The 231,217-nt window shown below is 45.0% G+C and overlaps 4 protein-coding genes across 7 annotated transcripts; 3 read left to right on the top strand and 1 right to left on the bottom strand.

Annotated features, from left to right (window-relative positions):
* Positions 1-3,150: 3,150 nt before the first annotated feature.
* On the top strand, positions 3,151-22,186 carry SIGLEC1 (sialic acid binding Ig like lectin 1). Of its 2 annotated transcripts, none has more exons than XM_008141275.3 (21): positions 3,151-3,199; positions 3,465-3,824; positions 4,110-4,406; positions 5,588-5,854; positions 6,146-6,400; positions 8,626-8,925; positions 9,598-9,855; positions 10,922-11,257; positions 11,518-11,775; positions 11,984-12,286; positions 14,243-14,503; positions 14,666-14,977; positions 15,461-15,712; positions 16,023-16,292; positions 16,384-16,635; positions 16,941-17,243; positions 17,881-18,141; positions 18,982-19,284; positions 19,543-19,645; positions 20,028-20,097; positions 20,714-22,186. In XM_008141275.3, the coding sequence occupies exons 1-21, from the start codon at positions 3,151-3,153 to the stop codon at positions 20,825-20,827; spliced, it is 5,184 nt and encodes a 1,727-aa protein (XP_008139497.2). In that variant the 3' UTR covers positions 20,828-22,186. The 2 variants fall into 2 exon arrangements, with proteins under 2 accessions (XP_008139497.2, XP_054580370.1); XM_054724395.1 differs by having other exon boundaries at positions 20,717-22,186.
* Positions 22,187-24,393: 2,207 nt separating this feature from the next.
* On the top strand, positions 24,394-36,692 carry ADAM33 (ADAM metallopeptidase domain 33). Its single transcript, XM_054724445.1, has 21 exons — positions 24,394-24,509; positions 26,508-26,587; positions 28,918-28,994; positions 30,785-30,863; positions 31,065-31,141; positions 31,227-31,416; positions 31,654-31,719; positions 31,799-31,870; positions 32,048-32,214; positions 32,301-32,385; positions 32,474-32,616; positions 33,088-33,265; positions 33,359-33,448; positions 33,681-33,876; positions 34,030-34,138; positions 34,237-34,435; positions 34,530-34,607; positions 34,698-34,806; positions 34,884-35,022; positions 36,377-36,468; positions 36,634-36,692. The coding sequence occupies exons 1-21, from the start codon at positions 24,401-24,403 to the stop codon at positions 36,669-36,671; spliced, it is 2,373 nt and encodes a 790-aa protein (XP_054580420.1). The 5' UTR covers positions 24,394-24,400; the 3' UTR covers positions 36,672-36,692.
* A 2,683-nt stretch (positions 36,693-39,375) lies between these two features.
* On the top strand, positions 39,376-43,480 carry GFRA4 (GDNF family receptor alpha 4). Its single transcript, XM_054724265.1, has 6 exons — positions 39,376-39,485; positions 41,634-41,979; positions 42,066-42,175; positions 42,268-42,402; positions 43,051-43,142; positions 43,308-43,480. Exons 1-6 carry the CDS (start codon positions 39,431-39,433, stop codon positions 43,389-43,391), a joined length of 822 nt encoding a protein of 273 aa, XP_054580240.1. The 5' UTR covers positions 39,376-39,430; the 3' UTR covers positions 43,392-43,480.
* Positions 43,481-51,126: 7,646 nt separating this feature from the next.
* On the bottom strand, positions 51,127-218,328 carry ATRN (attractin). Of its 3 annotated transcripts, XM_054724370.1 has the most exons (30): positions 217,923-218,328; positions 181,120-181,203; positions 177,090-177,203; positions 171,402-171,530; positions 167,861-168,066; positions 166,664-166,832; positions 159,190-159,280; positions 157,830-158,073; positions 156,910-157,093; positions 155,089-155,243; positions 151,685-151,769; positions 140,767-140,987; positions 138,448-138,569; positions 137,260-137,398; positions 135,484-135,674; positions 131,647-131,866; positions 130,225-130,410; positions 129,220-129,453; positions 117,568-117,705; positions 113,523-113,616; positions 111,762-111,814; positions 106,466-106,560; positions 104,013-104,091; positions 101,889-102,046; positions 83,728-83,789; positions 64,097-64,175; positions 62,170-62,277; positions 58,517-58,631; positions 55,275-55,420; positions 51,127-53,166 (listed from the first exon to the last, which is right to left on the bottom strand). In XM_054724370.1, the coding sequence occupies exons 1-29, from the start codon at positions 218,288-218,290 to the stop codon at positions 55,296-55,298; spliced, it is 4,248 nt and encodes a 1,415-aa protein (XP_054580345.1). In that variant the 5' UTR covers positions 218,291-218,328; the 3' UTR covers positions 51,127-53,166; positions 55,275-55,295. The 3 variants fall into 3 exon arrangements, with proteins under 3 accessions (XP_054580345.1, XP_008139256.2, XP_028000529.2); XM_008141034.3 differs by having other exon boundaries at positions 51,127-55,420; XM_028144728.2 differs by lacking the exon at positions 117,568-117,705 and having other exon boundaries at positions 51,127-55,420.
* Positions 218,329-231,217: the final 12,889 nt, after the last annotated feature.

Below are 231,217 nucleotides of genomic sequence, written 5' to 3' on the forward strand. Positions count from 1 at the left end.
ACCCTGATATCCAGCGTGGCTGCGGGCTCCAGGGCCATACCTGCACCCACCTATGCACAGTGGGCTGCCTTTCAGCCCAGCATCCAGGTCTCGGGGCCCAGTCTGACACTGGGAAACAGAAACTGAATCCTGCAGAGCTGCCTACAGCTGGGCCAGCATGAGCCTTTCTTATGGCCAAAGACCAGGTGTGGGTATAGCCTCCTGGGACAGGAGCAGGCCTAGGATGGCCCAAAGAACTGGGGATAGGCCAGTGGGTCTCAGAAAATGACCAGACCTGTCTGCTGGAGCATCCGAAGCCCGGGGCTGGGTCTCCTGAGGAGCAGGGTTCTTCCGCGCCTTCCCTTGCCTTTGCTCTGATGTGCTCCCTGCAAGGACACCCTCGTCCTTTCACACTTGGCTAAGTTCTGTTTTGTCATCCTGACAGGCCATTCCGGCTTCAGCCAGGCCCCGAGTGTCTGCTCAGCACTCCCCAGGTGTGCCCCCTGGTAGCCACCAGAATCAGCTGGGCTGATGCACGGGGGCTGGGAGTTGTCATGAGTTTCCTGTCCCCACTTCCAGCCTCCCAGGCCCTTCCCCTCACTGCAGAGTCAGCACTTAGGACCAGGAAGGACTGCAAAGTTGGCAACATGGGTTTTGTATGTGTGTGTGTGGTAAAATGGGCAAAGCATAAAGTGTACCGTTTGAACCATTTTCAAGTGTACAATGCAATGGCATTAAGTACACTCACAGTATTGTGGAACATCATCACTGTCTATTTCTAGAACTTTTTCATCATCCAAAACATACACTCTGTACCCATTACACATTAACTCCCCTCCCTGTAGCCCTTGAAAGTCTCTATTCTACTTTCTGTCTCTATGAATTTGCCTATTTTAGGTATCTCTTTAAGTGGAATCTTACAATATTTGCCCCTTTGATTTGGCTGACTTCACTTAGCATAATATTTTCATGGTTTGCTCATGCTGTAAATTGTGTCAGAATTTCATTCCTTCTTATGGCTATACCGTTGTTTTTTATCCATTCATCTGTTGATGGACACTCGGGTTGTTTTCACTTTTTGGCTGTTGTGAATAACACTGCTGTGCACCCGGGAGACCCAGGAGCAGAGTTGCTGCATCATACGGTAATTTATGTCTGACTTTTTGAGGGACCACCAAGAGTTTTCCACAGGGGCTGCACTATTTTACATTCCCACCAGCAGTGCACTGAGCTTCTAATTTCTCCATATCCTCTCCAACATTTATTTTCTGATTTTGTTTGTTTGTTAATAGCCATTCTGATGGGTGTGAAATGGTAGCTCATTGTGTTGTTGTTTTTTTATTCTCATTTGAGGATATATATATATATATATATATATATATATATATTTTTATTTTTTTTAGAGGGAGAGAGAGGAAGGGAATGAAAGAGAGAGAGGAACACCAATCCGTTGCCTCCTGTATGCTCCCCAAAAGGGGCTCGAAACTGAAACCTAGGTATGTGCTCTGACTGGGAATCGAACACGCAACCTTTTAGTGTACAGAACCATGCTCCAACCAACTGAGCCACGCAGACAGGGTCATTGTGGTTTTGATTTGCATTTTCCTTATGACTAATGATGTTGAGCATCTTTTCATTGGCTTACTGGCCATTTTACATCATCTTTGAAGAGATGTCTATTCAAGTCCTTAGTCCATTTTTAAAATTTGGGTTGTTTAGAGTTTGTTGTTGAGTTGTATAGGAGTTCTTTATATATTCCAGATATTAATCCCTTATGTATGATTCTAACCCCATGATTTGCAAATATTTTCTCACATTCTGTGGGTTTGTTTTTTTTACTCTCTTCCTAGTATCCTTTGATTCACAAAAGTTATTTTGATCAAGTTCAACTTATCTATATTTTCTTCTGTTGCTTCTACTTTTGCTGTCTTACTTAAGAAATCATTGCCTGATACTAGGTCATGAATCTTTACATCCATGTTTTCCTCTAATAGTTTTATAGTTTCAGTTATATGTGTTTCTGTCCCCTCTCCCCTTCAGATTCATATCTCTGGCACCCCCAAGGCCCCCCCACCCTCACCAGGGTCACTCCATGGTAGAGGGTCCCTCTGCCTTCTTGTGCATTGTGTACTGTAGGCAATTAACTCATGCTTGTGGGGTATGTGTTGTGCAGGGCCCTTGTGCCCCCCGTTGCACCTAAGCTTGCCCTGTCACCAGCTCTAAACCCCAAAGACCACACCTCTCTCTGCATGTTACTGCAAAGCCTGGGGGCTGCTCTGCAGGGCTGCAGGGCACATGTCTCCACTTTCAGGCTCTCACAAGATGCCAAGGACAAGGCAAGCACAGAGATGGTTCTGGTGACTACAGGAACCCCAAAGGGGAAGTTTCAGCTAGAAGTTGCCTTCAAGCTATACCTTGAAGACTGAATAAAGTTTCAACAAGCAGAGATGATTTGTGGTGGGGACCTAGCTAGTCAGCTAGAGAGCCCATGTGTAGATGGGACTGGCCCCAGGGTGGATGTGTGAGGAGCAGGGAATGAAGGCAGAGCTTGGAGTAAGAAATTAAGACCTTTTAGGGGTATATTGGACAATGGGGAGCCACAGAAGGTTTTTGAGCAAGGGAATGGCTCTTAAAGACAGCACTTTGGTGAAGTGCTCAATCAAGCCCCATATGGCTTATAGCTTGTAAGGTTAGAGGTAGGGAGATAAGTCTCAAGTAAGAAACCATTGTTCTTGCTGAGTGCCTTGGAGTAAGTCACTGGGCCTCTCTGGGTTCCAGTTCCTGTTGGCTTGGGTGGCAGGGAGGCACAGGGAGGGGCAGGGAAGTGGAGGAAAGGGAGAAACAGCTGTTCATCTGCTCCTGAGGGGCTGGGAAAGCAGAACTTGGGGTGGGGTTTAGGGACACCCAGAGGGTTTTCTAGTGCATTCCACCAAGTGAGGGCATTGCTGGGTAAAGTCCACGCCGTGAACGTGGGCTCCTGGCTCCCAGTCGGTGGCTGCCCCAGCAGTCCGTGGAAGCCCTGCCCTCTCAGCATAGCCTGTGGGGACGCAGGGCTGACCCTTCGGCAGGCTTGGGGCTGAGGTGCCCGGAGGCTCCTTAGGAGCCCTGCGTGTCCAATCAATACAGTGCACACCACTCTCCTGTGCACCAGGACCGGCGCGAGAACCTGCTATGGGCTACCTGCTTCAGCTTCTCCACCTGGCCGCATCCATCTCCACAGGTAAGTTTTGCTGGCCTTGCTCATCTCCCTGGGCCTGGCCTCTGTGAGCCCAGCCTTTGCTGGCCCAGCAGACAGGCTGTGCCTGGTCACAGGTTGGCTGCTGAGGTTGAAGGGTAGGCACAGAGAGCCAGTGGCAGGGAGCAGTGACCCTCCCAGAGGACACAGCAGGGTTTGGGGAGGTCAAACCCTTCTATAGGGCAGATCATGGGGCTCTGCAGTGACCCCAGGCCTACAATATTCTCCTGTCTGTCTGTTTCTCCCTTAGTCCTGGCCTCATGGGGTGTCTCCCGTCCTGTGGCCGTGCAGGGCGTGAAGGGGTCCTGCCTCGTCATTCCCTGCATCTTCAGTTTCCCTGACAACGTGGAGGTGCCCCATGGCATCACAACCATCTGGTACTATGACTACTCGGGAAATCGGCAGGTGGTTTACCACTCGGGGGACTCCCAGCAGGTAGAGGCACGCTTCCGTGGCCGTGCCCAGCTGCTGGGGAATGCTGAGCACAGGGTGTGCAACCTGCTGCTGAAGGACCTGAGCCCCCAGGACTCAGGCAGCTACAGCTTCCGCTTCGAGATCAGTGATATCAACCGCTGGGTAGATGCCACAGGCACAGCGGTCACTGTGACAGGTGAGGAATGGGGTGGCCTGGCTGCTGCCTGCAAGGGGCTCCCAAGCTGCTTCTGGCCCCACTGACCCACAGCCCCAACCCTTGTCCTAAACCCACCCCCAGCCACAGGCTAGTCCCAGCCTTGTGTTCTCCAAGCATTCACCCCAAGGGGGGGCGGGTAGAAAGCAACCTCTCCTTCCCTTGGAAGTCCCCTGCCCAGGGCTCATGCCTCAGCTGGGGTTTGCAGAGCAGGTGGCGTCCAGTGTGGTGAGGGGGGAGTCCTGAGCCTCCTGTCTTTGTCCTCAGAGGAGCCCAATGTGCCCGCCATCGCCTCACCGTTAGTACTTCGCGAGGGCTTGGAGGTGGACTTCAACTGCTCCACTCCCTACGCGTGCCTGCAGGAGCCCGTCAGCCTGCAGTGGCAAGGCCAGGACCCAGCTCGCTCAGTCACCTCCCAGTTCCAGAAGCTCGAGACCTCGGGCATCATCCACCGGGAGACCCTCCACATGGCCCTGTCCTGGCAGGACCACGGCCGGACCTTGAGCTGCCAGCTCTCGGTGGCCGGACACAAGACAAAGGGCGAGATTCTCCTCCAAGTGCAGTGTGAGTGTGCTGGGGGCCACGCCCTCGGCACTGAGCACCCGGCTGTGGCTCCCCAGTGAAAATCGGTTCCTTCTCCTGCCCATAGAAACAGAGCCCTCGCCCCTGCAGCATGCTGGGTGCTCTCTGATCTCCTGGGTGGGGCCGGGGTAGAGAGACTGCTAAGCACAAAGAGCCACCTTCAAGCTCCCTTTCACCTCTTGTCCCTGAGGCCAGGTTGGGCACAGAAGGGGAGACAAAGACCCAGAGGCTTGGGGGTCAGGCAGCAAGGACCTTGGGATTTAGCCCAGCTCTGGAGGATGCTCACAGGTGGGGTCAACCCTTTGTGGCCTAGCGCTGCTCACATCCATGGTGATCAGGGCATCACCCGAACATGGCAAAGAGACCGTGGGAGAAAGCCGAGTTTCCCCTTGATTGACCATCTTCCCATCACAGTACAATGGGGAGGCCTCTTCTAGAACAACGGCTGTCCACAGGCTGACATAACCATCCACTAAATGAGCAAACTTTGGGCAAGTTACTTGCATCTCAGAGCCTCCGTTTTCTCATCTATATAAGGGGAGGTAACAACAAATGCTAGTTCCTAACTCACAGAAATGCTATGAAAATTGGAGGAGTGCTTGGCACATAACAACCAGTCACATATATTCGCTTCTACTATCTTCATCTCTACACAGATTAAGGACTTGAAAATGTGAGCTTTTATTAGCACATTTACACCGTGAGAAGCTTTGAAACAAGATTCTAAAGAGTGCAGTCTCTTTGTGTTGCTGGCGCCCTCTTTACAAACGGGTTAACCATTCTCAGAGCTAATTCGACTGTCTTTGGCTCCCTCCATCAGGTGCTTTGTCCCTTACCAACAGCTACCACAGGCCACCAAAGCAAACAGTGTGGTACCCATGACCCCCACATCGGACAGAGGACATTGGCCATTGTCATGAGGCAGAAAGCCCTGGAAGGCAGTGTGGGCTGGACAGTAGGCCAAACATTGCATTGTCAGACTCTCAGTGATGAAGGAAGGGATTAGGAACATAAAATGGGGTTCAGCACAGCCCAGGACAGGAACTAATGGGACTGATGGTTTATCTGGGCGGGCTTCCTTAGGGCAGGGTGCTGACAGAGAGTGGGTTACTCCTTCCCAGCCAAGGCTCCTTACCTCACACCCCACCCATCATGCCTTGCAGATGCCCCCAAAGCTGTAGAGATCCTCTCCAGCCCCTCGGAGGAGAACATTCATCCAGGTGATCTGGTCACACTCACCTGCCGGGTGAACAGCAGCTACCCCCCGGTCAGTTCTGTGCAGTGGCTCAAGGATGGGAAGCCCCTCAAATCCCAGAGTCTTGTGCTGCAGTTGCCCCAGGCAGCCTGGGACGATGCCGGAGTCTACACCTGCCAAGCCGGGAATGAAGTGGGCTCCTTAGTCTCGCCCCCTTTCAGCCTCCATGTCTTCAGTGAGTCCTGGGTGAACCTGGGTCTTGACCAGAGGGTGGGGAAGGGGTCCAGGCCACAGGGGCTGAGGAGAGCCAGGTCAAGGTGCCTTCTCAGACAGATGACAAACCTCCCCGGCAGGGTGGGGTGTCAGGAGGGTCCCCGTGACCAGGACAGACACAGCAGGCTCCACTGCAGAAGGGTATGATGTAGACTGTGCACATTAAGCTGAGTGGCTGCAACCCCGGGACTCTGAGGAGTTGGGCCTGCAAGTCGGGTGGGTACCCCCAGTGTGCCCTCCGCCGCCCCCACAGTGGCTGAGGTCCAGATGAGCCCAGCAGGCCCCATCCAGGAGAACCAGACGGTGACGCTGACCTGCAACGTGCCTAAAGAAGCACCCAGCGGGCTGCGCTACAGCTGGTACAAGAACCATGCCCTGTTGGAGGATGCTCACAGCTCTACCCTCCAGCTGCGCTCGGCTACCAGGGCCGACACTGGCTTCTACGTCTGCGAGGTGCAGTACGCCCATGGCAGGGAGCGCTCTGGGCCCATCAGCGTGGTGGTCATCCGTAAGTGACCAGTGTGTGGCAGACACTGCTGGAGCCGGGCCAAGGGGTGGGGGCCCTGCAGGCAGGTTAGGTCCTGGGCTGGGTGGCCTTGAGCTCTGCACACCTGGGCAAGGCTTGGGCCTCCCTGGGCCTCTGTTTCCTCTGATTTAAAAATTTTTATTTTGAAATAAGTTAAAACTTCCAAAAAGATTACAAAGAATTATCATATACAGTACCTTTAACTTAAAGTCCCAATTTGTTTCCCTAGCTGGTTTGGCTCAGTGGATAGAGCATCAGCCTGCGGACTGAAGGGTCCTGGGTTTGATTCTGGTCAAGGGCTCATGCCCAGGTTGCGGGCTCCATCCCCATTTGGGGGCTTGCAGGAGGCAGCCGATCAATGATTCCCATCATTGAGATTTTTCTCTCTCTCTTACTCTCCCTTCCTCTCTGAAATCAATAAAAATATATTTAAAAAAATAAAAAGAGGACCTGGAAAATAAAAAAATAAAAGAGTCCCAATTTATTAACATTTAGGTTCCTGTGCTTACTTTCTTTTACAATATACGTATACATATGCATCTCTCTATATAAAATCTGTTTGACCATTCCATCAGTCGCTATGACATGCACTGACCACCAGGGGGCAGACACTCCAACTGGTAGGTTAGCTTGCAGCTGGGGTCTGGCCAATCGGGACTGGATGAGAGGGCCAGACATGCCCTGGAGCCCTCCCGCGCGGTCCCTCCCCGGCCTCTAAAATATTTCTTCTAATTAATTTCCTTTCAATGTGCACGAATCTGTGCACCGGGCCTCTAGTATGTACATATGCACTCTGTCAGTATACATACTCACATATGTTATCTATCTATCTATCTATCTATCTAGCTATCATTTACCTATTCATCCATTCATCTATTTATATTCCTAATGTTGTAGACATGATGTCCTTTATCCCTAAGTTCCTCAGTGTATTTTCTAAGGTCATTCTCATACATAACCACAGTACAGTGATCACAGTCAGGAAATTTAACATTGATACACATCTATTATCTAATCTACAGTCCATATTTAAATTATGCCAATTGACCCAATAATGCCCTTTATGACAATTATTATTTATTTTTTAAAATATATTTTATTGATTTTTTACAGAGAGGAAAGGAGAGGAATAGAGAGTTAAAAACATTGATGAGAGAGAAATATCGATCAGCTGCCTCCTGCACATCCTCTACCGGGGATGTGCCCACAACCAAGGTACATGCCCTTGACAGGAATCGAACCTGGGACCTTTCAGTTCACAGGCCAACGCTCTATCCACTGAGCCAAACCGGTTAGGGCAGCAATTTTTTTTTAGTCCCAGATCCAATCCGGGATCCAGCTGCATTCAGCTGTTGTGTCTCCTTATTCTCCTTTAATCAGGGACAGGGCCTTGGTCTTTTCTCATCTTCTTGACATTGACACTTGAAGAGTACAGGCCAGCGGTTGTGTGGGTGTCCCTCACTCAGTTTGTGTTTGTCTGAATCAGTAGACAGAGCCTGGAACTCGGGCAGGAACGCCACAGCCGTGATGCTGTGTCCGTCTCCGCGTCACATCAGGGGGCGCGTGATGTCAGTGTGTCCCATTGCTGGTAGAGTTCACTTTGGTCACTTGGGTGAGGTGCTGTCCACTGCCAGACCTCTTTGCCAGTATTTATTTATTTATTTTCCTCACCCAGAGATATTTTTTCACTGATTTTTTAGAGAGAGTGAAAGGGAGGAAGAGAGAGAGAGAGAGAGAGAAACATAAATGTGAGAGGAACACATCAATTGGTTGCCTCTGACAAGGGCCTAGGATCAAGCCTTCAACCAAGGTATATGCCCTTAATTGGATTGAACCCAGGACACTTCAGTCCATGGTCCAACGCCCTATGCATTGAGCCAAACCGGCTAGGGCTTCCCTTCTTTAAAGTAGGGTTCCTGATTCCCACTCTTGGGGTCACCACAAGGATCGACCAGATCACGGATCTGCAGGAGGGTGGGGCAGTGAACTACAAGCGAGTGGCGAAAAGCTACAGGAGGGGGCAGGGCAGCAAGCTATGATGGGGGGAAGGGGGGGAGCTATTGTAGGGCGGGGCAGCAGGCGGAGAGCTACAGGAGGGTGGCAGAGAGCTACTGGCGCATGGATTCATGTGCAGGGCTACCAGTAGACTATAAAGGGGAATCCAGGGAAGGCCCCTGTCTGAGGGTGACAGGCCTTTCTCCATACAGACCCACCCCTTGCCCCCCACCTAACTGCCTTCCTGGAGATGCAGGCGGGGCTGGTGGGCATCCTCCAATGTTCCGTGGTCAGTGAGCCCATGGCCACCCTGGTGCTGTCACACGGAGGACTTGTCCTGGCCTCTACCTCTGGCAAGGATGACCGCGGCCCACGCTTCAGTGTCTCCTCTGCCCCCAACTTTCTGCGCCTGGAGATCCGAGACCTGGGGCTAGCCGACAGTGGGGAATACACGTGCACAGCCACCAACTCCTATGGGAACGCGTCCTCCACCCTGGACTTCCAAGCCAATGGTAAGATGGCCGGCAGGGCTGGTGGGAGGGAGCTCAAAGAGCAGGCCTGCTCTGGCCTCTTCCTCCTTGGAGTCCAGAGGGCTCAACTGAGGGGCTGAACCAGCTGGATCCTAAAAATCACATCAAGGACCCAGGCCATACAGTCATATCCCAACGTGGGAGGTTCATGGAAGTCAAGGCAAAAAGGGAAACATGGCAGGCTGTCTTATTCCTTTTGTGTACGTTCTGACTCTGAACTTGGAAGGTCCCTCACATGCATTCATTTGTTTCTTATTTATCAAACGTTTGGGGCAGGTTCTGTGCTAGATAGGAGTCAGATGCAGGAGGCACAATAGGGTAGGGTCTTCCAACTCTTGGTACCTGTGCTACCCTTCCCTCCTTCTGAGGCCACGGCAGACATAGCTAATGGATCAAGCCAGGTTTTTGACATAAGCCTGGGTTCCAGCTCAGAATCCTCCTCAGCCATGCTGCAGCCAGTTACTATTAATAGGTCAGAATGGACCTCCAAGGCCAAACCCTCCTGATTCTCAAGAGATTCATAGAGCTGATGGCACGAAGCCCAGACCTACCTACAATTGTCGGGGCGGGGGGAATCCTGGAGGGCTTCCTGCAGTGGGTGGCGTGGGGCCACAGATGTGCGGCAGGCTGAGCCCCCCTGTCTCCTTCTGCTAGCAGCCCACCTCCTCATCAGCCCAGCAGCAGAGGTGGTGGAAGGGCAGATGGTGACGCTGAGCTGCCGGAGTGGCCTGAGCCCAACGCCTGACATCCGCTTCTCCTGGTACCTGAACGGAGCCCTGCTTCTCGAGGGGCCCAGCAGCAGCCTCCTGCTCCCTGCGGCCTCCAGCACCGATGCTGGCTCATACTACTGTCGCGCCCAGGACAGCCACAGCGCCAGCGGGCCCTCCTCGCCTGCCGTCCTCACGGTGCTCTGTGAGCAGCCTCCCCACTGGCCCCTGCCTGTCTTGGGAAGGATGGATCAGTCCACTGGGGTCCGCCAGCCATCCCTCCCTCCTCTCGGCCTCCTGACCCTGTCCTGCCCAGGGTCTAGTTCAGGAGGGCAGCCACAGGCCTGGGCACCATGGACCACTCCACCCAGGGCTACAATTTGGGGAGCAAGGCTAGGGATTTTAAACCTCCCCGCGGCCCATCTCCAATCCCAGACATTTTAGAGCCCTCTGTGCCTCGCCTCAAACCCACCATGGGCACCATGGCCACGCTCCATCCTCCTGAGCTGGGCCGTGGGACACCACGCTCCTATATGCTGTATGTGCCCCCGCCCCATAGGTTGTGCCCTCACAGGCCCCCAGAGACACGAAAGCAGAACCTCTCGGCACAGGAACTGAGTCTGCTCAGCAGTGGATGTTCCATATTAGCCTGAGGGGCCCGCCAATATTCAGGGCACCCTTAGCTTCCAGAAAGCCTCCCCTGACATGAGCAGGAGCAACATCCTGGGACTGTCAGGAAGAGCAGCCACCTCTTAGGGGTTTTCGAGTGTCAGGGTGAGATCCCGTGGAGGCCTTGCTGATGGCTGTCCTTGACCACCCATCTCCAGAAGCCTCTAGAAAGAGGCACTTTAGGCATTGTCTATTATCCTAAGTAGAGCTGGCTTGAAGACCAGAGATAAGGGGAAGGGGAATCCTGGTGGAAGGGATGGGGTGCAGAGAGAGCAGAGGCAAGATTCACAGGGATTGCTATGAGGGCGCCCTGCTCAGGAGCACATGGGAGTTAGGCAAGTGACTGCTAGCCCACACGGTGCCTTTGTTCCCCCGAGAAAACGCCCTTCTTCCCCTGGGAAGATTGGATACAGCCCTGGGGCGTGGCTGAGTCCGAGGGCAGGGGCTGGATGCCTCCCACCCTGGCCTGCGTGTCCTGGTCAGTGCCCAGCTGTTTGTGGCAGCTCTGGGCTCAGGCCTTTGCCCGGTGTCTTCTGGGATCCCAGGCAGCCCTGGCAGAGGCTGTGGTCTTCCATGAGTGCCCCTGCTCTTCCTCCCTGCAGACGCCCCACGCCGGCCCACCCTCACCGCCCGGCTGGACCCCGACGCTGCGGGACTCGGGGCTGGCCGTCGAGGCTTCCTGGAGTGCCGTGTGGACAGCGACCCCCCCGCCCAGCTGCGGCTGCTCCATGGGGACCATGTTGTAGCTACTTCCCTGATATCACGGAGCGGGTGCAGCACGTGTGGGGGCTGTTCCCAGCGCATAAAGGTCAACAGAGCCCCTAACCTGCTGCGTGTGGAGATTCGTGACCCCGTGCTGGAGGACGAGGGTGTATATCTGTGCGAGGCCAGCAACACCCTGGGCAACGCCTCCTCCTCAGTGACCTTCGATGCCCAGGGTGAGTCGGGGCGGGGAATGGTGGCACAGGGTCGGGGGCCACGATTCCGCTGAAACCTTATTCTGCTGAAACCCTGGCTCCCAGAGGCTCCATCCAATGGAACCACCTTGTCCAGCTGCGGAAGTTTGCTTCCCACCCCTGTCCAGTGGGCACTCCCGCCTGCCCCCAGGCTGGGAGGTTGGACCAGTGGCCCCCGGGGTTGCGGGAAAGCAGTCAAAGTGAGGCCTGTCTCAAGGGGGCCTGTGCTGCCTGCTCTCCAGCCACCGTCCTGGTCATCACTCCGTCGCACACGCTGCCAGAGGGCACCGGCGCCAACCTGACTTGCAGTGTTAGACGGGAAGCCGGTGGAGGCCCTGCCAACTTCTCTTGGTTCCGGAATGGGGCACTGTGGACCCAGGGCCCCCTGGAGACTGTGACGCTGCTGCCTGTGGCCAGAACAGATGCCGCTCTCTACGCCTGCCGCGTCCTCTCCGAGGCTGGTGCCCAGCTGTCCGCCCCCGTGGTCCTGAGTGTGCTCTGTGCGTCATGGGCAAGGGCAACATTGGCACTTGGAGGGTTGGTCTGGGAGGAACCAGGCTGGGTTGGGTTTGGGGAGACAAGAACGTGGCTTGGGCTGGGAAAGGGTGGGCCGGGACGGTGTGTGGAGGGGGCAGTGGGACACAATGTGGCAGCTGGAATGTGGTGAGCTGGGCTGGGGGTGGCCTCAGCGTCTCCCTGTCCCTGCAGATCCCCCCGATCCTCCAAAGCTGTCAGCCCTCCTGGACGTGGACCAGGGCCACATGGCTGTGTTTGTCTGCACTGTGGACAGCAGTCCACTGGCCCAAATGACCCTGTTTCATGGGGAACACCTCTTGGCTACCAGCCTGGGGCCCCAGCTCCCATCCCGTGGCCACTTCCAGGCCAAGGCCATGGCCAACTCCCTGCAGCTAGAGATCCGAGACCTGGGCCTTGGGGACTCTGGCAGCTACCGCTGTGAGGCCACAAATGTCCTCGGATCAGCCAACACCTCCCTCTTCTTCCAGGTCCGAGGTGAGTGTCAGTCCTCTGGCGATGTGGTAGAAACAGATGCCCTGGGGCCATTCTGGCCAGGCAAGAATGTGAGGTCTTTTTCAGGCATGGTTTCTGGACAGTTTCCACTAACCCACAGAGGTTTCCCTTTGTCTCCAGATAGACATTTTCACCTGTAATAACCATGGCAGCCACTAGGAGGTAGTGGCAATTGCACAAGGCAGTTTGCTTGATTGGAGCAATTTCTAACAGATAACTTCTTATGTAATTGCATAATTTTGTTAGATAATAAGTGTCTTATATAAAATCTAATATATATGTACATTATGCATATACATGTGTAATATATGCACACCAATGTGTGTATGTACGCACATATGCATATACAGATGTGCCCATATGCATAAGAATATATTCACATATGAATAATATGCAAATTGACCGTACCTTCGCTACACCCACCAGGCACGCCCACCAGGAAACCGTCGCAGGGACGTTGGGGTGTGGCGGAGGCTTTCCCGGCCTTGGGCACCAGCGGGGAGCCTGCACGGATCGCAGGCAACCACTGGGGGTCGGCTCCTATGATCCTTAGCAGGGACGCTGGGATCATAGAGCCCAAGGCCGCCGCCCAGGGCCAAGCCCCGACCCTGAAAGAAGGAAGAAGGCGGTGGCCACAGCCAAGGCCTGGGTCCCCGGTGCCGGCAGAAAACTGGTGCAGGCAGCCAGGTGAATGAAGGTCTATTGCACAAATCTTCGTGCAAACGGGCTGCTAGTCTATATATATAAAAGCCTAAGCAACCGAACGACCGAATGACCAAATGACTTAACAATCAGTCAACCAGTTGCTATGATGTGCACTGACCACCAGGGGACAGACGCTCAACATAGGAGCTCCCCCTGGTGGTCAGTGCATTCCCACAGCCAATCTCCTTGGCTAGCCAACCTCCTGTGTTCCCTCCCCCCAGGCCGGCTGGCACCCCCCATTGGCCCTGATCAGATGGGGAGGAAGCCGGCTGGCCAACCTCCCTCAGCCAGGCTGAGGGACCCCACCCATGCATGAATTTGTGCCCCAGGCCTCTAGTTTTTCTATAAAAATTCTCCCTATGTGAATAAGCTAGGAAAAAGGAAAGTTAATATCCATAACGTTACAAAGGCCAAAGAAAAACACACAATTTTTCTCTCACCATGAAAAACATCAATTTGTGAACATTTGCCTTGGGCCTTGGTTCTATACATCTTTTCTTATTTATTATAGTCATTTCACAGGCAGAGAAATTGCGGGTCAGAGCTTTAGAAGCTTGCTCTTGATCACATGACTAGCAGGTGGCCCTGTTAGCTTGGGACTAATTTGGTTCTGTTCCCAGGCATAGCCTGTGCTCTCAGTCACCACTCCAGCTGTCCCTCCATCTCCCCCTCCCCCACCCCCAGCTTGGTCTCATCCTGCCTTAGACCCAGGGGGCACTAGGAACTGTCCTTTGCTTAGTCTCCAGTTCCTGGGCTCTCATGACCTTGAGCCTGGCTGCAGAGCTGGCTAGAGAGAGCTAGAGGGAAAAGATCACACAGCTGCTAACTTCCCCTTCTAAGCCCTCAGTCAGCCATGCTGAGTTCAACTCATGATCAGGACAATGGCCCTTGGCAGGATTTAGTGCTTTATGGTGTCAAACCAACAATTGTCAAGAGCTAACACGTGCAAGCACTGTGCCTGGCGCTGGGTTGCAGGTCATATAAGTGTGTTGGACCCTTGGCCTCTCAAGGTGGGCGAGATGTGATTGACAGAGCAAAGCCATACCTCAAGGTGGTAGGTGGTAAACGCCAGGAGAGACCCATGCAGGGAAGTTGGGAGCAGGAGAGACCAAGGCATGGGTTGAAATTGGCACAGGTTTGGGGGCATGCAGTCTTGGTGTGGATGACACCCGGTCCCAGACTGTGGGAGGATATGGCGGAGGGTCCTCACTTGCTCTTGATTTCTTCCGGCAGGAGCCTGGGTCCAGGTGTCACCATCACCCGAGCTCCAGGAGGGCCAGGCCGTGGTCCTGAGCTGCAAGGTACCCACGGAGGCTCTGGAAGGGACCTCATACCGCTGGTATCGGGATGGCCAGCCCCTCCAGGAGTCGACCTCGGCCACACTCCGCTTTGCAGCCATAACTTTGAGCCAAGCTGGGGCCTACCACTGCCAAGCCCAGGCCCCGGACTCAGCCACCACAAGCCTGGCCACCCCCGTCAGCCTCCACGTGTCCTGTAAGTGCTTTCGTCCTGCATATATTTCTTGGGGTGTGAAGGAGCCAAGGGTGTGGCTGGGGGAGGGGATACTGATCCCCGGGTCTTGGGCTCTGCCTCCATGAGAGAGCCTTAGATGAGGGACCACCTGGCCAGACCCTGACCACCCCCCACTTTGTGTAGATGCCCCACGCCAGGCCACACTCACCACCCTGATGGACACTGGCCCTGGGCGACTGGGCCTCCTCCTGTGCCATGTGAACAGCGACCCTTTGGCCCAGCTACGCCTGCTCCGTGGGGACCGCCTGGTGGCCTCCACCCTACAAGGTGTGGGGGAACTGGCAGGCAGCTCTCCCAGGCTGACGGTGGCTGTGGCCCCCAACACACTGCGCCTGGAGATCCGCGACGCAGGGCTGGAGGACGAGGGAGTGTACACCTGCGAGGCTACCAACACCCTCGGCCAGACCTCGGCCTCAGCCAGTTTCGATGCCCAGGGTCAGTGTGGGGGTGTATGTGGGTGGGTGGCTCCTCTAAGAGGAGAGAAGCTTGCTTGGAGAGGCTTCTGGAAGGCAAGAGGGCTGCCATAAGGATAGTCTCCATTCCCACCCTTCTTAAGAGCAGCAGTCTCCAAACCTGGGTTTCATGGAAGAGCTTTTTTTAAAAACCCAGTTTTATGTGGGTGCCCAGTGGACAAAACTAATCAGAAAGGGGGTGCTCAAGGAGAAACCCCAGCAGGGCCAGGGAGGCCTGTATTCTCCCATGGGCTCCCCACCAGGGCCAGGGAGGGATCCGCAGGCTCTGCTTGGGATCAGCTGAGAGATGATGAGTTGTTTACCAAGCTCCACCTCTGAGCCCATTCACAGGTGGGCCACCTGTGCCCCCCAGAGGCCGAGGGGCGCCCCTCCCTCATGGAGACAGGTGGCCTGTTTACACAGCCTCACGACCCTCACTGGTGTCTCCGTGCCCTCCTCTCTCCAGCTGTGAGTGTGCAGGTGTGGCCAAAGGCCTCCGTGCAGGAGGGGCAGCCGGTGAACCTGACCTGCCTTGTGTGGACCAGGCACAAGGCTCAGCTCACCTACACCTGGTACCAAGACGGGAAGCAGCGCCCAGGTGCCCACTCCATCTACCTGCCCAATGTCACAGTCACCGATGCTGCCTCCTACCACTGTGGTGTGGTGACCCCTGGCCAGGCACCTCGCTTCTCCGGACCTGTCATCCTGGATGTCCTCTGTGAGTGGTTGATGGCAGGGTGGGGCTGGAAGGAATGACAGAAGCCTACAGGGATCAGGGCATGGCCAGAGGCCCAACCTGGGAACTCAGTACCAGAACTCAGCCAGCTGATGGAGCCCTTCACAGGAGCATGAGAGTCGGGGGCTATGGAGATAGGTTCTCTCTGGGCCGAGCAGCAGTGCCCCAGATGAGCAAGTGGAAGCGCTTGGGGTGGGAGGCCCGGGCCCTCCTGGTTTGAATGGCACCTACAATCTGGCCTCCTCATGGCTGTGGTCTCTGAACTCTGTCCATGCCTTTCATGCTCTTGTAGATGCGCCCCGCAGCCTGCGCCTGACCTACCTCCTGGAGAGTCGTGGTGGGCGGCTGGCCCTGCTACTGTGCACTGTGGACAGCCACCCACCCGCCCAGCTGGCCCTCAGCCATGCTGGTCGCCTCCTGGCCTCCTCGACCGAAGCCTCTGTGCCCAACACGCTGCGCCTGGAGCTGTGGGAGCCCCGGCCCAGGGATGAGGGTCTCTATAGCTGCTCAGCCCGCAGTCCTCTGGGCCAGGTCAACGCGTCCCTGGAATTGCGGCTAGAGGGTGAGGCAGGGCTCAGGTCAAGGCCACCAGGGGTGGGATCCGCTCTGGTGTGTCTGCCTGGGCCCTGCTGACCCTGGCCTCCTTGGGACAGGCGTGCAGGTGACCCTGGCTCCGTCGGCCGCTGTGCCCGAGGGGGCCTCCATCACAGTGACCTGTGAGGACCCTGCTGCCAGCCCACCCACCCTCTATACCTGGTATCACAACAGCCGTTGGCTGCAGGAAGGGCCCTCTGCCTCCCTCTCTATCCCGGTGGCTACGCGGGCTCATGCCGGTGCCTACTCATGCCAAGTCCAGGATGCCCAGGGCACACGCAGTTCCAGGCCTGCAGCCCTGCAAGTCCTCTGTGAGCAGGGGTCCTCGGATAGGGATACCCAGGGTGGTGGAGGGCACGTTTGGGCCCCGATGGGGGCGGGCACAGGATTGCAGTGGGCTAGGAATGGGCACTTGGGGAAAGAAGGACATAGATGGTGAGGACAGAGGCCCTGTGACCCCTGCCTGAAGAATCTTCCCACGGGACTCCTGAGAAGGTAGCACTTCTAGGAAATGACTTTGTCCAGAGACATCAGCCTCACCAATGCCAGGAGGGTGGACAATGGACAGTATAGGATTTCCAAGCAATGACCCCAACTGTGCCCTGCCCGCCCCCAGATGCTCCTCGGGATGCTGTCCTGTCTTCCTTCCGAGACTCAAGGGCCAGCCCCATGACTGTGGTGCAGTGCACTGTGGACAGCGAGCCACCTGCCGAGCTGGCCCTGTCCCGGGATGGCAAGGTACTGGCCACCAGCCACGGGGTCCATGGCTTGGCATCGGGGACGGGCCATGTCCAGGTGGCCCGCAACGCCCTGAGGCTACAGGTGCAAGACGTGCCCTCAGGTGATGAGAACACCTATGTCTGCAAGGCCCACAACTTGCTGGGCTCAGTCAGCACCACAGGGCAGCTACAGGCGGAAGGTGAGTGGGCGATGCGGGAGGAGACGGGCTCAGGTGCTGTGGGGTCGGAGTCCATGTGGAGGGGGGTTGACTGGCCTGAAAGGGTAGATACAGCTTCGCCTGATCTAATGGAAGAGGGATAGCTCCCACTGGAGGGGGTTGCCCAGCCTGAGGGAGAAAGAATCGTACCCTTGGAGAGCTCCCTATGAGAGCGGAGGTGTAACAATGCCCAAGAGCTTGGGAGCAGAGGAGACATAACCCTGCTCTCACAGAGCGCAGTCTGGGAACAGTGCACAGACCCGCCCCAGGGAAACCTGGGTGGGAAGAGGGACAGAGTCCTCCCTCAGCAGGCTGAGGGAGGAGGTGCAGGCTCACCCTTGGGGAGTCCAATCTGAGGGTAGGACACAGCCTCATCCATCAGAACATCTAGTTCGGTGAGAAAGGGCGGCACAGCCCTGCCCTGGAGGTCCCCAGTGTGAGGATGAGAGACAGCCCTGTTCTCAGAGACCTCAGTCTGATGGGGACACAGTCCCACCTTTGGGGCTCAGATTCCAAGTCAGATAAGAACTTCCCATCATGCACAGAGGCCTCTCAGATCCCCCGCAGATCCCACCGAGGCCTGCAGATCCCCAACCACCTCCTGGTCCTTGGCCCGCAGGTGTGCGTGTGGTGGCCGAACCAGGCCTGGATGTGCCGGAGGGTGCAGCACTGAACCTGAGTTGTCACCTTCCTGGTGGCCCCAGGCCCCTGGTCAACTCCACTTTCGCTTGGTTCTGGAATGGCCGGCAACTATATGCAGAGCCTGTGCCCACCCTTTCCTTCTCCTACGTGTCCCGTGCCCAAGCTGGAGTGTACCACTGCCGGGCTGAGCTCCCCACTGGGACCACCACCTCTGCTCCAGTCATGCTCCGTGTGCTCTGTGAGTGTGACACAACCCCCTGCCTCAGTTTCCCTACTACTCACATGCCCACCTCAGGTCTTCTTCCTCTTCTGCCTGCAAAGAGCAAGGACTTCACAGGCATGGAGCCCTGGTCTGAGGGACTCCTATTGACTTTTTGTGCATCTGTGCCTTGGTTTCCTCATCTGCAAATGTCAGTCCCCTCACCTTGTGAGGTGTATAGGAGATAAAGCAGGCAGAATGCCTGGCACACAATAAGCCCTCATCAACCTTGGTTCTCTATTCCATTTCCACCAGGACCTCATGCTGTTTCAGTCAGCTATTGCTGTGTAACAAGTCACCCCAAAACTTAGTGCTTAAAACAATAGCATTTTATTTGATCACAACTCTGTGGGTCAGAAAGTCAGTCCTTCTTACAACTCTGTGGGCCAGAAAGTCAGTCCTTCTTACATTCTGACTTTCTTCATTCTGTTCTTACATTCCTTTCTGAGCAGTTTTGCTGGTTTCACTTAATGTGGCTGCAATTGTCTAATGGCTGATCTGTGGCTACATGGTCTAGGATGGCTTCACCCTCGTGGCTGGTGGTTGGGGCTGGCTGCTGGCTGGGCCACATGTGTCCAACAGGCTGGCCTGGGCTTCCCACATGCTTGTATTCCAAGGAGAGCAGAAGCTGTGAGGACTTTTAGATCTATCCTTGAAGTTACACAATGTCACTTTTGCCTTTCAGTGGTCAAAGCGAGTCAAGGAGTGAGGAAATAGGCTCTTAATGGGAGGAGCAGCAACATCACCTTGCATGGGTAGAGGGAGGAGAGGAATTTGTGGTTGTTTTCTATAATCACCACACTCTCTGTCTTCCCACAGACCCTCCCACGACACCCACCATGACGGCCTTTGTGGAACCTGAGGGTGGCATCCAGGGTATTCTGGACTGCAGAGTGGACAGCGAGCCCCTAGCCAGCCTGACCCTCCACCTTGGCAGTCGAGTGGTGGCCTCCAGCCAGCCCTTGCGCACTCCAGCAGAGCCCCACATCCACGTCTCAGCCACCCCCAACGCCTTGAGGGTGGACATTGAGAAGCTGAGGCCCAGTGACCAGGGGGAATATGTGTGTTCGGCCTCCAATGCCCTGGGCTCCGCCTCTGCCTCCACCTACTTTGGAACCAGAGGTGAGGGAGGGCTCCATTTCCCAGGCCACCCTACACAAGGCCTGGCTCTCAGGTCCCAAGGCTTCCTTCTGAGGTTTTCCCTGAATCACTTCAGCTTGTGTGTCTAGTCTAGATTGGTTGCTTGAAGCTTCTTTGCATGGGGACCCTCCTGACATAAAGTGAAAGTTAGAAAAGGTTTCACCTTGGGAAAGTCACTTGGAAAGGAGCTTTGAAGGCCTGGCGCCATAGCTGTCCCCTGAGCTATCCTCTGTGTTCCAGCCCTGCACCGCCTGCATCTGTTCCAGAACCTACTCTGCTTCCTGGGGCTGCTGGCTGGCCTCCTCTTCCTCCTGTTGGTCCTGGGAGCCTACTACACCTGGAGGTGGGTACAGAGCTGGAGGGTGGATGGGGCCACCTCAGCCTTCTCTGTTTCCCCCTAACATTCCCCCATGTCCTTCCTACCAAATTCATAGGCTCCATACTTTCTAGCCTGTCCTCCTCCCTTGTGAGGGTTCCAAATTTGGGTATCCTCTCTAGAATTATCTCTAAATCCACCTTGCTGTAGTTTTCTTCTTTCCTTATCTCTACCCTGTCTGTGCTGAAGAAAGGGCTGGGAGGGAAGAAAGATAAGGTACCCCACTCCCCACAATGCTCCCCGCTGCTTGGTGCAGTGAGCAGTCTGGGACAAGCATGTAGGGCGGGTGAAGGAAATGGGGACAGGCAGGGAGAGGAGAGGCCCTCTGAGTCCACTCTTGCCCTTGCAGGAGACGATTTCATAAGCTGAGCGTGGGTGAGAATTCGGTGGAGATGGCTTCTCAGAAGGACCCCGTGCAGGTATCTAACCACCACGAGGGCACACACAGACATAATGCCCGGCTACCTCACAGTGCAGGGCTGGCCCCTAGAGACTGCTCTCATTTATGGGCTGGTTTCTGGGGATAGGGGGAGACGGGGGAGAGAATATAGAGATCCAGGGCCCCTTGAGAAGATAGGGAGAGCCGTATTCTGATCAGGGCAGAGAGAAGCCATGTGTTTGCTGTGCGGCTGGCTGGATGACTGGGGCAGACATTCTGAACTTAGCAGCGACACCTCCACTTTCAAGACACATCTTGGAACGCCACCTGTGTTTTGGCGTCTCTCTGCCCATCACCTGGGCAAGAGTGAAAATTTCCTCTTCCCCTTGATGTGTCCCCTTCTGCAGATAATCCATTTGGTGGGACAGGGCTTGTAGCCATGCACATTCTCATCAATTCCCTTGAGACCCCTAGCCAAGGCTTGGGGTCTGGGGGACTGCCCTGCAGAGTTAGGGATCAGGTGATGACATCTCCCAGAGTCTTCCTGTGACCAGGGTTTTCTCTATGGGAAACTCATGGATCCTGATGCAGCCACATTTGGGACTTCATCCTGTGCTCCACCCCTGAGCTGACCATGTGGCATTGCCTGCCCTTAGGAGGAGGAGTCCAATGGAATCTGTGATGACTTGGTCCTGGTAAACAAGGCTGCAATGGATCCTGACCACCTCTGTGAAAACAACGCTGTGACATCTAACATTCTATTCCAATGACCTGATTCCAAACCTCTTGCCTCCAAGAAGAATAGGTGGTGAGAGTAGGGGGTGAACCCTAATATACCCAGGAGGGTGTTGACCTTGGAGGATGCTGAAGAAAAAGGAGTTGATCATGTTGTCCACTTCTCCTTCTCTTTTCTCTGGATCTCATCTCTCCATTTATCTTCCAATATACTTCCTCCTCACATCTTTCTTGTCCAAGCCCATTCTGGACTGTTTGGATGGATTAGAAGAGGTGCTTTCTACATCCTCACACTGTACTAGCACTCTGTACTAGCTAGAATATAAGTTAAGTGCTCTAACAAGAGATCAAATACAGTAACTTCAACTTGAGAAAATGTTATTTTTCTCTCCCATACTAGTCTGGGTATGTTATGGTGGTTTAAATTGCTGGTGCTCTGGATCCTTCTAGCTTCTCTTGATTGTGAGGGTTCACAATGACCACACTGCGTTCACATTCCCTCCAACAAGAAGAGTGGAAGTTGAAGGTACACCATTCCCATTGTGGACCTAACTGAAAGTTGCACACGTCATATCCACTCACTTCTCATTGGCTAGAGTTTAGTCACATGGCCACTCGAGGCTGCAAGGGATTATGGGAAATGTAGTTTTTATTCTATTCCTAACTATAGATTCATCCCTGAGACTTTTGACAATGATGAGAATGCTGCTAGCAGGGCACATTCTATCTCAGTGCCAATCTGCTGAAGGGCAAGCCATGGTCATGGGCTTCCTGAAGGAGGCAGTCCTTCTCAAACATTAAGACTAAGGAAATCAAGAAGATTTAATGGTCCCCAGGGAGAGGTCATGCCAGGCATTGGGGTTGCCTGAGCAGACATCTTGTGCCAGATCTGGTCCCTGGAAGAAGAGGTGCCCCCATCCACTTCCCCACCCCTAGGGAGCAGACACAATGTCATCAGCATCCTTCTTTTTGCTCCAGATACATTCCTCTCCATGATCCAGTGAGTTCACATCCTCTTCCTGGAGGCTCCTGCCAGGGGCTGTTAAGATGAATGAGGGTCACCAAGAAGTAATAATGTGCTCCCAGGAAGTCAGTACCTGAGGGGAGCCAGTTCTTGGGTAGGCTAGTGACTCTCCTGATAGTCGGGTGTCAGATGGTGGGAAGAACAAAGAGTCCACTGATCTGGGCTTTGGATTGAGAAACATGGGGAGTAATGGGACATTAGCACGGACCTAACAGGTTGGGAAGAAATGGGAGGCCTAATGAGCTCCATTAGCAGTGGTTGGGACCCTTCTTGGTCCAAGGTCCCATTCTTTTTAGTGCCTCATGGCTAGACCCTTCCTTGGAAGCCTGTCTGGCGTTTCCTTCCAATAAACCTCCATCCTATAACATAACTGGAGTGAGTGTTTTTCTTACACCTCCGTGTGGGAGGCAACCAATTGATGTGTCTTTCTCACATTGATGTTTCTCTCTCTGTGTCTCTTCCCCTCCCTCTCTCTAAAAAAAGCAATGAAAAAATATCCTCGGGTGAGGATTAACAAAAACACAATAGAATGGGTAAATGAATTGTGCTATGTTCACTCAATGGAACATTATACAGCAGTTAGGAGCTACAACTACACATGTTTAGCATAATATTGAGTGAAAGGAGTCAGACACTAAACAGTGTAGACTGCATGATTCCATTCTCGTGAAGTTCAAAGCTAATCAATGGTGATGAAAGTCAAAATAGTGGTTACTTATGGGGGAAGGTCATGATCGGAAGGGACCAACAAAGGGATTTCGGGGATCAGACAGTGTGCTGTTTCTTGGTCTGGGTGCAGGTTTTAAGGGTGGATTCACTTTGTGAAAAGGCATTGAGCTGGGCACTTAGGACACATTTTTCTGAAAATATAACTAACAGTACTTCAATAAGATGGTTTTAAAAAATCTCCCACCTTTTATGTTGGGTGTCTAGGGAAGCCTAACCAAATTTTGGCCGAGTACAGATTCTTTTAAAGCTCCTTCTTCACTTTGCCAAAGGACATCACGTTCCCCCTTTGAATGCACCAGAGCCTTGGCTGTGTCTTTGGGGCCCTCCATTCATAGGTTGATGCTCAACCACTGAACACACCAGCCAGGTACCAATGCTAAATGTTGGTAAGAATGTAGAGAAACTGGAACTCTCATACATTGCTGTACATAAACTGGTACAGCCACTTTGAAAAAATTTCTTTAAAAATTAAATTATGCCCTTACCATAAGACCCTGCATTTCTACTTTTATCAAAACTCATCTAATTGCACGCCATATAAGGTGCATCGTATTGTATGTAAATTGTACCTTAATAATGATGAGAATAGTGATAATGAGACTACTCTAAATTCACTGAGCGGTCTCATTATCACTATAGAAGAATCTCCAAGGTGTATTAAGTGGGAAAAAAAAATCAAGGTGCAGAAAAATGTTAATCAGAGAAAAATATGTCTGTATTATCTCGGGAATGTATAAAATAATCTAAAAGCCTATACTAATAATTAGTGGCTTCCTGTTGGGGGATGTGGGCTGAGAAGGTGGACACAGAAGAGGGAGGGATGTTACCTAAACATCTTATGCTTTTTGATGTTTGAATTAGGCGAACATAGATTTCCCTTGCTGCTGCAACTCTTACTAACGGAATTGCCACACTCTGATTTCTCAACAACAAATAGACTTGCTCAAAAGTTAATATCCCTCCCTATGGGAATACTTGCAACTTTCGAATTTACTACTCAGTACACAAACAAACCTTTAAAACAAGAAGCAGATGTTACCGTGGCCGAAAGGATCCCTAACGTCCGGGCGTCTATGGTTTTGTACCCCCCACCCCCACCCCAGGCCAACGCCAGGGACTTAGGGCTCCCCCCGCCCCCCGCCCCTACCTGTGCGCCAGTCCCCACCTCTGAGCGGCACAGAGCCGCCAGAAGAGCGGCCTCCGCTCGCCCCCCTCGCCCACCCGGGAGCTCCGCGGGGCGGGGGCTGGCGGCCACTGCGACACAGAGACTAGTTGGGGCCGCGCCGCACCTGTCAGGGTCGCCCCCGCCTCCCTGCTCCTCGGGGTGCTCTCCGGGGCGCCTCTGGGCAGAACTGGTGGCCAGGAGGGGGCAGAGGTCCGCCCCGGGAGACCACGGAGCGGGGACGTTCCACGGGCAGACCCGAGCAGCGACAGGTGGCCTCTGTCCCCTCCTCTGCGGTCCTCAAGGCCTTTCCCGAGGGTCTGCACCCCATCCCCACCCTCCACTCCTACAAGTATGGGGCGCTCTGAGCCCTGTGGGGCGGGATGGCGCGGGCCGGTCCCAGGGGGTTCCCTTCCCGCCCAGGCAAGTTCTACCGCCGAGAGGGCCGCTCCTGCCGGGAGGGCCGCCCCGGCTCCCCGGGGGCTGGCGGACTCGGGTTCTGCCGTCCAGGGTCGGGATAGGGCCGGCTGCGGGCGCGGCGCGGGTGGCCGGGGTTGCGTGCGGGGTCCGCGGGGAGGGGCTGGGCAGATGAGGCGGGCCGGCTGCTCGGGGAGTGGGTCGGCGGCGATCCAGCTGGGGCGGGGCTCGGAGCGGAGCCGGAGCCGGAGCTCAGAAGTCCAGGCGCTCACCGCGATGGGCCGGGGGTCTCTGAGGGCTCCAGGGCCGCCGCCGGCTTGGCTGCTGCTGCTGCTGCTGCTACTGCGACTACCGTGGTCGGTGTGGGGGGCCGAGGCGTTCCGCGGTGAGTGGGAGCGCCCCGAGGGGCAGGCTTGGTCACTGTCAGGGGATGGAGGGGTTGAACCGACCCCCTCCCGGGAATGCGCCTCCAGAACAGGGAACAGAGAGGGTTTGGGAAGGTGTCCCTGGGTCCTGCCCAGGGATTCTCACCTGAACTTGGGCTAAAGGCCCAGACTTGCACACTCTGCCCACCTGCCACTGTGCCCGCCACAAGGCAGAGTGGCAGGAATCCTTATCCTCTGAGCAGTGTGCCGCCCCTCAAACCCCTCTGCCTGGATTCCCAGGCCCCAGCCTCCAGTGGAAACATTCCTGCACCTCCATCCCTTAGGGCTCAAGGGTCTTCCTCCTCTGGAAAGCCCCCAGCCCACTGGCCCCCCGGAAACCCTGCTGTGATCGCTGCCTGTGACCTCCACACTCACCCATCACCCAAGCTCACCCCCATCCTGGGCCTTGGGCCAGTGTGTAACTAGTTGATACTGTTGCCATGTTTGGTTAGAGGAGGAGGGCTTCTCACAGAGGGTAACGGCTCCAACCCTCTGTAGCCGGGCTGGATCAGCAGCTCTGAGTAGGTGGGAGGATTGGCAGAGGCCTGGACATCAAATGCCGGGGCGGGGCGGGTCAGGGAGAAGGCAGGACAGGCTGGGCTGGGAAGGGGGCAGTTTGCAGAGCACTGTGGAGGGGGAACCCAACAGGGATAGGACCCCTGAACCCTCATGGGGAGGGACCACAGCCCTCATTCTCTTGGTGATGGTCCCCAGGCATTCCACTGATTCCTCCTCCTCAGCCTGGAGTCAGGGGAGGGAGATGCAACCCCCTGGGAGGAGTGGAGAGGGGCTCTATGCTCCCCAACACTACACTGGCTCCCCTAGTTTCACTTAGTCACCACAGCTCCATCTCTGCCTCCCTCTCCCTCATCAGGGTGCCAGAGGCCAATATGTGGGAGGCCTGGGCCCAGCAAGACCTGGTTCTCCACACCCAGTGAAGTCCTCTCTGGGCTAAGAGGTCCTCCCCTCTCCCCAGAAGCACTCAGACCCCTGCCCACACTTGCCCTGTCTGATGGCAACTGCTTGATAGCAACTCACTGATCCAATCAGGGAGGGCTTCTTGGGGGAAGGGAACTCCTGGAGTTGCTGCTACTCCAGGTCTTTGTTGACGGGGTCTCGGGGAGGAGACAGAGAAGGAGAAAGGAGTTGGGGTGGTGGCCTGGCCGTTGCTGAGCCACTTCCGCAGGCCAACGCCTCAGCCTGGGCAGGGCTGGGTGGAGGTAGCGGAGCTGTGAGTCTGGGAGCTGGGCTTCCCCAGGACTGAGTGCCAGAGGGGTGGCCGGGCTGCCTGGGGCCTGCCTCCTACAGGGGCGTGTAGTTCGAGTCACTGTAGTCCTTGGGAGGAAGATGATGGGGGCATTCCAGGAGAGCATTCCAGCTTCCTCTGAGTAATGCTTGGCTCTGGTATTCCTCCTGGAGCTCCTGAAGCGCACCCACTCCCGCTGGGAGCACTCAGGCTCTGTCCCCCAGCCCCTGGGCCAGGGCCCCTGAAAGCCCCACTTCCTGCATGAAGCCCCCAAAGGCGGCTCTGAGCAAAGTGAGCCTCCCAAGAAAACCTCTAGCTGTTGTTTTTCCCAGAGGGTGGTGGAGACACAGGCATCCTCTTCACAGATCTCTCACCCTAAAGGCATCTGCTGCCCAGTCTAAAAATATCCCAGGCTGCCTTCCTCTTCCCCCCTTGCACGGGTGGCCTTAATCTCTCCCTCGTGACCTTTGACACCAAGCCCTCCCCCAAGATCAGTGGGGCTCCAAGCATCCCAGCAGAACTATCTATCCTTCCTAGGCTCCTCTGTCTCTCTTCTGCCACCCCCCAGGCTGCTCCTCAGTTCCCAGGACACCCCATGGATTGTTGAAGATGGATGATCCTCCCTGCTGCTGTCAAACCCCATACCTCTGTTGTCCCTGCTTCCCTCTGCTCCTCAGGTTCCCCCTCACCCTGTGCTCTGTCCTCACACCAGGAAACACCCCCGGAGAGCCAGTCACTCCTCACTGGGTCCTGGACGGAGGAGCCTGGCGCACGGTCACCCTGGCGGAGCCGGTCAGTGCCACGTCATCCCTTCCTCGGCAGGGCCCAGGCTCTCCAGCCCCTTGGCCCCTCCCCAGACGGCAGTGTGGCAGTTTCACTGTGTTCCCTCAGTCCCCCCTCCCGGTCCTTTAGGCTCCTCCCTGAAGGGTTAGCAGGCAGGGGTGGGGAGACATCTAGATTATGTGAGCCTGCACACATGGAAGTCATTTTCAGGCTCCCCCCCTCACTCCCACTGCCTCCTCTTTCTCTTCCTTCCCACAACTCTCCAGGCATGAAGCTTCGGGGATCTCTTTAAGAAAACACGAACTCTGCCTTTCGCAAAGTTTTCCAGAACATGTGACCCTGTGGACACATTGCTGACCCTCCAGGACCCTGCCATTGAGGGCCCTGAAACTTCAGCCTCACGGGCTCATGCAGAATCCACTCCTGTCCAGGGGGTGGTAGTCACTCTTCTGGTGGCCCTCAGATGCAAGCTCACCCCATTTTGCTTCTCCAGGATGCTCTGCCCCAGTCTCCTCCCAACACCCACCCGTCACACACTTTCAGAATAACCATAGCCCCACCCACGTGTACCACACAGCTAGCTGCGCTGCAAACCGGGAGGCCAGTGGCCTGGGTATGCCCCTCTCAGAGAGGGGCAAACGGAAGCCCAGAGAGGCTGGAGGAACTGTCCAAGTTCACACAGCTCTTTAGCCCAGAAGTCTGAGACCCACTCGGGTCTGAAAGACTTCAAACCATTGGCCAATGTGCCCCAAACCTAGAGAGCCCTCTTCATCCTGACTTTTCAGACAAGAAAGGACAACCCATTGTCCAAGCCACCTCGGAGGAAGGCAGGAGGGCACTGCCATGAGGCTGGGAGGCTGACACAGGCCCACAGCTCCCTCACTGGTCCCCCAGACCCTCAGGGTCCCCATTCAAGTGGTCAAGCATGGCGCTGGTCCAAACTTTGAGATCATTTTCCTGGACATCACCAGCAGAGGGAAAGGCTGGGCTCATGCTGGAGTCACCCTGACTGTGGACCCTCCTGGTCTGGCTTGGGCTGTGACCAGGAGCGGAATCCCAGAGGGGCCTTGCTTTCCCCACTTATTGGCCCTTGCCCCCAGGAAGCCTGCCGAGATGAGGTCAGTGTTGAGGCAGGGCGTCCTGTCCCAGAGGAAGGAAACACTCACATTTCAGGTCGGGGATGGGGTACATAGTGAGGAGTAAAGTCACTAGGAGGGCAGGAAGTGAGGACAGCAGGGGGACAGAGGTGCAGAGGGACAGAGAGGGGATTCTAGGGTCTGGGGGTGGCAGGAGGAGGCTTTTCATTGAGGCCGCTGCCTGCCCTTGGTACAAACTTTCTCCAATAAAGCAAGTGGCATTCCGGCCCCATGAGCTCATGCTGGGGGCCTTGCTGGGCTCTTGCTGGGGCAGGGAGCTGTCTGCTCCCCACCTGCGGAGGAAGTCTCCACTCCAAGACTGGGAGCCCCCTGGCCTCCGGCCCAGCCCCGCGCACTGTGGACTAAAAAGGAAGGGCCAGTGAGGGTTGGGGCTAGCATTCCGAAGACAGAGCAGCTCTCCCGGAGGCTCCTGGACTGCCTCTGCCTCTGGGCCCCCAGCCAGGCTGAACGGACAAGGGAGGCAGATGAGTCTTCCCACGTGGGAAGCAGCAAAGGGAGCAGGGAAGGAGAGGCTGGCCAGGCCCACCTCTCCCCCCGCGTCCCCGCCCCCCACCCCAATCTGGCCGAGAACGCCAGTGTTTTTCTCTTGGCCTAGGTAAGGGTCTGTGTTTACTTCATAGGATCCATGAAACAGGTATGGGCGAGCCTGCTGGAGACGAAGGAATTTCAGGGCCTGACATTTTGTCAGAATTGGAGGTGGAGGAGTAAAGTCTGAATTCTACAGGGAGTGGGGAGGAAAGATGCCAGAACAAGAGGTTGTGAGGAGGCCCGAGCCATGGCCACCTGACATCCACCCACCCCCTGCACTGTCTTCAGGACCCCACTTCCTTCCTGCCCAGAGGAAGCCTAGGCATGAAAGAGGAGGAAGAGCCAGAGGGAAGGCCCAGGAACCCTGAGCAAGGCAGGGCACCCTTCTGGGACCCCTCGTCTCTCTGGGGAGGAAGTGGAGTGTACCTAACAGGCTACATCAAATGGCTGTTGTCAGAACAAACATCCTGAGTTTGGGAACATCTCACCCCCACACCCATCCATGCTCACGAGGGCAAGCGGGGACCCTTCTGCCCCTCAGCCCCATGTTCTCCCCATGAACTCCCTGGCCAGCTGGCTCCCCACCCACCAGCTCCCTGGGAGGCAGGAGGCCGGGCTGCCTGCCACCTCAGCCCTGCACTCCTTCTTGCCCAGGCCTTGAAGCTCGACACGGGGCTGGTAGCCTTGGAGGCTGGAGGCCAGGAGCTCCTCCTGGAGCTGGAGAAGAACCAGTGAGTACCAGGCCAGGGAGGGGGCTGGGAGCCAAGACAGCCTCTCTCTCTGGGGGTGGGGAACGATGCTGGGGGCAGGGACTGGTGGGAACCCAGGAGGGAGGCTAGAATTGGGCGGGGGCGGGGGGGCTCCCTTGAGGCTGAAATGGCCTGTTGGGCTGGGTCAGCCCTGCTTTGGGGCACATCTTTCACCCAGGCCCCGGGAGCATCTTGTCAGCTCCCCGCCAGAAATGAGTGCGCATCACCTAATGGGCTCGCGGAAAGAACCCTGAGTCCAAAGAGAATCCGAGATAGGTTCCCTGGATGGGCAGGCACGCCAGGCTAATGGAATGACAAGGGCAAAGGTGAAGTGGCACGAAGATCAAGGCACATTCAGGGAGCACAATTTGTCTGGCAGGGAAGGGAGCAAAGGGCAACAGATTTGGGGAGTCCCAGTGGGGCCGGATCATAGAGGCCATTTCAGTGCTGAGTATCCTGGATGGTGCAGAGCCGGAGATTTTAAGTTGGTGAATGAGCAGGCAGAGCTGGGCTGGATGGGGTGGGTGTCCAAGATGGAGCGTGGGATCTTAAAACCATTCTGACTGTATTACCAACAGCTATGTATGTATCAAGTGCTTGCTTCATTGCGGGCACTGCTCTAAGCACTCCACACATGTTATTCTCCCCCATGGAATCAGATGGACTAGGAATAAGCTAGTTCCACCATGCCTACCCATGGTTTCTCTGGGGTTTGGTGTCCCCCACATTAAATGGGTTGATCATATCACCTACCTCCTAAGGTTGTGTATGTGCATGGAGTGAGGAGCAAAGCTTGAGAAGGTGAAGGAAAGACTGGGGAGGGGGGGCAGGTGGGTGGAGAAGCAGGCATCACAGATCTTTGGGTGGTCTGGCAGTACAGAGGTCAAGGTGAGGCGGGGGTCAAGGGTTTTCTTTAAGAGAGATTGACTTATGGTTGATCCATCTTGGTGGGAAGGATCCTGGTGAGATGGGGCCCAAAGATGGAATCATTAAGGGAATGAGCATCACTGAAGGACCATTGGGAAGATATGTGGGGTCTGCAGGCCATAGGAGAAGATTTAAGGATCCTTGAGGTAGGGAGGTGGACTAGAGAGAGGTTTGACCAGATGCCCAACAAGGCTAGGCAGCAGGAAGTGCCACCTAGGGAATTCAACCACACTTCCTTGGCTCCAAGTCCCACCTCCTCAGCAGTGTCTCCTGAGTCCTCTCCTCCTGCCCAGCCCTAGGCCTGGGGAAGCAGCTGCCTGCCGCAGGCTCCACAGGATCACAAACTGCCCCTATGGCTGCTCCTCTTGATGCTTCCCACACTCCCAGTTCCCACATCTAAGCCATCATCACCAAGGCTCCTTCCTGCTCTTTGCTTTTCTCCCTGTAGACCAAGGTTTTTCTGAGCTAAGCAACACAGTCATTCCTGTCCCTTTCCTAAGACACATTGTGGGTGCTTCTTTTTTAAAAAATAATATTTTTATTGATTTCAGAGAGGGAAAGAGAGGTGGAAACATCAATGATGAGGGAGAATCATTGATCGGCTACCTCCTGCACGCCCCTTACTGGGGATCAAGCCTGCAACCCGGGCATGTGCCCTGACCAGGAACCGTTACCCCCTGGTTCATAGGTCAATGCTAAACCACTGGCCGGGCTGGGTGCTTCTTAAGTGCTAGCCCTGTGCCTCACTCACAGAGCTGCTCAATTAGCATTCAGGGAGGAAGGCTGGAGGGCATCCTGGAGGAGGCAGAGCTGAATTAGGTGATCCCTACAACACCCCTTCCCAGCAGGCTGCTGGCCGCAGGATACACAGAAACCCACTACAGCCCAGATGGGCAGCCAGTGGTGCTGGTCCCCAACCAGAGGGTGAGATACTTCCATGGGCACTGAGGACAGGGTGAGGGGTGCTAGGGATGCACGCCCCGAGGGCCTCCCCACCATTCCTTCCCCATTCTCCTGTTCCTAAGGAGAGGCTGGAGCCAACCCTTCCCCACCCCCAAGCCTGCTTTCTTGCCCTTCCCACTTCAGTCCTGGCTGAGATTTGAGGCTGGATCCCTTGCTCTCCAGGATCATTGCTATTACCATGGGCATGTGAGGGGCTTCCCGGACTCCTGGGTAGTCCTCAGCACCTGCTCTGGGATAAGGTGAGGAGTTCTGGGGGAGGGGGCTGGGCCCGGGGCTGGGGTAAGAATTCCCTCACACCCCCTTCTGCACCCCTCTGCATCCTAGGGGTCTGATCACGCTCAGCAGCAATGTCAGCTATTATGTGCATCCCTGGCCAGCTGGGAATGCCGAGGATGTCTCCACCCACAGGATCTTCTGGACAGAGCAGCTACTTAGCTGGAAAGGGGTCTGTGGCCAGAAGGATCCTGAAGTCAAAAGGAACATGACCAGCCTTTCTCCTGCCACCCAGATCAGGGTCAGGGGCACAGACAGGGGTGGGAGTGGGAATGCAGTACCCACAGCCCTCCAAATCTGAAAGACAGGAAAGTGTGGCCCATGTTCAGGGTCTCCTGTCCTGATATTTATTTGGAGGCTGAAGAAACAAGTTCTTGAAAATTTTTAAAGTTAACTTTGTGCTTTCCAGGGATTGGGGTTGGCTGTCAGGGCTCAAGCCAGCAGCCTGCCACTCAGGGTCCCTGTTGCCTCTCTGCAGGCCTGGCGGGAGGCCCAACGAAGCTGGAAGTTCCTGGAGCTGTACATAGTGGCGGATCACACCCTGGTGAGAGGAGACTCCAGGGGGTTGGCGGGCTGAGAGGGGCCAGTCAGCCTGTCACATCACCACATTGCTGCCTTTCCAGTTTGTGACCCAGCACCGGGACTTAAACCACACCAAACAGCGGCTTCTGGAGATCGCCAACTACGTGGACCAGGTTGGGGCGATGGGTGGGAAGACATCCCATGGTAGTGGCGGCCACAGGGGCGGGCAGGTCCCCGCTGGAGGAGGCAGGCTTGGAGATGAGGAGAGAGCATGTAGGGGGACAGAGGGGGGCCGCCAGCAGGATGGTGTGCCTGGTGCCTGCTTCAGGCCCGTCCTGCCCTGCCCATAGATTCTCAGGACCCTGGACATTCAGGTGGCGCTGACCGGCCTAGAAGTATGGACCGAGCAGGACCGGATCCGCATCACGCCGGACGCGAACAACACGCTCTGGGCTTTCCTGCAGTGGCGCCGGGGGCTGTGGCGGCGGCGGCCACACGACTCCACGCAGCTGCTCACGTGGGTGCCTCCCATCCCCACACGGGTCCCCCGCCGGGCGGCTCCTCCTCCCCGCGTCACCCGGTCACGCTGCCCTCCACCCTCAGGGGCCGCGCTTTCCAGGGCGACACCGTGGGCCTGGCCCCCGTGGAGGGCATGTGCCTCGTAGAGAGCTCTGGAGGCGTAACCGCGGTGAGCTGCGCGGGACGGGACACTGGACAAGAGCAGAGGTGCGGGGCGGTCTCCGCAGCCCGCGGTGACCGTCCCCACGCCCTCGCAGGATCACTCGGAGCTCCCCATTGGCGCTGCAGCTACCATGGCCCACGAGATAGGCCACAGCCTCGGCCTCAGCCACGACCCCGACGGCTGCTGCGTGGAGGCGGCAGCGGAGCCAGGCGGCTGCGTCATGGCAGCAGCCACTGGGTACGGGCGGCCGGTGGGGAGGGCGGGGAGGGGCTGGGAGGGCGGCTCCCGTGGCCCTGGGGCCCTTCCTCGGCTGCATTCCGTTGGGTGGATGCTTCTCTCCCAGTTTCCTCTTCTGTAAAGTGCACCGGCCCCAGTGATGAGGCTGGAATGGAGTAAACACAGGAAAGGGAGTTCTCACGGGTGTAAAGATTCTTTTCACAAACACCTAGCCAGGCTGTGCCTACAGGACCGGCCGCGTTGGGTCGGGATTGGACGTACCGTCGTGCGCTGCCGGCTCCGGGAGTCCCACCCTCCCGCCTGGCCCAGCTGTGTGCCTTTGCTCCGGTTACTTGCCCACTCTGGGCTCTGCCCCTAAAGCATTGGAGCAGCTGTGAGGCCGCGCACGGGGGGGTTCTGGAGGGGTCGGAGAGGAGCAGGGCGTTCAGGGCGGCGATCCCTGCGCGCCCCGACGCCCTTCCCCGCCCGCAGGCACCCGTTCCCCCGCGTGTTCAGCGCCTGCAGCCGCCGCCAGCTGCGCGCCTTCTTCCGCAAGGGGGGCGGCTCGTGCCTCTCCAACGCGCCGGGCTCCGGGCTGGCGGTGCGGCGGGCGCGCTGCGGCAACGGCTTCGTGGAGGAGGGCGAGGCGTGCGACTGCGGCGCCGGCCAGGTGAGGTCCGCGCGCCCGCCCGGCCCCCTCCCGCTCCGCCAAGGTCGGGGCGCTGCTCCCTCACCAGGTCCCTTCCCGCCTTTTTGGCTGCAGGAGTGCCCCGACCCCTGCTGCTTCGCCCACAACTGCTCGCTGCGTGCGGGGGCCCAGTGCTCCCGCGGGGACTGCTGCGCCAGCTGCCAGGTGAGGGCCGGGCAGGCTCGGAGTGAGGGTGGAGGGTGCTTGGAGCAGCCCCGTTTGCCCTGGCAGGTTGGCGCCCTCCGTCCCCGCGGGTGCGGACTCCACCCTGCGCTTGGGTCCCCTCGCTCCCCCGCCGGGCGGTCCCGCCCCCGAGCCTCGCTGTCGGCGCGGATCTCTCACTGTCCACCGTCCTCTGTGTCTCGGTCGCTCTCCCGCCACGCGGTCACCTGCACAGCTGAAGCCGGCGGGCGCGCAGTGCCGTCGGGCTGCGGGAGACTGTGACCTCCCCGAGTTCTGCACGGGCGCCTCTCCCCACTGTCCCCCAGACCTTTTCCTACTGGATGGCTCGCCCTGCGCTGGCGGCCGTGGCTACTGCCGGGACGGCGCGTGTCCCACGCTCGAGCAGCAGTGCCAGCAGCTCTGGGGACCTGGTGAGAAGGCACGCGCGCCCTTGCACCCCGTCCCTACCCTGGGGTCTGAGGAATTTTCTACTCTAGGAAAGATGGGGGGGGGGGGGCAGAGGTGTAGGGGGAGAACTGAGGGCGGGGGCAGCCTAGTCCCCAGCCCCGCCCATGCTTCTCCAGGCTCCCGCCCAGCACCTGAGGCCTGTTTCCACGTGGTGAACTCGGCCGGAAACGCCCATGGCAACTGCGGAAGGGATGAAGAGGGCAGCTACGTGCCTTGTACGCAGAGGTGAGGAGAGGAGCAGAGGGACCGGAAGCTGGGGAGTGGGTTGGAGACAAGGGGACCCCCCCCCCCCCATGCTGCTTGACAGGCCAGTTGGTCCCCAGGGATGCGCAGTGTGGGAAGCTGCAGTGCCAGGGCGGGGAGCAGAGCCCACTGGCACCACACACGATGCCGGTGGACTCTGCCCTCCGCCTGGACAGCCGGGAGGTGACTTGCAGGGGAGCCTTCCTGCTCCCGGGTGCCCAGCTGGACCGGCCTGACTTGGGCCTGGTGGAGCCAGGCACCCAGTGTGGACCCGCAATGGTGAGCCCTGCCCACCCCACCCCTCCCTGCCACTTGAGTCCCTTGGCCAAAGCATCACTCCCCCACAGAGCTTAGTGCACACCACTGCCCATAGGTGTGCCAGGACAGGCGCTGCCAGAACACTACCTTTCAGGAGTTGGAGCTCTGTCTGACCGCCTGCCACGGCCATGGGGTGAGTGGTCTTGAGTGTGTGTGTGTGTGTGGGGGGGGTGACCTTGAGGTCCCTGATCCCATGGAACCCTCCTTTTCTCTTCCTCTGCAGGTTTGCAACAGCAACCATAACTGCCACTGTGATCCTGGCTGGGCTCCACCCTCCTGCGACCAGCCAGGGTCGGGGGGCAGCCTGGACAGCGGCCCGGTGCAGCCTGAAAGTGCGCACATGGGGACAAGGGGGGCCGGGCCCCGTGGGGCACCTCCGTAGGACTCAGCCCCACCTGGTCCTTTGCAGACCACGATGCCTTCCTGCTGGCAGTGATCTTCAGCTTCCTACTGCCTCTGCTTCCTGGGGCCGGCTTGGCCTGGTGCTGCTACCGGCAGCGGGGATCCCAGCTTCAGCAATGCTTGTGCGGCTCAAGGAGGGACAGTGGGTAGGCTCCGAGGTCCCTGCTCCCTGGGCCCACTCCTGTGGTTCCTGCTCCTAGAGTTCTGCTGGGCCTGGGACAGCTTGGGTGGTGTCCTTAGGCCTCGTCCCCAGGCAGAGACGCAGCTGAGGTAGCGGAAAGAAGCCTTGAGCAGGAGGCACCAGGGGCCAAGGGTGTGGGTCCCTTCCCTGTTGCTGTGGTTCAGTCCCTTTTTGTCCATCCTCCTGTTTCTCCCACCAGGGGGCTGCCTCGTCTTTGACTTTGCCCAGTTTCCACCAACTCATAATGCAGTTCCTGCTCCACTGTGCCCCTCAAGGCCCTCCCCCCCCCCCCCCCCCCCCCCCCCCGGGCAGCCTCTTTCTCATGAGCTTTCGGCCCTCTGTCACTTCCTCTGCCTAAATCTCTGCTGTTACCTCTTTCAGGTTCCTAAATGCTGGGTCGGCCCATCTTTCCACTCCATACCACTGGTCAGCTATAGCACCAGTTGCTCTTTTTAAAAAATATATTTTTTATTGATTTTTTTACAGAGAGGAAAGGAGAGGGATAGAGAGTTAGAAACATCGATGAGAGAGAAACATCCATCAGCTGCCTCCTACACGCCCCCCACTGGGGATGTGCCCGCAACCAAGGTTCATGCCCTTGACCGGAATCGAACCTGGGACCCTTCAGGCCGAAAGACGACACTCTATCCACTGAGCTAAACCAGTTAGGGCGCGCCAGTTGCCCTTGTGCCAAGGCCCCGCGCAGAACCCAGCTCTCATAACCTGGGAGGAGGGTTCTACAATACCAAGCGTGGTTGACCTAGGGCTGCCCCTTCACTGGGTACTGGGCAAGGCAGGCCCCTCATAGCCACATCGGACACAGCCTGGCCTTGGGTGTGCCTAGCACAAGCTGAGGGAAAGGGCAGGGTTTGGGCTGGAGATAGGGACAGAGGCCATCCCTGGCAGGGGTGGGCACCAGGCAGGTCCCAGGTGTCAGGTGAGGGACCTTGACGCAGTGAGCAGTGATTGCAGGTCTGTGGGCGGTGGTGCAAGGTGCCCAGCGCTTGGTGTATCAGCATGGGGGGCCCTCCAGGAGGGGAGTGACTGCATGTCATCGCCAGGGCGGAGTCTGGAGGGCAGTGGAGACTGTTTTGAAGAGACATGGAAGTGGCAGGCCCTGAGAGATGGAGCATGAGCAGCTCAGAATGGCTTGGAGTCATTGAGGGCAGTAGGGCCACCCAATGGCAAAGAGTGCAGAACAGCTGCCACGAAAGAGAGTGACCTGGGGCAGCAGGGTGGAGACTCAGTCGACACAGAAGGCGGAGGGAGGGGGTGTCCCGCTCAGTAGCACTGTTCCAACCTCTTATCTCGCTGGTCAGGCCCAAAGATGGCCCATGCAGGGATCACCCCCCGGCCAGTGTTCAGAGCCTGGAGTTGGGCCCGATGACCACTGGAGAGCCCCGACCCCTCAGTGAGTGAGGTGCAGGGGGGGATGGGGAAGGAAGTGAAGGGATGGACTCTTGGGCCCCCTCCTGTACACTTAACACCCAGCCACCTTGAGTCCCCTGTGCCCGACCCACGCAGAGACCACTGCCAACTGTGTTCACAGCGCTCATTCTCTACCCATTGCTCCCAGGCACTGAGAGCCCTGCCAGAGTCCAACAGCCGCCTTGAGAAACCTGTGCCCTGTGGCCCTACCTGCAAGAGAGGTGGGTACCCTGATGTGGGGGCCTCCGCCTCCACTGCCCCTCAGTTCACTGCTCCCTGCTCTGGGGTTTCCGAGCTTGGCTTCTGAAGCTGTTGTCATGGAGGCCAGATGCTGGAAGCCTCTGGAATGGGGGAGGGAGAAGTTGTGGCTCTTCCTGGGTCATCGGTCCTCACTGAGGGAGGACAGGGGGTCCCTGCCACAGGACCCACAGCCTGAGGTCCCAGTTCTCAGGGGATGACCCCCCACACACACACACACACTTTATTTCAGCAGGTCAAGTCCAGAAGCCAAGATCCTGCCTCTGGTGAGAGGGGGATCCTGAGATGAGGACACTTAAAAACAGGTGGCTACTGACACTTGGACTGCCAGGGGCAGAGTCAGCAAGGCAGCTGACCTGTACCTTCAGGCAGCTGGCAAGTTTCTTCCCCAAGTTACATCTGCCCTACCCACTCCCGGACCCCAGAGCCTCATCAGAGTTTGCCCAGTGCTCTCTCTGTTCTTTAGGGCTGGATCATGCCAGCCCAAGAATGCATCTGTCATGTAAAACTTCCCAGGTCTGAGAGACCAAAGAAAGAGGCTGACAACTCCATCATTACCAGAGTTTATTAAGGGAACATATACAAGGTACATCTTGGGCAGCGGCAAGACCAAGTGGACATTCACCACACCATGCGGCAGCCGCTGAAGGGCTGTATAAGACGGGCAGGATGGGTAGGGGTACTGGGTGTAACCCACCCAGGTAAGGGGGAAAGGCCTTACACACTAAATATCCATGATGAACAAAATATTAACCTTTTAAGTAAAGACGGGATCAATAACAGTGCCACCTCAAGCCAGGTGGGAGCCAGAGGCAAAAGGAAAAGTCAGCCATGGTGATCCTGAGGCAAGTTCTCTCTCACCTCATCCTGCAATGGATTGGAAGCTTCTAAGATCTCCTAAGATTCCATGACTGGCACATGTTACTTACCATCACACTCCGTGGGCCAGCCTGGGTTCCGGGGATTGGGAAAAAAAAATTCTCCTCTTAATGGGAGGAGTGCAAAATCATACTTCAGAGCATGTGAAGAGCTGGGGAATTGTTGCAAGTGTCCGATCCTCCCATCGGCAGCACAGAAGAGGCAGCTCCCAGCTCAAGAGTCCTGCATTCTTTGTATCTGTGAGATTTTGATTTATAGGGATGGCTGAGTGAGGACCTGGAGAGATTAATGCCATTGAAAGTTTTTATCACTTACAGTCCCCAAGAAAAGGGGGCATGCAGGGCTGCATGGGGAAGCACCAGGCTTGTAAGGAAAGACTGGAGAGCTACCACAGATTGGAGGAGGGTAAGGCAACATGACCACTGAGTGCCGTGGGATCCTGGGTTGGATCTTGAAACAGAAAACGGACATTAGTGGAAACACTGGAGAAATTAAACATGGTCTGTAGTTTATTGTATTGTACCAATGTTAAGTCCCTAGTTTTAACAATCTATATATATAAAAGCCTAAGTGACCGAACGACAGGTCAACCGGTCACTATGACGTGCACTGACCACCAAGGGGCAGATGCTCAACACAGGAGCTGCCCCCTAGTGGTCAGTGCACTTCCACAGTGAGAGTGCCACTCAGCCAGAAGCCGGGCTCACGGCTGGCGAGCACAGCTGTGGTGGCACCAGCCTCTCCTGCCTCTGTGGCAGCGCTACCCCTATGGAGCCGCACTGCGGCAGTGGGGCTGGGATGAGCGGGAGCGCCCGGCTCAAGCTCCTCCCCGGGCACCTGCCGCTTCCCGCACTGCTACATCCCTCGGGGGATGTCGGACAGCCAGTTTTGGCCCTCTAGTTATACTATAATTATGTGAGATGTTAACACAAGGGGCAGCTGGGTAAAAGGTGTAAAGCAAACACTTAACATTATTGCAACCTTTGTTCAAGTATAAAATCAGTTAGTAATAAAAAGTTAAAAATAGCCCTGGCTGGTGTGGCTCAGATGGTTGAGCATCGTCCTGTGCACCAAAAGGTCACTTGTTTGATTCCGGCCAGGGCACATATCCAGGTTTCGGGTTCAATCCCTGGTGCACGTACTGGAGGCAACCGATCAACATTTCTCTCCTTCCCTCTTTCTTTAAAAAATAAAAATAAAATAAAAACATATTTTAAAAAAAGTTAATAAAATTATAAAAGAAGGCAAAGAACGATGTTTCAAACAGTTAACTGTTTAGAATGGGAGAGACAAGGCCTCCTGGGGTGGCTGCAGGTGTTGCTGTGGGGAGGAGGGTGCTGTGGGGTCCATCTAGACCAGGGGTCCTCAAACTTTTTTAACAGGGGTCCAGTTCACTGTCCCTCAGACCGTTGGAGGGCCGGACTATAGTTTTAAAAAAAAACTATGAACAAATTCCTATGCACACTGCTAAGTCGGCTGCTAAGCAGGACAGGCAGCGGCGGCAAAAACACCCGGCGGGCGGGATAAATGTCCTCAGTGGGCCGCATGTGGCCCGTGGGCCGTAGTTTGAGGACCCCTGATCTAGACATTCAGGCTCTAGATTCAGTGGTTCCTGGATCTACCTGAGGCGGAGCTTAGGGTGGGGACTCAGTCAGGGCGGGAGTCACACAAAGGCTCCTCCCAGTGGCAGGAGTGCTCATGACAGCACAGCATCTGGGTTTCTACCCAGTTCAGCTCAGGCAGGGCTGGGAAGAAGGCACCTGTCCACTGGGGTTCTGCCTGGCGCTGTCTCTACTCCGCAGGCCGGCATGGCCCGCTGCTTGGGGCCCGGGATGCTGCTGCTGCTGCTGCTGCTGCTTCTGAGTGAGTGGCCGCCTCTTCCTCAGGACCCCGAACTCTGGCCTCTACCCCAGATTCTCGGGGACAAGAGGGTGATTCCAGGGAAAGCTGGAAGGCAGGAAGTGTCGCCAGCGAGAGACCTGTGCTTGGGGTGCAGGGACACCTGGCCGTTTGCTCACAGGGCTCTGCTCATCCTGCCTCCTGCCTTCGGGTCAGCCCCCCCCCGCCCCCACCCCGCTTCCCAAGCCCCACCGTGGTGCTCATGCCCCAGGAACTTCCTTTTTCCTATTGCCTCCCCTCTCCCACCTTGCTTGCCCTTCCTCCAGCCTCAGCCCTCCACCTTCAGTCTTGGAGTTTCATACTGATTTCTTGCCCGGCATCTTCAGTGTCTCCATGCCACGCATCTGCTGTTCCACCTGCTTAGACTGTCTCTTTCCCACCTGAAGCATCGTGGAGGGGGTCAGCCTGGGTGGGATGGGGAGAATGAAATCAGGCAGAGGTTCAAGGCAGAGGAGATCTTGGAGCCGAGATGTGCTGTTTTGAGGGTGATGAGGAGGTAAGGGTGTTCCTCACGAGGGAGACAGGTAAGCAAATGAGCAGAGGTGGGACCAAGACTTTAGGGGACAGACACGGGTACTGTTGTATCTGGCTGAGGCCTGGGAACAGGAGGGGCTTTGCTGGGAGAGAGGGCAAAGTTCGCCTGCTGCGCTGTGTCCTGGAGGAGAAGGGGAGAAGAGGAAAGAGGGAGGGCTCACCCTCTCCTGCCGAACCTCTCCACTTACATACCTGTTCCAAGTCCTTAGTGTCTGTCTGTCCTTCCAGCAGAGAGGAGGACACTGAAGCCACTGCAAGAATCACCAGGGCACCCAAAAGAGGCGGCCAATGCCAGAGAGGGGCCCTGCTCCAAGCCCTGAAGCAGGGGACCCCCCCCTCCACACATACACAGTGAGATGGGGGTGGGGCCCGGCTGGGAGCTGTCCTGCCGGCTTCTAGGGGCTCTGAGAACAGGAGGGGCAGAGGGAGCCTGGTTTGGTGACCTAGGTTCTAAGAGGCTGCCAAGTCTCAACCTCTGGAGATGCTGGCTGGGCTGGATTTCGATGTGGCCTGCAGCACATCTGCCCAGAGCACACCCTCTGCCCAACCAACGCCTGGTGTGTGCTGGTTGTGCCAGGGGCACTTTCTGGCCCTGTGGCTCAGGATAGAGCCCTGTGGCCTGCCCTGAAGGACTTCTCTCAGATCCATACCTTAGCAGCCAGACTGTCCAGTGCCCAGAGCCCTTCCGAGAATCCCTTTTTCGCCTAGTCAGTGATGGGCAACCTTTTGAGCTTGGTGTGTCAAACTTCGCCAAAAAACTGAGCATAACTCGGGTAGTGTGTCACTTTGAGGAAAAAACATTATTTCGCAAATGTTTCATCCTCAGGAGCAGCAAATGTTTCATCCTCGGCATGCGGCCTGCCTCAGCGGCCGCGTGTCATCAGAAATGGCTACGGGTGTCAGTGCTGACACGCGTGTCATAGGTTCGCCATCACTGGTAGCTGGTAGAGGGTGGAGGAACCAGGAGGAAGCCAGAGTCCAGATGGGGCAGCATGGGTTAGACCGGCCGGAAGGGAGCACCAGAAGGGAGTGGAGGGGGAAGGCTCCAGTGGCAGGGGCCGGTGGAGGTGCAGGAGGTCAGGAAGGAGGGAGACCAGAAATCTATGGACCCATTTGAAGGGTCTCCAAATGGGAGGGGGGAGAGGGAAGGAGGGGAAAGAAGAAAGCTCAGCGCGCCAGAGTGAGGATGAGGAGTATCCACTGTCCTCAAGGCAATCTCTGATAAGTCTTCATTAACCAGGTCCCCAGAAGCTTTGTTTCCCGCGTCAGGGGCGTCTCATGAGAGTGGGAGGAGACTCGGGGATCCCTCTTTGGATGGGTGGGACCGTTTTGGGAGAGGGGTGGTGCCCGAAGAGGCTGGGCCTCAGCCTCTAGGGGAGCCTCGGTGCGCCCCATCCATCCCTGATGTGTTGCAGGAATGCCCCGGGCCCGCCGCTCATCCCCGCGACGGAAGGCCGGTTAGCGCTGGTGGTTCACACCTTCAGGCCACCCTCTGTTCCCCTCGGGGTTTGAGCGCATCTCAGAGGGGCCCGTGGGCCGCACCGAGGACTGACTGCCGTCTGCCCGCCCCTCCACTAGGGTCTACGAGCCCGGCCGCACGGAACCGATGCGTGGACGCGGCCGAGGCGTGCACGGCGGACGCGCGGTGTCAGCAGCTACGCACGGAGTACGTGGCGCAGTGCCTGGGTGCAGGCGCCGGCGGGGCTTGTCCCCGCGCCCGCTGCCGCCGCGCCCTGCGCCGCTTCTTCGCCCGCGGACCGCCCGCGCTCACGCACGCGCTGCTCTTCTGCCCGTGTGCGGACCCCGCGTGCGCCGAGCGCCGGCGCCAGACCTTCGTGCCCGCCTGCGCCTTCTCCCGGCCCGGCCGGGCGCCGCCCTCCTGCCTCGCGCCCTTAGACACCTGCGAGCACAGCGGGGTCTGCAGGTGCGGGCGGGGGCGGGGCAAGGCGGGGGCGGGGCGGGCGGGGCGGGCCGCCCATTCGCTCACCGCTTTCCCTCCGCACCGCGCAGACCCCGCCTCCTGGCCTTCCAGGCCTCCTGCGCGCCCGCCCCCAGCGCCCCCGACGGCTGCCCGCAAGATCAGGCCTCCCGCTGTCTGCGCGCCTACGCGGGCCTCGTAGGTACGAAATGCGGGGGCCCGGGCCCGGGCGGGGCTCTTCCGGGCTTCCTCCACCTGGGTGAACCGATTACTGCGCTCTCGGGGTCCCCGCAGGCACCGCAGTCACCCCCAACTATGTGGACAACGGGAGCGCGCGCGTGGCGCCCTGGTGCGACTGCGGAGCCAGCGGAAATCGACGGGAGGAGTGCGAAGCCTTCCGGGAGCTCTTTACCGGGAACCGCTGCTTGGGTGAGGGGCCGGGGCCGGGGCCGGGGCCGGGGCCGGGGCCGGGCCGGGCGGCGGGGGCCTGTTTAAGAGGTGAGGAAAGGGAGGCTTTCTGTGGCAGCCAGGTAGGCCCCGTTCTCCCTCTGCTGTCGTCCCGCCCCTCAGGGAATCAAAGACCAGAGTAGGTTCCTGGGGTGTGCAGGCTGGTGCCCCTGCAGGCCGGAGAGGACCTGGAAGGGAACTAGTTGAGATTCCTGCTTCTGCCACTTCTGAGGAGGTTCCATCCCAGAGGCACTGCCAACTCCTTTCACTGATGGTCTTGCCTTCTTCTGAGTAGCTTGGTGGTTCCCTGCCCAGTCTGAGAGTTAGGGGGCCTGGGTTTGAAGCCCTCCTCTAAGCCATTTTGTGTCCATCGGTAAAATGGGGATGATAACTGTCACCCTCCCCAGTGAGGATGGAAGACAGTGGTCCTTATAGCACAGCTGTCCTTACTTTGTTATTCCTCACCCCGCACCTTCCATGCCAGAAGCCAGTCCTTGCAGACATTCTATCTTCCATCTGTTCGTAGGGAGAGGCCACGGAGGTCGCCAGGGGTTTCTCAGTTTGTCCCCAAGGAGCTGTCCCCTGAGCTAGGGTTTCCCAGCCAAGCCCACCCCATCCCTCCCTCTATAGATGGCGCTATACAGGCCTTTGACAGCTGGCAGCCCCCAGTCCTGCAGGACCATCCAGACTCCAGCCAGGACCTTGAGCACAGCCTCCTGCAGGTAGGTGCAGGTAGGGGACGGTGAGCTGGCACCCCCTGCACTGTTTCTTCCATCCTCCCATGCCAGTTGGGCCTGGATGGACATGAATGACCTGGGATGGGGGTGGACACAAAGAGCAGGGCTAGGCTTCTGCCTCAAGCCCACCCTCTGCTCCCACCCTCCAAGGTATCCTCCACAGATGGGCCCCTGAAGGGGTGCTCCCTGCTCTCCATCTCTCTGCCCTGGCTTTCCAGACTCTGCTCTGACTAGGACAGCAGACCTTGCACAGCACAGCCAACTGTCCCACCCTGCCCGAGGTACGTGGCCACCTCTGTGGCCTACTGCCCCACTGAAAAGGGACTGGCTTACCCTCCCGCCCCAAGCTGGCCCCGGTGCTCTTGCCCCGCTGCCCTCTGCAGGTCTGGACATCCTGTGTTCTTGTCCCCTGGAGTGAGGCATATAGGCTACAGGCCTAATTGCAAAGCTCATGGTTTTCCTTTCAGTAGGTTTCTTGGTTATAGGTCTCTTTCTCCACAGACCTGGAACAGTTGGGGTTTCCCAAAGGGTGGGCATGAGAGGGGGTCACCTATGTAGCCAAGGCCTCACTAGGCCCCAAGATAACCTAGAGAAGGTGAGAGACCAATCAAACTCCAAGAATTATAGGAGATTTTATCAGCCCCCCAAGCAGATTATACCTTAAAGAGTAATCTGAACAGATTTATAGGCAAACCCCCCTCTAACACTGCAGCCTTTTATGACCCCTTCCCAGTTATGTGCCACCCATGATGATAATCACCTGTGTCCCATGACAAACGTCCCATGACAGAGTGATATGTTGCTTGGTGGGTACCACCTTGAGTAGGTGAGAATCCAGTTCCCTGCATTGCACTGGCCATGTGGCCAACTACCCCATGGTTTATCCCAGCCCTAGGAATGGTGTTCACAGCTCAATAAATTCATGTACACTGAGACCAGCCTTGCTTTCATGTGATCTGTGTCCTGGGACCTATGGTTAGCCACAGGGTGTGTTTCTGATGGCCTAGATGACCTCAGATGGCTTCAGAACTTTTCTGGGCTCTGTCTCCTCACCTGAACTGAATCTACTGCCAGGTTCTAATGGCAGGGATTTTGGTTGCTTTTATCTATTTTTTTATTTCTCTGCTAGTACGCAGATAAACTACATTTCCCAGCCTCCCTTGCAGCTAGGGGTAGTCATGTGACATAGTTCTGGCCAATGAATGGAATTCACAGATGAGGCTTCCAGGAGAGCTCTTTAAACTGGAACTGACTTGCTGACTGGCCCCTTGAGTCTCTAGCCTCTACCCTCCCCTCTTCTTGCCCAGACCTTGGTGGCAATGTCTGGGATAAGGGCACCATCTTGAAAATTGAGCCACTGCACCAATTCCAGCCTGCTTCCCTCTGGACTTTTCAGTGCATGAGAAAAATGACACCTCTAATTTGTTTAAGGCAGTTTCTCCCTAGGCTTCTGTTATTTGCAGCCAAACCTAGGCCCTCCCTGGTTGACACAGTCCCACCTCTGAGGTGTTTGGGAGCCCCGGGATCGCCTACCATACTCACTTAGCGGAGCCCCACCTCAGCGCTTACAGAGCCCAGCCCTGACAGACACTTGAAAGAAGGGGCGATGAGGGTTTTGTTTTTTATTCCTGCATATTCTATCTGCAGAGATCCAAACCCTTTCCTGGAGCTGAGGGAAATTTATCATAAACGTTTTTGTGAACATTCTGTGTGTGTGGCCAGTGTGGACCCAATGAAGCCAAGGGCATCGTGTTAAATTTCAATTCTGCAAAAGAGTTTGGGGAGGAGAGGGCAGAACAACAGGGGACAGATACTAAGCTTTCTGCCCACCTCCTCCTTCCTCAAAATTGTGGAGACTCCTGATGAGTGAAGGGATCCTATGTCACCAGGCTGCTCTTCTCAAACCTGGTTGAGGCTTGCCAGGGGCCATGAATCTGGTAGAAGTGGACATGGCTGTTGGTGCTTTGCTCCAAGGCTTCTCTGGCCAGTGCAACCCATCCCCAAGCTGCTGGGAATGTTGGCTGCAAACACAGCTCACAGCTGCCCCCTCCTCTAAAAGAAATGCCTGTAAAGTTATACTCTGCTCCCCGACACGGACTACAGCCAACGACTGGCTGAGGCGGGGGTATCGAGGCCTCGCCTGCTTGCCTCAGGTGGGACAATTCTGTGTGCCAGTCTTGCTCCAGAGCTCCATGCCAGATCCCAGCTGAGACCAAGCCGAGCTAGCTCCTTCTCCTGCCCACTCCTGCCTCCTTCACTTAGGAGGTTCCCTGAGGGTAATCCCTCCAATAAATCAGGGCCTGAGAGTTCCTACCTTGGGCTCAGCTTCTGGAGATTCTGACTCAAGACACGGGTTAGGTACAGACCACACCAAAGCCCAGGCCTGGGGCTGTCCTAACTGGAAAAAGAGCCACCGGGTCTGATGCTGTGTAATTAGGAACTCGCAGCAAACCCACAGACACCCTGTGAGGCAGCTGTCAACCAGCCTCCCAGCTTCAACCAGGACTCTCCTCCTAATTGAAACCAATCACAAATCCAACTGGCTTGGGCACCGGACTCAACCATCTGAGTTTTAGGCACAGCTGTCTCCAGGGGTTCAGATGATGTTGCCCCTGCTGGCCTGTGTTTGGCTCCCCTCTGCTGCCAGGCAGGCTCTCACCGCAGGGCAGGTGAGAATGCCCCCAGCAGCCTCCCATCTGTGATCTCTCCTTGTAGCATTCTCGGTAGAGAAAGGACCTCTTTCCCAGCATTCACGGACTGTCCCAGGCAGGAACCTAGTGGCCCCAGCATGGGTTATAAGCCTCTTCCAGGGGCCTGGAGAGTGACATTAGCCCACTGAGATCACATGGAAGGGGAAGGCAGTTTTCCAGTGGAAAAAAGGAGAGGTATTGGGCCAAGTGAGAGTCCAACCTGTTTTCACTTTATGAAGAAGGAGGAATGTTCTCAACTACCTACATCTGCATGGGAGGGGACACCTAGGAGTGGGCTGGGGAGATACTGTGTGTTGGGGGTGGGGGGGCGGGGGATGGGAGGAGGATGGGGAAGTGAAAGCATCACCTTGTCCTGCTCACCATGATTGCACGGTAGCCCAAACATAGAATTAAATATCTGCTAAATAACTTGCCTCACGTGAGAATATGTTAAGCTCTCTTACTCCACGTTTTACTCAGATAATTGGAGTAAAACATAGGCATGCACCTTTCAAAAGGTTGGGAAGATCAACCTTGTGAAAGGTTGCAGAACCTAGTTGAAAATTGCACACCTGTTCCATGGCAGCTGGCTGTCTTCCTTCAGTACTAATCTCCAAGCAGACACACTCAGGCTTACCCAAGCGGAGCCTCTAACATCAGACAATGCACAACGAAAAAGCGGCTTCCTTATTGGGCGCAGGGGGAAAATGAAAGGTCCCTGGGCCCCTTGCCTGGCTCTGTTTTCCCCCAGAGTGAACATTTTGTGTGGGTGGCCTGAGGCTCTCTGGGGCATGGACCAAGCCAGCTCTGCAGAGAGGAGCCAAGAGAGGGACAAGGTGTTTTGGTCTGTGAAAGGCACTGTCTTGCCACTCGTGGGCAGTCAACTTTCTGAAGGTTTTGTTGCTGTAGTGGGCCCCAAAGATATGTCCACATCCTAAGCCATGGAACCTGTGAATGTTACCTTGTATATAGGCAAAAGAGTGAATATTGCCTTCTATGGCAAAATATGTGATTAAATTAAGGATCCTGCGAGGAGCGCTTATTCTGGATTATTTGAGGGGGCCCCAAATCCTTATATAAGAGAGGCAGAGGGAAATGAGACACAGGCAGAGATGGGAGTGATGTATCCACAAGCCAGGGAATGGTGGCAGCCACCAGAAGCTAGAAGCGGCCAGGACTGAATTCTTCTCCAGAGCCTCTGGAGGGACAGTAGCCCTGCCGCGCCCTGATTCCAGACATCTGGCTTCTGGAACCGTGAGGATAAATTTCTGTTGTTTAAAACCAGCAAGTTTGGATAACTTGTCATAGCAGCCCCAGGTAAATTAATGGAGTTGTGTAAGGTTGTCCGAGTCTGGTTTCTGTCACTTCTGCCTACGAAGGTCCTGGCTCATACATGGTGTTAAGTGTGGCCAAACATCTCAAGACTGAGTCCAGCTGTGGCCCCCACAACCAGGGAGGGGTCCTGCCAAGCTTGTCCACATCTGGGTGTCTGCCTCTGTGTCTGATGAGGTAGCCTGCTTGCTGTCACTCTCTAACGTGCACTCCAGGAGATTGGCCCTGGCCCTGGCCTCATCCCTGTGACTGGGTCTCTGTTAGCTGTTGTCAACATTGAGCCGCTAGCTGCAGGTGGCTGGGGGGCAGGGGAGTGAGGCAGAAAGGCAGGTGCTAGAAGCTTCTCTTGATTTATTGGTGGAAACTTCACGGTTCATGAATGCCCACTCTGGCTTGGAGCCTGCTGTCTAGGGCACAAGGTTGATGTGGAAACTGCTCACTGCCCTTCCCCCACCTTCCCCACCTCAGAGAAGCAGGGCCAGTCTCACAGAACCAGCTCACTGTTACAGGAAGAGGGGATATTAGCAGTGAAACTTCCAGAGAAGCAGGAGGTCACGGCTCTGCAGGGCTTCAGGAGACACCCCCCACCTGGACAGAAATGTGCTGGTGAGTCTGGCACGCATGTGAAGGGAGGCAGAGACATGGCCCCGCCTCGCTGGGCTGCAGGCCTGGAAAGGCCGGAGTTGAAGGATATCTCGGGAAATTGTCCTGCCAGGGACATGTCACTCCACCCAAAGGCGCCTCCAGTCCAAGCCAGAAGATACAGAGAGGAAAATTATGATAAGTACATGCACAGCAGAACAAAATACACAAACAACCTTATAAACTGAGCCTCAAGGGGCCGCGGTTGAGCAAATGAGGGAAGTCCTGGTGTGCGAATGGGCCTGGCCGTGGGGCCGAGCCCCTGCTCCCTGTGCAGCACGCTTCATACATTCGCTGGGATCGTCTGGTCTAGTCCCTCGAGCTGGGGACACAAGTCAGAAGAGAATTCTTGCCAGGCGTGTTCCACAGCCAGTAATGCAGGGCTGTAGGGTGTCTGTTCAGATGCAACCCACACAAGTGTGTGGGACTGGGGACTCAGTTACCAGAATGACATTGCTGTTGGTGACAGAATTTTCCGAAATGATGACTCAATCTTGCTAATGTTATGAAGAAAGCAAAGTTTGGTCTTCCCTTGATTGATACAATAGTTGCATATCTGGAAAACTGACTGTATATTAAACCAGCTCTCAAATACTTTGTGTTTACAATAGGGTTGGATTCTACAGAAAAAAAATAATTAGAAATTGATTTTCTCACATACAAAAATATCCAGCAAGACATCTGAAAATCCAGTGGGTCAATTCCTTGTTGGGTAGGACAGTCCTGCATGCCACAGGATGACCACCTTCTGGCCCACCCACTAAATCATAGCAATAATCCCAATCGCCTCCGCCTAGTTCCAAAATGTCCTCTGGAGGGCAACCTTGTGCCAGTTGAAAACCATTGCCCCACAGGACCTGCCTGCCCCAACTCCTACCACTGCTGTTATAGCCCACTTTGCTTTTACCCACTAGGCACGCTACCACCTCTGGGCCTCCACACCAGCTCCCTCCTTTGTTCAGCTCTCCGCTCAGCTGTCACATCACAACTGTCCCTCCTCAGCACCACCATGTAAAGTAGCATGCCCCCAGCACTTTCTACCTACCCTATTTTTACCTTTCTTCATAGAACTAACCATCTGACATTTTACTCATTATCTGTCTCCCCCACTACATTGTAAACTCTATGACGGCAGGGATTTTTGTCTGTTTTGTTCACTGTGAGATCCCTGGTCCCTACATAATGCCTGGCCAGGCAGGACATCCTCATGACCTGCCTGTACAGGAAGGATGAGCATGCCAGACACACAGCAGTCACTGGCCTATGGGGATTTTAAAATCCTGCTAGGCCCTGCCTTGGGGTGGGGGAGGTTTCTGCCAGGCCCAAATCTGCTCTCTGGGCCACATCTGAGGTGGCCTTGGGTTGTGCCCGCAGACACAGCTTCCACCACCATCTCCTGCCTGCAGGTGGTTCTAATTGTGCTTCCTCAATAGTCACAGGGTTGGTTGGTAGTTTTCCTTTGTAAAGGCCAGGCTAGTGGTTTCTCTGGCAACTCAATTCCCTCAAAAACCTACGCTTTTTATTTTCTATTTTCCAGCACAGGTCCAGTGTCAGTAACATCATCCCTGGTTGTTTCCTGGACACAGTTCTGAAGTTGGCTTTATTTCTTTGCTTCCTTACCCAGATGCCTCTTCAAGACGATGGCCTTGGAGTTATCAGGCTCCAGAGGGAAGACCACATCCTGCACTTGATTCTCACCTGGAAGCGGAGTCACTAAATGTCACCGGGTCATTGTTGTTCACAGGTGCCTCTTACTGTTTGGAGACTAGAAGCAAGACGAGTTGGCTTTTCCAATACCCAAAGGTATTGGATTCTCCACCCTTTTCCCTTCTTCTTTGTAAACTAATTCTGGAACTCTTGTGATGCCTTGCCTTTCAAAAGCAGCCAATAACAACCAACATATGCTATGTTCTGTTTTTTCCACCAACTTCTTCCCCTCGAGCTAAAAAAAATCAGAGGACACAACATTTGCTTTCCAAGTTATCAAACATAACAGCCTTACCAGATGGTCTGCCACTGCCTGAGAGGGATCCCCAGCTGTGCTGCCCGCTGCATCTGCTTGCCTGCCACCTGGCTTCTAACCAAACCAATGCCACGTGTTTGAGGTTTTGGTCACAGTTACCTTCCACTTCAAGGTACCAATTTGTGTATTGGTGAGAGTAAGAAAAGCTACCTGTTGCAATAAAGCCTTAAATCTCAGTGGGTCAGGGAAGTTCAAGTTTGCTTTTTAGTGATGCAAAGACCAGCACATGGTTCTTGCTGTCCAGGTGACCTGCCTCTAAGTGGTGACTCAGGGACCCAATTCCCCACAACATCTTCGACACCTGACCCCCAGGGAGTCCCACGTAGGAGCAGGGTGTGTGCCAAGTTTGGAACTTGTATGGATCACTTCTTCCGACAGTTCTTAGGCCACGGCTCAGTTTATGGCACCAACCTAATTGATCTGGGTGTCCAAAGGCGAAATTCAACAGGTTTGGTGAACACACAGCCGTCTCGGCCACACTACTACTAAAGCACAGGGTTTTATCCTGTCAGGAACACATGACGGCTCTCAGGAGAGTTTCACTGTCCTCCCATCTGGTGGTAGCAGCCACCAGTCCAAAGGTTTCCCTCCCTGGCCCAGACTCCTCCAGCCCCTTCCCCCAACTCCTAGACCTTGGGCCTCGCCCACCCTACCCTGTTTGAACCACCGTCTTTCCTGGCACCGCTTTCTCAGATGTCCTCAACTCTCCCAAGCCTCATCTCATCCTCTGGGCTTTTTGCACTCTGCACCAGGGCAACAAAATGCACTTCTAACCCCATTTCTGAGGGCAGGAGCTGCATAAAGTGGGGCTGGACATGCAGAAGGCACACAGACGATACTTTCGATAACTGCATCAAAAACTGAAGACCAATGAGGATGCTGGGGCCATGGGGGATGAAACCTATCAGCATACCTGAGATTTAGGTTTGAAAAACCTAGAGAGACATTCAGGAGCCCATGAGGAGATGAAAAGCTGAGACCATGGGCAGCTGGCAGGCCCAGCATCAGTGTGGACCTCTCTGCACACCAGTCTTCATTCTCATTTCAAGGGCACCAGGTACAGTGGGACATTAGGAAGTTCCTCCAGAGGCATCGGAGGTGCCCACCTGCTGGTTTTACACCTTCATCTTCAACTGCCAAGTGCTTCCTCTGAGGCAGCTTGAAATTTGGGAACCATTAAAAAATTTTTTTCCTTAAGGCTCTAATGACCAAATTGTAAAAAAAAAAAAAAAAAGAAAAAAAGAAACAAAACAAAATAAAAAAGACAGAATAAAATCCCACATTTTTACCAGATCTACTTTTATTTCAGAAGGAGTTTGTAGTATAGTATTTACTTTTGTTTATATACAAGTTCTTCACATTTGTGTTTAAAATGCAGACCTCCCTTAATTCTCTTGTTCCCACTTAAATTAGCTGTTATTTTACAATACAAAAAATACCAAAAAATTGCAGTCCTTAAATGTATGTATAGTACCCACAACCCTCAGCAATGAAATAGTTTACAATACTTACTCCATATTTACATGAGTGCAATAGATGCTAAATTATACATATTAACAAACTAAGCTTGAATCCAAACAAACAAAAATGTAAATAACTATAGAACAAAACATTTTCAAAGCCAGAATTAGTTCAATGAAACAGGCTTCACTAGTGTTCAGAATGTTTTGTGCCCAAATTCAGTTACTGGAAGTCACTTCCATTATTGCCTTTAAAAGAGAAGGCGCCAGTTTTCATCTGCTCTCCAGATTGTTTCCCTGCAGGCAAGGGTGTGTATTAGTTTGAACCACTCAGGGACATGTCTCCTGGCGGGCCTGGCTATCTACAAACCATCACCATGACTTCTGAGGCCGAGTTTGGTACACTGGGTAAACATTTCGGACTGAGCTGGTGCACAGCCGAGGACAGCCCTTCTGTCTTCCTGGGTCTGTTCTCAGGATGGCCAATTCTCACAGAATCCCTAAGGAAAGATCTGGATGATGGGTTTGGGAACTGGATTCTGTTGTAATTCTGGAGCTGCTTTTTCATCGCCCTAGCATTAGCTTAGGTTGTTAGTAAGTGCTTAGTGAATATTCGTTGACTGGATGAATGAAACAGAAGGATCGGAGGTGTTCATGACAAGGGCACCCCCCTCAAGGACATGAATCATTCCCACCCCTACCCAAATGCACTCCCGAAGTTGAAGGAGTAAGACTTGCACTGAAGGTAAAATGTCTTTTTCTGATAGTGCTCTGGTCTCTTCATTTGCCCCAGATTTTCTGGTGTCTCTCATCTTGCACCTCAGCCCTCACACAGATATTCCCATGTTTCCCTTTTGCTGCCAGTCTTCGATCCTGAGCTGCTTTCCCTCTGGGATAGCCCGGGAAAGTAGGAGTTGCTTCTCTCCACACCTCCTCCCACCTGTTGGAGGCGATCCTCAGAGAGAAGCACAGACTTCTCCCTAAGCTGTGTGTATAAGGGAGTAGGAGAGGGCAGGAGGTCAGGGTGTGTGCGGTTCTCCATGGGGAAGCAGGAGCTATGTATCAACAAACTACCCTACTCCCACCTACAGTTTCCAGTACAGTAAACTATAGTCCTTGGAAATGATCACTAAAAATTTAGACAAGACCACAACAAAATGCAGCCTGGAAAACCCCTTTTCAGAAAAATCTGATTCTACAGGTATAATCTTTCAACTTAAAGACTTTGAGAAACATTTATCATGATGATTTGATAAATTGTTCTGGCCACCCACAGCACCCAGAGGCTGACAGACTGATTCACGATGCACTTGCAGAGCCAACAATAGCGACAGAGAGATTCGCACTGCCTTTGAGTCTCCTCACATACTGCTGTTTAAATGAACTCACTGCCAGCTTTCATCTGTGTACTGACAGATGACCCGGGTTCTCAGGGTTATCCAATTGGTACCAGATGCATTTGAACATTGAACACATCAGCACGATGGGGGTGCACTCTCTGGCTTTGTTATCAGTGCTTCAGGGCTAACAAGAGGACTTCTCTGAACTTGGATATCCAGTATATGGCACAAAAACACATTGGGTGAAACTCAGATGCCATAAATTTAATAAAAATACATTTAGATATTTTTCTGTTTTATGTACACTCTGAATGTCTGAACATTCTGGACTACTGTATAGTTATGTACAAGTGCAATATCAAGGTTGTCATGACTACTTTAATTTATGTACAGGCTCTCCTGTGACACGCAGACATCTCTGAAGTTCCAGGTGATGTCCTCTTGGTAACTGGCTCTAAGCGAGTGCCTTTCTCCTGCCACCCCCTCCTCTGGCCGAGCCTGGAGGAAGCCGCTGGCTGTGGGCTGCAAAGGAGAAACAGTGGGTTCAGCTGCTTCTCCACTGTGGGAGCAGAATTACACTTCATTTGCTCTTTTCTTCCGTTTTAAAACAAAACATTATCTTTTAGGAAAAAAAAATAAATAAAACCAGGTGGCTGTGGGACCGGTGCATGTTCTTTCAAGGCATGGGACTACGGGGGGGAAGGGACTTCTCTGGCCAAGGGCACATGGGGTCCTTAGAAGAAACAAGGATGTCCCTTGTGGTAGGATCCTCTGCAGTGCCTCCCTCTTGGCCAGTCACAGAGGTGAAGGGCCATTCACGGCAGGCTCCCTGTGGGTGCGGTGACCTGGAGTAGCAATGTGGGGAGTTCAGAGTTTTTTCTAGAACCATCTGCTCTTTAACAGTGATGTGAAAACACAGCTTTTTAGAGGCAAGTCTCAGAGTAGAGGTGTTTTGTGCACCAGACAGTATTTTATGGTTCAGCTTCTTTGAAAACATCTTCCCGGGCCATTCTTCAGGGGAGTAGGTCGGTACTGGGAAAGATAATACTCGCTCTCTAGGCACTGCATTTAAAGGTGAAATGCCGCAGTTTTTGCTCTTTTGACTATTTATTTATCCAAATTCACAAACTTGAGCATTGTTGTGTAGGGGCCCATCCCCAGGCTCTGAAGCAGGAGAGGTCTCGGGAGGCTGCTGCCTAATGCCAGAGAACAGAGCACCACGGGCGGACAGCACGATGCCCAGGCAGTGCCCTGGGAGAAAAGCCGGGTCTGCCCCCACCCCGCTTACATTTGGTCACTTTCCATTTGGCGTAGTTTTCCCTCATCCATTTTTTCCATGTGCTTTTCATCCTGTTAGTGTTCACTGCCTTCCCCATGGCCACCACCTGGGCCTGGGGAGGAGGAGTGAAGAGTCCAGCCCCTGCTGGGGGAAAGAGGTCCTTCCCCTGGAGTGCGATCCCACCGCAGCCTGCAGCTCGGCGCAGGCTCCAGGAACGGAGTTGCTCTTTAACAGGTGCCGTTATGCTCTTTTCTGCTCAGGGAGACATGTACCACGAGTGAGTCCCTTCTCCTGTGGTGCCCTGGCAGCAGGAGGCCAGAAAGGCTGAAGCAAATGCCAGGCCGAGAGTGACCTGGGGGCAGGGACACATGGGGATCACGCCTAGTGTCCTTATGTCAACAGTAACAACTGGAGCTTTCAGTTAGGTCATTTCCGCTCTCCTCTCAGTCCTTGCTGCTGGGATAAAGGTTGCTTGGGGTGAGAATTCTTTCCTGGCTGCAAAGTACATTTTAGAAAAAAAGCAGATTGCCAATGGGACTATTTAAATTCTGTAAGAATGTAGGAATGCAATTATGTAAAAACTTAAGCTTACTAACTTTCCAATTGCTAGATCTATTTAAAGTCTAGGCACTTAGTGTGTGTGTGTGTGTGTGTGTTAAGAGAGAAAGAGAGAGGAATTTCAAATGGATTAAGACCTAAATTAACCAAGTTGCTATAGAAAACTACCTATCACACCAGTTTACATTCTAAGTAACACTGCTGACCTTGACATTTAAAATAGCCCCCTTCTATCTCAGCTTAATATGATTCAAAAGTGACATTAGTTCTCAACTAGAAAAAAAGCTCCCTAGAAGAGTTATCTGCCTAAAATGTGCAAGAATAAATAGCACATCTTTTTAAAAAGATAGCACGTTTCAGATGACAAGTTCATTCATCTCACTAGTTTTGAAAAGACCTTGTTCCAGAACGACTGATGACACACGTTTACTTGTAAACACTACATCTTTGTTTTTTTGCACAGTTGAGACAGTCCCAAGACCAGTTTCCCACAAGTAAACCTGAGTATCATTCCTAGCTCTCTCACTGGCTCCACACTGGCCTCCTCCAGCAACATTTGGATCATCCCTGGACCTGTAAGTAAATCAATTATTCCCTATGCAAAAATAAAAGGTTAGATGCTGGAGCACAGATGGGAGAAACTGTCAAAGAAAGCTTGTGAACATGCAGATGAGTCGATGTTTCCAGTCGGAGGGTTTCCAGTTTTTTGCCCTGCTCCACTCAGCACAGCGTCTCCTGCCTGCTCCCTCCCTGCAGACTCCAGCACGCCACTCGCCTCCATTTGCTCACTCACAAAGACTCCCTGGCCCCAGCATCAAATGCAGGTCCCAGGCTGCGCAGGGGGCTGCTGCTTCCGGTTTCTCAGTGCTCCTAGCTTCTCTTTGTACAGCATTGGCAGGTGCTGAGAAATGTCCACCAGGGCGCTGGCTACTGCGAGACCTTGGGAGAACCCACAGAGGGAACACATGTTAAGGAGCAGCTTGCCTTTATTTTAAAAAATAAATTTAAAAAATCTGTTTACATTCCCACAGTGCAATAAACAAAGCAATAAAATATGTAGGGAAGTCTTACTTGCACTCTGCCCTTTCCTCCACCTGTCCCCTCGCCAGCTGAGAAACTGCTTTCATTAGTTGCATATATTCTTTCAGGGTTTAGGTATACAAGTACAAATACATATTCTTTGCCTCTCCCTAGTTACACAAAAAGGTATAGCCTGCTTTTCAGATCAGTCAAGCCAAGTGCTCTGCTTGGAGGTGGGAGCATTTAGTATGATTGCAGACATACTCTAAGCACTAAACTTCTCCTGCTGGCCTCCAAAGGGAGGCCAAGGAAAAGCAGCACTCTTTTTTAAAAATATGTTTTTATTGATTTCAGAGAGGAAGGGAGAGGGAGAGAGAGATAGAAACATCAATAATGTGAGAGAGTCACTGATCGGCTGTCTCCTGCACGCCTCACACTGGGGATCGAGCCAGTAACCTGGGCATGTGTCCCAACCGGAAATCAAACAGTGACCTCCTGGCTCATAGGTGGACGCCCGACCACTGAGCCACACCGGCCGGGCAAGCAGCATTCTTTACAATGTAATTCAGATTCATTCCACATGGCCCAGCCAGCATTAGTGATTTTTTAAAATATGTTTTTATTGAATTTAGAGAGAGAGAGGAAGGGAGAGATAAGATACATCTATGAGAGAGAAACAGATTGGCTGCTTCCTGCAAACACCCTATTGGGGATTGAGCCCACAACCTGGGCATGTACCTGACTGGGAATCGAACCAGTGACCTCTTGGTACATGGGACAACACTCAACCCACTGAGCCACACGAGCCGGGCCAGCACTAGTGATTTTTATGTCTATACCACGATACGGTTAGGGCAGACTCTGGAATAAATAAGGTTCTTTAATCTCCCTGTGCCTCTATTTCTTCCTTGTAGAATGGGGAGTAATAACACAGGGCTTGAATGAGGAGTCAATGAGTGAGCTGAAGTATCCTTAGAATGCTGCTTGCTCATCACCACCCCACACTGCTTTAGAGCCTGGTGGTTCCAGTCTCCTTTTTGGCTGGTAACCGTTAACTGATTTCATCTGGGAAAAGGCCAGCCCAGGTCAGAGCTGGGCTGAGCCCTCAGGAGCCATGCTGGCAGACTTGTCACTCCACCTCACTGAGCCTACAGAATGGGGGGAACCGAGAGGGGGTGGTTTTTTTAAAAAATATATTTTATTGATTTTCTACAGAGAGGAAAGGAGAGGGACAGAGAGTTAGAAACATCGATGTGAGAGAAACATCGACCAGCTGCCTCTTGCACACCCCCTACCGGAGATGTGCCCGCAACCAATGTACATGCCCTTGACCGGAATCGAACCTGGGACCTTTCAGTCCGCAGACCGACGCTCTATCCACTGAGCCAAACCGGTTTCGGCGAGGGGGTGGTTTTTAAGTGCCAGGTTTAGTGCCTGGAATTCAGTGGAGAATCCAGTAACAACGGCTATGCCAAAGGCAGAGCCAGGTGCTCTGGGAGCCCAGTGGACACCCTCTAAAATGGGGGGTGGAGAAGCAATGGGGTCTCAAGCAGTGGTGGGCCTTCATCAGGAGCTCAGGGGGGTGATGGGGCACATCAGGAAGAGTTTGGGGCAGAAAAGGCCGCAGTCTGTCATCTCCTCCCCACCCTAGCCAGCACCTCGCCATCAGGGAGAACTGTCCAATGTGGTGGCAGAAGACACAGCCCCAGCGTCTTCAGGTTTACGGTCATCCTGCCCTCAACATGGGCAAGTTAGGGGCTCAACTCACTGAAACCCCCAGGTGAGGGCAAATCAAGCTGTTCCCTAGGAAGTGAAGGCAGAAACCCTGGCCTGGCCATGCCTAAAGGCCTCCTTTCGTGAGGACACCCCAGATGCAGACCATCTGAAAGCTGAGCGGGAGGCTCTTCTGGTTATGCTCAGGGTGTGGAGCTCAGGGCCTGGGCAGTAGTCTGCTCACACTTTCCTCATAGGCTTTTTTTTGGCTGAGGCAACCCTGACCCCAAGAATCATCTCAACTGAAAGTTGTCTAAAACATTCATATTGTCTGAGGCATCCCTCCAAAGTACTGCATGGTTAATCAAGATACTTCAAAACTATACTCCTTCTTTCCTTCATGTTCAATAATAAGAAAATGTTTATCTAAATTATGATCCATGTATTTGATGGAATAGTATAAAAGAGATTGGTAAAAGATTATGTAGTAAGTTGTTAAAATGTTTATGAAAGTTATATGAAAAAAGAATAAAATAAGAATGACACAAACATTTCAACTAAATTGCTGGAAGGAAACAACAGAACAGTGAAAATTAATGGGTGTTGGAGAGGAGAACTCTAAGTTTTCAAAAACTTCCTTTAAATTGTTATAATTGCTGTTTGTGCCTTATATTTAAAACAGAGTGAAAAATGCCCTGCCAGGTAGCTTAGTTGGTTAGAGCGTCATCCTGATACACAAAGGTTGTACGTTTGATACCTGGTCAGGGCACATACATGAAGCAACCAATGAAGGCATAGAAATTTTTGGAACAACAAAATTATATTCCTCTCTCTAAAATAAATCAATTAAAATGTATAAAACACAGTGAAAAAGCCAATGAAATGCAATAGTTCTGGAAATACCAATTTGAAAATCACCAGCTTGGAGGAGCCACGAGAGTAGGTAAGATGACTGAGAGAGTAAGAGGGAGGAAGAGGAAGAACACCTACATGTAGGGGCAGAGGAAGGAGAGACAGGAAAGGAGCAGCAAAGCCAGAGGAGGCCAGAGACACTGTAGGCAAAGGAAGGTGTGGTAGGAAGCATCAGTGTCACCGGGAAGCTGGCGCAGTGAGGGGAGTTCTGGACTTTCCCCTGGGAAGGACCTCAGGAAAGACAGTGAAGGAAAGACAGTGAAGGAAACCCAGTGACAATGGAGTTACCTCACCGAATCCTCATAACGACATGAGGCAGGAACTATTCACGTTTATACCCAGTTCGCTATAAAAGGGAAGGATCCCTCACTGACCCTCTGGTCTACTCACCGGACTGCCCAGGAGGAGGGATTCCACCAAGGCCTCGAGGGAGCCTCACAAACGCAGAGAGGACAGCAGCTTTGTAGTAAAAACATGGCTCCAGGGCAATGGGTTTGGGAACAGCCTGGTGAAGAAAAAGAATTAGCTAGAGTGGTGTTTCTCAAGCTTTAGCTCTGCAGCCTTCAAATGTGATTTTGTAAAGATGCCCTCTGTATTAGTTCCTGTTGGTGTGTAACACATTATTAACTTAGCTGCTTAAAACAACACATCTATTATCTCCGTTTTGTAGGTCAGAAGTCCAGACAAGCTCTGTAGGGTTTTCTGTTTAGGGATAGAGGACTATTCGTGTGTTCCATCAGTTCTGGAAAATTCTTAGCTTTTATCTGACAAAGAGTCTCAGCTCTTATCTTCACAAGGAGGAAGTCAAGTATCAGCTGGGCTCTACTCTTATCTCGGGCTCTGGGGCAGAATCTGCTTCAAAACTCATTCAGGTTGCTGGCTGAGTCCAGTTCCTTGCGGCTGTAGGCCTGAGGTCCTCACTTCCTTGCTAGCTGTCAGCCAGGGCCACTCTCTTCTCTTCAGTCTGCTTGCATTCCTGCTCATGTGGCCTCTCTAGCTTCAAACCAGTGATGATCCATCAAGTCCTTACCATGCTCTCTCTGTGCCACCAGCCAGAGAAAACTTTCCCCATAGCTTAAGGTCAATTACCTTGGGACTTTTAATACTTCTGCAAAATCCCTTCATATCAGTCCCTAGAGTTTGACTAATTAACCACGAGACAGGAATCTTGGGGCCATCTGTAGAATCCTGCCCACCATACTCCCAAACATGGAGTTTGGCTGAAGAAAATAATTTGTAGAACCGCCCTGGCTGTGGCGCAGGGAAATGTCTGGATGGTGAAACCAGTTATGAGCAATTACAATAATCCAGGTGCAAGATGACAGTGGCCTAGACCAAGGTGGTAGGTCACAGTGGTGGAGAAGTACACAGTGGTCAGAGAATATTTTTAAAGATAAAGCCAAAAAGACCTGCTGACAAACTGGCTGTCCAATGAGAATGAGAGTGAAGATGAGTCAAGGACGATTCCATGAGTTTTGGCCTGAGCAAACAGAATGATGGAGGCGATGTGTCCTGAGTTCAGGAAGATATACCAGAGGAGCAGGTGTGGGAAACACTATATACAGTTCAGTTTTAGACATGTTAAATTTGAGATACCTGTTAAGACATCCACGTGGGGACACTGAGTAAGCAATCTGATACAGGAGTTGGAGGTTCATGGGAGAGAGTTGAGGGGAGAGCTCCTAGTGTTTAAATCCATGATGGATAAGGTCACGGCTATGGTCTGAATGTTTGCGTACTCCCAAAATTCATGTTCAATTGTAATGCCCAGTGTGATGGTATTTTGAGATGGGAACTATGGGAGATAATTAGGTCATGAGGACAGATTTATCATTAATGGAATTAGTGCCCTTAGAAAAGAGACCCCAGAGAGCTCCCTCACCCCTTCTACCATGTAAAGGTTTCAGCTAGAAGGTGCCATCTATGTACTAGAAAGTGGGCTTTCAGAAGACAGTGAATCTTCCAGCACCTTGATCTGGACTGCCAGTCTCCAGAACTGTGAGAAATAAATTTAGGTTATTTATAAGCCACCCAGTCTCTGGCATTTTGTTATAGCAGTCCAGACTAAGACAATCACCAAAGGAGTAAGTGTAAAAGATATGAGAAGAGACCCATTTGGGTTGCTTTTATCTTTTAGCTACTGTGAATAATGGTTCTATGAACATGGGTATACAAATATATATGTGACCCTGCTTTCAATTCTTTTTGGGTATATACCTAGAAGTGGAATTGCTGGATCATATGATAGTTCTATTTTATTTTATAAAAAACTAGAGGCCCGGTGCATGAAATTTGTGCACGGGGGGGGGGTGGTGGTGTCCCCTCAGCCCAGCCTGCACTCTCCAATCTGGGACCCCTTGGGGGATGTCCGATTCCCCAGGATTGGGCCTAAACCGGCAGTTGGACATCCCCTTTCACAATCCTGGACCGCTGGTTCCTAATCGCTCATCTGCCTGCCTGCATGGCCACCCCTAACTGCGCCCCCCTGCCAGCCTGGTCGCCCCACAGCCTGCTTGTTCAGTCGTTTGGTCATCCCTCACTAACCCCCCTGCCGGCCTGGTTGCCCCACACAGCCTGCTTGTTCAGTCGTTTGGTTGTCCCTCACTAACCACCCTGGTCATAGGCAGCCATCTTGTGAGGGTGTGATGGTCAATTTGCATATTGCCTCTTCATTATATAGGATCAATACTGTTTTCACAGTGGCTGCATCATTTTTACATTCCCAACAGTGTACAAGGGTTCCAATTTTCTCCACATTGTAGTGATCTATTTTTTGCTCTGGCTGATTTTAAGATGTTCTCTTAAAAAAAAAATGTTCTCTTTGTCTTTGGAGTTCTATAGTTCCAATATGATAAATACAATTGTACTATTTTTTCTCTTCTGCTTTCCCTTTGCTTTCTTTCCTTAATCCTGCTTGTGATACGTTTTGCTTCTGAAATCTGTATATTCATGATTTCTATCATTCTGGAAAATTCTGTTATTATCTCTTTGACTTTTGCTTCCCTCCATTCATTTGTTTTGAGACTCTGATAATATATATGTTAGATATTTTTATTCTATCCCTCATATTCTTATTATCTGTCATATTTTCCATTTCCCTGTCTCCTGTTCTACATTCTATGTGATTTCTTCAGATTCATCTTCCAGTTCAAAAGCTCTGTCCTCATTTGTGTCTGATGTGCTGTTTGACATATAAACTGAGTTATTTAAAAAATCTCTACTACTATACTTTCCATTTCTAACAGTTACATTTGGTTGTTTTTCAGATCTGCTTGGCCATTCTTGACTCTCATGGCTTCCTCATCGTTATGATTCCATCTTTTATTTCTTTAAACATTTCATACATAGCTATATCATGTCCTTTAGATATCAATTCAAACATTTGAAGTCCTGTTTAAATCCACCTGCTGACTCTTATTCATGAAATGTGTCTCTCTTGTCTGTGGGAATCGCTTTAGGTTCTGGTTTTGGTTCATGACTTGTTCTTCTTGGAAAAGGAGAATGGTCCCTGAAAATATTACCTACTTCCTGTGAATTCAGTCATGCTTTAATAGTATGTTTTATACAGGTCATATGGCTGTTTTACTAATGTATCTGAAATACTCCATCATTTTGTTAAAAGAGAAATTTCTTTTACTTTCCTCATCAGTTTTTGGGGGAGGAGTCAGAAATATTTACTTTATACAGAATTCATAGTGAATTATGATTCTGTCCCTTTAAAAACAAAGCCCTCCAAATACTTATAAAGAACAATGGTTCAATTTAGCTAATTTTCAAGTTTTAAAATATAAGGCCATAGAATATCAGACAAATCATTTATATTTTAAAATCCCTTAAACATGAGACTGCTTAGCGACATGAATCAAAGACTGGAAAACAAAAGCAAAAGAATACAACTTTGGTGTGCTGGCTTACTGTAAAAAAGAAAGAGAGAGGAAAACATGAGGCAACACATTAAAGTTCTTTCACTCTCCGGTTTCCCTGACTCAGAAGCATGAATTTTGACAAATTAAGTTATAGAAACTTTGTAATCACATTCTCACCTTTATAGTCCCCCCAATAAGATCAGGAGGCTCTTCATCTGTTTCCAAGGCAACATTTACAGAGGCAAAGGGACGACTGGCCATCTGCTGCATCTCCCGCAGAAGTTGCTGATGAGTAAAACAGTAAGCATTACTGCAATGAATACTGAGGGGATTTTATTAGAGAATACTACATATTAAAAATATCCCATCCTCCCTGATTCAAACACATCAAACCCCAAATATTTTTAATACAGTCAGGGAAAGTTGGACAGAGACCATGTACTAGTTAACATTAGGAATTACTAAATCCTGTTGGATGTGGTAACAGTATTGTCATTATATTATAGAAAAAATCCTTATCAGTTAGATATATATACTTTAGTATAGATATAATGTCACTATACCTCTGTTAAATACATAAAATTATATAGCCCTATCCCGTGTGTGTGTGTGTGTGTGTGTATGTGTGTGTGTGTGTGTGTGTGTGTGTGTGTGTGTATATATATATATATATATATATATATATTTTTTTTTTTTTCCTATTAATCCTCACCTGAGGACGTTTTCCATTGATTTTTAGAAAGAGTGGAAGGGAGGGGGAGAGACAAAGAGAGAAACATCAATGTGAGAAAGACACATGGATTGGTTGCCTCCCCCATGCACCAACCAGGGTGGGGATCAAACCTGCAACTCAGGTATCTGACCTTGACCAGGAATTGACCTACAACCTTGGTGTATCAGGACAATACTCTACCTGACTGAGCTACCTGGCCAAGGATGATTTAGGACTCTTAAAACTTCCCATCATATCCTTTGCTCTGAAATAGTTTATATGTTTTGAAAATAATTCTCATTTGAATTATTTTGAAAATAATTCTCATAAGTATCTAAGGAGGAATAGAATATTATTTGCATGAACTCATCTTAAAATAGAAACTCCCTGGGTCTAATGACCTTTGTGGAGAGAGTAATATTTTGACAAGTTTTCAATTCCTTCTTCCCTGGTTATTAGTTTATTGTGGCTCTCACTTTTTTCTTATTCCATTTGGATGACTTGTATTTTTTCAGAACACTGTACAATTCATTGGGATTTTAAAATATCTTAGTAACAGAGCTATTAAAGAATCCTCTGAATATGTTACCCACTGATTTTTAAAATAATAAAGAGGATGCAACATTTACTTCTATGATAACATCACCTTTACATGGGTCAGAAAAGGTTTCATGCCCCCAGGAAGAGGCCCATATTCTGGAACCTATCTCAACCCCATCACAGACACTAATGTTCTATGATCAGTGCTGAGTGCTTGTGAATTTTGGTTTTAGATATTCCCATTCTCTTCCAAATCTTGATTATAGATCAATTTTTATATAGAAAAAGGCACTAGTAGATACAGAAAACAAAGCACATGTAAGGCGAGGTCTCAGTGCATTTTCATTAGCAATAATGCAACAGACCTGATGACCAGAAGGCAGAGTATTAACAGTGACAGTTGCAATAAACCAAGTTCTTACATTATAATTTTTAACCAAGTGTATTTATTTGATTTGTCTACTGTACATATTTGTTTGAGTTCTTACTTTTGTAACGGAGCTCTGGAAATAAATTAAGGTTCATAAAAAAAAATTCAAGCCAAAACTTAATTAGATATGTATTTATCTTCCTTGAAATATGAGAAATTCTTAGATCTCCAGGACCAGGGTGCTGGTAGGACGGGTAAAACTGGCACCTGTTTAAGTCAATATAGAGTTTCCTTACAGAAAGCTGAGACCATGTGGGGCAGAATTAATGACACTTTATGTAGCAGTAATTGAAGTCTACTGGCCATCCGTGAATATGTCCATCAATGATCACTGAATAGCTAATGCTGACTTGCTTAAGAGAAATGTGTAGAAAGGAAAAGTTCTTATAAGGATTCGTTAATCTTTATCCACTGAGGCTTACCTCTCTGCGCCTGGAGGCCCAACAACTCTGTTTGATCTTCCAAACCACAGCAGCCACCAGGAGCAAAGAGAGGAAACAACTGTGAGAAAGGAAAGTATCAAATTATTATCCCAGCCCCCAGAATCAGCACCATTGTCTCCATATTCCAGGCCAGACAGGGAAGCAATCCCTCAGATACCACCCCAAGCTCCTCTCTGATGAGTAATCACAACCATGTTCCGGTTCATAGGAAAGCAAAGTGTGAGGAGCCTCGATAAGCTGAGCTTCAGACCTTACTGTACAGTCACCACCAGGTGCTCGGAGGGACCCCGACCTCCCATTGGACCTTTAATGGGATGGCTCATCAGGGGCTTATCCCAAATAAAGAAAATAATTATAACAAAATTATGACAGATAATAAGCATGCTATTTAATAAAAATTAACAAATATTCACTGTAAGGTATAAAAATTGGAAAAATTAATTTTTAAAATAACTTTTTATAAGGAAGAAGTAAATATAGAAGAAACAAACTTGTGTAATAATATATATTCAATTACATTTTTACAAAATAAATGCATACATTTTTGTAAAGTAAAATGATCATTCTCAAGCTAACAACTTTCTTAAAAGTACTAGGAGAGACTAACTCCCAGTGGTCACATAACTGCAGGTAATTTCAGTGCTCTCCCAACTGTAAACCAGGCACTCAATGGTTTGAAAAGCTACTGTGATAGCAGAGAACTGACTTCTGATAAAAGGATTAATGAGTTGAACAAATATACCTCTAAAGTAATTGCTAAAGTAATTTAAAAACTGGTGTTCTTCCAGCTGGTATGGCTCAGTGGTTGAACATGGACCCAGGATTCAAGAGGTCACCGATTAGATTTCCAGGCAGGGCATATGCCCAGGTTGCAGGCTTGATCCCCAGCAAGCGGCCTGCAGGAGGCAGCTGATCGATGATGTTTCTATCTCTCTATCCCTCCCCCTTCCCCTTTCTCTAAAAATAAAAAGTAAAATCAATAAAAACATATTAAAAAACAACAACAGTGGTGTTTTCACTCACTAACTTGTAAAAGGGCTTGCTACTGAGTATTTTTTTTTTTGCTACTGAGTTTTGTTCCAGAGTGTTATACACAGACATGATGCTCTTGGCCCGTGCCACCAGATACCCGCTTGCTGAGTTTCGTGTTTGCAGGATGGATGGGGTCGGCTTCGTGAAAAGCAGCCTCAGTGCCCCCAAGTACTGACCCCAAGGCAGACCTCCCAGGCTGGCTGGAGAAGGGCACTCTAATATGTTAGGATGATTGAACTTTGGTCTTTTCACAAAAAGAAGCTTCAAAGCTCTGACATCTCACCACTTCCCCAAAATGCATAAGCATGGAGACCCCTCCGAGGTAACCTAACAGAAGGTAAGGGGCCCCAGGGTCATCACTCAGGGAAGAGCCTTCAATTCCTTGTCTGCTGGTCCTTCCTCCTCCCTGACAGTCTCTGTTTTCCTTTTTGTATCAATAGTTTACTGGGCCAGGTCCTGCCCTAGGCTCATGGAATACATTGACAAATAGAACGAAAGCCCACTGTTCCCATGGAGTTTACATTCCAGGATGTGGAGACAAACAGTAAATAACATAGAAAACACGAACATAAAAGAGCATGTCAGAAGGTAGGAAATGCTACAGAAAGAAAAGATGATCGGGTAAGGGGGTTCAGAGTGCCAGTGGCATTCTAAGGCAGAATGGTCACATGAGCCTTACTTCTTGAGAAGGAGATATGTGAGCAAAGACTTGGAGGAGGTGTGGGAGATGGAGTCATCAGCATGCATATGGTATTTGAAGTAACCAATCTGGATGAGGTCACCACGGGATTGAATACAAATATATAAGAATGTCCCAGGGGACATCCGTACATTGAAAATTTGGGGAGAAAAGAAAGAAGCAATAAAAGAATCTGAGAAGAGTAACTTCAGTCTTTTTTTGGTTTCCTTGCATAATATTGTTTTTATTCTAACATAAACACAGGGAGGCAGCAAATCCACATGGAAGGGATGAAGTAAATGAGAACAGCATCTAATTGGTCAAGACACGGTTGATGCAGCTGAGTACAGGGCTGACCTCTGAGACCCTAGTGTCACTGCAGAACCATTGGGAGGGCAGCCCCACTGACGCTCAGAAGGTCCCCTGTCCTCCAGGGCCTGCGGCTTCTGTCTTCAATACAGACCAGTTGAAAACATCAACAACCCAGTGCCTTCAACCTGTTCCAGCTTTTAGAAGTGACACAAACAGCATATCAACATGTAGTGATTGTCCCTCAAAGCTGACACATGTATGATTTCTTCTAGGGTAATAACAACAATGAAGAATTTACTAGCTATTTCAACAAAGGTGGCTCTTGCCAATACTCCTCCTTTCTTTTTTTCCTACCACTAACTTGGTTACAGGTGGGGCTGCAAGTCAGTGTTCATCCTACTACAGTTTCTTTTATCAATGTTTTTCTACATTTTTCAATACAAATGTAATTTAAAGAAACATATGAAAAATTTCAAACACAGAAATAGAACAATCTAGTGAATTCCTATATGCCCATTACTTAGCCTTGACAATATTAACATTTTGCCAATGTCAAAATGTTATTTCTTTGAAGTGTATTTCTTTCAATACTAGTTCACTGACCCAGGCTAAGTGTCCCTTACTTCCTGTCAGCTCTGTACCTAAGGAGAAGCCCAGAATCCTTCAGCCTTTTTGTTCCGTACCTGTCCCTGTCTATAAAAGGCTTATACTGTCTATCAGAGGCTGAGACTTCGCAAAAATCCTGGTCAACTTGCTCTGGGAAAATATTTTCTTTCTCATGTTCATGAAAAGGACTCTATTCTTAGCTAAGAGCTCACCATTCTGAGTTCTTAAACAAAATCCAGAAAAAAACAAAGTTCTGGATTCTTTCCCAGAAGGGAGAAGTGATGAAAACACCACCAGTGGTCCCTGATCAATGCTGATAGTGATCACTAGCAGTGACTAATCCTCACTGGGTTGGTACTTGAAAGCAGGGTCATCTCATGAGCATACCTGCTAACTTAACTGAGTTAGCACAGCCTCTGTATCCCCTTAAATGCGAGCCATCAACCAGCACCACTAGCTTTTCTCCCTCAGAGAAGTTGGTGAGTATGGTTCCTCATAAATGCAGTTTTCCTAAAGGTCTAATTTACTTTCCACATATATTTGAGCCAAAAGATACAGTGTCCTGCTCTGTTGAAGCTTAGAGTCTGAGGACACAGATCTTACACAAGTAAAAAATTACGAGAACTACCATGATGAAAAATAATATGTTAATATGTTTGTGTGGGAAAGATCAAGGGCAGACAATTTAGTTTGGGGGTTCCAGGATAGAATCATGGAGGAAATGACACAGTGCACAATTAGAAAGATGAGTATGGTATAATAAACAGCTTTACTTGTAATAACCAAAACTGGAAACAACTCAATGTTCATCAAGAGGTAAACAGATAAGCAAGTTGTGGTTTATCTTTACATATACTATTACTCAGCATTAAAAATAAGTGAATTATATTTTTATTTTAATTAAAAAAATTTTAAAAATACATCTTATCCGGGTGAGGCCGCGCACCCCTGGGACCGGGTGAGGCCACGCGCCCCCGGTCCGGGTGAGGCTGTGCGCCCCTGGGTCCGGGTGAGGCTGGATCCCGGGTCCGGGTGAGGCCGCGTGCCCCTGGGTCCGGGTGAGGCCACGTGCCCCTGGGTCCGGGTGAGGCCACGCGCCCCAGGGGCCGGGTGATGCTGGGTCCCAGGTCCGGGTGAGGCCGCGTGCCCCTGAGTCCAGGTGAGGCCGTGCCCCTGGGTCCGGGCGAGACCAAACCAGAGGGAGTCGGACCTGCATTACCACCATTTGTCCACCATCCAGAACTGAAAAGTCAGTGCTGACATGTACACATAAGGAACTGGTGGACATTGAAATTGGGTCTCAAAAGAACTGTTGGTCCAGAAAGAAACTCACTACAGACTGATTCATTTGCCTGTCAGCATAACTATTATTGCTCGTCTCACATTTGGTTCTTATAAGTATATTTCTAGTAACACATGATCTCACTCATCTAGGGGAAATGATGAACAACATAGACTGATGAACAAGAACAGACCCAGAAACAAGGAGGCATCGATCGGACTGTCGGGCCTCAGAGGGAGGGTAGGGGAGGGTGGGGGAGGGGGGAGAGATCAACCAAAGGACTTGTGTGCATGCATACAAGCCTAACCAGCGGTTAAGAACAGGGGGGTGGGGGCATCCGTGGGGAGGGGTGTGGGATGGGAATGGGGGGATGAGGACAAATATGTGACACCTTAATCAATAAAGAAATTAAAAAAAAATACATCTTTACTAGTTTTTTTGGTATGAAGCAATTATACAAATCAGAAGGGTATAATAAAAGAAATGACAGTCTTTCTGAGTCTGAACAACCTATTTTCTATAACAGGTCTGTTGAGATGTAATTCAGTAGCATCTTTTATAGGCTAACAAGAGGCCTGGTGTATGAAATTCATGCATGGGTAGGGTCCCTATGCCTGGCCGGCAATCCAGGGCCCTTAGGGGCTTTCTGGCTGCCGGCCGGGGCCTCCCTTCCCCAGCTGCTGGCAGGGGCCTTCCTTCATTCCACGCTTTCCCCTGGTGGTCAGCGCACATCATAGTGAGCAATCGAACTCCTGGTCTCCTGGTCGAACCCCCGAGGGGTCAATTTGCATATTAGGCCTTTATATATAGAGAAGATGGTGACTCATGAGAGGAAAGGACCTAAATTGCTTCAGGATGGAGGCTGGTTCCCATAAAAAACAATCATGTGATTTGGGGGTTGGAACCTCAGAGGAGGAGAGAGGGGCAGAAGACTGAGTTCAATCACTAAAGACCAGTGATTTCATCAATCATGCCTGTGTAATGCAACCTTGAAAAAAAAACAAAAGTGGAATGAGGTTTGGGAGCTGGTGGGTTGGTGAAGAGATTGATGTGCTGGGAGGCTGTCATGCCCAGAGAGGGCACAGAAACTCTGTCTTCTCCTCCCATCCCCGTCCCTCGTCTATACATCTCTTCCATTTGGCTGTTCCTGAGTTGTATTCTTTATAACAAAACTGTAATTTTAAGCATAGTGCTTTCCTGAGTCGTTTTAGAAAACTGTCGAATCTAAGGGGGGTGTCCATTGGAAGCCTCAAATTTGTAGTTGGCCAGGCAGAAGCGTGGGTAGACTGGGGACCCATTTGTAGTTGATATCTGAAGTGGGGCAGTCTTGTCATACTGAGCCTTTCACCCAGGGGGTCTGTGCTAGCTCCAGGTAGTGCCAAAACCAAAATGAATTGTAGGACACCTAGTTGGTGTCAGACAATTGGTTGTTGTTGGGAAAAACCAAGCAATGAATAAAAGTATACAGGTGAAAGGTAGGGAGAAGTGTATTCTAGAAAGAAGGGAAAACATTTTCATATGCTGTGAGGCAGGAAAGAACCTGGTGCTTTTGAAGAAACAGAAGGTGACCATGTTGTGGGAACACAGAGGGCAGCATAAAATAAATACAAAGGGATGAGCAGAGGCCATTTCTCACAGGACCCTGGTGTTTATTTTAAAATATAACATCAATGATGAGAATCACTGATCAGCTGCCTCCTGCATGCCCCCTACTGGGGATCGAGCCCACAACCCTGAGCATGTGCCCTGACTGGTAATCGAACCATAACCTCCTGGTTCATAGGTTGACACTCAACCACTGAGCCACACCAGCCGGAACTGGTGTTTATTTTAGATACAATGGGAAGTCACTGGATATGAGATAAGTAGACAGACCCAACCTAACTCACGATTTTAAAGGTCTCCTCTGGGATTTTTGTGGATTGTAGAGGGGCCAAAATCAACTGAAATGGTCAGGTGAGCTTGTGATGGTTAGGGCTAGGGTAGGAGTGGAGGTGGAGCAGACTGAAGTTGTAAATGCTGCAATGTGGTGGGAGACTGCCTTTTGTTTTTCATTTTGTTTTTTTTAATCCTCACCTGAGGATATTTTTCCATTGATTTTTAGAGAGAGTGGAAGAGAGAGAGAAAGACAGAAATATCGATGTGAAAGAAACACATGGATTGGTTGCCTCCTGCACAAGCCCAGACCAGGGCCCGAGCTGGGGAGGAGCCTGCAACCAAGGTATTTGCCCTTAGTCAGAATCGAACCTGGGATCCTTCAGGCAGATGCCCTATCTATCCACTGAGCAAAACCGGTGAGGGTGGGCGTGCCTTTAGGATGTAAAGGGAGAGCAGGGGCTTAGAACTGGCAGTATGATGTTGCAACTAGAGATGGGGAAAAGACTGGAGAAGAAGGATCAGAAAGTTCACTTCTGGGCATGTTATGCTGACTAAGGGGATGCAGAGTTCAATCAGAGAACGCAGAGTGGGAAGACGGCCAGGATCCGGCTCAGGAAGAATAGCAACAGTGAGAGGTTGAACAGAACAGGTTGTTCAGGAAGGGAGGCCAAAAAGGGCATGAAGAATCTCACAAAAGGGTGATCAGTTGGATACCTTTAAATTCGGCAAAAGAGATGTACTAATTGCCCTCAATAACAATTTATTTGGGATATGGGGATAGAAGACATTGGAAAGGGTTAAAAAGTAAAAAAATGGGCTCCAAGCCCAGAGTCAATAGATACGAGAAGGAAGGGGGCTCTGAGGAAGAGTCAGAGTATTGGGGGAGTAGCATTCTGAGTGCATCACGAGAGGAGATGGCTTCCCCCCATTTCTGCCTGTGCTGAGCAACAGAAGACAGCAGCTAAGGCAGTGAGCTCTGGTCCTGAGGCTGGAGAAGCCATTCAGAAGACAAACTAACAGTACATCCCACCCAGGAGCACATTCTGCCCCTACTCCACACTTAGTGGAGGCTGTGACAGACAGAAACAGCATTCACACACAGGCAATGTGGAATCTTCCACACAACCAAAAGCAGACATTTGGAGGAAAACCAACGGTGTGAAAGAGTGGTACCAAACAACACATAAAAGAAAAAAAATCCAAAATCTGAGGCGACAATTATTAATAGCACAAAGTAAGACTTCAAAATAAAATATTATTAATCTCACAAATGAATATGAAAGGAAACTGCATTCACAAAATCAAAATAGGCTATAAGAAAAATGTATTAGAAAAACACTAAAAACATTAAAAATGTATTAGAAATAACAAAAGAACTGAATCCAACTCTGGATTAAATTAACAAACTGGTAAATATTGCAGAGGGGGTCACCTAGAATGCAGGGCAAAAGGAAAATCAGAATTTAGTTAAGAAATATAGAGCAGACACAGAATCTCCCTCATTCATCTAACAGAGAATTCCACAATTCAAGCAAATAGAATTAGAGACAGGAAACAATCAAAGAAATAGAAGACAATGTTGCAAAACTCAACATTCTAGTCTTCAGACTGAAAAGGTCCCCAACAAGTACCAAATTTTTGTTCAGATCTTTTTTTTTTTTAATTGAAATTAATGGGGTAACATTGGTTAATCAAATTATATAGGTTTCAAGTATACAATTATATAATATATCATCTGTATATTGTATTGTGTTCACCATCCAAAGTCAAGTTGTTTCCTTCATCATTTATCCCCCTTTACCATCTTCTACCTGCCCCAACCCCCTTTCCCTCTTTAATCAGCATACTGTTGTCTATGAGTCTTTTTCTTTTTCAGATCTTTTCTGAGAGAATAGGATATAGTTCGGCACCACAACAACATTCAACAAAGGGGATGAGGGGTACATAAAACAGTGCAAACTCCCCCCCACCCCCCGCCAAAAAAACCCCACCACAAATGGTAAGACTTATAAAACTGTTCCTATATAATGTAAAAGAACTACAATCTAGAATTTAAATCCCAAATAACCACTACCTAGGATGGCTGTGGGAATAATTATGGGTCTCTCTCAGAGACCTAAGGCAGCTAGCTCTTATAGGAACTGGAATCATGAAGCTGCCAGGAGCTGAGGCCATAGTCACAGCTCCTCAGTGATTACACAGCCTTTCCCATCTGACCTCCTATGCCTTTGTTTGGATGTGGATGAGTACTACTGCCAGTCCCTGAATTTACATGACTTTCAGCTAATTCAGGGTTTCTCAATGCCACCTGAACATATAAGAATGGTTCTAAGGTATAGCCAGGGCTTGGATTCATGAGAGAAGTGTTTCAGATTCTCAGAATCCAATTTAAAACTTGTAGGAGAGGCCTCTAATTGGCCCTGTTCATCTCTGCATGTCAAATTATAGGCTTGCCTGTTTATGGTCTGCCCTTAAGCTCTAGACTGTTAAATACCTTCATTAAAGGGTGATAAAGAGCTATAATGTAAACAGGAGCAGGTAACAGTCCAAGAAGAGGTGGCCTATGTGGTGAATGTGCCAGGTGAAGACATCACAGAGTAGACAAATAGGTTGTGTTTTGAAGGAGTAAGACTATGACAGGCAAATGCAGAAAACTAGATTAAGTATACCACCCTTCCAGGTCCTGCTGCTCACATGGCCAAAAAGGGAAGGAAACAACAACAACCTTAGAGGGACTCATAATTTGGTGGAAGTAACAAGACAAAGATTCATGAAATACTGAATTTGCAAGAATATAGAATGATTCTTTGGCCTGCTGTGGAGGAACTGTGGAAGATGGCTGATGTCAGTGAGTCCTGGCTATCTGGCACTAAGCAGAATACAAAAAATGTTGGCAGGTTTGGGAAGAAATGCTGGAATCTTCTGTGGTAACACGAGAGAGGGCAGTTTCCTTCTGTGGGAGGGAGAGACTTCCCTGTAAATGGGAAGAAGTTTCATCAATTTCCAGCATTCCATATTGCTGGCTTTGCATTATTTGGGACAGAGGTCCTGGGTCCCCACTCAGCTCCAAAGAGCTAAGCTGGGCATACACTGAAAACGGAAATAAAATAGAGAGTGAATTCCCAGCCTAGTGGGCGGTGTGGCCTTGGAGTTGAAGTAATTAACATCCTCCCTTGATTCATTGACAAGTTTCTGAAGTCTATCCACTTGGAAAAAAAGTAAAGCTATAGCCAAATAGATTCCAGATGGAAAAAGAATGACCTAAACATGAAAAAAAAAAACAAGAAGAGATAAAAATACTCATGAAGAAAATATAGGAAAAGACTGACAGACCTGCTTGCCAAAAAATACCAGAAAAGACAAACAACTGAAGACACACACATGTTAATAATCACAAAATATAATGAAATCCTAAATTTCAGTAAGAAAAAGGCAAACAGACCAATAGAAATGTGAGCAAAGGATATGAACAGATAATTCAAAATAAGAGCTATAAGAGATCAGTAAGTATCACTCATAATTAAAGAAATCCAAATTAAAACAAGATACCAATGATACCTCCCAGATTAGCAAAATTAAAAATTTGACAATTTCCAGGGTTGCTAAGAAATAGTAGTGGTAATAAGAGAGATAGGCAGAAATATTAGTAGTAAGAGATATCACATTCCTGCTGTAGGAATGTAAATTCATGCAACTGTTCTGAGGGGCAATCTGACAATGTTTTTGTGTTTGGGTATAGCAAGTATAGAACAAAAAACTATCCCAGAGATAATATTCACAGAAAAATGCAGACATATGCAACAAAAATTGAGGACAATCTAAGTCAGTCAAAAGAGGAATGTTTATGTATGGTACTCAAAATATGGAAAAGCTGTTTTGGGAAAAATGAGGCGAATTTCCACCTGGGAAAATTTAACCAGAGAACTGGAAGTAAAATAGTAACTTATAGAACAACTAGAGGCCCCAGTACATGAAATTTTAGGCCTGGCTGGCGATCAGGGCCAATGGGGCCTTCCTTCTGGCTGCCAGCCAGGGCCTCCCTTTCCCAGCTGCCGGCTCCTGGCCAAGGCCTTCCTTTGTTCCACGCCACCCCTATTGGTCAGCGCACATCATAGTGAGTGATAGAACTCCTGGTCTCCCAGTCGAACTCCCGTGGGGACACTTTGCATATTAGCCTTTTATATATATAGATATGTAAGGAGGCAGCCATTTTAATAACCAAAGAATCAGAAAAAAAACACACTACTTATGTGCAGTGTATATACACAGAGAAAAGTTTTGGAAACATGTAACACCAAAATACCAACAGTGGTAATTTCTACATTTTTTAAAAAATTGATTTTAGTGAGAGGAAGGGAGAGGGGGTGAGAGAGAAACATCAATCAGCTGCCTCCCGAATGTGCCCTAACCAGGGATTGAACCCTGGGTATGTGCCCTGAATGGGAATTGAGCCTGCTGCCTTTTAATGTATGGGACAATGCTTCAATCAACTGAGCCATCCGGCCAGGGCAACAGTGGTAATTTCTAAAGACTAGAATTAGGGTAAGTTTGAATTGTTACTTTATTTTTATGTTGTTTGAAGTTTTACAATGAACATAAATTACTTTTGATATTTTATAAGAATTCTTGTCCTAAAAAATCAAACAAAAATTTTGGTCGTCATGCTGATTTTCCACATTAAAAAGTCTGAGTCAAGATTTAGTATTTTTACTTTAAAATACTTGGATTAGCCCTGGCTGGTGTGGCTCAATTGGCTGGGTGTCGTCCCATGCACTGAAAGGTTACTGGTTTGATTCCTAGTCAGGGGACATGCCCAGGTTGGGGGCTCCATCCCTGGTGGGAGGTATGCAGGAGGCAGCCAATCGATGTTTCATCACACATCAATGTCTCTCTCTCTCTCTCTCTCTCTCTCTCTCTCTCTCTCTCTCTCTCTCTCTCTAAATATCAATTTAAAAATCTTAAAAAAAAACTTGCATTAGTTTAGCAGTATTTCATGGTATCTTTCTATGTTGTCCTATAAACATTTCCCCTTTATATTATCTCTATCACTGTTTAATAGAAATCTAATATGAACCATATATAATTTTATATGTTCTAGCAGCCACATTAAAAAAGTGAGAACAAAAAATTAATTTTAATAATAGTTTTATTTAACCCAAAATATCTAAAACATCATTAGAACATGAGGCCAATATAAAAATTGAGATATTTTACATTCTTATTTTCTACTAAGTCATTAGAATCCAGTGTGTATTTTATATTTATAAAAAACCTCAATCTGAAAAAACAACAACAAAAAACCCCACACACAACTCAATTTGAACACTAAATTTTTATCAGGAAATATCTTATCTGTACTTTAAGATTTCATAAAATTTACATTTGATATATAGATTCACATAAGCAGGTTTTTTTAAACATATTTAAAAGTTTTCTGATAACTGAGTCAAGTATCAGTGTTTAAATTATATTTAAGTTAGTTAAAATTAAATAAAATGAAAAATTCAGTTTCTCAGTTGCACTAGCTACATTTCAAGCACCCAGGAGCTACATGTGACTAGTGGCCATTAAGTCTATACTGATCTTTCAGTTTCTTGTTTGTTACCATTTACTTTTTATTCCTATTTAACTTTTCATCACTTAAAACAAACCCGAACCTTTTAAACTTTATCTGTTTCTCTGGTTATGTATTATGCTCCACTGGTCAATCTGATTTTGTGCCAGTGCCACACTGATCACTGTAGCTCAACAGCATGTTCATTACCTGGAGGGCTAGTGGGCTGTCTCCACCCTCCCACATTTTTGTCTTGGCCATTCTTTCTTGATCCAGATATGTTGTAATTTTGTGGGGTTTTTTTAAATCCTCACCCAAGGATATTTTTTCCATTGACTTTTTCAGAGAGAGGGAAAGGAAAAGAGAGGAGAGGGAGAGAGAAAGAGAAACATGGACTTGAGAGAGACACATTGATTGGTTGCCTCCCGCATGGGCCCCAACAGGAGCTCGGGAGGAACCTGCAACTGTGGTAAGTGCTCTTGACCAGAAATCAAACCCGCAATCCTTCTGTCTGTGGGCCGGCACTCTAACCACTAAGCCAAACCAGCCAGGGCAGATATGTTGTAATTTTGAACAAGTTTATTTATCAAAGTAGCACAAACATATGTTAATTTCATTTTTTTTTTTTGTTGGTGAAGTATAGAAATATACTGTAATTGATTTTCCCCCTAGATATACTAAATGTATTATTTTATTAGAATTCTTATCTCTCTTTGAGATTGAGAGTATGCAATGAGTTGCTTCTTGGTGGAGATGTCATCATCCAGAAACTAATTAAAGGCTAGGCAATCCCTGGCTGGGTAGGTCAGTTGGTTAGAGCATCGACCCTACACACCAAGGTTGTAGGTTTGATCCCCAGTCCAGACACATATAAGAATTACCAATGAATGCATAAATAAGTGGAACAACAGTCAATGTTTCTCTCTCTCTTTCCCTCAAATCAATCAATAAATAAAATTTTAAAATAAATCCTATATAATAAAAGGCTAATATGCAAATTGACCAAACAGTGGAACAATTGGTCGCTATGAGGCGCACTGACCACCAGGGGGCAGATGCTCAATGTAGGAGCTGCCCCCTGGTGATCAGTGGGCTCACTCCCACAAGGCGGAGTGCCGCTCAGCCAGAAGTCAGGGAGTAGGCCTAAACCGTCAGTCCAACATCCCCCAAGGGCCCCCGGACTGTGAGAGGGCGCAGGCCGGGCTGAGGAACCCCCCCACCCCGAGTGCACGAATTTCGTGCACTGGGCCTCTAATTTAAAATAAAGGATATGCTGGATGCTGGGTCTTTTACACTCTGGTGAACAAAATGCATTAGCAACCAAATTAAAATACACACATTATAAGTGAGCTTTTATACTGAAAAGGACAACGTGGTAATTTGTTAACTCTTTCTCAACCTCATCAGTTTACAGCAGGTGGAAGTGAGTCCAACAGTATGTAGATGAGTCTTGACATGAGGCCATCTGCTCCCCAGCATCACTCAGAAATTGATTTTCCACTTCATAACTTGAGAGTGAAGGAGGGTACCTGATAGCTTTCTACTGGAAAAACAACATTATGGTTTTCATGCTAGCATCTGCCCTTACTGATAAGAACTGTAAAAGATGATGTCTTAGAATAATACTGAACTGATTTTTAAAAATATATATTTTATTGATTTTTTACAGAGAGGAAGAGAGAGGGATAGAGAGTTAGAAACATCGAAGAGAGAGAAACATCGATCAGCTGCCTCCTGCACACCTCCCACTGGGGATGTGCCCGCAACCAAGGTATGTGCCCTTGACCGGAATCGAACCTGGGACCTTTCAGTCCTCAGGCCGATGCTCTATCCACTGAACCAATCCGGTTAGGGCTGAACTGATTTTTAACTATTGCCCTGTGTCTAGCAACTTTGTTGAATTCACCTATTCTAATACTTCTCATCTACATTTTTTTAAATTTCTATGAATACAATCATGTTGTGAGTAATGATGATTTTTCCTTTTCCAATTCTTATTTTATTTATTTTTTTTATCTTACTGTATTAGCTAGAACACCTATCATGATGTCAAATGAAGTGATAGTGGCATTTTTTTTCTTGTTTCCAAACTTAAAACAGAAAGCTTCAAACATTTTACTATTAATAATGTGGTTTGCTGTTGGCTTTATATATTATTATGTTATCAGATAGATTTAAAGAAGTTTCTTTCTATTCTTAGTTTCCTAAGATTTTTAAATGAATATTAAATCTTGTCAATCTTGCAATTCCTAGAATAAATCCAACTGGGTCATGATACTGTAATTTTTTTATTGATTGATTGATTGATTGATTCCAGAGAGGAAGGCAGAGGGAGAGAGAGATAGAAACATTGATGATGAGACAGAATCATTTGTCGGCTGCCTCCTGCATGCCCCCCACTGGGGATCGAGCCTGCAACCCAGGCACGTGCCTTTGATTGGAATCGAACCCAGGACCCTTTAGTCCACAGGCTAAATCAGTGACGCTCCATCAATTGAGCCAAATCAGCTAGGGCCAGTAGTCTTTTCATATTATTGGTACATTTTTGCTTCCTCCTTCATGAGACTGGCTTGTAAATTCATTTCTCATGATATTCTTGTCAGGTTGTGCTAAGTTCATAAAATGAATTGAGGTGTATTCCCTCTTTTTCTGTTCTCTAGAAGATTTGATTAATATTGATATTATTTCTTCCTTAAAGGGTATAAGTTACCAATGAAACTACCTGGAACTAGAATTACCTTTGTGGGAAATTTTTAAATTATGTATTTTTTAAAAATACATACAGGGGAGAAACCAAGATGGTGGCATAGATAATCACCTATACTTGCTGCCTCTCACAACCACATCAAAACCACAACTAAACGGCAGAACAACTACCACCCAGAACTGCGGGAAAGCTGGCTGAGTGGAAGTTCCACAACTAGAGAGGTGAAGAAAGCGCACTGAGACCGGTAAGAGGTGCGGAGGCGAGGAAAGTGCTGGCACCTGGATGTGCTGCTCCTTAAACCCGGAGGGAGATACAAGCTCCCGCTTGCTCTGAACTCCAGTTCCGGGAGAGACTCTGGGGGACCCAGGCACATATGGGGTGAAACTGGACTGTATGGCATGGGGACAGGAATGCGAGGGCGGCTTACTCTTAGAGGTGCTGAGAACCGGGGATTTCTCCGGTTCAGGGCAGCCATTGCTGTTTGCTCCACCCTGGTGATTCCCAGAGAACCTGCTGCACCCAATTTACAACCCCACCCAAGCTGTATGCATCGGCTTTTGCATATGAATGGCCTGTCCTTTTGCCTAAAACCGTAGTCGCAAACTGCGGCTCGCAAGCCACACGCGGCTCTTTGGCCCCTTGAGTGTGGCTCTTCCACAAAATACCATGGCCTGGGCGAGTCTATTTTGAAGAAGTGGCATTAGAAGAAGTTTAAGTTTAAAAAATTTGACTCTCAAAAGAAATTTCAATCGTTGTACTGTTGATGTTTGGCTCTGTTGACTAATGAGTTTGCCTACCACTGGCCTAAAACAAACTGCAGCTGGGTCAGAGAGCCCCAGAGATTCCAAAAGAAGGCCCACTGCCTGGCAGCAGCAGCGGCTTTGCTTCACAGCTGGCCTCATCTGGGCACTTCCAAACCCCATACAAAGAGGAGGAATCTGTAGATGTCTCTGTAGCTCCTGCTGGGCGGCCCCAGATAGTGGCTGACCTTGCACCTCCTTGGAGATCCAAGAGCCAGTGTACCCAGTGGTCAGAGTGAGACCATACCGGATTACAACTCTTCACATTCATAAGAGACACACTCAAGGGGCAGACTCAGTGAGCACCAAAGCCCTACTGAAGCAAGTCCTGCCCCATAAGGGTGTCTCCTGTGCAACAGATCTTCCAGTGTAGACACAGCTGGTCATCACAGCATATTGGCCTGGAGGTCAATTCCTCCCAGTGACACCAATAGCAATCAAGGGTTAACTACAACAAGACTGTGCAAACAGCCCACAAAGGGGTGCATCAAGAGCGTCCACCTCAGGTGACTGGGGAGGCTAAGCCACTGGGCCCTATAGGACACCAACCACACACAGCCACTCTATCAACTCAAGGAGACTTAGCAGCTACCCAGAACATAGAAACAAACACAGGGAAGGAGCCAAAATGCGGAGACAAAGAAACAAGTCACAAATGAAAGAAATGGATGAAAGCAAAATGCTGGATATAGAGTTCAAAACCACGGTTATAAGGTTATTCAAGAATTTTCTAGAAACCTCCAAGAAATTTAGTGAGACCCTCAAGGATATGAAAAAGGACCAATCAGAAATTAAGCATACACTGACTGAAATAAAGAATAATATACAGCCAAAACTGGTTTGGCTCAATGGATAGAGCGTCGGCCTACGGACTCAAGGGTCGCAGGTTCGATTCCGGTCAAGGGCATGTACCTTGGTTGCGGGCACATCCCCAGTAGGGGGTGTGCAAGAGGCAGCTGGTTGATGTTTCTCTCTCATCAATGTTTCTAACTCTCTATCCCTCTCTCTTCCTCTCTGTAAAAAATCAATAAAATATATTTAAAAAAAAAAAGAATAATATACAGAGATCCAACAGCAGACTAGAGGATCGCAAGAATCAAGTCAAAGATTTGAAATATGAAGAAGCAAAAAACACCCAGCCAGAAAAGAAAAAAGAATCCAAAAATATGAAGATAGTGTAAGAAGTCGCTCGGACAACATCAAGCATACCAACATCCGAATTATGTGGGTGCCAGAAAAAGAGAGAGAGCAAGACATTGAAAACCTATTTGAAGAAATAATGACAGAAAACTTCCCCTACCTGGTGAAAGAAATAGACTTACAAGTCTAGGAAGTGCAGAGAACCCCAAACAAGAGGAATCTAAAGAGGACCACACCAAGACACATCATAATTAAAATGCCAAGAGCAAAAGACAAAGAGAGAATATTAAAAGCAGCAAGAGAAAAACAGTTCATTACCTACAAGGGAGTACCCATACAACTGTCAGCTGATTTCTCAACAGAAACTATGCAGGCCAGATGGGAGTGGCAAGAAATATACAAAGTGATGAATAGCAAGAACCTTCAACCAAGATTACTCTACCCAGCAAAGCTATCATTCAGAATTGAAGGTCAGATAAAGAGCTTCACAGATAAGAAAAAGCTAAAGGAGTTCATCACTGCCAAACCAGTATTCTATGAAATGCTGAAAGGTATTCTTTAAGAAGAATATTCCTTAAAGGTATTCCTTTAAGAAGAGGAGGAAGAAGAAAAAGGTAAAGATAAAAATTGTGAACAACAAATACATATCTATCAACAAGTGAATCTAAAAATCAAGTGAATAAAAATCTGATGAACAGAATAAACTGGTGAATATAATAGAATCAGGGGCATAGAAAGGGAGTGGACTGACAATTCTCGGGGGGAAAGGGGTGTGGGGGATGCAGGAAGAGACTGGACAAAAATTGTACGCCTATGGATGAGGACAGTGTGTGTGGGGGTAAGGGCAGAGGGTGGGGTGGGAACCGGGTGGAGGGGAGCTGTGGGGGGAACAAAGAAGAACAACTGTAATAATCTGAACAATAAATATTTATTAAAAAAATAAATGTTTAAAAAGGGTAAATGCAATATATACTAGTAAGTTTTAGAAGTCAGGTAAACAGTTACCTTTGGGGAAGATGGGGGTTATAATTGATGGATATACAGGGAGTTCCTAGGGTACTAGTAATATTATATCTTTTGCCCTGGGCAGTATTACAGAAGTATGTTCAATTTGTGATTATTCATTGAGCTAGATACTTATGACTTGTGTTTCTGTAATTTTGTATTATACCACAATATATTTTTTCTTCACAATATAATTTTTAAAAAGAGAAAACAGGTTCCATATAAGGAGTGGACATTTTAATGGCATTAGCCTTTTTAATAGTAATACTGGAAGATAGAAGAGATAGCATAATGCCTTCCAAATTCTAATGGGAAATAATTTCCAACCTAGAATTCTGTAGTTCATCTTTCAATCAATTGTGAGGTTAAAATTAAGACTTTTTCAGACAAAATGGTCACAGAAAAGTTACCTTCTCTGCACCTTTTCTCAGAAACCTCCTGAAGAACGTACCCCAGTAAAAGGAGGGAATATGTAGAGAAATGAAGGCACAAGATCTGGGAAACAGAGATTTCGATATAAGAGGAAGGCAAAAGAAACTCCCAAGATGACATTGTGCGGCGTCTTCAAGAAGTAGTGCACCAGGTGCAGCAGGCAGAAGGGTCCTAGGGCACTCATCTCCAAGGGAAACAAATTAAGAGAGTGCCTTGCCTGGTGGTTGTTTGACCAAACTGAGAGTCTTTTCAGTTCTGTCAGAGTACAGGATGAATCAGAAGTAGCTACATAGAAAACCAAACAATTAAAAAACAAATTGAGTGATCGCCCATCCAAGAAAGGGGATGTATACTTAGAGTTCAATTCATCTGTGAAGGAACTTTATGGTTATAACAACATAAACAGAGATGACTGATGTAGCCAAGCATTGTGATGTACTATACTGAATGAATGGGAGGGATTATATATGTTTTTGTGGTGTGGGGAATTGTTGGGTGAGGTAACATAAGATAATAAAGACTCGTCTTCAGTAGGACATCAAAAGATAACAACTGAAAAATCAAGAAACAGAGTAAGCCTGGATAAGTGAAAAACAGCTAAAGCCATTTAAATTGGGGAAAAGGGAGGGTTGAAAGGTGGGGGGCAGGATGCTGTTGCTTTCTCTTATAAGCCCTGTATCTATCACTTGTCTTTTCCAGTTATGTGTATACTAGGGGCCTGGAGCACGAAGATTCGTGCACGGGGGGGGGGGGGGGTGGTCCCTCAGCCTAAACTGCACCTTCTCCAATCTGGGAGCCCTCAGGGGAGCCTTCTCCAATCTGGGAGTTTCTGTCTGTCTGCAATCATATGAGCGAATTGTCTGAGACCCAACCCAGTTTGGTTTGTTGCTCACAGAATAATATAGGCTTTTTTTTTTTTTTTTGCTTCATTGGTGGAGATTTCCTGGGAGTTTTAGGATATCTTCCCTTTAATTTTTCCTAGACACTCTGATTTTACTTATGTCTCTCACCTTTGCTTTCCCTCCATCCCCCACCGCAACAGTAACTTGCTCCAGGCTCACTTTGCTCTAATGCCTAGGACAGTGGTCGGCAAATTCATTAGTACAACAGAGCCAAATATCAACAGTACAACAATTGAAATTTCTTTTGAGAGCTGAAAACCGACTTCTGCGCATGGGCCACGAAGTTTCAATTGCACTGTACGTGCACGCTCGCATGTGGTATTTTGTGGAAGAGCCACACTCAAGGGGCCAAAGAGCCGCATGTGGCTCAAAAGCCGCAGTTGGCTGACCACTGGCCTAGGAGATCCGTTTGCCACCAGAACTACAATTCCCAGCATTCCTGGTGCTTCCTGTGCTCTGGGCTTCAGCTTCTGGTCCTGGGGCTGCCACCAGTACTACTACTCACAGAATTCCTGGTGCTCCCCACGCTGTGGGTTTTCCCTTCCTGCTCTGTCTCTGTCCCATGGCCTCCCGCTCTGCCAAGTCCTCCAAGCCACCAGCTCTCCCTTTCTGCTCTCTGTCTGGCGGCTTGGGGAGCCAAGTTCCCCAACCTGCTCCACTCTCCGCTGGCTCTCCTGCTCTGCTCTCTGCCCGGCACCTGTGTATGCAAATTAACCCACCAGCTTTGTTGGGTTAATCTGCATACTCACTCCTGACTGGCTGGTGAGTGTAGCGGAGGTACTGTCAATTTACATGTTTCTCTTTTATTATATAGGAGGAGGATAGTATTTTCATAAAAATAAAATTTAAAAAACTAAAATTAAAAAAAATCCCAAGGGCTTAGCAAGTCATTTTAGCTTTAAAACTCTGGATAATCACCTGAATCATTTCTTGGACAAGAGGAAGCATATATATAGCACACACCAGTAATCATTAATTTAAGTGTTGTTTCAACCCCAAATTCTTTCCATATAAACAGCCAAATGATCTCCATTTTAGTATAGGGTACATGAAAAGCTGCCTCAAAAATGCCAGAACTTACCAAGCAAATGTTTTCATTTTATCAGATGAGACTGAATTTACACTACTGTTACTGACATGTAACTTTTCAGGAAATAAATACGATTAGTTTGGTCTGTTGTGCAAACTCAGGATTATTCATTTATTTTTTATGAGCTGATAATTAATGGAATTAAGTACCTCAATCAAAAGAACAGATATGGTTTGTATGAGTGAAATTACCTGAAAAAGGTCACGAAGAACTGTACTAGGTCCATAAAACTGCTGTGCTGGGAGAAGGCAATCTGTGACAGAGAAACAGTAGTTTGATTAGGTGGGTTATAAAACTGCACCATTAACTCAGTCTTTTTGGTTCAATAGTTAAGCTGAAAACATACTTTCAATTCTAAAGATTAATGTAATATTTTTCACTTGAGGAAAAGTGCCTCATCCCTTTAGTTTCTTCTCTTGTTTAACTGCCAACCCAAAAGTAATACAGCAGGTCTTTCAATAACATTTTGTCCTTATAACGTTGATGAGATGCCACAGGAACTTAACTCTTGTTTCTATCAATTAGACTGTGGTCATGTTGGTTTTGTTACATGTTGTTTTGCTTACAGAATCTATCAATGACGTTGAGAACTTACTGTATTCCGAGGCTTCCACAACTTCCTACAATGCCCCTCTGCTCACGACAACAAACCTAAGTTCTTAGAGGCTGAAACTGAAGATGTCTCATTACTAATGACAGGCAAGTCAGCTTGCTTGCTACCTCCTTGTGCCTTCATCCAAACAAAATACTCTGCTGGTTTGCTTCAAATTCCAATTCTTGATCTACAGTGTGGAGGGCAGCCTCATCTCATGCCCCTCATTCCTTCGACATTTATGTACTCACTTCAGGATAATGTCTTTTTTTAACCATATCTCAAATCTTACTATACTGAGTATCACTTCAGGATGTCTTTTTTTAACCATATCTCAAATCTTACTATACTGAGTATCACCTGACAATCAACATAACATCAGTTGGAATTTAAATAATTTCATTATACAGTGAATAGTCTTTATACCAAGAATATAAAATATTCCTAGTGTAGTTAATCAAAACCATTGTCTAAAAGAGGCATTCTTTTGTGTACTATTAAGAAAAAACACTGCCAATTAAACTATGATAAAATGCTTTTAAAATCATTAACTGTAAGATTCACCTTGATTTCAGATATTAGAATATGAAAATATGTACACCTCAGGATTTATTACTAAGTATGACAATCATGTCCTTATTATTACCTGCAGTACCTGCCAGCTATTATGGTGTATTCCCTACTTTCTTTTTTTTTAGGGGAACAGAGCCTGTTCCCCTCCTTGGAGAGAGAATGATACTACCGACAAAGCAATTATTGAATAATTGAATAAGTGCTATAGTACAGACAATATGTATGACAATCAAAGAAGTAAATGATTTTTACTAATCTCACTCAATCCCTTATCTTTGTCAGGAAGCATCCTGCAGTAATGCAAGAAAAGTGCTATGCCCAGGCCCCAGCACAATAGCAATACAATGCTTTGCACTCTTTTTTAACCATTTTCTAGAGAGGGAGAGAAGGAGAAAGGGAGAGAAAAAAACATTCATCGGTTGCCTACCATAGCGGCCCCAACTGGGAATCGAACCTGCCACCTTTCAGTATAAGGGATGATGCTCCAACCAATTGAGCCACACTAGCCAGGGGTATGCTTTGCACTCTTTTAATAGCCAGACTCAGAAAGGCAGAAGAGGTTTCCTCTGTTTGCCTTTTGGATGGTATTATTTTCTTTTCTTTTTAAAAAAATATATTTTATTGATTTTTTTACAGAGAGGAAGGGAGAGGGAGAGTTAGAAACATCAATGAGAGAGAAACATCGATCAGCTGCCTCCTGCACACTCCCTACTGGGAATGTGCCCGCAACCAAGGTACATGCCCTTGACCAGAATCGAACCTGGGACCCTTGAGTCCACAGGCCGACGCTCTATCCACTGAGCCAAACCGGTTAGGGCTGGTATTATTTTATTTTTGATATTCCATAAATAAAGTTCCAATACTACCTCTTCAGGCCATAGAATATTATGGGCATAGAATTTGAAGATTTTGTAGCCTTCCTCTGGCTACCATCTATAATCAGAAATACAAAGATAACACAGGTTTCATATCTTAGATGAAAACAAACCCACATCCTTTGTTTTTCCTTCATTTATTACAGTAACACATATCAAATAAGAAGGCTCTCTAAGAATATGGCTATAGCCCGGCCAGCGTGGCTCAGTGGATGAGTATTGACCTATGAACCAGGAGGTCACAGTTGGATTCCCGGTTCTGGCACAGGCCCGGGTTGCAGGCTTGATCCAGAGCAGGGATGTGCAGGAGGCAGCCAATCAATGATTCTCTTTCATCACTGATGTTTCTCTCTCTCTCTCCTTCTCCCTTCCTCTCTGAAATTAATACAAAGATATTTTTAAAAAAGAATATGGCTATAGTCCTCACATAAAAGCATTTAAATGAGATTGGAGAAGGACAATCATATTAACAAAGTTATTATATAAACAAAGTTATTCAATCTTGAGGAATGAAGATTCCAGGTTATACTATGTAAAGAAGGAGAAGGAAACAGATTCTAGTCCATTCAATTCTGTTTATAGAGTTTAATTTCTTAAAACATTAGTATGTCCTCAGTGTTTACATTTAAAAGAAACTCATGTGATGCTTTTAATTACTGTGGGATGCCAAAAAGTTTGGATGCCAATGGCACCCTCTGAGGATCTATCAGTGTCCATGGGCCTACGCCTCAGGGAAGCTCCCCCAGGGCTTCGTAAAGCAGGGTCACGCCACATTCATGTCCCATTTAAAGTCATAACAAGCCTCTATAAGCTGGCTGCCAGTGTGGCTGGTACCCAAGACCCACATTATTCTAAAAGGGGTCCTATTTTGTTGAATGTTTATCATCTAAGTCTCCACAGTTACAGGGTTTCCTAGGAAAGCAAAAGGCATAATATAAAAATGTTTATGAATGGACCAACCACTTAGAAACATCTCACCCTGCTTAACACTCCACCCACTGTGTTAGTCTTAATTGATTAATGTTTAATTGATAGAGTGATGAACTTATTGTCCAAACTAAGAATTGCTGAGAGTGAAGGGGAGTGCAACAAGCATGAATTGGGCAGTGCCTATTCACAGATTGTCAGACATGCAAACCAACTGCAAAACCAATTTTGCAAAAGATGAGATTTTAGTCAAAGTGCTGTTGGAGAACTGATCACATAAAACCACTGACAAAGATGGCAGAATTGTCAACTAAAGATGGATAGTTGTAAACCCTTCAAAATACTCTTAATAGGATTAAGAGAGGATCTTCGGAAAACTGATGAGGCCCTTGTGACGATTTTTTTAAAAATCATGGTGTGAAGTCAAATGTGAAGAGGAAGACTGAACTCCAAGCACCACAACACAACTGAGGCCACAACTCTTATCTCCTTACCTTGTTTGATTTTCCTTCAGCTCTTACATGTGCATTTATTTATAGTCTTTTTCTTTCACTAGTAAATAAGATCTATAAGAGCACAGGAACTTTGCTGCTGATTACTATATCTTAGTGCCTAAAGCAAGACTGGTATGTAAGAGGTGCTTAATAAATATTTGCTGAATAAATATGATACTTGAAAAAATAATGGCCTCACTTCCCCCATAATTCAGTAAGACATGATTGAGTTTTCTTCTAAGAACTGGGGCTCATGGTTGCATCCATAATTTAACTTTTTAACATATATTTTTATTGATTTCAGAGAGGAAGGGAAAGATAGAAACATCAATGACAATAGAGAATCACTGATCGGCTGCTTCCTGCATGCCCCCTACTGGGGATTGAGCCAGCAACCCGGGCATGTGCCTTGACTGGGAATCAAACCATGACCTCTTGGTTCATAGGTCAATGCTCAACCACTGAGCCATACCAGTTGGGCTAATTTAAATTTTAACTATAAAATCTAAATAAACATTTTTTATACTTTTGAGTTCTATTTTTCAAGATGCTATCCCAATCAGACTTTTTTTTCATGATTATTATAAAAATGTTTAAATGTGTTTATGGACTTTTCTAATACTAAAAATGAGAATTTTTATAATAAAATCTACTTAATTCAGAGAAGAAAATCTCATTACAATTTATCTTTTTTTTTAAATGAAATGTATTTTAATAAACACTGACTTTCTAATTATTTAAAGTGTGTGCATACATTTATTTTTCAGGAGACAGAACCCTATATTTTCAGGACAGAATCCGATTGATCCATATGTCTATTCTTAATCAAAGAAGGCTAGAAAGAATGGGTTGCATAGTACAAATGTGGGTATTGAAAGAATTTCTCGAAGAAAGGGTCAAAGGCTGGGAAGACACCTCAAACGTGTAGTTATACTGAAGCATCATCTTATATAAAAACTGCTGTTTGAAATTTTAACCCTGCTATTTTGGCTTCTGTAAATGTTTGCTTGCTTAAATAATAAGGAAAATAAGACTACTCCATTTCAGAGAGGCCATTAATATCTTTTTTTTTTTATTAAAAGCTTTTATTCTTTAAGTCTTTATTGTTGAAAGTATTATAGATGTCTCTCCTTTTCCCCCCATGGACCCCTCCACCCCGATTCCATCCCCTTCCCAGGCCTTCAACGCACTATTGTCTGTTTATGGGTTATGTACATATGCTTCTAAGTTCTTTGGTTAATCTCTTTCTGTCCCCCAACCTTCCCTCTGAAATTTGTCAGTCTGTTGTATGCTTCAATGTCTGAGTAAATTAAGCTCCCAATGTCATTATTCTCCCTTTCTAAATAGTAAGTATTACTCTCTACACTTCAGGACATCTAGAATTTATATCCCTGTACATTTACACACCTGCTGTCGACTCAATTTTCAGTGACATGTTTGATTTAGATGTGCTTGCAGGAGGGGGGTGTGGTTAAATAAATTCTAAAAAACAAAACTCTGAAGCCCAGCTAGCCTTAGGACTGGGGTAGGATAAGGAGGATCTGCCCTGCCTAAGCACTAATTTTGTGCGTCAGCCAAACAAGTGTTCTCAGATGGCTGTATTACTGCACTTGATCTTCCTGTCACTAGAGTGTCCTCCCTTCTTATCCAGCCATCCCATCATCCACTGGGAAATGGCTCTCTTCTCTACATTCTCTCCAACACTTGATCCACTTCTTTTAAAGGCTGGGGGAAATCACATGCTACCTGTGTATATAGAGATAACCTGGAAAAGATGATTCCTATATTCTTCTGTCTACAAAGATCTCAATATCTGACTTTTTAACTCTTGTAGGAGAAAGAATAAAAAGGTAATTCCCCACCTTCCACACTAAAGCAGATGCACCTTTGCATTCTAAGAACTAGAGCAGGGTTCTCAAACTCTGGAGAGCTTGCCACAAAGTCTGAACCCCTGGCCCCATTCCTACTTCTGTAGCTTTAAGCTCCCCAGGTGATTCTGATGCTGGTGTTCAGAGGCCACACTTCAGGAAAGTGTGAAAGAAGGAATAATTTTTAAAATATCTTCCCTCACTCCTTCCCCTGAACAATTTAGTTAGTTTCATGAATTGCAATGGAAAAAAAATTAACATTTTTACTTGAAAGGTTTGGCCCCAAAAGAAAATAACTTGAATCTTTCCCAGGGTAGGAGTGAGGGGAAGGATAAGGGTAGAGGAAGAGAGGATAGTACTTTGAAATAAAAAGAGGCAAGACGCAAACCTTGAGACTGGGAAATGGAGGGAACGAAGAGGATGTTTTAGAGTTTTGAAAGTGCCAAGGAATATGGGGTGCAAAGGAATGTGGGATGACTGCATGGTGGGCCTGGGGGCTCTGGAGCCTTAGTGCTTATTCTGTGTCCAAGCTTGTCACACACATGGGAGTGAGGACAGCTGCCTTTAAACAAACCTCATGGCCACTGGGCCAAAGCGCTGGGAGCAGTCAGTGAGTGTAGATCAGAGGTCCTTCCCTAGATCTCTGGTCTGTTAAGCCCCGCGGTTTCCACACATCACTGAGAGAAGGGAATGGAGCTCTGTGAATACAAGCTGAAAATGAATTTATAAACTATGGTAGGAAGAGTACCATTCACAAACTTAAGTGAATGAGTATGTGAATGAATAATGAATGAGTACAAAAAGACCACCTTCTAATATACAAGGATTAAAAAAACAGGAAAAGGCCGAGGCCGGTTTGGCTCAGTGGATAGAGCGTCGGCCTGCGGACTCAAGGGTCCCGGGTTCGATTCCGGTCAAGGGCATGTTCTTTGGTTGCGGGCACATCCCCAGTGGGGGGTGTGCAAGAGGCAGCTGATCGATGTTTCTCTCTCATCGATGTTTCTAACTCTCTATCCCTCTCTCTTCCTCTCTGTAAAAAATCAAAAAAATATATTTAAAAACAAACAAACAACAACAACAAAAAAACAGGAAAAGGCCTCTAATCTTTTATCTTCACAAGAATGATCTTCATTGTTAGAGCATGCAAGACAGGGAGAGGATGGGAAAGGACAGTTGGACGCCCTGTGAGGCGATGCAATCTTGACTCTGAAGCAGCACCCGTCAGGCTCTGAGAAAACCCAAGTCTATGTGTACCCAGCAGAAACTCTGTGGGCTGCTCCGAGGCCTTGAGGCCAGCAGCTCCACCAGGGCTCAGCTCTACCTGGTTTGGGAGCCCACCAAGACTACAGGCCCTCTGCTGCTCGAATCTCCTTGAGAGGTCAACCTCTGCAGATGCTGCAGGTCTCACATTAGGATCCAAAAGTGCTGAAGTGGACATGCCTGCCATCTGGGCTCCTGGCTTCACCATGCCAATCTTGCCACATAGTTCTGGTCACTGCAAGGCTGGAAGCCAGGAAAGGACTGTTTCTCCTATAAGAACTGAGCCCTGTCTACAAACAGCTTTCCACTCAAGCCTCAGCTGTGCTGAGGACGGAAGATTTTGTGACCACTGGCTGAGCATATTCTAACCTGGGTCTAGTGCTGCCAGCTCTTTGAGTTTTGCTGTGATACAAAATAACTTTCTTTAAAAAACAAACAAACAAATAAACCCCAAAGTTCTATATGAAACTCTATGTTGAGACCACAGGCCCTGGACTGGATCCCAGTGCTCATTACCTGGCCCCACACACCACCCATCTAATGCTGGTTTGTGCTGGCACAAAAATTGTATACCCAAGCTCTGGCCAGAGCCCCAGGCTGGTGAATACCACCGAGCCACTCATTCCTGACATGCAAGCTAACACTCACCATCTGTCCACTCCCAACCTCCCACCTCAATACTCCTCTGTGCTTTCTTCCCCAAATTTCCTTCCAGCCATTCCTTTTCACCTCTCCAAAATTCCTATTCCATTTTATCATGCTCATTAGTAATTTAGAAAACATTAAGAATGACACACACTTTGTTGAAGTATCAACAAAGCAATGGTTCCTGCTCTCCCCCTCTCTTCTTAAGGCTTCTCTCCAGAGGACTCTACCTTTAATTAGGATTATTTTCTTTTTAAATTTATTTCAGAGAGGAAGAGAGAGGGAGAGAGAGATAGATGAGAATCATTGATCGGCTACCTCTTGTACACCCCCTACTGGGGATCAAGCCTGCAACCTGGGCATGTGCTCTGACTGGGAATTGAACCCTGATCTTCTGGTTCATGGGTCGAGGCTTAACCACTGAGCTACACTGGCCAGGCTAATTAGGATTCTTTTCAGTTCTTCTGAGTGATACCTTTATATCACTAATACTTTTTTTTTAATTTGTTCTTTCTTGACTTAGCCATGTTAGGCATTACTTCCTGACTTCCTGCTATAATAGAAAGTGATTCAGGCCATCATCCCCTTTCCCCTCTTCCAGTATAGTTATATCACTGTTTTGAGTGTCTCTGTTTGCGTCTATGTTGTTATCCTAAGGGTGATGGTGATAGAAAGATGCCAACAAAGACAGGAAAGGGATAGAACACCCTCAGATACAGGGAGAAGATGTGTCTGTTACCCACAACTGCAGGAGCAGGAGAAAGTACAGCCGTGGCCCACTGCACGGCAGCTTCCCAGGCCTCACAGCCTCTGGTGCACCCCTGCTTGGGGTTGAAGCCAGTAGCTCTTGGGGAAGTCCCCCCACCCTCATTTTCATCAGGGTGAGGTATCTTGGGCTAAGAGAGAAGGAGTTTTGCCCTCGATCCCTGATTGTTCTAGAGACTGCCCAGCAGTGGCCGATAAATGGTAAAACCCTCCCAGTGCAATGCTGTGTGCTTCCTGTAAAGCAAAGCAGACGTCCGTTCTGAGACCTATCCCAGCTGAGGCACATTCCTGTAGCTACCTTTAGGAGGGTAAATAATAAACTTGTATCTTTATTTCTTGTTTTATCACTTGTATTATCTTTTCCCACTTTTTTTATTATGGAAATTTTTTAACTTTATAAAAACGTAGAGAGAATAGTGTAATGAATCCGATGTGTTCATAACCTAGCTTTTTAAAAAAATATATATTTTATTGATTTTTTTACAGAGAGGAAGGGAGAGGGATAGAGAGTTAGAAACATCGATGAAAGAGAACCATCGATCAGCTGCCTCCTGCACACCTCCCACTGGGGATGTGCCTGCAACCAAGGTACATGCCCTTGGCTGGAATCGAACCTGGGACCCTTCAGTCCACAGGACGATGCTCTATCCACTGAGCCAAACCGGCTAGGGCCATAACCCAGCTTTAATAATGACCAGCTCATGGCCAATCATGTTTCATCCATACTCTACCCACTTTCCTGGTGATCATATTATTTTGAAGCTAATCCCAGACTTCCTAGCATTTCATTTTTTTAAATACACACACACACACACACACACACACACACACACACACATACACACACACACACACACATATATACATACATATATATATTATTAATTTCAGAGAGGAAGGTAGAGGGAGAAAAAGATAGAAACATCAATGTGAGAATCATTGATTAGCTGCCTCCTGCACGCCCTCTATTGGGGATCAAGCCTGCAACCCGGGCATATGCCCTGACCGGGAATTGAATCATGACCTCCTGGTTCATAGGTTGATGCTCAAACACTGAGCCATGTTGCCGGGCTCATTTCATTCTTAAGTATTTCAATACAGATAGTATCTCCTAACTACCCGCTCTAAAATCAGGAATGTTTGTGTGCTCATCCTTTCCTTTTCTCCTGCCTCTTAACTCTTTTGACAAAATTTCAACCTAAAACAATTCAGTCATCTAACACCACACTGTGGAGACTGGGATGACAAATTCTTGGTCTCCAACCCAGCTAGTTCCTTAGCAGAGGTCAGCAATCACTCTGACATCAGACAAAGCTGTCAGAGGACCTTTAAAGAAGTTATGAAAGTTGCAAAGAAAGAGAAAGTTCTGATACCAAGCCTAAATCTCTTGTAACTCATAACTATGCATCCATCTAGCAACATTTATGGAGTGTCTACAACTGATTAACACTATGCTATAAACTGAGGGTTCAGAAATATAAAACAGTGTCCTTACCCTTAAGGGAATTTTTGTGTAGTGAAAACCAGACAAGTCTAGGTTGTGGAGGCGCAGGTAAGGGAAGGAAGCTGCCATGGGATATGTCTATGGGTCATCAGCGAAACCTTGCCCTGGGTTTCTAAACAAGAATTATACCTGCAAACCTCAACTCCGGCCTGGCTCCTTCCAATCTATTCTCCAAACTGCTGCCAGAGGGGCCTTTCCCAAACTCTGATCTTTGTCACTTTTTGGCTTAAAGCATTTTAATGACCCCACCCCCATGGTTTTCAGACTACAGTTCAAACCCCTCAGCAGAAACCTCCAGTCTCTTGATGACAGCCTCTGCCTAGCCCTCCAGCATTTGCTCATAGGACGACCATAACTTCAGTTCTGCTAAACTCCTGTAGTTCTTGCAAGTGATTTGGCATGTCCTTTCCCCACTCACTGCCTGACCCCAGGTTCCTTAAGACTCAGCTCTGATGTTGCTCACTCAGACTCAGGCGACACAGGACACACACTCCCTTCCCCACCCAGGAGCACAGTGCCTGACATAGCTCCTGCTATCCATTCATGGCTGCTGCTTTGAGCCAGAAAGTCTGCCGAGTGCATGGATGTTGAAGGAAGCCTAGTGGGTCCTGGTTATGGAGAGCACAAGAGAGAGGTCTGCTAGCGATGGGGATTTATCCATTTTAGCTATAGGTGATGTTCACAGATGGTGTGGATGAGACTGTCCAGGGAGAAAGGTCCAGAGGAAACCCAAGGGGACAATGTCATTGAAAAGCTCAGAAGAAATAGCCAAAGTCACAGATGAAAAGCAAAAGAGAGAAGACTTTCAAGAAAAAAGAATAATAAGTAATGATCATGATGAAAACCACAGGTAGTACAAGAGCCTTGAATGCCACTTGAAGCAAGGAAAGACTTATATTTTATGTAGTTTAGTTTTAAATTATTTCATAGCTTTGTAATTCTTAAAACCCTTAAGTCACAGATATCTAACACCAGGAGGTTTGTATATACATTGGCATCATTATTACACAATTATTACAAACATTAAAAGTATATCTGACACTATTCCTAATATTCAAAGAGTGGAAACAACCCAAGTATCCATCAACAGATGAATGGATAAATAAATGTGGTATATCCACACAATGAAACATTATTCAATCTTAAAAAGGAATGAAGTACTAAACATACTAAAAATGGATGAACCTTGAAACCAGAGCTAAATGAAGAAGCCAGTCACAAAGGACCACATATTATGTGATTCAATTTATATGAAATGTCCAGAATAGGCAAATCCATAGAGACAAAAAGTAGACCGATGGTTTTCAGAGGCCGGGGGTGGGGTAGGGTGGAGGGTGGGAGGGGAGAGGGAGAAATGGGAAATGACTACTAATGGGTATGTGATTTCTTTTTTCAGGTGATGAAAATATTCTAAAATTGATGTGGTCATGGTTGCACAATTTTGTGAAATGTTAAAAAACACTACATTGTGCACTTTAAATGGGTGAATTGGATGGTATGTAAATTATATCACAATAAAGCGTTTACTAAAAAAAGTATATCCGAGTCAATAAATGTTTCATACATCCTTTGCTCAGTATAGCAATCCTGCTAGCACCCATAAACATAACTCTAAAATCTAAATGAATGCCTGGTTCTCAATACAAATTCTGTGTTGCCTTCACTTGTGAACACTAGCCTCTTACATAAAGTAGCAGATGAAACACCCAGCATGGAGAGGGCTTTAATATTAGTTCCACATTACAATAACAACCTCTGTTGCAGAGCCAGTAACAAGCTAGAATCCCAGCTTCACTATGCACCTTCCCCCCTGGCACATCTGTCCGCTCTCTATCTTGAATACCTATCCTCCCAAATGATGGTCCTGGCTGAGCTGGCTGAGTCTTGCTCACTGGGGAGAACACCTAGGATCACATTCAGAAAGCAGGGTTGGGGGAGGGGTGCTCACCCACAGGAGCAGCTGACTAGAAAACAGGCACAACTAGCCCCAACATACCCTCCACCCAACTACACACAGGCCCTTTCAGTCTGGGTAGGTGTTTTTTTAAACTGCATCTACAAAGACTTTTATAGTTAGTTTCAAATTCCCTCAGTTAGCAGTTATAGGTTTTGATCTGTTCCTAATTATGGAAAAGAATCCTGGGATCAGTTCAGAGTGAAGGAACTTGAGTTTAGCATTACCATTTTTAAAGCACCAATGTTTACATGAATTTCCGAGTACAGAATTAGATTTCCTCAGTTACTTTGCTTTAAAAAATGAGAAAGACAGAAAAGTTATTTTGGTTGCACTGAAAGCCATACTGAAATTTAACTGAATGGCCTACACTACTGCACCATTTAGACATCCTGGTTCTCTACACTTTTACTGAATTTGTACAGTCTCTAAGTGTGCATGCGTGTTTTTGTGTTTAAGAGCTAGCTACATCTAGAAGAGTGAAGGCTCTGAGGAAAACAGAATAATAAAGAAACATATAGCTCCCTTTGTTGAGAACATGCCTGCATCTGCCTAGGAAGACACAAGCTTAGCCCTCCGCCCAGCGCACATTCAGATACAGTCCCAAGTGCAGAGAACCAGTCGTGTGAAGACACTGAGAACACGCTACAAGTCTAGTCACACTGTTTGCAAATACCAGAGAACAAAAAGACACATTTTCAATAGAACTTACCTGCTTTTCAAGGAAAGCTTGGCAAACTAAGTGGTGAGCATGCCATCGTTTATTTTCAAAAGTGCTCCTGAATGTAGCTTTCATAAAGGGCTCTTACTCAAGTGAGTAATCCAGCCCAGGTAAAAGCACCGAAAAAAATCAGGCAGAAAATCGACATCTCTTTGATTTTTAAACTTAAAATTCGTACTTTTTAAAAGTAAGTGTGAGGAAGAGATCCCTCTAGAAGGAAATGCTCTAAAACCATTTCAGTGACTTTCAGAGGGTGGAGCAACAGGGCATGGGAAGGAAAAAAACTAGAACTCCGTATTGGCAACAGCTCGGCTATCTCCAGCACAAAAGCCTGTTTATGTGCACAGAGCCCTCTTTCCAAATGGGAAAAACGTCAGCAGCATTAAGTCAAGATTCTCACCAAGATTCTTAAAAATATTAATTATTTCTTCAGCTATACGCTGAAGAACAAAATCTGAAGTTCAACTGGATTCAGAATATCATGAGGTATGCCATTATGAAAACAATCTCAACTTAAAAAACAAGTCAATAAATAACATTTACTAGAGCTCAAATCAAGTATTTTACAAAGGTATATGATCTATAATTTGATAATGTTAGAAAATGCTACCAAGCTCAACCTCTTTGGGGTCAGACAAGTTACCTAAACCCCTGGTTGACCCCCAAGATTCCCACTATGTTAGTACGTACACCCTCCCCTAGAGTGTGGAGGACCTGACCTAATCAGATGACCCCTTTTAAAATAGGGTCTAAGGTCAGAGTTAGAGAAAGGTGAAGCCTCAGTAAATTATATCTGTTTTGGGTATAAAATTTTTATTTTTAAATGCTACAGAAATAAAATAATGCAGAATGCCAATTTCTAATTTTCCCCCCAACTCAGGAAAATTTTCTTGCAATTTATCCAACTTGTATCAATAGCTTGTTTCTTTTGATTGCTGAGTATTATTCCATGATATAAAGGTAGCACAATTTACTTATCCATTCACCTGCCAAATAATACCTAGCTTGTTTCCAGTTTAGGGCTGTTATGAATGAAGCTGCTAAATACAGCCAAATAGGTACAATAAATGTTGGTGCACAGGGGTCTGTGTGCCAGCATGGCTCAGTGGTTGAGCGCCGACCTATGAACCAGGAGGTCATGGTTCGATTCCCTGTCGGGGCACATGCCTGGGTTGCGGGGTCAATCCTCAGTGGGGGGAGTGCAGGAGGCAGCCTATCAATGATTCTCTCTCATTGATGTTTCTATCTCTCTCCCCCTTTCCCTTCCTCTCTGAAATCAATATAAACATGTTTTTAAAACAAATTTTCATTTCTCTTGGATAAATGCCCAGGAATGCAAGTGCTGGGTTGTATAATAAGAGCAAGTTTAGTTTTACAAGAAAATGCCAAACTATTTCTTAGAGTGGCTGTACCATCTCACTTTCCCACCAGCAATGTAAACATGATCCAATTTCTTGGCAACCTCTCTAGCATTTGGTATTATTATTTTCAATTTTAGCCATTTTGATAGGTGCACAGTGATATCTCATTGTGGTTTTACTTTGCATTTCTTTAATAGCTTTTGATGCTAAACATCTTTTCATGTGATTATATGACACTACAGGCACGATGCCCTCTTGCAATCAGGGAGCCCTTGGGGGATGTCTGACTGCTGGCTTAGGCCTGCTCCAGTTGGATATCCTCAGCGCTGCCGTGAGCCGGCTTTTGACTGAGCAGCGCTCCCCCTGTGGGAGCACACTGACTATTAGGGGGCAGCTCCTGTGTTGAGCGTCTGCCCCCTGGTGGTCAGTGTACATCATAGCGACCAGCTGTTTCGCTGTTAGGTCGATATGTATATTAGCCTTTTATTATATAGGATATGTACATCCTTTTTTGGTGAAATGCTTCTTTATGTCTTTTGTCCATTTTCTAAATGATGTGTTTGTTTTTTAATGAATTTTCAGAATTATTCTTTCTCTTTTTTTTGTTAAATCCTCACCTAAGACATGCTCACTGATTTTACATGCTCCAACCAGGGATCAAACCCAAAATCTATGTATGTACCCTGAACGGGAATCAAACTCGCAACCTTCTGGTATATGGGGCAACACTCCAACCAAGTCACACCAGCCCAGATGAGAATTATCCTTATATTCCAGATACAAGTGCTTTGTCGGAACTACAGTTTGAAAATATTTTTCCCCAGTATGTAGCTTGTCGATTCATCCCCTTAACAGGTTCTTTCACAGAAGAAAACCTTTTTGTTTTGATGTCCAATTTATCAGTTTTTCCTTTTATGGGTCATGTTTTTGTTGTCAAGTCTAAAAACCTTTTGCTAGCCTTAAGATGTGAAGATTTTCTACTAAAAGTTTTATAGCTTTGTTTTACAATTAAATCTGTTAATCCATATTGAGTTAATTTTTTTAAATTTTTTTTTCCTGGACCAACAGTTCTTTTGAGACCCAATTTCAATGTCCACCAGTTCCTTATGTGTACATGTCGGCACTGACTTTTCAGTTCTGAATGGTGGTAATGCAGGTCCGACTCCCTCTAGTTTGGTCTTGCCCGGACGCAGGGGCACGGCTTCACCCGGACTCAGGGGCGCATGGCCTCACCCAGACCTGGGACCCAGCATCACCCAGGCCCCAGGGTGCGTGGCCTCACCCAGACCCAGGTGTGCGTGGCCTTACCCGGTCCCGGGATCCAGCCTCACCCGGACCCAAGGGTGCGTGGCCTCACCCGGACTCGGGCGCATGGCCTCTCCCGGACCCAGGGGCGCGGCCTCACCCGGACCCGGGACCCAGCCTCACCCGGATCCAGGGGCGCACGGCCTCACCCGGACCCGGGATCCAGCTTCACTTGGACCCGGGATCCAGCCTCACCCGGACCCAAGGGTGCGTGGCCTCACCCGGACTCAGGGGCGCGTGGCCTCTCCCGGAACCAGGGGCGTGGCCTCACCCGGACCCGGGACCCAGCCTCACCCAGATCCAGGGGCGCACGGCCTCACCCGGACCTGGCATATTGAGTTAATTTTTATGTAAGAGAGTTGTGATGTTTATGTCAAAGTTCGTTTTTTTGCCTATGGTTGCTCAACTGTTGCAGCACTACTTGTTGAAAAGGCAATCCTTCCTCCACTGAATTGTCTTTGCACTTTTGTCAAAAAACAGTTGGGCATATTTATGTGGATCTATTTCAGGCTTCAGAATTCTATTCCGTGTCCATTCTATTGCATGATCTGTGTCTATCCTCCTGCAGTAACCCAATGTTTTGGTTACTCTAGCTAAATAGTAAGCTTTAACATTGCATATAGTGATTCCTCCCACTTTATTCCTCTTTCTAAAAACTGTTATAGCTATTCTAGAATCTTTATCTTTTCATATAAATTTTAGAATAAGCTTGTCTATATTTACAAAAAAAATCCTGCTGTGATATTTATTTATTTATTTATTTATTCATTCATTTATTTATTCATTCATTCATTCATTCATTTATTCATTTAATCATCACCCAAGGATATTTTTCCATTGATTTTTACAAAGAATAGAAGAGAGAGGGAAAGACAGAGAGAAACATCTATGTGAGAGAAACACATCGATTGGCTGCCTCCTGCACGAGCCCTGACCAGAGCCTGGGTGGTGGAGGAGCCTGCAACAAAGGTACGTGTCTTTGACTGGAATCAGCCCGGGACCCTTTGATCCACAGGCTGATGCTCTGTCTACTGAGCAAAACTGGCTAGGGCATTGTTGTAATTTTTAAAACTATTTTTGTTGGGGTAAAATATATTTAAGATAAAATTTTCCATTTAACTGTTTTTAAGTGTATGATTCAGTATACTTAAGGACAGATGCTGCAAAGGTTAGATAAAAGGACAGTGTGAATAACTTTGTGTCAATACATTCGAAAAATATAAGAAATAAAAAATTACCTTAAGTTACTCAAACAGAAAAAGAATATCCAAAATATCCTATAACTATTAAAGAAGTTGAATCAGTAGTTAAAAAAATCTCCACATAGCTCTGGCTGGTGTTCTCAGTGGTTAGAGCATCAGCTCTTGCACTGAAGGGTCACAGGTTTGTTCTAGGTCAAGGGCATATACCTGGGTTTCAGTTCCCTCCAGGCCTCCCGTCGGGGCATGTGCAGGAGGCAATCAGTCAATGTGTCTCTCTCACATCAATGTTTCTCCCTCTCTCCCTCCCTTCCACTCTCTCTGAAAAACAATGGAAAAAATATCCTCGTCTGAGGATTTAAAAAAAAGAAAATCTCCACATATAAAACACCAGAATCAAATGATTTTAAAGGACATCTATCAAGTATTCAAGGTTCATGTAATTTTTTTATCATGATAATGTTTTAAATTTTATCTTTATTTTTGAAAGTATTATACATGTCCCCTTTTTAAGCTTCATGTAATTTAATATTATATAATCTTTTCCAGAAATGAGAAAAAACTCCACGATTATTAAAGGTTAATTTAACCTTGATATAAAAACAATAACAAGGACAAGAAGGGAAAATTATCAGACGTTCTGACTCATGAAATAGATAAAATGTTCTAACCAAAACATTAGCAAACTGAATACAGCAATGCTTAAAGAAAGAAAATGACACATCATGCCGAAGTCAGGTTTATCCCAGGAATGCAAATGACTTCCCAGGACCTGGCTTATGCAAAACAATAAATCTGTGGTGCTTGCCATTCACTGACAAAGGAAGCACAGGGTTTGGGGCTAAGGTCACAAAATGACTATGTGCTGAAGTGCAGAGAGCTTGTGAATGTCCAGGTAGAGATGTCTAGGCAGCAACCAAGAGTACTTACTGGTCTGGAGCTCAAGTATAAGCTGGGCTGAAGACAGAACACTGAGAATCACCAGTACAGACCAGTACCTACAAATGGGATGGAATTATCCAAAGAAACTGGGATGAAGACAGAAGAGAACCAACCTGAATCCCAGACAACCCAATGTTTAAAGAAGAGGATTCCCTAAAAAGACTGGCCAGAGAATCAGGGAAAGAAAGAACCAGAAAGGCAAGGAAGACAGTAACTCAAGTCGCTCTACGAAGGAGAGGGGACAGGAGAATTCAGTCACTGTTGTTCACTAAGACAGGGCAGTTTCAGGATGTGGTGAGGGGAGAAGGCAGGCTGTTTTTGGCTGATGAATGAATGAATAAGAGAAAACAGAAATAGGGAATGTGGTCAATGCTTACAAGAAGGCTGGCTGAAGAGGGAAGCAGCCTGTGCCAGAGCAAAGGGAGAAGCCCATTAGAGGATGAACTTGGAGACCATTTAAATAGGGTGGGGAGAAAAAACACAACACAGAGCCTATCCTCCACATTTCAGAACGGAAAAGATTGTTCTTTAGTCACAGCCCTGAGGCATGAACATACAACTACCAGAATTAGATTGCAAACCCATCCTACTTGATCTGTGACAACTTGCTTCAGTTGACCATGCTTCTGAAATTCAGCAAACAGCCACAACCCTAGTCCAGTGACCATGCTCCTATGGCTAAAAGTGAACCAGTCCCTGAAAGTCCACTCATCCCTAAATTCCACATTTACCCAAAATGAAGGGGGTAAAGCAAAAAGTATTAAGGTCTTCCTCAAGGACAATTATAAAAAGCACAAACTGGAACATGGATCTTGGAAAAGGGAGAGTCCACTGGTCTGGAAACTGAGAAAATAAGCAGATGGATAACAACAGTGGCTGCAGTAGGTGACATGAATCCTTTCACATCACAAGTATAGAAATCTGAGCTGTGGAAAGGCTACCTGAATTGCACAGGAGCAAGCTAGGACTCAAAACCACATCTGTTTGGCTGTAAGGCCTAGGCTCTTTAATGTGAACTTATAGTGCCTTTGTATCCATCTTATTCATTCCAGAATTGAAGCTCTTTATGTAGCTCTACAAACTTTTACATGGCCAGTGCTAAATGAAGAAATTATACAGCTATAATTATCAAATTTGTTACATGCCACCCTATTTCAAAAGTGTTGACAACTTTGCTTCATGAGTGATTTATACCATCTCCACTACAATCTTCTATGGTACTCATGTGCTCAGCACTCCTTTGTTACAGATTTAGAGGCAAAGCAATACTGTACAGGTTGATTACTGCAAGTTCCAAATTAGTGAATTTAGTTTCTAATAAAGAGAGTTCACCATGTCTGCAGATGAGACCAAAAAGCACATCTTACCTGAATTTTGATGGGCCAGGTGAAATTACTGACATAAACAAAGAAAGTGATATTTTGGTGGTTGCGAAAATCAAACTTCTCATTAGAGAAGCTATCTTTGTACTCCTTAATGTTGGTTTTCGAAACAACAGGCATCTCTTCTCCAGCCTGGGTTCCAGCTATTAGAAAGAAAAGAATAAAACAGAAGAAACTTTTTGGGGTGTTTGGGGGACAGAATTTACCTTCATTACTAATAAGGATAATAGTTAGCAATTACTAAACACTTACTACGTCCCAGGAACAGCCTTTTAAGAGCTCAATCTCATTTAATCCTAACAATAACTCTATTATCCTCATTTACAGATCAGGAAACTAAGGTTCAGAGAAACTAAGTAACTTGGTTCAGGTCACACAGCCAGTAAGAAGTGGAGCTGCGATTTGAAGCTGGGAAGGCTGACATTCAAGCCCGTACCCTTAACTAGAATGGTTTTACTAGGAATCCCTGCAATTCCCTTCCATCCTGCACATGGCCATGAAAATACAGGTAGCACTAAAGCCCTATTAACAAGCAATGACATCCACTCTGCCCACCAGCTACAACTGTATTTAAGTCTCCCCAATGTGGTATAAATGCATCCCATTCCCACAAGTCCTTCAACATCCCGTATTCTCCCTCTGCTGGGAATTCTAGTGTCTGTAAAAATTCATTAAATAGATTTTCCTCATGTCTGAATCAAATCCTGTGACTGGAGCCCAGACTGTCAGGTTCTTATTGAGAGAGTCATTGTAAATCATCATATGCTCCGAGATGTTGCCTTTCTCAAGACAAACATTCCAATAATCCAGACCTTTTCTTAAAAGTCTCTCATCCCTGCAAGTTTCTGAATATTTTCTGAATTCTAGACAGTCTTTTAAGACATGATAAACATAAAGTGACGTGCAAAGCTAATGATTTTATCTTGCTTCAGTCTAATTGGTTGTGTTTTAACAAAAAACCAAAGACCAAACAACAACAAAAAACCCAAAACAAAAAACCAGTAATATATAGTAATAATAATGATGCAACATTTAGTGAGAATTTACCATGTTTCAAGCACTACTTTGAGTAGTTTTGTTTATGATCTCATTTGTTTAATTCTCACAACACCCTGCATGGCTAGGTGTTTTTTTATGAGGAAACTGGGACAGAAAGCTTAAGTAATTTGCCCAACAGCACAGTAACAGGTAGAATTCAAACCCAGGTCTGTCAAGCTATGCTCTTAACCACTACATAAGACCCACCCTTTACTGTTTTAGCAGATTTTCTGCTCCAGCACATCTTCTTTAGTGACTCATAGTAAAATAAACAAGATAGTAAAAGCTGTGCTCTTAGAGTTTTAATCTCCAAAGTACATTTCCCTGTACCTATTAAAATCTCATTCTATTTTAAATGTTTCCATTTCTTGAAACTTCAAGTCATTTGCCTTTTTCACTTCTGAAGCACTGATGAGGATGAGGATGGCAGCGCCAGAACAGCAGCTGCAGCAATGCTATTCGTGGTGGTAGTGGGGCAGGGTAGTGAACATGTACTGAGCCTGACACCATGGTAGCCACTGGCATGTAGAACCTAATTTAATCTATATAACACTTCTTTACAATGAATAACCCTAAAATCTAGAGAAGGATTTAGACATTTGCTCAAGGTCTCCCAGCTGATAAGTGGCAAAGCGGGGTTTCAAAACCCAACTGTCTCTCTCCAGAACTCCCTTTCTCAACTCCTACCTCACGATTCTTTTTTTTTTTTTTTAATATATTTTATTGATTTTTTACAGAGAGGAAGAGAGAGGATAGAGAGTTAGAAACATTGATGAGAGAGAAACATCGCTCAGCTGCCTCCTGCACGCCCCCTACTGGGGATGTGTCCGAAACCAAGGCACATGCCCTTGACTGGAATCGAACCTGGGAGCCTTGAGTCCGCAGACCGACGCTCTATCCACTGAGCCAAACCAGTCAGGGCCTACCTCACGATTCTTAACCTTTTGCACTCGGATGTCGAGTGTGACTCGACAGGTTAGCATCGGTAGCAGCTCGAGAAAAAAGCAAGCGAGTGCAAAGGGTTAATCTATTACCTTCACTCAGAAGGTTTTCACTAGGTAAGTTTTTTACCTGAGAAACTGGCGGCCCAGGTGATGTTGAGATTGAAGTTTTTGGAGGCATTGATGAACATGTCCAAATCCCTGTTTTGCTGATGAGAGGTACAGATAATTAGAAACGTAATTAGAACAGTTTCCAGATTTTAAAATAATGCAATCATTAAATTTTATTACTTTTACCTTTCTTAATTACAAAGCAGATATTTTACATCTTAACAGAAACTGACATTTATAGATTAGTAAAATTTCTAACCAATATAATATACCCCGTTATACATTTGATTTCTCTCCCATAAAAATACATGGAATTGAATGATTTATCAAATGCCTAACTCCATGAAAAATACATCTTTAATAAAACAGCCTCACCAGAGCACAATGACTTACACCTGTGACCTATGTTAGGGAAATCAGCCTCCTAAGAAACCTCTGGGCAGCCGTTTCCAAACGTCTGGATGTAAAACACTTGATCAAGGGTCCCACTTTAAATGTATTTATAAATTTAGTCGATGTACTTCTGAACTAATAGATTATATACAGTGTAAAGTTCTCCAAAATGGAAATGGTTTTTAAAAAAGCAAACAAAGCTGAAATAAACTAAATAAAAAAATAATTTGGTGGTATTCGTTCATAATTTGAATAACATTTTTCTCTAACTAAAAATATTATTTCAAATAGAGAAAGATGACTAAATGTATTTTATGGACTTTGAAAATCTTGTTTACCACTAAGAGATATAGCAAGTTGAAGAGCTAGTTTAACTTATTTTGATTTTCGGTTTTAGTGACTGAAAAGATATCTGTGAGAATTGTGTTCTGGCAACTGGGAGTAGTATACTGTTGGCCATGCTGGGTAAATTTTAATACTAATATTTACTTTTTACTGATATTGGGCAAAAATTATTTGGTGTCACAGAATTATTTTTGCAAATAAATCAGATGTTGTATTTTTACATTTTACAAATGGATCCAATCCTGCTGAAATTCTTCATTTTGTAACATCACAAAACATTAGAAAATTAAGATTTTTAAGGGTGTTGTTTTAATAGTTTCTACAGGACAAAACTTCAATGGAAACATTTTCAAAATGGAATCTCCAAACCAGAAGTTTCTCTCACAAAGCAGTTATCTTCTCATTTATTAACATAACCTCATCTTCCCATTGAAGGGACAGCTCAAATGTTTAATTTTAATATTTGTTGGCAGCACACTACTAACAATTACTTATTCCAAAGGAAGATCAATAAATTTGGAACCTAGTGCTTTTTTAAAAGATAAAAAGATACACACTGGATACCTCTATTAAATATTCATAAGGTAAACAGGGAACTCCAGAGAGGTCCAAAGGTTTTCATGGTCACTGCCCACATTGTTAAGAAGTATTACCAAAAGCCTAACAACATCAATTACATCCTGAAAGACTGAGCGCTTCAACCACTTGCTTATGAATAAGTTTAGTAAATAAGTTTCATATTTGGCCCTTTTGCTATAACCTTATCCTAAAATCTTTTTTCAAAATTCCACTTAACACAGCCCCTGAAATGATATGCCTACACAGTTTTCCCACAAAATGTTTTTATTTAAAGTACATTGATGAGAAATAAGAAACTCCTAGGGAGGCTCCTAAGTAATTTATCAAGTTTAGAAAAATTGCATTATGTATTAGAGTGGGTAATGAATGACTTTATATTTCATTGAAGAAATTGGGCAGATGTGTCTTCACATTCTAGATGCTTCACTTTTAAATGTCATGCTGGGTTGGCACCGTTCTACCATTAGGAAATACCTTATGGCAAGATGGGTTCATCATTAACGTCAGTAGGTATAAATCCACGTTTCAAATAGTCATCTTAATAATTTCAATTATTTCTGGCTAACTTCTTGTTGGGAATAACTAAACCTTTGCTGTTTTTACCTCCGCCTGAATGAGGCTAACAACTTATTCTATGAGAAGTATCACCTCTGCCACCTCCCTTGCACCACTGGTATTGATTTCAATCTGCAGTTTCTTGGTGAGCACTTTTTAAGCCTCTGATCTACTTTGACAGAGTAAATCTGGGCTTTGCCATCTGCCCCTCTGATGGGGGAGTTTCCCTTGCAGTCTCTTCTCCTTTTCTGTACAGGGATGCAATGGGCTGATGGGCAACCAAGTATGTGTGGAGTCAATGTCAGTTTGTGTATCCAATACTGGAAAATCTTAAAACCGTTCCTGCCTTTCAGGTGGAAAGGAGATAAAATGTACATCTAACATGTCTTCCCTGTACCTCTAAACATCATCCTGTGTGCTCCACTCTGGAGACCACTGCTAAGGCAGTGTTTCTAGCCATAATGACAAAGAAAAAAAAAAAGAGGAGGAGGAGGAGGAGGAAGGGGAGGGGGAGGGGGAGGGGAAGGGGAGAGAGGGAGGGGGAGGGGGAGGGGAAGGAGGGGGAGGGGGGAGGAGAAGAAGAAGACTTTTAAATCTTACTTCATCAGGTGTAGCCACAAAATTGATGGCTGTGTAATAGCGGTCATCCTCCTGGGACAGGCTAAAGGTGAACTGATAGTCAATAAGAAGAGTATCTATGATAAGAAAGACATGTGTATTTAAAAGTTGAAGAAAAACAAAACAGGTCTCTAGAAACATACCTTGATTATCTCATAAATATTCAATACCAGGAAAGCACTTTTGGCTCACTTATACCTGGGGACTGGGAGGTTTTCAAAGGAAATCAAAGGCAGTATCATAGTATAATTTTGTTTGGATATACCCACAAACCCTCCTTATACCATTATCCTGGTTGAGATTTTAAGCTCCAACCTAACCCACCTACAAACATTAATTGAACATCTATTTATTACAAGCTAGGCCGTACTTAAGCATATAATGTTATAAATGGGGAGTTGTTGGCAATTTTATTTTTAACTGTTTAAGAAACTGCCATATGGTTTTCCAAAGTGGCTATACTATTTCACATTCCCACAAAGAATGTATGAAGTTTCTCTACGTCATTGTTGAAACTTGGTATTGGCTTTTATTTTTCCAGATAATCCTACCTAATAAAATAGTAATATGCAAATTGATGCACCTTCGCTACGCCCAAGCCACGCCCACCAACCAATCAGGGCGAGTATGCAAATTACCCAACAAAGATGTCAGTTAATTTGCATATGCTGAGGGAGTGAGGAGTGAAGACTGAAGACAACTTAGAAGGAAGAGGGAGGAAAAGCGGAAAGCAAGGTGACTGCCAGAGGGAAAGCCCGGGTGGGGCGGAGCGCGGTGGGGTGGGGCGGGGTGGGGTGGGGCGGGGCGGAGTGGGGCGGAGTGGGGCTGGCGGCAGCGGCGCGGGGTGCAGGCATAGTGGCTGCAATGGCGGCAGCAGCGGCGGCAGCGCACACGGCCACAGCGGCCGCTTGCAGGATTCTTCCTGCAAATGGGCTACTAGTAGATTATAAATGTACCCTATTACAAAAAATTCACTGATGTGGTTTCAGGTTCCACGTCGTAACTACCCTTTAAAAAATAGCCAGTTGTCTGGTTTTGGTACAGTATCAAAGCATAATATCCATAACTATGTGAAAAGGTAATTAAAATACTCCATTTTCCAACTCTATCTGGTGAGGCCAGGTTTTTCTCATGAATGTAGGAGCAGATGTGAGACTCCAGTTGTCATCTCTTAATCCACAGTATTGGCTTTTGAGTCTAGTCATTCTAGGAGTATATCTCACAGTGGTTTTAATACATATATTCCAAATGTCTAATGTTAACCATTTTTTCATGTGCTTATTGGCCATCTATAATAAAAGCATAATATGCTAATTATACCAGACAGCCGAACAACCTTCTGGACAAAGCCTGGGCTGTGAGGGCCAAGGCAAGCCACTGTGGCTGCGAGGGCCGGGCCCCTTGCATGAATTTCGTGTATCGGGCCTCTAGTTTATATATATTCTTTGGTGAAATGTCTATTCAAATCTTTGCCTGTTTTTAACTGGGATTGTCTCCTTATTCAATTGTAAGAGTTCTTCATATATTCTGGATGTAAGACTTTTATCGAATATATGCTTTGCACCCAGCCGCAGTGGCTCAATGGTTGAGTATCGACCTATGAACCAGGAGGTCATGGTTCAATTCTGGGTGAGGGCACATGCCCGGGTTGCAGGCTTGATCCCCAGTGGGGGGCATGCAGGAGGCAGCCAAGCAATGATTCTCTCTCATAACTGATGTTTCTATCTCTCTCTCCTTCTCTCTTTCTCTAAAGTCAATGAAAATATATTCTAGAAAAAACTTTAAAATACTGGTATATATATATATATATATATATATATATATATATATATAATATAATAAGTATATAATTAGAGTGTATATGCTAAACATTAACTCATTTTTCTCTGGTTCCATAATCTGACCTGCTATGTGGGTTCTCCTACTGGAAGACAATGTATTTACCCATAATGACCTGGTCACTTTGCTAGATTTATCTTTCAGTATAAGTTAATCATTAGAGATTTTGTTTTATATATATGTAAAATATATATATACTTTGCAATATTTTCTAGCCTGTGGCTTTTTTATTTTAAAAAATTTTTAAAGAAACATCTATGTGAGAGAAAAGAACATCAATCGGCTGTGTCTGATATGTGCCCCTACCAGACGCAATCCACGCCACCAGCCAATCAGAAAGCAAATATGCAAATATACCCAACCAAGATGGCTGCAGCCTTGGAGAGCGGCCATGGTCTGAACTGGGTGATTGGAGCCGAAGATCAAAGGGGAAGATCGGAGCCAGCTGGGGTCCCCCACAGGCAATCAGAGCCAGTTGGGGTCCCCTGAGGCAATCGGAGCCAGCTGGGGGTCCCTGCCCAGGGCCCAAGCCTCAAACAGAGGCTTGCGGCATTGGCTGGGGCGGAGCCGGGCCATTGGAACCAGCTGGGGTCCCCTTCGGTGATCAGAACCAGCGGGGGTCCCTGACCAGGGCCCAAACCTCAGCCAGAGGCTTGAGGCCTTGGCTGGGGGCGGAGCCCGGTGACCAGGGCCCAGCTTGCAGCCTTGGCTGGGGGTGGAGCCCGGTGATCGGAGACAGCTGGGGGTCCCTGCCCAGAGCCCGAGCCTTGGCCAGAGGCTTGCAGCCTTGGCCGTTGGGGCAGAGCTGGGTGATCAGAGTGAGCTGGGGGTCTCTGCCCAGAGTCCAAGCCTTGGCCATGGATGGAGCCGGGTGATAGAGCCAGCTGGGGTCCCCTGCAGGCGATCAGAGCCAGCTGGGGGTCCCTGCCCAGAGCCCAAGCCTCTGCCAGAGGCTTGTGGCCTTGGCCGTGGGTGGAGCCGGGCGATTGGGACAGCTGGGGGTCCCTGCTCAGGACCCCAGCCTCAAACAGAGGCTTTAGGCCTTGGCTGGGGGTGGAGCCAGGCGAGTAGAGCCAGCTGGGGTCCCCTGCAGGCGATCGGAGCCATCTGGGGGTCCCTGCCCAGAGCCCAAGCCTCGGCCAGAGGCTTGCAGCCTTGGCTGGGCGTGGAGCAGGGCCATGGAGCCAGCTGGGGGTCCCTGCCCAGGGCCTGAGCCTCAAACAGAGGTTTGCGGCCTTGGCTGGGGGTGAAGTGGGGGGATGGGAGCCAGCTGGGGGTCCCTGCCTAGGGCCCGAGCCTCAAACCGAGGCTTGAGGCCTTGGCCAGGGGTGGAGCCAGCTGGGGGTCCCCTGCCAAGGGCTGGAGGCTTTAGGCCTTGGCAGGGGCGGAGCCGGAGATCTGAGGAGATAGGTGTGAACTACAGAGGAAACACCTTTTCTGACCGCTCATTGGCTAAGCTCCCTGTATGCCACTGGTAATATTCTTAGTAACTTGGGTATAAGAATCCAAAAAGGTGATCTAGGGCTTTTCCACCACACTCCTGGGGGAAAAAAACGAAGGTCCGCTGCTGGAGGGCTAAGAAATGTCATAACCTGCCCTACACGGTTTTGCTCAGTGGATAAGCCTAGGTTTGCCAACCTCGGAGTCCAGGTTAGATTCTGATCAAGGGCATGTACCTAAGTTGCAGGCTCCTCCCTGGCTGGGGCCCAGGTCAGGGCTCATGCAGGAGGCAACCAATCAAAGTATTCCTCTCACTTTGATGTTTCTCTCTGTCTTTCCATTTCTCTTTCACATTCTCTAAAAGTCAATGGAAACATATACTCAGGTGAGGATAAAAAAAAAAAAAAGAAAGAAATGTCATATTCTATGAAAGACACATCTTGAAAAAGCCTAAAGAAAGTTGTCATTTTTTCTTGGTGAAGGGACTGGAGTCCGTGTTGATGAAAACACCTTGGTGGCTGCGGTGACTGGCAGTGGCTCCAGCAGCGGGGTGATGGGGCTGGTGCCTTCCCCTGATCAGCCCAGTTGCCTCTCACAAAGGGAGGCCAGACTGCAGCTTCGGCCCGCTCCCTAAGGAGAGCGAGCCTAAGCCGTCAGTAGGACATCCCCTGAGGGCTCCCAGTATGTGAGAGGGGGCAGGCTGGGCTGAGGAGACCCTCCCCCCTGCTCCCATGCACGAATTTCGTGCACCGGGCCCCTAGTATATCTATATATCTATATATATTACATTTATAGGTTCCAGTTGGGACACGAATTTTGAGGGGACACTATTCAACCCAGGAAAGCAAGTATATAATTAGAGTGTATATGCTAAACATTAACTCATTTTTCTCTGGTTCCATAATCTGACCTGCTATGTGGGTTCTCCTACTGGAAGACAATGTATTTACCCATAATGACCTGGTCACTTTGCTAGATTTATCTTTCAGTATAAGTTAATCATTAGAGATTTTGTTTTATATTAGAGGCCCGGTGCATGAAATTCGTGCATGGGTAGGGCCCCTAGGCCTGGCTGGTGATCAAGGCCAATCTATGGGGCTATTGGTGGGGTGATCAGGGCCCCCACTCACACCTGCCTTGGCCTGGCACTGCCCGCTTGCCATCCCCACCCCCCACTGTGGTCCTGTTCTTGGCAGGGCCCATTGGGGCCAGCAGCAACTCCACTGCCACCCGCTGCCAGCACCACACCACCGATGCCTGCCATGTTCCACGCCATCCCCTGGTGGTCAGAACACATCTAACTTCCGGTCAGTCGAACTCCAGCCCGTGGTAATAATTTGCATATTAGCCTTTTATTATATAGGATATTAGTTCCTAAAGAGGTGGTTAACCCAAATCAGTTTCAGAGAGAATGATACCTTCAACTATATTTTAAGATTTGAAAAAAAATACTTTTATTGATTTAAGAGACAGAAACATCAATGATGAGAGAGAATCATTGATCGGCTGCCTCCTGCATGCCTCACACTGGGGATCAAGCCCACAACCCAGGCTTGTGTCCTGACCGGAAATCCAACTATGACCTTCTGGTTCATAGGTCAATGTTCAACCACTGAGCCATGACAGCCGAGCTAATATTTATTTATGTTACCTATGTCCTAAAATAAGAAATATGGTGACCCCAACCAGGTAATGGCAAATGAAACAAAGTTTCAAGAGAACATAAGCAAAAAAACAGATATATATCTCTGTACTCTTCCCTGATATCTGCTATGGACAAACTAACATAAACTATAACCACAATTAAAGTAGTTTAAAGTTGTGCCCATATATGTATTAAACTTAATAGAATGTAAGCACATCAAAAAAAGAGGACACTTCCATGGGTCATTGCTATATTCCTAGAGCACTTACCATTCTCAAACAATGTTAAAGACAATAATGAAGTTTTACTGAACTACTTTGCTTCTAGACAGACAAGAATTACAAAAACACTTACAGTAACATGTTCCTTTGAGAGGGTTTCCCTGGTATCGATTTTCTACTTCACATCTAGGGGGGGAAAATGAAGATTATTTTCTATTGCTGTTTAAAAGAGAATCTACATTCATTTTAAAATCAAGTAGACCCTTTAATATAAACTACTGTTTTTGAGTCGGTATAATTACATTCTTCACTGTTATTCAAATCAAGTAAACTAACAAGAATTTGCATTTATTTTTAATGCTGACTGCCCAGGAGTTCATACAACCACCAACTGAGAAACATTTGCCAAACACATGAGATAAACCAAAATATAATATATCTAGATCCTACTTATAATCATGAAAAATACATTTTTACTTTTGTATGAACTATTCTTTTAAAAGTGCAGTTAAAACATTTTTCATATATTCATTTTTCACCTCTTTCCTATTCTCCCTGGATAAACTGATCCTGTTCTTTAAATACAAGTAAGAGAAGGCTAAACACAAATAATCTTTTTTTTTTTTTTAAACCTGGGACACAGTTCACCAGTCTAGAGAAAAAATAAGTTCTAGTAAAGAAATTATTAATTTCCTCATAGGTATTATCTATGAACATCAGCAAAACTATTGAGGCAAGCACAATAGCTATGAACTATGAAAAAAGAAGGGGAAAGCTTGGGTCAAGCACTTTTCCCAGATAAATAATACAGGGATATGTGTCCTTTTATACTTGTTTATACTTAATCTCTTAAAAAGAAAGTCTTCCCCATTTCTTTGCTGTGTATCAAAACTGAGGACAGAAGTGATTAATTTTGCTCTATTACATTTTTCTGTTTAAAGAAACCTGGACTCAAAAATTAAATTTGATTTTTGATTATATTTTTCTTCACGTACTGGTTTCAGGGCAGCATAAAACCAATAAACGTATATGCACTAATATAAACTAGGAAATGTAGACAGAGCATTTCCCTCCTGAACACCACTATCAAGTCTCAATCACTGGTGACATAACTTTGTTTACCAATGACACATCTGCTTGCATCAGCTCAGTATTTTGATACTACTAAACATTTCTAAGTCTCTTCTTGAGAGAATGAGTAAACCTGGAGCATGTGTTTTATGAGGTTTTCCGGTGAGGTAGACAGGAATATATGAAATGGAGAACAATCTCTCTTCTTTCAACATCCAAGGACATTAAAAACAATTATTGTTAGTCCCACTACTGAAAGAGGTAGAAAATGAGATTCAGCATAATTAAGTGATTCACCTCAAGAGGACCCCACTCAGTGGAGGCACAGCCCCACATTTGCTTGCATCCTCATAGGTGGGGACCCCAGACACTCCCTTGGAAGATGTCTCATCTATTTCATCAAGGAAAATGCTAGAACAGGGTGGGATGTCTTAAAGGCCAGAGAGGATCATCTCCACTATCAGACAACCAAAATGCCAAATAAAATACTGTCTGGGAATACCAGCTCTTCCAACTCTCTTTTGGAAAAGGGTTCAATCTCCTGACATGACAAACACCAAGTACTGGCTGAAGTTAGACAAGTAATCCAAGTCAGCAACCCAGGGAATATCAGAGTTATTAAGGAATTGTTGCTAAACTGATGACCTACTCAGTATGGAGGTTGACCAAGTTAGACCTGTCTGAAGTGGAAAGTGCAAAATTCCAAATCAATCAACTCGGGATCCCTTAGAGCCCATGGCAGCAAGGCAGACCCAGATGACCTGGGTCAATCACTAAACCCAGGCGTGGCCTGTGGCAGGGGTCCAGGGAGGGTGGTACTCACAGCTGGCACTCGTCCCCCTTGACGCCCTTGGTGGTGCAGAAGCACTTGCCCGAGTTGGTATTGCACAGGGATGCATGACCATTGCACTTACATACTAGAAGGAGGAAAAGGAATGTTGGTCACAACTGGCTTAAAAGATTACTATCAAAGACTTTTTCTAAAACAAGTAAATTAATCTCAATTGGATTTGATATGAAAGATTAAAATAAAAGCATTTAATGAGTAGGATTCTTTTTTTTCAGCTAACGATTTATCTCAAATAATGTGAAGGCAACATTAAAGGAACCAAAGTCAAAGGACAGGAGGAAAGAATGTCATTTCCACCACCATCTGAAGCAATCCCAATTTTTATCTTTTTAATAGACTGTGTTTTTCACTATTATGATTCTTCTATTCATTCAATAAACATTTAATGAAGTGTCTAGTGTGCCAGCTGCTGGGTGTGAGGACACAGACATAGTCCCTGCCCCCATGGAGATTTTCTGAGTGATGACAGCCTGAGGGAAGGGTTGGTCAGGCTGCACTCAGCTCCAGCTGAGGTGCTTTCTCCACAATGTTCTCATTTCAAACCCCAGTAGGGCTCAGAAGTAGGGTGGGATTCCAATGGCAGGTTGGTGTTTCAGAGGCCGTTCAGTATTCACCACCCTTCCTTGCCTTCTTCTTGGCCTCCACAGAAAACAACTTCTGGCCCTAACTGGTTTGGATCAGTGGATAGAGCATCGGCCTGTGGACTCAAGGGTCCCAGGTTCGATTCCGGTCAAGGGCATGTACCTTGGTTGTGGGTATGTGCAGGAGGCAGCTGATTGATGTTTCTCTCTCATCAATGTTTCTAACTATCTCTCTTCCTTCCTCCCTGTAAAAAATCAATAAAGTATATTTTAAAAAAACAAAACAAAACCAACTTCTGTCACTTCTCTCCTCTAGCCATCAACACCTCTCTACCTTTTTTTTAATCCAGCACACTAGAGGCCTGGTACATGAAATTCATGCATGGGTAGGGTCCCTAGGCCTGGCTGGTGATCAGGGTTGATCAGGGTCAATCAGGGCCTTCCGGCTGCCGGCCGGGGCCTTCCTTCTCCCAGCTGCCAGCTGCTAGCCGGGGCCTTCCTTTCCCTGGCTGCCAGCAAGGGCCTTCCTTCGTTCTGCGCCGTCCCAGATGGTCAGCGCACGTCATAGCAAGCGGTCAAACTCCCAGTCAGTTGAACTCCCAAGAGGACAATTTGCATATTATCATTTTATTATCCTAAATAATAAAATGATATTATGCAAATTGACTGAATGGTGGAATGACTGGTTGCTATGATGCGCACTGACCACCAGGGGGCAGACGTACAACACAGGAGCTTCCCCCTGGTGGTCAGTGCGCTCCCACAGGGGGCTGGCTGGCGAGCACAGAGGCAGTGGCGGGAGCCTCTCCTGCCTCTGCAGCAGCTCTAAGGATGTCCAACTGATGGCTTAGGCCCGCTCCCTAAGCCGTCAGTCAAACATCCCCTGAGGGCTCCTGGAGAGGGCACAGGCCAGGCTGAGGGACACCCTCCCCCCTAAATGCATGAATTTCATGCACCGGGCCTCTAGTCTATATAATAAAAGCCTAAGCAGCCGTTACAGCAGAACAACTAGAACGACCGGTCACTTGACGCGCAATGACCACTAGGGGGCAGACACTCAACACAGGAGCTTCCCCCTGGTGGTCAGTGTGCTCCCATAGGGGGAGCACTACTCAGCCAGAAGACAGGTTCATGGCTGGCGAGTGCAGCAGCAGTGGCAGGAGCCTCTCCCACCTCTGCGGCAGCACTCAGAAGCAGCGAGCTCAGCCGTAAGGAGCAGTGAGCAGGCAGGTGGTAAGGAGCGAGGGGTCCTGGACTGCGAGAGGGATGTTTGCCTGCCAGCTTAGGCCCACTCTCTGTGGGCAGACATCCCCCAAAGGGTCCCGGACTGCAAGAGGGTGCAGACCGGGCTGAGAGACCCTTCCCCCGCCCCCATGCATGAATTTTGTGCATCGGGCCTCTAGTATAGGGTAAGTATGAAACATGATAAATTTTATGTGCTAGTTGAAATAAGTGAGTTTTTTTTTTTTTGCTCAATTCCTTTTCACTTTACACCCTGTTTTTCTGTGAATAAAATTAATTTCTGTGAATAAAATTAGGCTGGAGATAGGTGCACTTTTAAAATAAATTTTGCAGAGAAAAAAATCACCCAAAGAAACCTGTGAAACAGAAGAGTAAAGCTGTTAAGAGAATGGGTGAAAATTCAGAAATATGAGTGTTCAACTGCTGGCTCAGTTGAGTATGGAGAGGGGGGTTTAGTATATTAACAAAAAAGTAAAGGCCTGAAGTCAGTTTGCCTGGGTTTGAATTCAGTCCAGTCCACTTAGCTCCTTTGTAACTTTGGGCATGCTATTTAGCTCCTTTAAGTCTCTGTTTTTGCATCTATATGATGGGTATAATAGTACCTATATCGTGGGCTGTTGTGAAAATTAAATGAGATAATACATGAATGAAACATAGTAAGCATTCAATAAATCATGGTTATTATCCTTAGCTTAAGGACTATCTATATATATAAAAGCCTAAGTGACCGTTGCAACCGAAACAACCGAACGGAAGACCGAACAGGCTGTGTGGGGTGACCAGGCTGACAGGGGGGTTAGTGAGGGACGACCAAATGACTGAACAGCAGGCTGTGTAGGGCAACCAGGCTGGCGGGGGGGGCAATGAGGGGCAACCGAACAGCCAGCTGTGTGGGGCGACCAGGCTGGCAGGGGGGGCAGTGAGGGGTGACCAGGCCAGCTGAGGGGGGCAGTTGGGGGTGACCAGGCCAGCCGAGGGGGGCAGTTGGGGGTGACCAGGCAGGTGAGCAGTTAGGAGCCAGTGGTCCCGGATTATGAGAGGGATGTCCGACTGCCGGTTTAGGATCAGACCTAAACCGGCAGTCGGACATCCCCTGAGGGGTCCTGAATTGGAGAGGGTGCAGGCTGGGCTGAGGGGACCCCCCCCCCCCCGGCCCATGCACGAGTTTCGTGCACCGGGTCTCTAGTACAATTATAAGAGGAAAACATAAAAGATTTAGTGCCACTCACAGTATTTTAAAATCATGCTTTCTATTGTGGATTGAGACTCTAAAAAATAAAGTTAGCTCTAAATTATGGACAATAGTACTCAGGCCCCACAACTGCTACAGAGCAGAATGTAATTTTTCTAGATGGCTGATGAAGATCTGGGGATGAAGACAACAAGGCATAGATCCAGCAGACCTGGCTATAGGAACAGGCACTTGGAAGCACAATCAGGCCCAGTAGTTAAAGTCACACATTCTGAATGTGGTTCCCAGCATGGCCATCTCGCAGTGAGAAATTAGGCAGGCTCCTTGATCACGGGGATAATAAAAGCCCCTATGTCTCGGGTGGCTGCCAGCACAATGCCTTGTACACAATTACCAGTAAGTTTGGGTACTCTGATTACTGTCTAATGGATGAAGTCTATTCACAGGAGTAGAAAAATATTTTTACTGAATATTTTTTAATCTGAGCAATAAGTTTTATTTAAGAGTGGTAGGAAATGACATTAGAAGAGTAATAATAATTGTTCACATCTACTGAGTGATGACTATGCATTCCTCTGACTGCTTTCATTCCAACATCCCCATATTTGCAGATGAGGAAACTGAACCCCAGAAAGGTTAAGGGATATACTGCTGGGACACAGCTCTCTCTTCACCCTCCCTCCCCACCCAGGGTCCATAAGAGGCTTTTGCTGAGCCTTTTGTCTGGGCTCCCTCAATAGTCCGGATACCACCCCCCACTTCCACCCCCGCCTGTGCTCATCTATCTGACACTCAACCGGTGCTCCATTCCAGGAGAGAACATAGAACAGGTGGAGTTAGTGCTTTCTCCACTTTAAGCCTCTTTCTTGTATGACTTAAGAAATACTAGTACAGTATCCAAAACCAAGTGGTTTCTTTCTCCTTTTAGATATTCAAGTCAAAGAGAAGCATTGTGTTACATCTGGGTTGCAGTCAGTAATCCTGATGAATGGATTTGACTTACACTGACATTTCCCCCCATTGGTGGGATCACCATAGAAGCCAGATATGCAGGTCTCACAGTGCTTGCCCGTGGTCAGGTTCTCACACTTCTCACAGATACTCTGATTAATGCATTTGCTGTGGCCATTGCACTGGCAAGCTGAAAGAAAAATAATTTTTTTTGGTCCCATTGTACAACTGATGGAGTAAGTTCTACAAGATTATTTGCAACTATCTAAGTTCCTTATTGCCTCTAAATACAAAATCATTGAAACTGGCTCACTAAAAACTAGTTTGAAAAATAAGATCAAAACATCAAAAAAGAGCTAGTGTGCGAAATTCAGAAATATATCACAGCAAGAAGAAAGTCCATAGACAGTAAAAAAAAATTTTGTTGCTATTCACTGGAAAAGCAATATATGCTTATGGTACTTAAATTTGAAAACTATAAGGCAGGCAGGAAAATTACATACACTTCCACCATCCAGAGATCACTGTTCACATCTTGAATTTTTCCTTCCAGTATTTTTTTAAAAAAATATTTTTATTGATTTGAAAGAGAGGAAGGGAGAGGGATAGAGAGAAACATAAATGTGAGAGAGACACATCAATTGGTTGCCTCCCAAACACGCCCTGACCAACCAGGGCCGAGGATTGAGCCTGCAACCAAGGTAAGTGCTCTTGACCCTTCAGTTCATGGGCCGATGCTCTAACTGCTGAGCAAAACTGGCTAGGGTGTAAACAGTTTTACTGAGATATGTGACATATAACATTGTGTAAGTTTAAGGTGTATAACATATTACTTTGATACACTTACATATTGCCAAATGATTACTATCATAGCATTAGCCAACACCTGAATCACATCACATAATTATCATTTTTTTGTGTGTGTATGAGAACATTTAAGATTTACTCTTTTATAGCAACTTTTGCAGGTTTTTCTTGCCTGATCAGTATGATATAGTTTTTTACTATCTCAGAAACTTTCCATAGCTGGTACTTGTTTTGTTTACCACCTGTTCTCTACCCTAACCCTGTAGGTATTTGAGTTGTTCTGTAGGGAGAGGTTATAGGGTTAAGCCTCAGACTGACCTGCTGGTAAAGTCGCAAACAAGTCCCAACTTAGTGGGCACAGTCCTCTAAGCATAAAGCTTGATCTTGTGACTGCTCCCTAGATCTTTCCTGGGTAGCTAATGGGCTGTGGGAGGGGAAGCAAGTGCTGCCAAAACAAGTGAAACTTATAAGAACATTGTAGATTACCTTATTTGCCCCTGACTATAAATAAAGCATCAGCTTTGCAGTCTGGGTCTGTTCTGTGGCCTCAGCAAGGCACAGAAGATCCACCTAGACCCAGCTTATTCTCTTTGTCTATCTTTATTCTTCATCCTTCACCGGCCCTCCCTCAGGCTCGCCGAACCCTTGGCTGTGCTGGCGCAGCACATTGTTCTATACAGATTGCAGCTAAAAAACTTAAAAATGACTACATTAGTTATAACTGCACCAAAATTACTTTGGATGTATGGGATACACATGTTGTTCCTGTGAAGATGGGTAGTCCTCCCTTAGTATCTACTGATGCTCAAGTCCCTTAGTCGGCCTTCCATTCTGTGGTTGCAAAACCCATGGATATGGAGGGCCAACTATACAGCAGAAGAGCAGAGCACAACACATATAAAATGTAATACCCAAAATCATTTACAGGAGAAACCAAGATGGCGGCATAAGTAAACACCTAAACTGCAGCCTCACACAACAATTTCAAAAATACAACTAAAAGACAAAACAGACATCATCCAGAACCACAGGAAAGCTGACTGACTGGAAATTCTACAACTAGAAGGAAAGAGAAAACCACAAGGAAAATCAGAGGAGCTGTAAAAGCCTGAGGTACGGAGATACGGGCGCACACGTGCGGAGAGGACGGAGCCAGAGAGGACGGGGCGGCTGAGTGCCTGGCTGGCGTTCTCTAGCGGGAAGGAGAGAAAAGCTCCCAACTGCGCTGAACCCCAGCTCCGACTGCACTGAACCCCAGTTCCGGGCGAGACCCTGGGGACCCAGGCTCATACTGGGGGAATCTGGGCTGTTAGGCGGAAACTCAGGGGAGCGGCCAAAGGCAGAGCTCCGGAGGCGCATGTGAATGCGTGCAGAAGACGGACTGTTGACTGTGCCGCTGGATTGCCCTAGCGAGAAGGAGACAAAAGCTCCGGACTGCGCTGAACCCCAGTTCCGACTGCACTGAACCCCAGTTCCAGGCGAGAATCTGGGAATCCAGATTCATTGGGAGAGAGATTAGACTGTCTGGCCGCGGGTGAAACTCGAGGGTGCCTTTCTCTCAGAGATGCTTGCAGCGACTACCGAGAGACACTGAGGGACACCGAGACCCAGGAACCTCATAGGGCGGGGCTGATGGGAAGCCAAGGCTGTAGGCTCCACCCTGAAACTCTGCCCCATCCAAGCTGAGCACAGAGGTTTTTGCAATTTTGCAAGTCTAGTCAAATAAGGCTGTCTCCTGGAGTAGACACAGCGGATCCTCACAGCCAATTGGCCTGGAGGTCAACTCCTCCCACTGATACCAACAATAATCAAGACTTAACTACAACAAGGCTGTACACACAGTCCACAAAGGGGTGCACCAAGAGTGTCCACCTCAGGTAACTGGGGAGGCCGAGCCACTGGCCCATATAGGACACCAAGCACACAAAGCTACCCTACCAACTCAGGGAAGCAGCGAAAATGCAGAGACAAAGAAACATATCACAAATGAAAGAAATGGAGGAAAACAAACAATTGGATATAGAGTTCAAAACCACGGTTATAAGGTTTTTCAAGAATTTCCTAGAAAAGGCCGATAAATTTAGCGAGACCCTCGAGGATATGAGAGAGACCCTCGAGGATATGGAAAAGGACCAACTAGAAATTAAACATACACTGACTGAAATAAAAAATATTATACAGACACCCAACAGCAAACTAGAGGAACGCAAGAATCAAGTCAAAGATTTGAAATACAAAGAAGCAAAAATCACTCAACTGGAAAAGCTAAAAGAAAAAAGAATCCAAAAATTTGAAGATAGTGTAAGAAGCCTCTGGGACAACTTCAAGTGTACCAACATCAGAATTATGGTGGTGCCAGAAGAAGAGAGAGAGCCAGATACTGAAAACCTATTTGAAGAAATAATGACTGAAAACTTCCCCCACCTGGTGAAAGAAATAGACTTACAAGTCCAGGAAGCGCACAGAACCCCAAACAAAAGGAATCCAAAGAGGACCACACCAAGACACATCATAATTAAAATGCCAAGAGCAAAAGATAAAGAGAGAATATTAAAAGCAGCAAGAGAAAAAACAGTTAGTTACCTACAAGGGAGCACCCATACGACTGTCAGCTGATTTCTCAACAGAAACTATGCAGGCCAGGCGGGAGTGGCAAGAAATAGTCAAAGTGATGAATAGCAAGAACCTACAACCAAGAGTACTCTACCCAGCCAAGCTGACATTCAGAATTGAAGGTCAGCTAAAGAGCTTCACAGATAAGAAAAAGCTAAAGGAGTTCATCAACACCAAACCAGTATTATATGAAATGCTGAAAGTTATTCTTTAAGAAGAGGAAGAAGAAAAAGGTAAAGATAAAAATTATGAACAACAAATACATATCTATCAACAAGTGAATCTAAAAATCAAGTGAATTAAAAATCTGATGTACAGAGTAAACTGGTGAATATAATAGAATCAGGGGCATAGAAAGGGAGAGGACTGACAACTCTCAGGGGGAAAGGGGTGTGGGGGGTGCGGGAAGAGACTGGACAAAAATCGTACACCTATGGACGAGGACAGAGGGGGGGAGGTAAGGGAAGAGGATGGGATGGGAACCAGGTGGAGGGGAGCTATGGGGGGTGGGGGTGGAAAGAGGAACAACTGTAATAATCTGAACAATAAAGATTTATTCAATTAAAAAATATCTGCTCAATATAAAAAGACTAAAAAAAAAAAAAAAGACTGAACAAATGTGTCTCTCTTCCCCTTCAAAACTACACTGAAAGATTAAATTAACAGGAGTATGGGATAAGAGGAAAAGGTGCTATCAGAAGTATTGGGAGGTACTTCTAAAGTATTGAGGAATTTCCAGAAATCATAAAACAGATATGGTCAATCTGACCAAACAACGGGAGTTTAGACACCTGTATCCTAATATAGGAGAAGGAGGGGACTGACAAAGTGACCACATGCACTTTACCACTTGACACCTAAATAATCCAACAAAGGCTGGCAGCCAGAGCAGGCCTCGGGAGAGTGAGGGATAGCAGGAAGTGCCTCACGACCTGCTCAACAGCTGGCTGAGGCATCTGTCCGAGGCTGCAGTAGGAAAGGACAGTTCTGTGAAATGAGTTGGGGGTCAGAAAGAAAAACCAGGGCAATGCCCTAGCTATCTTCAGGTTTCCATAACATCCTAGTGTGGGGAGACACTTGGCACAACCATGATCATGACCATGCCAAATGCATCCGGGCACTTGGTCCATTACTCCCTCCTTCTTCCACTGAAGGAGGAAAGCAGACCACTCAACAACAGTAAGAGCACACCAGAACTGGAGAGACCTGTGGTTGGCTAGCCTGCTTCTCCCTTAGGATATCACACCATACCTTCACAACAGCTCAGTGTACTCAATAGTGATAAATTCAGATAATCTTAAAAATAAATACAAATCAACTTTAAACAGTAATCAGTATAAGAAAGTCATCAATGTAAAGGCACTACCTGGATAAACATGCAGAGCAACTAACCTTGAAGGAAAGGCTGATGCAAGAAACTTAAGAGAATGAAAAATACTAATTTTAGTATTGAAAGAAATGAGGGATTATTGTATTCATAAAATAAGAAAGCAGGCTCTGAAAAAAACCTCATGATATTTAGAGAATTTGCAAAATGAAAAAGGATAAAACAAAATTAGACATAAAACAAAATAAAGGTTAAACAGGAGAACATACATCTTCAAGAAAAGAAGCTATCTTCAAGAACATATTATGAACAACTGTATGCCAACAAATTTGATTACTTAGATGAAATACACAAATTTCTAGAAAAACACAGATTACCAAAACTGAAATAGAAAATCTGAATAAACCTGTAATAAATGAAGAGTTTAAATTAATAATCTAAGAGCTTCCCACAAAGGAAAGTCCAAGCCAGATGGATTCACTGATGAATTCTATCAATACTTAAAGAATTAATGCCAATCCTTTGCAATCTTATTAAATAGAAAAGGAGGGAATATTTTCCAACTCACTCTATGAAGCCAATACTAGCCTGATAACAAAGCCAGTCATCATAAGAAAGCAAGCTATAGAACAGACTCATATCCCTCATGAATAAAAGACACAAAATCCCAACTAGCAAAATGAATCCAGCAACACACAAAAGGATTATGCAACATGAGCAAATGGCTTTATCCCAAAAATGCAAGGCTGGTTTAATATTCTTAAGTCAATTAATGTAATGCATAGTATTAACACATGAAAGAATAAAAACCACATCATCATTGCAATAAATACAAAAAAAGCATTTGATAAAATATAGCATCCATTCATTACAAAAATCTTCAAAAAGCTAGAAATAGAAGAAATATTTCTCAACCTGATAAAGGGCATGTACGAAAAATTTAAAGCCAACATCAAACTTAATGGAGAAAGACTGCATTCTTTCCCCCTAAAATCAGAAACAAGACAATGAAGTCCACTCTCACCATTTTTATTCAACATTACATTGAAGTTTCTAGCCAGGCCAGTAAGCCCCCAAAAATAAATTTATAAGAGTATCCAGATTGGAAAGAAAAAGTAAATTGCCTTTCTTAACAGACATAACCTTGATGTAGAAAACCCTAAAAAATACACTAAGAAACGAATAGAAATAATAAATGAGTTCAGCAAAGTTGTATGACACAAGATCAACAGACAAAAATCAACTATATTTCTACACACTAGCGAACAATCAGAAAATGAAATTAAGGTAATTTCATTTTAAGAAAAATAAAATACTTTATATAGTAAATTTAACAAAATAAGTACAAGATATGTACACTGCAAACTATAAAACATTACTGAAAGAAAGTAGTAAAGAACTAAAGAAATAGAAAACCATTTCAGGATCATAAATTGTTAGATGGCAATACACCCCAAATTGGTCTATAACTTCAATGTGATTTCTTTTTGTTGTTGCCAAAATTAACAAGCTCATCCTAAAATTCATATGAAAATACCAGAAACCCAGAATAGCCATGACAACCTAGACAATAAGAACAAAGTTGGAGGACAGATTTCCCAATTTCAAAACTTACTACAAAGCTAGTGATACTGATATAAAGACAGTCAATGGAATAGAAATGAGAGCCCAGAAATAAATTCTTACATTTACAGTGAGCTGATTCTCAACAAATGTGCCTCAAAAATTCAATGGCAAAAAAAAAAAAAAAAAAAAAAATAGCCCTTTTAACAAATGGTGCAGGGACAACTGGATAGCCACATGCAAAAAGATGAATTTGGTCTCCTACCTCACACTACATAAACATTAATTCAAAAGTGGATCATGGACCTAAATATAAGAGATAAATCTATGAAACTTTAAAAAGAAAACATAGGAGTAAATCTCTGTGATGTTGGGTTAGTTAAGGCACTGATTTCTTTCTTTTTTTAAATACATTTTATTGATTTTTAACAGAGAGGAAGAGAGAGGGATAGAGAGTTAGAAACATCGATGAGAGAGATACATCGATCAGCTGCCTCCTGCACACCCTCTACTGGGGATGTGCCCGCAACCAAGGTACATGCTCCTGACCGGAATCGAACCTGGGACCCTTCAGTCCACAGGCCGACGCTCTATCCACTGAGCCAAACCGGTTTCGGCGGCACTGATTTCTTTAAAAAGCACATGGGATAAAAGAAAACACATTGGACTTAAAAAATTTAAAACTTTTGTATTTCAAAAGATACTATCAAGAAAGAAAAAAGAATGCAAGAAAATATTGCAAATCATATATTCAAAAAGGGATATCTAGGATTCATAAAGAACTCTTATCTTACCTAATAATAGAGAAATATGTAAATTGACCATACCTCTGCTATGCCCACAGCCAATCAGAGCGGGTATGCAAATTACCCCAACAAAGATGGCGGTTAATTTGCATACATACCTGGGTCCCGGGAACCTCCTCGGCACCCAGGACACTCCCAGCCGGCCATCAGAGGAGCGGGGCGGGGGGGGGCCCTTCCCAAGCCTAAAGCCTTGGGTGGAGGCTTTAGGCTTGGGAAGGGGCGGAGCCTGCAATCGGAGTGGCCCCCTGCCCAAGCCTAAAGCCTGGGCAGCCCGAGCCCACAATCAGAGGGGTGGGGGGGACCCCCTGCCCAAGCCTAAAGCCTCGGGTGGAGGCTTTAGGCTTGGGAAGGGGGCAAGCCTGTGATGGGAGGGGCAGGGGCCGAGCCTGAGATCGGAGGGAAGGGGAGAAAAATCAAAAATCAATGGAAACATATCCTCAGGTGAGGATAAAAAGAAAAATAAAGGAATGTCATATCCTATGAAAGACACATCATGAATATGCCTAAAGAAAGTTGTCATTTAAAAAAATATATATATTTTATTGATTTTTTTACAGAGAGGAAGAGAGAGGGATAGAGAGTTAGAAACATCGATGAGAAGAGACGCATCAGTCAGCTGCTTCCTGCACCCCCCCTACTGGGGATGTGCCCACAGACAAGGTACATGCCCCTGACCGGAATCAAACCTGGGACCCTAGAGTCTGCAGGCCGACACTCCATCCACTGAGCCAAACCGGTTAGGGTGTCATTTTTTCTTGGTGAAGGGACTGGAGTCCGTGTTGATGAAAATACCTTGGCAGCTGTGGTGACTGGCAGTGGCTGCAGCAGCGGGGTGCTGGGGCTGGTGCCTTCCCCTAATCAGCCCAGTCACCTCCCACAAAGGGAGGCTAGACTGCGGCTTAGGTCTGCTCCCAATGTGGAGTGGGCCTAAGCCATCAGTAGGACATCCCCTGATGTGAGAGGGGGCAGGCTGGGCTGAGGGGACCCCTCCCCAGTGCACGAGTTTCATGCACTGGGCCCCTAGTGGATCAATAATAAAAAGACAATGTAATTTAAAAAATGGGCAAAGACTTTGAATAGTTATTTTTCTAAAGATGAGATACAAATGGCCATAAAGATGAGCAGCTTCATTAGTCATTTGATGCAAATCAAAACCACAGTGAGATACAATTTCTCACAAACTAGAACAGCTACAATAAAAAAAGATGAACGCAGTGTTGAGGAGGATGAAGAAATCTGAGCTTTTTACATTGTTAGTGAGAATGCAAAATGGTGTACCTACTTCTTTACACCCTTTGCCCACTTTTTTCTGTTGGGTTGACATTTAGCTTTTTTTTCCTGGAGGGAGGAGGTTTACATACTATGGAATCATTGGATATATACACTGCAGATATTTTTTCCCAGTTTGTCTCTTGCCTTTTATTTTTGTTTACAGTGGCCTTTCTCTAACAGAACTCACAGGGAGCCCTGTTATCAATGGCACTGTCTGAGATGCTCTTGGAGAAGTTCTCACCCACTAACCTCCTGCCTACCCTCTCCCAACTGTTCTGGAGGCCTATCAGCACATTCCTGAGTATTTACTGAAAGGGAATCAAAGGCCAATTTCTCAGGATTAGTTTCTTAGGGCAGTCTCCCCAGCAGGTCTACTAGGCACAGGCTTTTAGGCCAACTCATGGTATATTCCTTCTAAAACCAACTACTGGAAGGAATAGAGAGAGTAGGGAAGGAGGGAGAGAAGGAAAGGAAAGGGAAAGACGGAAAGGAAAGAAGGAGGGATAGAAGAAAAGGGAAGATAGACAGAAGGAGGGAGGAAGAGAGGGAGAGAGGGAGGAAAGAAGGGCGAGAGGAAAGAAGGGAAGGAGGGAGATAGGCAGGCAGGCAGGCTGGGTTATTCCTCTTGCCAAAAGGCAGAGACCTTTTCCCCTTCTCCCTTTTCTTACAATTCGTTAAGAAAAACCTGTATTGCCCTAGCCGGTATGGCTCAGTGGACAGAGCATCGGTCTAAGAACCAAAGATTTCTGGGCACATACCTTGGTTGCAGGCTCCTCCCCAGCCCCGGCCCTGGTCAGGCTCATGAAGGAGGCAACCAATCAATGTGTTTCTCTCATGTTGATGTTTCTCTCTGTCTTTCCCTCTCTCTTCCACTCTCCCTAAAAATCAATGGAAAACTATCCTTAGGTGAGGATTAATAAAAAAATAAAACCTGTATGCATATAAATCTTTTTAAAACCTAAATAAGCCTCTTACGAGCACTACAATCCAAGAATGTTTTTCTTAAGGGCCTGGGAGCCACCTCTTTTAAATGAAAACATCAAGGAAGATAGCACCCTATCTCCCAGTCCTTTCCGGGATTTAGCCTGAGTGCATTGTGCCGAGCTGCAACCACATGCTTGCCATAAATTACAAGATGGTTTATTATTTTCTTGGATAAAGGCAATTACCTAACACAGGTGGCCACCCCAATTACCAGGTTAATTCAGGATAAACTATGAAAGAATGTACAGCAAACAGTGCCATCAAATCCTCTCTTATGAGGACAAATTATCATTCATCTTGAGAACATGTATATAATGACTGTATCTGCTTGGCTATTTATTTAAAAGGGTGAGATTTTGTTTGTCTTTGAAATCTCATTAGTGGCTTGCCTGTGATGTGCATCACAGTCTGCTTAAAGCTGATATCCTACCTAATAATAGACAAATATGCAAACTGACCATACCTCCACTACACCCAAGCCACGCCCACCAGCCCAAGCCATGCCCACCAGCCAATCAGGGCGAGTATGCAAATAAACTGAACCAAGATGGCTACAGCCACCGAGAGCAAGGTTTCCCAGGCAACAGAAACAAGCTTTCCGCCTGCCCTTGACAGGCCTAAGCCTCCACTCAAGCTACAAAGTTTCAATTATAGAAGGTAAACAAATTCAAACAGAATGGCGGCAGCCACAGAGCTGGAGAGACCAGGCCAGGGTTGCCCGCGGTAACGGAGAAAGCAAAGCTTTCCGCACACCCTGGCCGGGCTCAGGCCTCTGCTTAAGGATGCAGTTTCAATTATAGAAGGTGAATTAACTCAAACAGAAATGGCTGCCGGTGGAGCATGCAGGAAGCTTGGCTCCGCTCCAGGCTACAAAGTTTCAATCGTAGAAGGTAAACAAATTCCAGATACCAGGGCCTCCACTTGGGTCGCCAGGGGGCGTGGCTGGCCTGCAAACCACCACAGGCCCCTTGCTCAGGCTTCCCCATGCCCCAAGGGAACCCCCACCCTTATCTGGGACACCCTTCAGGGCAAACCAGCTGACCCCCACTCCTGCACCAGGCCTCTATCCTATCTAATAAAAGAGTAATATGCAGATTGATCACCACTCCAACACACAATATGTCTGCCCCCTGTGGTCAAAGATCCTTCCCCCATGTGGACACAAGATGACCACCACAAGATGGCCAGCAGGGGAGGGCAGTTGGGAGGCACCCGGCCTGCAAGGGAGGGAAGCTGGAGGCGATCAACCCTGCAGGGGAGGGCAGTTAGGGGTGACTGGGCCGGCTAGAGGAGGGAAGTTGGGGGCAAACAGGCTAGCAGGGGAGCAATTAGGCATCAATCAGGCTGGCAGCGGAGTGGTTAGGGGGTGATCAGGCTGGCAGGCAGAAGCAGTTAGGGGCAATCAGGAAGGCAGGCAGTTGGGAGCCAGCAGTCCTGGATTGTGAGAGGGATAACCAACTGCCCATTTAGGCCCGATCCCACTGGGATCGGGCCTAAATGGGCAGTTGGACATCCCTCGAGGGGTCCCAGATTGGAGAGGGTACAGGCTGGGCTGAGGGACACCCACCCTCCGTGCATGAATTTCGTGCACCAGGCCTCTAGTTCAATAATAAAATGGTTTTCTTTCTTTTCTACATCTGTGGAGAGAAACTTCTGGGTTGGCAGAAGACTTATTTTTTATTTTTCTCCTAACAACTGCCAAGATGTATTTTAAGTAAAAAGCAAATTGTAGAACTATATCATATGCATAGCATTTTTTTAGTTTTTAAACTTTACCCTAGGACATTTTTTTCATTGATTTTTAGAGAGGGGAAGGGAGGGAGGGAGGGGAAGAGAGAAAGAGGAAAGGGAAAAAGGGAGAGCGAGAAATACAGATGTGAGAGGTACATGGACTGGTTGCCTCCTACACATACCCCGACCAGGGCCGGGGACCGAACCTGTAACCCAGGCACACACCCTTGACCAATAATCGAACCTTTGACCATTAGGTGTGAAGGCCAGTGTGCTAGCCACTTAGAAACACTGGCCAGGGAGTACTTTTTAGTTTGTATGAAGAGGAATTCGTTTTTATATTATCTACATCTATAATATTTAGTTTTGTGATGAATTTATTTCATTACTTTTGTAATGAATGTTAGCAAAACAACTCACTTGAAATTTTATTATTTTCATTAACTGAAAATAAAAATATTTGTCATGTAAAACTACTTCTCCAAAAATGATGTTATTTTTTTTCTTAAAGGAAATCCATATAAGTAATGTAGATTTCAAGGTTTTATTCTTTGCAGATAGGTAGTGAAACACTTGATTTTGGATACACAAGACATCTTACCTGGACAATGAATAAAAGACCAGTTGTATCTGCTGTCCTCCAGACACATGCTGGAATTGAGAAGGGGCTGTGGGTAGAAATTTCCTATAGGGGCCTGAGAAGGCATCTTCACTGGTCCTTTATAGGAGCCCTCTATGCATTTCCCTTTGCCAGTATTGCTGGGATCAGTACACCAGCCGCAGCCTGGTTGCTCCAAGCAATGACTACAGGTACAGTAGCCTGAACAATTTTCAGCTGTTAAGAAAACACAAGTTGCAATTCACTATCTCCTACAGATCTGAATTCATTGTATTTAAATCAGCTTTTTCTTTAACAGATTATTCAATTTCTGTGAGTCAAAATTCCTATTCTATTGTGACTGTTTTAAATGGCATAATAAATTTGAAGAACCAATATCTTGTTCTACATGTATTAGGGACTCCTCCCCTCTCTCAATCTCAGGATGATGGAGCCATAAGGGACCTGAGAGGTCAACTACTGAAAAGCACTTACTTTATGAGTTAGAAGATTAAGATGTGGAGACCAGCCCGGCCAGCATGGCTCAGTGGTTGAGAGTTGACCTCTGAACCAGGAGGTCACGGCTCAGTTCCCAGTCGGTGCACATGCCCAGGTTGTGGGCTTGATCCCCAGTGTGGGGTGTGCAAGAGGCAGCCAATCAATGATTCTCTCTCATCAATGATGTTTCTATCTCTCTCTCCCTTCCTCTCTGAAATCAATAAAAATATATTGAAAAAATGATGTGGAGGTCATACAGGATGGAGAAATATGATACTGAAGTTGAGCAATTATTTCTGTACTTTGTGATCTATCCTACATTTATTTACTTGTATCATTGTGCTTCGTTCTGTATGAAGATTATCATCAAACAGTCTATCGACAGATCTGAGCTGAAGGTCAGGTCCAGTCTTGTTCCTCAAATGTTCAGAGGCTGACAGCACCACCTTACTGCAGGAGTTGTCACCCGTACACATCGCACTCAGTGCCTAGAGCTCACTTTTCACTTACGGGGACAGCTGTTCATGGTATACCACTCCATACACTGGCCATAAGGGAAGGAGGCCACATAGGCATTGGAGTCCACACACTGCTTCATGTTGCTGCACCACATGCACTCGGAGCTACCACTGGTGCACTCTCCACACACCGTCCTCAAGGCACACGGCGTCCGGCACTGCTTGGTGCTATGGTTCGCTGGGAAGTAAACACAAGAGAGACACTTAAAGCTCCCACCATGTTGGCTAAGGTCAAAGTCTTTTCAGTATAGGTTGTGACCCATTAGTCTGTCATGAAATCAATTCAGTGGGTTATATCAAATGAAGGAGAAAATGGAAAATATTAGAGTCACCATGTACTGTTTAGTCAAATATATTGTTACACTTGGGAAAAAAGATGTTTTTCTTTTTCAAAGACCATTAAGGATAGACCTGTGGGAACAAGCTAATCTTTCCATTCAAGTAGGGGTTCTAAAACTCCTCAAAATATATGGGACCTAGGATGAACTTCAGGGTTTTTACAACCCACCTGAACATGCAAAATCACATCTTTGTATATTTTAGGGAGGAAGGACCACAGCATTCATTAAATACACCAAAGCACTCAGGATCCAAAATGGCTACAAAGCTCCCCTATAGGAAGTTTAGAAGTAATATTTTAAGGTGACTCCTACAGTGCTATAAATTCTCTTCTATACTTCTGTGTTCCTCAAATTATGGTCCCTTCCTAAAATGAGACATGATGTCCATGGAGTCCAGCCTCCCAAAAGTGCCCAGAAAATTCCACCTATTACTTGTGAACCCTCTGCAGGAGGAGGACACTTGTCTTGGGCTTATCTGCGTGCTGCAGGTGATGCTCCTGTGCCTTCCTTTAAGTCTAAAAGTAGCCTAGAAGAGAGATTCAAACCCATGAAGCTACTCAAAGTGTTTGCTCCTTCAGTTCTCAAGTACAGCTTTAGCACATCAGGTTTGCTTCTGTTTTCTGTCACAGAAGTGCGCTCATCATTTTTCTCCCTGATACATCTTTCTGTCCACTGTCCCTTTTGTCCCCTACGTCAGTTCTGATCTTGCCTTTGCTTTTATTTGTATTTTTGGTTCTTTCTTCCACAATATTTCTCTGCCAACACAAGAAATTAACCTTTTAGAGCAAGTCTCAAACTTTTTGAGATCAACAAACCAATCAATCTCATTGTTAATTAGAATATTAGGTTCTCTGAGTAGTATTAGTTATTTTTTTTTAAGTTTATGGGTCATACTATTCTGAGCCAGAGACAATTTCCTTCTGCTTTTAAAATTCTGGGTTATACTCTGCTTCATATGCTTGAAATCAATACTCAATCTGTTTTTCATGAATATTTTACATATATCAATACGATGCCTCCTATGGTTTCTCTTTCAGTGAACTTCCAGTAATGTATAATTCCCATGTACTTACCCTGCCTTTCACAGACACTACCATTGAGTGGGTTGATGCAGGTTGCAGCCTTCAGGCCCCGAGTACTGGGTTCTGATAAGATTCCACAGAATCCAGCATCACTGGGCTCAAATGGCATCCACTGTATTGAACTATTTGTGAATGGGGACATATCTTCCCAGCACCAGTAGGACACATTGATCTTCCGAAGGCCAACCCATGGGGTCAAGGTCAGCTTAGTCTGTAGGCAAAAGAGACACAGTTATGAATATAAACAATGTCTTGACCAAAACAGGCTTCTAAATAAAAACCATGAAGTTACAAATATCCCAAAGAAACAGGAAAACTTCCCTATCCACTGACTCAGCCATTACAGAGAAGGACATACCATCATTTTTATGTTATACTAGAGGCCCAGTGCACAAAATTCATGCACGGAGGGGGGGGGGTGTCCCTCAGCCCAGCCTGTACCCTCTCCAAACTGGGATCACTCTCACAATCCAGGACTGCTGGCTCCCAACTGCTCGCCTGCCTGCCTTCCCTATTGCCCCTAACTGCTTCTGCCTGCCAGCCTGATCACCCCCTAACCACTCCGCTGCCAGCCTGATTGATGCCTAACTGCTCCCCTGCCAGCCTGTTTGCCCCCAACTTCCCTCCTCTGCCGGCCCGGTCACCCCTAACTGCCCTCCCCTGCAGGATTGATCGCCTCCAACTGCCCTTCCTTGCAGGCCGGGTGCCTCCCAACTGCCCTCCCCTGCTGGCCATCTTGTGGTGGCCATCTTGTGTCCACATGAGGGCAGGATCTTTGACCACATGGGGGAAGCCATATTGTATGTTGGAGTGATGGTCAATCTGCATATTACTCTTTTATTAGATAGGATAGAGGCCTGGTGCAGGAGTGGGGGCCAGCTGGTTTGCCATGCAGGGTGTCCCGGATCAGGGTGGGGATTCCCTTGGGGCGTGGGGCGGCCTGAGCAAGGGGCCTGTGGTGGTTTGCAGGCTGGCCACGCCACCTGGCGACCCAAGTGGAGGCCCTGGTATCTGGAACTTATTTACCTTCTACAATTGAAACTTTGTAGCCTGGAGCGGAGCCAAGCCTCCTGCATGCTCCACGGCAGGCAGCCATTTCTGTTTGGGTTTATTCACCTTCTATAATTGAAACTTTGTAGCCTTAAGCAGAGGCCTGGGCCCGGCCAGGGTATTCGGAAAGCTTTGCTTTCTCCGTTGCCGTGGGCAACCCTGGCCTGGTCTCTCCAGCTCTGTGGCTGCCGCCATTCTGTTTGAATTTGTTTACCTTCTATAATGTAAACTTTGTAGCTTGAGTGGAGGCTTAGGCCTGGCAAGGACATGCGGAAAGCTTGGCTTCCTCTGTTGCCTGGGAAACCTTGCTCTCTGTGGCTGTAGCCATCTTGGTTGGGTTAATTTGCATACTCACTCCTGATTGGCTGGTGGGTGTGGCTTGGGCTGGTGGGCGTAGCAAAGGTGCGGTCAATTTGCATATTACCATTTTATTAGGTAGGATATCATGCTTGGCCCGTCAATATGGCCTTTTTACAAAGGACAAAAATATAGCTCAGAGAATATATCAAAAATTTCAGAGATTAATGGCAAAACAATAATCAAGGTCCAAAATTTCCACATCCTATGACATGCTATAAAAAGATAGCCACCCCCAAACTTGGTTTAAGTATCTATCCATACATGAAATAATCTTGCCAATATTCCTGAAATACTGGTTATATGTCTATCCTCAGAATCATTAACTAAGCCTGTTTTGGGGCACTAAAAAGCTCAGATGACTGGAGATTCCCACCTTCAGCTGGGGGGTAAGGGCTGGCATTGAATTTTATAGGGAATAATGGGATAGTAAACCTCTGGGAGAGTCTCTGCCTGCTGCTCCACTGAAATTTCCTTCCCGTTGCATTAACAAATTCTTTTAAAAGAGAAGTACAAAGTTTAGCCCAGAAATGAAAGATAGTCCTAATTTTGCCAGTTATAAAACAAAACGTACGATTTTTTCCATTTTTGAGGAAAAAATATGCATGCCTATTGAAAGACCGAAAAGAAATAAACATACCCCAAAATAGTTATTTTTAGTTGTAATGAGTAATATTTATTGCATTTTTAATGTTACTATTTTCTAAATTTCCTTTGAAATGTGTATTATTTTTTAAGGAAAGAAAACAAAGTTAATGCTTTTTAAAAGTCCTTCAATAACTTCCCTTTGCTTTCCTGATAAAACTCAAAGTAATTAGCATTGTAGACAACGTCTCTCAGGATTTGGCCTTGATTCCTCATAAACACAGCTATAGCAATTCCCTTCTACCCAGCTGGCAGCTCACCCCTCAAACTCTGCATCTTGCATGTGTGGTAGCAAAGCACAGAGAGCCCTTCCCTAGTCACCTTCCCAATTCACTCTTCATCTTCAGGAGTTACCACTTTCTGGCTACGAGCTTGCCTCTGCCCTAAAGGCTAGGTTGAGTACTCTTACTTGTTTTTCCATGTAAGCCTGGGCTCTTAGTCTAGACTTACAGCTTAATTTACAGCTTAACACAAGACTGTGAATTCTTACTGTATAAAGATAGTCCCAGCTAATTTGACTACCCAGAATCTTCTAGAACTAGAACACCTGAGGAAGAGAGAAAAGGGACCAGAAGATAGGATAACTATGACCAGCTGGGATAGCCAAACCCTTCTAACCAGCTATTCTTTGAGACACATGGAATTGGGAGTCATTGGAAATGAGCAAAACTGTAAGCTATCCATTTTCTGAAGAGTGACTATAGATAAGATCAGCTAACAGCCAAGGACAGAACACTGTAGAGACCCATATTTGGGGGTCAGGTAAAGAGAAACAAACAGCAAGAGCAGTCTTTAATGGAGATTATAAATTTGAAAAAGCTCTTAAGATATGAAATATCAAATGTGGCCATAGTGTTCCCCGAGGTAACGACATTTATGATGTATTACCAAAGTTTTCCACACCATACCAAAGTTGCACTACAGAAAAGCGAAAAAACTGAATGTAGAAAAATAAAAAATAGGCACCCCCTACCCACTGCCGAATGGCCCTCGAGGCAGTACACAGGGCCACATGCAGCCAGGACCCAGGCTACACTCCAGATCCTCACCTGAAGCAGGCTGCACCTAAGGAAGTACTGCCTATTGCTTCTCCCTACTTGATAAGAAGAACTCCCCCCAACCCCAAATGCTCTGTACCAAAGCCAATGCTGTTAAGAGCTTTGTCTTGTGTCTACTTAATTGAGGATAGAACCACAGCCCAAGATTTTAAACTCAAAAAGACCAAATGTGATTGTGGAATGTCAACTATAAGCCACCTCAGAGCACTGAGCAGACAGGAAGAGAACTTGGGGTTCTGTGCTTAGAAACTCGTGATAAGAAGGTACTCTCTCTTTTTGGGCTGGCCAGGCCTAAGGAAGATGCAACATTTCTTGGGTGATGAACATTAAATCGTATTACACACTGTAATAATACCTAAAATCTGAGACTCAGGTGGCTTAATTCAACCTAGCTAAGTAGCAGTGACATTCCCCTCCCCCCAACAGCAAAACCTAGGGATAAAATAGATACAAAATCATCACTGTTGTCACAAAGATATGTGCATAAGTACACACATTACTATTCAATACACATTAATTTATTCAAATATAATTTAGTAGATATGACTAATAAAATGTTTAAAATGTTAAGGTAAGAAAGAATGTATTAAAGGAAGAGAATCTGACAGTGCAAGTTCCAGTGTGTTACACAGCACTCCTCCTGCTAAGCACATCACAGGTGAGCTGTGTTCATGCCCTCAACAGATAATAGATGTAAGTTCTGAGGATTTTAACTCACCATGCTCTGCGATGATTGCATTTTTTGCAGCTCCTTAATGACAAAGTCTATCTTCTTCTCGGTTGTAAGAGAAGCCAAAAGGGCATTGTGGTTCCTACAGGACAATTTAGCCGTGTCATAAGTCTCCTTGGCCGTAGTAATTTTCAAACACATGTTTACAACCAAATGCCAGCCAGTGCCACAGATAGTTTCTTTTGTAAAGGATGGAGAGAAAGAAAAAAAAAGTTTTAGAAATCACACAAAACTACTATATTACCCATTTGAATTAACAAAAAACTAAATGTTTTTGTGATTTGCATTCTAGGTACTTCCTTAGGATGTAGTGAGAATATCAGACACATTACTAAGGAGCAAGTACAGAATATGAGAATTTTAAATGCTTTAAAAAAAATTAGTCATATTTCCTAGATCTCAAAAATGAGGCCAACCCTCCTGTGTCTTAGAAGAAAACATTTGTTTGGTGCCAGTGTTGATTTTATAAATCTCCTTTTTAAAAACAATTAAGAATAAGACTAAAATTTAAGAGCAGAAAAATAAATATGGATATTGGAAGGCTGGAGATAAAAACTGCAAGAAGAGAAATGAGTTGGTGAATGAACAAGTCCATTTTTCAAAAGCTGCATTGTTTTCACATCAAGTATAAAATCAAGTGCACAATTATCCCAAAAGTAAAGTGAAAAGATCCTTTTTTTTGGGGGGGGGGGGAACCCCAAAGTGACAGAGCTGTAGCAAACAAGGCAAGCCCGTAATCTGCTACTGTGACTGCCCTAAACCCACTCGATAAACTGCACAGAAGTTGTGAATACTTCTTGGAAGACAATGAGCAAAGCAACTTCACCAGAACCAAAGTACCCTGGAGACACCATCAATAATGCTCATTACCAGTCAGTGAGATAAATGAAAGGTGCAGTACCATGGGTCAGGGATCATTTAAGAGCAGATAAACACTTGCTCCTCGAGTGTGGCATCAGTGTCACAGCTTGTTCAAATGTAGATTCTGAGCCCCACCCTAGATTTGTACCAGAATCTGACTTATGGAAAGAACCCCAGGTCCTCAGCTGTGCATTAAAGTTTGAGATGCAATGAGACAAAGAACAAGAAGCCCACTCATACAAGCTGAATCAAGTACTTCCAAAGGACATTCACAGGGGCCTGGTGGAGCCCAACTTCCCTTAACATGCCTCAGCTGTTGCATGGAGCCACAGAAGTCCCCCTTCCTGGATATCGTGGTTAAGCAAATATATCATACAGTTTTAGTTATGGCTGGTTGGCCCCAGACCCCCTAACTCATCATCCCAAACCTCAGAAGTGCCATAAATTAAGGTATTCAGGGCTGGAGATCACCCCAGGAGGTGCCGTGGACACAGGCATCTCTCTTCTCCTTCTTATCAGAAGGTGAAGGCCGTCTAATCATCTAATCCCAGTGGTCAATAAGAAGTAAGTACTCTTCATTAGATGCCCAGCAGAATGGCTGATGAGACTGCTGCATTATATTCCTGGGTTTGCACAGAAGAGGCAGGGTGAAAACAATGGAGTGGGCTCCATGATACAGAGCCAAGGTGTCATTTGATTCTCCAGAGCAGCAGATGATGTTTCACTTTGTTTCAAAAGACAGTAGGAGCATACTTAAGAACTGTATTTTTGTTTTAAAAAATAACCACAATATTGGTAAGAGGGAAGGAATGGATAAAATGAGCTTATCCCTCGCCCCTGCTGGGTTTAGTCAAGTCTTTGGACGCCCCGCCACACACATCAAGATGCCCCTCTAAGGCCTACCGGGCAGGGAGGAGCACTCCTGATTGCGGTGATCCCACTGGCAGTACTGGTCCAGGGCACAGCTCCTACAGCTGGTCTTCTTGTTACAGTAGTACATGGGATTATCCTTGGTGCAGTTTTCATACTTGGAAATGGAGATCTAGAACACAGTGGACAAGAGTTTTCTTCTTATTTCCACAGAAAGAACTCATGGTAAGGACAAACTCATGGTAAGGACAAACAGGATACTAAAAATTGAATTAAAGAAGCAAACTGCAAATGGATATATAAATAAGATTCATAGGAAGCAGCACCACAGTGAAAACACTTTAGGGAAAGGTTCTGCTGAAGGACATGCCTTTACCTGGCAAGGAAGTCATTCATTCTTAAACACCATGCTTCAACCTGCTCATATGTAAAATGGGAATGTTGAATGTAATGCTTTTCAAATGCCTTCCAAACAGGCTAAATTTATATTCTATGAACTGTTTTACAGACTGTCAAAGAATGTCTTATAAATTGTCAAAGGCTGTAAAAGTTGAGTCATCATCTTTGTTGCCTTTTAACCTACATAAAAAATTACAAATATTAAGCTTTAATTATGCTAAGCCAAGATATAACAACTATAATAATAAAAGCATAATATGCAAATTAGACCAGACATCCTTCCGGATGACCTTGTGGTCGAAGCCGGGGCTGCGAGGGAAGCCCGGGTCCCAGGTGCCAGAAGGAAGCCGGGGGAAGGAAGGCCTACTCTTGCACGAATTTCATGCATCAGGCGTCTAGTTAGACAAGAAGATTATACAAATATATTATTTCCACAATTCAATGTGGCTACTACCTGCCTGCCTCCCTTTTAGTCTCAAATATAACTTGCTTCCAAAACCTTGCATAGGCAGAGTTCACCAAGCCTCACACCGGCTCTAATACTTAGCCACGGCCATGCTAGGGAGTGGGGCATAATCAAAACACCAGTCCTTCCTTCTTCTAAAACACCACACGTCAATCCTGTGACAAGGACCTTTGGAATTAGAATGTACTGGGCATCCCTTCCTAAAAGAAAACTTGAGCAATAATAAAAACCAAGTCTACAGTGAAGGTTTTAAAAATAACTCTGGGTCAGTTTTTATAACATTCACACTGTAACCTAAACATAACCCCACTCTGGACTTTTCCATCCTCTGAAATCCTTGAGAGACAGTCCCTGACCTGGCCTTCCGCGCAGCTGTGGTTCTTAGAGACACAATAGTTGTTGCACCAGTGGCAGTCATTGGTGTTGGCTGTGCAGCTGTAACAATCCGTGTGTTGGTCACATCTGTCATGGGCAAGAGCTATGAAGAGAAGAAAAAGTCATCAACTGTGACAGCTCTTCCTTAGAAAAGTCAAAGGCCATTACAGCTGCTGTTGAGCACAATCTGAGACTAAGGCCAAAAAAAAATGTAAGAAGTGTCGGGAAGTAAAAGGATGAGTGCAACTGGCAGGAAAATATATCTGTCAGGTTAAAATAGATTTAGAAATAAGTAAATAATCTGAAAAAACACTATTTTGTACCCACTCCCCCCAACAAAATTACACAGAAAGTGAAAAACAAAGAGAGGCTAATTTTCTTTTAACAGTGAGATAAAATGGAAGTAGCTGTGGTTCTTTAAATATTTTTCTTCCCAAGAAAAAAATCAACTAGAAATAGAATGAACACAATAGAAAGAGCTTTCCTGAAGCCAAACAAAGTAAGGTAGAAGAACAAATGATTCCTCCCAGCTATAAACACAAGGATAATCTGGGCACAGGAAGTAGGCAGCACCACAGAACCCCAAAGGAGGCACTTGGCTGAGCTGCATTTTCTACACATACATGTAAGTCCAAGAGTGTAATTTTGAAAACTTCTAGGCTACTAAAGACTTGTTGCATTGCTTACTGACCCTAGATAGGTCAAGATCAGCAATAAAAGAGAAGCTGCACAATCATATTGCCTTATCTGTTGAATCACTCATGGACATAGCACATGGTGAAATCCGTGGATCAGAATAGGTAGGGCCCACCCTCACAAAGACTCCAGCATCCTGCTCCTTAGGTTGTTCTTCCTGCCCTGGTCATCACCCCGAGGACTGAGCCCAAACAGAAAGCAGAGTGAACCAGAAAGGCAACATTTGAGATGAGTTAACATAAAATGAGGTCATACTGAACCACCTAAGGTAAGTGAATATTATTTCCTATAAGCTTTCACCTTTAGTTTGAACTTTAAAAATTTGGTTAAAAAATAACTATGTCACTGATTTTATCCCTTTTAGGAGACAGGGACTAACCCTACCAGATTCTGATAATCTCAGTTCTCCAGCACTCACCAGCCCACAGTGAACCTGGAAGGTTGCCTGGGTGTTCTTACTGCAGTTTTATGTTCAGCTTAAAAGTGAAAGCTGCCTCTACCCACCATAACTCTATGGTAACTCTATACCAACCCTAATGGTTAAGAAATTCAGTCAACATACTTTAAATTAATTGAAGTGAACAAATATTCTGCAGAGACATTTTTCTTACTCTTAACAGACTTTCTCACATATTACTTTGCATTGTGCTAAATGTCAGAGCACAAGGGTAAAAAGTAGGCAAGATGAAAAAAGTTTGGAAAGCACAAGAGGTTGTTCTAGAAGCAGGGATCACTACTCATCATCAGCAACGGTCTGTCATGCTATCACTACTGTGCCCAACTTGAGAAGCTAGAAAATAATAGTACTTTGCAAAGACAGCAACTTTACTTCTATCTACAAGAGTAATAGCTTTTACTGGGTTGGCCCTCTTCTTCTCCTCCTTAACATTAGGACTGCATAACACAATATGGTAGCCACTACCCACATATAGTTCTTTCTTTGTTAATCCTCACCCGAGGATATTTTTCCATTGATTTTTAGAAAGAGTGGAAGCGAGGGGGAGATATAGATGTGAGAGACACACATCGATTGGTTGCCTCCCACACACACCCTGACCAGGGCTGGGGATCGAGCCTGCAACCAAAGTACGTGCCCCCTTGACCAGAATTGAACCTCCCTTCACTCCATGGGCCAATGCTCTATCCCCTGAGCCAAACTGGCTAGGGTCACATGTAATTTTTAATTTACATTAATTAAAATTAAAATTTCAGTTCTTCGGTCATACCAGTCCAGTCTCATTTCAAAGTACTTGATAAACACATGTCACTAGTAACTACCCTATTGAGACAGTGCAAATATAGAACATTTCCATCAACACAAACCAATTGCAGCCAGGTTCTGGAATTGGTATACAGAGTCTATGCAAAGCCAAGGAGGTTTTTGTCTCTATGATTTGCAGATAGGTTGCAGGAGCCACATGGCATCCTCCAACCCATTGTAAAGATCTTTACAAACCAATTTTTCATAAAGCCTTTGCATAAGTTATTATTGAATATTTTTGGATAATAACATGAAATCTAAAAAGTGTACATATGCTACATGCCTTCATGATTCAGATAAAATGAGAACTCAAATTAATTTAAAGAAGAAAAAAAAAACATACTTCTTTTGGAAAAACATTCTGATTTTAACTTTTCTTCTTGTGCTTCTGTTGCTAACTCCCAGGAAATACACTGAGATGACCCTGTGTCCCACACACACTGGATGCCAGGTCCTGCTGCTAGACAAGCAGCTTCACTCCGGTGTGCTTCACACCGTTCCGAGGTAAATACCAAGATGTCACTGAGGAGGAGACTATTGAAGCCACCAAACACATACATGGTGCTAAAAGGAAAAACAAAAAAGGGAGAGTAGTTTACTAAAACCTTAAGTAAACAAAGTCATGATACACTATTTCAATCTTCAGACAAACCTTACATATTGATAGTTCTGTAAGAAATTATTTTTTCAGGATCTCAAAAAATATTCTTATACCTTTCCCTCTCAATTTCATCCTAGACTAATTCCAATAATCAACCTACTCTTTACCTAACTATATTAAAAAGTTCTCATGATAACATGGTGACTTTTAACCATAATTCCCTGGAATATTTTATTGTCAGGGTAAGCAAATGTCTTTTAAAATTAATCACATAATTGTACATCTACATATTCTTAAATATTAAAAATAAGTATGTATAATTTTAAAAACATAAAGTCTTAATTAAAATTGTGTAATGATTCATAAACCAATAAGAAACAGATAAAAATACAAATGAAAATTTAGTACACAGTAAAAATGGCATCTTAAATTAGTGTGGAAGAGATGGACTTTCTAGTAAATGGTATGGAGATAACAAAATAAACATGGAAAAATATAAAATTTCTCTACAGACTCAGGATATATTCCAAATGGACCAGAGAACCACTTGAAAAAAAAAATGAACCCACACATGCACTTTAGAGGTTAGAAGAAAATACAGGTGAGCTACTCTATAACCTGAGAATAGGAAAAAAAAAAAAAAATCCCCATGACTTAAAATCCAGAAGGCAATAAAAAAATACTGAAAAATTTGATTATATAAAGTAAAAAAAATTTTGCACAGAAAATACAGGTATAAGCAAAGTAAAAGACAAATGATGCACTGTGAAAAAAATTATTTACAAGCTATGTTATAGGAAAAGAATATCCCTAATATAGAGATAGCTTCAGCCAGTTTGCAAGGGAAAAATGTAAATGACCTCAAGCATATGAAAAGATGATTAACTTCAATTATAAGAAAAATGCAAATTAAAATAACAATGAGAAAGCATCTCTCACCTAAAAAGACCAAAGTCTGACAATGACTGGTGAGGCAGTAAGGAAACAAGCACTCTAATACGTGACTGCTAGGCAACAAATGGGACAAGCCTAAAAAGGGGAATTTGACACTATCTAACAAAACTATGCATTGATCTTTTGAACCTGAAATCACATTTCCAGAAGTCTATCACAAAGACATAGCAAAAGTAAAAAAAGAAATACACATGAGGCTATTCACTAAAGCAATAATGATAATAGTAAACACACAAACAACCCAAAATGTCCATCGTCTGGGGATGTGATGTATAAACTGTGGTGCATCCACACAATGAAATAGTAGGTAACTGTAAAAGGGAATCAGGAGGATGTCTACATACCGCTATAGAGTGATCTCCAAGATACACTGTTATGTGAATTTAAAAAAAAGGAAATGCTAAATAAATAAATAAATAAGGAAATGCAGAGAAAAGTATATAGAAGTGTGCAACCACTTATTGAGGGAAGAAGGAGCTCAAACACACACACACACACACACACACACACACTCATTTTTCTCTTCAAAACAGCAACAAAGTTTCTCTTTAACTTATCTTCTTAACAGGCTTAGAAACAATGACCAACCCAGTAGCAAAAGATAAGAGTAGCACTTACATTGTGGTATTTGAAAACCATTCTTTCCCCCACCCCTCAAAAAAATTTACCACTCTTTAGAAACAAATCTAATTTCATATATGGGGCAAAAAAGTTTGTGATGAGCCTAGACCAGTGATGGGCAACCTTTTGAGCTTGGTGTGTCAAACTTTGCCAAAAAACTGAGCATAACTCGGGTAGTGTGTCACTTTGAGGGAAAAACTAACTCCAAGACTCTAGTCGCAAATGTTTCATCATCAGGAGCAGCAAATGTTTCATCCTCGGCATGCGGCTGCGTGTCATCAGAAATGGCTACGCGTGTCAGTGCTGACACGCGTGTCACAGGTTCGCCATCACTGGCCTAGACGATCTTGGCACACCAGACAAAAAGGAAGACTATAGTTGTACCAAAAAGACTCAGGAGCTAACATAAAGAGATGCTTGCTGGCCAAAATTGGGAAATGTTTGAAATTTAATAAGAATAAAAACTATAATGGATTAAAACATATTAAATACTTTTAAATGTATAAGTTCTTAATGATATATGCCCCCTCTCCTCCAAAGAAACTCATTTGTCAACTTTGTAGAGTGCTAAGAAATCAGTTCATTTTGAAAATTAGTAAATCAAGGGCGGGGGGGAATCAACCCTATGAAGTGATCTTGCTAAAATATTGAAGTGAATCTGACTGAATTAATTTGCAAGAATTTCAAAAGAGAGTCCAATACATTTTTTATAAAACATGGGGATGCAATAATCAAAATGTAGACTACAGGAAACTCTACAAGATAAACAACCCAGTTTGTTTGTTTTTTTAATGTTTTTTATTTTATTTTTATTTCAGAGAGGAAGAGAGAGATAGAAACATCAATAATGAGAGAACCATTGATTGGCTGCTTCCTACACAACCCCTACTAGAGGCTGGAGCCTGCAACCCAGGCATGTGCCCTTGACTGGAATCAAACCCAAGACCCTTCAGTCCCCAGACCGACGCTCTATCCCCTGAGCCAAACCAGCTAGGGCCAAACTAGTTTATTTTTAACAAATAAGGGGGGATGTGATGAACAGGGAGCCTATATATCAACAGAAACTTAAAATACATTTCATCCAATTGTAATATATGAATCTTATTTGGACCTTCATTTGAACAAATTAAATTTTTAAAAATTATGAGGCAAGAACTTCTGATCAAGATGACAGCGTAGGTAAATGAGGTACTCAAATCTTCCCACAACCACATCAAAATTATAACTAAAGTACAGAACAACCATCGTTCAGAACCACCTGAAATCTAACTGAATGAAAGTCCTACAACTAGGGATTTAAAGAAGCCACATTGAGACTGGGAGGAAGGGCGGAGTCGTGGAACAGGCCAGGCCCACACCTATGTGTGGCATTTTCAAATTGGAGGGCTATCTCAACTGCAAAGGTCATCTCTGAGGAGCAAGGAGTCCTGGGCCACACCAGGCCTCCCAGTCTCCATAACTTCTGGCTATAGAAAGCAGCAGGGATTGTGGCTGAGTGAGAAAGAGGGCTGCTGGAGTCCCAGGTAGTTCCTCTTAAAAGATCTGTGCAAGGACTTACTCAGACTCACTCCCTCTGAGCTCCAGTACTAGGGCAGCAGCTTCAAAGGAACCAGGGACTTATAAGGAGGAACTGAAGTGTCTACCATCAGGATGAGAGCTGGGGAATGGGGGAGGGGGACAACTTTCTGCCAGACTAAAGTGCTGGCAGAGGTCTTCGTTCCTTTCCTGAGACTCAGCCCCACACACTGTTCACCGGCCCTAGTGATTCCCTGAGACTCTATCACACCCAACTTGTGGGCCAACCCAAGATGTTTTCAGTGGCTTTTACATACAAACAGCCTTTTTTGCCTCATGCTTTGGACTTTCCTAAAAACCTCTCAAACAAGCAGCATCTGGTCTCTGTGTACCCTGTACCTCTTGCTAACTGGCCCCAGGCCTTGCATTAGCAGCAGCTGGCCTTGGTTTGTAGTTTGGCCTCTCCTGGGCACCTCCAAGTACAAGGAGCAGCCATTTGCACATTGCTCTGTAGCTCATGCCAAGTGGCTCCAGGCAGGGCACAGCAAGAAAAAGAACTAAATAAAATGAACATAAGCAAACTACCAGATACATAATTCAAAGCAATGGTTAGCCCTAGCCGGTTTGGCTCAGTGGATAGAGCGTCAGCCTGCGGACACAAGGGTCCCAGGTTCGATTCTGGTCAAGGGCATGTACCTTGGTTGTGGGCACATCCCCAGCAGGGTGTGTGCAGGAGGTAGCTGATCAATGTTTGGTTATAAGGATGCTCAAGGAACTTAGTGAGAACTTCAACAGCATGAAAACAGGAAATAGAAACCATAAAAATAAGCCAATCAGAAATGAAGGATACACTAAGTGATATGAAGAATAATTTAAAGGGAAAGAACAGTAGAGTAGATGAAGCTGAGAATTAAAGCAGCAATTTGGAATACAAGGAAGCAAAAAAACAAACAAACAAACAAACAATCAGAACAGCAAAAAGAATCCAAAAAAATGAAGATAGTGTAAGGAGCCTCTAGGAAAACTTCAAGCGTACCAACATCTGCATCATGGAGGTGCCAGAAGGAGAAGAGAGAGTAAGCAAGAAATTGAAAAACTATTTTAAAAAATAATCACAGAAAACTTCTCTAACCTGGTAAAGGAAAAAGACATATAACTCCTAGAAGCACAAGAGTCCCATGAACCCATAGAGGCACACACCAAGACACATCATAATTAAAATGCCAAAGGTTAAAAAAAAAGATAGAATTTTAAAAGCAATAAGAGAAAAGCAGTTAGTTACCTATAAGGGAGATCCTATAAAACTGTCAGCTGATTTCTCAACAGAAACTTTGCAGGCCAGAAGGGAGTGGCAAGAAATATTCAAAGTGATGAAAATCAAGGACCTACATACAATCAAGATTATTCAACCCAGTAAAGCTATCATTTAGAATCGAAGGACAGATAAAGAGCCTCCCAGACAAGAAAAAGCTAAAGGAGTTCATCACCACCAAACCAGTATTATATGAAATGTTAAGAAGTTTTCTTTACAAAGAGAAAAATGAACGATAAAATGGCAATAAGTACATATCTATTAACAATTGAATCTAAAAAACAAAATAAACAAACAAGCAGAATAGAAACAGACTCAGAGATAAGGAGAATATTTTGATGGTTGCCAGATGGGTGGGGAGTTAAGGGGGATGGGTGAAAAAGGTGAAGGGATTAGGAAGTACAAATTGGTTGTTACAGACTAGTCATGGGGTTGTACGACATAGGAAATATATCAATAATATTCTAATAACTATGTATGGTGTCAGATGGGTATGAGATTTATTGGGATGACCACTTAGTAAGTTATATAATGTTTTAATCACTGGCGTATACACCTGAAACTAATATAATATTGTATGTCAACCGTATTTGAAAAATAAAAAACGATTTAAAAAATAATAAATAAAATTAGAAAAAAATAAAGTTTGAGGCAATTGGGAAATATGAACAATGAGTGGTAGTAAATTACTATTCATTTTTTAAAGTGTGATAATTGTATCATGGTTGTATGTTTTTAAAAAGTCTTTATTTTTAAAAGATACCCAATCAATCCTCATTATTTGTAGATTCCATATTTATGAATATACCCAGTTGCTAAAATTTATTTCTGACTCCAAAACCACTACTCACAGCAGATTTGCAGTCACTTGCAGACATACACACACAGAAAAATTTGAGTTGTCCAACATGCACATTTCCAGGTGAGGTCAAACAAGATGATGCTCTTTTCCTGTCTTAGTTCTCAAACTATACACAAGTGTCCTTTTGATAGTTTTTTTAGTGTCATGTGTTTGTTTTTGTTTTGTTTTGTTTTGTTTTTTAATATATTTTTACTAGAGGCCCAGTGCACAAAATTTGTGCATGGGTAGGGTCCCTAGGCCTGGCTGGTGATCAGGGCCGATCAGGTTCCCTGCCTCCCCGCCTCCTCCTTCCCTCGCTCCCTCAGCGCCCTCAGCCGCCACTGGTTGCCCACCATGTTCCATGCCACCCCCAGGTGGTCAGCACACATCATAGCGAGCAATTGAACTCCCAGTCGAACTCCCAAGGGGACACTTTGCATACTAGCCTTTTATATATATATATATATATAGATATATAGATAGATAGATAGATAGATATAGATATAGATATAGATTGATTTCAGAGAGGAAGGGAGAGAGATGGAGAGACAGAAACATCAATGATGAGAATCATTGATTGCCTCCCTCCTACACACCCCCTACTAAGGAGGATCAAGCCTGCAACCCAGGCATGTGCCCTTGGCCAGAATTGAACCTGGGACCCTTTAGTCCACAGGCGACACTCTATCCACTGAGCCAAACCGGCTAGGGCTGTCATGTGTTTTTTGCATGTTTGTGCTTTAAGTTGGTGATTCTGCTGTTTTAAATGGCCCCAAAGCACTTCATGGTGTTGAAGTGCTGTCCAGTGATGTGGCTTATAGAGAAAATACTGGTACATGCATTAGATGAGTCATTCAAGCATGAGTCATAGTGCTGTTGACTATGAGCTCAATGTAAATGAATCAACAATATATATAAACTAGAGGCCCGGTGCACAAAATTCGTGCACGGGGGGGGGGGGGGAAGGGGGGGTGTCCCTCAGCCCAGCCTGCACCTTTTCCAATCTGGAATCCCTCTCACAATCCAGGACTGCTGGCTCCCAACTGCTCACCTGCCTGCCTTCCTGATTGCCCCTAACCGCTTCTGCCTGCCAGCCTGATCACCCCCTAACCACTCCCCTGCCAGCCTGATTGATGTCTAACTGCTCCCCTGCCAGCCTGTTTGCCCCCAATTCCCTCCTCTGCCAGCCTGGTCACCCCTAACTGCCCTCCACTGCAGGCTTGATTGCCCCCAACTGCCGTCCCTTGCAGGCCTGGTCCCTCCCAACTGCCCTCCCTTGCTGGCCTGATCACCCACAACTGCCCTCCCTTGCAGGCCTGGTCCCTCCCAACTGCCCTCCCCTGCTGGCCATATGGTGGCAGCCATCTTGTGTCCACATGGGGGCAGGATCTTTGACCACATGGACGCAGCCATCTTGTGTGTTGGAGTGATGGTCATCTGCATATTACACTTTTATTAGATAAGATAGAGGCCTGGTGCATGGGTGGGTGCCAGCTGGTTTTCCCTGAAGGGTGTCCCGGATCAGGGTGGGAGTTCCCTTGAGGCGTGGGGTGGCCTGGGCAAGGGGCCTGTGGTGGTTTGCAAGCCGGCCATGCCCCCCAGCAACCCAAGCGGAGGCCCTGGTATCTGGGATTTATTTATCTTCTACAATTGAAACTTTGTAGCCTAGAGTGGAGCCAAGCCTTCTGCTAGCTCTGTGGTGGCAGCCATTTCTGTTGGGATCTATTTATCTTCTATAATTGAAACTTTGTAGCCTTAAGCAGAGGCCTGGGCTGGCCAAGGCTGCAGAAGCTTGGCTTCCTCCATCGCTGGGGGCAACCCTAGCCTCCTGCTCTCTCCAGCTACATGGCTGCCACCATTTTTGTTGGGATTTATTTATCTTCTATAATTGAAACTATGTAGCCTTAAGCAGAGGCCTGGGCTGGCCAGGGTGTGCGGAAAGCTTGGCTTCCTCCATCACCAGGGAAACCTAAGCCTCCCTCCTGCTCTCTCCGTGGCTGCAGCCATCTTGGTTGGGTTAATTTGCATACTCACACCTGATTGGCTTGTGGGCGTGGCTTGTGGGTGTAGCAGAGTGGTGGTTAATTTGCATATTACTCTTTTATTAGATAGGATAAGGTGTGTCGTTAAACAGAAACACACACAAAACAAAATTATAAATTGATTAGTTGATGAAAATGCAAGAGACTTGCAAGAACCTAACCCTGTATTTCCCTGGGTATAAAAATTCAATATTCTCTAATTCAGTGTTTGTGGTGACTTTATAGAATACCACAAAAAATGATAACCAACTATATTCTGATGAAATTTTATGCCAGGGAGCTTCAAAAATAATCTGGAATGGGTTAGGGTTTCAAATTTCCATAATAAAAAGTTTTAACATTTTTTTTTTTTTTTGGAAACAAACTCCACAGTACATGATTTATCTGCATCTTACTTAAAATTTCTTTTTCTATTTTAAGACTATATTAAATTGCTAGCACTAATATTAAAACTGGGTCTATTATCTCTTACATATTAACATGTAATAATGAGTTTAATTTGTTCTTAGTCTAAGGGTAAAAAAAAAAATCTAATAGGATCATTCATAGTCTCTGTTTCTAAAAAGAACAAAATCCAAACCATCCTATTCATTTACACATTTTTTCAGAAATATCTAGTTGACATGTACTATGTATAAAGAAATCTCTGGTTTCTGCTCCTCAGCCTCTAAGAATCAGTAGAAAGCTCAGCTGCACCTCTCAGCTGCTTCAACTGGATGAGGAAACTCCCATAGGCTAAAGCAGCTCAATTTATCTCTTTGAACTCTATTCATCTCTTATTATCTTTTTACTAGAGGCCCGGTGCACGAAATTCATGCATGGGGGAGAGGGGGTACCTCAGCCCAGCCTGTACCCTCTCTAATCTGGGACCCCTCTGGGGATGTCCTACAGGGATCGGACCTAAACCGGCAGTGGAACATCCCTCTCACAATCTGGGACTGCTGGCTCCCAACCACTTGCCTGCCTGCCAGCCTGATCACACCCTAACCACTCCCCTGCCAACCTGATCAATGCCTAACTGCTCCCCTGCTGGCCCGATTGCCCCCAACTGCCCTCCCCTGCTGGCCTGGTCCCCCACAACTGCCCTCCCCTGCCAGCCTGGTCGCCCCCAACTGCCCTCCCCTGCCAGCCTGGTTGCCCCCAACTGCCCTCCCCTGCCGGCCTGGCCGCCCCTAACTGCCCTCCCCTGCCGGCCTGGCCGCCCCTAACTGCTCTCCCCTGCAGGCATGGTTGCCCCTAACTGCCCTCCCCTGCAGGCCTGGTCGCCCCCAACTGCCCTCCCCTGCCTGCCATCTTTGACCACATGGGGACGACCATCTTGTGCGAGGGTGTGAGGGTCAATTTGTATATTACCTCTTTATTATATAGGATTTTTAAATATTTTTATTGATTTCAGAAAGGAAGGAAGAGGGAGAGATAGAAATATCAATGCTAAGAGAGAATCACTGATCGGTTGCCTCCTGCATGCCCCACACTGGAGATCGAGCCCACAATCCAGACATGTGCTCTGACTGGGAATAGAACCCTGACTTCCTGGTTCCTAGGTTGATGCTCAACCACTGAACCATGCTGGCCAGACGACTCATCGCTTATTTTCTGCTCAGTATTTCTTCATTATCTTGTTAAATCCTTACTGTATACTTTTCAGTTGTCTTTTAATGGGAGACTTCACAGGCAGATGCCAGAAGTGAAAGTCCTCCTTCAGTCCAGTGTCAAGATTTTCAGCCTTTTAAGTCAAGCCCAATTCACCTTTGGAAACATGATGATGTAAGTATCTGGTGGTTTGGAATGCTATGTTTGAACAAAGCTGCAAGCAGCTCAGAAGGTAATGGAGAAGGCCCTAGCTATCTATTTTTTAACAGATCCATCAGCAAAGAGTATAATTCTTACTAGCTTAAATTGTTTAAGCAAAACCACTGGCTGATTACTAAACAACAATGACCTAGGAAGTCAGGTTGAAAAATAAAAACAAGAGAAAACAACTAGAAAAATCAGCAGACTCCACAGAATTAGTCTAGGCAAGCCACTAAACAAACAATAGTTGGTGGTGATGGTGGGGGAATCAGAATCCATATTTGCTACAATATATTACCAAAAATGTTTAGTTTTCAACAAAATATTACAAGCTATGCAAACACACAAAAATGTGACCCATACAGAGGAAAGAAAACAATCAATCAAAACTATCTCGTCCGAACTGATTTGGCTCAATAGATAGAGTGTAGGTCTGTGGATTGAAGGGCCCTGGGTTCTATTCCAGTCAAGGGCACATGCCCGGGTTGCAGGCTCGATCCTCAATAGGGGTGTGCAGGAGGCAGCTGATCAATGATTCTCTCTCAGCAGTGATGTTTCTATCTCTCTCTCCCTCTCCCTTCCTCTCTGAAATCAATAAAAATATATTTAAAAATGGGTGAAAACTTGCACAAATTTTAATAAAATGACTAATCTATACACCCATAAAGCTCAAACAACTCCAAGATGGACACAAAAAAGATCCACACTTAAACACATTATAACCAAGATGCCTTCTTTTTTTTTTTTTTTGAGAGAAAGAGAAACATCGATTGGTTGTGTTCTGTATGCACGTGGGGATTGAACCCACAACCTAGGTATGTGTCCTGACCAGGAATGGAACCCACGATCTTTTGGTATATGGGACGATATTCGAATCCACTGAGCCACACCAGCCAGAGCATGGCCTAAAATTGTAAAAGGTGAAGTAAACAACAGTAATAACAGCAGAAACAAAATGAGAAAAATTAACACGACTAGGCTGTTTAACAAATAAAAAATCTTTAAAGTACAGTGTAAGGAACAGTGGAAAGGCCACTCTGAATTGGCCTTATATTACAGAGCCTTCTCCAGGGCAGGCTGATAAAGAGCGCTATTAGTTTGGGCCAGGCATTTTGACCAATGCAATGCAGACTTCACATTATTAGGGACTATAAACCTGTTCTATATGAATCTCCCCATCTCTGTTCCCCTACCTTATTCTCCCCTATCTGATGTGCCCTCTCTCTTTTTCTCAAATCTCCTTACCATTCAGACCTAAGTTCCATGAACAGTAGCAAATGACAGAGAGCATAAGACAGTCATTGTACATAACTTTTGTGGTCCCATGCATTCAAACAACATCAAACATAGCATACTCCTGCATGCTAACAAAAAAAACCCATGGCATTAAAAGAAATGCAAATGTACATCAAATATTTTAAATATAAATCAGGAAATTCATGCCTACATAATTCTGTGAAAAACGAACAAGGTGGGAAAATGTTGAGAATAATATGCAAACCCAATTCCATTTCTTCATATTTTACTTCATTTTCATTTTAAACCCAAGAGAAAAGGAACAAGCACTTCTTTTCCAATTACCTGTTGTGTAGGACTGCTGAGTGGCCAAATCTGTTGACATCATGGTGCAGATCAGGTCTGGGAAGCACTGACCAGCGGTCACAAGCTAGGAGCAAGAAAAACACATTTCAAATGAGACTGCCATTCATCATCAGTAGGAAGTGGCATTTTCTTTGGGAAGAAGACTACACAAATGCAATCACATAAAATGTTTCTCTTGCTTTTTCTGAGTCACACCTTCATTTCTGAGGTAAAATGCAACAGCAGCAGAACAGCAAGGTAAGGAAGAAAGGCAGGACCACATGGCAATTCTAATTAGCGAATCCAACATCCCTGACACCCACACCACTCACTCTGTTGCCTATCAATTTCACGCACTAGAATGTTTTTTAACTTAAGCAAATTTTCCAGACCTTATGTAAGTAAAACATATGGGTTCCATAATTATTTTTCATTCTATATTGACTTGCCCAAATGGTAGCTAAAATAGGAAAACACAGGCGGAAAATTAAAACTTAAAAAAAAAAATTCAAACTTCCTTTAAATTTTTAAAAGTCCTTTTGTAGAGCCCTGGCTGGTGTGGCTCAATAGGTTGGCACATTGTCCTGTCCACTGAAAGGTGGTGGGTTCAATTCCTGGTCAGGGCACATACCTGGGTTGCGGATTCAATGATCCCCGGTCAGGGCAGGTACAGGAGGTAACCAATCAATGTTTCACTCTCACATCGATTATTTCTCTCTCTCTCCCTTCCTCTCTCTAAAATCAATAAAAAGCATGTCATCAGGTGAGAAAAATAAAATGAAATAAAAGTCCTTCCCTAGATCTCTTAGCTCTACTAATTTTCCTTTGTTCTGATCCATGCTATCAATTTCTCTTACTGGTAAACCACAACAAACTCACACACACTGTCTGCTTCTGAAATAAGCAAAGGTTCTTCTACTCAATCCAGACATTAATTCAACCTTGACAACAACAGCTTTCATTTCCTTCTCCTACCAGCCCAGACTCTGTGGTCTTCCTCACATGGAGAACAGAGGCTTCCTGCCCACCCACCTTGCTTCCTTCCCTAAAACCACAGTGTGGCAAAGACCCTTTCTTCTTAGAGCAATAGCTTTCATCACAGCATTTAAATATGCCCAAACCCTGACCAGTGTGGCTCAATTGGTTGATTGGTGTCACGTGTACTCAGGGGCTATAGGTTCAATTCCTGGTCAGGGCATGTGGGAGGCAGCCAGTAGATGTTGCCCACTCACATCAATGTTTCTCTCTGTCACCCTTTCGCTTCTTCTCTCTCCAAAATCAATAATAAAAAGATATTTTTTAAAATTAAAAATAAATAAAGATGCCCAAGAAGGTACTCAACTCTCCCCTCCTTCCTCTCACAGATAAACTTTTTAAAATTAAAATAGTCAATATTCACCGTGTAGATCTCAACTTATGTTATTTTTTAGTCTCCTGCAATCTGAATTACGCACCCATGTCTAAAGAATCTATCTATGTATATAAAAGCCTAAGCAACCAAGCAACTGAATGACCGAACAACTAGTCAACCAGTCGCTATAATGCGCACTGACTACCAGGGAGCAGATGCTCAACGCAGGAGCTGCCCCCTGGTGGTCAGTGTGCTCCCACAGCAGGAGCGCCACTCAGCTGACCGATGGGTGCCAGACTCAGGGCTCATGGCTGGCTGCCACAGCCCGGAGACCACAGCGAAGTGGTAGCGAGCCTACTGAGCAGCGGCAGCAGGCCCAGTGGAGCTGGGATGAGCAGGAGCAGCAGGCAGGAGCAGCAGGTGGCGTTGGACTGCCGGTTTCAGCCCAGTCCCCGCAGGCTACGCTGAGGGACCCCACCGATGCATGAATCCATGCACCAGGCCTCTAGTAATAAATAACCTCTGTTGCTAAATCTGAAAGACTCTCCAGGACTTATTTTAATCCTTTTGCAGCCACTGTTAACAGCTCCCTCGTAGGATGCCAATTTTGCCTCACTTTCCTCCTACTCCTCCTACATGCTTTCATAGTCTGCATGCTGTTTCTGACTTCTTTATCCATCTATCTGTCCTCTGGCTCTTTGCTCATCCCTGATGACATATGTCCCCTACAGAATTTTATCCTGGAGCTTCCCACTGATCTTGAAACACCAAGAGCTTCCCACTGCTCCATCCCATAGTCATCTCCAGCTGAACATTCTCCCAAATTCATCTTACTCACCTTGTCCCAGACCCCGTCCGGTACTTCTATTTCCAGCCTTGGTAAAAAGCACCATCTCACACTAGATACCTGGGAATCAAAATGCTTTCATCTCTCTCAAATTACACCCCAGGTAATCCTCAAGTTCACAGGAGTTCTCAAAACCATCTATCTCTTTAACCTCATTGCCACTTCCGCAGCCTTAGTTCAAACCCTCCTCAAGACTTCAGCCTTAAAACTTCCATCGTGCCCCTTCCCAACTACTCATCACATGCCACAAAGAGATCTTCCTAAAACACAAATACGATTCTGTCACCTCCTCTGTAAGATTCTTCAAAAAGCCTAAACTCCTCATCATGACATCACAGGTTTTTCAGGATCTAACCAGTCTGATAGCTGCTTGGGTCTCTAGTTCAGCTGAAGCCATTCCTCTCCTATGTGCAGCTATAATACAGCCAAAACTATTTACAGGCCTCAAGTATGGCATGGTCCCTTTTTGCCTCCACCTGAGAAGTCCACCTAACTTCACTTAGCTGACTTTCCAGTGTTCCTCAGGACCCAGCCTAAAGGGCCCCTTCTCAAAAAGGCTTTCCCCAACTATAACCCTTTTCCCTATATGTTAGGAATGTTCATAGGTGTTCTCATACATTCATCTTAGAGCAAGTAACACTATGAATTGCAATTATATTGTATACTCGGTTCCCTACCTCCCACCCTATGAGGCCAAGGGCAATGTAGAAGCTCAGTAGCTGGCACAGAAATGAACATCCAATGATAATATTTATACAAAAGAATAGCTAGCATTTGTTCTGCATGAATAAATACTGCCCTCTTCTGGAAAAATGTATTACCACACTAGAATTTTTAAAAGAATGTGAAATTGGTATCTAGGGAACCAACTTAACACAATGCTGGTGGTCAACAACTACATGACACTACATCTGTAGCACAGGAGAGCCCAGTTATCCCAACTCATCCTCAAAAATTAACATTCAACTTACGTTCAACTAATTAAAGGAGTGACTTCAAAAAAATTTAATACAGAAGTCATGTTTTTTTAATAAATGTAACATTAGTCAAATTAACATAAAAATACCTTTTATGGCCTCTTTTAAATGGCCTGACCTTTTTATTTTTTTTTTTTTGGCCTGACCATTTTTAACTATTTCCATTTCCTTTAAAATGTTACTTATAGACAAAAAAGACTCTTGAAAATAGTGTTTTGGGGAAACTTACCAATGTCATAAGCCATGAAATCTGAAGAAAAGCATTTGGCGCCATGGCTCATGGATGTGTCATTGTGTGTATTTCCTCCAAACACCAGCATGGTTCCACTCACTATCACAGCTGTGTGCAAGTAACGGAAAAATTGGCTGTCCTTAAGAATGGTCCTTTTGAGATTTAAAAATAATAAATACAAGTTTAGTTTTTTACAATACTTATCACCTATTCACTAATGCAAACATAACCTTGTTTGTTACTTTTTTGTTAATCCTCACCCAAAGATATTTTTGCCATTGATTTTGAGAGACAGTGAAAAGGAAGTGGAGGGAGGGAGGGAGAGAGAGAGAGAGAGAGAGAGAGAGAGAAACACATGGACTGGTTATGCCAGGGTATTGAACCTACAACCCAGGCATATACACTTTGGTCCGAAGGCTGACACTCTAGCCACTGAGCCAAACTAGTCAGGGCAACATAATAACTTTCTTTTTTAAAATATATTTTTATTGATTTCAGAGAGGAAGGGAGAGGGAGTAAAACATCAATGATGAGAACCATTGATTGGCTGCCTTCTGCACACCCCCTACTGGGGATCGAGGACCCTGCAACCCAGGCATGTGCCCTTGACAGGAATCAAACCCGGACCCTTCAACTGAAGCTCTATCCACCGAGCAGAACCGGCTAGGGCACATAACCATTTTCTTAAGTTCACATCCAAATGTTTAAATACTTCTGGATTTTTCCATACATATAACTTTCTTAATAATAAGTAAACATGTAAAGTCTTAAAGACTTATGAGAATTTTGACAAACTATATTAAGAGCCTTAAAAATTGATGACCTTATCATTGTAGTTTCTGGATAGGAATCATATGAAAAACAGACAGAAGCTTATGCACAATGCTTTATCAGTAAAACAAAAGCTAGAAACCAAAATTTCCAACTGTACAGGCTCAGTACACCTACACAATGGAGTATTACACAGCCATTGAAAGTGACAGAATATAAAACTGTATCCACAGTATGGTCTCAAGTATGTAGGGAAATACAAAAAGAAGAGAAACTTGCTTTTTAATTATATTATTTCATATCTCAAGTTTGCTTTACATTTATTAAAATTAGCATACTTTATAAAGACCAATATATAGTTTAGAGTGAGGAGAGATTTAATCTTTTAGGTACTGAGACAATCTCTGTTTGGTGTTTTCATGGAATGATGCCAATAACTGACCCCAGTGATGACACCTTAGTCATCAAGGAAAGGTAAAATGAAAAAAAGGAAAAAGAAAAAAGAGAAGGAAAATGGATATATTCTACTTAACTACAACACTGTGCATAAACTCAAAATAATTTATCTTTAGGATTCTAAAGAGCTAAAATTTTACAGTGGTACTGAGTGTCTGAAAATCAAAAACCATTAAAAAAATACCAAGCATTTTCTTGATCAACCTACTATAAGATTATAGAATAATGCAACAAAATAAATACTAGATACTTTATTACCTTCTGATTTCCCAATTTCTTTGTAACACCTGCTAGGCCTAAAGAAAAAAACATAGTACATTGCCCTAGCTGGTTTGGCTCAGTGGATAGAGCGTTGGCCTGTGGACTGAAGGGTCCTGAGTTCTATTCCAGTCAAGGGCACATGCCTGGGTTGCGGGTTCGATCCCCAGTAGGGGGCGAGCAGGGGGCAGCCGATCAATGATTCTCTCTCTTCATTGATGTTTCTCTCTCTCTCTCCTTCTCCCTTCCTCTCTGAAATAAAAATATATTTAAAAAAAATATATAGCACATTTTCCCACACCTTAAAATGAAAGCTCAAGAAAAAGCACCTACCACATCTTGGTGTCCACATCGTATCTGTAGAGATCATCTGCGAGCCGGTATTTATTGGCGCTGAAAGCCTTGTAGCCTCCATGAACATAGATTGCTCTAGTCCTGTGGTCATAGACACTGCTATGGCCATAACCCCCTTGGACAAGGGCACCCTGGGTTTGTAATATACTCCACATATTCGTATCTGAAAATGGAAAACAGTTAAAGGCAAATGTTGCAGGCTCCTCTTCTCTAATACTTAAAACTACCAAATAGCTTAGGATAAGAGAAGAGATTCTGGGAGACTTGATACATATAACTTTTTTATCATTTTATTTTTAAAGGAAGGTCACCTAAAACTAATAAAGTCAAGTGCCAAACTTCAATTTGTTAAATGTTTTAATGTTCTAATACAACATATTGGAAAAGAATTACATTAAATTTAAGAGTCAGAGTCCCCTCAATTGAACACTTAATTCCCCATGTCAATACACAGATATACTTTATGGGTCTGCTTTCTCAAAATATAAATTATATCTGGTACTCCTATTCCATAACAGCAGATAAAATTTAACCAAAGGAAAGGTTTTATAATAAGAGGAAATAACGCTCCCCTAAACCAATCTCTAAAGAGCTAAACAAATGTGTGTGTTTTTTTCAGAATGCGTTGTTTTGAATCATTTTTATTAATTTATTTTATTTTCAGTTCCTAAAGTAGTTAGTGCCATCTTTGACTCTGTGCCAAATTGACAGTAACAAATATACTGCATACTACATAGCAGCACCATAATCTGAATTTCACTAGTAATACATCAATGTTAACTGCATTTCAAGATAAAGTACTAGGCCAAGGTTAGGTTGAATTGTAAAAAAGCCATAATAATTAGGGTAAAGTTTTAAATTTCACATTCAAAAAAATATCACTGGAAAAATATACCTACCCAAGTCATATTCCTGTACACTGCTTATGTACCCATAGAGAGGGCAGTGACCAAAGAAGACCAGCATGACCACTTGGCCCGTTTTCAACGTGATGATGTGTGCTGAGTGCCCAACAACTGCATACTGCTCCTTTGCGTCCGGAGTCAACAACACCCATGATTCATTATGAATATGAAACACTCTCAACTCATTGGTCACATTCCCTGTTGAATCAATTTTACCTCCGTACATATAAATTTTATCCTGGGGGAAAAATGTGAACAAAACTCTAAAAACATCGAAAGGATTAAATCTGAGAACAGAAAAAGAGCAGTTCAAAATCTCAATATTATTCTTAGCTTAAAAAGTGTTAGTGAAATGCAGCTTTCAGTGAATGTCTAGGAAAAAGATGGCAAAAGAAACAAAATAAAATAAGTTGTATTCTACATCTCTAATTTGCCACTTTTCTTGGACTTCCTCATGCAAAACCTTTACTACAGTGATAAAATGATTAGAAAAATAAAGTTGAAAAGTTCCTTCATCTACCATAAACCACAAAAACAAGGAAATGAAAATGATTACTTAGTTATATTGCAATGTGGCTATTTTTGGCTAACCTTGCTAATATAAGAAACATAAACACTAATCAACACTATATTATATTAATTTTTAACCATCTAGTACCACAATCATAATATCCTAGTACAATATGAATTCATTAAAATTTCTCGTGTTAAATTTCTTTAACTTCCACTTGTACATTAGACAATTATAAACCCCTCCAGCCCTAGCCAGTTTGGCTCAGTGGATAGAGCTTCGGCCTGTGGACTGAAGAGTCCCGGGTTCAATTCCAGGCAAGGGCACATGCCCGGGATGCAGGCTCGATCCCCAATAGGGGGCATGCAGGAGGCAGCCGATCAACGATTCTCTCTCATCACTGATGTTCCTATCTCTCTCTCCCTCTCCCTCTCCCTTCCTCTCAGAAATATATATATATATTTCTAAATATTAAGTTTTCCCTAAATTAAAAAAAGACACCGAAGTCAAAATCACAGAGACAAAAAAGCAGAATAGTACTTATCAGGGGCTAAGGGAGGAAGAAATGAGGACTTAAGTGTTTAATGGGCATAAGTTGCAGTTTTCTTAGATGAAGTTACAGAGATGGATGGAGGTGATGGTTGCACAACATTATGAATGTATTTAATACCACTGAAATTTATACTTAAAAATGGCAAATATGGTAACTTTTATGTGATATGTATTTTACTACAACCAAAAGGTTAGGGGGGAAAAACATTAAATAGCTTTTCAACCACATAATATGAAAAAGTCACTCTGGAAGAGTTGAGTTTCTAGCTCAGTAGAGTGGAGACATTTTACCTTGTATAATGCTAAAGAATGGCCATATCTAATAACCACATTGTTCACAGAACGGTTCAGCGCAAGCCACTCCCTAGAAGCAAGGTCATACCTACAAAACAAACAGATCATATTTTCACCCAAATGACAGAACAGAATATCTTGTATTCTTTTATTTGTGATAGAATCTAGCTTGGAGATGCTCATTACATCTGACATGCATATGGATAGGCACCTGGGTGAACAAACCTCATATCTGAGCCTACTATGCATATGAGAACTCAGGAAGGAGGGCTGGGTTGTACAGCCCTGGGACAAGAATGAAAGAAATCTAATGGAAGTTTCTAATGATTCCTGAAAACCTCTTCTACACACAGTTTAAATAACCTGAAGATAGCATTATACCAGTGGTTCTCAACCTTTCTAATGCCGCAACCCTTTAATACAGTTCCTCATGTTGTGGTGACCCCCAACCATAAAATTATTTTTGTTGCTACTTCATAACTGTAATTTTGCTACTGTTATGAGTCGTAATGTAAATATCTGTGTTTTCCGATGGTCTTAGGCGACCCTGCTAGCGGTTCTCAACCTGTGGGTTGCGACATGAGGAACTGTATTAAAGGGTCGCAGCATTAGAAGGTTGAGAACCACTGCATTATACTCAAGGGACTTAAACTTTTATTACCATAACCTGCCTTTTATTTAATCATGTGAAATTAAAGATAGGTACTCAAAGGGGAATGATATATATATCTATAACCCTAAGCAACCGGTCGACAGTTTGGCCGATTGCTTTGACGTGCACTGACCACCAGGGGGCAGACTCAATGCAGGAGCTGCCCCCTGGTGGTCAGTGTGCTCCCACAGCGGGAGCGCCACTCAGCTGACCAGCGGGCCAACAGGCCCTAGATGCACTACTACACCCACCCCTCAAGGGATGTCGGACTGCCGGTTTTGACCCAATCCCCGCAGGCCTGGGTCCTGAATTGCGAGAGGGCACAGGCCAGGCTGAGGGACCCCACCACTGCACAAATCTATGCATCAGGCCTCTAGTAATTAAATAAAAGAAAATTCCTAACTCTCCCTTTTCTTTACCTAATTGATTTTTTAAATTCATATTTTAAGAAAGCTATATCATTATAGTATTTCAATTATAGTATGAATACATTTGATAGCAAAAAAATGCCAAAAAGATAAATCATCTATACTCTTGCTTTGCAGCTTAATCACATTCAATATCTTAGAATAGTCACTTTTAGTTTGTCTTCGAGAAAAATATCACTCTACTGGTTTTTACTAAAATCATAATATTCATTATGAAGAATGTAACCTATGACCCTGGCTGGGTTGCTCAGTTGGTTAAAGCATCGTCCCAATATGCCAAGGCTGATGGTTCGATCCCCAGTCAAAAATCTTCCTTCCTCCCTCCCTCCCTCGCTTCCTTCCTTTCTTCCTTTCTTTCCTTCCTTCATTCTCTCTCTCCCTCCATTCCTCCCTCCCTCAATCCCTCCCTTCCTCTCTCTCTAAAATCAAAAATAAAAACTTGAAAAAAATGTGACAAATGCAAAAATATAAAGTTAAAACCTTAAAAAATGATCCCACATTTAATCACCTAAAAATGAATATCATTAACATTAAGTAAACTTCATTCCAAACATTTTTCTATGCATATATACAGATAGAAGAATCGAGTAACAATATATATTTATAGAAAGGAGATCATGCTATGGATGATATGTTTAATAAATACTATTTTAATTTTTATATAATTTAATAGAAAAAAATCAAAGGGAAACAAATGCTACTGTTACACTTTAAAAGTTTATTTTCTGTAAGTTTCCCTAAATAATCTAAGTTTTTAAAATTATACAAATCATTACTATATGTAAACAATTACCCTTTGAGAAAGCATGGAGGGACCTGGAGAGTTTTATGCTAAGTGAAATAAGCCAGAGGAAGACAAGTATCACATGATCTCACTTATACAGTATGTGGACTCTAATGAACAAAAAAAACCTGACGAACAAAATAGAACCAGAGACACTGAAGCATGCAACAAACTAATGTATTTCAGAAGGAAGTGGGTAGTGGATAGACATTAACCAAATAACTTATATGCATATATGCACATAACCCATGAACACAGACAATAGTGTAGTGAAAGTCTGGGGAGGGTCGGGGGTAGGGTAGAGGGAAGAAATAAATGGGAGGAAAAAAGGGACATCTGAAATACTTTCAACAATAAAGATAAATTTTTAAAAAGAAAGTTTTATCACAAAATAATAACAAAAAAGGAAACAAATATCCATCAATAGAAAATAGATTAATAAATTATAGTATATCTATGTAATAGAATAATTATACAGAATCAAAAATAAATATACTCAAGCAACCTAACACTGTTGAGAGTTATCAACATAACTCTCAAAACAATGTAAAGCTAAAAAGGCAAACTACAGAATACTATTTCTATAAAGCCTAAAAACAGAAACTTTATTAATTCTAAAATATGTTTATATATAAAGTATAAAAATATGTATGTTAACAAATGACACCACAAAATCAAGGTATTAATTGTCTCTGGGATTTTGGAGGGGTATGCAGGGGTCTTTAACTATATTGTCAATGTTTTACTTCCTAACCTGGGTGGTAAATGCATTAATATTCATTATTTTCCTCTAAACCTTTCCTTTTGTCTTAAGTATTATATACATGATCTGGAACAAATCTAACAAAATGGTGACAGTTATTAAATATGAAAAGTACATAAATTAATACCACCTAAAATTTTATGTATTGCTTGAATGTTTTATAATTTTTAAGTACATGAAAAATTTAGAGGTTGAATTCACTTTAGTTTTTAAGTCAAATACAATATAATTTTGGACAAGATCCACTCACTCCCTGTTTGGACAGTTGAAAACAGCATTTGCATTTCCTCCCATGTCTTCTCCCAATTTTTGTTATATAATTTTTACATTATCGAGGTTATAACATTCATATTCCATTCTATAACTATAATTCAACAGTTATTTAGTAGTCGGTCTATATTTTAGCTGGATCAATCTCTTTACAGTCCTCTTACCACAGCTTCTCTTTCTTGAGTCTTTAATTTTTTATTGGCTGTATTTCACTGTCAAGTAGCCTTTTTCTAGTTGAGCTCATATGTATTCCTTTCTCTAAATCAGTGAACCTATGACACGCATGTCAGCACTGACACGTGTAGCCATTTCTGATGACACGCAGCCACTGAGGCGGCCACATGCCGAGGATGAAACATTTGCTGCTCCTGAGGATGAAACATTTGCAAAATAATGTTTTTTCCTCAAAGTGACACACTACCCGAGTTATGCTCAGTTTTTTGGCAAAGTTTGACACACCAAGCTCAAAAGGTTGCCCATCACTGCTCTAAATTCTTTCATGTTTAAGAAAAGTATCTGGAAAAACCAAGATGGCGGCATAAGTAAACACCTAAACTGCTGCCTCGCACAACAATTTCAAAACTACAACTAAAAGACAAAACAAACATCATCCAGAACCACAGGAAAGCTGGCTGAGTGGAAATTCTACAACTAGAAGGAAAGAGGAAAGCACACAGAGAATCAGAGGAGCTGCAAAAGGCTGAGGTACGGAGACACGCGCACAGGCAGCTGAGTGCCTGGCTGGCTTTCTCTAGCGGGAAAGAGACAAAAGCTCCTGAATGCGCTGAACCCCAGTTCCGACTGCACTGAACCCCAGTTCCAGGCGAGACCCTGGGGACCCAGGCTCATATGGGGGGAATCTGTACTGTCAGGTGGAAACTCAGGGGAGCCGTGAAAGGCAGAGGTCTGGAGGTGTGCACGTGAGTGCGCAAAGAGAAGACTGACTGCTGAGTGCGCCGCTGGCTTTCTCTAGCAGGAGGGAAACGGAAGCTCCCCACTGCGCTGAACTCCAGTTCTGGGCGAGAATTTGGGAATCCAGATTCTTTGGGGGATAAACTGGACTGTCTGGCAGCAGGCGAAACTTGAGGGCGGCTTACTCTTAGAGGTGCTTGCAGCGATTACCAAGGGACACTGAGACCCAGGGGCCTCATAGGGCAGGGCTGACAGGAAGCCAAGACTGTCTGCTCAGCCCTGAGACTCCGCCCCATCCAAGCTGAGCACAGAGCCTTTTGCAGTTTTGCAAGTCTTGTCTCATAAGGCTGTCTCCAGCACAGAAGTTCTCCCGGCGTAGACACAGCTGATCCTCACAGCCAATTGGCCTGGAGGTCAATTCCTCCCAGTGATACCAACAACAATCAAGACTTAACTACAACAAGTCTGTACACACAGTCCACAAAGAGTGTCCACCTCAGGTAACTGGGGAGGCCGAGCCACTGGGCCATATAGAACACGTACCACACAAAGCTACCCTACCAACTCAGGGAAGCAGAGAAAATGTGGAGACAAAGAAACAGATCACAAACAAAAGAAATGGAGGAAAACAAATGACTGGATATAGAGTTCAAAACCACAGTTATAAGGTTTTTCAAGAATTTCCTAGAAAAGGCCAATAAATTTAGCGAGACCCTCGAGGATATGAAAAAGGACCAACTAGAAATTAAATATACACTGACTGAAATAAAAAATATACAGACACCCAACAGCAGACTAGAGGAATGCAAGAAGCAAGTCAAAGATTTGAAATACAAAGAAGCAAAAAACACTCAACTGGAAAAGCAAAAAGAAAAAAGAATCCAAAAATTTGAAGATAGTTTAAGAAGCCTCTGGGACAACTTCAAGCGTACCAACATCAGAATTATGGGGGTGCCAGAAAAAGAGAGAGAGCAAGATACTGAAAACCTATTTGAAGAAATAATGACTGAAAACTTCCCCCACCTGGTGAAAGAAATAGACTTACAAGTCCAGGAAGCGCACAGAACCCCAAACAAAAGGAATCCAAAGAGGACCACACCAAGACACATCATAATTAAAATGCCAAGAGCAAAAGATAAAGAGAGAATATTAAAAGCAGCAAGAGAAAAATAGTTAGTTACCTACAAGGGAGCACCCATACGACTGTCAGCTGATTTCTCAACAGAAACTATGCAGGCCAGACAGGAGTGGCAAGAAATAGTCAAAGTGATGAATAGCAAGAACCTACAACCAAGATTACTCTACCCAGCAAAGCTATCATTCAGAATTGAAGGTCAGATAAAGAGTTTCACAGATAAGAAAAAGCTAAAGGAGTTCATCAACACCAAACCAGTATTATATGAAATGCTGAAAGGTATTCTTTAAGACAAGGAAGAAGAAGAAAAAGGTAAAGATAAAAATTATGAACAACAAATACATAGCTATCCACAAGTGAATCTAAAAATCAAATGAATTAAAAATCTGATGAACAGAATAAACTGGTGAATATAATAGAATCAGGGGCATAGAAAGGGAGTGGACTGAAAATTCTCGGGGGGGAAGGGGTGTGGGGGGTGCGGGAAGAGACTGGACAAAAATCGTACACCTATGGATGAGGACAGTGGGGGGAGGTAAGGGTAGAATAGGGTAGGAACCGGGTGGAGGGGAGCTATAGGGGGAAAAAGGAGGAACAATTGTAATAATCTGAACAATAAAGATTTACTAAATTAAAAAAAAAGAGTATCTGCTTGCTAGCTTTAGAGTTGAATGACACCTTGGCTGGGTATAATATTCTTAAACCATCCATTCTTTCCTTCAGAAATGTGCAGATACTGCCCCCTTGAATGCTGGTATTAAATGTTGCTATGGAGAAATCAGAAGCAAGTCTGATTTCTCTCCCTTTTATGTGGTTTACTTTTCTGCTTAGAAGCCTGGAGAAGTCTCAATCATTCTCACTGTCTCTCCCTGGCTCTGTTTCCCGCTTCTCACCCTCCCTTTCTTTCACTATGTATTTTATTCTCACTATTTTTTAAAAAACACAGTATTATACTTGAGGTAAAAATAACTCAAAACTATCCAGGAAAATGGTTTTACAGAACTTACTGTATACCGCTGCAAGACTTTTGTGGAGTTCTGACCATACAAGGTGTTTTCTGAGAAGGACTACTATGGCTTCTGTAAACACATTTACTCCTACTATTCAAGAGAGTGGACTCATTGCTGCCCTTTGCTTACTCCTGCACAGATACTGATACATACAAGTCTTGCAGCTGTCAGTGGTTTAGTTTTACCCATCTGTGTAGATCAAGCATGTCAAACTCGCAGGCCCACAATGAATATTTTTGGGGCCCAGCCAATATAATGGTATGTAAGGAACGTTTTAATAAAAATTTTGTAACTTAATTTTTACAATATCCTGTTATACATAACTATTAATCACGAACTACAACATTCGCTAATGACTGATGACTATAATCATGTTGCATTAATTTCCCTTACGAGCCTTACGCGCAGGCACACCATTTCTCCCCACTAATACTGGCAGTGAATATTTTAGCAGCCGATCGCCACTAGTCTTGGACTGACTTGTTTGCTGTGCGCAACAGGAAATATTTCGAGTTCGGAGAACAAGAAATATAGGTTTATTTGCATTACACTTATTAATTTGTGCAGTTATTCAGTGTCTGGTAAGTTAATGTTCAAGAAAAATAGTAATTTTTATTAAAATGTTCTATTATTTTATGTTAATGATTACTCATTTATTTCAGCCCTTTGTATTCACCATGTCTCTATTGAAATAAACCTACGTTTCTATGAAAATTGAAGCTTTTGTCTTTCTGCGGCCCACATAAACTTAAGCCTTGTTTATTTGGCCCATGTTAGCCTTTGAGTTTGACATGCTTGATGTGGTTGCATACCTCTAACCAAGTCTTGTTATCAATGTAACCCATGTATTTTTGTATGTTTCCTAGTTGTTCTGTGTGTTTAATGATACATTTTGGGGGAAATCATAAACTATGCCATATTCCCAGACCCCCTTAAAGAACAGATGATAGTTTTTTACAACCTTCATTAATAGAAAATGCCTAGAAGACACTGCGAGGGCACAAAATCAGCAATGAGTTAAGCGCTGATAAATTTCTCCCAAAAGTCAATCTCCATAGCTAATTCCACCATGACAATATATATTCTCCTTTCAGGATAAGTGGCATGAGACCAGTAAATTGGACCTTGAACTCTGGGAAGTACTACACAGTGGCCTAATTTCCACTGGTAAACTATAAATTCAAACCATTTGATCTATAGATTTGTTGTTAATTAAATGAAGAAATAAAGTAACCCCCTATTTAAAAGAACCTACTATATGTACCTAAAGCAAAGCATGAGATACAGTATTTGGAAAAGATGAATTATTGCTTATTACAATGAATTCTTTGTGGCTTCCAATTTCAAAAACTAAAAATATGTCAAAAAAGTCTGGGATACTACTACCAAAATATTAACAGAGATTTTCCACCAGATAATAGAATTACTGATGATTTCTTTTCCTTTTGTTTATCTCTATTTTATAAATTTTAAAAATGGAAAATTAATTTTTTTGCAAAAGTGTTAAAACAACTTACGCTAGAACCATGCTGTAATCTGAGTGGTTAAACATATATCCTCCAACAACCCACATTGTATGTCCATTGACCACAGCTTTGTGAGAGGCTCTGGGGAGCCCTGGGTTAGAATATTCCTCTTGAGTCCAAAATGACTGGTTAGCTGGTACAGGAATTGAACATCCAGGACCTAATAAAACATAATAAATTAGCTTCACAAAATGCAGCTTTAGAATTACTGCATTTCAAGTTTTAATCTACTAAATGTAACAAATATCTAAAGAATACTCATTCTTGCCCTTTAGTGTCTAGATATCAGACAAATCACTTTAATTTGTGCTTTTCATTTACTCAAAGCTAGAGACCAACAGTAATCTCTCATAAAATTCAAAATCACATACTTGTTAATGATGACCTGACCATATACAGGTTAGGATTTTTTTAGAAATAAAATACTTGCTTCAACAGCCCTCAGAGGAAAGTGGACAAAGGGATTAATAAGGCAAATGGAAAAAAAAAAAAAACTTTAGGGCTAAAATGTAAAGACTAGTCCCAGGAATAATAGTACAAACTTCCCATTTCCTGGAAAATCAAGAAGCTCCATTCTTGGAAGGTTTAGCTTCTGCTGCACCATTTGCACAGTGGTAGGTACTCAAATACTTTAGTTATTTACCTCCTTGATTTCAGCCAAATTGAACAAATAAAGCATTTATAAAAGCACATTTCCTTTCACAATAAAAGTGGTCTGACGAAGGGATAAATATATAAAGAAAATCACTAAATCAGTATCAGCTATAATCATCCATCCTTAAAGAATTTGCTCAAGCTTCTTTAATAATTTTTATCTACATATAAATCCATTAGCTGACTACTTTAGAATTTTACTATATATTGAAAGTTTCTGAGGAGACATTATTATTGTCCCATCTCCCAGCTTGGTTATCTGCTATGTCTTCTTATGGCTGAGACCAAGTTCTCCAACTTTCATGAATGAATTGCAAAGAATGTCAAACCCCTTCCCAATTCTAAAGAGACTACAACCACATATCTATGAATTTCAAATATTTGTAAGAAGCTCAATAAAGAGATGTGAAAATCTAAACACTTACCTGATATATGAATAACAGAGAAGACATAGATACTAGAAATAAAGTCAATTACAAGTTATTAAACTAGAAATAAACTTTAAATTGGAAGAAAAGTGAAAAAAGCACCTACCCTGCCACTCTGAGAAGCAGAAACATCCTCTGACATCACTGGAATTGCAGATGCCTCGATGAGGAAAACCACAGTTATTTACACAGTGAGGAATGTCACATGCTTCACCTTTCCAGTTTTCAGGACATTCACACTGAGCAGTGTTGCTGCTGTTGCTGATCTTACATTCTCCTCGGCCTGAGCAATTATTCGGACACATGTCAAAACTATAAAAACAGTGAGAGAAAATTAAATCAAAACAAAGCAACACTTGTAATAATTTAGGAGAACTTTCTCCTACACAAGGTTTAAGAATGTCACTGTCTTTCCAGTTCATTCACAAGCACAGCTGCAGTACTTACCATTCAGCCTAAATAGGGTCACCCAACAAAGCATAGCTTGGGTAAGTAATGAAATCAAATTGACCTTGCTGGATTCTCTTAAGAGATAAGTGAAAGAACTTACAAAGAGAGAAGAAATTCTTGCAAAATGTTCAGGCTTAGCTTCTCAAGATGGAATGACTATCCTATTCTTGGTAGCCACAAATGATGAGCATTACAAAAATTACGAAATGCATGTTGCAAGTTTGCAGAAGAAAAGGATAAGACAAACTGCCAACAATGCACCATCATCCTTATGGTATATATATATGGATAGTCTCTGCAAGTTTACAAAATTTGTTAAAGATTATTGCCCAGATTATTGCAGGTGGCAGCAGCATCACCCAGGAGGTATTTAGAAACACAGATTCTCAGGCACCGCTCTGCTGAACTACAATTTCTGGGTAGGGCCCAGAAATTTGTGCCTTAACAAGTCCTACAGAAGATTCTTGTGCATGTGAAGTTTGAGAAGCCCTAGCCTAAACTCACATCTCCCTTCTATCCCCTCCCCTTCAGAGAAGAAATTCACCAGTTTCCCACTCTCAATGCCATGACTTTCTAATCTTCCATTCCTACTGGGCCCCCGACTCCACCCTCCCCAGCTAGGGTGACCTAAAAGCCTCCTTTGCTTACTCAACCTCATAGCTGTCAGCTTCCTCCTTCCTGACACTTTCTTCTCTGGGCTTCTATGACAACAAAGCTCACAGGCATTCCTATGCCCCTTAGCTACCTCTACTATCCCTCTCCTCACTGTGCACACGCCCCATAGGCCAGTCACTGTGCACACGCCCCATAGGCCAGTCACTGTGCACATGCCCCATAGGCCAGTCAGTCACAGTGCACATGCCCCATAGCCAGCCACTGTGCACATGCCCCATAGGCCAAGCACTGTGCACATGCCCCATAGGCCAGTCAGTCACTGTGCACATGCCCCATAGGCCAGTCAGTCACAGTGCACATGCCCCATAGGCCAGTCAGTCACAGTGCACATGCCCCATAGGCCAGTCAGTCACTGTGCACATGCCCCATAGGCCAGTCAGTCACTGTGCACATGCCCCATAGGCCAGTCAGTCACTGTGCACATGCCCCATAGGCCAGTCAGTCACTGTGCACATGCCCCATAGGCCAGTCAGTCACTGTGCACATGCCCCATAGGCCAGTCAGTCACTGTGCACATGCCCCATAGGCCAGTCAGTCACTGTGCACATGCCCCATAGGCCAGTCAGTCACTGTGCACATGCCCCATAGGCCAGTCAGTCACAGTGCACATGCCCCATAGGCCAGTCAGTCACTGTGCACATGCCCCATAGCCAGCCACTGTGCACATGCCCCATAGGCCAAGCACTGTGCACATGCCCCATAGGCCAGTCAGTCACTGTGCACATGCCCCATAGGCCAAGCACTGTGCACATGCCCCATAGGCCAGTCAGTCACTGTGCACATCCCCATAGGCCAGCCACTGTGCACATGCCCCATAGCCAGCCACTGTCCACATGCCCGATAGGCCAGGCACTGTGCACATGCCCCATAGGCCAGTCAGTCACTGTGCACATCCCCATAGGCCAGCCACTGTGCACATGCCCCATAGCCAGCCACTGTGCACATGCCCGATAGGCCAGCCACTGTGCACATGCCCCATAGCCAGCCACTGTGCACATGCCCGATAGGCCAGCCACTGTGCACATGCCCCATAGCCAGCCACTGTGCACATGCCCCATAGCCAGCCACTGTGCACATGCCCCATAGGCCAGTCACTGTGCACATGCCCCATAGGCCAGTCAGTCACTGTCCAAATGGCACTGATTTCCAGATGACATCCCAACTCGAACAGGAATTCTGAGTCCTAGATCCCAATATCAATGTCCTGTTTAGACATCTCATATGTACCCAACCAACCTATCAACATCTCCCCTCAACCCAGCCTTTATTCCTGTGTCACTAAAAATCACCTTGCTAGTACTGTGTGTGATAAGCCACCTAAGCTGCCAAATCACACACCCTGGGCGCCTGAAAGACTGAATCACCACACTAATCAAGATAGAGACAGCTTCAAATCAGCCTGAATGAATACTGAGATCATGAGAAAATGGGCAGAATAACAACCCAACATTAAGGTTACACGTAGAGATGACTGCCTATGCCAGGAGCTGGCAAACTTATTTTGTAAGAGGCCAAATAGTATTTTAGGATTTGAGGGCCACAGAAGTTCTTTATCACAAGCCGCCAGCCTATTTAACTACTTATGAAAAGAAACATTTCTTCTTTTTTTTCTTTTCAGTTTGAAGTGAAAGTGGGTTTATTAGTGAAGCAGTGAGGCAGAGAATAGGCTACTCCACAGAGAGAGCAGCCCCCATAGTGAAATTTGCTTCCTTTACTGAGGTTCATTTAATCGGGGGGCATTTCTTAAGAGGAAAAATAGAAAAGACAAAAGCCTCTCTAGCTCTGTCCATGGTTGTTCAGTGGTTAGAGCACCGGACTATACACCGAAGGGTCATAGGTTTGATTCCTGGTCAAGGGTATGTACCTGGGTTGTGGGTTCGCTCCCTGCCCCCCAGTTGGGGCACAAGCAGAAGGCAGCCAATCGATTTGTCTCTCTTACACTGACATTTTCTCTCTCTCCCCGGCACCCCACTTCCTCCCCTTCTACTCTCTCTGAAAAGCAATGGAAAAAATATCGTCAGGTGAAGATTAGCAACAACCAAAGTTAGCTTCTCTCCATATCACAACAAATTCCAAAAGCTGCTAAAGTCTGTCTGTCTACATTTCCTTTGTAACCTCAACTAAGTTGTCATCAATGGTCCAACCACTGAGTACATGAAAACTACTACTATTTGTTAAATCGTACTTAGCAAAAACCCTCTGTTTTAATCCATTAGCAGGAAAATACCCCTCTCTTCCAGGAGAAGCTCAATAGCAGAAAGATCTAGGTTGAAACTGTGGTTCAAGCACTTTAACAATGTATTGTTTCCCACTAGTTTCTTCAATTATAAAACAAGTAGAAAAACAGTGCCCATATTTCACTGAGTTTTAAAAAAAACTTTAAATGAGAAAATACATTCAAACTGCTTACCGCAATGCCTGTCACACCGTAAGCCCTCAATATATGTTAGTCATTATTATTGTTAAAACAAAGTATACAGTCTTTTGAATAAAACTGCAAATATTAGACTTAAATATCTTACTTGTAAGTGATATTAAATCCAGTCAAATTATAAGCAGCATCACTAAAAAAATGCAGCAGGGCATAACCTGATGTGGCAACAACCTCAGGGACAGTCTCGTTGCCGTCTCTTTCAGGAACAATCAGGCCACTGAAATGAAAACACATTTCTTATCAAGGGAAACACACTCATAGACACATCACATGGTGGCAAACACAAACTCAGAGCTGAAATTCATCCTTATAATTTAAAAAACCACTTCCAGGAGGAGGGGTAACTTCCTGTGATAAATGCATGGTACAACCCTATTAGTTCTGGTTTCTCTGGGGAATAGATATGAATCTTTTGCTAAATTCCCCTTTATTCTGGGTTATATTTCTATTAAGATTTGAAATCAATGGCCCTATTCTTCTTTTTTTAATAAACATTTTTATAATGCTTCTTTGAAAAACTGAATAAACCTCTAATAATCACAGAAGGTAACAAACTTCATGAGTTGATGAATGTCAAATACTAGCAAAAGACATGAAAAGTAAAAATATAAATAAGTAAGCTTGATAAACAAACACATAATCCCAAATACATCCTGATGTATTTTCTTTGCCTAATTAATACCAGATTACATTATATAGTCTACTAGAGGCCTAGTGCACAAATTCGTGCATCAGTGAGGTCCCTTGGCCTGGCCTACGGGATCGGGCCCAAACTGGCTCTCAGATATATCCTGAGGGGTTCTGGATTGCGAGAGGGCACAGGCCAGGCCAAGGGACCCCACTGGTGCACGAGTGGGGCTGGGAAGAGACACAGGAGGTTGGCCAGCCAGGGAGGAACTGTGGGAGGGCTCCAGGGCGTGTCCAGCCCATCTTGCTCAGTCTCTATTGGTCGGACCCCAGCAGCAAGCTAACCTACTGATTGGAGTGTCTGCCCCCTGGTGGTCAGTGCACATCATAGTGAGCAGTTGAGCGGCCTTAGCATATCATTAGCATATTATGCTTTGATTGGTTGAATGGACGACTGGATACTTAGCATATTAGGCTTTTATTATATAGGATTTTATCAGTAATCCTACCTAATAAAAGAGTAATGTGCAAATTGACCATACCTTCGCTACACCCATAAGCCACGCCCAGCAGCCATGCCCACCAGCCAATCAGGAGCAAATATGCAAATAAACCCAACCAAGATGGCTGCAGCCACAGAGAGCAGGAGGGAGGCTTAGGTTTCCCTGGCAACAGAGGAAGACAAGCTTTCTGCCTGCCCTTGCTGGCCTAGGCCTCCACTCAAGGCTACAAAGTTTCAATTATAAAACAAATCCAAACAGAAATGGCGGCAGCCACGGAGCTGGAAAGAGCGGGAGGCAAGGGTTGCCCCCAGCAATGGAGGAAGCTAAGCTTCTGCAGCCCTGGCCAGCCCAGGCCTCCGCTTAAGGCTACAAAGTTTCAATTATATTAGATACATAAGTCCCAACAGAAATGGCTGCATCCACAGAGTGAGCAGAAGGCTTGGCTCCACTCCAGGCTACAAAGTTTCAATTGTAGAAGGTAAATAAACCCCAGATACCAGGGCCTCCACTTGGGTCGCCAGGGGGTGTGGCCGGCCTGCAAACTACCACAGGCCCCTCGCCCAGGCCGCCCCACACCCCAAGGGAACCCCCACCCTGATCCGGGACACCCTTCAGGGCAAACCATCTGGCCCCCACCCATGCACCAGGCCTCTATCCTATCTAATAAAAGAGTAATATGCAGATTGACCATCACTCCAACACACAAGACCAAGATAGCTGCCCTCATGTGGTCAAAGATCCTGCCCCCATGTGGACACAAGATGGCCACCACAAGATGGCCAGCAGCAGAGGACAGCTGGGGGTGACCCAGGCCTGCAGGGGAGAGCAGTTGGGGGGGACCAGGCCTGCAGGGGAGGGCAGTTGAGGGGGACCAAGCCTGCAGGGGATGGCAGTTATGGGTGACCAGGCCTGAAGGGGAGGGCAGTTAGGGGCAAACAGGCTGGCAGGGGAGCAGTTAGACATTAATCAGGCTGGCAGGGGAGTGGTTAGGGGGTGGTCAGGCTGGCAGGTGGAAGCGGTTAGGGGCATTCAGGAAGGCAGGCAGGTGAGCAGTTGGGAGACAGCAGTCCTGGATTGTGAGAGCGATGTCCGACTGCCCGTCTAAAGGGGCAGTCGGACATCCCTCGAGGGGTCCCAGATTGGAGAGGATGCAGGCTGGGCTGAGGGACACCACCACCCCCCACCCCCCATCCCCGTGCACAAATTTCGTGCACCGGGCCTCTAGTATACCATAAGCATTTCCCATATTACTAAAAGTTCCTTCAGAACTTATGGTATCTCACTCTAGTACACAAAAATATTCACTGGGTGCCTAGAGAGGGAAAGAATTACGTCAAGGTTCTAAATGATGGCTTTAAGGTTCCAGACCCATAATTCCAACTTGCTTTCCAGAAGATACGTGCCGACCTGAAGTCCCATCAATAAAGACTGAAAGAGTCAATCCCACATCACCCCACCAAGTAAGATTACTATTCCTATTTTAGCTTCGCTAATAAGTAAAAAGTGATTTTTAAATTTTGATGCTGAGTTTCTTTTACACTCCCAATGTTAACCATTTTTCCTATGTTTACCTGCCTATTGCATATCTTCATATGCTCAATATCTTCAATTATTGAGGCACTGTCTCCACCACCAATACCACCACCTCATTCTTTAGAAGCCTAAATCCTTACCAGGTCTTATGCAATATGTTCCACACACACAACACCAACAAATGAACAAAAATCTCAACCATTATTCTCTTCCCTTCATTCACTTGACCCTAGCCAAACTGGCCTCTTTGCTTCATAATTTGCAATACACCCAGAGAAAACACCATACAACACCTTCATCTTAGGTTTTAAAAACTGAAGACTACAGAACAGAATTCAGATTAAAAGTCCACATCTTCTGAATCCTGTGTGGTTTTTTTCTTTATTGGCTGAACTATCTGCTGCCAGGCTCTCTCCACTCCAGGTCCCCAGCACATTACCACTGGGTTGATTCCTCTATCCAAGTCCTCCTGACCCAACAGCATTTCTCAGCTCCCCATCTTGTGTCAGGATTTCCAAATTGTTCTGTTTATCAGTGGTTTAGAGGTTTTGTGTTTCAGGTAAATTTCAATTTTCAAACCTGTATTTTCTCACTATAATTTTAGAAAATTTATATTCCAACACTATGCCACAGGTTAAATTTTAATACAATCAATGGATTAGTCTATACTATCAGTTAGCCAACTTTTTTTATAGAAACCTAAAATTTTTCCTGTTTTCTCTACATATACTTTGGGTTCTCTCAAAAGTCATCAATTATAACGATTACAGCCTTCTACTTATTTATATGTTGCTGTTGATTCACATGTCTGCTCAACAAATACCCAGTCCAGGTGAAGCACAGCATTGATTATGCATACCTGTTTGGCTGATGTTCCCACAAGGCTAATGGCAAGCTGATTACAAGTGCCCAGCACATTACAAAACTCCATATATTTGGATTAATGAACTCAGTATCAAGTGAACCCAAAAAAAGTACTATCATGATAACATCATACTATAGATAGTTTTTGCGCTTATGTTAAAATTTGTGGTGCCTCTTGCTATAATGCAAGGAATACTTCAAATTCTGGCATAAAGATATACATGCTCAACACTTAGCAAATGACATTTTGATGCTTAGCATGGCCTATCCATCCTGATCTTTGGCCTTGAAAGTGAATCTTAGAAACTGGTTCTTAGTTCAAAATATGTTAGAGAGATTTCTAAGCCAAAGCGAGGGGAGAAATACAAGGGCACATTAGTCCCTGGTCTCCTGTGTCCTTTGGCAACTCTTGTACTGTTTACTCTGTTACTTCCTCACCCACATGAGACTAGTCCCATGTGAGGAATACAAAAAAATATTTGTTGAATTGATTTCCATTTAGTCAAGGAAATAAAATACTTATAGGGGGTGGGGAGAATCCAGAAAGTGAGTTGTAGATAAAAAAAACTGACAAATATGACTCCCTAAGGAGATGTGTATTTTAAAAATATATCTATAATAATAAAAGGGTAATATGCTAATTACATCAGACATCCTTCCGGATGAAGCCGGTGGCCGGAGGGAAGCCAGGGTCCCAGGTGCCTGCTGGCAGCCAGAGTGAAGCCCAGGTCCTGGGTACCAGAGGGAAGCCGGTGCTGGCAGCCGGGGGAAGGCAGGCCTACTCTAGCCCCAATTTTGTACATCGGGCCTCTAGTTATTTTATAAACCTTCTATCAAGTTAAAGGAAGAAAAATAGGATGGTTTTGAATTCCTATATGGTAAAAAAGATAACAACACAGCCAGTTATCCTATATAATAAAAGCTTAATATGCTAAGTGTCTGGTCATCCAGTTGGCCATTCAACCAATCAAAGCATAATATGCTAATGATATGCTAAGGCCACTCAACCACTTGCTATGACGTGCACTGACTACCTGTGGGCAGGCAATCAACCAGTCACTATGATGTGCACTGACGACCAGGGGGCAGGTGCTCTGACCGGTAGATTAGCTTGCTGCGGTGGTCCAGCCAATCAGGAATGAGCGAGATGGGCCGGACATGCCCTGGAGCCCTCCCGTGGTCCCACCCCGGCTGGCCAACCTCCTGTGTCCCTCCCCAGCCCCAATTGTACACCGGTGGGGTCTCTCAGCCTGGCCTGCGCCCTGTCGCAATCTGGGACCCTTTGGGGGATGTCAGAGAGCCAGTTTCAGCCTGATGGTGGAAAAGGACCACTTGCTATGATACACACTGACCACCAGGGGGCATATGCTCAACCCAGGAGCTGCCCCTTGGTGGTCAATGCACTCCCACAGGGGGAGCGCCACTCAGCCAAAAGCCAGGCTCATGGCTGACGAGTGCAGCGGTGGTGGCGGGAGCCTCTCCCACCTCCGCAGCAGTGCTAAGGATGTCCTACTGATGGCCTAAGCTGTCAGTTGGACATCTCCCGAGGGCGCCCAAACATAGGCCGGGCTGAGGGACCACCCCCCAAGTGCACAAATTTTGTGCACCGGGCCTCTAGTTGTTAATAAAAACTAAAATGCCAAAAGCAATTTAGAACACGCCATATATTGGGTGTGAAGCTATTTTAACAATATGGAATACAATTATTGAAAAAATATTATAATACATAAATGGTATATTCCTCATTCTCCTCAGATAACCATTGTTCATTTTCTGTGTATTCTTCCATAAAGTTTCCCTCACCCATAAGTACACACACACACACACACACACACACACACCTATATTAGCATTTAACAAATACCTCCTGAAGGCCTATGTAATGAGGAACACAGAAAGGATTAAAATTAACATGATCCCTGATTTAATTTTTTAAAGAAATATTAATATTCAACATATTACTCACAAAACATTTTTAAAATGTAAACTTCACCACTACCAGGAGAAGCAGGTGAACAATACTACCATCATGACTGTACTGAGCAGGAAATTAAAAAGAGAAGTCAAGTACTCTGCCCAAAGACTTACCTAGTAGTTACAGGAAACCAAGTCAGGCCTCCAGAAATAGTACTCTTTCCATGAAATAGTGTGTTAAGGAATAATAAAGGTGAGTCCAGTAAGAATGCAATCTAGGACATATGTTTGAATTCAGAAATCATATGATTAACAACTAATATGAGTGAACTTACCTAAAGGCAGCAATTAGTGGTGCATAAATTGAGTCCCCATCATAAACATATAAATGGTCCCAACTACACTCTGTAGCAAAATGATTGAAACGGAGTCTCATTATTCTATTTGGCCTGAAAAAAAAAAAACCAACAAAAAATAATTTATAATAATCATCACTATCAAACATTTGAAAAATATATACCTAGGTTTTTCATTTACAGAGAGGAGAAATTAATACTAAGGAGTATTTCATTATTTGTCAAAGATTTACTTAGTATTTACTATATGCAAGAGACCACTGAACATGCACTGATAAACAAAATAGACATGGTCTGTGCCTCTTTGGGCCTTATAGCCTACACAGTAGCTATTCATTAACAGCCTCTGAACCAACCCATTAGCCCTTCCAGTTCTGCACTTCCTTCTTCAACCGAAGATTCCACACTACATCATTTCATAATCACACCTGCCAATTCTCTAAACTCACCTGCCCCTCTAACTTTTCATGGAACTACTTGGCAAAAGCCGTGGTCTACAGGCAAACAGTTACCTGCTTTGACTTTGAACCCAAACAAAACTAATCCGTGCCAGAGAAAGTCACACCACCGAGTAGGCTGGCTCCAGTATTGGTCATTGCTCACCAACTTCAAATGGTACTTCAATTCTGCCAGCAGTCCTATTACTAACTCTCTCTCTCCTTCTCCACAACTGGTATTCTCAATTACTATTTCAAGCCATTCAGTCCCACCCACTTCTCTGCTTCTGTTCAGCACCAAGACAAAAATCTCTCAAATTCCCATTTTTCAAAACAGATACACCTACCTACTTCTCCTTCCATTTCTCAAATATTTAGCATCTCCCTTATCTGAAACCTCTACATCCACATTTAAATCTCCTTCAGTATCACATATTTTACAAAACAACAAAACATAAAAAGCTTCATATCCCAACTCTTTTTCGAGTTATTACCCCACCCATCCCTTTCTCCTCTTAATAGAGTAAAACTCTACAGAAGACTTTGTTTTCTCCATTTCTTCATATCCCACTTAGCCCTTCACTCTCTAACCTGGCTTCAGCTCAAACAGCTCTTGGTATTAGCAACACCATCTAGTTCCTGCGGATGCCTAATTATATGTCTCCAGTCTAGACTTTCCTCTACCTCACACTTATCTATCTAAATAACATCTCTAACAACTAAGTAAATACACAAATAAGTTAACTCAGATGGTGATAAGTACTGTGAAGAAATTAAAGGAATTATGTTATGGTAGTACACCAGGTGGTGGGGAAATAACCCCAGAAAGCTTTGAAGGAGATTAGAATGACAAGAAATAAGCCATATGAAAAGCTTAGGAACAAACGTTTCAGGCAGAGGAAACAGCATGGTCTTAAAGACTCAGGAAGAAATAAGTTGATGTGAAAGGACAATATGAAGAAAATCAGCATATCTGAAACAGCAAATCGAGGGAACCTCATGAGATAAGAAGTAAGAGGTAAGCAAGGGGCAAAAGCAAAAATCAAAAGGCCAATTTCAAGGCTATTACAGGGGCCAAGGAAGTTGAGGGTGGTGGTTTTTAAAATAATTTCAGAGATTAATATGAAAAGGAGAATGCAGAAGGATTTGGGCGATATTCTAGAAGGAAAATGGACAGAACTTACTGATAGGCTGAATATGGGGATAAGAGGAAGGAGAAATTATTTTTTGCTTAGGCTGAGTAGGAACAACCACTGAGATCTCATGCTGAGCAATGGCGGAGAAGGACACCAGAAGGGAGTGGACTGACAGAAAGGGCAAGGGCAGACCATAGAGCACAAGTTCTCAAAAGTGTGGTCCACAGAACACCAGGGGCCCTGAGACCCTTTTAGGGGCCCAAGAGGTCAAGACTATGTACATAATAATTAATATTAAGCTATCATGTACCTTATCATCATGTTGGCATTTACTAATGGTACAAGAGCAAATTGTGGGTAAAACTGATGACACCTTGGAACCTAGCAAGACAGTAGCACCAAACTGTACTAGCAATCACTGTTATGCTTCACCATCACTCCCTCACAGAAAGAAAAGAAATGACAGCTTCATTTAAGCATAGCTTTATTACAAGGTAAAAACTATTCATTTTATTAATGGTACTCATTCTTTTTAATATTATGCATGACAAGGTGGGAAGTATGCATAAAGCACTTCTGCTACCTAACAAAGTACAATGGTTTCAAGGAAACTCACTTTTGAAATTGAGTTGTGAGCTGAACTAGTTGCTTTTCTTTTAGAACACCATTTACCATTTTTACTTGAAAGAACAAACTATGGTTTTTCAGACTTGGATATATGGCAGATATTTTCTTGAAAATGAACAAAGTAAAACTGTCACTTCAAAGAAAACAATTGGCAGTATTTGGTGCCAAAGATAAAAAACAAGCTTTCAAGCAATAATTAGAGCTTTGGAAGATTGATATCTGCCACCTAGACACAACTTCCCAATATTTAAAACGTTCTGATGAGATTGATGGTGATATAACTAATGTGATTTTTTAAATAGATTTGAGAGAGAGAGAAACATCGATTTTTATTGTTCTACCCATTTATGCATTCACTGGTTGATTCTTCTATGTGCCCTAAACAGGAATCTAATCTGCAACCTTGGGTATCAGGACAATGCTCTAACCACCTGACTACCTGGCCATAGCCCAATGTGATTTTTTTAAAATATCATATAATGAAATATATCAACATTTGGGATATCTGCATAATTCAGTGAGCCAATATTTTCCAAATGACCACATATCATGTTATAAAACCATGCACAGGTTAAAGATCCATTCAAGTACAAGAAAACTAATTACTTTTAATTTAACAAATTCCTAAAGTTCATTCACATTGTTTCATAGTCCACATTGCAATTTACTTTTAAGAAACTACCACTTTTCAAAGACTACCATCCACAATTCTTTAAAAGCACTATAAAAACCCCTTCCCTTTTCCCACTTCATATTCAAATGAAGTCTAATTTTCTTCACATACTTCACCATCGTAACATTGAAACAAAGTGAATGCATAAAAAATGATAATCTAGCTGTCTTCTATTAATCCAGAGAAGAGATTTACAAAAATGTAAAGCAATGCCATTCTTTTATTAACTTTTTAAATACAGGGCTTCTTTTTTCATAAAAATATGTCATTTGTGCTAACACATAGTGGGTTTATTAGTTGTTTTTAAACTGAATTAAATAGTATTTCTTAGTTTTAATTTTTAATATGATAAAAACCGATATAACCCACAAAAACAAAAGTTATTTAGAATTCTATAAATTTAAGAGTGTAATGAGGTCCTGAAACCAAAAAGTTTGAGAAACACTGCTTTAAGTAAGGTTTGCTAAAGGTAAGAAAAAGAAGGTAACAGCTGGAGAGGCATGGGAGCGAAGAGAAGGAGTTGTTTGGACAATAACAGTTATTCTAACTTTCATCCCCACAATAAAAATAGGTATTTAGAAAAATGACACAATATTATGATTTTCTAATGCATTAGCACATCACTTAAAATACTCCTGTTTTTTTAACTAGTACAATTGAAAATATACAAAATTCTGGTGTGTACAATTCCTCTACAGCATTAAATCAACACAAAAAGCCCTAGCCGGTTTGGCTCAGTGGATAGAGCATCGGCCTGCGAACTGAAGGGTCCCCAGGTTCGATTCCGGTCAAGGGCACATGCCCAGGTTGTGGGCTCGATTCCCAGTGGGGGAGTTGCAGGAGGCAGCTGATCAATGATTCCCTCTCATCATGGATGTTTCCACCTCCCTTTCCCTCTTCCTTCCTCTCTGAAATCAATAAAAATAAAAAAATAAAAATAAATCAACACAAAAAGTTTTTTTAAGTAAAAATAAAGATTAAGAAAAATAAAATAAAATTTACTTATAAGAAATTATTGAATAAAAATATTTAAGTACTTTATGCTACAGTTTGTTAATTTTACTTGTAGGAAAAGTAATGCTACACTGAGCTCTATCCTAAAAAAAAAAAAAAATCAATTAGCCATTATTACTTACTGTCCTTCAATGAGCCATGTGCACTTCGTTTTATATTTATAATTTCCAGGTCCATCTGTTACAAACCCAGAAGATCCAGTTAATCTGTAATTTAAAGAAAAAAACTTAAGTTCATCAAGATTTTATATATTAATAATATATTTTCTAATTCTCAATACAATCCAAATTAAGCAAAGTGAGATGCATACTATATAACAAGAAGATAAATGCATAGTTATATTCAGATTACACAAATATAGATAAAACTAACATATACACTTAAGAAGTTACAAATATACTAAAATCAACACAAATAAACAAAAAACATTATCTAAATCTTTCCAGATAAGGAAAATCATACATTATACCATAAAAATGGCCACAAAAACTTATTTATAAATATGAGTTGGTATTTTAAAAAATAACATCACAAAGCCCTGGCTGGTGTGCTCAATGGTTAGAGTGTTGGCCAGTGCACAAAGGTTCGATTCCTAGCCCTGGTGGGGGTACATGAGGGAGGCAACCAATCAATGTATCTCTCGCAAATCAGTGTTCCTCTCTCTCTGTTTCTCTCTCTCACTCCTCCCTCCACTTTTTGTAGAAAAAAAAATCAATGGAAAAAATATCCTCAGGTGAGGATTGACCAAAAAAAATTTCACATTAACAGTTATACGTATTTAATACAATAACATTATAGACAGCATAACTGTGATGGGCAAACACATCAAGCCACAACTCACAACAGATCCACCATAGCCATTTAAGCTGCTTCTTCTGAAGTGGCAATCTATAACCAACCCTCTTTGAACAGTGTACATCAGCACCTGTCTTCCCACACTCGTGCCAAGCCGGAAGTTTGGCAATATTTTGAGATCTTGCCAATATGATAGGCATATCCTACTATTTAATTAATGTTTTGACTGGTACTAGCCCTTGTTTGAATCTTCTCATCACTTGTTCATTTGCATTTCTCCCTTTGTGAATTTAGATTCCATATTCTTTGCCTACTTTGCGACCAAGAGGTCTTTTCAAATTAATATTTAGGAGCTCTTTTTATATTAAGGAGCTCCCATTTGTATGTTATATATACTATAAATATGTTTTCTCACTCTCCTTTTTTCTTTATACTTTATTTCTAGTATATTGTGTTATATAGAAACTAGAGGCCTGATGCACGAAATTCGTGCACAGGGGGTGTGTGACCCTCAGCCCAGCCTGCACCCTCTCCAATCTGGGACCCCTTGAGGGATGTCCGACTACCCGTTTAGGCACAATCCTGGTAGGATCAGGCCTAAATGGGCAGTCGGACATCCCTCTCACAATCCAGGACTGCTAGCTCCCAACTGCTTGCCTGCCTGCCTTCCTGATTGCCCCAACCGCTTCTGCTTTCCAGCCTGATCACCCCCTAACCACTCCCCTGCCAGCCTGATTGATGCCTAACTGTTCCCCTGCCAGCCTGATTGCCCCTAACTGCCCTCCCCTGCAGGCCTGGTCACCCCTAACTGTCCTCCCCTGCTGGCCTGATTGCCCACAACTGCCCTCCCTTGCAGGCCTGGTCCCTCCCAACTGCCCTCCCCTGCTGGCCATATTGTGGTGGCCATCTTGTGTCCACATGGGGGCAGCCATCTTTGACCACATAGGGGCAGCCATCCTGTGTGTTGGAGTGATGGTCAATTTGCATATTACTCTTTTATTAGATAGGCTTTTTATTATTTAAGAAGGATGCTATTTCCCTTCTCACTGCTGTTTCCAGGTCATTTTTCCTCCAACTTCCACCAACAATGTCAGTCTCTCTGAAACAGACACTCTTTTGGATCAGTCTCCCTTACTTTTTTAGATATCTACTGAGATCCCAATTACATCTCACCCACTGAAGACATTAGTATCTAGTTCACTGCCTTTCACTCAACTACTTCAACATCTGAGATGTTCCATCCCAATCCCAGATTTTCCATTTCATAATTTCAACATTAAAATCTTTCTCCATCCCATTTTAGTTACTCAGTCTTCTAGGTCTTGTCATTACCAGTAACAGCACAACCACCAAAATGTTCATTTTACATGTCCTGTACTCCTATACTATTACCATCTCTTCTCTCTCCAATTCATTTAGCTTTCTTCTCCCTTCCCAATGAGACATCAGCCCCATTGGGACCTCCAACCCACTAGACCAACTCTCCTCCATGTTCATCCCCACTACCCACACATTTCACTTTCCCACTTCCCCAGTTAAGATCCCATAACCTATCACAATTATAATGCCCTGAAAATCTCGACTTCTTTGCCCTTCTCTACCTCTGCTATAAATTGACACAAATGTCTCCATGTTTTACTCCCCAATGTCTATTCACCCCCAAAATGTTAGTCTGAGCCAATCATGGTTTCTTGTGCCCTCTGCCAATAATTGATTGCCAAAGGGAAGCAATCCAGAGCATATAAGGCATTTCCATGATCATCAAGAACCTAATATTCTTCTATCTTGTTTTGTCATCTTCAATATGTGGCTTCCACCTCATAATCCAAGATGCTGCTTAAACTCCAGCTATTATTCCCACAGTCTACCCAGCAAGAAGGAGGAAAAGAAAACAAGGCACATATCGCCTCCAAGTCAAACATGACAATGCAATCAGCCAAAAGTTAGACAAATCTAAATGTAGAGACTGAGGTATGTAGCCATGACCCCAGATAACCATGCATCCAATGAAAATCAGGACTTTCTTTACTAGAGAAGTGGAGAAAGACTAGGAACAATCATTCTTAGTCTTTATCACAACATGGAACCTAATATTTAAATGTGAGGGGATGTCTGATGAAGGACTTCTGGAAAGTATTTTCTGATTCTTAAAGACAGTGTGGTAGACAGAGAGATGTGCCACCTAGATCTCCCCTTCAAGGAAGAACTTGCTGCCAGATGCAGCAGGGAGTCTGGTCATCAGACAGCCTCCAGCTGCCAGTCCTTCATGAGCTGTCTTCCCAGGGCAGCCCACACCAGAGCAGGTATAAAGGCTGAGCATTTCAATCCAACATGGAACTCTGATAAGCAATCCTTGCCCCTTGGGCAGGCTTGCATTAAAGCTCTTCTTTTGCCCAGTTCTGCTCTCAGCCCCTTCCTCTCACAGTTGTTATAAACAACTTGTACTCCAAACTCCATCTCAGCAAACGTTTCCAAGAAACCCTACAAAAGACATCCAGAGAGACTATACTTCTCCCTCTGGACTGCTACAGTGGATTTTACAGTTAGAAGTACCGCAGCCTGAACACAAAGCCAACACCAAGGATGACAAATCAAAGAAAAGCAAAAGTCCCTGAAGAGCAATACCAACCAACCACAGAGTCCACCCCAGTTTTATTGGTAATTAAATTTCCCACTGGTTACTGTTTTAGAGAGCGATCTCAAGAGGGAGAGAGAGCACACCCATGCATGCACTACCTTAATTCTTTGTTTTAGGCTCTCCTACCTCCAAAAGTTTATGGCTTTCTATTATACTTGTTTTGCTCTTAAGAGTTTCTATTGCCTTCACATGGACATGCTCAGGTGTTTGTAAATCAGCATCACCTTTAGAAAAGAAATAGGCCATTTTTATTTTAAATATTTATTTAGTATCTTTAAACATGCATATTTACATAATTTTACAGATAATCCTAATCCTATCTAATAAAAGATGTTCCATCCCAATCCCAGATGGTTAATATGCAAATTAACCATCACTCTGCTACACCCACCAGCCATTCCCACTAGCCACGCCCACCAGCCAATCAGGAGCTATTATGCAAATTAACCCAACCAAGATGACTGCGGCCATGGAGAGAGCAGGAGGGAGGCTTGGGTTTCCCCGGCAATAGAGGAAGCCAAGCTTTCCGCACACCCTGGCCGGCCCAGGCCTCCGCTTAGGGCTACAAAGTTTCAATTATAGAAGATAAATCCTAACAAAAATGGCAGCAGCCACGGAGCTGGAGAGAGCAGGCTAGGGTTGCCCCTGGCGATGGAGGAAGCCAAGCTTTCCACCTGCCCTGGCTGGCCTAGGCCTCCACTCCAGGCTACAAAGTTTCAATTATAGAAGGTGAATAAACCCCAACAGAAATGGCTGCCGCTACAGAGCGAGCAGAAGGCTTGGCTCCGCTCCAGGCTACAAAGTTTCAATTGTAGAAGATAAATATATCCCAGATACCAGGGCCTCCACTTGGGTCGCTGGGGGGCATGGCCGGCCTGCAAACCACCACAGGCCCCTCACCCAGGCCGCCCCACGCCCCAAGGGAACCCCCACCCTGATCCGGGACACCCTTCAGGGCAAACCAGCTGGCCCCCACCCATGCAACAGGCCTCTATCCTATCTAATAAAAGAGTAATATGCAGATTGACCATCACTCCAACACACAAGATCAAGATAGCTGCCCTCATGTGGTCAAAGATCCTGCCCCCATGTGGACACAAGATGGCCACCACAAGATGGCCAGCAGGGGAGGGAAATTGGGAGGGACCAGGCCTGCAAGGGAGGGCAGTTGGGGATGATCAAACCTGCAGGGGAGGGCAAGTTAGGGGTGACCAGGCCGGCAGAGGAGGGAAGTTGGGGGCAAACAGGCTGGCAGGGGAGCAGTTAGACATCAATCAGGCTGGCAGGGGAGTGGTTGGGGGGTGATCAGGCTGGCAGGCAGAAGTGGTTAGGGGCAATCAGGAAGGCAGGCAGGTGAGCAGTTGGGAGCCAGCAGTCCTGGATTTTGAGAGGGATGTCCGACTGCACTAAATGGCCCAGACTGGAGAGGGTGCAGACTGGGCTGAGGGACACCCCCCCCCGCCTGTGCACGAATTTTGTGCACCGGGCCTCTAGTATATAAAAAACCAGGGGCCATCACGACCGAAACAACAAGACGGACAACTGAACACAGGCTGAGTGGGGCGACAAGGCTGGCAGGGGAGTTAGTGAGGGATGACTAACGACTGAACGACAGGGTACGTAGGGCGACCAGGCCAGCAGGGGGGTTAGTGAGAAACGACCAAACGACTGAACAGCAGGCTGCGTGGAGCGACCAGGCCAGCAGGGAGGTTAGTGAGAGACGACCAAGTGACTGAACAAGCAGGCTGTGTGGGGCAACCAGGCCGGCGGAGGGGCAGTTGGGGGCGACCAGGCCAGCAGGGGGAGGGGGGCAGTTAGGGGCGATCAGGCCAGCAGGCAGAGGCGGTTAGGGGTGATCAGGCTGGCAGGGGGAGGGGCAGTTAGGGGCAATCAAGCAGACAGGCAGGTGAGCAGTTAGAAGCCAGCGGTCCCGGATTATGATAGGGATGTCCTACTGCCGGTTTAGGCCCGATACTGAGGATCGGGCCTAAACCGGCAGTCAGACATCCCCTGAGGGGTCCTGGATTGGAGAGGGTAAAGGCTGGGCTGAGGGGACCCCCCACACACATGTACGAATTTCATGCACCGGGCCTCTAGTGAATAGATATAATCACAGGCTTTTTTGGGCAACTAAAAAACAATTCTTCCTGGTTCTCCCACCTACCCCCCACCAAGATAAACATTTAACCACTAGCAAGCATTCTTTACTATTTTTCTTCATGCTCATGAGCCCATGATGTATGCTTGGTGCTTACATAATTTTTTATTACAGAAATTAATTATTACACAAACTTTTGTGCATCTTTGTTCTCTCACTCAACAAAACTTTGTGGGACTCTCTCCAACTATCAGGTCTAATTCATTCCTTTTCATGTAGCATAATATTCCAACCTATAGAGATATAATTTTTTTCTGCCCTTCTCCTACTAACATTCATTCTGTTTTCAATTGCTTGGCATTATATACATTGCTGCAATAAATAACCCTATACATATGGCCTAACTGGTGCTTTTATTTCTAAGAATAGAATCTTAGGAGGTTTACTGGGCCAAAAGGAATATGAATTGTAATTGTTAACCAGGCTGCCAAATTATTTTCCCAAAGGCTGTAACAATTCATATTTTCACCTGCAATATGTAAAAATATTCTATTCTCCACATTTCCTCTGTATTAGGTATTGTTTCTTTTAAATTTTACCAGTTTTTAATTTGAAATTCCCTGTGTCCTAGTGAATGACCAACAAGTGGTTATTGAAAATTTAGAAAGAATTGAAAGGGGAAGGCCAGGAATAGCAACCTAAAATTTCAGGTCAAGTTTTATAGTAAAATTAGAGTACCAGGACACTGGTACTACCTGTACCCACTTCAGCAGTAGTCACACAAATGAATCAAAAAGAAACATAAAGACATTTTGACAATATAAAAACAGAAATATAAGGAATTAATGCCTTGCTACTACCAATTTACCAATTTGAATATATGCTGAGGGTAATTCTACAGTGAAAATGAATACAGAAAATAGGGAAATCCTCCATAGGAGGCAGATTTCAAAGGAGTCATCTTATTAACTATTTCTTTCTAATTTATTTGTATTATTTCCAGACAATATGGCCTGTAAAATCTCAACTTTTCTCATCTGTTCAGACTTTCTATATGACCTTGGACATTGATAAACTTTGACCAAAGTTCCTTGGATATTAAAAAAACAACAACAACAACAAAAAACAGCCCTAACCAGTTTGGCTCAGTGGATAGAGCATCGGCCTGCCGACTGAAGGGTCCCAGGTTCGATTCCAGTCAAGAGCATGTACCTTGGTTGCGGGCACATCCCCAGTAGGGGGTGTGCAGGAGGCGGCTGATCGATGTTTCTCTCTCATTGATGTTTCTAACTCTCTATCCCTCTCCCTTCCTCTCGGTAAAAAATCAATAAAATATTTTTTAAAAATAGCCTATTGTAGGAATGTGAAATACTATTTATATACGCACATATAATTAAGTTTATTGAATGCACTATTCAATTCCTTTATATTCTTTTTTTTTTTTTTTAAATATATTTTATTGATTTTTTACAGAGAGGAAGAGAGAGAGGGATAGAGAGTTAGAAACATCGATGAGAGAGGACATCGATCAGCTGCCTCTTGCACACCCCCTACTGGGGATGTGCCCGCAACCAAGGTACATGCCCTTGACCGGAATCGAACCTGGGACCCTTGAGTCCGCAGGCCGACGCTCTATCCACTGAGCCAAACCGGTTTCGGCTCCTTTATATTCTTACTTAATTTTATCTACATTTAAATCTAACTCTGAGACATGTATGTTGAAATCCCATACCACAACTGCTTAACTGATGACATTTCACAGATTAATTTTGCTTTATATATTTAGCTATTAAGCCAAACCAGCTTATGACAGTAAGATCTTCATAAATTATGCCTTTTAAAAAAATGTTTTTACTGATTTCAGAGAGAGGAAGGGAGAGGGAGAAGGAGAGGAAGATAGAAACATCAATGATGACAGAGAATCATTAATTGACACACACCTCATCCCCCCACTGGGGATCCAGCCAGCAACTCGGACATGTGCCCTGACCAGGAATCGAACTGTGACCTCTTGGTTCATGGGTCAACGCTCAACGACTGAGCCACACCGGCTGGGCAAATTATGCCTTTTATGATAACAATCAATTAACCTAGTTTGATGCTCAAATTGTACCTTGTCTATTATAATTATTAGAATAAACATATCTTCCTGTGATTTTTCCTATGTCTGCAGGATCTATACTGATGCCCCCACCCCTTAGTCATTGATACTGGTAATTTTTTCTCTTTAACAATCTCTCCATCAGCTTATCAATATTATTCTTTTCTAACTATTATCTTTATCAATCGCCTATAACAGCTCACTGCTAAACAAATGCTGAACACTGTTTTCACTTTTCACCTTTTTTCATAAAAGCAAAAATCCTCTTTGGATTTCTTTTGGTTAGCAAAAACAGGTACAAATGTAAGTCTTTTGTAAAATGAAATGGCAAACCATGAACTTTTGAAAAGTGGGGCATACCTGTATCATTGTTAAATTTACTGAAGAAAATTGTCCCTAAGATTTAAGTCTCTTAAAACTATCACTATTCTTAGAAAACGCATGCTAAAGTATTTTGAAGGGTCAAGGGTCATAATATACTGTATATATAGCTTACTCTCAAATGGTTCGAGTAAAAAAAACTATAGGGGAGGAGGCAAGGAGAGCATGCAAATGACATTTTCATCTCTTCCTCTCTGTGCTCTGCCCAACATATCTTACAATCCTACCTAATAAAACAGTACTATGCAAATTGACCGCACCTTCGCTACGCCCAAGCCACGCCCACCAGCCAATCAGGTCGAGTATGCAAATTACCTAACAAAGATGGCGGTTGATTTGCATACGCTGAGGGAGGGAGGAGTGAAGACTGAAGACAACTTAGAAGGAAGAGGGAGGAAAAGCGGAAAGCAAGGTGACTGCCAGAGGGAAAGCCGGGTAGGGCAGAGCGGGGCGGGCGGCAGCGGTGCTCGGGTGCAGGCGCGGCTGCAGCGGCCGCTTGCAGGATTCTTCCTGCAAATGGGCTACTAGTTCACTGATATTTCTCTTCATCTGTGTCTAAAGTTCTCAAAATCAGTTACCGTTTTTTCAATTCCCATTCTTTTTTAAATTTTCTAATTCTCTGCTGAAATTCATCTTGTAATTTGAATTCTTAAAGATAGTACTCATTTATTTCAGTCTGTTTCTAATCATTCTAATTGCTGACTCTCCTGTGTGCATGTGTCTTCACTAATGTCCTTTTTCTGTTCCAAGATCCAATCCAGAATTACACTGCATAGATTTGTCATATCTTCTTAATCTCCCTGGCCCTTTTTAATAACTTAAATTTTAGTTGAGATAACAGATTCACATGTAGTTATAAGAAAGTATACAGAGTGATTCCTTGTACACATTGACTAGTTTCCCCAAATGGTAACATTTTTCAAAATTACAATATATCACAACCAGAATACTGACACTGATAAATCAATCTTACTGAGATTTCACAATTTTATTTATACTCGTGTGTGTGTGTGTGTGTGTGTGTGTGTGTGTGTGTAAGTTTATACAATTTGGTTCATGTATCCACCACAATCAATATACTGAACAGTTTCAACACTACAAGGATTTCTTATATTTATAACCACTCAGACCTCTCTACCACATTTCCCCCAAGCACTCCCCATCCATAACCCCTGGCAATATTTAATCTGTCAATTTTATCTTTAGCAATGTCCCTCTTTGTGACTGGTTATTTTCTCTGCTCTAAAGTCCAATTTATCATATACTAATATAGCCAATTCCTACCTTTTTTTAAAGAAAATGTTTGCATGGTATAGTTTTTCCATTCTTTTACTTTCTACCTACCTACATTGTGGAATCTGAAGTGACTTTCCTATAAGCTGCATATAGTTGGGTCACTTTTTTTTTATCCACTCTACATTTAGATTAAAGTAATTATTATTACATTTATGGTAATTATTGATATGTTAAGGCTTAAGTCTGCTGTTCTATTACTTCTTTTATGTTTCTATGGTTCTCATTCTTCTGTTTCTCTCTTTTTGCCTTCCTATGGGGGGAGGGTACTTGAACATTTTTAAAGATTCCATCTTATAGTTTTTATCTTTTGTACAGTTTTCTTAATGGTTACCCTAGGTATCAGAATATAACTATCTTATCTTATAATAGACAAATATGCAAATTGACTGCACCTTCGCTACACCCAAGCCACGCCCATCAACCACGCCCACCAGGAAACAGTTGCAGGGACGCTGGGTGTGGCGGAGCCCAAGGCCGGGAAAGCCTCGGGCGGCTTTCCCGGCCTTGGGCGCCAGCGGGGTGCCTGCGCCGATCACAGGAGACCACTGGGGGTCGGCTCCTGCGATCGGGTGCAGGGACGCTGGGTGCGGCCGAGCCCAAGGCCACTGCCCAGGGCCAAGCCCGGACCCTGAAAGAAGGCAGAAGGCGGTGGCCACAGCCAAGGCCTGGGTCCCCGGTGCCGGCAGAAAACTGGTGCAGGCAGCCAGGTGAATGAAGGTCTATTGCACGAATCTTCGTGCAAATGGGCTACTAGTGTAACTTATAACAATCTACTAGTAATGGTATGTTACCACTTTAAGTGGAGTGTGGAAACCTCATTTCCATTTAGGTGCTTTATCTTCACTATTTTCTAAATTATTTTTAATTTATTGATTTTTAAAGAGAAAGAGGAAGTGAAAGAGGGAAACATTGATTTTTGCTGTTCTACCCATTTATGCATTCATTGGTTGATTCTTGTATGTGTCCTGCCAGTACTGAACCTACAACCTTGCCCTATTGGGATTCGATAACCAACTGAGCTACCGGATCCAAGGCTATCTTCACTATTTTAAATATCATATTTAGTATTAGATGGTTTTAAATTTTTTATTCAATCATCATAATCTGATTGCTAAAACTCAGGAGGAAAAGATTCCATTATTGTATGTATTGATATATCTGTTCTATTATTCCTTCTTTCCTGATGCTCCAAGATGCATTCCTTTATCATTTCTTAACTGTTCAATGAACTTACATTAACCATTCTTTAAGGGTAGATCTACTAGCAACAAATTTTTAGTTTTCCATCATCTGAGAATGTTTTTATTTCCTTTTAATACTTGAGGAACAATTTTGCTGGATACAGAATTAATAATAGATAATTCTTTTATTTTAGCACATAAAAAATATTGTGCCACTTCCCTGGTTTCAGATAAGACATTTGTTATTTGAACTGGCGTTCCCTATAGGTAATGCACCATTTCTCTCTGGCTGCTTTCAAGACTCTTTCTTTACCTTCAGTTTCTGGGCTCTGTTTTGTTCCACTGATCTATTTGTTTATTATTTCACCAGTACCATACAGTCCTGATCACTATAGCTCTATATTAAGTGTTGAAGTCGTGTCAGTCCTCCAACTTTGTTCTTCACCTTCAATATTGTGTTTCCTATTCTGGGTTTTTGCCTCTCCATATAATCTTTTTTTTTTTTTCATAAAATCTTTAGAATCAATTTATCAATATGCACAAAACAAGTTGCTGGGATTATGTTTAATTTATAGATCAAGTTGGGAAGAAACGACATCTTGACAATATTGGGTTTTCCTATCCATGAACAGGGAATATCTCTCCATCTATTCAGTTCTTTGATTTTGTTCGTCAGTTTTGTTACTGTTTTTAACTATATTTGTATTGATTTCAAAGAGGGAGAGGGAAAGAGAGATAGAAACATCAATGATGAGAGAGAATCATTGATTGGCTGCCTCCTGCATGCCCCCCACTGGGGATCCAGCACACAACACGGGCATGTGTCCTGATGGGAATCAAACCCAGGACTCTTCAGTCCGCAGGTTGATGCTCTCTATATCCACTAAGCCAAACCGGTTTTAGTTTTCCTTATATAGATCTTGTTCATATTTTGTTAGACCTATACCTACATATTTCATTTTTGGGGGTGCTAATGTAAATGGTACTGTGTTTTTAATTTCAAATTCTACTTCTTCATTGCTTGTATATAGGAATGCAACGAATTTATATATATTATCCCAGTATCTGTGCCTTGTATCTGTATCTGTAGTTTGTTCTTTGCCAATGTGGTAAATTTTCAGGCACAGATTCTTTGAAATACTCTATTTCTCCTTTCCTTCTGGGACTGCAATTATATAAATTTTAGAACTTTTGCTCTAAAATAGAACTGAACTTCCTGGTTCATAGGTTGATACTCAACTACTGAGCCACACCGGCCAGGCCTCAGATATTATTTTTCTATTGTTTTTCTCTGTTGTTTATATTGGGTAAATTCTATTGTTCTGTTCTCAAATTTACTGATTCTATCCTCTGTTATCCTCTACTATTGAACCCATATAGTGAGTTTGATTGTGGTTTTCAATTTTAAAATTTCCATTTGGTTCTAATTTCATTACTAACAGGGTTCTAAATAATTTTATTTCATTCTCTTCTTGGAACATATTCAGTGGGACTCCCATTTGATTCAGGGGAGGAATGAGCCCACCTGGATGATAGTTCAAAAGGTCAGGAACTGGTTTAGGTGGCCTTCTTCTGTTCAGTGTGTGTGTGTGGGGGGGGGGGGGGCGTGCAAGATGTCCTATGACTATGTTGTACTCCCAGTTCTATGATCCCAAACCAGCTTACTTTCTTCTTACAACCTTTCAGAGTTCTCCTTTGGTTGTCTTCTGCACCAATTCCAGGATTTACACTTTTTAGACTTAACAGGAAAAAAATGGATCTATACCATCTCATCTGTACTGGAAGTCTCCCTATGGATCTATTTTGATTATCTGTTTTCTCTCTTGATTTTCAATCAATTATTTTATTTTTATACTAGAGGCCTGGTGCACAAAATTCGTGCACGGGGGAGGAGGGTTTTCCTCAGCCCAGACTGCACCCTCTCCAATCTGGAACCCCTCGAGAGATGTCCGACTGCCCATTTAGGCCCGATCCCACTGCTGGCTCCCAACCACTCGTCTGCCTGCCTGCCTGCCTGATTGCCCCTAACTGCTTCTGCCTTCCAGCCTGATCACCCTCTAACCACTCCCCTGATCGACGCCTAACTGCTCCCCTGCCAGCCCGATTGCCCCTAACTGCCCTCCCCTGTGGGTCTGGTCACCCCTAACTGCCCTCCCCTGCCGGCCTGGTCACCCCTAACTGCCCTCCCTTGCCAGCCTGGTCACCCCTAACTTCCCTCCCTTGCCAGCCTGGTTGTCCCTAACTGCCCTCCCCTGCTGGCCCAATTGCCCCTAACTGCCCTTCCTGCTGGCCTGGTCACCCCTAACTGCCCTCCCTCGTCAGCCTGGTTACCCCCAACTGCCCTCCTCTGCAGGCCTAGTCCCCCCCAACTGCCCTCCCCTGAAGGCCTGGTCGCTCCCAACTGCCCTCCCCTGCCGGCCTGGTCACACCTAACTGCTCTCCCCTGCTGGCCTGGTCACCCCCAACTGCCCTCCCCTGCAGGCGTGGTTCCCCCCAACTGCCCTCTCCTGCAGGCCTGGTCCCCCCCTAACTGTCCTCCCCTGCCAGCTTGATCGCCCACAACTGCCCTCCCTTGCAGGGGAGGACAGTTGAGGCTGGGTCCCCCCTCAACTGACCTCCCCTGCAGGCCTGGTCGCCCCCAACTGCCCTCCTCTGCTGGCCCGGTCACCCCTAACTGCCCTCCCTTGCTGGCCTGATTGCCCACAACTGCCCTCCCTTGCAGGCCTGGTCCCTCCCAACTGCCCTCCCTTGCAGGCCTGGTCGCCCACAACTGCCCTCCCCTGCCAGCCATCTTGTGGTGGCCATCTTGTGTCCACATGGGGGCGGCCATCTTGTGTGGTGGAGTGATGGTCAATTTGCATATTACCTCTTTATTATATAGGATATCTGGTTATTTTATTGAATGCAAACTAAGTTTTATAAATATTTATTATATGTTATAAATATATGCAGTATAATTATATATATAATATATTATCAGTAAATACATAAAAACTGTACAGATAACTTGAAATAATGGTTGATGGTGTCTTCCTCCAGAGCAGATTTGTATTTGCTTCTAGCATGCAATAAATAACCTTGATCCAATCAAGGATTACGGTGACTTGGAAGCTAGGCTTTATTTAGCCTTTGTGAGAGCTGACCTATTTTCAGTTCAGCCTTAAGCATAGGGTGTAGCCTATCCTTCAGGTTTCTCAACTAAAAGCCTGGGGTGTTTTCCCGTGCCCCTCTTTCTTTGCAGGTCCTTACTTCCAATTTTGTCCCCCACGTCTACATGATTATCAGAAACTCTGCTCAGAATCTCAGCCTCTCTGCCACAATTTTCTGCTCAACCTCCTAGCTGCACATTTCAAACCAGCCAATCACTCCATGAGAAAAGCTGTACCAAACGTTGATCGTACCACTCTGAGCTTTCCTTCTCGCCAAAATTTTGATCTCTCAAGTCCTTGCTGTCTATCTTGCTCACTCGCCAAAGTCTTCAAACAGATTTAAAAATAAAAATAAAAAACTTCACAGCTTTTCTAGTTACTTTCAGCTAAAGTGTTGACAAAAAAAAAAAAAAAAAGCTATTCTACCACTGATAGACACAGAAATTTCCACAGTAGCTTGTTTTATGATATGAAACATTATTGGGAATTATTATTTAGAGAACATAATCAGGCACTAAAAGTAATGCTACCTAGGTTATTTTCTAGAATTTTTCAGTAGAGAGAACTAGAAAACACATTTTTAAAAAAGAAAATACATCTCGAGTTCACACTAACATTTCCAACTCAAAGTTAGGATCCCAGAAGTCTTACTCAACTTCTATGATTGTATCTCTTTATCACACCAAACTCTAGTGCCCCAATCTATATATATAAAAGGCTAAGTGACAAACCGTCCATCCGTCCGTCTGACCAACCGACCGGTACATATGACGCGCACTGGCAATTTAAAAATAAATGCTGACTCGTACATGCGTGATACAATAAAGTTCTCGCTGGCGCCAATTGCATAAGATTATATTAATTTTATAATACTATGTTATATATACTATTTTGACATGTATTTTTTTGCAGTAACGTAATTACCGCACGAATCTTTCTTCTAATTAATTTCCTTTCAATGTGCACGAATCTGTGCACCAGGCCACTAGTCTAATATAATTACCCACTTGCTCTACCTTACACACCTCCAGAATAATAACACCAATATTACTAACAACTATATGATTACTAAAGAGTATATGGTGTCTTTTCTTTTGCAGTTCTTTGTTCTTAGCGATATATCCCACTAGAAATGGATAGTCAAATTACTATGTTTCAAAGTCACCTGAAATACTCTCTCTGTGCTTCAACCTCAAGCTTCATCATTTAGGTTCACTTGTTTCCTATGCTTTTGATATTTAGACATTGCCCTTTTCTCTCATTTTAATTTATTTTTGTTTCATAATATGGTAAAGCATTTGCATGATTCTGAAACTCAATCCAGCCCAACCTGGTTTGGCTCAGTGGATAGAACATCAGCCTGCAGACTGATAGGTCCCAGGTTTGATTCCAGTCAGAGACACATGCCCAGGTTGTGGGCTTGATCCCCAGTAGGGGGCGTGCAGGAGGCAGCCAACCAGTGGTTCTCTCTCATCACTGATGCTTCTATCTCTCTCTCTCCCTCTATGAAATCAATAAAAATATATTTAATTTAAAAAAAGCCAATCCACAAAACAAAGTATATTAAGAAGTCTAGGTTCCATCCCTGCTTCTTCCACCCCATTCCTTTCCTTAGAGAAACCATTTCTATTAGTTTTGGGGTCTATGCATATACTATACAACAATATTTGTGTATATATTTGTAGACACTCTTTCTTTGAAAAATGGTAGCATACAATATCACTGTTCTGCTCCTTGATTTTTCATTCAACAACATATTCTCGAAATGACCACACAGCATATATATAGTCCTTGTTCCTTTTTACAGCTACTCCATTGTGTGGACATACCATATTTTGTTTAACCAATCCTCTAGTGCTCTGGGCCTAGACTAACCTGCAAATTATTTTTTAAAAAATAATTTAAATTCACATAAGATTTTAAATGGTCTCACTGTGATGGCTGGAAAAATAAAATGGCTGGTATTCTGTCTGGCCTTTGCTGTCACAGCTTAAAGCAAAGAAGTTAACTATATAAGCAAGAAATAAAATATACTAAGAAAGCCCCTATACAAACTACTGATACAGGGTGCTCAACAGTACACATTAACATCAGCCACAGAGCTTTAAAAAACACAAATGATAAATAATGGGGGCCCAATGCAAACCACTCTTTAGTGGAACTCAGCATTGTACTAGTGTCTTTAAAAGTTCATCAAATGATTCTAATACATACTCCAAATTAAGAACAAATCATAACAATCTTGGAATTTCTAGGTATAAAAGTAAGTGGTTAAATTTTTGGCAAAAATACTAAAAATAATTCCACATTCCAAAGTCTCACCTTTAGTCAGAAAATTTTAATTCTAATTCCTTAAAATTAAAACCTAATGAAAAACAGTTTCCCCTGGCCGGTGGATCAGTGGTTAGAGCACCAGCCCACACACCAAAGGTCTTGGGTTTGATTCCCAGTCAGGGCACGTACCTGGGTTGCAGTTTGATCCCCAGCTCAGTCGGGGCACCTCTTGGAGGCAACGAGTCAATGTGTCTCTCTCACATCAATGTTTCGCTCTCCCTCCCTCCCACCTTTACAGCTTCCATGAACTGCCCACAAAGTCTGCTTAGCATCCCACAGCCAGAACAAACATTCCTAAAGGACCAATGTCACCATGTTACTACCCTTGTCAAGTGTTTACAATGACTCTGCACAGACTATGGAATGAAGTTCAAACTCCTGATCATGACATTCTGACTACTAAGAATGTCAATCCTCCCTCTTACTCTGACAAATCAGTTTCCATCACTGTCCCCCAAACACTCTATGCCCATTCTCATCTCAATTGTGCTTTTACTCATACCATATTCCCCATCTCTTCCTGGAAAGCAAACCCAGCCACCCACACACATTTTCCCCTACATAATATATGCTTTTGATCTTTCTTGTGTATCCAATAACCAAAATCTCTCCTAGGCCCCTGAATATTAGACCCAAAACAGCACAAAATATGATTCCATTCAACCAAAGACCAATCCTGTTGGCAATCAACTCATTGTAACTACATTCCTTTCAAAGAATCCCTATAAATATATAGTAATGAAAGGAAAGAAAAAGCAATTAGTAAGGATAAAGAAACAGAAGCTTAAGGAAACTGACATTTAACTCCAACTCCTGCTAGCCATCTAACACCTTTTATTTGTATATCACCTTATTAAACTTTTCAGATTTTTTTATGTTTAAGAACTAGAGGCCCGGTGCACAAAATTTGTGCAGGGGGCGGGGGGGCGGTTCCTCAGTCCACTCAGCCCAGCCTGCACCCTCTCGCAAAACGGGACCGTTGGCTCCTAACCACTCGCCTGCCTGCCTGATCGCCCCAACCACTCACATGCCTGCATGATCACCCCTAACCACTCTGCCTGCCTGCCTCATTGCCCCTAACCACTCTGCCTGCCTGTCTCGTCGCCCCTAACTACTTGCCTGCCTGCCTTATCGCTAACCCTTCTGCCTGCCTGATCGCCCCTAACCACTTGCCTGCCTGCCTGATCACCCCTAACTGCTCGCCTACCTGCTTGATTGCCCCTAACTGCCTCTGCCTCAGCCCCTGCCGCAGCGGCTTTGTCGAGAAGGACATCCGGAATGACATCCAGAAGGTCATTCGGCTGTCTGGTCTAATTAGCATATTATGCTTTTATTATTATAGATTTAAAGACATACACAATCTGGCTCCTACCTACAAATGGAGGGGGAGGGGGAGAATACCAGCAGATTCTTAGCTAATATTTAGTGGTTAAATAGTCAAGATTTGATGACAGTTTGGAGGTAAAGAAAAAAGAATACGTAAGGAAAACACCCTAATTTTTGGCCTATGCCAGTGGTCGGCAAACTCATTAGTCAACAGAGCCAAATATCAACAGTACGACGATTGAAATTTCTTTTGAGAGCCAATTTTTTTAAACTTAAACTTCTTCTAACGCCACTTCTTCAAAATAGACTCGCCCAGGCCGTGGTATTTTGTGGAAGAGCCACACTCCAGGGGGCAAAGAGCCGCATGTGGCTCGCGAGCCGCAGTTTGCCGACCATGGGCCTATGCTGACAAGAATGAGAATTGAACATGCTTGGAGTAAAAATCAAGAGTTCTAGTTCATAGTGTTTAGAGTCCTGGGACTAAGAACATCTGAATATAAAGTGTAGATAAGAAGAGGATTGGGTACAGATACAGACAGTATATCTTTAAGTACTCTAATTTCTAGAGGTCAGAAGAACAAAGAGTTTGCAAATGAGCAAACAGTCAAGTATGGGGGTAAAATAGATAAGAAAAAGGAGCACGGAGTATGCAGATCAGAAATAAAGGAACAGTCACAATTTATTGGCAGCATGATTATCAATATAAAAAAAAACAGGAGAATCCAGTTTTGTATTGATAGTCAAGCTTTCAATACCACAAAAATGTAGGACAGTTTCCTAGACAAGTTCAATATAAGAGAAAATCAATTCTGCTTTCACACCTCTGTCTTCACCATGATTTTAAAGCTCAGCTAGTCTCTGATCCTAAGTCGATTAGACAGTTGTGATACGCTATCTCCACCAAGTGAGTCCAGCCAAGCTCCAGCCTAGACCTAGATAGGTGATTTCAGCAGAAATCAACCAAGTTGCCCAGACAACCACAGAGATTCATGAGCTAAGTATTACTTAATGTTATAATGATAACACTAATAAAAATGATAACAATAAAAATTCCATTTCTATGCATCAATTACATTATAATAATAGGAACAAAATTATGTGTCTAGGGTAAATCCAATAAAAGTATATCAGACCATTTTGAAAAAAAGTTACAAGAATTTACTTAAAGACATAAAAGATTCTATGGCCATACCAGCCTGAATGCACCCGATCACATCTGAAGACATAAAAGAAACCTAAATAAATGGAAATACAAAGCATGTCTGGATGGAAAGACTCTATGTCACAAAAATGACAAATTTCCTCAGGCTAATCTCAATATTCCAAACAAAATCTCAACAAGGACTTTTATTGAAATTAGAGAAGAAAAGGGCTAAAAACAACTAAGACAAATTTGATGTCTTCTATGGCTACGGTGTACTTCAAATCTATAGGGGGAAAACATATTCTAATTCAGTCTCTTTTTTAAAAAAATCCTCACCCAAGGACATGCTTTTAATTGATTTCAGAGAGTGTAGAGAGGGGAAGAGAGGGAGAGGAAAAGAGAGAGAGAGAGAGAGAGCAAGAGAGAGTCAAACAGACAGAAACATCGATGTGAGAGTGAAACATCAATCAGTTGCCTCTTGTACACACTCAGACCAGAGATCGAACCCACAACCTGGATATGTGTCCTGACCAGAAATCGAACCTGTGAACTTTCAATGTATGGGAGGACACTCCAATCACCTGAACCACAACGGCCAGGGCAAAAAACATACTATTCTATAAATGGGACTGGGACAACTGCTTACCAAATAAAAATAATTAAATTAGATCATTACAACAAACTATAAATTACAGGTAGATAAAAGATCAAAATGTGAAAAAGTAACAAATTTAAACATTGAGGAAGATAGAAGAATATCTTTTGTTTTTTTAAATATATTTTATTGATTTTTTACAGAGAGGGATAGAGAGTTGGAAACATCGATGATAGAGAAACATCGATCAGCTGCCTCTTGCACAACCCCTACTGGGGATGTGCCTGCAACCAAGGTACATGCCCTTGACTGGAATCGAACCTGGGACCTTTCAGTCCGCAGGCCGATGCTCTATCCACTGAGCCAAACCGGTTTCGGCTAGAAGGATATCTTTACAACATCGGTATAGGGAGAAAAAATTTTAAATATAACACAAAAAGCACAAACCATAAAGAATGATAAAACTGATTATATTATAATTTGAAATTCCTGTTAAAAAAACACCACAAAGAAAGTTAAAGACAAGTCATAACGTGTTACTGCTGGTAATGTAAACTAGGTAAATCTCTATGGAAAGTTACTTGACAATACTTAACAACATTTAAAATACACATATCCTCTGGTAAAGCAATTTTACTTCTGAGAATTAATCCTAAAGGCAGACTCACCAATGTGTGAAATGACATGTACATAAGATCATTCAACTCTTCTATTTAAATTAAGGCACATTCATACAATGGAATACCAAACTTTTTTTAAAAAAAGAATATACTGGTATGAAACTATCTCCAACATAACATTATTCAGTGAGGATGAAGAAGGTAAAACAAAGTACAGGTAGTGATCAGAGTAAAAGGAAGGATAGGATACTACAAATATAATTGCTTATACTAGTATATGCAGCTAACACATTTGCAAGGCTACACAAGAACCTGGTAACAACTGACTACTCCCCGGGAAGGGAAGGAAAACTTTCCACCATGTATCCTTTTGTAGCTTTTGAATGTATTACCTACTTTTTAAAAAAAGACCATATTCTACCTAATCTAATACATGCCTTTTTTTTCTGATTTAATATCTCTGAAACCACTGTGCTTCTTAAAGAATCACTAAACCCAGGCTATTCTCAAGGGGAGCAATGAAGAGAAATTAAGCTCCACATTCTGGAAGGGGAAATGTCTACTTATATTACTCAGAATTCTTCTGTAAGATTTGTCCCTTCTCATGGTTTATCAAAACTGATGCAATACCTTAATTTTACTGGCAGGATTTTTTTTCTTTAGCAGTACCTAAAATTTAGGTATATCTTATAATCAATGGCATCTTAGATTAAAAAAAAATAAGCTAAAATTCTTAATATCTTTCTTATTTTGGAATATAATGTTAGATTTACAGAAAAGTTGAAGAGATGATACAGTGAATTCTAAGACACCTCTTACTTTTCACCTAATGTTATCATATTAGATTACCATGGTACATTTGTCAGACTAAGTAACCAATATTGGTACATTTCTATTCCCTAAACTCCAGACTTCATTCAAAGTTCTCCAGTTTTTACACTAATACAGTAATTTCTGCTCCACAATCCAATCCAGGATACCACATTACATTTATTCGTCAATCTCCTTTGTCTCCTCTGGTCTATGACAGTTTCTTAGTGTTTCCTTGATGACCTGTGCAGTTTTGAGAACCACTATCCAGCGCTTTGTAGAATGTCCCTTAATTTGTCTGATGTTTTTTCACCTAATTAGATTGAAGTTATAGGGTTTGGGGAAAATAACACAGAGGCAACATTCCCTTCTAATCACGTTATCTGGTAGCATATGAGATCAACATGTCTTATCACTGCAGTCTTAATCCCGATCATTTGGTTAAGGTGTTTGCTAGGTTTCTCCCCGTTATCATTACTATTTTTGCCCTTTCCATGTTCTGTTATTTGGATAAGAATCACTAAACCCAGGCTATTCTCAAAGGGAACAATTAAGAGAAATTAAGCTCCACATTCTGGAAGGGGGAATATCTACTTATATCACTCAGAATTCTTCTGTAAGATTTGTCCCTTCTCATCATTTATTTATCCAATCATTTATAGGTAATTTTACTGTTGTTGTTAACCCTCACCCAAGAATATTTTTTCCATTAACTTTTTAAAATATATTTATATTGATTTCAGAGAGGAAGGGAGATGGAGCGAGAGATAGAACATCAATGATGAGAGAGAATCATTGATCGGCTGCCTCCTACACGCCCCCTACTGGGGATCGAGCCTGCAACCAGTCACGTGCCCTTGACTGGAATCCAACCTGGGACCCTTCAGTCCTCAGGCCAATGCTCCATCCACTGAGCCAAACCAGCTAGGGCCCATTAATTTTTAGAAAGAGTAGAAAGAAGGGGGAGGGGGGACGGGAGAGAGGGAAACATCAATGTGAAAGAAACATCAATGTGAAACATTGATTGGTTGCCTCCTGCATGCACTATGATCCGGAGCCAGGGATCAAACCTGCAACCCAGGTACAGGCCCTTGACCAGGAATCAAACCCCTGAACCTTTGGTGCATGTGCCAACACTCTAACCACTGAGCAACACTGGTCAGGGCTATAGGTAAAAATGTTAAATTGTGAAATAAAATTTAAAAAGTCAATCACAGCCAAAACCGGTTTGGCTCAGTGGATAGAGCGTCGGTCTGCAGACTGAGGGGTCCCGGGTTCGATTCTGGTCGGGGGCATGTGCCTTGGTTGCGGGCACATCCCCGGTGAGGGGTGTGCAGGAGGCAGCTGGTCGATGTTTCTCTCTCATCGATGTTTCTGGCTCTCTATCCTTCTCCCTTCCTCTCTGTAAAAAAATCAATAAAATATATTTTAAATAAATAAATAAATAAATAAAAAGTCCATCACTAGGAGATCACTACTGCATATATAATTCCAGAATGAATACCCAGAATATATTAAGAACTCCTATAAATCAATAAAAAGGAACAAATAATACTAATAAGCAAAGGCAAGAAAAGCAAAAAACGTAACATCCAGATCACTGGACAGAATTCATAATCCAGGGGGGGAAATTACATGAGTGAATTAGAATAAAAATAAGAATTTAACCCAAAAAAAAGAACAACATAAAGAAGACAAAACATCTTTTTTAAATGAATGAGAATGGTTACCAAACCACTATGGAATTTGAATTCTACTCAATAAATTTTTTAAAGTAATATAATGGGCCTTTTTCAATAACTCTACACTATGCCAAGAATGATATTCTTTGCAACTATGTAAATACATTTTTATAATTGTATAAATTAACTGCATGTCAACTTAAATGTATGCAAGGAAGTAAATAAAATTTTTAAATTATTTTGGAGGTGCTTCAAAAGTTTAAAAATCACTACTCTAGAGAAAAATCATACATGCACCCACAAAGAGATATGTAAAATGTGAAGTACAGCAATTTGTAACAGCACACATTAGAAAAATCTAAATGACCATCAGCAGGACAATGAATGAATTGGAATTCTGTAATGAATATAGCTAGAATCTAGTAAAACTACATTTATGAACATAAATATTAATCTTAAAAGCATTAAAAATGTATTTTGTGGTAAGAAAAGCATGCTTACTTTTTACAAAGTTTGAAAAACATGGCCTGTTTTTTGGAAACAACAGTGTACTGGTATGTGTGTATGTGTGTGTCTGCAGTAAAACTAGAAACATGCATGCAAGGGAAACAATACACATCAACTTCATCATACTACCTATCTCTGGGGAGAGGGTAAGGTAAACAGGATTAGGGAGGGGTAACACAGGAACTTTGGTTGGTATCCATAATATTCTATATTACATAATTTACATTTATATTATTATGGAATAATAATAATATTACTATGAAGAAAATTCAGCAAAGCTAGGTTGCAGGTACAAAGATATTCATTTTATTATTTTTTTATTTCTTCCACAGGCTTGATATATTTTATATTAAAAGGAAGTTAAAGTCAGTCTACAGAGACTGAACCAGCAAACCCATAATTGCTTTAAAGCAACCAATTACTTGGCCAGGGTTGCTCAATGTTGTTCAACCAGTAGTCCAAATGATGTTCCAAAAGAAAAGCATAAGACACAATGTTTAAATAGGAGTCATGGAAGGGCAAAAAATTAATCTCTATCTACAAATTTACTTCAATCTCAATATTAACTTGTCAAATCTAATCAAAATCCAACTTTGCAAAATACCCTTTGCACTTCAAAAAACCCATTGGTAAAAGGGGAAAATATAGTGACAACTACAGCCAGTTTGGCCTTTTTATTCAATTTTTTTGGGGAAAAAACATCCACACAGGGACCATGCTATTTGCAGAGAAATGCCTACAAGTAGTTGAAAACCACTATTATTTTATCATGTAGAAACAAAATACAAAAAAATTCTAAGAAATAATTTTTAAAGCACAAATGCATGAATATCAAACAAAAGGAGAGGAAATTTGTTTAATTTTATAGTACAGAGTCAAATTAAATCCCTATTTTAATATACATTGATCCCAAAATTAAATGCCATTTTTTATTTGTGTATAAATCATGCTTTTTCTTACACATTAATTTAAAATACATTAAACATGTACCACATGAAACAGGGAAAAGGGCAAATTTTTTATACAGTGAATGCCATTACAAATTATATTTAAAATCTATGTTATGATCTTTAAAAAATTATTTTTCACTCTATTTAAAAGTATCTTATAAAAAACAGGATGCAGCCCTAGTTGGTGTGCTCAATGATCAGAGTATCAGCCCATGCACCAAAGGGTCTTGGGTTCGATTCCCAGTCAAGGGCATGCATCTTGATTGTAGATTCAATCCCTGGCCCTGGTCACACCGGCAGGAGACAACCAATCGATATGTCTCTTTCACATTGATGTTTCTTTCTCTCTCTCTCTCTCTCTCTCTCTCTCTCTCTCTCTCTCCCTCTCTCTCTCTCTCTCTCTCTCTCCCTCTCTCTCTCTCTCTCTCTCTCTCCCCCACCCCCTCTTTTCTACCTCCATTTCACTTTCTCTAAAAATCAATGGAGCCCTAGCTGGTTTGGCTCAGTGGATAGAGCATTGGCCTGTGGACTGAAGGGTCCCAGGTTGGGTTCCAGTCAAGGTCACATGCCCGGGTTGCAGGCTCGATGCCCACTAGGGGGCGTGCAGGAGGCAACCAGTCAATGATTCTCTCTCCTCTCTCTCCCCCTGCCTTCCTCTCTGAAATCAACAAAAATAAAAATAAAAATAAATGGAAAAAATATCCACAGGTGAGGATTAAAAACAATAAGAAGAAAACAGAGGATGTATTTTTTAGCCCTGGCTGGGTGGCTCAGTTGGTTGGAGCATTGTCCTATACACTGAAAGGTTGCAGGTTCCATTCCTGGTCAGGGCACATACCTAGGGTTTGATACCATCAGTGAGGCAACTAATCACTGTTTCTTTCTCTCACTGATGTTTCTCTTTCTCACTCTTTCCCTTCCTCTCTTTCTAAAAATCAATTAAAAATGAAAAAGAAAACATATCCTGAAAAAGAAAACATATCCTCGAGTAAGGATTTTTTTAAAAAAAGAAACAGGATTCATTTTTAAAGATTACCTTTTAATTTATAAGAGAGTCCATAAGAGTATACATTTTTCCGAAAGAATCTGTGAATCAAAAATATAGGAAACACTGGTGAAGAGAGGTGACTTTTGTGTGTCTTAACAGCATCTGATAAAATTTCAGCCCCTAATGGTTAGAGATTAATAAACAAATTAGAAAATTCTTAATTAGAATGCAAAAAGGACCAAGAGGAATTTTAAAATTCATTCAACTTATGACTGTACAATGTTAATCTCAAATTCTAAAAGAATAAATTCAGCCATCGCAAATTCAACTATGACTAAAATTAACTTCTATAAGTGAAAGATAGAATTCTAGATGAGAAAACACATAAATAAATAGCTAGAGTTGGCCCAACAGGTGTGGCTTAGCAGTAGGGCATCGACCCAGGAACCAAGAGGCTGCCAGATTTCTGGTCAAGGCACATGCCCAGATTGCGGGCTCGACCCCCCAGTAGGGAGTGTGCTGATAGATGATGTTCCTCTCTTATCGATGTTTCTATCTCTCTATCCCTCTCCCTTTCTCTCTCTCTCAAAAAAAAATCAATAAAAACATATTTTAAAAAATAAACAGCTAGAGTTGAAGTTCTCTCAAAATATAACTTGGAAAAACAAAAAACTTAAAGAATTAAAAATTGAAAAGATAAAAATGAAAGCAGGCTTTCAAGTGCTAAAAGAAAAGCAGTTAAAGGGATATGACATCACTAAAACAAGGAGAAAGAAAAAAACAAGGCATATATAAGAAAGTCACCCTAAAGAGAAAAAATTAGAAAAAAGGCTAATAATAAAGGGCTAGTTTGAGAGAATAGAGAGAAAAAGGAAAAATGGAAGGAAGAAAGTAATAAAATGAAGGATTAGAGTAATACATAATATACTAGTAGGGATGTGAGTCACTTTTGCCACAATGCATTTGGGAAATCACAGAAATAGGAAACAAGTCTCACAATAGGTTAGTGGCTGAAAAATTTTCAGATACAATTATTCTGAAAAGTACTAAAGTTTCATTTCAGTTTTAGAAACAAGATTGTGTGAAAGAGAAAACAGTATGATTTCATATTGTTCAGCCACAATTCCAGGTAACTACTTTTATATTTAATTCTCAAGATAAAGATAACCTACAAATTTATTGAATCAGTTAATCATAGTTAGAAAAAAATGTTTAGACCATAAACATACTCTGCTTTTCTCCTATATATTTCTCTGTCCTCTATACTGTAGTAAATAAAAAAATATTAGCCCATCTTGGGAACCTTTTGCAAAGATAAAGTTTAAATGTCAGATATCTGCTTTTAGGCATATATTAAGACATTCATGCTCAACTTTTCTTTTTACTCAATAAGCATATTTTTACCCTTTCAGATAAACTCTATATTCCAGGAATCAACCAAAAACTTGAAATGTCTATTATGTAAGTATTTTATATAAAGTTAAGGATGCTCCCAATATAGCATAATTTCACACAATGAGCACATATTTGTTTGCTTCCTCTCATCATCCTCTCTGTTCCTCCATTACAAAATCAGGAAATGAATAACTGCCATTCAATGACTTGGCTCTACTAGACTGAAACTCAACATAGGACAATCCTCACTGTAGTAATCTCAAAAAGCTAATATAATGCATTCCACCTAATGGGTCCCTCACAAATCCTTGTAATGACTGAGTGAATTCCTAATAAACTGGGGATCAGCATTTTGTTACTTGATATATTTTCTAGAACATTCCCAATTTTCATTATCAATACTTAGTGGCAGTTCTAAGAATACACAGCAATGTCACTGTTTTCACCTGCCTAGCACTGGCCCCACTTTCTGGTAACATAACATGTGTTTTCCTTTCTCCTTCCTTGCTCCCCTTTCTCAGTTCATGCCATCTAATGAAGCTGAACTTCATCCTCCACTCCCAGTGTAGAGGAGACAGCCAATCAATGATTCCCTCTCATCACCGATGTTTCTATCTCTCCCTTTCCCTTCCTCTCTGAAATCCATAAAAACATTAAAAACAAATAAACAAACAAACAAAAACAGTAAATCTCTCATCTTTTTCCCTTAAGCTTGTATAAGATGGGTGTCTGTCACTAAAAGAACTTTGACAAAAATCATACCCAATACAATTTACAAACAGAATGACAATTAATGAGCCTTCAACTATAAAACTTGCTTAACAGGGCAGTGAGAACAGTCTCATCTCCAGCTGGTAGTTGGCAATCCCAGTTAAGTAGTATCAAAAAAACAAGCTACAACTATTGGCTATGGTAACTTACGGTTCAGATCATATCCCATCAAAATTGGAACATTGAGAGACTTGGTAGGAAAATATCAGGAATTTAGACCATGTTATCAACAGCAAAAGCATAAGGCCCAAAGTCCTGGGTATGGAACATACAGACTTTCATGATCTGGCCCTACGTCCCTCTGCATGTTAGAAATTATTCTATATTGTAAGGAACAGGAAATTCAACACTTCCTGGCATAAGAAATGTAGTATCTCACAAAACTGAAAAGTACATCTTCAGACAAGTCTTGAACCAGAGATTCAGAAAGTCGTCAGGTCTCCAACTCCACTTCTCTGACATCCTCCCTCCTCTAGGAGTTGCTTGGACCTCAGGTGGGCTCCTATCACAACAGCAATGCTACTAGCTGTAATGGTTCTATGTTCCACATCATCACCACATAGAGGGCAGATGACAAAGCATCTGCTTCATAAACACCCACAGAGAGGCCTCTAGCAGGTTCTGAGACTCATTCTGATTGAGTCAGCTTAGATTACTGCCTACCTCAAAACAATCACTGCAGCCAGAGACTGGAATGAACTGATGGCTTAGCGAGGTCAAGGATGCACCCTGAAGCTGAAGGTTTTAGGAAAGGCAGAGGGAAAGCCATTATAACCTTCTAGTGCATCCCTCACAAGTTATACTCTAACAACTACCTATGATGAATTCTCTAAGTGTTGTGGTTTGAACTATGTCCCCCCGCAAAAAAAATATTTTGAAGTCCTAATCCTGAGTACTTGTGAATGTGACCTTATGTACAAACGGTCTTTGCAGATGTACTCAAGTTACTAGTAAAATGTACTCAAGCCATATATCCAATAAGATTGGCATCCTTATAAGAAGAGAAGATACACAGAGAGAGTGTCATGAGAATGAAATGATAGAGGTAGACACTGAAATGATGTACCTACATGCCAAGGAATGCGCAGGATTGCTGGCAATTCCAGAAACTAAGAGGAAGACAAGGAACAGATTCTCCCTTATTCAGTGAGAGTACGGCCCCGCCAAGACTTCCATTTCCAATTTCTGACCTCCAGAACTGTGCAATTAAATTTCTGTTGTTTTAAGCCACCCATTTTGTAACACTTTGTTACCACAAACCTAGGAAACTAATACCCTAATAAGTGTTTGACAGTTCATGATTCTGTCTTTGCACAAGCTCTCTGCTCCTTCTGAAATGCCCTTCTCCCCCACTATTCATGTTTCACTATTCACACTAAACTTCTCAGATCTGTCCAAAATGTCTTCTTCTCTGTATACCTTCCACCAGAGCCCTCAAAAATTTAGTCTCTCCACCACATATTAACCCTGCACCACATCCTGCCTGTATTTTTATTATTAATTTCTGATTGCCTGTGCGCTTAGCTGTCTTTTCAGAATTATGAGCTCTCCAATAGGAAAGCAGGGCCTGATTCTTACCCACATTCATATGCTCAAGGCATGCACATAACCTAATACATAATAATCATTCATTCAGTAGCTGTCCATGAATTAAACGGGTTGATAACTCATCTCAAAAGAAGATAAACAGGTATGATTTTGGAGAATTTTCTATTATAGATTATAGAGAACTGAAGATGGGCCTTGGGGTAGAATCTACATAAGTAGAGAAGAATGCAGAATACTGCTGAATTAACAAATATGCAGGAAAACTATAAAGTGGAAGAATTTGTGTAGGAAAAAAGAAGTATATAGGGCAGTGGGAGCCTTCTGTTGACAGTCAATTTACAGTTAAGAGGAGTGAAAAAAAAAAGAGGTTTAGATAGTGACACATTTTCAGGGGATTATGTGACAAAGTGTAGAATGGACTCTGGAGGTGCAAGAGACCAGTCAGGGTGTAACAGAGGCAGGTTAGCAATGAGGTAAGGGACCATGCAGATGTACTCAAGTTACTAGTTACACTAGAATGGCAACAGGAAAAATGAAAAGGAACAAATTTCTAAGACTTTAGAAAAGAGAGAATAAACAGAAAGAGCAATGAATTACTCCTAAATATTGACTGTTGTTTATCTAAAGTCAGATTTGCTACTTATATAAGAAAGTGCAAAGGAAAAGACTATTATTTCAATGAGGATAAGAAGTTTGGTCTTACACATGGCTCATTCTGAGGTGACATTAAAACATCCCAGTAAAGATGCCCATCAAATAGTAGAAAATAAGACAATGAAGTTTAGGAGAAACAGAAGGACAAAAGATATATGGCAGTCATATAGGCAAAAATGATTTTTGGGGAGCAGTTTTATAACTTTACTAGAGGCCCAGTGCACGAAATTCGTGCACGGGGGGGGGGGGGCGGTATCCCTCAGCCCAACCTGCACCCTCTCCAATCTGGGACCTCTTGAGGGATGTCCGACTGACCATTTAGGCCCGATCCCACCGGCTGGACATCCCTCTCACAATCCAGTACTGTTGGCTCCCAACCGCTCGCCTGCCTCTGCCTGATTGTCCCTAACCGCTTCTGTAAGCCAGCCTGACCACCCCATAACCATTCCCCTGCCAGCCTGGTCACCCCTAACTGCCCTCCTCTGCTGGCCCGGTCACCCCTAACTTCCCTCCCTGCTGGCCTGATAGCCCACAACTGCCCTCCCCTGCAGACCTGATCTCCCACAACTGCCCTCCTCTGCTGGCCCGGTCGCCCACAACTGCCCTCCCCTACAAGCCTCGTCACCTCCCAATTGCCCTACCCTGCAGGCCTGGTCTCCCTCAACTGCCCTCCCCTGCAGGCCTGGGTCCCCCCCAACTGTCCTCCACTGAAGGCCTGGTCCCCCCCCAACTGCTCTCTCCTGCAATCCTGATACCCTCCAACTGTCCTTCCCTGCTGACCTGGTCTCCCCCAACTGCCCTCCCTGCTTGCCTGATCGCCCACAACTGCCCTCCCCTGCAGGCATGGTCCCCACCCAACTGTCCTCCCCTGCAGGCTTGATCCCCCCAAATGCCCGCCCCATTAGGCCTGGGTCCCCCCCAACTGCCCTCCCTTGCTGGTCTGGTCTCCCCCAACTGCCCTCCTCTGCCGGCCTGGTCACCTCCAATTGCCCTCCTCTGCTGGCCTGGTCACCCTTAACTGCCCACAACTGCCCTCCCCTGCAGACCATTTTGTGGTGGCCATCTTGTGTCCACATGGGGGCAGCCATCTTTGACCACATGGGGGCAGCCATCTTGTGTCTTGGAGTGATGGTCAATTTGCATATTACTCTTTTATTAGATAGGATTCTAAAATCAGCAGTTAGTTCTCAACCATATTAACTGCAGATTTTTTAAAGTGGTGATGGGTACTTAGGTAACCAACATATAGAGCTTGTTTGGTGAATCTTTTTTTTTTTTTAATATATTTTATTGATTTTTTACAGAGAGGAAGGGAGAGGGATAGAGAGCTAGAAACATCGATGAGAGAGAAACATTGACCAGCTGCCTCCTGCACACCCCCTACTGGGTATGTGCCCGCAACCAATGTACATGCCCTTGACCAGAATCGAACCTGGGACCCTTCAGTCCGCAGGCCGACGCTCTATCCACTGAGCCAAACCGGTTTCGGCTGTTTGGTGAATCTTCATCCTCATTATATTTTCTGGACAACCACACATGAGTACAGTATGGGACATTTCTTATTCCTTTGGCCCAAACAGCTTTGTTGAGCCTGGTGTCAATGTGTATATCTAGAGTCCCCATCTCCTTCATGGTAAATTTCCCAATCTCTTTAAGCCTGAGAGGAAAACTTCTTAAAACCCACTCCATGGATGGGCTTGTGAATAATGATAGTATATTCTCTGATCACTACCTTGTTGATGGCAGAACAGTCCTTCTTCTACTCTCCACCCTTCTTTATGGGAGCCATTCTGCCAGGCCCAAGTTGGAAAAGAAGCTCAAGGTGTTTCTCAAAGGATTTAGCTCAGCCCTTCCAAAGAATGTTCATAAAAGGTGACTGGACTCAGAAAAAATGAGAGGCCAAATGGTACAATGGAAAGCATGGGTTTGGAAATTAGACAAGGTCTGAGTTCAAACCACAATTCTTTATAAGTTGGGCAAGTAATTTCAATATATACTCATCTATGAAATGGGAATACCTTCAATCTAAGGATTACAAGGAATAATTCCTAAAAGGTACTTAACACAACACCTGGAAAAAATGGATGCTAGATAAATGGTGATAGCTGCTGCTGTGACTAATCCTAGTAGTTACTGTATATGCCAGGCACAAAACAGATCTCTCTATCTATACTAATAAAAGGGTAATATGCTAATTAGACCGGGAGACCTTCCGGACGTCCTTCTGGACAAAGCCATGGCGGCGGGGCCGAGGCAGAGGCGGTTAGGGGCGATCAGGCCAGGAGGGGAGGGCAGTTGGGGGTGATCAGGCCGGTGGGGGGGGGGGACTGTTGGGGGCGAGCAGGCCGGCAGTGGGGGGCAGTTGGGGGCAAGCAGGCTGGCAGGGGGGGGCAGTTGGGGGCAAGCAGGCCGGCAGGCAGAGTGGTTAGGGGTGATCAGGCAGGTGAGCGGTTAGGAGCCAGTGGTCCCGGATTGCGAGATCCCGTGGGATCAGGCCTAAACCAGCAATCAGACATCCCCCAAGGGGTCCCTGATTGGAGAAGGTGCAGGCTGGGTGAGGGACACACCCCTGCCCCCCTGCACAAATTTTATGCACCGGGCCACTAGTATCCTACATAATAAAGATGTAATATGCAAATGGTCATTACGCCGTGAAACGTAACGACTGACCACGTAGTAACGACTGGATCACAGATCAGCAGGAGGGTGGGGCAGCTATTGGCTACAAGCGGGCAGTGGAGAGCTACCAGAGGGGGCAGGGCAGCAAGCTATGAGGGGGGGTGAGGGGGGGAGTTACAGGAGGGCGGGGCAGCGAGCCGAGAGCTACTGGAGGGCGGCAGTGAGCTACTGGAGAGCTACTGGCGCACGGATTCGAGCACAGGGCTACTACTATCCTACCTAATAATAGACAAATATGCAAATTGACCATACCTCCGACACACCCACAAGCCACGCCCACCATCCAATCAGAGCGAGCATGAAAATTAACCCAAACCAAGATGGCTACAGCCACAGAGAGCAAGGTTTCCTAGGTAACAGAGGAAGACAAGCTTTCTGCCTGCCCTTGCCAGGCCTAAGCCTCCACTCAAGCTACAAAGTTTCAATTATAGAAGGTAAACAAATTCAAACAAATGGCGGCAGAATGGAGCTTGAGAGAGCAGTCCAGGGTTGCCGCCGGCAACAGGGGAAGCAAAGCTTTCCGCACACCCTGGCCAGGCCCACCCACTTAAGGCAACAAAGTTTCAATTATAACCCCAACACAAATGGCTGCTGGCCTCGGAGGGAGCCCCAAGCTTGGCTCTGCTCCAGGCTACAAAGTTTCAATTGTAGAAGGAAAATAAATTCCAGATACCAGAGCCTCCGCTTGGGTTGCCAGGGGGCGTGGCCGGCCTGCAAACCACCACAGGCCCCTCGCTCAGGCCGCCCCACGCCCCAAGGGAACCCCCACGTGATCCGGGAAAACCTTCAGGGCAAACCAGCTGTCCCCCACCCCTGTACCAGGCCTCTATCCTATCTAATAAAAGAGTAATATGCAGATTGACCATCACTGCAACACACAATATAGTTGCCCCCATGTGGTAAAGATCCTGCCCCCATGTGGACACAAGATGGCCAGCAGGAGAGGGCAGTTGGGAGGCACCCGGCCTGCAAGGGAGGGCAGTTGAGAAGGACCAGGCCTGCAAGGGAGGGCAGTTGGAGGTGATCAACCCTGCAGGAGAGGGCAGTTAGGGGTGACCAGGCCGGCAGAGGAGGGAAGTTGGTGGCAAACAGGCTGGCAGGAGAGTGTTTAGGGGGTGATCAGGCTGGCAGGCAGAAGCAGTTAGGGGCAATCAGGAAGGCAGGCAGGCAAGCAGTTGGGAGCCAGCAGTCCTGGATTGTGAGAGGGATGTCCGACTGCCCGTTTAGGCCCGACCGGGATCGGGCCTAAATGGGCAGTCGGACATCCCTTGAGGGGTCCCATATTGGAGAGGGTACAGGCTGGGCTGAGGGACAACCCCCCTCCGTGCACGAATTTCGTGCTCCGGGCCTCTAGTATATATATAAAAGACTAAGCGACCGAACGACCAGTTGACCGGTCACTATGATGCACACTGACCACCAGGGGGCAAATGCTCAACGCAGGAGCTACCCCCTGGTGGTCAGTGCACTCCCACAGTGGGAGCACCACTCAGCTGACTGATGGGCGCCAGACGCAGGGCTCACAGCTGGCCGCCGCAGCCTGGAGACTGCAGCAGAGCAGCAGGGACCCTACCGACCAGCGGCAGCAGGCGTAGCAGGGCTGGGATGAGCAGAAGCAGCAGACAGCGTTGGACTGCCAGTTTCAGCCTGATCCCCACAGGCCACGCCAAGGGACCCCACGAATCTGTGCACCAGGCCTCTAGTATTAAATAACTGCCTACTTCTTTTCTTTTTATTCTATAGAAGGTAACTCAACATCATGGCTCCAATTCACTACGTTATTCTATACTATCCTCCCAAAAGTTTTGTATAGCAAGAACTTTAAAAAATTAAATGCATATTAATTTCATAAATGGACTTAATATCTTTATTCTCTAACTTGATATTTATCCTCCATAGAAATATTTCTATGGTGATGACACAAGTAGAAAAAAAATATCACTGAATTATAAAGATTCACATAAAAATGAATGAAAGTGTTACTGCTTTAGAAATCATCCACCAAAGATTCCATAGTTATTTTTATTACAATGGCACCATTAACTTTATTCTCTGCAATTAATCATTTTTGTAGTATCTTTCATTGGGGAAAAAAAAATCAAGTGATATTCTAACTACAACCACACAAAAATCAAATTTTATACAACACTGTCAGAGTTGTCCTGAAGATTAAATGAAACAATGTATAAGAAAATGCTTGATCAGGTCCCTGGCATTTAATATGCACTCAGTGATAACTTCAGTAAAATATAATCCTCTTATTACCCTATATTCCTTTCAATTAATGAAAGAGTCCTTATAATAGCAATTATAACATGGGATTTATGGAACTAAAAAGCTTTAAAAAAACACACCAACTTGATGCCAATACAAACCAGAAAGGTGTCCATTTTAATGTCTCTTAGTTTAACAAGAAGGAGGTTTATCAGTTAAATCAAGATACATACCACTGTAATCAAAACCAGTACTTCACTCTTCCCCTAAAAATAATCCTTCAACTAAAACTTAAAAAGTTTGTTTAAAGGTCAGAGACATAAGTTCCTCTTACTTTCATTTCTAAAGATGAAAATGCCATAAGCCCACAAAATATAATAAAATTATCAAGACCAATGTCAAAGGAAAGGACACTGACACCAGCTCAAACTGGCTCAAATGGAGTGTCCACAATAACCAGGGGAGCTGCTTCACTCAAGTGTGACACCATCCGAGACAACCAGTGTCAGGACTGCCTATTCCCCATAACAAGTGATTCTTCTCTAATCCTCTGGACTTTCTATGTGAACACTCAGATCTGCTCTATCTCCCTGGCAATCTCCTTCATCTATACTAATAAAAGGGTAATATGCTAATTAGACTGGGAGACCTTCCGGGAGACTGGCCAGGGAGGGCAGTTGGGGGCCATGAGGCTGGCTGGGGAGGGCAGTTGGGGGCCATGAGGCCGGCAGGGGAGGGCAGTTGGGGGCGATCAGGCCAGCGGGGGGGTGTGGGGGCAGTTGGGGGCGAGAAGGCCAGCAGGCAGAGTCGTTAGGGGCAATCAGGCAGGCAGGCAAGTGAGCAGTTAGGAGCCAGCGGTCCTGGATTGCTGGCATCGGGCCTAAACCGGCAGTCAGACATCCCCTGAGGGATCCCAGATTGGAGGCCGGGCTGAGGGACACACACACACACACCTGCCCCCGTGCACAAATTTCGTGCACCGGGCCACTAGTAGATAGATAACGCCAATGCTTACACCTGTCCTACCAGTTGGATACCCTGAAAGCATCGCAGTGTGTGCAAAATTAAACATTTCAGATCCGTTCCTCCTGTGTCACTGTGTTTCTTAATGGTACCACTATCTTCTCAATAGCCCAAGATAGAATCTAGTTTTCTTCCCCTCAGCATCCCCCCTCTTCCCAAAAGCAAATCAGTTTCAAAGAAAGATCTGTCACTTACCTCTACAATACCACTTAGGACCTATCTCATATCCTATCTCTGGTTACTGCTGGTCTGACCCACACTAACTGTTCCCACCTGGCTGCCCACCATCGCTCATGCTTAAAGTGAGTCCACCTACTCTGTACAGACTGATCTTGCTATGCATCTCCCTCCCCACACTACAGTCCCCCGCTGCCTACCATGGCATGCCAGATTTTCAGAACTTGAAAGAACTTTCCTCTGATCGAACCATTCATTCACTTGATCTTGGAAGCTCCCCAAATTCAAAATGCTCTAGCCTCGCCTTCAAGGCCATTCCTGCTCAAGGCCATTACAATTTAAAAAGCCTGTAATGTCATGAAAACAAGACCATTTCACTCTTCACAGGCTAAAAGTCAAAATTCTCAACCCAACCAACAGGGATCCACATGGCCTGGCCCCTGCCTATCTCCCCAGTCTTGCCAGATTCCAACTCAAAGTCACTTATTCAATCGCTAAACTTACCATTCCTAACTAAGTCAGGTCCTCTCTTTGTCCCCTGCTCTTCATCTCCATGGCCTTAAGCAAAATACTAAATTGATTATTGGATAAGTCTTTTCTTTCAATTACACATTTACTTGTTAACAGCCTGTTTCCTGACTAGAATGTAAGATCCATGAAAGCAGTGACCCTGTCTAGCTTGTTTTTCGTTATTTCCTCACTCCTCCACATCTGAGATCAAAAGTGTTCAATAAAGCCCTGGCCAGGTGGCTCCACTGGTTGGAGCGTTGTCCCATACACCAAATGTTTCGGGTTGGATTCCAAGTCAGGGCACATACCTAGGCTGTGGGTTCCATCTCTAGTTGGGACGCATACAGGAGGCAACCGATCCATGTTGCTCACATTGATGTTTCTCTCTCTCGCCCTTCCTCTCTCTCTAAAATCCATAAAAACATATCCTCCCGCGAGGATTTTTTTTTTTTTTTAAGTGTTCAGTAAACCCCTACCAACGGCAGGCGGGGCTCTGTAGCTCCCCTATGACTGGGGTTATTTGTGTACATACCTTTTTCTTGCCATATTCCAAACTCCTTGTGAACTAGGCCAAAGTTTGGCTAATCTATTTGTGTGCATTATCTGGAATTCCTTGCACAACTGAAGCAAATAATAGATAACGACTAATTAATTAGTGAGTGATCTCTCCAAGAGGTACTGCCCTGAACCAGGCCAACTCAGAACTCCATATTCCCCAGAAACCTGGGCCAACAGGAACCTCCTTCAATGCCCTCACCGACAGACCCTCTTCCGATCTGCGGCTTCCAGGGAGCTTCCAAGGGCTAATTTCCTCGCTTTCCTTTAGCCAACAATCATTGATTCTTCTTTCTCTCCTACCTCGCAATCCTACCCTTTCTACCTCCAGCCAACAAATCACTTCCAAGGCCCTCTTTTTTCAGAGTGCCTCATCTATCCAGCAGTCGGGGAACTCCTCGGGCCCTAGGGAACAAGGGCATGTTAAAACCAAGTGTTTAAGTAAGACTGGCTCTCCTTTCCACCTTTTCTTTCACACCTCGTTTATCCGAAAGAGGCCCAGTTTCAGAGACGGGCTTTGATACATTTTGGGGCCCTAAGCTTTTTTTCCCAGGTGGCTCGCCGCACCCAAACCCCTGTGGGGTACCCCCACCTCTGCCTCGAACCTTGCCATCGCCCAAGTACAGGAAGACCCCGGGCCACAGACGACGATCTCCCCGGAAGCAAATGGTCCTCGAACACCGTGGGGCGGCCCTACCTCCCCACTTTCCGTCTGGCATCCACCTCGGGCCTGCAGCCGTCTGGGGCACCCCTTAGCCTCCACCTCTGGCTGGGCCCGGCCCTCCGACACCGCCTTCCACTCACCTGAAGCGGCCCCCGCAATGCTGGCACTGCTCGCCCACCCAGCCGGCGGGGCAGATGCACTGGCCGGTGCCAGGGTTGCAGCGGCCGCCGTTGACACACGGCCGGTCACACTCCTTGGCCTCGGTGGCGACCGAGCCCGACACCACGGCCGCTGCCGCCGCGGCCTCGGCAGCCCAGGGCGACAGCAGCAGGGGCGGGAGCAGCAGCAGCAGCAGGCGCGGGAGGCGCAGCCCGGCCCCCAGCCCCGGTCCCCCAGCCCCCGTGGCGACCCGGTCGCGGGGCCGCCCGCCGTTTCTGCCCGCGGGCGCTGTCGTCGCTGCCGTCCGCCTCCTCCGCCTCGCCTCAGTCGCCGCCGCCGCCGCCACCATCTTCCCGGGGCTGAGACGGCGCCCCGAGAACACATACACACGGCTCGGCCGGCTCCGCTGCGCCTGGCCTTGCGGGGCGGGGCCGTGCGGACGGTGGCTCCGGCGGCCCATCCTGAGGGCGGAGCCAGAGCCGCGCGGCCGGCGGGGCCCGGCGCGAGCACGCGTGCGTGAGTGGGCGCCCCGCCGCGGGCGGTCGGCCCCCGGGATCCTGTCGGCGCGCGTCCTACCCTGAGTCTGCGGCTCCCGGAGACCCCCGCGCCCAGCCCGGGGCCGGGTACGAAGGCCCCCTAGCGGGCTGCTTTCTGCGCTTCGCCCAGGAAGGCGGCCGCGGGGGAGCAGCCCTGAAGCGGGGGGACCCCCTTCCCTGGCTGCCTGGGAGCCGGCCGATCTGCTGGCCCTGCCGGGCCGTGTGGAGCGCGACCCTCCCGGAGACCGCGGCGCCCGTCATCGCTCTGTCCCAACTCGAACTGCGGGGTAAAAAGGGCTTAGGAGGCCGCGTCGTGGTGTGGGGCTGCGAGGTGCTGCATTCGAGCCTCTGCTTTCTCCTCTGTAAAATAGGGAGAACGAAATAACACGTGAGTTTGGAACCTCGCGCATCGACTGTGCTCAATACACGCTTAATAGACTAAACGAGCACACACACAGCCTAACCTCCTTTGATTCAGGCTGATCCAGTAGCAAACCAGACCCCCTTCTGTGGAGGAAGATTGGGGTTATCTTCTTTCCCATTATTTGCCCTCCAGTCATCCCTGAAGAGGGGGGCAGCATAAAATTAGGGATAGGAGCACCCTCAGCCAGCGCAAGTCTGCCTGTAGACCCCTTCTTGTCAGTTTATTATGTTGATGGTCCCCCTATGAAACATGCTTCCTGGCAGTATAAACTGTGTGGTCCCTGACCTGGGAATCTGGACCTTTGTCTCAACCAACCGAAGAAGGTGGCAGAAGTGACCATGTGCCAGTTACAGAGCTTTAAGAGCGAGCACCTGGCAATCTTGATGATGAGCTCTTGATTATTCTGAGCTGCTCCCCCCGCCCCCCCCCCACCTTCTACCTTGCTGTAGAGAGATGATATTGAGGAAAAGTAGGGACCCAGTTATCACCAAGAACTGAGACCCCAGACACATGAACCTGCCAGATCCATCCCAACTGAGTGACCAGCCATTGAGTGAAGAAGCCAGCTGGGTTGTTCCAGGTAGCTGGGCCGTTCCTCATGACCTAGGACAGAGACAAGTCCTTTTTCCTGTGCCTTATCCGAAATCCTAAGAAACGATAAAGTGGCTGCTGTTTTAAGCCTCTGTGTTTTAGACAGGTTTGTTACTCAGCAATAGATAACCAGAAGCGGAATCAGACTTTGCCTTCACTCCCCACAGCAAAACTGAACCCAGGCTGTGAACTTTCACATTATTTTACCAAACACTCATGGATAACCAAATGGTTTGCCTACACAGAAGGGCAATACAGCTGCCCTTGAACCTTGATGCAACAAACGTTCTCTTTCTTGCTTCCTTAATCTACTCCCTCCTTTTGTTCTTTTTCCGTAGCCTCCAAACGTGCTCAAATTATCTTTTCCTTAAACAAAACAAACAAAATCTAACCTTGACCGATGAAGGGAAGTATTGCTATCTTCTTTCTCCTTTATTATTGTTGTCAAAGAGTTTCCTACATTTCCTATCTGTGTGGTATATTAAAGATAGTTGCAAATTCTTTAACACTCTTTCCATGGAGAAATGGGGACTAATCACCTCCCCCCACCCCCCCCACCCCCAATTCCTTGAATCTGTACTGGCCTTAGTGTTTGCTTAACCAATAGACTATGGTGGAAGTGCTAGGACTTCTGAGTCGAGATCATACAAAGTTTTGCAGCTTCCTTCTCAGTGTCTTGGAACACTTGCTCTAGGGAAATCCAGCTGCCAGAAAAGAAGTTCAGCTACTTATTCTGAGACTGCCATATTATGAGGAAGCCAACCCCAGCCTCCCGACTCTTTAGTCTTCCCAGTTGAGGCCCCAGACACTTATGAAGCAGAGAAGTATCATCTCTGCTGAACCCACCACAAATTACAGATTTGAGCAAAATAAATAAGTGTACTTGTTTCAGCCACTAAGTTTTGGGACAGTTTGAGACAGCAATAGATTACCAAATTACCCTGTAACTTGCTTCCTGCAAAGACAGGAAGAAGTCTTACGAGGTAAACTTAGATTAAGAATGGCAATATAATTATGTATACATTTTTAATGCACAACTAGTCATCTATATATATAATACAAAGTGGGTTCTGATCTTATTGGCCAGTTGCTCCTCATGGAAGAAGTCGCTGCAGCTCCAGATGTATTTCTGTTGGGCTCCTCTTGCTTTATCACTAAGGTTTTGTGGCTTTTCTACCTGAAATTCCATGCCACCTTCTTCTCTACTAGTCCTTATCAGGGTGGCCACTTCCAGGTCCTAGAAACTTTAATGCCCATGGCAAAGAATTCCTAGCCTTCGATCTGGAACTGCTCTAAGTCCAGACTCTAAATAAGAGTCCTCACCAACTGCTTGGCCAAGGAGGTTTGCATGCACTATGATAGTTTGAAAGTACCTCTGCCAGTGTGTGTGTGTGTGTGTGTGTGTGTGTGTGTGTGTGTGTGTGTGTTAATCCTCAAGGATATGTCTTTATTGATTTTACATACATAGAAACATTGATCAGTTGCCTCCCATACGTGCCCCAACTGGGGATTGAACCTGAACCTAGGTATGTCCCCTGACTGGAAGTTCAACCCACAACCTTTTTGGTGTACAGGATGATGCTCCAACCAACTGAGTCACAGGGCTCTGTGTGTGTGTGTGTGTATGTGTATGCATGTGTGTTTACTCAAGAAAAGCATTCTCTCTGTTTGTGAGGCCCTTTTGCTCTCTCTGATTCTATGTAATCATTTTTTATCTCTTTGCTTGCATCGTCTCAAGGTCATGGATATGGATGGGTTTTATAATCCTTGGTTTTTACTCAGATAGTGTCTTAGGTCAGTTTCTCTAGAAGCAGAGCCTGACACAGGGTTTGGGTGCATACTTCATTGGGATTGCTCTCAGGAGACAGGCAATGAAGAAAGCAGGACAGAGCAGGAAAGGAAACTAAGCAAGGATGTGGCCTTCTCTGGAGTTTAGCTTCAGCCTGATCCTATGGAGAGCCCTGGATTATGAATTGTACCATGGAATTGATCTCACCTTGAGGCAAAAAGGCCAGCATTTTGTACACATATATCATTAGTAACCAACACTCACAGCAGTAAAAAGGATTCGGTAAAAGAAATTTAAGAGAGGAACCAGTAGTCTACTATACAACAAATATTTATTGAGCAATAGAGAGCACAGATGAATACTGCCCTGGTAAAAACCTATCTGATCAACTGTCTAACCTTTCCTAACCATCAACAGATCTTACACTTTTAGTCCACGTAGAACAAAGCAATTTCCTGATTATAGCTGTCAGGTTCTCACCTACCAGGCAAGGCCCTATATTGTCTGTGAAAAAGGCTGATCCTGAAAGTTTGAAACAAACACAACTGAGAGGATTCCAGATAGAAATGGAGCTCCACTGGGTAGCAGCTCCTATGTGAGGTGTAAGTCAACTTACAAACCTAAGATCCTAATAGTTCTTGGCAGGCTCTACAGGAAAGTGCTTAGGGATCCTTGCCCTGGGAGCACAGGGTTAGTCCCCTGAGTTGGCAGAGCTCCTGGTGGCCTCCATAGACAAGCCCCACAAAAACAGGAAGTAGCCTTTATAACAGCTCAAGGGACAAGACCTTGGGAAGAGATCACCAATTTAAAGGCAGAGCATTTGTCCTAACCGGTTTGACCCAGTGGATAGAATGTTGGCCTGTGGACTGAAGGGTCCTGGGGTCAATTCAGGTCAAGGGCACGTACCTGGGTTGCAGGCCCTGGTTGGGGTGTGTACGTGTGGGAGGCAGCCAATATTAGACATACAAGAGACTTATGGGGGAAATGTCTATGAATGATAAAGGGGAAGGAAGCAGAAAAAAGCAGGGAGAGGATAGAGACTGGAATAAAAATTGACAGCTGTGAAGAAAAGGGGGAGGCAGGATTGGTTAAGAAGAGTCTCAGACTACAGGATAGCTCCAAGAAAGGCTTGTCCAGGCCAATGAGGAGGGCTGGAACCAGAGTTGCCAGTTGGAGTAGCCTTTCATCTCACAGGAATAAGCCTGCATTAGCACAAATGTGGTGGTAGAGCCACAGGGCTAGCAGATCATCTGCCAGTCAGTTCAACGCCCCACAGCAAGAGACCAGAACAATGCATTTTCATGGCTACTATACCTGGTAATATTCCTTTCCACCACCTCCCTGGAGATGAATGGAATGGCTTCTTAGTCAGTGTCCCCTCTAGACATCTTACCTTTCACAAGTTAGATGCACAGCCCTGGCTTGGCTGATTTGTTTGGAAGCTAGACTGGCAACTTTATACTGAATAAGCCCCAGGTTTCTTGGGTAATTCACTGGAAAAGAAAGAGGGATTCAAGGGGAAAACACTGGATTTCCTCCTATTGAGGACAGATCAGTGATCTAATTTTTGTTGTTGTTGTTGTTAATTCTCACCAGAGGATATTTTTTCCAATGCTTTTCAGAGAGAGTGGAAGGAAGGGAGTAGAGGGAGGGAGACACACACACACACACACACACACACACACACACACACACACACACACATCGACTGGTTGCCTCCCGCACGCACCCCACCCAAGGGTGAGGAGCAAACCTGCCACCCTTCGGTGAGGGGGTAATAGAGAGGGGTGGGACAGGCAGGGATGGTGCTCTAACCACTGAGCACACCAGCCAGGGCAGTGTGTTCTAATTATTTATTTTTAAAAATCTGAGTTGACCATACTATATCCCAACTAATGATTTTGTACATTACTGATTATATAAGAAAAGAAAGTCTGAAATAGAAGCTAGAAAAGATCTTATAATCCAATATATAGTTAGCTATTGAACTAAAAGCAATGTGGTGCTTTTTAAAAATGTCCACAAATTCCTTAATATGCCCTTTAAACGTTGGAGTTTAACTCGATTCCTGGTCAGGGCATATGCCCAGATTGCAGGCCCTTTCTGGCCCTTTCTAGAAGGCTAGATTTATTACTCACTTCTAACAAATAGAATATTATAGAATTATGCTATGTGACCTCTGTGGCTAGGTCATACAAAGGATTATCTCTCTCTCTCTCTCTCTCTCTCTCTCTCTCTCTCTCTCTCTCTCTGCCTCCCTCCCTCCTCCCTTCCTCTCTTTTCACTTGCTTTGGAGGAAGCCAGCCATCTTGTAATGAAGACATTTCAGCAGCCTGTGGAGAACTGCCCAAGTGGGGAGGAACTGAGGCCTCCCACTAAGAGCCAACACAAACTTGCCAGTGGGGTGTGTGTGTGTGTGTGTGTGTGTGTGTGTGTACCTTTAGCCTCAAGGATTCATATGACAGTGGCCTTGGCCAATATCTTGACTGTGACCTCATGAAAGACCTTGAGCCTGAATTGCCTAGTAAAGCTGCCCTTGAATCTCTGACTCAATATAAACTGAGAATAGCCCAGCCGGCAGGGCTCAGTGTTTGAGCATGGACCTATGAACCAGGAGGTCACAGTTCGATTCCTGGTCAGTGTACATGCCCAGGTTGTAGGCTCGATTCCCAGTGTGGGGCATGCAGGATGCAGCTGATCAATGAATCTCTTTCATCATTGATGTTTCTATCTCTCTCTCCCTCTCCCTTCCTCTCTGATATCAATTTTTTTTAAAAAACTGAGAATAATAAATTGTTATAAGTCTCTAAATTCGGGAGTAATTTGTCTCAGAGTAATAGATAACTAACACAGGCAACAAGAGTTTGGAAGTCCACCTACATGCACCCAACACCATGACAGAAGATATTAATTCTGAGACAATATAGCAAACCCACAAAAGATGTCCATTTCCGCCGAAACCGGTTTGGCTCAGTGGAAAGAGCGTCGGTCTGCGGACTGAAAGGTCCCAGGTTCGATTCTGGTCGGGGGCGTGTACCTTGGTTGCGGGCACGTCCCCAGTAGGGGGTGTGCAGGAGGCAGCTGGTCGATGTTTCTCTCTCATCGATGTTTCTAGCTCTCTATCCCTCTCCCTTCCTCTCTGTAAAAAAAATCAATAAAATATATTTAAAAAAAAAAGATGTCCATTTCCTTCTTTCCTGCTTTGGCTCATAGACAAGCCATTTCCTCCTCAAGCTAACTTCCTCAAAGCCCACTGTCCTGGTGCCACCAGAATCACCATCTCTACTTCTAGTGCTTACCTAAGGCCCTGATACAGGCTGCTACAAGTGTTGTGATCAAGCTTGTGAGGCCTACACAGAAGTCCCCATCTCATGTTGCTACCCAGCCACTGGCACCAACTCTCATTATCTGAGACGTCACTGGCAGCAACACAGCCTTCATTACCACAAATTGGTTCTTGCATACACTTGTACTGTGACTATGGCAGGAACCCCAAGATGGGGGATGGTGGCAGGTAACCCTGTGTGCAGAACCAGCTGACCTAAAGCCTGGGCTGTGACTAAAGGTGTGGCCCAGATTGCAGTGTTTACCAAGTTAAACAGGCTGAAGCCACCTCAGCGTATCAGAAATGGATCAAGGCACAAGGAGCATTTAGCTATGAACCCCAGCAAGCCAGGGCTAAGGGCATTAATTATGAACAAGCTTCATTAATTAAGGACAAAAAGAAAGCAAACCTTCAGGAAGTCCATGAGTCAGAGTCCTGGGCTTGGGACAGCTTTGAAGTCCGTGACTATTGCCCGTGGTGTGGCCCCCACCCTCACGACTGGCATGAAGCCCTCAGGCCCCTTCTCTCATACGCATTTCAAGGGAGGCTATAGCTTTTTTTTTTCATGTGGAAAGTTCCCACAGAGTTGCCACGGCTCAGACTCTGTCTCATACTGGCAAGAAAGCTTCAACAATTTTATATTACTTGAGGTGCCCCCAGAAGAAAGTCCTGTGGCAAGGATTCAAGATCAATATGGGTCTTAACCCCAGGAAGCAGGTGGAGAGTAGGGAAGTAAGACCTGGAAGGGAAGAGAAGTCAATACCTATCAAGCTAGTTACTGGTGTGAGCAATCAGAACTTAATTCCACAGGGGAAATTATGGGAATTGGTATAGGACACCTGACTTAGAGGCAAGGGAGCCAGAGTATTTAGGGGTATTTATACACCAAATCCAGTCAGTTATTATGGAGGGGAGTGGTGTTAATTACTGTGGGGACCAACACAGACATGCAGATATTGGTTGATCAACCTTTTGTTTATTGGTCATCTAGGTGTGAACTGTGCATTCATATCCTTTGACCATTTTTCTTTTCTTTTTAAATATATTTTTATTGATTTCAGAGAGGAAGGGGAGAGAGAGAGAGAGAGAGAGAGAGAGAGAGAGAGAAACATCACTGATGAGAGAGAATCATCGATCGGCTGCCACCTGCACGCCCCCCACTGGGGACCAAGCCCGCAACCTGGGCATGTGCCCTTGACCAGATCGAACTTGGGACCCTTCAGTCCACAGGCCAACGCTCTATCCACTGAGCCAAACTGGCTGGGGCCATTTTTCTATTTTGTTGTGTACCTTTTTTTTATTGATTTGCAGGAGTTACTTATATATTCAGATACTTACATATTCAGTTACTTATATATTCAGATACTATTTTCTTCATTGGATGTGTGGCAAATATTTTCCAAATTGTAGTTCATCTTTTCACTCCCTTTATGGTATAATTCAATAAATTCTTACTATTTTTTAAGTATGTTTTTATTGATTTTAGAGAGAGGAAGGGAGAGGGATAGAGAGATAGAAACATCAATGAGAAAGAAACATCCATTGGCTGCCTCCTGCATGCTCCCTACTGGGGATCGAGCCCACAACTGGACATATGCCCCAACCTGAATCAAGCCTGTGACCTCTTGGTGCATGGGACGATGCTCAGCCAACTGAGCCACACCACTCAGGGCGTACTTACTTTTAATGTAGGTGAACTTAACAATCTTTTCTTTATCGTCTCTGCCTTTGTGTCTTGTTTAAGAAACTCTTTCTGCCTTGAGGTAACGAAGATGATAATTTACTAGGCATGTTTGCTTTTTTTTATATAGTCTTTAATCCAGCTAGAAGTCATTTATATGATGATGCAATATAGGAAGTCAATACTTCATTTTTATCATGGAAAACATCAAACATATACAAAAATAGAATAATTCAATGAGCCCAACACCCAGCTTCAATAATTATTAACTTATTTCAGTTGACCATTGGTGTGTAAAATATTATCCCAACTTCACAAATTAAAACTAATAAACATTTGTTATCTCACACAGTTTTTGTAGGTCAGGATTTCAGAAGTGACTTACCTGAGTGGTCCTGGCTCAGGCTCTGTCATGAGGCTGCAGTCACGCTGGGCTGCAGTCATCTGAAGCCTCACTTAATGGGGCTAAAGGCCCTGTTCCAAGGTGACTCTCGCCTATGGCTGATAAGATGTTGGCAGAAGGCATCTGTTTCTTGCCACATGGACCTTTCCATAGAGCTGCTGGAGTGTCCTCATGGCATGGTGGCTGGCTTCCCCCAGAACGAATGATCCAAAAAAGAATAAGGTGGAAGTTCGAATGGCTTTTATGATGTGGTGTTGGGAGACACACAAGATCACTTCCACCACACTGTATTCATTAGAAACAAGTCACTACATCCCACCCACAGTCAAGGGGAGGGAAATTAGGCTCTACCAACTGGGTTATTTTGAAGGAAATTGCAGACATCATAGTATTTCATATATAAGTACTTCAATGTGAAGTTCTAAAAGGTATGCTCTGAAGAAATGTCATAACCATAATACCATTATCACACAAAAAGCTAACAATAAAACAATAATTCCTCAATATCCTGTCAGCATTAAAACTTACTTATTCATTCTTTTTTTAAAATATATTTTATTGATTTTTTACAGAGAGGAAGAGAGAGGGATAGAGAGTTAGAAACATCGATCAGCCGCCTCTTGCACACCCCCTACTGGGGATGTGCCCGCAACCAAGGTACATGCCCTTGACCAGAATCGAACCTGGGAGCCTTGAGTCCGCAGGGTGACGCTCTATCCACTGAGCCAAACCGGTTTCGGCTCCTTATTCATTCTTATTCTCTCTCTCTCTCTCTCTCTCTCTCTCTCTCTCTCTCTCTCTCTCTCTCTCTCTCTCTCTCTCTCTCTCGTCTCTGTGCATACCTTCAGATTCTCTCAGGCTTACCTGCCTCTTAATTAAGCCACTGCTGCCTAGATCAGTTTGCACACAGGTTCCCCCAGTCACCTTCTCAGGGATTCTGTTTCATGCTGCAGGGTGGGATACTGTGGAAATCTGTTTGGCACTCAGGCATGCACAACCCAAGAGTGCCAGGGATTTAATATTCTTTGAGGCAAACTTTGACCAATAGGGATTGAGAAACAATGGACCACTACTTTTGTTATGGAGTCCAGGGGCTTGCTGCTTAGGGTGTTCTACTCAAGAACAAGACGTGGTTGACAGGTAGTTTTATTTATTTGCAGCAAGTAAAGGAGACAGGGGATTCACATCCAAAGCTCTGTATCCCCGAGGGAAGGCTTAGCCATTGCTTATATACACTATTTGAATTAATTGACTTCTTTGCAATTGGCTGCACTTTATCAGGTTGGGTTCCTGTCAAGCTCATCCTGTTTAAAGCTGTGTCTGCAAAATACTGGGCTACATTTTAACATTTAGCAAGCATACCATTTATTAAGAACCACCCAGACCTTGAGATCCTTGGTCTATCTAACACTTTCCCTTTCATCCCCAGATCAACAGTCCTAAGACACAGTATATGCAGCCTCTAAGAAGGTCTAGGCATTAAGGAATTACCCTTAATGGTGGTCAACTTGATCATCCTTCCTGTATTGGCTTTGCCCGCTTCTCTATTTCACTTAGTGTCCCTCCGTCCTGCTCCCTGAGATTGCACTCCTCAATAGTCTTGGCAGACAGCTTTTTTGTTTTGTTTTGTTTAAAACAGGTTATGCTTTCTGGAGGACCTAGGCTAGGAAACAGATGGTTCCAAAGAAAGTGTACACTTTGCATTTGACTTTTTGTCTTGTAGGGTTCTTTGATCTATAGGTTCCATGCCCTCCCATTTCTTTTCCTTTGCAACTATTTGGTTATCATAATAAATCATATGGTTTGTTCTGAGGAGTTTACCACATTATAGATTTCCCTTATCTCTCTTACTATAGTGGTGTTTATCATGCTATCTGTTCCCTATTATTTCCTAACCGATAGTTAGATCTAGAATCTTGATCAGATTGAGCTTTGAATTTTTGGCAAGAATACTTCATGGTGATATTAATTGCATCACATAAGGAGATGCAATGTCTGTTTTTCTCTTTATGATTTTAAGGTTGATTGATAAGTTCAGGGGCAGTCATTCTAATCCAGCCATTATAAACTCCCCACCAGTCTTTCACCTAATGATTTTAGCAGCCAAGTTTAATCATACCCTAGAACTGTACTGTCCGGTACAATAGCAATTAGCCACATGTGGTTATTTAAATTTAATGAAAATTGAATAAAATTAAAAATTAAATTCCTTAGTCACACTAGCCACATTTTTAAAAAATATAATTTTATTGATTTCAGAGAGGAAGGGAGAAAGAGAGAGAGATAGAAACATCAATGATGAGAGAGAATCATTGATCAGCTGCCTCCTGCACACCCCACACTGGGGACTGAGGCAGAAACCCGGGCATATGCACTGACCAGGAATCGAACTGTGACCTCCTGGTTCATAGGTTGACGATCAACCACTGAGCCACCCCAGCTGGGCACTAGCCACATTTGAAGTGCTCAATAGCTAATGGCTTCTGTATTGAACAATGCAAATATAGAATATTTCCATCATCGTAGAAAGTTTCATTAGACAAAACTAGCCTAGAACCATTATTTTATTTTTATTCTAATTTTTATAATTTTAAGTATTTCATCCTAAATCTACCATCCTTTATACATTTATTAACTGTAATTGTTCTATAAAGAATCATATTCCCTCAAAGACTATAGAGTTACCCTGAGGTATGCTAGTAGTTCCTACAGTAAAAGCTATAAAAATGCTTACTTGCCTTTATTTACAAGTATTCAGAATAATGAGATTATTTCCTGGCATCCTCAGCATCCTCCAAAGTGGATCAAAGCTTTTGGGTTTTTTGTTTTGTTTTGTTTCATTGTTTTCAAAATCCTTGTGAACTAATGAATAATGTATTTGATGTCTTTCAGTTCATTGTAGTTACCGTTCTTATTGATGCTCAGATTTTCCCATTTGATAGTTTGGTTCCTACCATAATATTTTATAGGTTTTTTTCATTTCCAATACAAGATGTATCAGGCTTTTCATGTACATTTTCTGCCCCATGGAATCAGACATTTCTTCAAATGGCCCTGGTTCCTTTTAGAGAAAAATGGGATACTCATTCCTAGTGAGTTGGTTGTCCTTTTTTATTTTTTTAAATAAAGTATACAGAGCTAGAAAATAATCTTTTTTAAAGAAAATACATCCTTGACAATATAAAAAAGAACTCTTACCACTCTTACCAACAGCATGGATGGACCTGGAGAGTATTAGGCTGAGCAAAATAAGCCAGTCACATGATCTCACTCATATGTAGAATCTAATGAACCAAATAAACTGATAATCAAAAATAGACCCAGAGACATAGAAAGATGATCAGACTGTTGAACCTCAAAGGGAAGGCAAGGGAGGGTGGGTGGGAAGAGATCAACCAATGAACTTGTACGCATATATGCATAACCCCTGGACACAGACAATGGGATGGTGAGGACTCGGGGTGGGGGGGGGGGGGCAGGGATGGAATCGGGCTGGAAGAGGTTAATGGGGGGAAAAGGAGGACCTATGTAATACTTTCAACAATAAAGTTTAAAAAGAAAATACATTTTAGCTTCAAACTGATATTCCAGATTAAAATTTAGGACTACAAAGTTTTGCTTAACTTCTTTGATTTCATGTTTTATCTCTTTTCTACTGGATCAGTGGTCGGCAAACTCATTAGTCATCAGAGCCAAATATCAACAGTACAGCGATTGAAATTTCTTTTGAGAGCCAAATTTTTTAAACTTAAACTTCTTCTAACACCACTTCTTCAAAATAGACTCACCCAGGCCGTGGTATTTTGTGGAAGAGCCACACTCAAGGGGCCAAAGAGCTGCATGTGGCTCATGAGCCGCGGTTTGCTGACCACTGTACTGGACTGATATTCCTGGTTCCTAAGGTTATCAACACAAGTACTCATTTTCTTTGTCTTATAATGCCTATAATAACTTCATTCAGCTGTGCCCATAACATATTGATTATTAAATGTCTTGAATATCACCCTTGCTCTATGATCTACAAATTCTGTAAATTAATTTTTCTCTGCCAGAATTTCCTCGTTTAAGGGAATTGCTGTTCTCCTACCACCCATGATGTAATGAACCTGTCAGACAAGGAACTTGGCCTCCCCTTCCATTGGAGTGAAAAATACTCATGGGATATGAGAGAATCAACACCACAAGGGTGAACTTTGGCCAGTGTGAGATAAGAAACGAGAGGAACCAGTGAATAATCTTATTTCACTTTCACCCTCAGTGGACTATTTCAAGACCTGGTCGGTTTGCATAACTTTTTAGGAAGACTCCTGTGTAACTAAGGAACCCAATGTGTTTTCTTTTCTTTTCTTTTTTAAAAATCCTCACCCAATGATATTTTTTAAAATATTTTTTTATTTATTTCAGAGAGGAAGGGAGAGGGGATTGAGCCCACAACCCAGGCATGTGCCCTTGACTGGAATCGAACTTGGGACCCTTCAGTCCACACGCTGATGCTTTATTCACTGAGCCAAACTGGCTAGGGAAATT

Source organism: Eptesicus fuscus, chromosome 12 (genome assembly GCF_027574615.1).
Source record: "Eptesicus fuscus isolate TK198812 chromosome 12, DD_ASM_mEF_20220401, whole genome shotgun sequence".
Classification (NCBI taxonomy): domain Eukaryota; kingdom Metazoa; phylum Chordata; class Mammalia; order Chiroptera; family Vespertilionidae; genus Eptesicus; species Eptesicus fuscus.

Bases quoted from the DNA above. Each gene is read 5' to 3' on its own strand.
- SIGLEC1 (XM_008141275.3), top strand. From the start codon at position 3,151: ATGGGCTACCTGCTTCAGCTTCTCCACCTGGCCGCATCCATCTCCACA. The intron at 5,855-6,145 runs GTGAGTCCTGGG...CCGCCCCCACAG, and splicing joins TTTCAGCCTCCATGTCTTCA to TGGCTGAGGTCCAGATGAGC. The intron at 14,504-14,665 runs GTAAGTGCTTTC...CACTTTGTGTAG, and splicing joins CGTCAGCCTCCACGTGTCCT to ATGCCCCACGCCAGGCCACA.
- ADAM33 (XM_054724445.1), top strand. From the start codon at position 24,401: ATGGGCCGGGGGTCTCTGAGGGCTCCAGGGCCGCCGCCGGCTTGGCTG. The intron at 32,215-32,300 runs GTGGGTGCCTCC...CTCCACCCTCAG, and splicing joins GACTCCACGCAGCTGCTCAC to GGGCCGCGCTTTCCAGGGCG. The intron at 34,139-34,236 runs GTGAGGAGAGGA...GTTGGTCCCCAG, and splicing joins TACGTGCCTTGTACGCAGAG to GGATGCGCAGTGTGGGAAGC.
- GFRA4 (XM_054724265.1), top strand. From the start codon at position 39,431: ATGGCCCGCTGCTTGGGGCCCGGGATGCTGCTGCTGCTGCTGCTGCTG. The intron at 39,486-41,633 runs GTGAGTGGCCGC...CCCCTCCACTAG, and splicing joins GCTGCTGCTGCTGCTTCTGA to GGTCTACGAGCCCGGCCGCA. The intron at 41,980-42,065 runs GTGCGGGCGGGG...CGCACCGCGCAG, and splicing joins GAGCACAGCGGGGTCTGCAG to ACCCCGCCTCCTGGCCTTCC.
- ATRN (XM_054724370.1), bottom strand. From the start codon at position 218,290: ATGGTGGCGGCGGCGGCGGCGACTGAGGCGAGGCGGAGGAGGCGGACG. The intron at 138,570-140,766 runs GTATGTTTTTTT...TTCTCTTCATAG, and splicing joins AGAATGTTTTTCCAAAAGAA to CTCTTGCCCATGACAGATGT. The intron at 130,411-131,646 runs GTAAGTACATGG...TTTACTTCCCAG, and splicing joins TAGTGTCTGTGAAAGGCAGG to CGAACCATAGCACCAAGCAG.